The 286320-nt window shown below is 41.8% G+C and overlaps 14 protein-coding genes, 1 long non-coding RNA gene and 1 other non-coding gene across 22 annotated transcripts; 6 read left to right on the top strand and 10 right to left on the bottom strand.

Moving 5' to 3' along the window:
• Positions 1 to 17747: 17747 nt before the first annotated feature.
• Positions 17748 to 67980, bottom strand: ppm1e (protein phosphatase, Mg2+/Mn2+ dependent 1E). The gene is made up of 8 exons (XM_023342038.1): positions 66849 to 67980; positions 66567 to 66760; positions 34877 to 34998; positions 33392 to 33591; positions 32454 to 32642; positions 30004 to 30147; positions 28372 to 28465; positions 17748 to 25014 (listed from the first exon to the last, which is right to left on the bottom strand). Exons 2-8 carry the CDS (start codon positions 66749 to 66751, stop codon positions 24161 to 24163), a joined length of 1788 nt encoding a protein of 595 aa, XP_023197806.1. The 5' UTR covers positions 66752 to 66760; positions 66849 to 67980; the 3' UTR covers positions 17748 to 24160.
• Positions 67981 to 71394: 3414 nt separating this feature from the next.
• smg8 (SMG8, nonsense mediated mRNA decay factor) lies at positions 71395 to 84266 on the top strand. Its single transcript, XM_023342530.1, has 6 exons — positions 71395 to 72070; positions 78074 to 78974; positions 79109 to 79254; positions 79679 to 80000; positions 82769 to 83322; positions 83556 to 84266. The coding sequence occupies exons 1-6, from the start codon at positions 71450 to 71452 to the stop codon at positions 83763 to 83765; spliced, it is 2754 nt and encodes a 917-aa protein (XP_023198298.1). The 5' UTR covers positions 71395 to 71449; the 3' UTR covers positions 83766 to 84266.
• A 5045-nt stretch (positions 84267 to 89311) lies between these two features.
• kcnj15 (potassium voltage-gated channel subfamily J member 15) lies at positions 89312 to 93772 on the bottom strand. Its single transcript, XM_005813808.2, has 2 exons — positions 93574 to 93772; positions 89312 to 91487 (listed from the first exon to the last, which is right to left on the bottom strand). Exon 2 carries the CDS (start codon positions 91417 to 91419, stop codon positions 90424 to 90426), a length of 996 nt encoding a protein of 331 aa, XP_005813865.1. The 5' UTR covers positions 91420 to 91487; positions 93574 to 93772; the 3' UTR covers positions 89312 to 90423.
• A 2407-nt stretch (positions 93773 to 96179) lies between these two features.
• dscr3 (DSCR3 arrestin fold containing) lies at positions 96180 to 100511 on the top strand. Of its 2 annotated transcripts, XM_023341788.1 has the most exons (9): positions 96180 to 96373; positions 96876 to 96921; positions 97287 to 97430; positions 97911 to 98060; positions 98177 to 98257; positions 98566 to 98640; positions 99311 to 99461; positions 99531 to 99683; positions 100123 to 100511. In XM_023341788.1, the coding sequence occupies exons 3-9, from the start codon at positions 97356 to 97358 to the stop codon at positions 100203 to 100205; spliced, it is 768 nt and encodes a 255-aa protein (XP_023197556.1). In that variant the 5' UTR covers positions 96180 to 96373; positions 96876 to 96921; positions 97287 to 97355; the 3' UTR covers positions 100206 to 100511. The 2 variants fall into 2 exon arrangements, with proteins under 2 accessions (XP_023197556.1, XP_023197555.1); XM_023341787.1 differs by lacking the exon at positions 96876 to 96921.
• A 279-nt stretch (positions 100512 to 100790) lies between these two features.
• On the bottom strand, positions 100791 to 140721 carry LOC102233638 (E3 ubiquitin-protein ligase TTC3-like). Of its 3 annotated transcripts, none has more exons than XM_023341659.1 (46): positions 140571 to 140721; positions 136231 to 136298; positions 136124 to 136157; positions 135092 to 135248; positions 134934 to 135015; positions 134365 to 134418; positions 134056 to 134191; positions 133856 to 133941; positions 131005 to 131099; positions 130647 to 130709; positions 127429 to 127483; positions 126336 to 126525; positions 126157 to 126181; positions 125984 to 126068; positions 124998 to 125028; positions 124331 to 124379; positions 123630 to 123693; positions 123399 to 123551; positions 122451 to 122531; positions 120963 to 121072; positions 120445 to 120571; positions 120252 to 120374; positions 120078 to 120179; positions 119914 to 120006; positions 119777 to 119841; positions 117543 to 117679; positions 116381 to 116701; positions 115297 to 115572; positions 115175 to 115215; positions 114043 to 114090; positions 113888 to 113967; positions 113668 to 113808; positions 112217 to 112766; positions 112074 to 112142; positions 111258 to 111404; positions 111034 to 111173; positions 109909 to 109977; positions 109740 to 109836; positions 109563 to 109666; positions 107168 to 107252; positions 107007 to 107090; positions 102460 to 102638; positions 102243 to 102357; positions 102054 to 102161; positions 101074 to 101166; positions 100791 to 101006 (listed from the first exon to the last, which is right to left on the bottom strand). In XM_023341659.1, exons 2-46 carry the CDS (start codon positions 136285 to 136287, stop codon positions 100896 to 100898), a joined length of 5112 nt encoding a protein of 1703 aa, XP_023197427.1. In that variant the 5' UTR covers positions 136288 to 136298; positions 140571 to 140721; the 3' UTR covers positions 100791 to 100895. The 3 variants fall into 3 exon arrangements, with proteins under 3 accessions (XP_023197427.1, XP_023197426.1, XP_023197428.1); XM_023341658.1 differs by lacking the exon at positions 140571 to 140721 and adding an exon at positions 136631 to 137302; XM_023341660.1 differs by lacking the exon at positions 140571 to 140721 and adding an exon at positions 136631 to 137302 and having other exon boundaries at positions 126369 to 126525.
• Positions 140722 to 141669: 948 nt separating this feature from the next.
• LOC111610117 lies at positions 141670 to 145975 on the bottom strand. Its single transcript, XM_023342673.1, has 3 exons — positions 145603 to 145975; positions 144824 to 145108; positions 141670 to 142304 (listed from the first exon to the last, which is right to left on the bottom strand). The coding sequence occupies exons 1-3, from the start codon at positions 145912 to 145914 to the stop codon at positions 141726 to 141728; spliced, it is 1176 nt and encodes a 391-aa protein (XP_023198441.1). The 5' UTR covers positions 145915 to 145975; the 3' UTR covers positions 141670 to 141725.
• Positions 145976 to 147357: 1382 nt separating this feature from the next.
• rabgef1 (RAB guanine nucleotide exchange factor 1) lies at positions 147358 to 153945 on the top strand. 3 transcript variants are annotated; one of them, XM_005816610.3, is made up of 9 exons: positions 147358 to 147447; positions 149138 to 149322; positions 149393 to 149589; positions 150152 to 150318; positions 151235 to 151316; positions 151420 to 151552; positions 151822 to 151913; positions 152148 to 152404; positions 152801 to 153945. In XM_005816610.3, exons 2-9 carry the CDS (start codon positions 149144 to 149146, stop codon positions 153215 to 153217), a joined length of 1524 nt encoding a protein of 507 aa, XP_005816667.1. In that variant the 5' UTR covers positions 147358 to 147447; positions 149138 to 149143; the 3' UTR covers positions 153218 to 153945. The 3 variants fall into 3 exon arrangements, with proteins under 3 accessions (XP_005816667.1, XP_023198439.1, XP_023198440.1); XM_023342671.1 differs by having other exon boundaries at positions 147411 to 147447; positions 149059 to 149322; XM_023342672.1 differs by lacking the exon at positions 147358 to 147447 and adding an exon at positions 147470 to 147498.
• Positions 153946 to 156932: 2987 nt separating this feature from the next.
• Positions 156933 to 187553, bottom strand: kcnj6 (potassium voltage-gated channel subfamily J member 6). 2 transcript variants are annotated; one of them, XM_023342773.1, is made up of 3 exons: positions 187324 to 187553; positions 164759 to 165678; positions 156933 to 157981 (listed from the first exon to the last, which is right to left on the bottom strand). In XM_023342773.1, the coding sequence occupies exons 2-3, from the start codon at positions 165654 to 165656 to the stop codon at positions 157644 to 157646; spliced, it is 1236 nt and encodes a 411-aa protein (XP_023198541.1). In that variant the 5' UTR covers positions 165657 to 165678; positions 187324 to 187553; the 3' UTR covers positions 156933 to 157643. The 2 variants fall into 2 exon arrangements, with proteins under 2 accessions (XP_023198541.1, XP_023198542.1); XM_023342774.1 differs by lacking the exon at positions 187324 to 187553 and adding an exon at positions 166276 to 166396.
• A 12577-nt stretch (positions 187554 to 200130) lies between these two features.
• Positions 200131 to 202131, bottom strand: LOC111610027. The gene is made up of 2 exons (XM_023341958.1): positions 201838 to 202131; positions 200131 to 200946 (listed from the first exon to the last, which is right to left on the bottom strand). The coding sequence occupies exons 1-2, from the start codon at positions 202114 to 202116 to the stop codon at positions 200596 to 200598; spliced, it is 630 nt and encodes a 209-aa protein (XP_023197726.1). The 5' UTR covers positions 202117 to 202131; the 3' UTR covers positions 200131 to 200595.
• Positions 202132 to 204568: 2437 nt separating this feature from the next.
• LOC111610139 lies at positions 204569 to 205083 on the top strand. The gene is made up of 2 exons (XR_002753511.1): positions 204569 to 204920; positions 204992 to 205083. It is a non-coding gene; the product is annotated as an uncharacterized LOC111610139 (long non-coding RNA).
• A 1580-nt stretch (positions 205084 to 206663) lies between these two features.
• kctd7 (potassium channel tetramerization domain containing 7) lies at positions 206664 to 216692 on the bottom strand. Its single transcript, XM_023342534.1, has 4 exons — positions 216197 to 216692; positions 212317 to 212486; positions 210568 to 210746; positions 206664 to 208866 (listed from the first exon to the last, which is right to left on the bottom strand). Exons 1-4 carry the CDS (start codon positions 216533 to 216535, stop codon positions 208490 to 208492), a joined length of 1065 nt encoding a protein of 354 aa, XP_023198302.1. The 5' UTR covers positions 216536 to 216692; the 3' UTR covers positions 206664 to 208489.
• Positions 216693 to 233612: 16920 nt separating this feature from the next.
• Positions 233613 to 242430, bottom strand: pgk1 (phosphoglycerate kinase 1). Its single transcript, XM_023342533.1, has 11 exons — positions 242258 to 242430; positions 240571 to 240621; positions 240329 to 240484; positions 238987 to 239131; positions 237683 to 237786; positions 237124 to 237243; positions 236368 to 236482; positions 235381 to 235560; positions 235132 to 235309; positions 234452 to 234550; positions 233613 to 233975 (listed from the first exon to the last, which is right to left on the bottom strand). Exons 1-11 carry the CDS (start codon positions 242320 to 242322, stop codon positions 233935 to 233937), a joined length of 1254 nt encoding a protein of 417 aa, XP_023198301.1. The 5' UTR covers positions 242323 to 242430; the 3' UTR covers positions 233613 to 233934.
• An 883-nt stretch (positions 242431 to 243313) lies between these two features.
• Positions 243314 to 245962, bottom strand: LOC102237993 (cytochrome c oxidase subunit 7B, mitochondrial-like). Its single transcript, XM_005813531.2, has 3 exons — positions 245857 to 245962; positions 244604 to 244719; positions 243314 to 243602 (listed from the first exon to the last, which is right to left on the bottom strand). Exons 1-3 carry the CDS (start codon positions 245891 to 245893, stop codon positions 243522 to 243524), a joined length of 234 nt encoding a protein of 77 aa, XP_005813588.1. The 5' UTR covers positions 245894 to 245962; the 3' UTR covers positions 243314 to 243521.
• Positions 245963 to 246373: 411 nt separating this feature from the next.
• Positions 246374 to 246483, top strand: trnal-caa. The gene is made up of 2 exons: positions 246374 to 246411; positions 246438 to 246483. It is a non-coding gene; the product is annotated as a tRNA-Leu (tRNA).
• Positions 246484 to 248933: 2450 nt separating this feature from the next.
• Positions 248934 to 253219, bottom strand: pgrmc1 (progesterone receptor membrane component 1). Its single transcript, XM_005813530.3, has 3 exons — positions 252887 to 253219; positions 250566 to 250721; positions 248934 to 249626 (listed from the first exon to the last, which is right to left on the bottom strand). The coding sequence occupies exons 1-3, from the start codon at positions 253179 to 253181 to the stop codon at positions 249532 to 249534; spliced, it is 546 nt and encodes a 181-aa protein (XP_005813587.1). The 5' UTR covers positions 253182 to 253219; the 3' UTR covers positions 248934 to 249531.
• Positions 253220 to 254150: 931 nt separating this feature from the next.
• rab24 (RAB24, member RAS oncogene family) lies at positions 254151 to 281199 on the top strand. Its single transcript, XM_005813529.3, has 9 exons — positions 254151 to 254564; positions 262963 to 263124; positions 269380 to 269448; positions 269592 to 269670; positions 276642 to 276709; positions 277552 to 277651; positions 278126 to 278176; positions 278667 to 278726; positions 279947 to 281199. The coding sequence occupies exons 2-9, from the start codon at positions 263008 to 263010 to the stop codon at positions 280012 to 280014; spliced, it is 612 nt and encodes a 203-aa protein (XP_005813586.1). The 5' UTR covers positions 254151 to 254564; positions 262963 to 263007; the 3' UTR covers positions 280015 to 281199.
• The last annotated feature ends 5121 nt before the right edge of the window (positions 281200 to 286320 follow it).

Below are 286320 nucleotides of genomic sequence, written 5' to 3'. Positions count from 1 at the left end.
ACCCTAAGTTTAAACCCTAAGTTTAAACCCTAAGTTTAAACCCTAAGTTAAACCCTAAGTTTAAACCCTAAGTTTAAACCCTAAGTTTAAACCCTAAGTTTAAACCCTAAGTTTAAACCCTAAGTTTAAACCCTAAGTTTAAACCCTAAGTTTAAACCCTAAGTTTAAACCCTAAGTTTAAACCCTAAGTTTAAACCCTAAGTTTAAACCCTAAGTTTAAACCCTAAGTTTAAACCCTAAGTTTAAACCCTAAGTTTAAACCCTAAGTTTAAACCCTAAGTTTAAACCCTAAGTTTAAACCCTAAGTTTAAACCCTAAGTTTAAACCCTAAGTTTAAACCCTAAGTTTAAACCCTAAGTTTAAACCCTAAGTTTAAACCCTAAGTTTAAACCCTAAGTTTAAACCCTAAGTTTAAACCCTAAGTTTAAACCCTAAGTTAGGTTTTGCATAGCAGTAGTATTCCTTAAAAAATAGTAAAATAAATTTATTTTTTCTGCATTGAAGGGTTTAAATGTGGACACATGTTAAAACTAAAAGATATTAACTTCAAGAAAAGTTGTATGAACCTATACTCCAATTGTCTTATAACCAACAGCTCACATTTTAGAACTGTAATTTAAGGGGCCATGTACAAATATATGTGGAACATAACCTCCTATAACCTGGCATCCACATGAGGTCATTTAATGCCAGATGTTATTTGTAGACTAGAAAACATTACAGGGGACAGCCAAAATGGATGATTACAGAACCCAAAGTTCCCATGGAAGCATCTGATTCAAACAGTATTCAAGTAAAAAAAAATAGTGGTAGAGGGTTAGCGTGCCGCTGCTTGCATAATTACCTGACCCTGCAAGAAGACACCTCACAAAGACGTCAAACTGAAATAAGTGACCATCTCACAACTCAGTATTGTCCATATATAAAACTCCAAGATGGGTGTAATTTACCTTATGAGTTGCTACCACACAAGTGGCAAAAAATGGAAATTGAGGGTACTAATTAAGGATCTTGCTATAGCCAATAGCTGGCTGTTGTACTGCAAAGATCAATGTGTGACACACAAAGAAGAGCATCATGCTTTCCTGCATGGAAGCTGCCAAAATGGTCTTGGTTTAGCTTGCTAACTGAAAGAGTGGGATTTGACCCAGAGATTTTACTGCAATGGAAAAAGCGCCCAGTAAAGGCATTGCTCCATGTCTCAGTCCATGAAAGGGCTAATAACCATATGCCAAAGGCAGCAAACTTGAAGAATGCAATGTGGTGCCAAGTAAAATCACATCTGAAAAAATTTGATTGCTGTTTTATTTGCAAGGTGCTCTGCTTACAGGCAGATTGCAATTGTTACAAAGCTGTTTACACATAAGTGTAAGCATGATCCCATAAGGGGAAAAATAGTTTGAAGTAGATTAAACTAAACATTTCAAATTAACTGTTTAGAACAGCAACAATATAATTTACTTTGAGGGATTTTACTTTTTAGGGACATGTGTCTTCCTATACCCATTAGCAGTACATTGAATGGGCTACATGGTGGAAACAGTCACAACTACTGTGTAGCATTTTGTTTTTGAACTCAGAAATAATGCTAAAGAAAACGTTTTGGAGTTGATCAATAAATTGATATTTTTACATTTAAAATGAATGTTCTCATATGTGGATATAATATTTTTTTTCAGCAACTAAATCATGTAAACCTAATTTTATATGTGGGCTGATTGGGACCTAATGATTGCAAAAATCAAAGAGAATTTAATAATACATGCCATGCAAGAGCTCAGGTCTTAGGAGGTTAAAGCTGTTTAGCAGATCTTTAAGCTGAAGATTTCCTAACATTCATTCCTTTAGCAGTTAAAATGGTGGAGCTGTAGAATTGAAGCTAGAATACCAGTTGGTGTGTATGTTGCTGTGTGTGAGGCTATTCCTCATAGAAGACCGGACTGCATTTAAGACTCCCGAGTCCTAGAGTCACCTTTCCCACGTGCTGTTCCTATAGGCGGAACCTGGGAAGGCTGATACGTACCAGGCCCCTGGTTTCAAAAACACGCTATCCGTTAACACCGCAAGGTGGAACTAGCATGCCCAGGAAGCAGAAGAGTTCTCCGTTGATTCTCTGGTCTGGTCTGCGTTGAATGCTGGCAGTCTGCAAATACACTGACTCACCTTAGCTATCCTGTGCAGAGTGAATTGCACACCAGTAGATCTCCACCAGGTTGTTGCAGGCCCCCATGCTCTAGCGCCCCAAGAAGGAAAAGCAAAATCAGCCATAGCAAGGTCTCACTAATCAGCCATCATCCCAAGGAAGGAGAACCTGGTTAAGCCACAGCAAGCTGCTGCCTTCCAGGTCTCCACACACTTCATGGGATTCAAACCATCATACCTGAAATGAGAGCAAAGAGCCATTCTAGTGCCATCATACACCGCAAGACCTCTAGAAAGCTCAGTATATATGGTTAAAAAACGCATGACCACATTAACAAAGTCATGAAACGTACCCAAAGCTCCCAGCAAGAAAGTTTTCTATGATCAAGCAGGCAGCAGTTCAACAATTCACACCTCATTCTGACTCATGGTGCCGATTTTCTACATGTTTAAAAGCTCATTCTAATTCATCTAGTTAAACAGAGGAGCTCATGCTGATCGCAACAATATATGGTTTCTTAGAGTTTGCAGCAGAAACAGAAAAACTAGAAGCTACAATCTGAAACCTCACCATGCAATGCATTCTGGGAAATGCATTTTAAAGTCCATTTCTGACTTCTGAATGGTGTTAACACACATTTCTGGCACCTAGCAGAAGCTCAGAGATGACATTTGAATCTGAGCTGTGATTTCTGTCTTAAAAACGGAGTTTGAAGACAAATCAAATCAAATAAAACATGATTAAAAGAGTAGACGCTTAAAACCAAAGTCCAGTCTTCTGAGCAGCAACCCCTTCACTAATTTATTATATAACATCGCAGCAGCACAAAATGTTTACTTGTGTTTTCATGAGCGTCCTCTAGAGGGCACTCACTGATTTATTTTGTACATGAATTCATGTACATCTGTACATTAATCTGAGTATTAAATAAGCCAATAAAAGGAAATGGAAATAGATGAATTTTCATCAGAGTAGATTAAACATTAATCATTATTTATGGAAAAAAATAAAGCTGTTTGTTAGAGCCATAAATAGGAAATATTTAAGTTATTTGTATGATGGTTTGTTTTGTATTTTATTATATTTAGTAAGAAGACTAATATTTGTTCAGGCCATTTTTATTGTGAAATTTAGATTTATTTTGAAAGGCTTGCTTCCTGTCGGGCCATATATTGTATTAGAAAAGCTTGACAGATTACCAAGACACGGAGCAATACAGTTTTTGACCATGTAAGCTGTGTATATTTTTGGAAAAGGAAAAAGAGGAAGTGTTAAACTGATGTATCGTCATTTTTGTATTTGCATTTTTCACTATTTTTTACTGATAAAGAATTTTCGTTAAATTCACGGTTTGCACGCGTCCTTTACTTCCAGTGTCTAAGGAATGACACAGATATTGGATCTGTTGCCATAACACTGCTGTTGCTTTAGTGTCAGTTTGCAGAGATTCATTTCTGTGCTGCCATGTTAGTGCAGCTCTTTGCTCTCACTGATTGATTTCAACGCCTCCATTATTTCCTCAGTCATGTTGTTGTAGATTAACAGCTGAGTTTGGATATTTCTCCTGTTCATGACTCAGTTTGAGCAAAGCTTTGATTACTGGGCAGGAGGTCTCACATCATTAGAGCTTCAACATAAAATATATTTTTTCTTATACCAATTTCAATTTCGAATTCTTATTTAAAAAAATTTAGTAACTTTTTTCTTTTTACAACTAAAATAAAATATCTTTTAAAAAATGACTTTCTTTTGAATCATTCCTTCTGAGTTTATCTGTTGTAAAGCTTACCAGCTGGAAAACATAATAGTCAGAAAATGGTAGTTATTCGGTCTGCTGACATCACGCTGAACTATGGAAACCCAAATCCAGATTTTACAAAAATGAAATCTTCCAAACACAGAAAATCCAATTAATAAATAAAATCAGTTTATCAGCAGCTCCAATCAGAACCGAAGAGAAACGTTCAGAAATCCCCCATGTGAAAAGCTGAGAAAGGAGTTTTTAAAAGTGAAATTGTTTTATTCCCAAACGCAGGGCTGTGTGACGTTGGCATCAACCTAACTGTGCCGTTGTAAACAAGGGGAATATTTTCCCACAGAGAGCAGAACTGAAACGATTTTGGGCTAATAAATTACAGAATTAAACAAATTTACACAAAATTATCACAATTTGCACATAAGCACAAAGATAGCAACCTTAAGACACATTTTATGTAAAAAAATAATAATAATAATAATAATAATAAGTTGATTTGGGTTTAGTTACACTAAAAATTGCTGACAGGCCTGCAGAGTTTCAAGAATGTGTCTCTGAATTTTGCTGTTAAAAAGTTGACCAGTTTTGGGGGGAAAATGGAAAGTTATCTTATAAGCTTCTTATTTGTGAAGAACCTTTTTTACTCAAGAATGATATACATACAATTATTTGGAACAGCTACAAAAATTATTTTAGTATTTTCATAGAAGTGGAAACACTCAGCAGCTACCTCTTATTTAGATTTTATCCTTGATAAAAAAATTTTTTTAAAAGATAGTAGTTGGGAATCTATTGTCTTTCTACAGGAAATCCTGACATCTGTAGAAATGAAGAGGAAATATTTCTTTTAGCTTATCTTTAGTGATTTATGGATTTATTTTCTTCTTTAGAATATTTATTAAGAGGTGAAAAGCTTTTCCTTCCTTGTATTTGTTTTGCATGACAGGATTAGTTGGAAGAAGTTGGCATGAAATGAGGATAAACTCACCAGAGATTCTTACAACAGTCACCTTGACATTTGGCTTTTCCCGTCTGAAATGATCTAGTTTTTCTTGTGCTAAAACGGCCTGAGGTAGTTTTTTCTCTTCAACAAAACATTTCATTCTGTGCTGAAAGCACCAAAGCCTCCATTTATAGACACTACTAATACACATATGAAATATTTATCAGGAGTGAGTGGATGCCTGCTCTCAGCAGTGCCCACACACAATCTGTACCGCTGCCCACTCACACACTCCAGCCTCCATCAGGGCCGCATTCAGCCACTGCAAATAGAAACGCCTCGTCCTCCCCAACAGGCCAGAAGACGCCTTTGACCCCAGAGACGGAGCTGCTGGAGGTGGAGCAGCAGATCAAATCCTCCATTCATCAGCATCCAAAACAATCCAGAAACTGCTTCATCAGAAACTATTTTGTCAGTTTCTGGACAAAGTACCAGAACAGTTTCATTACATTGCTCCATCACAATCATCCCGATTCAATGATGTAGCTCGGCTTTTGTTGTAACTAAAAATTCAAATAGATTTTTGGAGCCTTTAAAAACCATAAACTCTAGAAGTCTTTTTGCACTGCAGGGACCAGCCCAGCCCGGTTTGGCCTGGCCCCCTGTGGCTCCGGCTCTGGGTGTTTTGCATTGAGCAGAGTGTCGCTTCGATGGCAGGTGGGAACCATCATGTCAATGAATTTGCTGCTGAAGCTGCCGAGGCGATCTTCCCTGAAATAGCAGAACAGTTATGTTGTTGGTTTCCCATCCAGGAAAAGAGTTGCCAGCTTTTCCTTCGACTGAAGAATATTCTCATCTGACTGTTTTATCTGAGCTGGACTCACGCTGGGTTCTGCTGAACTACCACTGCTGCTTGTGGGATTTAAACCTTAAACAGAAATTAAAGTTCAATTGAATGTCATTATTACCATTTTTACAGGTGAGATCAGGAGGGAATTCTTTTGACTGCACATGGGAAAATGAAAAAAATGGGGAAAGTCTAGGAAGTAGACTGGTCTTCGGCTCCGGCCCCACAGCCAATGCACCATTCACCAGCAGACTTCAAACCAGACTGGTGTGGCTGGCCCGATTAGAACCACAGCTCTAGGGTTGCAGGAAGCAGGAACGGACCAGGCTGAAAGTGTTAGTGCAAAAACACCGGACCGGGTTTGAAACTGGTCCGGTGTTTGAACCTGCTGTTGGCCCGGATCAGCCCATAGCGGCTCTGCAGTGCAAAAGAGGCTGAGGATTCGTCCTCATTGTCAGCGACTTGTAAAGACTTTATCCCTTAAACAATTCCACTAATCCCTTCTTTGACAATGGAAATTAGAGGAAGAAACAAAAGAAGAAAAAGTAATTTTATGAGAACCCAACATGACATAATGTCCATCCATCCAACATCCTGTCCATCCATCCAACATCCTGTGCATCCATCCAACATCCTGCCAATCCATCCAACATCCTATCTGGCAAATCATGAAAATGGAGATTATTGAGCTCATTTTAATTTATCATGTTATTCATTGTTTTAATGGCCTAGTTGTTGACTCACCATCCAGAAACCAGTGGCTGCATTCTTTAAATTTTGCAGGAGGCTCCACTTCTGCTTTTCAAAATGGTGTTCTCAGATGCTTATATGGATTTAAAGTGACAGAGGCCCTAAAACAGCTCAAACTGGAAGGAGCTCAGTCTCAGACTGAAATCTCAATATGTGAAAATGATTTTGTTCAAAATGTAATGAACACGTTTTGTGTAGCTCATCTGACCAGATTAATAGGTCATCTGTAAAGGGCGATGAAACCCTTTCTCTCCTGTCAGGGGAAAATGATTTGGACTTGATGGGAATCGTGGAGGCAGAAGGAGTTTTCCGGAGACCTGGCCGGAGTCACCGGTCCAATCCAAACAGCTGCCACTTTACCTGATTTGTCCCACAGCAGCAGTCCTGCTGTCTGCGTCTTAACAGCCCAAAACGTGTGTCTGAAAACTGCTTTGACTTTGCAGAGAACCTTAAAATAGACGTCATATCTACTGTCTCCTTTCAGAGTGCATGCTGAGAGGAATGATTGCTTTTAATGGGGCGGCCATTTATAACAGGAGCTTCACATTTGGGTTCATAAAAATTTCAACCTGCTGTTTAAAAGCTGAATTGTGTTTTTACTTCTGTTCATTTTATCATTATGTCCCAAACATAAACCTAATTTTGGCTCCACTATTTCTAGACTGCAATAAGCTGTAATCATACAAGTCTAAAAATATTCAGGAATGTTCATATTTCTAAAACATATTTTATGATTTTTAAGGATTATTGAATTCATATTCAAATTAAATACTTTATTGAGCCCAAAGGGAAATTAAATGTTGTAACTGATGTTAATTCATATTCTCCAGAGTTATTATAGAGCAATGTGTACAATGTGGGTCCTGGAGGGTTTGGATCCTGGATCCAATGATGGACATGTTTCTACCAGCAGGGAGAGACTAAAACACGCAGGATGCCGACCTCCAGGACCTCCAGAACCTCCAGGACCCACTTTGGACACTACTGATGCAGACGGTGATGACTATTGACAGGAAAGATCTCCTGTCTGTCTTACAGCGAATCTGAAAAAAGCCTCTGACTGAAGACACTCTGTCTGACGAAGACAATGGTCTGGGTCGTCCACAATTACCTTGATTTTTATGAAGAATCCTTCATTGCATCATCAAATCCTGAGGTTCCACAGCCAGAACCAGATCTAGAACCACAGCAAACCCAAACGGAACCAGCCTTCTTTATCAAGTTGTTGAGCCTCTTGAGGTCCATGGTTCTGATGCCGCTCTCACCAACAGAGTGATGGAGGATCAATCAATCAATCAATCAATCAAATGTTATTTGTATAGCACATTTCAGCAGCAAGGCATTTCAAAGAGCTTTACATCATAACAAACACAGAATCACAAAGCAACATAGAATCAATCATTAAGTCAAGTTACATCAATAAATTTGTAATTGATTACATTTCATATACAATCCTAAACAGGTGGGTTTTCAGTTGAGATTTAAAGGAAGTCAGTGTTTCAGCTGTTTTACAGTTTTCTGGAAGTTTGTTCCAAATTTGTGGTGCATAGATGCTGAAAGCTGCTTCTCCTCGTTTGGTTCTGGTTCTGGGGATGCAGAGCAGAACCAGAACCAGAACCTGAGAGATCTGGAAGGTTGATACAACAACAGCAGATCTTTAATGTATTGTGGTGCTAAGCCGTTCAGTGATTTATAAACTAACAACAGTATTTTAAAGTCTATTCTTTGAGCTACAGGGAGCCAGTGGAGGGACTTTAAAACTGGTGTTATGTGCTCTATCTTCCTGGTTTTAGTCAGAACGCCAGCAGTAGCATCTGGATCAGCTGCAGCTGTTTGATTGATTTGTTGGACAGACCTGTGAAGACGCTGTTGCAATAATCAATACGACTGAAGATGAACGCATGGATGAGTTTACCCTGTGGTGAGCACGAAAACCAGACTGGAAGGAGTCAAAGAGGTTGGTTATCGTTAGGAAGCTAGTTAATTGCTTACACACAGCTTTTTCAATAACTTTGCTGATAAATGGGAGGTTGGAGATCGGCCTGTAATTCTGCATTAATGATTTGTCCAGATTGTTCTTTTTTATCAGTGGTTTGATTACTTCTGTTTTCAAAGCCTGGGGGAAAACGCCTGATGAGAGCGATGAGTTACTATTTGGATCAGATCAGCAGCAATAACAGGCAGGACTTTCTTAAAGAAATGTGAGGGTAAAACATCCAGACAGCAGGAACTGGAGCTTAGTTGACTTATAATTTCCTGTAGGGTTTTATAATTAAGTAGTTGAAATTGGGTCATTTTCCTGTATTTGTTCTGTTTGGGCTCAGCATTGGTACTGATCTGCAGCTTCTTGATCTTCTCTTCCTCCAGTCGCTCTGTTCTAGTTCTGGTTCTGGTTCTGTTCCTCCTCTAGACGTTTCTGTGTTGTGTCTCCAGTCTATCCAAATCAACTCTGAGGTTTTTATATCCCTCCACTTCTTCTCCATGATGTAAATAGGGTTTGACCTTTGACCTCGTTTCTCCTGAAATAATCTCCATTGTTCTGTTTCCATCCTGGATGATTAGATTGTTCCCTCCAGGCCCCCAAACATCCAGCAGCTCTCTGGTCCATCTCTCATCCACCAGCAGCTGCAGAGTAATCTGAGTACAGAGTAATCTGAGTATTTCTGGAGATGACAGAGGTCTGACTGCTGGAAGCCTGAGATGTAGAGAGAGAAAGGAATGGTGAGAACCAGAACCTCAGGCCTCTGGACTGGACTGTCAAAGATATAGATCAGATAGATTAGATTATCTAATCGAATCCTTTAGATTAGAGTTATTGTCTGTTGGAGTTCCTGCAGAGCAGATCAGATGAACCTCAGGTGGATGATGGCGTCTCCGTCGCCATGGTGATAAGCAGATTGCAGGGGGTCCTGCTTCCTCAGGTCGGCCAGCAGGAGTCTCTCCAGGACCTCCATTATGGGAGTTGTCATGGCAACAGGTCTATAGTTGTTGGTAACTGATGGTACCAGAACCAGGCAGGATGTTTTCCACAGCAACAGAACCTTCGTCGGGTCAGGCTGAGGATAGGGTTAGAATCCCACAGAGCTGCTCTGCTGGACTCTGTGGGAGCCCAGGTCCAGATGGTTCTGCTTCTGTCTCTCCAGCTGCCTCTTCACTTCTAGAGACAGAACAGTGGGAGGTGGAGGGAGCAGCTCGTCATCTGGTTGTGGCAGCAGAAGAGTCCATGACTGAGGAGGAAGATGAAGCTTCTGAGCTGGGAAACATTCAGACCAGTTTAACCAGTTCATCTGAGGTTTGACAGGAAGCTGTGGGGGAGGAGGATGAGATGTCTGTCAGGTTGGGGACAGGAGAGGATGATGATGATGATGATGATCTTGTTCCTGCACCGAACCTGTTGTTTTGCTCCTCTGCATGTCATGTTATGGTTTGTTGATGGTGAGGATGGACGCGGTGAGATTCAGGGTGACGTGGAGAAAAGAGTTTCTTGTAGTCCTCAAGGTTCTCAACAACAGGAAACATAGGTGAAGGACGAGACATGAACACAGACTCAGGAAGGGGAAGAAAGACGAGAATTCGTGAGGTTTAATACACAAGAGAACAATCAGGGGAACAAGAGACAGCTGGAACCAATTGACGAATAGACGAGACAACACAGAGACTAAATTAAAGATAGTCCCTGTAAAGACACAAAAAGACACAAAAACCCAAATCCTCACATTACAATTTATTCTCCAGATTCTTCCTGTTCTTCTGTCTCTAATCTGGAATGGAGCTGCTTCTGTTTCCTCGTCTCGTTCCCAGAAGGCTCTTTGGTTCCTTCAGGTCCCTGCTGATCCAGGGTTTGTCGTTCAGGAAGCTTCTCTCTGCTGCCGTCCACACAGACCTTCATGTCAGTCATGGCTCTGATGTCATCTCCATGAGGCTGGCAGAGAGCGATCCAATCAGTTGCTTCAAAACAACCCTGGAGGGATTTGTGTTTCATCCATTTTCACTGGACACTTTGGGAGAGAAACAGGCCCACAGCCTCACAGATCCGCCACTGTACTTAACAGAAGGCATGGAGTTCTTTTTTACAGTTTCATCTGACCAAAGTTAAAGTCTCAGTACCATTTACCAAAAGTGCCATTTTTTATGATAGTAGAACAGAAAAGAAAACTAGCTGTCATGTTGCTAGCATCTCTCAACAAATTGTTTGTTTTCACTGAGCATGTTGCTATATTTTAGCAATTTTAGGATTCCTTCATCTTTCTGACAGATGTTTGGTAAATTTTTATTTCTGAAGGCTTCATGTTCTCCTCATTTAAGGCGAACAAAGACATCGGGCGCTGATTGTTCTTGTGTTATGAAAGCAGTGATGGATGACAGGAGCTGCTCCTCAGTGTTCAACTGTGTTGGTGTTGGAAGGCATGAAAAGGATGAGTCACTGCCGGATCATCGCGCTCTCTGTTCTGCCTGCCGATATAGAAACACTTGGTGTTCGCAGGTTTGAGTGAAATAGAAAAAAAGCGTCTCTGTCCGTTTGCAGCTGCTGCTGTGAAGTTTTCAGTTCACTTTGGTTCTTTAATAACTAAATTTAAGCTTCAGCACAGTTAGAAAGTCAAATTGTAATGTTGAGGTTCTGTTTTTAAGAAAAAATAATTATACGATGCAGTCGGACTAAACAGAAACCAGTAGGGGGCGCTGCAGATAGCAAAAGGTATTTCATAGATTTCTTTACAGAATTTAAAAACTGCCACTTGAGGAGTTCTGGGTCACAAAGGATTTTTGTTCAATCTTAAATGCAAAATGTTTATAATGTTGTATGGTTTTATAAGCAAATTGCTTTTTTTGAGTTATTAAAAAAGCCAGTTAACATTTAATAGATTACTAAATTAGATGACGAATAATTGATCAATAATTGATTGTTCATAATAAATCCGATTTCTTCAGTTTTAAAAACTGAATTTTAAAAATATTATAGCAGAAGAAGGGAAGAAGTTCCTGTGACCTGGTTTTATGAATGAAAATGAAATCAACATTTATATAAGTTCATATAGATTCTTATTCTATTGAATGAATGAATTGACTTTATTATGGAAATTAATATTTCAGTGCAGAATCAAAAACAAACAAACAGATGAAACCTGGGTAGATGGGTTCCTGAAGCTGCAGCTTTTCGTTAGGATTGGAGAGAATCACAGTATTGAGAGATTTTCTCCAGATCATCCAGGAATCTCTGTCTCCCGTCCTGGACGGCGTTACGGCGCCGGCTCTCTCCTTGTGAAGACAAAGTCCTGAGGAGATGAAGAACAGCCTGAGAGGAACAGAGTTGGCTGCAGAGCTCAGCCTGGATCGTAAAGATGGAGACGGTCAGTCCAGTGATGTTTAGTGGATAATTAAGGATCGTAGAGAAAAGCTGCAAGAGAAACCAGTGCTGGGAGAGTTCAAGTATCCCTTCAATCAGATAAAATGCTGCTTAGCTTGAAATTGCTATTTGTCTTCATGCTGTGAGGAAATCTAGCTATTTCTAAAACCTGAGTGTTCTTGACTTGAGTTTTTTGAAGTGCAGCTCTAAAAACATCCACTCTGCTCTCTGTGCCGTTGGAGGACGACTAAAAATAGTCGCTGATTCTGGAAAGGCTCGTCTGTTAAACTGTGGGATGTTTTGGCACGAAGCGCCGCTTGTCTGTTAACACTTTGACTTTCTGCACAGCGTTTTGTTTTCTCTCCTTTACAGACTGAATTTTATCAGTTCCCACTTTAAATTTGCTAACCTGTCAGATTTACTTAAATAGGTTCAGCTGTTAGTAGGGCTGCAATTAATCGATTATTCTGACGATTAATCGATCAGTCAATCAGATAGAAAACCTAGACTTTCTGGAGAATTTTTGTTAAGCATTTTTATACAATAGACTGTTTATTTTCAATAATAGATGCAAATACACAGAAACTAAATTCTTCTTATAAAATGAGAAAACAAACATTTTTAGCCAAAGATGCAACAGCAGCGTTCCTTTAGTGAACGTCTGATTATTTGTAGCAAAGGATGAATTTGCAGCTAAAAATCCTTCAAACATCAAGAAAAGAAAAACTCTGATCTTTCTGCTGAACATCAATTCAGACCCTAAATGATAACAGATTATTAGACAAAAACTTTGAGATTTCATCCAGAATTTGAACCAGGTGAAGCAAAAACAGCCACTTGAGTTCTGGGTGGAAAATATCCAGAGACTGAAAAGGTTTTCTTTGATCATAAATGTAAATTATTGTATTTTTTCAACAGTTTTGACTTAATTACTGCTGATTGTGGTGTTCTTTCAGCAAACAACATTTTAGAGTCTTTACTCCAGTTAATGAATAATCAATTATTAAATCAGATTATTTTAATTGATTAATCTTGATGAAACCAATTAATCATTTCAGCCATTGTTGCTGGTTGATTTTTTATCTTTTCTGAGTTTTTACACAAAAACAAAAAAAATTTCCATGTTAAACAAAAACACAGCTATCTTTTGAAAAGCTCAAAACTTACAAAGGTTTTATGACATCCCTCAAGATTTATTCAACGTTTATTCCAAATCACGTTTTTCTTATTTGATTTCAATATTCAACAATTGAACAAGAAAGAAATAAAAGCTACATATTTTGTGGCAGTGTTGTTGACAGCTGGAGTTAATTCAGACTTTCCAGGCACCTTCAAAATGTCTTGAATTCATTTTGAAAAGTAAGTTGACCTTTTAGTATATAAATCTCAGGTGTTACATTTTGTCTTGACAGAAATATTTCATCTTGTATATTTGATGGGAGTTTTTCTGCTGGACTTTTAGTCAGTCAAAAGTTCGAGTTGCACTCAGATGTTTTTATTTCACTCTGGAGGAAATGTGACCAAAACTTTGTTCTAATCTCAAAAAAACACAGTTTTGCAATTTTGTTGTTTCCATTAAATAAGAAACACAATTAACATTAAAGTCCTGTGTAAATGAGATTGTTCACCTAATAAGTGGTTAAAAACCATTCTGCACCGTCACCCTGAAGCTACTTCCTGTCTTTGTTTATCAAGGTTTGTTTGTCACTCGTCTGATGCAAAATGTTCACCAAACGCCAAAACTTTTGATTGTAAAACGAGAGTTTTTCAAAGTTGGGCTGTTTCCATTAAGCTAATTTCTTTCTGAAATGTCAAATTGCTCAACAATATGGTCAATAGAAAGCAAGCCTGAGTTATGTTCAGTAAATTTGTGCGCCGCCTCCCATCTCAGGCTGGTCGAAACTGGATGTGCTTGTGAACAACATGGCTGCCGCTTTTGGTGAGTCCGATGTTTTGGTTTGACCAGCATCCATAAGAAATAGACATGCAGAAAACAGAAATCGAACTCCTCGAGATCTTTCATCGCCTCTGCAATGAGGTCGGTGAAGATGCTGATGCTGTCCATCGTCGTTCACTGGAGCTTTATCTGTTGCTGCTTACTGGGCCAATGCGGTTGGTCCGCTTTGCTTTGGTCCGCCAGGGGAAGTGCTCACCTCACCTCCCAGGAGTTTAAGCAGGAAGTCCGACACAGAGGTGGTAGGAGAACCTTTTCGGTTTTGTCTGGCAATCCATCAAACGGCTGCCTGAATCAAACGCCTTGACACCTTTCCTCCAAGTTTCCTGTTGATAAGTAAGAAAATAAAAACTGCAACTGCCAGTGAAAAGTCATTTTACCCGTCATTTTTATTTTTGGACCAGTTAAAGAAAAGTGTTGATAAATTGTCTGGAAAGAAGTAAATCTCCAGCATCAAAGGTTGGGAATATCTAACACGTTTTTTGCTGCCGGCTTTTCTCCTTGATTTATTTGTCTTCAGCTCAGAACAGAAGCTGATTCTGAAGGTTGATCCTGAACCTTTAAGCTCTGAACACGCCGGCGTTTGGCTTTCTGGATTTCAAACTCTCATCCAAACTGGAATGTAAATATTGTAGCATATTTTAGTAATGCCGGCTTTGGGCTTTAGTAGCTGGAATAAAAGTAGATTTAAAGAGTATTTGCTCCATTATCCTGGAAAAATCAGTCATCATGTTGTTTCTGCTAACAAATGGCAGCAGGACTTTCACCTTGTTTTCATATTTCCACTTCAGGCAGAAGCTGATTTTGTTTTGAATGTTCCCAGAATGCAACATTCATCATTCTAGGGAAATTTTCTGTCTAAAAAATAAAATGTTTTTCAACACATGTGGGTCAGAAGAGGATGGGATGTTTCTATGGACAGGATGAGGATCTTCATCATGATGATGATGATCCTGAGCCTGTCTGAATGTCTTCAGCTCTTTTGCTCCTTCCAGGCTTCCGTCCATCTGATCGTCCTTTTGCTCGCAGCCTGAGATCTTCTTCCTTCCTGTCCGTCTCTCATTTTCTTCCTCTGCAGTTTCTTCTCCAGATTCTTCCTGTTCTTCTTCTTCTTTCTGTCTCTAATCTGGACTTTAGCTGCTTCTGTTTCCTCCTCAGTGACTCTCTGTCTCGTTCTTTTTTTTTTGTCAATGTTGCTGCATGAGCAGCAATTTCACAACAAAGGTGTTAATGCAGCAAGCTACTGATAATCTAGCTAGCTGAATCAGATTGTTCACTATTAAAATTGATTGAAAATTTTAAGTTATTTAACAAATACAACAAAGTGGATTGACTGGAAACATATAGTTTTTTTCAGCTACAGACTTGAAAGAAGAGTTGAAAAGATAAACTTCATTTTTCATAATTCGCCTTGATTTCATTTATTTTTTTAACAATCTCATAATTTTATATTGTTAACATAGAAGGATTTGTTTTGAAGGTGTAAATCGTTCACATTCCTTCAAGTTTAACAAAGAAAATCCAGATTTCATCTGGTCATAAAGCCAAAGGTCATAAATCTCAGTCGGACTCTTGAAGTTTTACCAACATTCTGTGTTTCTCTAAATTCCTACAACTTGATTTTCTCCAAATTGCTGCAAATGAGGGAATAAAAAACAAGGAATGATGGAGAAACATGGAGCCTTTATAGGAGAAATGTGAGCGTCTGCTGGCTTTAGTAAAGCATCTTACGTAACAGCAGACGGCGCCGTTCCACATGAGAGCCTGGTTATGTCACTTTTACCTGAACATGTTTTCTGCTTCCACTCCACTGGCCTGCTGTGTTTCACTGCGGCTTTCAAGACAAACGGACTGTAATGAAGTGAATGTTTCTTGGTCAGGAAGCATCGAATGAAACGACCTTGTCAGTTCAGATGCTTTGCCGTATTGTGGTGTTTAGTGACTGGGGTACAGCATCCTGCGCCACAAAATAAGCTAAAACAAAGTTGCTTTGCAGCATTATGTCGACGACCAAAGGAAAAAGTCTGAATCAGTGGGAACAAATCTAATGCAACGTAAATAAAACTTTTTCAAACAGATTTGAAATAAATAGTCAAGAATAGCAAGATGCTGAGTTTCAACAAAAGGCCTTCAGTTAGTGATTAATCAGTTGATACGGATTACTTGAATATTGCATTAATCATTTCAGCTATAAACATTTTTTTCCCAATCCCTTTTTAAACGTTTCATTCTGATGAAATTCATCATTTCTTCATCTTGCTGTTTTTTAAAATAAATCATAACAGTGCTTTAATCTAAAATAAATTGCAGAAATATAAAGCAAGTTATTCTAAAAGTCTAAATGTTTAGAAGTACCAAAAACTTCATTCCAGCTGAGAAATCACTTCCTTCATGTTTCATCGTTTCAAATCTTTAGACAAAAGCATCAGCCACAGACTTTGTCTACTCTTTATGTTTACATTTATGTATATATATATTCATATATATATACATTATTCACCAGTTACAGTACACATATTTCTATACTACAGAAACACAGATAGTACAGGTACTCAACAGGTGTTTTCCTGTTTTCTTCTTCACTTAACCTGCATGTTGAAGCAGAACCAATCATGGGGTTTGTCTTCAGGCCTGGAGGACAAGAATGTGGGGTTAACCTCTGACCCCTGTCAGCTGATTCGCTCTGCAGCAAACTAGCAAATGTCCGGAACGTCTGCCAGCTAAACTTTCACTTTTTCCATCTGACAGCAGCAGATTGGCTCTGTTTGCTGCATCTTTCTGTAATTATGGCGTTTTATTGCATCCTTCAGCAGAAGACAAACCCACAGAGAGCCTTTACTTATTTTAAATGAAACGTCTTATTGCTTACAAAGAAGAACAAAACCTGCTTGTGTAAATGGACACAGAGTCATGATGGGGCCCAACAGTCGGACACAAACGAAGCAGAGCTGAACTTCTGCCCGATTCTTTTATTGCTTATTCAGGGCATTTCCGGCAACACTGTCAACGGATTTCAATGTCTTTTATCGATGATCAGAGTTTACATTTTTATTTACCGCCTGCAACAGTCTGACGGCCACTAAGCAGAAAAAAAGGAGGAAACTGCTGCCAAAAAAACTCAGAAAGTTTGAGATTGAGCTCAGAAATGTTCTAACAAATCAAGGAAATTCCTGAGCTGCAAGTCAAAAATTTGCTAGAAAAAACTCAGAAATTTAGAGATAAATCTCTGGCATTTTCTAGAAAAAAATGAAAAATTTCAGAGTTTCAAAAGTTGAAAATGACTGACTCAAATTTTGGGAATGGTTTTCTAACAAATATTTAACTTTTGGAGCTCAGAAATGTTCTTGTTTTTTCTAGAAAATTTTTAGATTAACAAATTTTTTGCTGAAATTTACTACGACTTTTCTGTTGACAATTTTACACTGAGACTCCGGATCATGTTTAAGTCTTTGAAATATGAAATCTTGTTTTAATAACAAATCTTTCTTTGATTTTACATCAAATCTCTCTTTTCCACTGATGCTTTTTGGTTCCTGTTGGAACACATTTCCTGTCCAGACAGGAAATACAATCCAAGAGCTCCGAAAACCAGGAAAGGATCCAGACCTTCAGAGGTACTGAACACGTTACGGTCCGTTTTACATCATCTGATCAATAAATTCGATTGGAACTGATCAATAAACTACTGTTTTAACAACAGAGTGACTTATTTTATAGGCGACTTTTTACCCATACACTTGTAAAGTTAGGAAAGGCCAGCGCTAGAACCAGCTGAGCAAATGTGCTGCAGCTCCGCCGGGGTTGCTGGGTAACGGCGCTGTAGCCGTGGAACGTGACTTAACAAATGGAAGGTTTTTGAAATGCGTCGTTTTCCAAACACCAAAAAATGTCCGTGTGTTTTCTTGATTTGTTTGATATTTTTAAATATTTGTTTTGTTTTCAGAATCAGTTTCTGACCCAAATGGAAATACAGAAGCATAAATTCACAAAAATGTGAATTTTGCAGAACAGGCCCCTTTGTTTCTTTTCATTTTGAAGATTACGGCTTACAGTTGATGAAAACCTTTTTTTTTATGTGAATATTATCTAAAAGAAATTGAAGGATTATTTCAGAAATGTGGGCCTGCTGTAAATGATGTCCTCAATACTTGGTTGGGGCTCCTTTTGCATGAAGGACGTCCTCAATGAAATGTGGTTTTAATAACTTGAAATATATCACTCTGTCATATATGTTATATAAAATATAGATTTCACTTTTGAACTTGAATCACTGAAGAAATATTTTTATTTGATTACATTTGAATTCTGTTAGATGAATGTAAGTTTGCATGTTCTTCCTTTTTGATGCATCTGATACACAGTGGGAAATGACCACAATAAAATTTCCTAATTATGACACCAAATTAAACAGATTTATTCTCTTTATTGGTTTTTAATTTAAAAACTCAGAAATTTAAATGCCTTCATACTATAAGTTTAAAAAATGTAAAAGTTATGGATTTTAAATGCTGTGCTCCAAAACAAGGCAGTTGGAAACCAGAAACTTTAATTAATTTCTGTTTAATATTATTATTGGATTTTGTTTGGACTTTTGCAATAAGACATAAAGTACAGGGTCATTCAAACATTTACTAGTTTTAAGCAATCACATTGGATAAAAACTGCTGAAAATATTTCATTTGTGGTTCAACAGTTGAGACTGAAACTCCACAGCAGGTCCTTGATGTTCCTGTTTTTCTAATGTGTTACGTTCTAATAAACTGAGGTGACATCTTGCTTGCTTTCATTTGAACTGGGAATATAAACATTTTGACTGAAGAGCTTTGGGTAAATTACATATTTATCTCTATTACTGTTTATATCTGGGTGGGAAAGCGGCTAAGCTACGACAGATCGACGCTAAAAACGAAAACTTCATCTCCGTTTCTCTGTGCGCTAAAATTGAACATTTCAGATCGAGTCACAGCTGCTGAGTCTTGAGGATTAAAAGAAATTTATAATAAAGTTTTGGGTGTGTACCGTCCTCTGGATCCACGTTCAAAATAAACACACACATCTACGTACATGAATAGAATAAAGAACAATTTTTCAGTTTGCCTGCATGCTTCAGGCATTTAGACAAATAACGTGACGTTGCTCCAACAGGAGAATCAAATGGCTTTGACTTTTCTTTCTCAACACTTCTCCAGTGGAATCAGAGGAACCAGTGAAACCAGAGGAACCAGTGGAACCAGAGGAACCAGTGGAACCAGTGGAACCAGAGGAACCAGTGGAACCAGTGGAACCAGAGGAACCAGTGGAACCAGAGGAACCAGTGGAATCAGTGGAACCAGAGGAACCAGTGGCTTTACTGCTAACCCAGTTCTTCCCAGCAGTAAAGCCTCAGAGGCTCAGATTTGGTGATAAAACATTTGGCATCAACTGAAGGGAAATTCTAGTTCTGATGTCAACAGTTCATGTGAAAACAGCCACTTTGCTGAAGATGTAAATAAAAGGAAAAACAAAAAAAATCATCTTGTTTTCCTTCTCAACTCAAAATGATTGGAAAAAAGTGGAAGGAATGTATTTTAAAAAACCACTTTGTGAATAATAAAATATTAATTTGTTGGCAGTTTGGTCCCTTTAACCACTTGAAATGACGGTGATGCAGCTTGACATGAGCTTCTATTTATTTAGATTAGTTTTAAAGGTCTAAATCTTTTAATATTGGTTTGGCTTTCAAACTAAATGGAAATAGATAAATAAACTCTACTTTGTCTAAATGTAATCAAACAGTGAATAACAGTAATAATACGACAGAAAATATCCCTATTTTGACTTTAACCTCCCTAAAATGTGCCAATAAAATATTATTTTTGTACCTCATTTTTGGAAACTTCAGCTCAATAAAGAACTGAACTGGTTTCAGAGAGAAAACGGTGAGACTCTGTTCTCATGACGGCCTGATTTAGGGTTATTAATACAGTATATATTTACTAATTTTATGTGTAATATAAAGTGCGTTTGGTACATTTATGTACGAATAATTTCCAAAGCGTAGGTTTTTAAAACAAATCCATTACATTAGTAGCATTTCTTTATTTGCTAGCGTTACCTGATTAGCAGCAATCTGGGATTTATTTTATTTGTGGTTCTGAAAAATCAGATATGCGTTAGTTTACATTTTGCTATGAACAATATATGATAAACTTTTTTTATTTAGAATAAATCCTTTTTGTTACATCAGATGGAAGACAGCAGTCCTGCCAGCTCTGGTTGTTTGCTAAACTAGAAAAGCTTGTTAAACTCTTTAAGCCTAAATAAATTGGCAATGTTACCAAAAACTGCAACATTTAACATGTAAATACTTTACAGATAAAAGCTCATTGATTTTCTCATATCTTCTCCTGTCTTTATGAACTATGGTTACTAAAACATCTCAACAAGTGGCTACAGTTTCATTCTTTGAAAAATTACGCAAATGATTTTCTCAGCATTTGCATAAAGTTTTGTGCAATCTGATGGAAAACTGAGAAACGGTCTAAATATGAAAGAGCTGCAGCGTCCCGTCCGGACCCGGACGTCCCGAACCCGGATGTCTCGAACCCGGACGTCCCGGCGGGACACTTTTTCCAGCTGCTGCTTTCCAAGGCGTTTAAATCCAAGACTTTACTGACCCATACATTTGTCTCTCATACAGGTTTTATTTACATCATTCCTTGATTGACCAACATCTTTAAGTTTAACAAAGTTAGAAGAAAATCCCTTTCTGTGAATTTCAGTATGATGGACAAGCTTGATGTTAGCTTCAACAGAAATAGGTTTTCGAACTGAGCTAAGCTAAACAGCTGCAGGTTGGACTTTCATATTTATCAGTGGTTTTAAATTTCCCTTTTAGTTATTAAACTTTTGTCAAACTTCCCAGCACTTTTCTTTTAGATTCATTAATCTTGCAATAAATAATCCAGATTGAGGAAAGTCTGCCGCTTTCCTACTAATATTAATTTGATCAAGCCTTTGAAGAATATCTGAGTTTTTAGTTAAAGCAAATAGGTAAAACTATGAGACTATTAAAAATATATGCATATATCTCAATATTCTTCCACCTAAAAGTCCATTAACCCCAGAGGACATCCCATCTGGACTGTATGAGGCATTTATTCAGGTAAGTGAAATCTAATCTTTCATAATCCGACAGTTAATGCTTTTAAGAGTAGACAAATTGTTGCAGGATAATTGCTGGGTCACTGACTGAATGGTGCGGCAGAACAGCGTCTACAGCCTCATATGAAAGCAAATCATCCAGAGAGAAGCAGGATCAGCCATTAGCGTCATTTAGCATCCACCTCCCAGAAACAGGATATTTTTCACTCTGTATTCATAAGAAAGGAGCAAAATCACAGAATATTTCTCTTTCCAGGGTGGACAGAAAGATTTGGTCCAATATCTGTTAGTGGCAATGAAGGAAAATATTAATCAGAATGTAAAGTGCCAGCAGACGTTATTCACACCTCTTTGTATTCTCCATGTTTTTGAACTTGGAAACTTTTTCTAAAACCTATTTGAAGAAAAAATGGAACTAAAATCGGCCATAAAGAGGAAAAATATATATATTCGGACATTTATAAAGACATTTTCCTACCAAGCATTTGGGACATACTAATAAAAAATAAAAAAGACAAAATTACAGGAATAAACTATAAAATCATGAGAATAGAGTCAAAATAATACAAGGATAAATTGACAGTAAAACAAGAGTGATAAGAGAACGATTGGGAATAATCAAACCAGAATAAAGTCGTAATACTCTGACATTATTCTACTAATTTAATAGTTTTATTTTCTAGTATTCTGTTGTACAAATTAAACATTATAGGTGCATAAGTATTCATACACTTTTGTACTCAGAGTTGAGCTAAAGTGCATCTGGTTTAATGAGAGCAGAAAGTGAAACTCGCCCAAGTCGACTTTTTGTTTGATAAATTGTCCAAATTGATTATTTTGACTTTTTCTTCTAATCTGGATTTATTTGGCTCAAACAGTGACGTTGAATTTTTTTTTGGTTGCAGCAGATTAGTAAAACTTCAGCACTTCCTGTATAAAAGCACAGCGCTTCCTCCCTGGACGGGTCAGGAGCTGGAGTCGCTAGCGTTGCCATGGCGACCGGTGACCATTGATCAATACACAACTTTACAAATCTGTGATTTATTTGCAATATTGACAGAGTGGAACAGCTCAGACTGGCTGCAGTGCTGAGGAAGATGGAGGAGCCAACGGCAGCTAACTGCGGCTAATGACAGCTAACTGTGGCTAACAGCAGCTAATGACAGCTAACTGTGGCTAACAGCAACTAATGACAGCTAACAGTGGCTAATGACAGCTAACTGTGGCTAATGGCGGCCTCGCTGCTGGCTCAGGACTGTCGCCAATAAAACCTCCAACACTGAGGTTAGGCTGGATTTATCACTCGCTAGTTTTGAAAAAAGTCAGTTGTCTGAAAAATGGATCAATTTAGCGACACAGTGGACGAGTCGACACCAGTTATTGCTGCGTTCTGATCGCAGCCCCTCCCTCACGTGTCTCTTGGCTCCGCCCACTTTGCTGGCCAGGGGCGGGGCTTGGCTTTGGGAGTGGGTTCGTTACGCTTCAGGTCAAAGTGCAGATTGGATGTTGTCATTCGATCGTCAAGCGAATTTTGAGGAAAGTTTTAAAAGTTTGCAAAAGAGAAAATGTTACTGTTGCGTGTTTCTGGCTAGAAGCGAATCCAGACTCATTTCGTCTGATGTTGACGTTTGCATGATCGTAAAAAACATCAAAATTCACTCCTCTGACCGATTACGACTTGTTAAAAAGACACTAACCATGTTTCCTCCAGGCGACATGTAAAAATCTGAAGAGATTTTCACTGTTTTACTGCAACAGCCTTCTTTATTTAAGAGAACAGATTTTGGTTTTAATGAGGGTTTGGGTTTTTTCATCTTGCTAAAATGAGGAAGATTTCTTGGACCGAGGAAAGTTTCTCCCTGCAACATGTAGAGATGCGAATACTTCCTGGATTTGTTGTGTTTTTGTGAAAGTGTCTACAATGAAAAAGTCGTCGCCATGGTTACAATATGCAAGTCTTTAAAAACGTACGAGTGTGGTGAGATACACTAAATTATTACATTACTGAATGCCAAACAAAATGAGTTAACATGAGCTGCTGTGAGAGAGAAGTTCAGGAAATAACTTCTCTCTACGGAGGCACAGAAATAAATGAATGGAAGTTAATATTTCTAATCACTTGAGGCGTTCACAGCCCAAAACAGAACTAAACTCTAACTAAACTAATAGCAGGTGTTGGAGTCCAGGAGACCGATTTCACAATTTACTTGAAATTTCTGTTTCTTTTTCCTGAAGTGAGACAGCTCCGACTTTATTTGTGTTGTCTGCAGTAACCGCTCTGCTCCACATGCAGGTAGAACTACAGTGGCTTTTTTAAAACATTTAAGTCACATTCAACCTGTGAAAACATCCGACTGTCCAGCATTTGGAGCTCTGGCTTCATACCGGCTGGTCAGAGGTCACAGAGAGGATGTTTGGGTCTAAAGCGGCAGCAGGTTAGTGTTCAGCTTACAGTGAGAAACGTTTCGGACAGAGTAGCGGTCCTCTAACATCCACTGATTATCACAGAATGACTGCAGGAGCCACAACTACTTACTATCAAAGAAATATGTGGTTGAAGGCAAAGGGGAGAAGTGAAGAACCACGGAAACGGTTTGGTTTGGCTGAACCTTCAGACAGACTGGAGTCTCTGCAGGTGAAGCAGCGTTTCCAAAGCAATGCGTTTCTCAAGAGCCACACCTGATTAGACCAAATTAACATCTGTCACTAGATTTTCTTTTTAAATGTTGCTAGCTGACGTCTTTGGCATCAAACTGTCCTTTATTTTCTTAGTTACGCAGGCTTGCTGTTGTAACCCAGAAAAGACTTTGGGATTAGTTACAGTTTAAGCACTTTGATGGGGTAATGGCGGACATTTTGTGTTAGCATTAGCGCCGTTAGTTGCGTCTACATAGCGCCTTCTCTTAACAGAGAAAGTCTGCTTACATTTCAAAATAAGAGCTTCTGTTTTAGTAGCAAACAGGAGCCATTTTTCAGGCGTTTATAAGTAGGTAGGGATGAATGTTGATACTTTAAAACAAAAACCGTTTTAGTTCCTGAAATAATGTGATACTAAGAAAAATAGTTCAAAACAAAACAATTTTAAATACATCACTCAAAAATTGTAACTTATTCTGAAAAAGTTGAACCCTCAGCTTCTTATTTTGTTGCTCAACTTTTTAATAATGATGATAATTTTGGACACATTTCTGCAGTGGGATCTGGCCAATCAGAGTTTGCTCTTGAGAGACAGCGTCACTCAGAAACGCCACATGGGGTCAGCAGAGGGCTCCGCCTCCCTTCAGATGGTGGCATCATAGGGCCGGTGAGGCACTGCCACTCCAGGCCTCCTGGGGGCGGAACTCTGCGTGTGGCCCGACGGTATCAGACCCAGCAGCTCTTTGGATCTGCTCGGCCACCTCCGACCCGATCGGCGGCTGACGCGGCTTCGCCTGGACGCTTGGCCTAAAAGCGCGGCCGTTTGGGGCCACAGTGGGTCCGTGAAGCCGGCGGCGCCGGGCTGCTGGAACGGGAAGCGCGGCCTGCGTCTCAGGGGGCGCGCTCCCCGGTAGCTGCTGGGGCTGATGTGGCTCTCCAGCGACGGCCCCAGCAAGCTGAGGCTGGTTCTGTCCGTAAATGAGTCCGTCCGGTCTTCGTAGGCGAGGTCCGCTGGAGCCGAGCACTGCTGCAGCGGCCAGCCGCCGCGGCTTTTTCCTCCCACGTCTGCGGCGCTGCCTCCCTCGCCTCCGTCTCGCTCTACTCTCATTGCTTCATCTTCTTCCTCCTCTTCTTCCTGCTCCTCCTCCTCCACCTCGGTGACCTCCTCCTCCTCCACCGGCTCCTCCGCCCCGCCCTCCTCTTCGTCCTCCGTGCTGGCGGGCGGCGGGGAGCGTGGGTCGCGCAGGAACACCACTATGACAGTTATGTTGTCGCTGGAGCCTGCGTCTCGGGCGGAGGCCACCAGCTTGTGGGCCACCATGGTGGTGTCGCCGGCGTTCTCCTGCAGATGGTCGCTGACGACACGCACCGCCTCCTCGGGACTCACCGTGTCCCAGAACCCGTCGCAGGCCAGGATCAGGTAGTCCTCTGAGCCATCCAATGGGAAGATGCCGTGGTCGGCGTCCCCACAGATGTACGGCTTGTGCTCAGAGTCGCCTGTCAAAACAATCAAGTTATATTATTGTCTAGAAGACTTTTTTGATTGCCTGACGCTTAACGCGTGTTAGGTCAAATAATCTGGTTTCCTGTTGACTTGCACTGAAATCTGGAGCCTCCATTTGTAATTATTAAACCATTAAAATAGACTTTTATTTGGAAAAGGTTCTGTGAACTCTATTTTGAAAGGCCAAAATGATCTCTTTTGTATACTGAGTTTAGAGCCATTACTGAAATAAAACCGGTTTTTGCGACAGGCTCCAATCACACAGCAGGTTTTCAGCTGAAATCCGATTTGTTATTTTGCTCGTTGACATCATTCAACACGATATTGTCGGCTGTAATCAGACTTCCACCTGCAGAAGAAGAACTCGGCCGTCTCACAGCAGCGCTCCACAACTAACTGCAACGGCTTTTTGTGCAACATTGACTGCAACTTCAGTTGAAAAGCAGGTTCAGTGTTGGCCTGGCGTTCATAATTTCATATTCCTAATTTTCACACATTGTTTACATCTGGCTTTTTCTTTATGACGCTTGTTTCACATCAACAACATAAAAAGTAAAATGACCAAACAGAAAATCTGGATTTCAGCTAGGCCTGTCACGATAAGCAATAAATCAATTAAAGGCACAAAGCTGAAAGTTATCGACCTCATTTGATCGTTTCTTCCTGCCTTTTTCTCGGTCTATTGATGACTCTGGATGAAAAAAGGCTCAACTCTGGTGCTCTGCACTGAGTGAACTGGGCATTTCCTTATTGCCCAGTTCACTCTACGCGATCTTAGAATTGTCGGCCGATCGTCGCCCCATTTTCAAAACCTGAGAGACACTAGCCGACAAAAATCGTAGGTGTATCGGGTTCGACCGGGCCATGTGTCCATCTGACTGCAGCCTTTGACACGGTGGACCATGATGTTTTACTTTCCCGTTTAGAGCATTATGTAGGTCTCAAAGGCACAGTCTTAGTGTGGCTTAGGTCGTATTTGACGGATAGGTCTTTCTGTGTTGACATAGATGATTTTAGATCATCGTCTGCTCCTTTATTGTGTGGAGTACCGCAGGGCTCGATACTTGGACCTCTTTTGTTTTCTTTATATTTGCTTCCCCTTGGGTCAATATTTAGGAAACATAATATTGCTTTTCATTGCTATGCGGATGATACACAAATTTATGTGCCTCTCAATCGTAAGGGAGTCAATACAGTACCAATTTTATTGGAGTGCCTTGATGACATAAAAACTTGGATGGCTCTGAATTTTTTGAATTTTAATGAAAGAAAGACGGAAGTTATTATTTTTGACCCTGGTACTACCTGCAAGTCCACTCCTGTGGATTTGGGTCCGCTATCACATTACGTAAAGCCATTTGTTACAAATTTGGGCTTTGTAATGGACTCGAATTTTAAGTTGGATAAACAAATCAGTGCCGTTGTGAAAACGAGCTTTTTCCATTTGAGGCGGCTTGCTAAGATTAGGAATATTGTACCAGTGGATCATTTTGAAATATTAATCCATGCTTTTATCACAACACGACTGGATTACTGTAACTCCTTATATGTGGGTGTCAGCCAGTCTTCTTTGTCCCGTCTTCAGCTGGTCCAGAATGCGGCTGCTCGGCTCTTAACTGGATCGCGGAAGAGAGAACATGTTACCCCGATTTTATATTCTCTGCACTGGCTGCCGGTACATTTCAGAGTGCATTTTAAGATTCTTTTATTTGTATTTAAATCTTTAAATGGCCTTGCTCCCTCCTATCTCTCTGAGCTGCTACATATACACTGTCCTCCTCGAGCTCTTAGATCAGCGAGCCAAATGAACCTGGAGGTGCCGAGGACTTCCAGGAGGCAGAGAGGAGACAGGGCGTTTGCTGTTGCAGCTCCCAAACTTTGGAATTCTTTACCTATGTTGGTAAAACAGGCCCCCTCTTTAGCAATTTTTAAATCTGCTCTTAAGACTTACCTTTTTCGGTTGGCCTTTGATTCAGTTTGAGATGCTGCTTTTCTGTATTTATCTGGGTATGTTTATGTATTATATAGAGTGTTTTATGTCACTGCATTGTTGGTTTTTATGTGTTTTAATTTTGATTTTTATTTGTTTAATCTTGTGATTGTACAGCACTTTGGTCAGTGGTACTGTTTTAAAGTGCTATATAAATAAACTTGCCTTGCCTTGCCTTGCCTTGCCATCCACACGGCAAGAGCAACACACCACAAGAACCGATTTCTCTCACCGACATTCAGATTTCAGACAGAAAATCCTGTCAAAACCCACTATATCACACATGAATTTAGAGTGAACAAACATGGAAGTAATAGCGATAGTTAGTGAGCTTATTTTAAGCGATCAAAGATGCAACAAAAAGAAAAACGGTTGGATAAGACTTCGATAGCAATTCCACTCTAATTGCTCTCCTGGTCATTTCTGTGGATATTTCTCTCACAAAATGTTGAATAAACATTAATGTTGTTTCCACATATCATCTCCACTGGACTTTGCGCCGTGTCAGCTGTTTGGGATTCCCCTCCGTGTTTCCCTTCAGAAAGCTGGGAGGAAGAGTTGGCTCCCTGTCACATTCAATGGGCTGCCTTCTTGCTCCCAGTCGGGGAAAAGCCCAAACGCTGCAGTGATTAACTGACTAAGACAATCCAACAGGTTGAATATGAATGATTTAGATCGGAGCGGCCACGACGCTCCACCGACTGGACCCGATCAGTGGGAACACACCACAGGAGGATGCAAGCGACAATCTTAGAACGTTGGTCGTTCAAAGATTGCAGTGAGGGGAAAATCTGGGCAAAAAAAATATCTTGTTTGAACTGGGATTGAAGGAGGAGTGAACTATTGGATAAGGGTATCAGATATCTGAATCTAATGATTATTGAAGGGTCAGATAGTTTACAGACTTCATAATCTGCACTCTTTTTTTATTTCCGCTTTGGTTTGATGTTGTTTAGTTTTTATTCAACTGTATTTTTTGTTAATGAGAGTCCATTTTATTTTTGGTTTTGGTTGTGTTGTTTAGCAGTCTCAGTGTTAGATGTTCTTTTGAAAATATAGTGTGTCTATTTTTGACAGGATGTCGCTTGCATTATTATGTCATTACCATTAAATCAGCTTAAAATGGTCTTCAAACAATATTATTGTTTATCGCAATAATTTTTGAGACAATCGCTCAGCAAAATTTGTTATCGTGACAGGCCTAATTTCAGTTTAACTGCAAATCTTTAAATCAAGTTTAGGGTTAGACTGAAGGCAGCAAAGTCTGCTACTGCTTCCTGCCAGTTTTCTTATTTGTACTTTGACATTTGAGGTGAAGAGTATTGCCTTCCCACAATGCACTGCAGGAACTTTACTGTACCTATTGCTCTGGAAACAGACAGACTCCCGTTGACTCTCCATGTGCCAAACCAAATCACACATCCTCCCAAAGCCTCGATCCTCTGCTTCTCGTCCTGCAAACAAAGAGATGCTCATCATCTGCAGAACGTCAATCTGCGATTTCTCCATCTGCCTCCTTATGCACTTAAAGGAACGGTCCACTCAAAACATTGATGTTTTTTGGGTTGGGGTCAAAGAGCGCTTCTGTTTCTGGACTGAAAACACAAAGTGCAATTTTTAAAATGGAAAGATGCCAAGAAAACCTCGATGATAGACGTTTCAAAATCAAGAACAATGGGGCTGAAAAAGAATTATTTTTTATTCTAGATATCTGGACAGTTTTGCAAATAACTTAAACTTTAAAACAAAACCTGGAAGCCATGTTACTTCAAATTTATGTTTGTTTTCACAGGTTATTTTATAGGCATTAGCTGAGAACATATTTCTAAACATTATTTATTTCCATAAAATATCTAAAAGAATTTGTTCAGCTGACCAAGCTAACAGTGTAACACTTCTGTAGGATAGTTTCTATAGAACCTGGTGGCGTTTTCATGGTCGGTAAACAGTGAGCTGACTGTTTACCAACTGTTTCTCCCAGCACAGCAACAGGAGCAGCAGCTGCTTTTCAGACCTTTATGGAGGAAAACATGATTGTTGGATAGGATCAGATTCATATTTTTTTGGCCGATTTATTGTGACCATAACCCAAAACCCAACAGCTGCCTCATGATACTGAGCACTAAGAACAGAACTAGAGGAAAGCTCTGCTGCCAATATGCTGTTAAAAATAAGGCAGTATAATGCAAACTGAACCAGCCAGACGCTGAATGTCATTCTATTTAAGGTTCAGAAACTTCAACCAGATCCCAAATATAAAAACTGGAATATAAAAACTGAGAAAAAGATGAACAATTATGTGTCTTTGAACAGGTCAGGATCTGTCTATGGCCTATTCAAAACCCGTTCATTATATTTTTAGACTAAATTATTCTTAGATAATCAGGTTTCAGTCTGAGCTGTTTTAGCGTCTCTGTCCCTTTAAATCCAGACAAGCTGCTGCTGGCCACGCCCCCAAATCAACGTTTACACTCCCAACAGATGCACAATTATACAACCATACGTCTTTGAAAAGCATCAATGGAGCCTCCTGCACAATCAACCACAATGCAGCAAGTCAACAACTAAACTCTCAGGGTCTTTTCCAGCAGCCGTTGTACAGCGGGAAAACCAGCTGACCAACCGCTGGAGATCAGGCCTAAACTAGGTTGCTAGGTAACGGGGCTGGAGATCAGCTGTGGTTGCTAGGTAACGGCATTTGACTTAACAATGGAAAGTTTTTGATCCGTTTCATTTTCCAGACACCAAAACAAACTTTTTGCCAAAGAACATCTGAGAGTTTTTTTAAAACCCAAAATGGAGAAACAAAAAACATGGAAGAAGTGAATTTTGCATCTTAGGTTCCAACTTATCTGAGTTCCCAGACATTATTTTACCATTCATGACTGACTTTCCCCTGACAACCACTGGACATTTTCCTTTAGCAGCGGCTCTTTGCTAAGTTTACAGAAAACCGATTTGCTTGTTCTGTGAAGGAAGAGACGTGCGTCACCTCTCTGTCTGGTTTGTGTGGCTTCATCAGCTCCACCACCTGCCCTCGCCGCACCAGGATCACCTGGGAGTCTCCCAGCCAGGCGACATGCAGCGTCCGGCCTCGCAGGAACGTCACCACCCCGGTGGTTCCACAGCGCAGGTGCTGCCGCAGACACACGGGAGAACTGGGTTTGCAACCGAATTATGACTTAATCATCTCTAGCCAATAAATGTAAGCAGTAAAACAGGACACATTCAAAACCAGGGCTGAAACGATTAATCAAATTAATCACGATAAATCGATTGTCAACTAATTTGCTATCCATTAATAAACTGGAGTGGAAAGAAAAAACTCAGCAGTTATTAAACCAAAACTGTAGAAACAATATATGCATTTTGTATTCAAGTTGAAAAACCTTCTTTGTAAATATTCCTTATCCAGAACTTTAGGATCAGTTTTAGCTTCACCAAGTTCAAATTCTGTTAAAGAAAATAAATTTATTAATCTATCTAATTATTAAAAAAATAATCCCCAGATCATAAATGCAGCATGTTGAACTTTTCTCATGTTTGGAGGATTTTAAGCTGCAGATTCATCGTTTGCTATAAATGATCAAAAGCTGTTGTTGCATTTTAGGTAATAAAATGTTCATTTTTTTCATTAAAAAAATCATTTCTTATTTGCATCTTTTAATGTACACTGCTCAAAAAAATAAAGGGAACACTCAAATAACACATCCTAGATCTGAATGAAAGAAATATTCTCATTGAATACTTTGTTCTGTACAAAGTTGAATGTGCTGACAACAAAATCACACAAAAATCATCAATGGAAATCAAATTTATTAACCAATGGAGGCCTGGATTTGGAGCCACACACAAAATTAAAGTGAAATAACACTACACGCTGATCCAACTTTAATGTAATATCCTTAAAACAAGTCAAAATGAGGCTCAGTATTGTGTGTGGCCTCCACGTGCCTGTATGACCTCCCTACAACGCCTGGGCATGCTCCTGATGAGGTGGCGGATGGTCTCCTGAGGGATCTCCTCCCAGACCTGGACTAAAGCATCCGCCAACTCCTGGACAGTCTGTGGTGCAACGTGACGTTGGTGGATGGAGCGAGACATGATGTCCCAGATGTGCTCAATCGGATTCAGGTCTGGGGAACGGGCTGGCCAGTCCATAGCTTCAATGCCTTCATCTTGCAGGAACTGCTGACACACTCCAGCCACATGAGGTCTAGCATTGTCCTGCATTAGGAGGAACCCAGGGCCAACCGCACCAGCATATGGTCTCACAAGGGGTCTGAGGATCTCATCTCGGTACCTAATGGCAGTCAGGCTACCTCTGGTGAGCACATGGAGGGCTGTGCGGCCCTCCAAAGAAATGCCACCCCACACCATTACTGACCCACCGCCAAACCAGTCATGCTGAAGGATGTTGCAGGCAGCAGACCGCTCTCCACGGCGTCTCCAGACTCTGTCACGTCTGTCACATGTGCTCAGTGTGAACCTGCTTTCATCTATGAAGAGCACAAGGCGCCAGTGGCGAATTTGCCAATCCTGGTGTTCTCTGGCAAATGCCAAGCGTCCTACACGGTGTTGGGCTGTGAGCACAACCCCCATCTGTGGACGTCGGGCCCTCATACCATCCTCATGGAGTCGGTTTCTAACCGTTTGTGCAGACACATGCACATTTGTGGCCTGCTGGAGGTCATTTTGCAGGGCTCTGGCAGTGCTCCTGCTGTTCCTTCTTGCACAAAGGCGGAGGTAGCGGTCCTGCTGCTGGGTTGTTGCCCTCCTACGGCCTCCTCCACGTCTCCTGGTGTACTGGCCTGTCTCCTGGTAGCGCCTCCAGCCTCTGGACACTACGCTGACAGACACAGCAAACCTTCTTGCCACAGCTCGCATTGATGTGCCATCCTGGATGAGCTGCGCTACCTGAGCCACTTGTGTGGGTTGTGGAGTCCGTCTCATGCTACCACGAGTGTGAAAGCACCACCAACATTCAAAACTGACCAAAACATCAGCCAGACAGCATAGGTACTGAGAAGTGGTCTGTGGTCCCAACTGCAGAACCACTCCTTTATTGAGTGTGTCTTGCTAATTGCCAATAATTTCCACCTGTTGTCTATTCCATTTGCACAACAGCAGGTGAAATTGATTGTCAATCAGTGTTGCTTCCTAAGTGGACAGTTTGATTTCACAGAAGTTTGATTTACTTGGAGTTATATTGTGTTGTTTAAGTGTTCCCTTTATTTTTTTGAGCAGTGTATTTCTAATATTGAAGAAAAACATTGGAATGAAAAATCTGCCCAATGTGCCCATTTTTATCCAATTAATTACAAAAATAATCGTTGGTTGCAGATGAGACAACACTGTAAAAAATAAAAACGTCATTGTGAGTAAAACCAGACAGGGTTCTGACGGAGGACGGGTCAGGGTTAAAGGTCAGGGTGGGGGTACCTCTCGTGAGGCTTTCTTCACGAAGCGCTCGTCCGTCAGCTTGAAGGCGCGGCACAGAGCGTCGCTGGGATCCTGGCTGAAGGATTCCTGGTGGAACAGGTTGACATGAAGGTGGTTGGCGGCATAAATAGCTGCATCCACGCCGCCGTGTCCGTCAAACACAGCAAAGAACGCCTGTTCCTCTTGATCCTGGGAGACAAACAGAAAAGCTTCAGCTCTGACATTCAGTCAATGAGTTTCTTACTGTGGGAAAAGCAGCAGCAGAGGAAGACGCCATGCTGACCTGCAGCTTTAATACCGCGGCACCTATAGACCCTGATCTTAAAATAGCCTCTACAGACTCCTGGTGGTTAGGGCATAGCATTTCTATAGAGCTGCAGCTCTGTAGAAATGCTACATGGAGCGACTGGCCTTGCTAAAGTGCTGCTCAGATCAACACCTGATTTCATATTGTGGCTCTTTCTTTTTTCCATCATGCAAACAAATATCTGCATGTTTGTTTGGTGAATATTTATATTTCCAGTTAGAAAATCAAAATGTAGAGCTCAGGTCTGATGAAAAAAAAATTCAACAAGATCAGTTATTTCATGTTTTCTTTTAAAATCCAAGTGAAAAACAAACAAATCTGTTGGCGGGAAAAATCAAGATGGATTAAATTTCCTGCATGGATGATTGATTATTGTTTATTAAAAATGTCTTGGCTTCTTTGTAAAACTGTCTAAAAAACAAGTTTGTTCAGAGAAATGTTTTGGTTTTCATTTAGTTTTTGCTCTGATCAGTTTGTGGTTTTTATTGTTATTTATGTTTCTCTAGTTTTAGTGCAGCACAGCTGAATCCAGACAAAACTAACAACTAACATTTTAGCAGCTTATAACATCTGATAAATAAATATCCTCTAAAAATGACTAAGAAAATGAACTGGTGTAAATCAATTTTACCTGAATGTTGAAGAGTGTGTTGAAGTCGGGGATGATGACGTGCTTGTCCTCCATCTTGCGCCTCATGTTCTTGATGGCATGGATGGACGTTTCGTAGTACGGCTGCGGGCGGCGGCGGAACGGCAGCTCCTTCTGCCACAGGCAGCAAATCTCAAACAGTCTGTTAAAAACCAACCGCGCCATCTTCACCGACTCCATCTCTGCAATCAACGCACAACCAGTCAGGAGAAACTTTTTCTCCTCACTTGCAAAAGACATTAAAAAGCACTTAAGATTTTATTGCCATGAACAAATTTAAAACTCTTTAAACAAAGAGTGTGAATGCTGTTCAGTTATTTTATTAAGTCTTCATTCTACATTCTGTTTTTAGTAGTTTTATTTTGTGTATTTTAGTGGAGCTGTGATAAACGAAGCAGGACGAGTTTCCAAACGAGTCTCCCGTGCCTGAAAAGCAGGCAGAGAGAAAGAAAACATCGACAGTTGTTGCTTTTTGGCATCTTTGGGTCTCCATGGAGGCCGTTTAGTTTGAGGCGTTTGCAGCAAAGGAGCCAATAATCGCATTTTGATTATTGGCAAATAATCAAAATGCACATCTATGACACATCTATAATTTACATGTGTGCTCTCTAAAATAATTAATTTTGCAAAAATGAGACTGTGCACAATAATTTACTAGTCTGAAGAATCCAGACTTTACAGCAAAAACACTTTTGACCCGTTTGTTGGATCATTTTAAAACTTTTTGGCCAATGGCTCTGCTCCTTTTCATCACAGGGAAAAATGATTGTGTTGGAACTGCTTGAACCTACTTAAACATCTAAATTAACAAATAAATATTAAATATAACCTGAATTCAATGTCAAAATAAATAGAAGTCGTAAACCAGATGTGACTGAACTATGAAAAAATTCCACATTTTCCACAAATTAAATCTTCAAACAGAAAATTTGATTAATCAATAAAATGTGATTTTTATTCATCAGCATAAAGGAAGCAGCAAACAAATAAATACGTCATTAGTTGCAGATTTGTTCTTAATATCCACATATTAATTTTTTATTATTTATTTTCTGTTGGTTTTTTGCATTCAATTTGAATGAAAATCTGAAGTTTCTGCTTGGAAGGAAGCAACATTTATTTTTAACTGTTTGCGACAACAGAGAGAACAAAGAACCAAAACTTCAAAATGTTAGCATTGCATAATAGTTTGTTTTTCATTTTGAAGATTACGTAAGAGAAACAAAACAGATTAATACATTAATGTGAGTAAAATATTCGCTGATCTATAAACGAGGGACGCCATTTCACGAAGCCGCGGCGTCCGGCTGTGACTGAACGTCCTATCGCCCTCTAGTGGTCAAATCCCTCTTAATGCACCCAGAGAGGAGAAGTGGGACGCGGCCCTGGAGGTTCGTGGCTGAGTGTGAGGGACGAACTGAGAGGGAGACCTAATTTGTTTGAGAGAGCGATTCCCCGGCGACTCACGTGGCAACGGGTCGGCGCCGTCTTCTACGGCCTTGTTGAGGTTCTGGATGGACAGATCGGACTGGAGCAGGCTGTCTGCGGTGGCGCGGGCCAGAGCGGCCGCCAGCGAGCAGGGGCAGTTACTGTGGAGAGACAGGTTGGTAATCAATCCCTCAATCAATCTATAATCAATCAATCAATACATTAATAAATCCATCAACCAATCAATCAATCAATGGAGTTTATTGGTGCGGTATTGATCGGGTCAGAATGTGGAATCCATTTACCTTCAATCTAGGCTGAAACCATTAATCACATTAATTGATTATTGAAGTAATCATCAACTAATTTAGTCAATGATTGATCAATAACTGGACAAATCGACGTTCTCCAGCTGCTGCTGCCGTTCTGACTAAAACCAGGCAGATAAATTGCATCAGATCTCAAGTCCTTAAACTCATAAAAATGGTTAAAACTGTGGAACAAAGTTAGTATGGCCTTGTTGCTATAGCAACGATAAAACTGCAAACTTCTGTTTCCTTGAGCTGCTTAGTTCAGCTCATAAACAATTATTGGCAACTGGCTTGTTGCCGGATGCCATCGATTTATTTTGGACGTTAATATTTACACTCCAATAAAACAAAAAAAAAATGAAATAGACAAAACATGAAACTACTTTAATATCAGCCGGTTCCAGTTACCAAACACAAGATTATCAAAACCTCAAATATTTTCCGACATGTTTTGGTCTATAGCCATGTTAATAAGATGCTAGAGAAAATTTTCCTGGAATCTTTTTTACATAGAGCTGCCCCTCCTCCACCTATTGCTGCATCATGTTGATCAGCTGCCTGAAGGAAATCTCCTACATATTTCATTTACAATAAAGTCAAATGAATTCTTCTGTCCAATAATTGCCTGAACCGGCTCGTCTTTGCAGGACTGCGGGGAACACCCTGGGCAGATTGCCACAACAAATTCAGTTGCTTGGAAATGTTTCTGTCACAAAGACTGGACAGGCATGGAGAGGAACCAGATGTTTCAAAGCAAAGAGCGACATTTCTGGCAACAGACTCACTCTGGAGGCAAATGTTGGTAGATTAACGGCCTCATAGTGGGAATAAGCTACATTGCCCTCAACAGGAAACCTTTAATCAGCACTTCCTCTTCAGTTCATTCTGGTTCATATTAATTGAAACCTAGCAGGCCAGCAGAATCCTCAAAGGCTGCATTGCATTTAATTTCCAAATAATAAATGAACATGTTTTTTCTGAGCACAACACTTTGTAATTCTGCTGCATCCAGTGTGAAAGGCCTTCAGAGGCTCATGCATCACGAGTTTAATTAATGAAAACTCTCACAGCGCTAAGCCTCAACATCTGTAAGGAACTCAAGCCTGCATGTTTCTGCCAACAGAGACGAGCGAATGAGCTCATTTCATCCATAACGCTGGAATCGTTCAAATACGCAGACGCTTTTAAATAAGACAGGAAGGTCAGACGTAAACATTAGCATAAATAAATATTTATTTATTAGTATGAGCTTGAGTGGAGAAGTCCAGAGCATTTACAACATACCTGAAGCTGATAAACATCAGACTGATTGTATTTTGAAACATGTGATAGAAATGTTCATGTATGACTCAGACTCAAGCTAACAGCTATTTGAAGTCAAGATATAAACTACTGAGTGAAGCTAACATTTGCTCAGAGTGAAATTAAATATTTATAGACAAGCTATGCTAGCAGCACCATGCAGTTAAGCTAACAGGAACACAAAGTGAAGCTAACTGACTGAATTTTAAGACAACTCCTCCTATTTAATAACTTGAAGTCAAACAAACAGCTACTGAAACTAAGAGAAGCTCAATATGAAACTAGCGGCTAAACTAGCAGCTAATCAGAGTTCCTGCTCCTCTCTTTCTGTCAACACATTACAGCGTTTGAAAAAGTTTAACCCTGAAGTAGTTCCAGGAAATGTTTTTATTTCCATGGAAGCTACAGCAACTACAAATAACCTGACGATTAACTGACAGAAATAATGAACCCTTTCATGCATAGTGGTCACTATCGAAAAGCCATTTTCTTCTGCTTCTTGTGGATTTTTATGTCATAAAAGCACACAGACCACTGAAGTGGACACTAATGCATCGTAAAATACACCATCAACTACTGACCATCAGCTGCAAATGCAAGAAATTATTTTTGTTAAATCCAATATGGCTGACAGACAAAAAAGCATGCCGACTGACCAGATCCCTCCTTCTACTGTAGATGACTCTAAAGCTATTGTGACATCAGGTAACCCTTATAGAACAAAGCTACTGATGTGTTTTTCAAATAACAACTTTGTATTTGGAGAAAATTACAATTGATCACCTAAAAAAAATCTAATTAATAAAACGTTTACTAATTTTTTTTCCAACCTTTTTTATGCCTTAAGAAAATAAAAAAAATAGAAAAAATCCTGACACAAAGGATCATAATTCATGCATGAAAAGGTTAGAAGTATCTAAAAGTCATTTAGTCATTTCCTCACGGACTGAATGAACCAATTATTAGTGATGTACTTTCTGCACTTTAGTGCAGTTATTATTATTCATGATCCTCAAACTTTTAGTAAAATTATCAAACCCTATTTGTCTTTGCAGCTCCATCATTTTATCAAAATATGAAGCAGAACTCAGTTTTCACCTGAACAGAGATCCAATATTAACAAAAAACTGCCGTGGTGGCGGAGGGGCAACGTGGCCTCGACGCGGCTGTCGTGGGTTCGACTCCCGGACCCGACGACGTTTACCGCATGTCTTCCCCTTTTCTGTCAGCCTACTTTGAAAAAGGGACACTAGAGCCACAAATAGACGGTGATGAAAAATAAATAGAAAAAAAAGAAAACTGATCATTTCCTAATGTTCACTATATCCTATTGTTTCTCAATATCAGGATTTGTTTGAATGACATAATACTGTAAATGTGGGTCAAGTATCATCTGCATCAGAATCCTGTCCAACCGCTGGAACACAGCTCACCAATCAATCAATCAATCAATCAATTAATACATTTCATCAAACTGTTATGGGTTCATATCCAAGGAAATTAGATATTTAGAAAAATAAATTCGGACAAATATTGAAAAAACATGTACATCTCTCATATTATTAGAGGTTATGACAATCTTCTTCAAACAATGTATGAAAAACAGGCAGTAAACAAACATCTAACTGTGGTTTGATTATTTTCTAGATATGATCTGCAGCAAATTCAGCATATTTCTAGAGTTATGGTGGCTTCTCGTTCTTCTCGGAGCTCAATTCTCAATTCTCATTCTTCTCCCCCCCTGCGCAACTGGCTGCTAGACTTCCTCTCCGACAGACCTCAGTCAGTCCGGATCGGACAACACACCTCCGATGTCATCACCCTCAGCACAGGCTCCCCTCAGGGCTGCGTCCTGAGCCCTCTGCTGTTCACTCTGATGACACACGACTGCGTCCCCAGGTTCGCCACCAACCACATCGTGAAGTTCGCGGACGACACAACGGTGGTGGGCCTCATCAGAGACGACAACGACCTGGACTACAGAGAGGAGGTGGAGCAGCTGGTGGACTGGTGCAGAGACAACAGCCTGATCCTGAACGTTGACAAGACGAAGGAGATGATCGTCGACTTCAGGAAGAACCGGCCCAGCCACGCTCCACTGCTCATCAACAGCTCGGCTGTGGAGGTGGTCAGCAGCACCAAATTCCTGGGGCTGCACATCACTAACGACCTCACCTGGACTGTGAACACCACGTCTCTGGTCAAGAGGGCACAGAAACGCTTGTACTTCCTGCGGAGGATGAGAAGACCACACCTGCCCCCGCCCATCCTCAAGACGTTCTACAGAAGCACCATAGAGAGCATTCTGACCAGCTGCCTCTCTGTGTGGTGTGGAGGCTGCAGCGCCTCCGACTGGAAGAACGTGAGGAGAGTGGTGCGGACAGCAGAGAGGATCATCCGGGCCCCTCTTCCCTCCATTCAGGACATTTCATCCCAGCGCTGCGTGTCCCAAGGCCGAAACATCGTCAGTGACCCCTCACACCCCCACCATGGACTGTTCTCCCTGCTGCCCTCTGGAAAGAGGTTCTGCAGCATCCGGTGCAGGTCCACCTGGTTCTGAAACAGCTTTTTCCCACTTGCCATCAGACTGCTGAACTCTTAACTGGACTGCACTTAAAATCTGGTCTCCACTTTATACCTTGCACATGTACAGAGCTAAATAACTTCTATTTTACTGTCATTCCTGCACTTTATATTTTATATTTTATATTCATATTTTATACTGTATTTTATTTTATTCTGGAGTAACCTCACAACATTGGAACCTCAAACATTGTTCTGAGCCGTATGCAACGAAATTTCGTTCTGTATTCACCCTGTGCATGAAAATGACAATAAAGTCAGTCTAAGTCTAAGTCAATAAATTTTCAAAATTCTCAGGCGGAAAAACAACATTAATTCCAACTGAAGCTGTAATTCTGACCAGGAAAGTTAAACCTTTTCAGTAAATCCATAAACTAATCACTTCTAATAGTTTGAATCTCGTTAATCCACATTTTCATCGTTTCCTCTGAGCGGGTCAGCGCCAGTCCAGGTCCAACTTCTTGGATAAGATGTCTGTTATCTTTTACATTTCTTTTTATTCTCTCTTTATTCTGCTAAAATTAATAGTGACTTATTTAATTATTTAATTTCGCTTTGGGATCAATAAAGTATTTTTAATTTGAAATAAACCAATAATTGACAGGGGAAGGACTGATGGACGTTCAACAGTCACTGCTGGTGCAAATATTCGTTTATTATCGAATTTCTATTAAATGTGGTTTAAATTAAAACTGAAAAATAAATCTATAAACCGTTTGGTTTCTGCCACTTCTGTTAAGATGAGAGAACAAATTTATCTTTCATATTCATCAACAATTTAATTTTACATAATTGCAGCTATTGGAATCAATATTTTAAAAAGTTAAACTATGTCTACTACTGTTAATGAAACATTTGATCCCACTTGATTATTGTTATGAATATTGCCGCGTTCTACGAACAAACGAGGGAATTAATCCAGTTTTTGTCGTTTTATTGAACTTATTAAATTCCAGTTTGTCGTAGCTAAAGGAAAATAAAACCAGTGAAGAAAAACTGAAAACTGTTTCAGTTTGTGTCGGCTTCACTGAGAAACATGAAAATGTTTCATATTTAGTCAAAATAATTATAGCAAAACTTTGTAACATAAGACTCCAGTAACGTAATTATATCAATATATTCAGTAATATATCAGAGCTGCTACAGTCAGAACGGCAGGTTACAGTGTGATGCATTCAATATTGTAGGAAAAAAGAGTTTCATGTTCTTAATGTCTGATTGGCCATAATTATTTGTAGAATTCATCATCGCCAACAGGGCGGCGACAAGAGAGAGAATGTTTTCTATCAGGGTGGCAGCTCCGCCCAATTAGCCCAGCCCCTGTAACTCCGCCCCTTTACATCCACCTGTTAGCTCCGCCCCTGTAGCTCCGCCCCTTTATCTATCCAATTATAAAGGGATTGATCAATATTTCATTCATTATGAATCTAATCAGCTCCAAGCTAACGGTTCATTTTGGGTCTAAAGGAGCTTAGGGTTTCGGCTGCTCTGCAGTTTTCTTGAAGTTTGTTCCAGATCTGTGGTGCATAGACGCTGAAAGCTGCTTCTTCATGTTAGGTTCTGGTTCTGGATGCAGACCACCGTCACCGTGTCCAGTCTCAGGAAAACGCTGCGCTGCTTTTCTGACTCATCTAAGGAGTTTTTGTGAGCACAATCTGTTACTAAAGCATGTTAAATATTTATTATATTTAGATGGAGAGTTGGAGCCAAGCTGCAGTGACGGATGTTGGAGTTCTGGTTCTGTCAGGTCCTTGAATTTATTCTCAAACTGGGTCAAGGGCTGGCAGCGGAGCATCTGCCCCCGTAACGCGGTTACCATGGCGATCTCTAGAGAAAAGTTGCACTTGAAGAAACGTCCGCTCCGAAATACCGTGTTCTGATTCTGAGACAAACATCACAGTTCAGAGGAAAAGCTTCGCTGTCATGATGTTTTTATTTTATTTTTACATTTTTTATGTTGAGGTTTATTCATGACAACAAGATCAAATATTTCCAGTCACTTTATCCAGAACCAGTTCAGTTTTGTCCAAACTAAACCGGGTTAGTCGGAACCACAGGCTGATAAAAATACACCATACAATTTATTTCAATAAATTTACCGACTTTAAGATTAGAATAGAATTTCAATGTAAATGTTTCCTGGTTGAATTTGTGTCTGAATCATTTTGTTGATTTGATATCAAGTTTTTTATTATTAGGCAGAAAAACTAAATGGCATAAATAAAAAATATGAAACACTTTTATCCACAAAACTGATTATTAAATGTACAACTGATAATTCTCAGGATCTGTTAAAGTGGCATTAACTGTAGCTGGCTCTACGTGATATTCATAAGCTGTAGTCATAATTAATGGCATTTTATGGGTTAAATTTTATTCTGACAATTTGGAGCTAAAACACAAAGTCTCTGGATTAAATAAACTGGGTGAGATTATTTTCATTTAAACGCAGATCTGCTAAAATATTCTGATGTCTTATCAATATATAAACTCTTTTATTACTCCTCCATGTTTCCATTCATAGAAACGCTGCATGTTCGCCGGTTCACCACAGGGGGACGGAGCCCGAGCCGACTGCTCCGATTGGCCGTCGGCCGCCAAGGAGACGGCGCGGCGCTCCAATGGCGGCTTTGCAGGCCGCAACATCACAGTGAGGTCATGTGGAGCAGAGGAGGATTACAGGGGAGCTTAATCTCCGACTGGTTTAACTGGAAACCAGCTGGAGCGATCAGACCCTCCACTGCTCTGGTGTTTTCAGAGAAAACAGAACTACAAACATGGCAGACCCACAGGAAGAGCAACACAAACGCATCATAAATAACAGCAGCACAAACATGCTTCCTTTGTTTTCAGCTCAGTCATTCGGATGAAACTAAACAAAAGGTTTTGAAGGAAGATTTTCCAGCCATTTCCTCAAATTTTCAGTTTATGTTTTACCAAATTTAATGAAGCTTCATAAAGTCCATCTCAGAACATTTTGTCTAGAATTTTTCCTTTTGCTGTTTACCTGTAAATGTTGCTATAAAGCCTTGTAAAAGCATTCATATGAACTTATACAAGTTATTCTCAGGCCAAAAACGTCAACGCATTAATTTTGATTAATTAATTTATTCATTCATTAATTTAATGCCTTAAAATTTCAACCCAATTACTACATTCTTTTATTCACAAGCAAAAGTCCGGAGCAGAACCTTTGTATTGTGTTTCTGGTACGCCCGTAAATCCGACGCACAACAGACAAAGAAAGAGCAACTGAGACAAATCGTCTTCTCTCGACCCACAAAGGGTTAATTTCTGCTTCAAACGATCTGATTGGACGTTGGAAAGCACTACTGTTGTGTTTAAGATGTGCTAAAAGGAGTTAGCATATCAGCAAAGCTGTGCTACCCAAAAAATAGCATCTGAATGCTAACAGGTAGCAGCTAAACTAGTGTCAATGTCCACAGTAGTGGCTAACCCCAATGTTAGCATCCACACTAGCAGCTAATGCTAATGTTAGCGTCTACAGCCCACATTTCAGTGGCTTTCTGAGTGATCAGACCTTCTGAAACATTTTGCTCCAAACTGATGGATGAATATAAAAAGTATAAATATCTGACGTTGAGCTCAGATCCAGTTTTATTCAATAATTTAGCAGCAAAAAGGGGTTTTGAATTGAAAACCTAAATGTTTCTGTTAATATGTTTCTTTGATTAAAATGTGAGACCCTGTAACAATTACAATAATCCCACCACTAGTTACTTTGAGGTAGACCAACACATATAATTATGTAAACATTTTTAAAACATTTGTGCTAATAGAAAGAGAAAACATTTCCCTGACACCACTAAATGAAATCCTGTGAAACATTTCTGCTAATTATAAAACGGATCATTTCATCTGTTAGACTCTCGATGTGCCTCAGATTTTTTTGCTGAAATCTTTTTTTGCACATTTATTCATGCTGATTATTACATGCATAGCAATGAGAAGGAGAACAGCAGAATAGAATAGAATAGAATAGAATTCAACTTTATTGTCATTGCACTGTCACAAGTACAAGCAACGAGATGTAGTTTGCATCTATCCAGAAGTGCTCTACGAGATATAAATATTTATTTATATTTATTTATTTATTTATTTATTTATTTATTTATTTATTTATTTATTTATTTATTTATGTACAAGACTATAAGGGGTTATAGCAAGAGATATACTGTAGATATTGTGTAGAAATATAAATATGGGAGCTATATGCACAGATTATACAGAATATCTAAGACTGTTAGGGAATGGATTATAGATAAATAATGGCAGATAAAATTTACAGGTACAGAACAGTAATGATGGATGTTTACGGATCCATTTGAACATTTATTTAGCAACGGGAATCGACAATAAGACTGAAACAATAATTTCATTAATCAATGATAGAAATAATTGTCAACTAATTTAGTAATTGATTAATCATTAATCATCCAGACTCCAAAAAAGACCATTTGCTGAAAGAACAGAGTCCATAGTCAGAGTTTTTGTTACCTAATCGATTTTTACATAATCACAATATTTGACCTTTTTCTATTAGTATGAAAAAACTCAAACTGAGCAATATGTAACTAATAACAGCTAATAAAAAGTAGCAAACAAACCTTAACAACTAACTGAATTAGACAAAGTCCCAGCAAAATAAAACTAGAGTAGAATGAGAAGCAAGCGGTTGTGAAGCTGCCAGGCGGCGTAGCCGTCGTACCGAGTGTTAGCAGATGACTCATGTGTGCAGATTTTTCTTCATCGCTTTCTACAAGCTTCCTCTCTTCTACAGAATTAGCCCCGCAGCAGAGCAGCAAGGTTGTTTCCATCGCAACGCAGAGGAAAGTGACTGACAGTCGGCAGCGTCGCTCCTTCTGCTGCCAGACCAGAACAAGCTCCCACTTCATTATTCTAAATATTGAGCCTTTCCTGAGCCAAGTGGAGGTGAGAGAGGAGATCCACGGGAAGTCGCTCGGCTCCGTTTGGCCGGCATTCCCCAATCGCCGGCATTCCTCAGATCCGGCCTAAAAAGCACCGCTGCCTTTTTTCCAAGCATCAGAGAGAAAAGCTTCAGGCTGTTACCAGCCGTTTTTTCCAAGCGTATTTCCAAATGAAATGTTGAATTAGTGTTATGTGAACACAATATTCTCAAGAGGGCATGAGAGGATTATATAACAAACTCTGTGCCAGGAATACCTCAGATTGTGGCGTTTTCTGCTCCGACTCCCTTCAAAAAGGTTTTTTAAATGACTTTGATGAATTAATTTGTCTCCTTGGTTCACACACACCATGTGGCGCTTTGGTCTGTTACAGTTCTCTCTGGCAGTTTGATAGAGAGCAGCAGGGATCCGCTGAAGCCGCCTCTACTGAGTCGGAAATCAACAAATAATTCCATCCTTTCTGCACAGCCGAGGGTAAAATTCTTTGTTTCTTCCCCTCTTTCCGTTTCCACCAGGCCGAGGCGTCCAGATACAAATGACTGGACGAAAAGCTTTAAGGCTCTATTAGACAATTATGTCACAGTCATGCAGATCCCATCATCATCATAGGGATTATAGGGGCAGCATTATGTTTTCCAGGCACAGAAGCCATTTTATAGCACAATCAGAGAAATGTTACACATATCAAATATGACACTGCAAAAACACAAAATCCTACTATTTTTGATCGATTTTTAGGCAGATATCTTAATTAGCTTGAAATAAGACAAAACTAACTTACAAGTAACAAGAGTTTCAATAATTTATTAATGTTGATTTAAAAAGGTCCAGTTCTATCGGCAGATTATGTCACTTTAAAATATCAGAAAAATGTCATGTTATAAATGAGAATCTGCCAGTTAGAACTTCTTTCTCAATATTAAGGAAACTACTGATGTGAAACAAGCTCCTGTTTCTTGTGGAAAAATTACTTGTGAGTTAGTTTTGTCTTATTTCAGGTGTAATAAAATAGTTGCATTAGAAGCAAGTCAAATACTTGGTAAAGTTTTGTGTTTTTGTAGTGTAAAAGACATTTGACTTCCTGATTTAATTCCTTGAAATTAAAACTGTCTCTTTAAGAACTCCTGCTGTTTCTGAAGCTCCGCCTCCAGGAAGTCGTCCCAACATGGCTCCTCTCTTAACCCTTAAAGGTTTTTAACAGCGTCGCTCTGAGCAGCAGCTCAGCAGTTCCACCAGACGTTTGCTAATTGCTGCTGGCTAGTCTGAAGGAGCTGAGTGGGGGAGGAGGTGCGCCTCGAAGGCGGGGCTAGGTCCAACCAGCTGAATGGTTGCTATGGAGACTAATGGACTTCTCAAACATGAAAGAATCAAAGCTACACATCAGGGAAAAGCATAAAAATATGATGGAAAAATCAAAAAGTGAAACTGCAGCAATAAAAGCGCTTCTTGAGCAGCGCCACACGGACAGTGATTTACAGTGCTAACTCCCACCTCCTTGCTCTGATTGGTTGTTTCCAGTTAGCACTGGAAGAAAACTGAGGATACAAATCTTTTTCACTGATTATCTGTCACAACCTGGAGACATATTCAACAAATGTGTAAAAAATATTTTTATAAAAGTTACTGCAGCTGCAATATCAGATTTTTATTTATCTCCATCTTGTTGCTGCTTGAGTTTGGACAGAGGGGGGCGCTCTGAGACGGTCCAGATATATCGTCCTGGGATTATTGCAATAAACGATGATATTGTTGTTTTGAGACAATTTTAAACTAATAAATTGATGAGATAATAATGCAAGTACAACCTGTAAAGCTACACAGTCAAGGTTAAGAGCAATAATTTGGGTTATTTAGCCATAAAAGGAACTTTATTTTTACAAGTCTTATTTTTATAAAATAAGATCAAATTCAGTTTCAAACTTAATATTTAGTTTGAGCCTAAATGTTGAGCTTAGCTAAATAATTAGCAAGTTAAACATTTATTCTAAACAATTAGCTCACAACTAAATATCTAGGTCACACGATGTGGAAGTGGACTACCAAAATAAAAGCTGGGTAAACTTCATAAAAACTCCTGCTGCTGAGATCGAAGCAGCTTCAGCTCATCAAGTTTAACTGTGACAAAAAGTAAACGGAGGAAGGACAACATGGCCGCTACGCTGTGGGTTTAAATGTAGAAATGATGTCATTTCCTCCTGCGGCGACTTGGACTTAAAGTTTGAATACGATATTTTGCAGCAGCGTTGAGATGATGATAAAAACTATTAATTCAATTTTTTTAGATAACCATGAGTGTAGAGTCATTGTGGGGAAATTAAAAACATTCCTATTTATAACGGGCTTCGTCTGTATCTTTGAATTTATTCTTATGTATTGATGCTTTCACCAAACTGTGGAGAAAATGAACAATTGAAGCCGATGAGTTTTAATGTCTCGATTTTAACAAGAGCACATGAACCTGTCGACTCATTTACAAATACATGAATATAACCCCAGACAAAACACACACACACACACACACACACACACGAAGAAAGAAACTAAACAAAAAACAAACCAACAGACCAATCAGCACAGAGTTTGCCAGTCACATGACCTTCTGTCCAGTTATAAATCATTTAAATGTTTGAAACTCGTTTTTACTAAAACAGCTGATTTTCTCACGGCCAAAAAGTCGTTTGTGAAAAAATCCACAAAGTTTTTTTTCCTCCATGATGAAGCAAAAAGGAAACATTAAGCTGGAATATTAAAATATTTGAGATGAAGATTCACATTTTAGGATTTGATTTAAACAACCATGACAATGATAAAACCAATTTGTCATTTATCATGTTGAATGATAAATGACATGATTAATGCCTAACAAGAAATAAACCATCAAATGAGCAGCAGAACAGACGTGGCGTCCAGCAGATGTGCTGCCTGTCGGCACTAAACGGTAAAACCTGAGCAACGTGATTTGCCCAGATGTCAGCGAGGAGAGCGCGTTCCTTCTACATAACGACCTGAGCAAACATCAGGTCGTTCAGAGCCGCTGTGATGTAACTCTGAGCACGAAACGGCGTGGAAACGAAGGAGCCGCTGGGACCGCAGACGTCAGCGAGCGAAGCTCCACTTACAGACGAAGAGGTGCGAGAGGCGCGACATAAAACTAGAAAGGAGAAAACCTTCAGAGCAGCTTTCAGCAGCCTGGCACAGTCTACAGACTTTAAATGTGGCACAGCGTGAGGAAGACGAGGCGCAGCTTTGCATGTGTCATGTTTCTGAAATGGTTCCGAGTCTGTTGCAGTCAGATTCCAGATCAGCCTCCGCAGCGTACACACCATCCCAGAGAGGCTCCTACCAAACCTTCGGGCTGCGTTATGCAACCTACCGGCTGGATCACTGGTGGAGAGGCGGCGGCCTGCAGGGGGCGTCCTGCCGAATCTGAAGCACCGCTGGAAGATCCTTCAGTTTCATCGCTTTCTCATGTCAGACAGGAGAGAAATCAAGCTAACGCATGGCAGCTTCTAGATTCTAAACTACTTCAATATTTAAAGGGGATCTATTTTGTAAAATGTACGTTTTTATTCTTCATTTGTGTCTCAACTGCCTAAAACAACATGCAGTCATTTTTTGGCAAGAAGTTTTTTATTGTCTGGAAAACGAGTCATTTCAAAAACCTCCCGAGTTTTAAATCACAGGCAGCCCCGTTACCTAGCAACAAGCCCAGCCCGTTACCTAGCAACCCAGCTGATCTCCAGTGTTTGGTCAGCTGGTTTTCCCTCTGCTATACAATGGCTGCTGGAAAAGACAAGAGTTTACTTGTTGACTTGCTGCAGACTGATTGGTTGTGCAGGAGCCTACACTAATGCTTTTCAATGTAATTGTTCATCTGTTGGCAGCCATTTTGTCTGTCAGTGTAATGCAGAGTTCAGGGGGCGTGGTCAGCAGCAGCTTGTTTGGATTTAAAGTGACAACGACCGTAAAGAGGCAGAACTGATCAAACTGAAATCTGATTATCTAAGAATGATTTGGTGAAATAAATGTGATGACCATGTTTTGTTTAGGCCAAAGGCCAATCGGTAAAATTATTTAGTTACAATCATTTCAGTTTGTTTGGAGGAAGAACCACAGCAGCTGGAAGTGGAACAAATTTATCGTTCCTTCTTTTTATAAAGGATTTATTCACTCTAGAAGCTTTTTTTTATTTCAGACAGAAAAGTCGGTCAGAGGGAAGGAGACCAGGGGCAAAGGTCATCAGGTCGGGAATCGAACCTGTGATGTCAGAGGCTCCTCATGTGGGTTGAGCTCAATACCTTCCACCTTTTGTTTCTCTCTATGGAAAAGTAGATGAATAATAAAAAGAGACTGGACTCTAGAAATAGTATCTATGATAAGAACATCTATAAAAGGGAACGTTAAAAGCCATAGCGCTTTTTCTTTTTACAACAAATTTTTACAACATTTCCATTGTTACTGCAGATTCAGGGATTCCCCCTGATGGAGCTGCAGACCACAGGCTCCGGTTTTATAAGAGCATTTTGAACAGAGTCTCACTAAGTGAGCAGCAGTGAAACGGCGACTATTCTCCGTGTGATGAGAGCTAAACAGGGAATGAAACAATCAGAGAGTCAAATCTCACTGAACACAAAACGAAAACGAGTTTTATTTCTCTGTATGCTGCATCGAAATTTACAGCTTCAAAAAAATTAGATTAAAATGACTTTAAATTAAAATTGATCCTACATGCAGTGTTAAGCGGTTTATCCTCCTGCGTGCTGCTGCTGCAGTCAGGCAGCTGAAACCGTTTCTCCAAGGTCAGGCAGGCAGGGATTCTGGCCTATAGCGCGAACTGAACTGCTTTGCATTCACTACACCTGACACAGACACATGACTCATCATCTGAATTATGGGTACATTGTGTGAACAAAGACTGTGGGGTTGCAGCAGCTGCAGCTTTAGCAGCAGCATCGATTAAAGTGACTGTAATGCAGCGAGAAAGAAAGGAGGACACTGCACACTTTGAAGGTCACTGCACTTCCAAAAATGGGATCTCTCCAGAGCGGAAAGTAATTACGCTGGTTTTAGAGACTTTACTGTGAGCCGCTGCTGGAAAAACTCTTATTCTGAACAGAACCAGTGAGGGACCGTAACAAACAACAAACCTGCTGCATATGGACGTTTCCCCTCCTTCAGTCCAGTCGACCCGGTTCTACTGGAACCAGAACTCCACCATCTGCTCCACCTCCAGCTGCTGTGGTTCTGAGTCAGACCAACCTGTTCCCCTCCTGGCCTGTGGGGGCGCTGCACCAAGAACCACTGAAGGAAACCACACAATAACCTCTGAAGACACTGAGAGCAACTTCCTTCTTCACCAGATGGAAACAAGATGGAGGCGACAGATTTTAGTGTTGGAGGATTTCTCTTTAGTCTTTGGCTGAAGACCAGGAGCCATTTCTGCTGCTAGCGCTAGGCTAACATGTTAGCTTTGGTTGGATTTACCCAGAATGCCCTGCGCTGTAGTCCACTTCCTGCTTTTGGAGCGGGCTCCACTCCGCTTGGCGTTCACATTCAAACCGAACCAGAGTTCACTTCAACCGAACCCAGACCGAGGTTTGGAGGACCAGAAGTCAGGGGTCAGAGGTCAATTAGCATTCACAACAACTGGACCTAACTTTCTAGGCAAACAAACTACACTTTGACTAAAGTGGACTGAACAGGTGTTTTATGAAACATCTGATGTTCTTGGTGCTGCCAGCTGCATCGACATGTTAGCCACTACAGCTAGCATCACTACATACAGAGTCATGGTCTGATTTCTACAAAATTTGACTTAAATTAAAGCAGAGAAAATTGCAGATGTTTTGATATGTCAAATATTTATTCTGCCTTGATATTAATCCATAAACAGTTTGGTTTCTGTCAGTTCTGTCAATATGCAAGAAAGGACTGAACAAAGGTCTTTTATATTTGCCAATTCAATTTCACATAACTGCACCTGCAGCACACATAGTTTGTTAAATGTGTAATAAGATTTAAGATTTTGTGAACATCGGCACGTTTTACAAACAGACACATTTAGTCCAGATTTTGTCAATTTATCAAACTTTCCCACTGAACAAAACACAGAAATCATTTTTAAGCCTAAAATTGAAGCAGTTGGTCGACGTTTTGGTGAAATCAACGAAACTAACTTTAAATATAGTTTGTCATAAGTAAGATAAAATCTGCAAATGTCTTGAGTGACATCGTGAAGGGAAACTGTTCCCAGGTCTGCTGAGTTCCACCATCAAACTCAGTCATTTATTCATTTTACCACCAATAGAATCAGATTCGTGCCACTAAGAGTTTTAAGATGATTAGTTTACTTCAGATGATGCCATCTGAGTGAAACTACAGTTCAAACTTGCAATGTTCAGCCTCTTATTTAAACACAATCAAAAAACACGCTTTTTAAAAGTATTTTACTTCTTATGTTTATCGATATGCTGCCCTCAACATTAATGTTCAGAGTGGCCTACTTTGTCTTTTTGAACCTGTTTGCTAGTTTAGCAGCAAAGCTCTCAGTCTGTGCAGAGTTTGCATGTTTCCCCATATTTGCATGATTTGCCACTGGCTGCTCGTCTTTTCTGCCAGTTTGGGCCAACAGGATGAAATCATGACAGTCATGGATCGTTCGGAGGTCAGCGGAAAAGTTTTAATGTTCCTCGTTTTTTACAAGAATGGAGAAATAATTTTTGTTCAAAAATTATTTCTCCATTCAGAGCCACAACTGAAAGATGTGCGTGACTAATGTGGATATTTGAGTTTGATATTGTAATTTTATGTAAATAGTTTTGTTGACTGTGGCGATTCTACTGCCAGCCTGGATCACAGCAGAGCTCAGCTTTAGCTGAAACGTCTTCTGACTCTCTTTCTTACTCACTGGAGAGTAAATTATAATTAATTCATCTGTCTCCAAACACTTACATAAAGTATTATGAAACAAATCTGTCCTTACCTGCACCACTCATTCAATGCTGCATCTTACAAGCACTGACTGCTGCAATAAGTGCAGCACAACGTTTATTATAATGTATAAAAATATAAACTACACATGAGAGTCAATAATTATAATAATAACAAAGTAGCAGTTAGGGTACAAATGTACAAATAATCCAACAGAAATCCATTGATAAGATCAAGTTAGCATTGGCATGCTAGCATTGATGCTAGCATGCTAAGTAATACCATTAGCATGTTTTCTTGAAAATGCTAAGACGGCATTGACGTGATAGTATGTTAACATGCTATGTTACCATTAACAAGCTAAGTTTAACAGTTGGAGAGAAAGGAATCAAGAATTTTTTAAATATATATTTTGTGGTAACTGATTATTTTGATTATTTTTTTTACAGTGTACATATTTTGACACTGTCAAAATACTGTATGTACGAGTTTAAAAGTCAAACTTGTTTGACTTTTAAAAACAGAGTTTGTGTCCTTCAGATTCTCCACTTTATCATGTATAATAATTTAAATATGATAAATCACGGAGAATCTCATGCCTTATAAATATGTAATAAGGTTTTATCACAGCTAGCTCAAGCTACTTTTAGTAAACTGTTAAATATGGAAAAACAGTCAGAATTTCAAACAACCTACAAAATAACTGCAGCATATTATAGTGGATAGTCGACATTTGTTCATATTTTACGCAACCAATCTTTTAGAAATGTTTACCTTGTGCATTAATGTGCATGTAATTCATTTCAAACTTTTCTCGTCTTAAATTCAAAACAGTAAATATCAGGGATGTTCCGATACCGATCATCCATGAGGCCGATCTCTGCCCATCACCTGGATTGGCTGTTAATTTTCCGCTTTACGTATAAATGATACTAAATTATCTGGCAATAAATTGACCTAATTTAGATATAACAGACATATTTGACCACATATCTAAAATCAGTTTCAGTTCCCTGCTGCAGCTCAGCTGCTGCTCGCTGTGACAGTTCACCGTCTGGAGGTTCAGCGGCTCCGTCTGAAATATCACCTCCAGTAGCGACGGTCCAACAGCGGGAGCAGAACCGGCGTCTCGCTCTGCAGCTCAAGACTTGAATTATTGTTCATCTTTCTGACCGTGTTGGAAGCTGCGCTGCTCTACCTGCTGTCTGGATCCGGACGTCTTTGGTTCCTGCGTTGAGCCTCCATGCAGCCAAATCAATCAAGTGTTTGGTTTTTAAATATCTTATTAGAGTCGTTGTGTTGATGCATTGTGATGAGCTTCGCCCCCCGAGGTCATTTCCCACCTAACCCTCCTCCATGAATGACAACGTAAAAATTTCCACCTAGAAGTTATGAATTATTAACCAATCGCATTTTTATGCTAGTTATTTAGTGAAGAATCAAACATATAGAGAATTCCTCATCACATCAGAAAAACATTCTATCCATCATCCAGCATGCTCATCTTAGTGGGGCTAAGGGGTCAAAGGGCAAGAGAAACATCCCGTCCCGGGAATCAAACCCAGGATCTTCTAGCTGCAGGGCAGCAGAGTCACCAGCTGCTCCACCGAGCCGCTAAAGACAAACATCAATGTTACGATCTGAGGGCGTTTCCTGCAAAACGCAGCAAACCTCTGACCAATCAGGCAACACTTCACACAATCAATCAATCAATCAATCAATCAATCAATCAATCAATCAATCAATCAATCAATCAATCAATCAATCAATCAAGTTTATTTGTGTAGCACAATTCAGCAACAAGGCGTGTCAAAGTGCTTTTCATGATAAAAACACCAAAAATACAAAGTCATAGAAACAAGCCACACGTGGAATGATTCAACCCGACCCGATCAGAACCTGCCCGGCCCGGCGTCGAGTTCAGCATGCGGACGACTCTGCAAACAAAATGTTGCAATTTCAGTTAAGAACTGATTTCTCCAGTTAGCATGAAGCAGGTCAGGTCCTAAAGCTGCTGCTGGCCACGCCCACTCAGCTCTTACATTGCAAACTGACGTGCAGTTATACAACCATGCATCTTTGAAAAGCATTAGTGGAGCCTCCTGCACAACCAACCAGTATATAGCAAGTCAACAATTAAACTCTTGACTTTTCCAGCAGCCATTGTACAGAGCATACAGCAGGAAAACCAGCTGGCCAAATGCTGGAGGGTTGCTAGGTAATGGGCTTGGCTTGGCTGGGGTTGCTAGGTAACAGGCAGAGCCTGCTGATTTGTGACGTTATTTTCCAAAGGTTTTTGAAACGGCTTATTTAGAAAATAATAATTTATTGCCAAAAAACGGCCTGGTATTTTTTAAAGATGTTTGTAGAAGGAGTTGAGACCCAAACGGAAGTACAAAGAAAATGTGAGTAATACTTTATGAAGATGTTGAACCACACAAAGTGATTGAGTTTTTCAAGCTGCTCTAGAAAGAGTGGAAGCCTCAGAGGATGAACTTCTCCAGGGAGAGCAGATCTCCCGGCTGGATGTTGCTCTGATTAAAGCGTGGACGCCAGCGGAGCGACAGATGGCAGCAGGGAAAGTAGGACTTCCGTTTAATGAGCCGTCAGCCTCCAGTTCATGTCAGCGTTCTTTACCTTCACTCCATTCAGGACCCTGGATTTTAACTGGGAGCTTCCATGACAGATTCTGTGTACAGTGACTCTGCTGCTGCAGTGTGTATTGTGTTTGAAACTAGTTCAGCTGGAAACCAGGTCACTCATTCTTAGACGGTGCAAGTGGGACTTTATTGGATGGTCTGATTTTTTTTCCTGTTACAAAGTGAGAAAATCGTCCCTGCAGATCCACTTTGGGTTCTGGACTGCATCTCTGCTCTGGATCGCTGCCATGGCGATGCTCTCAATACATCCCTGTGGCTCTACCTTGCTGCTGAAGCTGAGCGTCTGACCTGCGACGTCCTAGTTAAAGCAGGTAGATGAACAAATGGCCAGAAATGTCGAAGAGCCGCCATGATGAACGGTCGGGAAAAAACTCCGAAATCCTCCGGTGATGTCGGACATTTTTCATCACTTCTTTGTCTCTGATTTAGAAAAACGATGGAAACTAAAACTTGATCATCCCGACTCAGATTTACACACTTAACTGAGAATCCAGAAAGTATTAAAAATCTTGATAACAGAATTTATACTGTAGATTGATGAAGCAAAGTCATTGCAATATCTGTTTTTATTCTATTTTCCTTATAAAACTTATTATAACAACAAACATAAAATTACAACAAAATGTTGATGAGCACAATTTCAATTTTAATATTATATTTACATATTGCCACTGGCAATATACAATATATTATATTTGTTATTAGTTTCATTTTTTATTGGTTTCTGGTTTCTTCATTCTGCAAAAACATTTTTGTTATTTCAGACAAAATAATTTGGAGATTATTGTCCACTATTGTTTTCTGAATGAGTTAACAAAACTTATAAGTTCAAAATGAGCTGGAAATTTGCTGTAACCTTTAAAAGTTTTCCTGGTTTGGAGTCAAAATGTCTGAATTTTGCCTGTTGATGCGACTGACTTGAAATAAACGTCATATAAATATATTTGAACTCAGCAACTGCTTTCAGTCAAACCCAGCACAACCTGAATAATGATGATGATGATGATGATGATGTCTAATATTGTTCCAAACGGGATTAAACTGTTAAATGAAACATCTGATTAATCAATTAATCATCAGAATAATCTATAGACTAATCAATGAGATGATAGCGCAGCGCTAAATGCACCGTCTGCTGATGGTCACTAACTTCATCCTGGAGAAACTTGAACTGTTCCCTCGGTTCAAACTGCTGAGTCAGCAAAACCAGATTTTATTCTCAGACCTGACAGAAACGAAACCGAACCGGATCCAAACCAGTTTCAAACCGGACCGGATCCAAACCAGAACCGGATCCAAACTCTACTGTTTAAATAAATGAAACGATGATTAATGAGCAAAAAGCCGTTTTTTGTTTTGTTACCAGAGGAAAGAGATTCATCCGCAGCTCGAAATGAAACATCTAATTCACAGTTTATGCACTAAACTCCTCATTTCCTTCCTTTCCTTGAGCTTCTAGTTTGGTCTAAAAAACCCATAAGTTTAATTATTGAACTAAAACTTTGGCTTTATCAAAGGAATAAATTCATCCTAGATTATTTTTCTTTCCATACAAAGTTCTCCCAGGTCAGATTCAACTTGTTCAGTTTTTCTTTTCCTTTCCCATAGAAAGTATTCCTGGTTCAGTGTTAACAGATTTTCCTGAGAAAAGTGATGAATTTATTGTTGCCAACTTCAATTCCCTGTTTTCATTTGCTACTATTAGCTTTGTGTTTTTCTCTTCCAAGTTTGTTTTGAGTTTCCTCCAGGAAACTTGAACTCAATTCACTTTGACTGAATTGAACTGGATTCTCTATAACTGGCTATGAACTGGGCTTGATTATTTGGATATTTGCTACATGTTGGTTCTCCAGAAACAAACTCAACAGAAGTGAATCAGCAGGAAGTGAAAACAGTTTGACCGTTTTAGCAACATTTACCGTTTTCACCAGGCAGATCAGAATCATTGCATTAAACATTCAAAACATTAAAAGTATTAGAAACATTAAAACATTAGAAACGGTTGTGGGCCACAAAATTTTAAACTAGAAATGCAAAGGTAATAGCGCAGCTAGCCGTTAGCTGCTAACGTGGCTAAAGTCGTAGCCACTTTGGGTTTTTCATTCAAACGTTTGATGAACTTTGGCTCAAATAGAAGCAAAGTTCTCAAATAGAGCACTTTGCTTCTATAGAATAATAGATTACTCAATATTTGCTAATTGCATTAAGTAAACAAATTGTATTGACTAAGTAATATTCTTATTTTTGTATTTTTTCCTGTTTGTGCCTCAATAAGTTTGAGACTTAATTAATTAGTCAAGTCAAATTAATTGCATTTATTGCCAAACTGAGGAAAACATTTATGGTTCCTTATATATAATAATAATAAATCACACACACATACAGTAACTGCAAATTTCTCAGATGTTTCTTCCAGCTGGTTTTAACGCGCGCACACCTCCAGACTCCCAACACACCAACTGCTTCAACCGCCCCCTATATGCACACACACACACACACACACACGCACACACGGGGATCTCTCTCTTCTTGCTCTCGTCTATTATTAGATGTTCAACCCAGAGACAAACTAATGACACACTGGAATGAATCACCAGAGCTGCTGCCTCTGACTAGCAGCACATCCAGCAGACAGGAAGCCCACACACACATCACACACACCATCAGAGACATTATTACACACACCATCACACACACCATCATCCCGTCCCGTCTCCCCTGGCTGCAGGTTTTCACTGAAATGAATAAAAAATCTAAAAGTAAAAACTCTTCTGTCTGCTAGTTTCACAGCAGGGAGTTTAAAGTTATGAGTTTGGAAAATTTATCTTGATTTTAATTTTATCTTGAGGATTTTCCACTCAGTTTGATTGGGAACCAAAAATTGAAACATTTGTAACTTTTTCAGCTGCTGGTTTTTTCTCAACACAGAAATTTTATCAAACAGCAACAGAAACACAAAGACGAATTAAACTGGTTATGGTTGGTTGTAGTTGGTTATGGTTGGTTGTAGTTGGTTATGGTTGGTTGTAGTTGGTTACGGTTGGTTGTGGTTGGTTACGGTTGGTTGTAGTTAGTTACGGTTGGTTGTAGTTGGTTACGGTTGGTTGTAGTTGGTTACGGTTGGTTGTAGTTGGTTACGGTTGGTTGTAGTTGGTTACGGTTGGTTGTAGTTGGTTACGGTTGGTTGTAGTTGGTTATGGTTGGTTGTAGTTGGTTATAGTTGGTTGTAGTTGGTTACGGTTGGTTGTAGTTGGTTATGGTTGGTTGTAGTTGGTTACGGTTGGTTGTGGTTGGTTACGGTTGGTTGTAGTTAGTTATGGTTGGTTGTAGTTGGTTACGGTTGGTTGTGGTTGGTTACGGTTGGTTGTAGTTGGTTACGGTTGGTTGTAGTTGGTTACGGTTGGTTGTAGTTGGTTACGGTTGGTTGTAGTTGGTTATGGTTGGTTGTAGTTAGTTATAGTGCATCTAGAGAAACTCATCCATGCCTTCATCTTCAGTCGTATTGATTATTGCAACAGCGTCTTCACAGGTCTGTCCAACAAATCAATCAAACAGCTGCAGCTGATCCAGATGCTGCTGCTGGCGTTCTGACTAAAACCAGGAAGATAGAGCACATAACACCAGTTTTAAAGTCCCTCCACTGGCTCCCTGTAGCTCAAAGAATAGACTTTAAAATTCTGTTGTTAGTTTATAAATCACTGAACGGCTTAGCACCACAATACATTAAAGATCTGCTGCTGTTGTATCAACCTTCCAGACCTCTCAGGTCTTCTGGTTCTGCTCTGCATCCCCAGAACCAGAACCAAACGAGGAGAAGCAGCTTTCAGCATCTATGCACCACGAATTTGGAACAAACTTCCAGAAAACTGTAAAACAGCTGAAACACTGACTTCTTTTAAATCTAGACTAAAAACCCACCTGGTTAGGATTATATTTGAAACGTAATCAATTACAAATTTATTGATGGAACCTGAATTAATGTCGTGTTTTGATTATTGATTCTATGTTACATTGTGTTTCTGTGTTGATATGATGTAAAGCACTTTGAAATGCCTTGCTGCTGAAATGTGCTATACAAATATAATTTGGTAGATAGATAGATAGATAGATAGATAGATAGATAGATAGATAGATAGATAGATAGATAGATAGATAGATAGATAGATAGATAGATAGATAGATAGATAGATAGATAGATAGATAGATAGATAGATAGATAGATAGATAGATAGATAGATAGATAGATAGATAGATAGATAGATAGTTGGTTGTAGTTAGTTATGGTTGGTTGTAGTTGGTTATAGTTGTTGTAGTTGACGCATTGAACCAATTGTACCGCCCCTGCCAGCACAATTTGTCACATTCTCTTATTTCCAAATTATAATGGTTGTTTGTGAATTTTTGTAACTTTGAATGTTGAGCTGCTGGTGGACTGCTCTAGCGCCCCCTACCGCTGGGCTCAGCAGGTTTTCTGCAAGGTTGAAACCCTGGACAATGTGACAGATGTTCTAACTTTGGTTTGAATGGAGTCTAGTGGACGATCATTTGAAAACACACTTTGATCCCAGTGGATTTGCTCTATTCAGGACTTCCTCAGGCTTGGAGCCAAATAAGAGGAATAACTTCAGCATGTAACGACGGAGGAAGCATTCGCCTTAAAACAGCAACATGTTCAAACCAGCCAGTATACGTGAAGAAATCAATGATTGACTCCCTCAACTATTGCTTTCCAGCAATCAACATGATGGTTTTTATTTTGATTTTGAAGTACTTACCACATCAAACTGAATGCTATATTAACATAAAATAACAGGTTTTCATAAAGAAACGCAGCTATTTCATCGGTAAACACAACAAAAGCAGTAAATATGTTTTGCTTATTGAAGGAATTTACCTCTTCATTAAATTGTAACACCACCAAGCGGTCAAGCATCACAAAATGTTCTTCCAGTCGGGTAAATAAGTGGCTGAAAAACACAGCATGACTACTGAAGCTGATCTGCTCTGTTATTGTCTGATCACTGTTTTAAAACCCACCTACACCTTTCTGCTCGACTGAAAGGCGTTCAGCCTTCTGCTGGATCCAGGCGGGTCATTATTACTCAAGTCTGTTTGTTACTGTGACAACTGCTGCTGCTGTGAAGGAAGTGTGGAGACAAAGGAAAAGCTGTCGAGTCTGTGTTTTCACTGCCAGTTCAGACGAGCGCGGCTCTAAGTGGCTGCAGCCAATGCTAATGGCCGATGCTAATGGTAGCTTAAGTGATACATTAGCTCTGAATGAGGCCTGAAATCTGATCCGCGTTCCTTCAAACTGAGTAAAGCAAACACGGAGGCAGCAGACGGCTCAGACATTTAGATGAAAGATGGAAAACAGAGTTTGATGGATAAAATATCGATTGGTTAAAACTGCAAAGCGTTTCTTGTGTTCTCTCTTTTTCTTTCCCATAGAAAGTATTCCTGGCTCGGTGCTGTTTATGTCCTGGATTTAGTTTCTGTTTCCTTCTCTCTGGCTATAAATACCAACACATAAATCCCTTTTATTGATTATTCCAATTTTCTGTACTTTGAGGCTTAATTTTGTAAAATCTGATTTTCTTTCCACCAATGAACTTCTTGGGTTTCCAAAGTGATGTTAGGGTAACTCAACGATTACGCTCAGATGCACAATTATGCAACCGTACATCTTTGAAAAGCATCAGTGGAGTCTCCTGAACAGCCAACCAGAATGCAGCAAGTCAACAAGAAAACTCTTAACTTCCAGCAGCCATTGTACAGAGCATAAAAACCAGCTGACCAACCGCTGGAGATCAGATGGTTGCTTAGGTAACGACACAGTGCCAGTCGAATGTGACTCAACAGCCAGGAAGGTTTTGAAAGAACTCGTTTTCCAGACACCAAATCATGAACTTATTGCCAAAAACCAGCTGAGTGTTTTTTTAAGCGCTTGGTTTGTTTTTAGAAACAGTAGAAACAAAATGGAAGTTCAAAACCAAGCAAAATGTGACCTTTGAATTATTTAAATTCACAAACCTTGCCAGGTTAAGAAAATATGGTTTGAAGGTAAAAACAACTTGAGTAAAATTGCAATTTTCTCCTTTTTTGGTCACAAAGTTGAGAAGCAACTAAACTTAAAACTCTCAAGAAGAGTTCAGAAATGTTAAAATTACTAAAAGAAAACTTCAAAACTCAAATTTATGCAACAAAAAGGCCTTTGCTCTACTTTTCTATTGACTTTGACACAAACTGATTTGTTTTCATGTCTTAAACCTCAGGAAACTTCATCGGTTGTCATGGCGACTCTTTCTGCCTCTTTCAGCCTCTGGACAACTTGCAGCTCTCACATTCGTTCCTACAGGAAACTCAAAAAGCTGCTCAAAGATTTTCAGTTCCATCTTCCCAGTGACGTGCGGTGAGGTCGTGGCTGGTGAGGCTCTGACTTAATCATAATCAGATTTACAAATATAGACCCCCTGCATGTTATTGTTTCCATAAGGAAATTTCACGCATGCGGACAAAGCTGGAGGGCAAAAACACTTTTCTTCTACATGTCATCATAGCCGCCGTAGAATAATTCTGTTAACTCAATCAAACTTGGACATGTAGATATTAATAATTTCGTGCTCCACAGCAAAGGGAAAAACCGTTAAAGTAAAACTCAAAACCACGTCTTTCTCGCTCTCTGTATCAGCACAGCTACGCGCAGACTCGTTGCCATAGCAACTGACAACAACGCCACAAAAACACTGAAATATTTCCCACACAAAGAGCAGAACATTCAGTCTGTTGCAGTAACATGGTTTTAGGGTTAATGTTTATTGTGCGATTATTAATACGTGATTGCTGTGGTATGAGGAGAAAACTATAAATATATCGCTGCATTTTACTGTATGGCTAGCTCCACGGCTAGCTCCATGTTACTGTCTCTTACTCTGCAGTTGTGGAGTCACAATGTCTGGGATCATGAGCGCCCCCTGTCATGAGGCCAGAGAACTGCCTGCCTCACCTCCAATCTGTTCTCTGGTTTCTGATCGCTGCTCAGCACAGAAACACGTTACACACACAGTTGGTGACAACAAACACTGAACATTATATACATAAGCTAAATTATGGACAATCAGTTTAAATATTAAATGTTTTTAACCATTTTATTGGCGACATACAGACAGGAGGAGCATGCTCCCATAGAACAGCAGCCAGTGCAGTTAGTGAGAGGTTGATCAGTCCAGGTGAGGCTCAACTCACTGCTGCCTCACCTGCTGCGCTCCGAGCATTTGAATGGGAAAATGCGAAAATTCAGCGATTTTGAAGAAAAAAATAATCAGAATTGGTTAAACTAAATAAAAAATAGGTACTTTATAGTACAAACCACAGGGTGAAAAAAGCAATATAAATAATTTTATCATTATAAATTATTTTTCCATGATGACCCACGTCACTGCATCTTCCTCAGGCGAAGATCAAAACTGACAGAAACCAGGAGGATCGAATGAGACGTTTCAACTAAGATTTCATTAAGTCATGCAATGACTGTGGAAGCCAATTCATTCTAGAATAAGACAGAAATGTTGCTGCTTTACTCAGAGTGGCAAGAACAAGATGGAAACTGTTGTGATGTCATCATGGTTTTGATGTGAACCAAAAACGTGATCCGTCCAAAATGAGCTGCAAGACAAAAAGGTCCAACTTTGTCCTTTAAGGTCTCAGTTTCATCAGGAACCAGGGAAATCGGCTCACAGTTTCTACCCAAAGTGTCTCTTTATCAAACCTGAATGCCATTTAATGCTGATCAATAATATAGGCCCAATACAATCCCAGCTGGGCTCCATTTCCCACCCAGATGGGGCCCACACTGAGGGACTGCTGTTTTATTCATGTGTATTTTGTGTATTTTTATCCAAAAATGCAAATCACTGAAACTAAATGGGAAAACAAGGAGATTCTTTGCATCCAGATCTGGATGACCTTTTCATAAGCAAAACATGCAGCACAGAGTTTAAGGCCAATTTCACCATCTGTTAAAATGAAGGTTGACTCTGTGAAAAGATGGAGGAGAAACTTGTAGCCACTTTTGGACAGAATGAAGATATTTCTCTAGTTTTAGCTGCACGTTTCCAGGGAGAGTGTCGATAACACAACCCACCTTTTCTTACAAAAGTTATCTAAAAATGTTATTTCAGAAGAAAGTTTGTGGTGGTTTTGGTGAATCTCACACTTGTTTAGCCAAGAGTTGTTTAAAATATAAATGTTTATAGAAATCTGCTTTGGGTCAAAAGCTAACAGCTTCTTCTGACCTTTGCTGACCTTTTAGGTTTTCCTGTAATAAACTGGAGAGTGATTCATGGACTCCAACAGGCCGAGTGTCCGAGAAGAGAGAAGCAGGAATATTTAACCGAAGACCCATTAAGCTGCGTTTGTCTGGCAGGTTTGACTTTTTACAGAATCAGCAGGACAGATTGAGGCTTCCTGCCTGTTTCAACAGCCGTTCAGTCGGAGCAGAAAACTGTTATCAGTCGTTACCATCACCACCGGAAATAAGCTGAGACTTTATTCACACACTCAGACAGAAACACAAACCCAAAACATTTCAACTCATACTTAAAAACTATTTTATTAAAAATAGACGAGTGTCATCAGCAAAATGGATGAAAACCACAAGAAACCGCTGATAATAAATACTGTAGATCAGGGGTCTCAAACTCCAGGCCTCGAGGGCCACAGTCCTGCAGTTTTTAGATGTGCCACAGGTACAAAACACTGGAATGAAATGGCTTAATTTCCTCCTCCTTGTGTAGATCAGTTTTCCAGAACCTTAATGACCTAATTATTCTATTCAGGTGTGGTGCAGCAGAGGCACATCTAAAAGTTGCAGGACTGCGGCCCTCGAGGACTGGAGTTTGACACCCCTGCTGTAGATGGATGAATAAATTGATAAATCAATGAATAAACTGATAAATAAATGGTGTGATGCTAACCATTAGAGTGTTTTACTAGCAGCTGGTTGAGCTTCTAGCTCTTTCTGGAATCAATAATTATTGATCCCAAACGTTTGGAGTTGCTGATCAGTTCTGCATGCAGGTTGATAATATCAGAGCATGAATATTTTATTGTGCTGCCTGAAACAAGATGCATAAAATAAATTGGAGGCTAAATATAAAAATGGCTTATGAAGTTTATGAATTATGTTTGACAGCATAATTCATAAACTATGTGAGACCAGAGCCTGAAAGTCCTGAAAGCAGCAAAATTTCACTTTGGGTGGAAAACTGCAGACAGCTTCGCTTTACAAAAACTTCAACAGGAAAATCAAACCAGAAACACCTTCAGAGTCGGTTCTTAATTACCGTAATCAGATTACTAATTTAGTGATCGATTAATCGTCAAGTGGAGAAACAGAAAAATGAAAGAACATCATATTCAGAGCAGTAATTATGCCAAAACTGTTTAATAAATATGTAAAGCTTCTTAGTTTGTAAAATATATTTTACCCAGAACTCTTCCAGTGGCATTTTAGCTTCACCTGGATCAAATTTTGTAAAAAGAAAAAATGTCAAACTAAACACATTTTCTATCCAGTTATTAATGTGTTAATAATAAGTGGAGCAGAAACCGTGAATTTTTCACACGTTGATGTGATTTTTAGTTTTGTCGATACAAACAATCAAGCATTAGCTAAAGTGCTACATTATTTTAAGCAATAAAATTTCTGCTTTTTTATTTTTTGAAAAAATTAACAATTTTAAAATTATATAAAGTACCGTATTTTTCAGACTATAAGCCGCTACTTTTCCCCACGCTTTGAACCAGGCGGCTTGTAGCCCGGTGCGGCTTTTCTGTGGATTTTTCTTCAACCACCAGGGGGCTCTCTAGCAGGAAGTGAATCATTGGAAGTCAAAATTGGAAATCAAAGAAGAAAGCGCTGATTTTCATTTAGAACAAGCTCATGCTAGCAGCAGGCACGACGGAGAAATGTTTTCAAACTCATATGATGCAGCTGTTAAGTTGAAGGCTGTCGATCTGGTATAACAGGAGGAAAATGGAGCCGCTGCACGTAAACTCCGCGTGAACGATTAATTGACTTACAATTAATTTTCGGTTAATAGTTTATTTGATTAAAATCAGTATCAATCGATTAATAACGTATGCTTAGATTTTCTTAGTGTTGTAGTTTGGCCACCATCCAGCAGAGGGCGTCGTTGGTCATCCTGAAGTGGAGCCATGGATAACTAAACAAATATGGTGGCCATATCAGAAATGAGACATGAAAGGAACTTAATGCGTTTCTGTTTAGAAATGTAAACACTCGAGAATCTCTTAATGTTGCTTCTCAGCTTCTCTGCTAGAAACTCGCCATGTGCTGCGAAGGCAGGAAGCAGGAAGCAGAAAACAGGAAGCAGGAAGCGGAGAGCAAATGTAACGCGGTAGGAAAAGACTTGATACCAATTAGAACGGTTCAGTTTGAGGGCTACGTGTGATAACGTGAGAAAAACACAAATTTCTGAATATTCATGCATTTAACATAGATGACACAAAAAAGTTCAAATATAATGATGTATTCTTTAAAATCAGCATATTATGAAAAATGATCTTGTCATTCAGCATTCAGTCAATGGTTTTATCTCTTTGTTTTTACCGTCTTCAGTCATTAGACAGACGGCTGACAGCGACCCCCCTCCGACCCGCTTCCGACCCGACTCTGACCCGCCTGCGACCCGACTCCGACCCGACTCGCCTGCGCCCCGCCTGCGACCCGCTTCCGACCCACCTGCGGCCCGACTCTGACCCGCCTGCGACCCGACTCGCCTGCGCCCCGCCTCTGACCCGCCTGCGCCCCGCCTCCGACCCGCCTGCGCCCCGCCTCTGACCCGCCACCGACCTGCCTGCGCCCCGCCTCTGACCCGCCACCGACCTGCCTGCGACCCACCTCTGACCCGCTTCCAACTTGCCTGCGCCCCGCCTCTGACCCGCCTGCGCCCCGCCTCCGACTCGCCACCGACCCGCCTCCGACTCGCCTGTGCCCCGCCTCCGCCCCGCCTGCGCCCCGCCTCCGACCTGCCTGGGACCCGCCTCTGACCCGCCTGCGCCCCGCCTCCGACTCGCCACCGACCCGCCTCCGACCCGCCTGCGACCCGCCTGCGACCCGCCTCTGACCCGCCACCGACCCGCCTGCGACCCGCCCTGCTAACTCTGCTGCTTGTTTTCATTGTTTGGATGAAACTCGCTGTGGGTTCTTCTCTTGACCCACAGTGAATTAAAAACGGTTTGGATCAAATCCAGACAGAAATCTGGTTCAGAATCTCAGATTGAAAATTGACGATCAGAGCTGGAAATATTTAGAAATATTGTAGGGCTGAAATGTTCATCTTTAGATGTGGAAACTTGCAGTGAACTAATTACAATTTTCTGGCCAATCGTAAATATTTAAAAAGCAAAAGTGCAGATTCTGTTTATATTTTATTATTTTTTTTGGCAGAAAAGTCATTAGAAGTATCGATCTATTGCCAATGTGGCAAAGAAAAGGGGATCTTTAGACCTTAGGAGACAAATAAGACCAATTTCACATGGAAATATCGGCCGATCACCAATTTCCCAAAATTAAGAAAATTGGGGCCGATTTATCGGTAATCTCATTTATTGGTGAGATAAAAGTGGAAAGCTGGTAAAAAAAAAACGTTCACACCAAAACAACTTCCAGCTGTAGGTGCAACAAAAAGTTTATTTTCTACAAATTAGCTCAGAGAAGCAGAACTCAGATGCCTGCCACACTTTTCAGATGTTTGAAAAGCCCTGCATGCATTGCTGGTCTATCATAAAACCTCATTACAATAAACTGATGTTTGTTTTTGCAGCTAACGATTATTTTAGTAACTGATTTTTCGGCAGATTTTTCATTTCACCACTTCAGGGTTTTTTTTTGTTTTTGGAGTAAATTGATTCTTTTTTCTACAATTAACCAATTAATAACTGGATAGGTGCTTTAGTAACAGATTCTTTTTACAGAATTAAATATGCAGCCAAAGTTTGAGAAGGAAAAACGTTTTTTATCTTAAATGTAAAGTGTAAATATATTTTGTACAGCTGTGCTCTCATCATCTGGTTCTTTTAGTAAATGGCTATTTTGAGTCTGTAAACTCCAGTTGATGAATAATAGATTACTAAATTAGTTGAGGAAAACTTCAATAATCGATTAATCACGATTAATGGTTTCAGCCCTAGTTGCAACGTGACAAAGTAAAGTGAAACAGCATCCAGCTGGCAAGTGGAGGTTTGTGCAGCACCTATACCCCCATCTCTTCCTGCCCTACATGCCCGGCCGGCTCCTCTCTCTCCCCAGAACACTTTCTGCTCCTATTTTGGATTCTAAACCAGGCCAGGCGGCATCAGGCTCCTCCAGTTTTCCTGGTTCCGTTTGAACATCCGAGCAGATGCCAGGTTAAAGCCCAACACTCCGAACTCTGCGGTAGGTTTCACTGGAGGAACCGGAACCTGGAGTTCCCTCCCGTTCAGGGTTTTTAGTAACGATCGGCTGTAATAACATAACCGGTGGTTATTTTTAGCCCGCGCGAAGACGCGCTCAGCAGCGATGGCTTCCTCCCCCCTCCTACACCACCATGACGCTGTGCTGTTACGCAAAAGCAGGGGTTCACCTTTGGTAGACCTCCAGCTTCCACAGCACGAAGCCAAAACAGCAAAACGGCGCAGAAATGAGCGAATAAACGATCAAGATGCGCAAAGTGACGCGCAGCACGCGCGGGGGACAAAACGGGAGAGGCGAGAATTAACTTCTGCTTTTGGCTCCATTTAATTCCCCACAGCGTCTCCGCAGAGACTCTTGTCTGAACTTGGAGTAGGACACACCCTTCATCCCGTCCAGCAGCAGGTAAGCATGAAGGTGTCGGAACCAGAAGAACCCAGTTTGGACGAAACAAAGCGACCCGATGAAAACCTGAAACACGGAAACGCGCGCATGCCAGGACACAAAGTAAAGTCTCTTAACTATTTGTAGAGGTGCTGCAGGCACAGGTCCAGGCATTCCCCCTCCACCTCGTCCTCCGTCACCAGGTCCGACAAGGGGCGCATCGGCACCGGGTCGCCCTCCTGCAGAGGCAGCCTCATCTCCCGGACAAACAGCTCCAGGAACCGGCGGAAGGTTTTCTCCTCTGCTGCAGAGCCGGCCATCATTTCTCATTCCTGGGCAGAGACGGACACAAAGCACCAAGTTGTCTGAAAAAGGGAGCAGAGTGAGAACAGCCTGCGCCTCCTGCACAGGTATCATTACCTGAATACCTGTGCAGAACCGGAGGAGCGGGGCCCGAGGACGGCCGGTGGTGTCGGAGCGGCGGACCGTGGATCAGACGGACTGGACGAGCTGTCACCGGCTGGACCGAGCCCCCATTCAGAGCCGAGCGGGAGCGCGCGTCGCGTTATCAGGGATTTCGGCTGATCAGGAGGCGGTGACGTCAGAGGGAAGACGGCGTTTGACGTGAACGCGCACGCAGCCAGCGCCGCTTGCTTTGACGTCCGAGAGCTTTTAGTGGAGATGCCATCACGGAGGAGGATGAGTGTTGGGAAGAAGAGCAGTGACCTTGAAATCAAATCTAATCTAATCAGCAATCTCTCCCGGACTTTTTATTTGAATAAGTTAATCATTTTTATCATTCATAGTCAGAGCTGCATGGGAGAGGAATGAAAACAATTATTCTGACGTTTTTCTCAGAATTTATTTATCTTTCCATAACCAAGAAAAAAACACAATGCTGGAAAAAAACAATATTGAAAATCCTGTTAATGACAAGAACACAAAGAATTCAGACTTTCTCTCAGATTTGCTCAGATTGTTTTTGCTGCATGAATAATTTAATTTCTGCTGAATAAATCCGAGACGGTTTCCTGAAACAGTTATGTGATTATTTTCATAACAATATTACTGACATACACCAGCGAATGTTTAGGTATTTATTTGGATTTTGACTAATTGAATTAGAATCTGATCTGAAGGTTCAGACCAGAGGTCAGAGGTCAGCCTGATCTGAAGATGGTTAGGTTTTTAGATGAAATTCTCTTTTCTTGTCTCTGAGCGGAGTGACGGCTTCAGCCTGTCGCTCGTTAGAGACGCTAATCCCTCAGAGGGAGGAGAGTGAATGTGGAGCTTAAACCGTTAGTGGATCACATGACGTCAGCTGACCTTAAATAAGCGAAAAGGTCAGAGGTCAAACAGTTACACATACAGAACAGCAAACACATCCTGATCCTATAAATGACATTGTTCTTTTAAAGCTCGTAGTTTCTGTGCTACACAGATTATAGCATGCTGTTTTGCACATTTTTATTTTCTTATTTTTCTTATCCTTTAAACGCCTCCAGAGGACAGACGCTGCTTTAACGCTAGAAGATATAAATGTATTTGTAATTATCCCTAATTGAATAAATGCAATAAATAAAAAGAAACAATGTTTAGCGTTGTTCATGTTCAAATTTGTTGTGTTTGTTAGAATAAGTTTCTATTTGACTTTTTCATTCATTCTTTTTGAAACTTTTCAGCGTTTTTTGTCTTTTTATTTTTCCCTCTGGTTATGGAAGCTGTACAGCCAAAGCGATTTTTGCTCATTCTGTTTTATTTTTGGACAGTTATGATAGGTAACCGTGGCAACAGGATTGTTTTTACAGCTGGGAGCAGCTGATTGGCTGATTAGCATCTCAAAAGCTCAACAAACTCAAGGCTTCAGGCTGAGAGAAGAAGGAAGTGCAAATCTTCACAGATCAGATGTGCGACTTCAACGTCTCTCAGCTTTTAACAAAACGGACTGAAAAGATTTAAGAGGTGCAGCAAAAGCAATTGAGGCGGATTAGCAGAGCTTGGGGTCATCCAGGACATTACTAAAGAAAAGTGTCTCTTCTGCCCAGATATTGAGCTGTTAGCATCTCACAAACAGCAACAGTCTTCAGTCAGAGGCTTTGCGAGGCTGACTGCTACTGGAGATCCTTCGTGCCCACAGCGTCACCCACAACCACTCTAAAGGTGCTTTGGATGATGTGAGTTGGAAGAACATTTAATTTCACTTTGGGACAAATTAGGTTTTTTAATTTAACTAAATAAAGTAAACGCAGATCAGTTAAGGGGGCAGAAAGTTTTTCCAGCTCCGTAGTTTAACAGAAATCACCTGCAGGTCAGAGGAGAATCTGCTTCATTTCCAGGACAAGCGTTCTGCCTCCAGCACGTTTCCCTCTGCATGTCCTGAATAACAGATTCCCCAGAGAGACGGGTCTGCAACCATTTCCCCTTTTCTAACGTTTTCCCAGAAAAGTCTCATCCTGAACGCAGCACCAGAAGTCCTGCAGCACCAGGCTCAGCTGCAGCACCAAGGTGAGCTGCAGCACCAAGGTGAGCTGCAGCACCAAGCTGAGCTGCAGGCTGCACACAATCAGTTCATCTCAGACGATCAGCAGAGAAAGATAGTTGGCCGATTTACTGATGCCGGGCGTTTTACCAACACACGAAAAGAGGCAGCACATTATTCTAGTTTGAATCTATTTACACTGGCTGCCAGCACATTTTAAAATTCATTCTAAAATGTTAGTATTTACGGTTACAGCGCCTGTTTCTCGCTCGGCTCTGCTTCCAGCTGAAGATCGCAGGCGGCTTTGCCTCCATCTTTGCCTCCATCTTTGTGCCATTTTGATTCTGTTGATTCTTCTAAGAAACAGAAAATTAATTTATTAAAACTGGCTTCTAGGGCGAGCCGTGGTGGTGTAGGGGATAGCGCGACCCATGTTTGGAGGTCTTGAGTCGCCGTTGCGGGTTCAATTCCTGGACCCGGCGATATTTGCCGCATGTCTTCCCCGTTTCCTGTTAACCTACTTTCATCTAAGGGACACTAGAGCCCACAAAAAAGGCTTCTAATAGGTTTTATGTTTCCTTTTAATTATTTATTTGAAATGTTATTTAGCCAGGGAAGCTAAAATCCTCTTTTTTAACAATGACTTGTTCAGGAAATATAAAAACATCACACAGCAGAAAACAGAAGAATATCATAGAACAAAAATAAAAATACAACCAAATTTATATTGACTAAACCAGGGGTGCTCCAGTCCAGTCCTCCAGAGCCGTCCTGCAACTTTTAGATACATCTTTACTCCAACAGAGCGGGATTGGCTCTGATGGGCCTGGCGTAGGCTTAGGGTTAGAGGTTAGGAGTCAGAGGTCAGAGGTCAGGGGTAAGGCAAACCTAACCCATTAACTGGATTCAGGTGTGTTGAAGCATGAAGCATCTGGAAGCTGCAGGACAGAAGCTCTGGGGGACTTGAACATCCCTGGACTGAACAAACTACAACACACAGGATAGGTCAACAGTTTTTCACTGAGTTGATCAAAATCAATATTGGACTTTTTCTTCTGAGCTTTAGTGGTTTTTGCAAGTGTAGCAAAATGAAATGATGATTGGTCCATTGATGTGATTAATTTATTAGAATGTAAAATGCAGGTATTGCTGAAAAAATGGATGAGTGAGGCAACAGCAGGAAGGATTTGGTTTTTCCAGTAATAGTTTAAAAGATGAATTTGTACCAATTTCTTAATCTGGGTGAATGGAGTGATGGCCAGTTAACAAGAGAGCGTAGACGACAATCATGGGTATTAAAACCTGTGGTGGATATTGAGAAAATGTTTGATCTTTGATGTATTCTGTTTTTATCACTTTGTTTTTAATCTTTGTTTGTATTTTAAAGCAGCTTGTGGTTTTCTGACATGTGAAAGGTGCAACATAAATAATATATTCCTTTTGTAAGGCTGCAGCACTAACAGTGATGCACATTTAGCTTGTTCTATTTCTTTAAATGATGAGGGAGGTAGATGGACTTCTTTGGGAAAGTAAATGTCAAAGGAAATTTATTCATTAGTACATCTAAAAAAACAAAACCTGTTGACCAAAGGGCTCTGCGTGTTTAAATGCCAAAGAATGAAAAGTAAATAAATAAACAAGTTTTGAGATTTAATGAGGTTCTCAGTATTAAAAGACAAGCTGTTATAAAATTTCCTCCAAAACATGAAGTTGCCATGAAAAGGACGTCTTTATGGTTGTTATGGAGACTTAGTTACCCCTTTTTGTGTAACGATGTAACTGCTTTGTGCCAAACAGCTCCTCTGTCCAAAAAAACCTTATTTATTAAATTGGAATGGTTCTTGTTACTAACTAGTTTTTTATTGACCACTGACATTGAAGCTCTAAATCTTAACTTGACATGAGAGATTCAGACTTCAGACAAGAAAAGTGCTGCTGTGAAACCAGAGAAGGGGTTGAGTAAGTGTCTGTTTTCAGTCAAGATTGGAAATGCAAGTTCATGGTACCATAATAAACTCACTGTCGGTATAGTTTAAGTATTTCCAGTGATAGTATTTGAAGTTATTTTGAAAATATTTTCTATCATTAAATTGCAGGCTTGAATGTGCATTCCAATGGACATCAGGAGTTGGGATACATTAGCCAACGCTTAACTATTTATTCTGTAAGCATTTTACATCATAATTCATTTATTTTATTTCATTTGTTTATCTTTAAGTTTTTATGAGGATAAACTCAGACTGTCTTGAACTGTTTATATCAGAAAAATCCCCTTTATTTCAGTGTCTTAGAGGTGTAACAATTAGTTGAAATCTGTTCTTTGATTAAAAGAAATAGGTCTTAATGTGTTTTATCCTTCCACATGTAGTTAAAATTTGCTTTATTTATAGGTTTAATTACATCTTGAGCGACATTTTTACAAAACGGAGTCGTTAATTTAAATAAATCAAAGTGTGGTACCTACCCGGACGTTATAGTGAATGGAACCGGAAGTGTGCAGGGAAACCGTTCCGTTTCTGTTTTCATTCCCCGGTTCTCCGTCATGAAGGAGGCGAATATGGCTCCGCCGGTGGACCTCGGGGTTCTGCTTCGGGCGGAGCCGCAGGAGGACGCTTCTCGCCGGGAGGACGGGCTGTGTGTGGTCGGTGTGTTCGGAAAGAGCAGCACCCAGACCGGGGCTCTGAAGGAGGCGCTCCTCAACACGCTGGCGGACAAACACATCTTCTCTCTGTTCGGGTCGGAGGAGGGCGACTCATCGGACAGCCACGTCCAGGCTCTCTACGACCAGGAGAACCGGGTCCTGTACCTGCTGCTGTCCTCCGTCTGCGACAGCCGGCAGCTGCTGCGGGCCTGCCGGTCCCTGAGCGCCGGGATCAGCCACGTCGACGCCCACGACTTGTGGAAAGGCCTGGACCGCCAGCACTGCCTGCAACTGCTCTACATGTTCTCCGTGTGCCACGTCCTGCTGCTGGTCCACCCCAGCCAGACCTTCGATGTGACCTACGACCGGCTGTTCCGGGCCCTGGACGCCCTGCGGCAGAAGGTCCTGCCCCTGATCCGGGCTGCCATCAAAGACTGCGCGGTGTCCAAAGAGTGGAAGCTGAACTGCAGGCCGTGTCCTCCGCGGCTGCTGTTCGTCTTCCAGATGAATGCGACTCTGAAGGTCTGAGCTGCAGCTTCTGCTGCTTCAGTTCTGGTTTCATGTTGAAGCTTCAGCCATTTTCCTTCCGACGGGTTTCATTTCCTAAAAGGGTTTGGTCTTGAGTTTCTCTAAAGGTAGAAAAAGATTTTCTTACGCAGGAAAAGCCCAGAGTTGAAGGATTTTCAGGCCAGAGAATCAACAAATTCTATTTTTATTCCACCCATTATTTAGTATTCTCTCTCTTTGGCGCTCAATCCAGTCATCCTTCCAGCAGTTGGTTCATTATTCATCCATCCATCCAGTGTCAGAAAATATATTTTCTGGACATTCATGTATCAGAAACAAGTTAATATGAATATTTATAACAGCCTCCCCGTTGGGGAAACTTCAGCTCATGTTCTCGTCCATATGCAGGAGTTCTGATCGACAACAGAGCAGGCGAGTCCCTGCAGGCTTTTCAATGGAACGACCTGCTCACCTGGAGTCTCCCTGTGCTGCATGGATTGTTTTTGTTAAAGTTGCAATTTGTAGCTTTTAGTTAAAAAAAAGTTTTTTCCACATTTGTTCAAACTGTCGTCGTGTTATGACAGTTTATGAGACAGAAAATCTGTGAGCAGATCGACCTCCTCCCTTAGCTGCTATGAAGAAATGAACCAAAAACAACCAACCAGCCCCAGGAGGCGGGGCTTAGCGCTGTCAGTCAACTTCATGTGCACCATCTTCCAAATTATTATGCAAGTGATATTTTCTCAGGTTTTCCTAAATAGTCAATGCAAATGATGGTCAGTATAAGTTTCAAGTCATGAACTATTACAGTATAAATCTAATTTTACTGAACAAAGCTCCCCAGGACAACAGGATTCTTTCAAAAATAAAAAACTCAAAATGCAAAATGTTCCAAATTATTATGCACAGCAGATTTTCCAAACATTTTATGGATTATAAAGAACTGCAAACGGTCATTCTGTGAATGTGCAGCATTAAGTGTTCACATGTACTAAAATCAAAATCTATTTCAATCAGAACCATCTTAACAGACCCAGTTCCATGTTAACTTTGGACCTTCTCTGATATCACAGCACAATTCTTCATCCATTGAACTTGTGAGTTTGTGGAAAGTTTCTGCTGAATTTCTCTGCAGGATGTCAGAAAACCTTCCCAGAGCTGCTGGTTGATATGAACTGGATTCAGATCTTCTGCTGGAGGAAACTCCAAAGGTTCTCAGTAGGGTAGAGGTCAGAGGTCATGGTGACCACACCATGAGTTTCTCCCCTTTATGCCCATAGCAGCCAATGACACAGTAGTAATCCTGGCAGCATCAGATGGTGGATTGTCATGATGAAGATGATTTTGCTACTGAAGGTTCGGCTCTTCTTTTAGAACCATGACAGAAAATGATCAGTCAGAAAGTCCAGATACTTTGCTGAGGTCATTTTCACACCATCAGGGCCGACCAGCTCTCTCTCTCTCTCTCTCTCCCCATGATTCGGCCCACAGCATGACTCCACCACCTCCTTGCTGATGTCACAGCCTGTTGGGACGTGGTGGCCGTCCACCACCAATCCACTACTGCGTCCATCTGGACCATCCAGGGCTGCACAGCAGTCATCAGTGAACAAATCTGTTTGAAAATTAATCTTCATGTCCGGCTGGGCCCACTGGGACCGGTTCTGCTTGTGAGTTCTGGTTAGGGGCCCAATAGTAGGTTCCTGCACCACAAGCCTCTGGAGGATCCTCCACCTTGAGGCTCCAGCAGCTTCTAATAACTGTTTGCTGCTTTAAGGACATTTTAACAGCTGCTCTCTTAATCTGATGAATAGAATAGAATAGCATAGAATTCAACTTTATTGTCATTGCACTGTCACAAGTACAAGCAACGAGATGTAGTTTGCATCTATCCAGAAGTGCTCTACGAGATATAGATATTTATTTACAGATGTACAAGACTATGTATGTATGGACTATAAGGGGTTATAGCAAGAGATATAGATATTGTGTATAAATATAAATATGGGAGCTATATGCACAGATTATACAGAATATATAAGAATGTTAGGGAATGGATTATAGATAAATAATGGCAGATAAAATTTACAGGTTGTATATGTGTGTGAAGAAAACAGTCCGTGATGTGTGTGTGTGTGTGAGGATAGTCCATGTGTTATTGTTGTATGAGAGGATAGGGGAGTCCAGTCCTTATAGTTTATGTTTTATATCAGGAGACGTTCAAAAGCGTGACAGCTGTGGGGAAGAAGCCGTTCCGGTGCCTGGTGGTTCTGGTCCGTAGGCTTCTGTAGCGCCTCCCAGAGGGCAGGAGGGAAAAGAGTGTGTGTGCTGGGTGAGTGGAGTCCTTTGTGATTTTCCCGGCCCTTTTCAAACACGGCTTCCTGTAGATGTCCTTGATGGCAGGGAGCGGTGCCCCGGCGATATACTGGGCAGTTTTCACCACCCTCTGCAGCGCCTGCCGGTCGGAGACAGAGCAGTTCCCGTACCAAGCTGTAATACAGTTGGTGAGGATGCTCTCAGTGGTGCAGCGGTAGAAGTTCGTGAGGATCTCTGAGGACAGGTGGTTCTTTCTCAGGGTCCTCATGAAGAAGAGGCGCTGATGCGCCTTCTTAATGAGTTTGGAGCAGCTGGTCGTCCAAGTCAGGTCCTCGGAAATGTGGACTCCCAGGAACTTAAAGGTGTCCACACGCTCCACCACTGTCCCCTTAATGTGGATGGGTGGATGTGGGTCAGCGTTCCTCCTGAAGTCCACGATAAGCTCCTTGGTCTTCTCGGTGTTCAGCTGCAGGTTGTTTTTGTCGCACCACTCAGCCAGACGGTCTACCTCCTCCCTGTAAGCGGCCTCGTCATTATCTCTGATGACGATCACCGTGGTGTCGTCTGCGAACTTGATGATGGCGTTAGAGCCGTGGACAGGTCTGCAGTCGTAGGTGAAGAGGGAGTAGAGGAAGGGACTCATCACACAGCCTTGTGGCACTCCGGTGTTTATGATGATGGTGGATGAGAAGTGGTTGTCCAGCCGGACATGTTGAGGTCGACTGGTCAGGGAGCAACCAGTTACACATGAGTGGACTGATGCCGAGGTCTGTGAGTTTGGTAATGAGTTGTGATGGGATGACAGTGTTGAATGCTGAACTAAAATCTAAGAACAGCAGTCTGGCGTAAGTGTTCTTACTGTCCAGGTGAGAAAGGACAGAGTGCAGCGCTATAGAGACTGCATCCTCTGTGCTCCTGTTCTGCCTGTATGCAAATTGGTGGGGGTGTAGTGTGGGGGGGAGACAGGATCTGAGGTGTGCTAGGACCAGCCGCTCCAAACACTTGGTAATGATGGGGGTAAGGGCTACCGGGTGGTAGTCATTGAGTCTGGTTGGGTTGGGATTCTTGGGGATTGGGACGATGGAGGTAGACTTGAAGCAGGTCAGTACCACAGCGCGGGCCAGGGACAGGTTGAAGATGTCCGTCAGTACTCCTGCCAGGTCCCCAGAGCACGTTCTGAGGACACGTCCAGGTATGCCATCAGGACCCGCAGCCTTGTGGGATTTAATCCTGCTCAGAGCCGCTCCTATGTCAGTGGGGAGGAAAGTCAGTGGCTGTTGGCCTGGGGTGGTAGCTGCTTTGGTTGCAGTTGTGGTATTCCCTCTCTCAAAACGAGCATAGAAGTTGTTAAGTTCGTTGAGGAAGGAGACATCAGTAGAAGCGGGGGTGGTATTGGGGTTCTTGTAGTCTGTGAGAATCTGAAGGCCTTGCCACATACGTCGGGGGTTGGCGTTAGAAAAATGATCCTCCACCTTCCTTTTGTAGTGGTGTTTGGCCTTCTTGATTCCCTTCTTCAGCTCAGCCCTGGCTGCACTGTAAGTCTGTGCATCCCCTGACCTGAAGGCGATGTTGCGGGCCTTCAGCAGGAGACGAACGTCTCCGTTCATCCAGGGTTTCTGGTTGGGGTACATGGTAATGCGTTTGCAGGTGGTGACATGTTCTATGGTGGTGGAAATATGGTTCAGTACAGATGAGGCGTACTGATCCAAGTCTGTATGGTGGAAAATAGTCCAATCTGTATTCCTGAACCGGTCCTGGAGCACAGCGTCTGAGCCCTCTGGGCACACCTTTACTGTCCTCACGGTAGGTTTCACACGTTGGATGAGTGGTAAGTACCGAGGTGTGAGGAACAGGGAGAGATGGTCTGATTGTCCGATGTTGGGGAGGGGTGTCACATTGTAGGCTCCAGCCAGATTGGAGTAGACATGGTCCAGGGTCTTGTCTCCTCTGGTGTGGCAGGAGACAGGTTGGTGGAATCTGGGAAGAACCGTCTTCAAGTTGGAGTGATTGAAATCACCTGCAACAATAAAAGCAGCCTCGGGGTATTTGGTTTGGTGTTTGCTAATAGCCGCATAGAGTTCTTTCATGGCTAGCTTGGCATTAGCATCCGGGGAGATGTACACGGCAGTGAGGATGATCGAGGTGAATTCCCTTGGGAGGTAATCAGGTCTGCATTTGACCATTAAAAACTCCACATTCTGTGAGCAGTGGCTCTCGGTAGTAGCAGAGTCTGTGCACCAAGCTTTGTTAATATAAATGCACAAACCTCCGCCTCTGGTCTTGCCGGAGTCACCTGCTGTCCTGTCGGCTCGGTGTGTGTGGCGTCCACTAGCTGGATAACATTTTCCGGGCAGCTGTTGTTTAGCCATGTTTCGGTGAAAAACATGACATTTGAGTCCATAATCCGTCTGTCACTCGTGATGGATAGTCGTAACTCGTCCATTTTATTAGCCAGAGAACGGACATTGGCGAGGAAAATGCTGGGTAATGGGAGCCGATGTGGTGTTAGCTTTAGCCTAGCTCGCACCCCTCCACACTTACCCCGCCTTTGTTTACGTTCTCGTCGCGGCCTGCGTACACTTCCACCCGGCCGGGAGAAGTGAGCAGCCTCCGGTGTTCTGGAGATCTCTGGGATGAGTCGGAGATCGGAGATCATAGAGTCAAAATTGTAGCTCCAAAGGTCCAGAAGTTCGTGTCTGCTGTAGCGCAGCAACACTGCAATTCTGAAAAAAAAGTCCAGTCATGAATAGATAAAAAACCACTAAAGAGCAGATTCTGGAGAGACGCTGAGCCTCGCGTTGTTCACGCGCCGCCATCTTGGTCTATCTGTATGAATGTGTGAATTTGTCTGACAGAAACTTTCCTCATTCTGCCTTTATCTGTAAAACCATCTTTGTTCTGAATCAGCCACAAATCTCTTCACAGGACGATGACGCTTCAGTTTTCGTTAAATATCTGAAGTTTTCATATCTTGTCATACGGCACTAAACTATCTGATGATTTTCATCAGCAGAGATTCTTCCTCTTTCCATGTTGCTTGAAACCTGTGGCCTGTTTAATAATGTGGAACATCCTTCTTCAGTAGATTTCCTTTAATTGACCAGACAAACTAATCAACCAGCGCTCTGAAATAATTATAGTGATTCAAAGAGCCCTGACACACAATAGCATCTATAAATTTAATAGAACAACAAAAAACTTTATCTTTATGACACTTAAATCCAATTTGCATAATAATTTGGAACATGGTGTATCTGCGGCTAAATGTGCTAATGGTGGAGACAGAACTTACCATTACATGAAAACCGTTTATCCACCATTCACCATCATTGGTGGCTATGCTAGCTGCAACATAGCGGAGCGCAGTAGGGAAGGGAAAACTGGGATGAGCAGCCACACAAGATTGTGATTGACAGCTCCCTGCTGATTGGTTGTTTCTAGTTAGCTCTGGGGGAAGACAGAGGAGCTTGATATTTTTTTTCATAGATTCCCGCATAGCAAACTAATATAGCGACAGTTTCAACAAAATATGTAAAAAGTATATTTCTACAAAAGTTAAATTCTGCAGCTTTAAGTGCAAGATGACCCCAACCTTTAGCCCCGCCCCTCAGTGGCTAAGCCAGCAGGAAAAGCCCCAGAGCTCCCGGTGGCCAGTCTGCCGCTCACAGAGTAACTCCTTCTCTTCTCTTTGCTGTTCCAAAGGTCCCTGGGAACGGCTCGGACTCTGGAGGAAACCCTGAAAAGCCCAAGAAGCATTCCCCGAGGAGGCGTCTGCAGCACGCTCTGGAGGACCAGATCTACCGGATCTTCCGTAAAAGCCGAGTCCTCACCAACCAAAGCAGCAACTGTCTGTTCACGGTGCCCGCCAACCAGGCCTTCGTCTACGTGATCCCGGCAGCAGATCAGGACCCGGTGGGCGCTTTGCTCGGCCAGCTCCGGTCCAACTGCGTCTTGTCGGATCAAGACCCCGCCCCGGTCCTCACCGGGCCGAGGAGGTACCAGCAGATGCGTAGGTCAGCTCGGCAGCCCAGCAGCAGCAGGGAGTCCGGCGGCCCGATGGGAGGCCAGCTGGTGGACTGCAGCCTGAAGGAATTCCTCTGGCAGCACGTCGAGCTGGTTCTGACCAAGAAGGGCTTCGACGACAGCGTCGGCCGCAACCCCCAACCTTCCCACTTTGAGCTGCCGACCTTCACCAAGTGGGTCCAGTTGGCTTCCCGACTCTACCAGGTCCTGATCACCAACACCGACGAGGAGCTGGCCGAGCTGGCCACCAAGGTGCAAAGCCAGGTGAAGGTCTTGGATGGTTTTCTGGATGCCGACACCAAGTTCTCAGAAAACCGGTGTCAGAAAGCTCTGCCTCTGGCCCACAGCGCCTACCAGTCCAACCTCCCTCACAACTACACCACCACGGTCCACAAGAACCAGCTGGCGCAGGCGCTGCGGGTGTACAGCCAGCACGCGCGAGGTGTGGCCTTCCAACGCTATGCGGTGCAGCTTCACGAAGACTGCTACAAGTTCTGGAGCAACGGCCACCAGCTGTGTGAGGAGCGCAGCCTGACGGACCAACACTGCGTGCACAAGTTCCACCTGCTGCCTCAGCCAGGTCAGACTCTCCGCTCCGTTGATGAAGACAGTTCACGTGAACATAGTTCTTCCATTGGAATTAATTTTAATCTAATAGTTGACAATCATAATTCTATCAGCAGTTTGCCTCCCAAATGAATGTAATTTCTGCAGGTGAGAAGCCGGACCTGGACCACAACCCACCCATCATGAACCACAACAGCAGGGGGCGCTCCACCAGTGCCTGTAACTGCGGCAGGAAGCAGGCGCCTCGAGACGATCCGTTTGACACCCAGGCTGCCAACCACGACTTCTACCAGGTCAGGATCTACGCTGCAGACCAGTTCAATCTATTTCTAGATATCTATGCTGCAGACAGACCGGACAGGAAGTGGAGTCTGTTTCCTGTTTAGAGAATATTTCTTTGTTTTCTGTGAGATTGAACTTGATTTTGAATTGAAATCATAGAAATAAAATAATCATCTTTTTGAACAATTCATGTTTATGGAAACATTTCCCTAACAGAAAAGGTTTTCCAGTTTACAAATCCATCTTTCCTTCCTTCCTTCCATCAATTAACTCTCTGTGATATTTTAACAATAAGGTATTTTCCTTATTATTCTGAAACTATTGGACCGGTATCAGCCCGTCTCACCATTCAGCTGTTTCGGTATTTTCCCGTTGGCTCGTTTTGTTTCCACCTGGAGGAAAGCAGGTTTAGTTTGTCTCTTCTGTCGCGCTCAGATCCTGGAGGAGAAATGTTGCGGGAAGCTGGAGCGGATCGACTTCCCGGTCTTCCAGCCCAGCACTCCGGACCCGGCGCCGGCCTCAGACCGGGCCCAGCGGCCGCCGTCAGAGACGTCGGCCGACGGGGAGCGGCCAAAGGAGCCGAGCGCGGCTCACAGCCACACGCCCGGCGACGCCAGCCTCAGCCTGGCGCTCAGCCTGGGCCAGTCCACCGACAGCCTGGGGGCGTACGCGGACGCAGATCCGGCCGACGGCCCAGTCCAGCCCAAGAGGCCGAGCCTCGTGGACCGCCAGCCGTCCACCGTGGAGTACCTGCCAGGTAGGGCAGCCGAGTCGCTTAGGGGAACACCGGCGAGTTTTTTTTACTGCGGTGAAAAAATTAATATCACAAAATCAAATGATGACGTCACTTAAATGACCACCGCCTGTCGACCTTCGCTTTGTGTCCCTCTGCGAGTTTCTGTTCATCCCATAAAGTCAGAGAACTGCAGCTGCTGCTGCTGCTGTTTCTGCTGCAGTTGCTGCTATTTCTGCAGCAGCTGCTGCTGCTGTTTCTGCAGTTGCTGCTGTTTCTGCTGCTGCTGCTGCTGCTGTTTCTTCTGCTGTTTCTGCTGCTGCTGCTGTTTCTGCAGTTGCTGCTGTTTCTGCAGTTGCTGCTGCTGCTGTTTCTGCAGTTGCTGCTGTTTCTGCTGCTGCTGTTTCTGCTGTTGCTGCTCTTTCTGCTGCTGTTTCTGCTGCTGCTGCTGTTTCTGCAGTTGCTGCAGCTGCTGCTGTTTCTGCTGCTGCAGCTGCACGTCAGTCAAGTTGATCTGTGTAGCACATTTCAGCAACCGGTCAGTTCAAAGTGTTTTACATCGTTAACACAGAACCCGTCGGGGCAGCAGGTGGGTTTAACTGAATTTACCTGTAACCAGTTGATCGTTCATAGCTTGAGTTTATGATGTTCCAACATAAATGTAATAATCTGACTCCTGCATTCGCAGCAGTCCAATATGATCATAAACCTAATCATCAATGCCAGCCAGTGATTGGGGGAAAAGAACTCTGAAACACCAACGTCTTCCCAAATAAAACAAAACTTGAGTCACAGCAAAAACTTCAGAGCCTCTGAGTTGCATTAAAATGGTTTTTATAGCTAGCAGCTAGCAACATGAAAGCAGTGACCCTTCCATGGAAATATCTGTGTTGTAGATTCTGTCTTTTCTTCCATCTCTTTTAGCCTCTTTTATCTGCTTACACACAGACGCTGCATCTTACATAACCATGTTTATGTGTTTTTATGTGGCAGTCACACATGAACAGACAGAAATTGATTAGACTGAACCTGATTAACTGGCCTTTAGGGAGGAACAGACTGCAGAGAGGAATAAAAAGCTAAACTCTCCCGTTTTTGCCTCACCTGGTTCTGTCCATCAGCTGAGCTCAGTGGGCCGGTGCTGGATGGTGAATGTAACTCTGGTTCTGATCCATTTGGATGACATGTATGGCTTGTAACATTTGATCGTTTTTCGGCATTAAAGCCTGTTTTTATAAAAACAAATCTCATATTTCTCAAGGTAATTTACACTCAGGGGTTCTGGTCAGTCCTGAAACCGGTTCCTGGACCTGGTGGAGCTCAGAGACAGAATGAATGAAGTCCAACATCTGATAGACGGAAGGAAGGAAATTGGTTTATGTACAGCGCCTTGTGAAAGTATTCGGCCCCCTTGAACTTTTCAACCTTTTGCTGCTTTTCAGGCTTCAAACATAAAGATCTAAATTTTTATTAGTTTGTGAAGAATCAACAACAATCGGGAGGCGGAACGAACTTTTTTAACAAATAAAAACCTGCGAAGTGGGACGTGCCATTTTATTTACCCCTTTACTGTCAGTGCAGCAAACTCACTGCAGAAGTTCAGTTTGGATCTCTGAATGATCCAACGTTGTCCTAAGTGACTGATGATGGTCAGTAGAATCACCTCTTTATAATAAAGTATAAATGCAGCTGCTCTGTGATGGTCTCACATCATGAAGACCAAGGAACACCAGCAGCTCCGATACTGTTGGGGAAGTTTAAAGCTGGATTTGGAAAGAAAAAGATTTCCCAAGCTTTAAACACCTCAAGCAGCAGTGAGCAGGCGATCATATTGAAACGGAAAGAGTATCGGATCAAATCCACCAAGACCCGGCCGTCCTCTAAACGTTCATCTGGAACAAGGAGAAGATCAGAGATGCAGCCAAGAGGCCCATGATCACTCTGGATCACTCTGGATCTACAGAGATCTACAGCTGAGGTGGGAGAGTCTGTCCATAGGACAACAGTCAGTAGTAAACTGGACAAATCTGGCCTTTATGGAAGAGTGGCAAGAAGAAAGACATTTCTCAAAGAGAACCATAAAAGTCTGGTTTAAAGTTTGACACCATCCACCTGGGAGACACAGCAACAGGGAAGAAGTTGCTCTGGTCAGACATGTTTCCATAAAAGCAACACAACTCATCACCCTGAACACATCATCCCCAGTGTCAAACATGGTGGTGGCAGCATCATGTTCTGGGCCTGCTGTTCTTCAGCAGGGCAGGGAAGCTGGATGGAACCGAATACAGAACCGTTCTGGAAGAAAACCTGTTGGAGTCTTTAAAGACCTGAGACTGGGACGGAGATTTACCTTCCAACAAGACAAAGATCCCAAACATAAGGCAAAACCTACAATAGAATGGTTCACAAATAAACGTATCCAGGTGTTAGAATGGCCTAGTCAAAGTCCAGACCTGAATTCAATGGAGAGTCTGTGGAAAGAGCTGAAAGCTGCTGTTCACAAGCTCTCCATCCATCCATCCTCACTGAGCTCCAAATGTTCTGCAAGGAAGAACGGGCCAGAATTTAGATCTTTATGTTTGAAGCCTGAAAAACGGCAAAAGGTTGAAAAGTTCAAGGGGCCTGAATACTTTCACAAGGCGCTGTATATAAAATGAGTGGTTTTGCACAAATTTATATGAATATATCTTATTAAACAAAATGTTTTGCAGTTATATATTTGGCCAAATCCAATGAACAAAGCAGAAAAAGTGGAATATGGTGTTCACATTGCTGTTTTTGTCTGTCTCCAGGAATGACGCACTCCGCCTGTCCCAAAGGTCTCCTCCCAAAGTTCTCCAGTTGGTCTCTGCTCAAACTGGGACCAGCAAAGTCCTACAACTGCCACACTGGTCTGGAGCAGCCGGGCTTCCTGCCGGGCTCCTCCTTCCTGCTGCCGTGGGACTTGGTGATCCGCTCCCGCTCGGAGGAGGACGCCGGCCCCGCGGAGCCTCTAGACGGAGGGACGGCGTCCTGGCCGGCGCCCAACAAGAACCCGGTGGGGAAGCGCGGCGGCGCCGGGCCAGGCCGGAGCCGTCGGAGGGACGACGCGGCGAGGGCCTTCGTGGGGTTCGAGTATGAAGACGGTCGGGGCCGGCGCTTCATCAGCAGCGGGCCCGACAAAATCGTAAAGGCGCTGGGGCCAGGCGGCGCCAAAGATCCAGCCAGCAGGGTGCTGAACGCCGACATGCCGCTCTACGTCCCGTCGCCCGCCCAGGGCCGCGGCCTGAAGCCGCACTTCGCTCAGCTGGCTCGGCTTTTCGTCGTGGTGCCCGACGCGCCGCTGGAGATTACCCTGAACCCCCAGGTAAACTACGGCAAGCCAGGAGGGGCACGGACATTCATGATGAATCCGTTATTGAAAGAGTTGTGTCTTTAGCTGCTGATTATACAAATTATATAAATGTCGGCTCTCTGACTCCAACCCTTTCCTAAAACCAACCTCTGTCTCATGATCCGATGGTTCTGGTGGTTCAGTCTGAATTGAATTGTGATGGTTTTAGTTCTGCTGCTTTGCTCTCAGTGTTTTTCTGTTTGCAGGTGCAGCCCGGCGCTCCTCCCTGCCCAATCTTCCACCCCGAGCAGACGGAGGTGACGCTGCCGAACGACGGCTTCTGGGTTCTGCGCTTTCCGTATTCCTACGCCACCGAGCGCGGGCCCTGCTTCCCCCCCAAAGAGAACCAGCCGCTGAGTAACTACAAGGTGCTGCGAGGCGTCCTGCGGGCCAGCACGGCCAACCCGCCGCAGTGACCCTCAGTGACCCGCGGCGCTGTCGGCACGGCCAACCAGGCGCCAGAATCCAGTCTGGGATTTTAAGATGCACACAGGTTCATTTCTGAAGAATGGAAGCATCATCATTTACGTGCTAATGCGAGCTATCATGACCAAATGGCCTTTAGTGCGTCTCTTTATGCTGCAGTGATTTCTAAAGCAAAGCTGATGAGCTCCGAAAATCAGAGTTTGATTGTTGAGGTTTTCGACTGTTTGTAAGTTGTTGAAGGAAACCAGATTTATGTACATTTAATATCTTTTCTAACTTTAACAATTAAGTTTTCTGGAGAATTTGAAAATGGGAAATGTAATTTCCAGTAGGGGGTGCTGTGCATGTTTTTTGTTCAATCAGGGATTCCTGTTGGCTTCATAGGTTTCAGAACAGAAATGCAACATGTGTATCATGCAGATTCATCAGTTAAAAATGTTTAGTTTGGTTTTTGATTTATGTTCTCATTTTTGTAAATAAATAACATTTAATTATCAGAGTCTGATTTTTTTTAATGGTTTATGAAATCCCTCATTTCGAAGTTCTCATTCCTTAATTGCACGTTCTGTCCACTAGATGGCCCCACTTTGTTTTTAACTCGGTCCAAAGTTTCAAATGACAAGCAGTTGCTGCGGAAACCAAGCAGATTGATTTCCTTCCAGACGAGCACAAACAGAGAAACAACCAAAAACAGCAATAGTGAAAAATATCTACAGAAAATCTTCAAAAATAATCAACTTGTTGCTGGTAGCAGCTTGAAGACTGATGGGGAGAATTACATTCCTGGTGAAAAATAAATATACTGTTAAATTTGAGCATACTTTGAGTCAGACTAATCATGAGTATAGTCCAAGTTCACTTTAGTTAACTTAAAGTGGGACATTTTGGAACAACTAATTTTGTGCTTAGTGTATTTTAATAGTATCTAAATTGTATTAAAGCACAATTTAAAGTTTACTGTGTTTTGGGAGTCATATACTGTATATTTGCAGTCTTCAGTGTGTGTACAAAGTGGCAACGCAGAATAATAAAAGACATTAAGTAACTAAAAAGTTGCTTCATTAGCAATTATAATAAACCACAGTGTAATTGTAGCAAACTGTAATCACACTACTAATATATAAAATATGTAATGCCAATATACTGAAAATACATTCTAAGTATATTTTAAATGTAATTCAATCACAAAAATAGTACACTCAAAATATACTAATCAAGCATGTTTAAATTACATAAAAAGCAAAATACTTAAAGTATAGTAAGTGTAACTTAAGTTGTTCCAAAAAAGTACGTGAAAGTACCATAAATTGTGCTTTAATACAATTTACTATGAATACAATGCTTTAATTTCTGCATAAAGATTGTTATTTTCAAAAACTACCTTTAACCTGACCAATGAGCCTCATCAGAAATCCTGTTCTAATTGATTCACTGTGGCTGGGTAAACTGCCGGTCAGACCTGGCGGCCCAAACGTGTTGTGAGGGTCTGCTGGGAACGTCTGGCGGAATCCCCTGTGAGGCGGAGCTTTAACTCCCATCTCCGGCAAAACTTTGAACACGTTCCGGAGGAGGTGGGGGACATGGAGTCAGAGTGGACCGTGTTCCGTGCCTCCATTGTCAAGGCGGTCGATCGGAGTTGTGGCCGCAAGGTTGTCGGTGCCTCTCGCGGCGGTAACCCTCGAACCCGTTGGTGGACACCTTCGGTGAGGGATGCCGTCAGGCTGAAGAAGGAGTCCTACCGGGCCTTTTTGGCCTGTAGGACTCCGGAAGCAGCTGATGGGTAATGGCGGGCGAAGCGGCATGCGGCTCGGGTGGTTGCTGAGGCAAAAACTTGGACGTGGGAGGAGTTTGGAGAGGCCATGGAGAAAGACTTCCGTACGGCTTCGAGGCGATTCTGGTCCACCACCCGGCGTCTCAGGGGGGGGAAGCAGTACGGCACCAACACTGTTTGTAGTGGGGATGGTGTGCTGCTGACCTCTACTCGGGATGTTGTGGGCCGGTGGGCAGAGTACTTCGAAGACCTCCTCAATCCCACCAACATGCCTTCCATTGAGGAAGCTGAGCCTGGGGACTCTGGGTTGGGCTCTCCAATCTCTGGGGGCGAGGTCGCCGAGGTGGTTAAAAAGCTCCTTGGTGGCAAGGCTCCGGGGGTGGATGAGATCCGCCCGGAGTTCCTTAAGGCTCTGGATGTTGTAGGGTTGTGTTGGCTGACGCGACTCTGCAATATTGCATTGACATCGGGGGCAGTTCCCCTGGATTGGCAGACTGGGGTGGTGGTCCCCCTGTTCAAAAAGGGGGACCGGAGGGTGTGCTCTAATTATAGAGGGGTCACACTCTTAAGCCTCCCTGGCAAGGTCTATTCAGGGGTCCTGGAGAGGAGGGTCCGTCGGATAGTCGAACCTCGGATTCAGGAAGAGCAGGGTGGTTCTGGTTCTGGTCGTGGAACACTGGACCAGCTCTACACCCTCGGCAGGGTCCTGGAGGATTCTGGGAGTTCGCCCAACCAGTCTACATGTGTTTTGTGGGCTTGGAGAAGGCGTTTGACCATGTCCCTCGGGGAGCTCGGTGGGGTTCTCCGGGAGTATGGGGTACCGGGCCGAGTTCCAGTTTTGCTTGGAAAATCTAACTGGAACATCCTCAGAAGTCGGATTTCTACGATTCTACCATTGTAGATAGAAAAGGAAAGACGGAGTAAATTTCTGCCAAAACAATTCTAGAAAAAAAATTTACTTCAAAAGTTTTTCTGCTGATATTGTGATGTTTTCTTCTGACTGTACTTTGCTTTGCTGTGAAATTTGACTCACTGTTTGTTCAATTTGTCTTGTTTTCTGTTCCTTCACATTTTTATCTGCTTCTGCATAGCTTATGGTTTTACTCGTTTTAATCCGTATGATTTCTTTTGCCCTCTTCCTTATTTCACATCCTCCATACGTAACTCTGTTTCCCTCCACAGTCACATTTTTCTTGTGCTTCTTTACATTCTTCTAATTTCAAATCAAAATCAAATCAAATGTTATTTGTATAGCACATTTCAGCAGCAAGGCATTTCAAAGTGCTTTACATCATATCAAACACAGAATCACAAAGCAACATAGAATCAATAATCAAAACACAGCATTAAGTCAAGTTCCATCAATAAATTTGTAATTGATTACATTTCAAATACAATCCTAAACAGGTGGGTTTTTAGTTGAGATTTAAAAGAAGTCAGTGTTTCAGCTGTTTTACAGTTTTCTGGAAGTTTGTTCCAAATTTGTGGTGCATAGATGCTGAAAGCTTCTTCTCCTCGTTTGGTTCTGGTTCTGGGGATGCAGAGCAGAACCAGAACCAGAACCTGAGAGGTCTGGAAGGTTGATACAACAGCAGCAGATCTTTAATGTATTGTGGTGCTAAGCCGTTCAGTGATTTATAAACTAACAACAGTATTTTAAAGTCTATTCTTTGAGCTACAGGGAGCCAGTGGAGGGACTTTAAAACTGGTGTTATGTGCTCTATCTTCCTGGTTTTAGTCAGAACGCCAGCAGCAGCATCTGGATCAGCTGCAGCTGTTTGATTGATTTGTTGGACAGACCTGTGAAGACGCTGTTGCAATAATCAATACGACTGAAGATGAAGGCATGGATGAGTTTCTCTAGATCTGGCTGAGACATTAGTCCTTTAATCCTGGAAATGTTCTTCAGGTGATAGAAGGCCGACTTTGTAACTGTCTTTATGTGGCTCTGGAGGTTCAGGTCAGAGTCCATCACTACTCCCAGGTTTCTGGCTGATCGCTGGTTTTTAGTTTGATAACTGAAGCTGTGCATTGACTCTAGATCTATAACTCTAGATTGTTCCTCTTTAGGTCAAAAAATAATAACTTCAGTTTTGTTTCTGTTCAGCTGGAAAACGTTTTGGCACATCCACACATTTATCTGTTCTAAGCATCTGTTCAGTGATTGGATGGGGTCAAAGGTCACCTGGTGTCATCGTACTTTGTGATCTTCACATTTTGGACATCTCTGCTTCCCTTTCCTAACTGCTGCTCTGTGTCCTTTGTGACCCTTGACATTTGAAACAACAAAGTGGTGGAGGGATATAAGGCCTGATCTGAAAACTGAGAAAACCTATTTTGATGTTTTTTGGCAACTCTTTTTCTTCAAATTCAATGAGGATCAACAAACTTCCTGCTTTTTCTCCATTAATTGTTTTTGACAATTTCTCCAGGTTATTCACTTTTGCAACAATATTTCTCTTAATTTTATCAAGATCTTCATCTAGAGGGATCCCATAAATCACTCCTCTATTTTTTATCTTCTCCCATGATTCTTTTCTCCAACACAGTTTTTTTTATATAGATATTATCCACATTTAAAGCCTTATTCTTTTGTTCTTCCTTTTTGCAAACTACCAATAGGTTTCCATCTCTCAAAATCTTTACCATTTCAACATCTCCAATTTTCTTTTTTATGTCTCCTGACACCACAATGGGGCAGATGTTATCCTGTTCTTCCTCGTTCTTAAGTTTTAATATTATTTTCAATTCCTCCCTCACAATTTTCCTCCTAACTCTCCTTTCTTCTTCTGAAGTACTTCCTTCCGGTTCTGACCCATTTCCTTTCCTTCACCTGTTTTATTTCAGAATCTGTTGTTACGGAGTGAAAACTTGTTCAACCAATACGGAAGCTCGGATGTCTGAACATATCTGTTCAGTTTATTGAGAAAACGGCGACAGCTGTTCGTTACCTAGCAACCAAATCAACAGAAGCAAGACAGTGACAAAAGACAGAACCACATCCTGTTAAGTATTCTTCAAAATAAAAGACTTCCTCTATCCAAATAAATCATGCCTCGCACTTCAATGTTTCACTTCAGCTTTTGTAATTATGTACAATTCAATTAATAATAATCGTCATGTAAATTATGCTTAACATACAATATACATACATATATATACGTATAATATAATTGTAAATCAGTTACTTATCATGCAAATTATACTTAACAACAAATAAGTGTAAAGAAGTCACAACATCCAAGTCTTTCTCATTTCCTATCTCCGTTTCCATCCAAACTATTCACATACCAGTTTATGCCCAAATCCGTCATGTTTCTATGTGTGTTGTTCGTTTTTCCCGCTCCGGCCTTCCTTCCCTTCCCTTCCCTTCCCTTCCCTTCCCTTCCCTTCCCTTCCCTTCCCTTCCCTTCCCTTCCCTTCGCTTCCCTTCCCTTCCTTCCGTCCTTCCCTTCGCTTCCCTTCCTTCCCTTCCCTTCCTTCCTTCCTTCCGTCCTTCCCTTCCCTTCCCTTCCCTTCCCTTCCCTTCCCTTCCCTTCCCTTCCCTTCCCTTCCCTTCCCTTCCCTTCCCTTCCCTTCCCTTCCCTTCCCTTCCCTTCCCTACCCTCCCCTCCCCTCCCCTTCCCTTCCCTTCCCTTCCCTTCCCTTCCCTTCCCTTCCCTTCCCTTCCCTTCCCTTCCCTTCCCTTCCCTTCCCTTCCCTTCCCTTCCCTTCCCTTTCCTTCCCTTCCCTTCCCTTCCCTTCCCTTCCCTTCCCCTCCCTTCCTTCACTTCCTTCCCTTCCCTTCCTTTTCTCTCGCCAAGCAGTCGGACAGGCAGCGGCTGTTTGTGACTCGGACTGTTTGGACCAGATACAGACGCCCAGCAGCTGCAGCTCGGTGTTGCCACAACAGAAGGTGACAGTTAGCGGCAGCTTGGACCTGCTTTGTCCTTCAGCTAACTCCGGTTAGCAATACAAGCTAATCAGAACATATTTGTCTCTATTTTGTGCGTTCAAATACAAAAACAATGTGTCCACAGATAAATGCTGTACATTTTTATGTTTTTGTCAGCCACTGTTTCATGGAGAACCAATCAGAAAAGCACAAAAGTGTTTTATTTCTCCATCTTTCTGTTTGTTTTACTTGAACGGCAGCCATATTGAATTTGAACTCGGGGACTTTCTGGTTTCCAGGTTGGAATCCCATCTTTGCAGGTTTTCCCTTTGATTTTTCCTATATGGATCAAGGAAATTCTGACTATTGAATACAAGTTGAACTCAGCCTAAGGCCTACTGGTGATCATACTTGTTTGCACCACGAAGAGAAATATTATTTGATGCTTTAATTTAAAAAAAAAATCACCTGGCTTTCGGCAAACAGCCATACAGTTCAAAATAAAATATTAAATGACAGAATTCACAGTTTGAAAAAGATATATTGTATTCAGATTAGTGAAGAAACAAACAGTCTGCTAAAAGATTTGGTTTGACAATCAGGTCATTTTTACGTTCTAAAACAGAGTTGGTGTGATAACTACCTCAGGCTCAATTTGCCTCTTCAACACTTCATTTCCTCCATTTTGTATAAGTTCCCTTTCTTGCATTGATTTACTAACTGTAAACAAACAGTTTTATACACATCTACTCAAATTATGGGGTATCAGTTTCTTATCTGAAAACTTTGGTTCCCTTTGTTATGCCTCTACTCATTTGCTCTAAGATATGACAGATTAAAACCTCTGATCAAACCAAAATAAACTAAGAGTAAGAAACCTCTTACTGATTTTGTCTTTTCTTACGTAAGACTATGACCAAGACATAGAAAATTAATGTGACATGAAAGATCACAGCACTGTAAAACTAACAGCTTCCACAATTTCCTCTCAGTCTTGTTTCAATTATTTCTTTCCTGTGCTGCTGCCAGGGAAGGTGGGGTCGTTGCTCGCTTGTACTTTGTCAAAAAAGTTGAAATCAACAACGTAGCGGCAGTTGGAGGAGCTGAACAGCACCTGTGTGAACTCGTAGCCCCACAGGATCTCCTGAGGGACGTAGGAGGTGCGGCTCTGGCACGTGGCCGCGGTCGACTCCATGGTGCCGTTGAGCGTTATGAGCAGCTCAAAGTTTCGGTTGCTAAGGGTTTCTGGGGTCAGTCCTGCCAATGGGCTCTTCTCATCGATAATGTGATAGAAGGTGAGCGGGAGGATCAGGAACGGACAGTCTCCACTGGTGTCCATGTAGAAATCTACGGAGCTCTGGTGGATCTGCGTCTTCTCTCCTTCTTCTGTCACATTGGACTTAAACAGCTTTCCGGTGAGCTGGCATTGAATCAGCAGACTCTTCCTCATGTTGGCCACTCTCACCATCAGACACAGCTTGCCTTGGTGCCTGCAGATCACCGCCACCTGGCTGAACTTTATCGTTTCTGCTCGCTTCTTGGGTCGGGCCAGTTTGGCCAGAAAGGCACCGGTGACAAAGATCTCAGCCAGACCGGTGGTGACGAGCTGAGCCACCAGCGTGAAGATCGCCAGAGGACACTCTTCAGTGATGTGCCGGAAACCGTAACCTATGGTGGTCTGCGATTCCAGAGAGAACAGGAAGGCTCCGGTGAGAGTTTCCACTTGCATCACGCAGGGTGTGTGGGTAGAATTGCGCCAAGTGTCAAAATCTCCGTTCCCCATGCCGATGAAGAAAAAGAAGACTCCAAAGATGAACCAGGTCATGACGAAGGTGGAGGCAAACAGAGTGAGCTTGTAGCGCCACTTCATGTCCACCACCGTCGTCCAGATGTCGTGCAGGTAGAGCTTGACCATTCCTTCCACGTTGTCGATCTGAACATTGTTGTGACCGTCTTTGGACACGATCCTTCGCTGGACCTCTGACTTCCTGTTGACCATGATGCTTTGTTTCAACAAGAATTGGCTGTAACTGCAGAGGTTTTATTGGCGCATTGCAGATTAAAGAGCTGGCAACAGACACAAACAGAAATAAGATTAATATTCTAAAACTGTTTTTCTGTAATTGCCGAAGTCTTCAGTCATTTCTGCATGTTTTGCTTCCAGAGATCCAGATTCTCTTCTAATCTTTGAAAGTCTTCATTAAATTAATCGTGACTTTATGCAGGTATTGAAAGATTTTCTGTCTCCAGTCTGTGGACTGTTCAGTGAATGCTGAGCGAAATCAGTTCTGAAGGAAAACCTTCAGGAAACCTCGACATTTATTGATCAGGACCAGATCAGAATGCATGAAAGCAAAAACATATGAAGACATTTGGAATGATTTAAAATGTTTGAATTGTGATGTAAGGGATTAAACCAGGGGTCTCAAATCCAGTCCTCAAGGGCCGCAGTCCTACAGTTTTTAGATGTGCCACTGGAATGAAATGGCTTAATTACCTCCTGCTTGTGTAGAGCAGCTCTCCCAGCCTTGCTAATGACCTCATTATTCTGTTCAGGTGGTGCAGCAGAGGCACATCTAAAAGTTGCAGGACTGCTGCCCTCAAGGACTGGAGTTTGAGACTCCTGGATTAAACAATAATCCAACAACTAAACAAAGTGAAATCACCAAACTAATTCCAGCTGTTTAATCCACAGGGTTTAATGGTAGAGTACATCCGTCCATCACTGAGCCTGATTTAACGTTAGCACTGTTAGCCTGAAGCTAAGCTAATGGATGGATGGGATCCAGAAACTCTTCCATGCACTTTTGTTCCAAGCAAAAAACGATTTTATACAGCTTGACTAAAATATTAACCAGCTTGTAGCCTTCATAGTTTTCATCTAAGGTCCACTGAGTTAAAAATTAACAAATGATATTAGAGACCAATAAGCGAGTTATTGGTGTGTCGTAAACAGAATTCGTTAACTGAAGGTCAGTCAAAAAAACATGAAACTGCTGTGGATTAAATAATGGCTGCATGTTTCATCAGAGTGACAAAGTCAAAACAAACCCAGATCATCATTCCTCCACCACCGAGCTTCAAACATCCATTCTGCTTTCTTTAATTTTCTAATTTAAGCTTGTCTTTATCTTAAAGTAAACTTGAGTTACGCAGTGGAACAATCATTAAAAACATAAATCCAACTATGAATGGCTAAAAAAGCAACAGAATGAAGATTATGGAGTTTCCTAGTCAAAGTAATGAGTTATGATGGAGATGTCGTGGCTTAAAGAGCCTCCACTGCGGCTGAAGAAAGCAATTCTGCAAATAAACAATTCAGAATTACAGACTCTGACCTGTCCGTTATTTTCTCACTTGGTTTGAAAGTTTCTTCACTGTAGAAACACAAAATAGTAACAGATATTTTTGGTCTAGTTGGTCAAGTTCACTTGAAATGAGACTAAACTAACTCATGACTAACTTTTCAGCAAGATAGGAAGGAGCTTGTTTTTAATCAGTAATTCTTAATATTGATCAAAAGTTCTAATTAAACTGACAAATAATTTATAAATAACGTGACATTTTTCCCAGGCTTTAAGTGAAATAATCTGCAAATGAAACTGGAACTTTTTCCATTAGAATTAAGAAATTATTGACTTAAAATAAACTCCTTTATCTTCCTGAAAAGTTACCTGTATGTTTGTTTTGTCTTATTTCAAGTGAACTAAGATACTTGCTCTAGAAACTAGAGAAAAAATACTTGGTAAGATTTTGTGTTTTTGCAGTGTTCTCCTAAATAATTGAAGCCATAATTTGAAAACAGTATTTTGTCTTTTTTCACTTTGTTTGTCTGATATCAAATTTTGTTTGTTGGCCTGAAAGATGGAAGAGTGACGAAAATATCAAAAACATAAGAAACATGAAATACTTTTTAGTACTTCTATATAAGTAGCGATTCTTTATTTCGATCCAAGTTTGTCAGTATCACCAAACTGAATGTTATTCCACAGAATTATTAGAAATAAAATGAGTTCATGTGTCCTGAAGTTGTCACACGTAAACCGTTCCTGTTTAGACACGTTTCCTCAGGAGTAGATAAAGCATGAAGCATTGCAGGCGGCCATGTTAATTAATAATCAGTCATTTCTTCATCAATCTGTGTTGTACTCACCTCTGAAAAGCTCGTCCTCATAAATGTGAAAGCTGACCCTGAGCTGAAGTTCAGTGTCTTCTTTCTCCGTTTGTTGTGAGATCTGAACTTTGGCACAATGAGGAACGGAGCGAGACAAAGCCGAGCGTAATCTGCGATCCGGGGGCCGGCTCTGTGTCCCTCCCCTCACCTGTCCACAGGTAGGGGCAACAAGGTGACCGCCTAACGTTTGTTTCCTCCTTTACCATTGTTGTTGCTTCACACAAGACCAGATTTACGTCTTTCAGAGCGTCTGAAGGACACGACGAACTTTGTGACAGACAAAAGGCTGAAATAAGGTCAAACTGCCGGAGGAAGGCATGGTGTGAATTATCTGATAAATTCTCTAAATCTCTATAAATATGATCTCAAATAACATTTTGACACCTGGAGATCAGAAAATAATCCTGAGACCCAATGATTGTAGTTGGTAATTTATTTAATCAGGAAAATGCTACGAATTGACTGGTATTAATAAATAAAATGTATTTGTTGTTGATGCCTCAGTTTGTGGTTAAAAAGTCAATGTGATCAGATTTCGAGCATCAATTTGCTTCTCATTCTCTGCAGGTGTTTTTTTTTGGTGTAATCAGTAACTTTAGCAAACGGGAGGACATTTTTACTAATTAAATCAGAAAATGTGGTTTATGTTTGTATCCAACCCCCATTACTCTGATACCCCGAAAATAAGATCCGATCAACCTGAATAAACCTGATTATGGCTGAAACTGACAGTTAATTTGTTAAATAATTATACTATTGATTATTCAGGCGACTAATTGGATAAAAAATTTGACATTCACTTTTTATTTAAACACTTTTAGCCTTTTTAAAACAATATTAACAAGACATTAAAAGATGGAAATAAACAAATAATTCAATTCCTTTTTTAAATAACAAAATAAAAATGTTATTCCCAAAAAATGCAACATTTTTTAGTGTACGCATGATGTTTTTGTAGATTAATTGGTTCTTTTTTTCATTAACTGATTAATAATTGACAGCAAAAGGTGATTAATTGAAAGTTTTAATGAGTTCTGGGTAAAACGCCTTTACAGACAAATGTTTTTTATCCTAAAGGCAAATATATACTTTTGTACAGTTTTGGCTTAATTACGGTTCTGAGTGTGTTATTCTTCAGCAAATGGGCTTTTTTGAGTTTATACTCTGGTTAACGATTAATTGATTACTAAATTAGTTGATGATATTTTTCAATAATCGATGAATTACCTCATTCCTGAGCCTAATAAATTAAAATGAGCCGAGGAAGGAAGGAAGGAAGGAAGGAAGGAAGGAAGGAAGGAAGGAAGGAAGGAAGGAAGGAAGGAAGGAAGGAAGGAAGGAAGGAAGGAAGTGGTAGATAATCGTGTTAAATGACCTAAAAAAAGTTTGTTGTAATGAGACGAGATGGAAAACGTGGACAGGACTGGAATTAAACGGGACTCAGTCAGCTGAACGTTTTCTGTTCATGAAATGTTTGGAAAAAGAGTTTTTTCTTTTTGCAACAAAGTGAATGATTACTGGAAATAAGCAGCAGGAGGGCTGAACGACAAAATACCTGTGGTCTAAACAAAGTCTAATGCGGGATTCTGCTGGTGGCTGTTTGGTGTTTTGTGAAGAACATTAACTTATTAAACAAACACTTAAATAAAGTGTTAAAGAATGAGAAGTCAAAATGAAGCTAAAAACAAAAACCAGGAGAGGTTTGGTGTAAAAAATGAAGAACTCTGTTTATCGGCAGAAACAGATGCAGTGAAGTTTGTTGAAGTGAATTAAACGCCTTTCAGTGCACAGAAGGAGCGATGTTTGCTGGCTGACTGACCTTGGATCCTCAGCTTTATTATTAACTTCATTTCCACATTCCTGAGAGCCGAGAGATCGTCACTTATCGTTTCTTTACTGCGGTACAAAATGAACTGGGAAATCTCACTCTGATGCTTCTTGTCTGCAAATGTTGATGTTGGCATCTTAAAGGAGCGAAAGGAGATTTTCCAAAAATCACCAACAGGATGCAGATTTTACAGGTTTCCTTCGTTTGGACAAGAACTTTATGATTCAGGCTAATGTGTTTATTGAAGGTGAAGCCCAACATTTTATTTCAACAGGAACATGTTAAAATATTCAAAATAATTAAAATTAAATTGAATAAAAAGAACTGCATGTGATCAAAGAAATTTAAACATCTGCAAGGCAGGAGCCTCCATTCTTTATCTGCAGAAATACTTAATAAACTACCTTTAATGTTTCTCTGACATGTTTACATAAAACCAAAGGAATGTTTAAAACGAACATAAATGTTATTTTAAACTTTGTCTTTTTTTACCCCTCAGATTAATTCAGAGACAAACAATCTTCCAGTTTTATTTAACAGTTCTTATTTTAACAATTGTTTTTTGGAGGGTTTTTTCCGACCGGCGTTGCATTATTTTTTTTATTGTCTTTGCTTTCCTTTGTATGTAATCTGGACTCTGAGTCTGTAATAAAAATCTATCTATCTATCATTAGTTTCAAGCCATTATTCCTTATGCTTTTATTTTGAAATTTTGACCCAGAGTCGTTGAAGTCGGCGGAAATCGCACTCTTATTTTGAAAGATTTACCCAGATACCAGTTATAGTTCTTCTTATTCATTTCTCATTCAGAAGCAGGCCGAGTAAATGTGGAGCCGTTGCTCTTGGTTGGCAGCAGCAGCAGCAGGTTTGTGACGCGGTCAGTTCAGCTCGGAGATGAGCGTCACTCTGGATATCAAACTGAAAAGAGCCAACAAAGTTTATCATGAGGGGGTAAGAGACCCACTGAGGCAACAAGCTAATGTTAGCCTCCCTCTATTTACACTATAAAAACATTGATAAAGCCATTGACTAGCTAGCATAGACAGTTAGCTTGCTGCTTTAGCAACAAGCTAATTCGCAGTCACATGACCAGCAGCTGCTTCCATGGTGTTGTGACGAATTTGGTCACCACTTAAATTCTGTGCTCGATTATTATTTCTTTACATGACAATAAATAAGAAATATAATTTAAAATCTTAAAGACAACATATAAAAATATAACTTTCTATTTATTTCTTTTGAGCGCCATAGAAACCCGGTGTGGTTAGCTCGGTGTGTCCCTAAAACTGCCACTTATGCTGTTCAAAATGTTTATTAAAATTCAACTTTTATCTAGATAAATGATGGTAATCGTTAAAAAATAATAAATAATAGATAAGAACTATTTATTATTTCTTTATGTAACTGTATGGCTGCAGCTCATTTAAAAACATTCCCATTTTTAATCTTTCAGACGCCTGTCATAAAAAAAAGTGATTTATGTCATTAATCTGCTCACAGTAAGTCTATTTCAAATTTATTTTATATTTATTGATGATTTTATTGAACAAAAAGTGGAGCAAATGGCAAAACTATCAATCCCAACAATACGGACAGTTTTAGATTTTAAACATTAATTGAAATTTATTGTGAGAATAAATTTAAATCTTTATAAGAATTTTATCGCAATAAATAAAAATATTCTGTATAGTTTTGTGTTAATTTCTGCTCTGTTCTTTCAGCAAATGGCTTTTATTGAGTCCAGTTAATGATTAATTCATTGCTGAACTAGTTTATTCTAATAATCGATTAATCGTCTGAGTTCAAAGGGATCAATAATCCGTGAGGTGATTCTGCAGCAGCAGCTGATTCTGGTCTGTTTCAGGAAACTGTGGCCGGTGTCGTCACGTTGTGCTGCAAGGAGCCGCTGCAGCACAACGGCATCGCGCTCAGCATGGACGGCATCGTCAACCTGCAGCTCAGCTCCAAGAGCGTCGGCGTCTTCGAGGCGTTCTACAACTCCGTCAAGGTGGGACTCTGGACCGGAGTCCGGTCCGAAGTCCGGTCCGGAGTCCGGTCCACTCTGCTCCTCTGGAGTTCAAAAAGTCTTACTGACTGAGAAGCTTTAAAGATGAAAAGCTGCAGATAAGAATTATTGTAACTATTGGTAATCATGATGATTAATCGGATAGAAAATGATTTTTCTTTAAATAATCTGGTGAAGCTAAAACTGACCTGAAGTTTTTGGTTGAATGATTTTACGGAAAATGTTTTTCTCATCTTAAATGCAAAATGTTTTTGCTTTTTGTTCTTTCAGCAAATGGCCTTTTTATTCTCCAGTTAACAAAGTCAGTTGCAGATTATTTCAATAATCGATCAGTCTGATCAATCTCATTGATGGTTTGGTACATGAAGCATTAATTCAGATTTACTCACCAAACTTAGAGAATAATTGATTTAATAATAATCTGTGGGCTAATCTGTGAAACGTCTGCCGGTTAATCTGCAGCCAATCCCGCTGATCAGCAGCAGCATCGAGGCGGCCAAGGCCGGGAAAATCCCAGGAGGGAAAACGGAAATCCCGTTTGAGTTTCCGCTCATCAGCAAAGGCAACAAAGTTCTGTACGAGACTTACCACGGCGTCTTCGTCAACATCCAGGTCGGGCTCGATGTTAGCCTGTCTGCTAACGTATGGATGGCTAACCAGAGTCTGAAGAGCTTCAGGCTGTGCAGTTTGTGTTCCAACTTTCTGACTTTTCCCCGTTTGCTGCTCAGTACACGCTGCGCTGCGACCTGAAGCGCCCCCTGCTGGCCAAAGACCTGAGCAGGAGCTGCGAGTTCATCGTTCACAGTCAGGTGAACGTCAGCAAAGTATCGATTAGCCCAGGGGTGGGCACTCCTGGTCCTCAAGGGCCGGTGTCCTGCAACTTTTAGATGCATCTCTACTTCAACACACCTGAGTCAAATAATGAGGTCGTTAACAGGACTCTGGAGAACTTGACTGCACTTAGGAGGAGATTCAGCTGTTGGATTCAGGTGTGTTGGACCAGGGAGACGTCTAAGAGTTGCAGGACACCGGCCCTCGAGGACCAGGAGTGCCCACCCCTGGATTAGCCGCTCATTACCTTATTGATTATTAACTTTTGATTGGTTTTTCATTTCAGCCGCAGAAATCAAAAATCGTTCCGACTCCGGTCAAGTTCAGCATCACTCCAGAGACGCTACAGAACGTCCGCGAGGTGCGACCTTTGACCTGCTGTCGCATCACAGATCAATCTATTGATTAATCTTTTATTCCTTTACTGAAGGTTTAATCATTTGCATCTAAAAATCCTAAAAGCATCAACATCAGAAAAGCTGAATGTCGATGCAGAGCTTATCTGGGATTAATTATTGATTAACTGATTAATAATTTGACAGAATTAATTGGACATTTTTAGGGAATTTGAACCAGGAGAAACTAAAATAGTTTTTGGTTGAACATATTTAGATGATTTGATTTTAAATGCTAAATGTTTAATTACTCTGTTTTTTCAGCAAATGAAACGATTAATCGATTACTTAATAAGTTGATTAATCGTGATTAATCGGTTTCAGCTGAAACTTCAGAGCTACTTTCACTGCAAACTTTCAATTTGTTTCTATCAGTTTAAATGGAAACTTGCAAAATAACTCAGATTATCGATTTCCATCAATGTTTTTATAAATTGATATTTTTATATAAATGATGCTAATTTTAATCTGAAGCCATTAATCAATCAATTGATTGTCAGTTTGTGTGTAGATCAGATCGGTGGATTTTTTTCCTCATATTTTCAGCTGGTGTGTAAAAAACGTGAAGCTGCTGAAACATTTGAGCGGTTCTGGAAACGTCTGCAGGTCCGTTTCACTCACTGTTTGTGTCGGCAGAGGAGTCAGCTGCCGCACTTCCTGATCCGAGGACATCTGGACGCCACCAGCTGCGTCATCAGCCAACCGCTCACCGGGGAGGTGCAGGTGGACAAATCCGACGTCCCCATCAAGAGCATCGAGCTGCAGCTGGTCCGGGTCGAGACCTGCGGTGAGTTTCCCTCTTCCTGAACACCGCCTGGCGTCGGCGCCCCCTGGAGGTTTCCTGTTTTACCTGCAGGCTGCGCCGAGGGCTACGCGCGAGACGCCACGGAGATCCAGAACATCCAGATCGCAGAAGGAGACGTCGGCCACGGCCTGCCCATCCCCGTCCACATGGTGTTCCCCCGACTCTTCACCTGCCCCACCCTGGAGACCACCAACTTCAAAGTGGGTCAGTACAACCGGCCAATCAGAATGCTCCACCTTCACCTCCCAGCTCAATCTGGTGATTTTTTTCATAATCGATCAATCGGTTAAAGAGGAGAAACGCATCAGCCTTTCTGCTGGACTGGAGATTATTATTGATTAACGGATCAACAAAAGGTGATTAATGGATCTTCAGAGAAGTTGAAGCAGGTGAAACGATTTGAAACGATTCCACTTCAGGAGTTTTTGGTCAAACACATTTATATATTGAATCTGTATAGAATTTATGTCTTGTAGTTTTACTTTAACTTATGCTCTGAGTTTTTCTTCCACCAAACTTTTTGCCTTTATTTAACCTTTACTCCAGTAAGCGATTAATCGATTACTAAATTAGTTGATCATTTCTATAATCAAAGGTTTCAGCTCCAGTTGATCAGGAACTAATGATTTGTTTTTTTCCTCAGAGTTTGAAATCAACGTCGTGGTCATCCTGCAGGACGATCACCTGATCACCGAGAACTTCCCTCTGAAGCTCTGCAGAGTCTGATCACATCCAACCCGATCGACCGATTGATCGATCAATGATCCATAAAATACCGACGGCATTCAGATAGTTTGAGCTGCACAGGATATTTGGTAGCTGAACATATTTGGCCTTTGAACTCAAATCTGAATTCATCCCATAATTGTTCTGAAACTTTGAAATTATTATATTTCTCTGCAGCCTGTACAGATTTATTGATTCCATCTCAATTATTGTAACATTTTTTTAAATCATGTTTGTTGAGCAGAATTTATAACTGAAGTTATTTGAGCTATAAAATGCTTGTAAAATAAATGTCATTTTTCATGATTCCAGTGAATTTATTGACTTTTTGCTTCATCTTATTAAATTATCTGCACTTTTAAACTCAGACATGAACAACCAGGAAGTAACTAGTTACATCTGAGTAACTGAGTATTTCTACTGTTGAGTAAAAGATTCTATAAATCATTTTCATTTTGGTCCTAAACACCAAAATTTCCACATAACTTGATATTTTAGTTGATCTAGTGACATAATGTTGAATATTGATTAATAAAGAGTCACTGATAAAGATTTGTACTCTGGAAGAGACGAGTCAGACGAGCTCCAACACTGACTAATTTATTTTCTCAGGTTTTAAATGTCAATAAAATCAGGAAAACAAAGAATTTAAAGAACAAATAAAAATAGGATAAAAGCAGAAAAGGAGCATCAGGGGGCCTGGCGCCTCCTGGTGGACAGAGCAGGGAAGTCGTCAGGCAGCAGCGCGTGGGTCCTGCAGGTGGGACAGGTGTTGTTCTCCTTCAGCCAGGACCGGATGCACTGGACAGACAGAACCGGGTCAGAACCAGAGGGACCCTGGAGGGTCCCATCGGGCCCCGGCCCTCACCTGGTCGTGGTAGCTGTGCCGACACTCCAGCACGCAGGCGTCCTCTGGACTCATGTCTTCGTGGCAGATGATGCAGGGATCCTCCATGTTCAGCTGCAGGAAGACGCAGGATATTGATTAACTGGTCGATTCATCATTGATTATTGGTTAATTGATAAGTGGGCATTTTCTTAAAAACCGGAGTTTTCTCTTGAATCTAAACAACCATCTTTCCATCACATCCTGATTTTAAAAAAACTATTTTAACATTTGTTTTGAAATCCTGACTGAATAAACTGAACGTCGTTTCATAAAAATAACTGGAATAGAAAAAGATGGAGAATAAAAAGTGAAACTTTTCTCCACTTTAATTCACTGCAGCTTTAAATCAACCGTTTTTATTAACTTCATGTTTTTACAGTTTTTCTGTCACTTCATCTGTTGGTCAGAAACTTTTAGCTGCTGAAGTTAGTTTATGATTGACTAAAGGGCGATTCCACCTGATCTTTAATCTGTTCTGGTTTAAAAACTGAAATACTTTGACATTTCAAACTTGATCCAGATTAGAGCAGCAAATTATTATTAATCTACTAAACAATTATGAATCTGTTAAATAAAGTGGCTCATTCTGCCCTTTTCATGCCATAATTCAATTACTTTAAATGACTCATGAATATTTAGTTTCTAATGTTTTAAACTACATTTTTTCCCCTATTGACTACTTTCTACTTTTACTTATTTACACTTTAAAACAGCTGCAACAAAATGAGCTAAAAATAAATATTCTAAGTATGGAAATAAAAAATAGAAACAAAACGGAAGTGAGCGAAAAATGTCTCAAAATGTTTCCAGCTTTAAAAGTGGGCAATAAATAGTAATAATAATTATAATAATAATAATAAAGTAGAGCTGAAAGTGTCCTTGGATTTCATTAGTTTGAAGGAAACCAAGTGTCTAGTCAAATCAAGCGTCTCTTTGCTCGGCGGCCGAGTCAGACTAACGGCGTTCGGGTTTCGGACTCTCTGCGCTCCAACCAGCTGCCACACCGGGTTCTGGTTCCCCTGAGCCGGACTGGACCGGCCTGCGGCGCCGGATGACTTCAGCGTTTCCTGAGGAACAGGAGGAAAGGAGGTGATTGGCTGGAAGCCGCGGCAGTAAGCCAATCAGAGCGCGGCTCTACGGACCGCTACCTGATGGTCCAGGATGAGCTGCGCCACGCCGCTGACCACTTCCTGTAGCGGCACCAGGTTCAGACTTCCTCCTCTGGCCAGACGGAAGTCCTGAACGAAACGCATCAAGTCGGACCTGCAGACCAACCAGAACCGGGTCAGAACCGAGTCAGAACCAGGCAATCCACAGATCAGTGGCTGAGCTGTTTCTAACCGCTCGGTTCTACCTGGAATCTACCTGGAATAGTCTGGAAACATGGCGGTCAGGCTGTCCATGGCCTTCTGGAAAACCGAGACAAGCAGCGGCTCCTTCCTGGCGGCGGCTCGGGGCGGAGCGGCGGGCGGGGCGGACTCTGTGGTGGGCGGGGAGGCGGCGCGGGCCGGCTGAGGCGGAGGATCGTTGGCTGCGACAGGAAGCTGGAACGGAAACAAAACTTGACCTTACGCTGACCCTGGGAGGAATCTACAGAGAAACTCTGATCCTAAAAACAAAAACTGACGTTCAGCAAGAAGATTTTTGCTGTCTGGAAAACAAGCAGTTTAAAACAAAAACCTTGCGACTATTGAGTCACTAAGCTGCTACCTAGCAACCCCAGCTGATCTCCAGTGTTTGGTCTGCTGCTTTTCCTGATGTACAATGGCTGCTGGAAAATCAGCTGTGGTTGCTAGGTAACGGGCCGGGGTTACTGAATATCTGTATAAGGGTTAGGACTGGCCTCGGGGTCGGCCAGATTTGACCTCAGCAAAAGGTGACGATGCGACTCTGGTCTGGAATCATGGATTCTTCACCTACTCATCTGACTTTCATTCTATTTTACTTAAACATCAGAATAAAACTGCTGCATGTTTTAAGTAGTTTCAAAATGGAGAGAATTCAAAGAACTTACAGGATTCTTCCCATTCACCCTCCTCTAACTGCCGTTTATTCAAGTTGCATCAGAAACTACAAAAAAATCGGTTCTGAAGTGCCGAGCGCCGCTGGAGGAAAATCATCTGGACTTGCCAACTAGCAGAGAAATGCGAAAGCTGCAAAGTCAGGTTTGTCAAACGGTTTCGTTCAAATCTCTGATGGAAATGTTGCTTTGCCTTCATCCTGACATTTTTCAGAAACATTTCTGATGTTCTCCAGTGGATCCAGAGCCTCACCAGCTCATCTTCAGTATTTTGAGCGAGTGTCTCTTAGTGAATTGACAAACTGTTAGAAACTTAAAACTTCCTTCATGACAGCATGCAGTCACTGGTCCATGTTCTGGTGTCTGGAGGTTTTCCATCCCATCATTAAACCTCCATTTAAACATCTTATCCAACTTCAGACCAACCTCTAAACTGATGTCCAAAGTTTTGGAGAAAGTTGCTTCTGTCCAACTGCAGACTTATGTTGACCTGAATGAAACTGGTGACTGCAGCTGCCCTTTAAAAAGTTAATCAGCAGGTCTTTAGATCTGTCTGCTTGCACTTGAACCGGTTCCGGTTCCTTCCAACAGGAGTTTCTCTGCAGATCTGGGGCAGCGTTGGTCCTCTGAAGTACGGGGTTCCTCAGGGTCGATTTTGGCGCCTTGTATCTGCCGCCTCTGGGTTGCATCTTTAAAAGCACAAAGTCTCTTTCTGCTGCTCTGCAGATCCGTTCAGATCTTTCTGCCTCAACATGACCTCCAGTCTGCCGGGCCGATGTTCCAGGATCGTCTTCAGGATGTTCAGACATTTTCTGAACCCAAATAAGAAAAACTGAGATTGTATGTTTGGTCAGAGCCGTCCTCTGCTGGACGTGACGCTGTGGTCGGTCCCCCGTCCTCCTGCTGTCGTCCATTTGTGAAAAATCTGGGTGTGATTGTTGATCCTGTGTTGAAGTTGATTAGCATGTTAGCGCTGCTATCAAGGCCAGTTTCTTCCAGCTGAGGATCCTTGCTAAGATCAAATCTGATCTTCCTCTGCCTGATTTTGATCCAATCATTCATCACGTTTAGATTATTTAACTCTTTGTACTCAGGGTTGGAGCAGAGCAAACAAAATGCTGCAGCTGGTCTGCTGACCAAAACCAGGAGGTGAATCTGTGGCCCCGGTTTTACAAACCCTTCACTGGCTCCCTGCTCCTCAACAACTCAAAGACAAAAGAACTCATAATAGATTACAGGAGGAATAAAACGGACATTACACCACTAACCATTGGGGGAAAATGTGTGGAGAGGGTAGCTGATTTCCGTTTCCTGGGGGTCCACATTGAGCAGGGCCTCACATGGAACATGAACACCTTGGAGCTGATAAAAAAGGCCCAGCAAAGACTGAACTTCCTGAGGGTTCTCAGGAGGAACAGCATCAAGGAGAAGCTGCTGGTGTCCTTCTACAAGTGCTCCATAGAGAGCATACTGACCTACTGTATCTGCGTCTGGTATAACAGCAGCACTACGGCTCAAAGGAAAGCTCTCCAAAGGGTTGTGAATACAGCCCAAAAAATCATTGGCTGCCCTCTCCCCTCACTGGAGGACCTGCACAGCGACCGCTGTCTAAGAAAAGCACAACACATCACAAAGGACACTTCTCACCCCGGACCTTCTCTGTTCACACTGCTGCCTTCAGGCAGAAGATACAGAGCAACCAGAACCAGAACCAACGTCTCAGAGACAGTTTCTACCCGACAGCAATAACAAAACTAAATGCAATCAAAAACAACCATTAATCATCATGAATGATGTGAGAATGTGGCTGTTCTTATTTATTAGATTTTTTGTTGTTGTTTTTACCACTTATTTGTTATTTCTTACATTGTGTGTGAATTGTGAGACAGTTATTTTTTGTTTTTAAGCATATTCACTGACTGATGGCACCTTTTGAATTTCGTTGTCCTTGTGACAATGACAATAAAGATTTATCTTATCTTATCTTAAGGATCAAATTTAAGGTCTTAGTGATAATTTCTAAGTGTTTTTGGGTCCTTGGTACCCAGAGCCCTGAGTTTTTACCGTCTGTCCCTAAAGCCAGGATGGAAGCAGACAGAGAATCTGTGGATCGTCTCCTTCTGGCTGAAACTCGGCTAAAAAGAAAAGGAGCTAAAACTCCATATTGTTTGGGTTTTATTCAAACTATTAGCTTTTGGAATCTTTGAAAATTTTATATTTGTCTTAATGTTATTTTCAATTTTATCATTAATTTACCTGTGATGCGTTTGTGGTGAAGGGATTTGTTCAGCTGAGGCTGCTGGAAATGTGCTTCATAAATAAACTTTGACTAGACTCAAACAGCAGGGAAATGTTCCAGGAAGGTTTCCTGATCTAAAGATCTATGTAGATCAATTCCTAGGTTTCAGACACGTGACCCGGATGACGCGTGAAATTCAGATGGAGGTCCGGAAGTGGATTTCTCCGGTTCAAATCAGAACAAAATGGACCACAGTGAGCAGCTAACGCTCTAAATGGGCTGAAACAGACGAGGAATCTAAAAAAATATGCGTATATTTAGGATATGATCCATATTCTCTCTGTAAAAAAGACTTCTCTTATAATCTTGAGGATTTACCCTCCAGATAGTTAGTTAGATCCACATAACTAACTATCTGGAGCTTCAGACCTCAAATTATACGACGAGCCAGAAGAAAGTTTCCAAAAGCCTGGAGAATAAAATCCTTTAGTTTCAGGTTGGGTCAAATTTAGGGCCAACAGAATCATTAAATGGCTGTGGACTGGTTTCTGCCGGGTGAGTAGTGAGTTGTGCTATTTAAGTAATTAGTCTATGATAACGATGCTACCGCTAACAAGCTAACCCAGGTTATTTCTATGAGCTTGGATCTCCTGGTAAATCATTTATTTAGCTTCTGTAAACCAAATTCATGCAGGAGTTGTAGGTTAATGTTGAGTGGTTGTAGGGTTCAGGTCCAATGCAGGTCCTGGATTCGCTCCGACCTACAGAACCTCCGTGTTGGACTCAGACATGAACCGTGTGGGGGAACAGTCACAGCTCTCTGTCTGTATGGCTGGGGAGGTTACATTTCATTTATTTAGCTTTTAGCTTTTAGCATCAATAAACATGATCTTTTCTGTCCGGGACTCGGCCCTGAGCTAGCTGCTAACAACATTAGCGCTCTGAGGACAACCAAGCTAGGCCATAAAATAATATCTTACATATGAATGCTTGTCTTTCTAAGGAACTGTCCAGTAAAATATCTGAAAATACAATATAAACGATGCGATCGTTACCCGTTAGAAACTCGGCGCTGCAAACTGGCGTTGTTAGTTTTCACACCTCCTGTTTTTAACTGTAGATTGTTGATCCACTTTTCTCCTCTTTTTCCTGAAAGTTTTTAAAATTAACTCCCTTGTGACCGACTACCTTAGAAACAGGAAAATAACGTTTATCTTTCTCTGTATTAGAACGGCTGGAACAACCGTACAGGACTCAGACTTTAGGCTTTTTGATGCTGGATCAGCACAAATAAACAAACTGCTTTTACTTCCGTCTGCACTGGGTGACGTCAGAGCTACGTCATCTGAAACCCAGATGACGTAGCTCTATAGATCTACATATCTCTATCTATATATATATATATATATATATATATATATATATATACAGGGGTTGGACAATGAAACCCCTGTATATACTGTATATAGATATATAGAACTACAGAATGTAACGTTTCATCGCTACATTCAGAAAATTTACATAAAATTATTTATCTGAAGCAAAAAGCTTCACTGATCAAAAGCAGAAAACATTCAGAACTTTTTGATCTAAAATAATTGGAGTCAAACTGCCGACTCTGCAGCTGAATTGTTCTGATGACCCAATAAGAACCTGCAGAACCGGTCCGATCGGAGCGGCCGCCCTGTCTCCGACCCGGCGGCCCCTCAGCTGGTCCAGAAGGTCCTGGAAGCGGCGCTGCAGAGAAACAGGGAATGAGGCCGGCCCGGTTTGGACCCAATGCAGCCAAATGCTTCAGCCCGAAGTTCTGGTACCTCAGCAGTGGAAATGTTCTTCTCTACTTCCTCCACTTCAGCTTTGCAGCCATTCCTCGCTGATTCCAGCTCCTGGTTCTGAGTTCTGCAAAAGTGACAAACATAATTTAAAATAAATAATTTAAAATAAATAAGCATTTCTGATGTTTAATATTTCCTGAAATAAATCCCTGGTTTAATATTCCCGCCTCGTTCTTTGCAACAACAAATTATCTGTGGAAAATTCAGATTTTTCCACAGATCAAATCTAAAATATTGAAAAGAAAACACAGCTGGAGAAGATAAACTAGCAACGCTAGCCGACGCGTGATTGGCTGCTGTCTGCAGAGCAGCCAATCCTAGAACACCGCTTGTTTTTCTTGGTGCCGATTGGTTGAAAACAGAAGGAATGTCTGTTTGTCCTGGTTTTCCAGAGTCAACTAAAATATTTAAATGTTCTTTTACACATAAATAAAACAATTTAAAAAAACATACATTTCAATAACATTGTTTATAAAATATAAGCCAAACTTTATTTTAATTACACAGATCAACAAGTCACTGAGATATTAGGAATAATACCGTATTTTCTGGACTATAGAGGCACCTCACTATAAGCCACATCTACAAAGTTTAAAAAAAAACTGGAAAGGTGCATCTATAAGCCGCTGTCGGTTTTCCACAAGGACCCAGCAGAGGGCAGCATCCTGATAAATCTGCTATTAAGGATGCAGCCTTGTGTCTAAACGCCCAACCAAGGATTCGTTCACGCCGAGCTTACAGCCATACAGCCAGGGGGCAACTACATACTTTCTGAGGTGCATGTGAAACCCCCCCCCAATGACATAAACTTGTACAACTCATCTTTAATTAAAGTATCAATAAACATACATATATGTGAATAAATCAAAAAACGGGGCAATATTTCATCATTTCATATATTTGAGCCAAAGAGCCTCTTCTGTTATCCTGTGTCTGCAGGTCTGAGGCTTTCTGTTAGCATGTTTTCTATCATTCTTATACCTGATAGGAAACCTGATCCAAACTGGCAACCTTAATAAAATGGTGAAATAATATTGACCACAAAACCCTGTATTTATAAAAGATATCAACATTTTTCCTACACAATCCTAACAAACGTTTTTAATGTTGAAAAAATAAACTGTTTCTCTTCACAATATTAATTTATTTCTTAAACTATTTGTGTGATTTGTTCTTTAAATTACCATTTATATTATTTTTTGGTCTCAGGAAATGGCTGAGGGATGAAGAGACTGATGTCTGGTTCTTTAGGTTCTGACGGGTCTGCGGTTCCTCTCCTGATCCATTCTGTCTGATATCAAACCCACTGGCCGCCACTGAATATCACATTTTTTGGTGTCTATCAGACATTTATAGCAATACGGAATAAATCGTGTCCCGTATTGGACAACAACCACGTGCAGCCGCTGTATTTCCCTCCAGTCCTGCCAGATCGATAACCTTCAACTGAAAAGCTGCATCATATCGACGTCTTCCTGTGGGTAAACATTTCTCCGTGGTGCTGCTGCTAGCATGAGCTTGTTCTAAATGAAAGCAGCGCTTTCTTCTTTGATTTCCAATTTTGACTTATAATGATTCACTTCCTGCTACAGAGCCCCCTGGTGGTCGAAGAAAAATCCACAGAAAAGCCGCACCGCGCTATAAAAAAGTAGCGGCTTATAGTCTGAAAAATGCAGTAAATAAATGTTGATCATATTGAAACAATTCAGATGGTAAACAACCTTCCAGAAAAATTTATGGCTTAAAGCTTTCTGGTTTTTATCAAACATAAATAATTCTGGTGATTCAACTAAAACCTAAAAATAAGAAAAGTTTTTTCTGATTTAATTTCAAACAAAGAGAAAATAAACTGTAAATAAAGGTTTCCAAATTTAGACTTTCAAACATTAAATTTTATTACAAAACTGTTTATTTAAATATCCAGAACTTTCAAGGACATTCCGAACCTGGAAAACAAGAATTTTCAAGAATTCAAGGATTTCAAGCACTTGAAATAAGGAAGACTTCTAAAGGAGTCACACACCAAGTTTTAATTCAAATTCAATTAAAAAAAAACCTAATAACTAAATAAACTCAGAATGAACTGCAGATTTCAGAACGCTGCTAGCAGCTCCTGCTAGTTCATTTTTAAAAATATTAATGTAACAAAAGCTGTCTCCATCTCTAGGATATTTAGCGTTAGCCCCACCCGTCTGTAGCCTATTTAGCGTTAGCCCCACCCGTCTGTAGCCTATTTAGCGTTAGCCCCACCCGTCTGTAGCCTATTTAGCGTTAGCCCCACCCGTCTGTAGCCTGGTTAGCGTTAGCCCCACCCGTCTGTAGCCTGGTTAGCGTTAGCCCCACCCATCTGTAGCCTGATTAGCGTTAGCCTCACCTGTGCGCCGCCTCGTCCAGCTTGCTGAGCAGCGTCTTGGCATCGGCTAACTCTCTGTGCAGGATGTTCAGACTCTGATCCCTGCTGCTTTCAGCCGCCGACAGCTGCAGCAAACGGGCAGATAAACGTTAGCGTGGACCTGCCGTTTCCGGTCCTTTCCTTGGTTTCCATGGTTACCTGAGCCATGTAGGACCTCCTGCCAGCAGAGGTCAGCAGAGCCTGGTGGCGCCTGATCTCATCCTCCAAACTCATCTTCTCAGCCGCTGACTGGTTGCTACAGAAAGCGACGCATCGCGTGAGGAATCAGTGGGATTTTAATAAATCCTGGTTTCCTGCTGCTGCTCACCTGAGCTCCAGGAAGTCGTTGAGTTTGGCCTCATAGCTGCTCTTCTTCTCTCTGATGCTCCTCGAAAAGCTGCAAGGAGAAAAACGTCAGGAAGGATCCTGGTGAAATTTTAAGCTACGCTGCAGGTTTAGGATGAAAGATCTGATCGCCAACTGACAACCGAATCTACAATTAGCAAATAGACCAACGACTACACAATCATAAATCTTTGAAAAGCGTCAGTGAAGCCTCCTGCACAATCAGCCAGAATGCAGCAAGCCAACAACAAAAACTCTTGTGTTTTCCAGCAGCCATTGTACAGCGCATACAAACTGCTGACCAAACGCCTGAGATCAGCTGCAGTTGCTAGGTAAAGGCGCAGTGTGATTCAACAATCAGATTTTTCTAACGGCTTGTTTTCCAGACACCAAAAACATTAATTTATTGGCAAAAAACGACTGGATGTTTAAGTGTTTGTTTTTAGAAGAAGGAAAATCTAAAATTGAAGGGTAAAAATTAGCAAAATGTGAATTTTTCACAATACGTCTCCATTAAAACAAGCTGGTTTATGGTGCTGAAACAGGGTTTATACAAGATTCTTTAAGCACCAAAAAACGAAACGGGATCTGCTCCACGGTGGAGCCTCAACCCGCAGGAATCCGCTGCTGATGAAAGCTGGACGCTCCGCTCGGTCTGATTTGATCTCCGTCACGTCGTTCTGGGTCAAATTTACATTGTTTCCTGCATACTTTATAAAATGTCTTTCGGTCATTCCTAGCCTTTGATTCTTGGATCATCGAGCCAACGTTATGAAAACTTATATTTTCCCCTGGTGAAGCTCAAAATGACTGGCTAGTCTCAACACGTTAGGCGGGTCCAACACTACGCAGCTTGGAGTCCGTCAGTGACAGCTCAGGTCCTACCGTAGTTATCATTTTTATACAGATTTTAGTAAAACAAACTTAAAACAATAAGTGAGCATCAATGGAAAATTAAACAATTTTTAAGGGGTGCTGAAAAATTTGCTACCTTTAGTTACTTTTTACTACCTTTTACTGGCCTTAATTTGAGCTCATTTAATTTACTACCTTTTACTACCGCGAGGAAACCCTGTGACAAAGTGTTTTTACAGTGCAGCCGGCTCACCTGGCCTGCTCCTCCACCAGGTGCTCCACCTCCGTCTTCAGCGCCTTCAGCTCCTCCTGGTTGGATTTCTTCTCCTTCTGGTCCTTCTTCACCTCCTCCTCCAGCTTCTGCTGGAACATCAGCAGCTCCTTATGGGTCACCTGATCAGCAAAACATTTAAATATTAGAAATATTAGAAACATTTAAACATTCCTCATGCAGGAGCTGCAGCTCCTCAGACTCACCTGGATATTCGTGGTGATTTCTTTCACCTCCTTCTCCATCAGCCGGACGTCGTCTTGCTCGCTCTGGTCCACTTTGTTGCCGTTTTGGGTTTTCAGTATTTGCTGCTCCAACTTCCTGTTGCTCCGCTGCTGCCTGATGATGTCACCCTGCAGACGGTCAGAAACCAGGAAGAGAACACAAACGGATTCTGTAGAACGAAGAAAAACCTGAAAGGAAAACTAGATGGAGTGACGAAGAGGCCGGCAGCCATATTTCTTATTTATGGATCCTTAAAGTTCAGGAAGTGAAAATGACTTCAATGTTTAGATGAAGTTTTGAATGTGATAAATCTGTAATAACGATTAATCTCTAATTCTGGATTAATAATCCAGTTATTCTGAGTTTCTGAGGAAATGTCTGATCCTGGAGTTGAACCAGAACAGCGTGACCTCTGACCTCTGACCCTGTAGCCAAAACAGACAGACAGGATCATAATGCAACACGTTGCTAGGCAACCACAGTTACTTTACACGTTGTTGCTAGGTTACCCAGAGAGTGAGTGAGTTGGCTGATGCTAGCAGTTAGCTTAGCTCACTGTGAGGTGGAGCAGCTAAAGAGTTTCTGCCTACATCTCCCAGCATGCCGAGCAGTTCAGGGATTCTCCCATCAGACGGATCATCTATGGATATTGATCACGGGTTTCTGGCGTTAGATGTTATTGATAGATTGAACACTGACTGCGGGGTCGGAGGTCATCATCCGAGAGGAACAACACTAGCTCTGGAGGAGCTGCAGCGAGCCACCACTCAGGTGGGAGAATCATCATCGTGACTCACCTGCTGCGCCTCCCAGCGTTCGTGCCGCTCTGTGTTCACCGCCACGCTGCCCACGGCGCCCGCACTCGTCTGGCAGAGCAAAACAAACATCATGAGTGAAACTCTCGCTGCGATACGGCGGGACCGGTGGCGGCGGCCTTCACCTGAACTGCCGCGTCGCTACAGCAACGACTGGCCTTCGAGGACAAAACGCTCCTCTGAGGAGCCGGATCTCTTTCCAATTGCTCATAAATATCGTCCAGCGCGTCCAGGTGAGGCTCGGCGTAACCGTTGGCAATGAAGCCGCAGTCGATGTCTGACCAGGCGGGCGCAGCGTCACTTCCTGCCGGGTAGAAGGAGTACGGGTTGGGCAGGACCGGCTGCGCACCGGCAACGGGGAAGCAGAACCCGGACAGGTAGTCGGAGAAGTCGCCCAGCATGTACGGGTCAGGCGACGCCTCGTCGAGCCGCGGGTCGCCGATGACATCTAGGTCGTCCAGGCTGGCGGCGAGCCGCGGGCCGACGGCGTGCCGGGTCAGGCCGATGCGCCGTCCGATCTTAATAAAGCGCAGCGACTCCAACAGGAAGCTCTCCAGGCCGCCCGCCTCCGCGATCTTCCTCCGAGCCTCAGCAGGGAAGTTGGCGAGTTCGCCCACCAGCAGGCGGTCCTCGTCCACCAGCGGGCCGTGCTCCTCCAGGATCTGGGCAAAATACCTGCAGCAGGAGGGGGAGGAAAACAAAAAAAACTCAGGAAGAGTCAGAAACACAGCAGGAAGCCCAGTTACACCATGAAACCATCAATTAAAGCACAACAGGAAGTCACAATTATGACTAAATCTCATGATTATGACAGGCTTTTATTTTTTACTTTCAAAAGGAACCAGAGTTGATCGATACGGATTTTAAAAAAACATTTTCCAAAAGTGCATTCTGTGAGTTGCATGATAGAATATGAGGGTCAGGCTATGAGAATTTGTTTAATTGTGAAAATATATTCATATTAGCAGAAAAATTAGAAAACGTGTGAATGTGTAAAAACATTTGGCCTCACCGCCGGTTATCAAACCATTTCTCAGCTGGTGTGAAAAGTGGCTGATCAAGTTTTATTTTCTATAAGTTGTGATGCTTCTCGTTATCTGGTGTCCGTTTGCTGACAATATGGAGAAATTAGGCAATAATATTGGTGTCAATCTTAAAATATAAAAAAATATTAAAATGGACTAAAATCTCATTTTGGGGTTTTAGCTTTTGGACAGAAAATAATTGGTTCTAACTTTAACTAGACCAACAGTTTACTTCATGACATTTTTTTTCTTGAATATCAAAATAACTGAAGCAGAAACTGATACTGATGGAAACCCGAACAGAACCTGATCCGAACCCGATCCCAACCTGATCTGAACTGAACCAAACCTTCCATGTTCAATTTATCATATTTTACTCCTTAATAATCTGATTATATGATTAATTCGACATTCTGGAAGCTCGGAGGAAAATAATCCCGATGTTGGAACATTTTCATAAAATGTTTTCATTTGATCTGTTAAAGTATTTCTGTCGGCCTACAGCTGTGGCTGTGTGTGCAAAGTGCTATTAAAGTTTTCTAGTGACTTACTCATACAAACTTTCTTTGGTGGAGTCGGGGTGGTTGTCTAAAAACTTTGTATAGGCCGTTCTGTATTGGTCCTCAAAATCAGCCACCTGCTCTCTAAGGTGGCTGGGAACGCTAAACGGGTCACCTGGGTGAAGGAACGATCTGTGGACAGGAAGTTCAGCATCAGCATGGAAACGGTGAAACGACCAGCAGCTCGTTAAAACCATGGAGCTGAACTCACAAAGAGTCTTCTTCAAAAAGGTCATGGTCCCACTCGTCTCTGGGCGTTAGCGCTCGGGTCGGAGGCAAACTGAAAACACCCTGAGAGGAAACCAGCAGCAGGAGACGACTTAGCATAACATCAACAACAACAAGAGACATTTTCAGACCATCTACCTTTCGTTTCTTTTTCCGGCCTCGACTTTTAGTTCGAGTAGGAGAAATCTGGAACGAGACAGCGCTAAGTTAGCTTAGCTTAGAGGAGCTTTCCACCTGACCAGGTGAGAGGCTTCAGCAGCCGTTACAATAAAATGATCTGCAGCTGAGAAGAGCAAGACTTGTGTTTTATGAATAGCTGCTCCATAAACTATCCACATTTTATTTTTAAATACAAAAACTAACAATTTTATTGATAGTTTTTCTTGAAAAACAAAACCATCTTAAAGCGTCCCAAATTTATAGGAAAAGGTTTGTTAACTTTTTGCTCCAAGGACAAACTAAGATGACAAAAATCTAAAAACGACAACCTGAATTTTTATGACGGAGCAAAGCAGTGATATTTTACCGACAGACAAAATACTTTATGATTTTGGTAGGAGGGTTGCAGTGAAGCCCAAACATAGCAGGTCGCACATTTAAAACATGTTTAGATCCTTTTGTTTTCATTTCTAGATCTAGAAATATTTCTACTTTATTTTGTGTTTTTCTGAGTTAATGAACAGATTCATTCAAAGATGAAAACGCTTCGACTCAAATCAAACTAATAAAATACTAAATAACAACATGGAAAATCATTTGCTATGAGTGGGACTGGAACTGGGTTGCTAGGCAACGGCGCAGTCAATGTAGATTAATAATAATCTGGAAGTGGAACCAGAACTTTTTTAAAATCAACATTAAGACCTGAACTAGCATTCTGCATGTTGCTGAAATTCTTTGAGCAATTTCAGGATGAAACCCCAGGGAACTAGATGAAACCCCAGGAACTAGATGAAACCCCGGGAACTAGATGAAACCCCGGGGACTAGATGAAACCCCGGGGACTAGATGAAACCCCGGGAACTAGATGAAACCCCAGGAACTAGATGAAACCCCGGGAACTAGATGAAACCCCGGGAACTAGATGAAACCCCGGGAACTACATGAAACCCCGGGGACTAGATGAAACCCCGGGGACTAGATGAAACCCCGGGGAACTAGATGAAACCCCGGGGAACTAGATGAAACCCCGGGGAACTAGATGAAACCCCGGGGAACTAGATGAAACCCCGGTCAGGTTCAGGTGTATAAATCAGGTGTTAGAACTTACATGATCATTTTCAGACTTTTTTAACACAGAACAATGAGCATCTGAAAAGCAAACAGAACATTTTAGAGCAAAGAGGAACGCTACTGAATCCGGTGGGTGGGTTGCCATGTTGGTGTACGTACCCATCATATCAAAAAATTCATCCAGTATACTGTGACAACAAACGTAGTCGTGTCTATGCTCCTCCAGAGTCCAGATAAAAAGCCGGACGTCGTGCGCCGAGGCCTGCTTTAGATACTCCGTCACCGTCAGGCCGAGGCGCCAAAACAAATCCGGTTTAGTGTCCAGTTTCTCTAAAATCATTTGTTTTAAGGGGTCAAAGTTCAGCAGCACCACCAGGTCCAGCTGCTCCAGGCACTCAGAGTGCCGCTCGATGAAGGTCTGCGCCGCGGTCAGCCCTGCAACCAGACACAGGTGACCGGAAACACGGCAATTAGAGACATGGCAACCAGACAGAAAGAGCCACTCAAACATCCAGACATGAAGTGAAATCAGTTTCATCTGATCAGATTTCAGCCTCACGGTTAGAATTTACCCTCATGGAAACAAACGTTTGACGCCATCATGAAGATCAATACACCCAGATTATTGATCAATGATCCAGTTACTAATCAATAGCAAGTCCAACCAGGCTAAGGGTTTCTACACTGGATTTAAAGGAACTCAGTGTTTCAGCAGTTTTCAGTTTGTTCCAGATCTTTGATGCATAGAAGCTGAATGTTGCTTCTTCAAGTTTGGTTCTGATGCAGAGCAGAACCAGAACCAGAACAGGTTGGTCCAGCAGCAGCAGCAGATCTTTAATCTGTTCAGTGATTTATAAACTACCAGCAGTTTAAAGTCTCAGTGAAGGAATGTACAGTAGAGCTGGGTGATGTAGAACTAGGTGGTGTAGAACTAGGTGGTGTCTCTATCCTCCTGGTTCTAGTCAGAACTCCAGCAGCAGCGTTCTGGACCGTTGGGTTGTCAATCAGACCTGTGAAGACGCTGCTGCAGGAATCAAAGCCTGGATGAGTTTCTCTGATCTGAGACTTCAGTCTCTGGTTCTGGAAATGTTCTGCAGCTGCTAGAAGGCCCACTGTGGAACCCAGGGGTCAGGTCAGAGGTCAGACTGATCTCTAGTTTCCAGCTGGAACAACTGAAGCTGTGCTCCAACTCTAACTAATAACTGGTTCTGGTTGTGACCCGTCAGGCCGAGCCGAGTCCTACCTGCGCCGTCCAGCTGACACGCCCACTTGCTCAGCTTGGCGTTTATTCCCACGCAGCCGCTGAGCTGCTGGATGAAGACCCGGGCCCAGACCCGGTTCTTGCGCTCCAGCAGCAGCTCCACGGCCTGGCCCAGCGTCTGCAGCTGCTCCTGCTGCCAGTGGAGCAGGCGGCCGGCCAGGCGGTTCCCCCGGGCCCAGTCCAGCTCCAGCCAGGGCCGCAGGCCGCTGACCAGCGCCGACACCTGCAGGCCCTGCTCCTCCCGCAGCAGGTCCAGGTTCTGGTTGATCTGCAGCAGAACCCGGTCTCTGTACACCAACCAGGCTGCAACAGAAACACAACAGGACACTGACAAAAGGCTAACCGGAAAAGTTCTTCTGGGTTTGGTTCTAAAGCAAATACTGAAACCCAAATTAGAAACGAAGCCGCGCATCAGCAGAAGTATGAGCCTGAATGAATCTTTAATGCTGATTTCAGAGCGGCGCCGGTTCCACTGGACCGTCGTTCCACCTTCTCCGTTCAGATATCTGAGGTTTATTGTCAGCCGGTTCCGGTCCGATACAGAAAGACAGCTGGTTGATTTAAAACACTCAAGTTCTAAACATCATCTTATTCCTCTGGACCAGTTCATTTAAATTCACCAACAGCGCCACCAGCTGGTCCAACATGGGAAATCAGCTTTAATTTGTTCAGTTGGTGCCGTTGGGAGAAAAACAAAAAATAAATTAAATAAACTGAAACTGATTGATTGTTTTGGTCAAATGTTACAATTAAACTTTCATTCAGAAAGTTTAATTGTAAATAAATAAATTTTATGTCAAATAATAAATATTTTACATTATTTTTTTGTCCCATTTCAGGATGAAACCCAGAGGAACTAGATATCACTCAGAACTCAAAGCGTAGAATTACACTGAATAGAACAGACATGTCACTGATACTTAACTAGAATTTTTTCCAATATCTGTTTTATTGATCTGATACCAACACCGGTATCGGTCCAATTTCCATTTTGCTATTGGAACCTGAACTTTTCATCAATAATGAGATTTAATATTTCTGATCTGATGTCTGGTCCGTTTTATTTGTTCTGAGGCCAAACGTTCTTGGTGAGGTTTGCATTGGAAAGTCCTGTGGAAGGAAAACAGCTCAGAGTGAAGCGGACCTTTCTGCTGACTCGGCGATCCCGAGTCGTCTTTCTTCTGCAGGATTTCATGGCTGTTGGTTTTCTGATCCTTAAACGTCTGTTTGAATTGTTTCCTCTTCTGCTTCTGATCCTCTTTGGACTTTAACTTCTTCACACTGGCAACAAAAACCAGAAGAAAAACAGAGACTCATTAGTTACCCTTTAACACAGCGCCAACTAACAATGACTTTAGCAATCAATCGATTGAATAAAAATGGACGCATTCTATAAATCTGTCATTAACTACCGTTTCCTCTTTTATACAACATTAGAAATACTTTAAAAGATGCAACTAAACTATTAAATTACATCTTAATTAAACATTTTATTGGCTAAAATGCAGCATTGTTTTAGTGAGTCTAATGAGTTTTAACTAAAACACTTTCAGACTAAAGTGTCTAAACTAGGGATGCTCCCATCACCAATCATTGCCCTGTGGAATGGAAAAATATTCAGTGTGCTTACTTAATCAAAAGTGTTTATTAATTCAGTTAAAGCATTAAATATATTCATGTATCTAACTTGTGTAAGTAAAAGATGTTTTTCTGTTGAAGCTGCACGTCTCAGCTAGGAACGGAAATCAGCCTGACAGTCTGAACTAAACCACAGAGTTCAGCTCATCCTGCCTGCAGAAGCGATTGTTGCATCTGCAGCTCTTCTCTCCACGTCAGAAACAGACAAATAGTTTTCACACCCGGTGGTTTAACTTTTTGACTCCTGGACTCGAGGAAACAAATTCACGATCAAAGTTCTTATTATTAATTTAGTGCTGATGTGCACAGAACAGGTTGCTGTTGGAAACTGTCACAATGTTCTGCCTTTTCACCTAGTTGACAGAAACCAGATGTTCTTTCCTTAGATGTGTTTATCCTTTAAGCTTCTTGGAATTGTTTGCTCCACCTATGGTTTGTGACAAGATGTGTATGAAATCTAACATCCTGTGTGCTGCAGTCAGAGCCTCCCTGACTGTTGCTCTCCACCTGCAGCTGAATTAAAGCTGTTTTGTTCTCTACCTTTGACTTTTGGGTCTTAGACTTTTTCCCACTTCCCAGCCAATCACCAATCATTGAATATATCAAATAATGTCAAGTAAAAAAAAGAAACATTCAAAGTTAAATGCAGGCTTCATCAAAATAAACAATCCTGAGTTATTAAATCAAAACTTCCTGAGCATGGCTAGCTGAGTGATGCTGGCTCTGATTGGTTGCTTCTGACTGAGCGAGTAATTCTCCAGAACACAGAGACGAGGCAGAGGAGATCAATTATTTTCAGAGATTATCTGTCTCATGCTAGGACAGTGAAAGTGTTACCACATATCTAAAATCAGTTTCAGTTCCCTGCTGCAGCTCAGCTGCTGCTCGCTGTGACAGTTCACCGTCTGGAGGTTCAGCGGCTCCGTCTGAAATATCACCTCCAGTAGCGACGGTCCAACAGCGGGAGCAGAACCGGCGTCTCGCTCTGCAGCTCAAGACTTGAATTATTGTTCATCTTTCTGACCGTGTTGGAAGCTGCGCTGCTCTACCTGCTGTCTGGATCCGGACGTCTTTGGTTCCTGCGTTGAGCCTCCATGCAGCCAAATCAATCAAGTGTTTGGTTTTTAAATATCTTATTAGAGTCGTTGTGTTTCGCCCCCGAGGTCATTTCCTGCCGCAACACGCAAACGTCCCGGTTCACTCAGAGCGTTAAAGTTCCTCACTACAGGACTTGATGCTGCGCAGCGAGAAGGCAGGAGGAGAGCAGCTGCAGGCTGAGAAGGAGATACAGGTGATCGGCAACTAGAGACGCTGATCGATCACCGATCACACACTTGCACGGAAATCGGCTGATTATGATCGGCAGCCGATCGATCGGCACACCTCCAGTTTGAAGGTTTTCATTTATCCTAAAAACTAAATTTTCGCATAATTTTTGAGTCTGTTTACTCCAGTTAATGATTAATCGATTGCTAAATTAATTGATTTCAACTATCGATTAATTGATTAATCTAATTAATCGCTTCAGGCCTACAATTTATACTATTAATACCCTGATGACAGAAATATTCAGCAGTAATTATGCTCCAAAACTAATTCTCACTACACGATAACCGCCGGCAACAGGTTTTAAAGCATTTCATTAAAAATGTTGATGGAACAAAATTCAAAGTATCTTCTTTGTAAGAAAGTATTAGAGCCATTTTTAATAATTTCTCCGGTTTTCTGAGGAGAACTCACCTGGTGGCTTTCTGATTAACTCGAGGTTTCTTCGGCAACTCCGGTTTCGTGATCGTCGTTTCAAACTGAAAGCACAAAGCAAAGCAGTCAGCGCTGACCCGCCGTTCGCAGTGACGCTCCTCTGGACGTTTTCTCACCTTACATTTCACCAGACCCGTAGGACCGAAGATTCGTATAGAGCAGATTTTACCCAGACAGTCGGGAGTCAAACACGCCTCATTCAGGACATCCTGCGACACAAAACGCATTTATCTACATGTCAGGGACTCAAAGCTGCCGAAAAGAGGAATGAAATGCAAACCTTTTCATTCTTTTCCCTGAACTCGGTAGACTTTAGGCTCTTCCAGCAGCTGATGTGAAATTCAACCTTGCAGCTCTGACAGCAGCATATCTGAATGTAGCCCTAAAACGACAAGCTTCTCGTTCAAAACTCAACGCGTTTCGCTCCCAACCACAGAAATGAGAAGCTGCTTACCTTAAAATCTGGGTCAGTGAAATAGATCTCAGCTTTTAGAGGGCAAAGACATTTTTCAAGACGACAGACGGCGTCAGGGGCGGGGGGAAATCTACACAACTCTATCGATTTCTCAAGCATCTCCTGAAACAGACAGGATGATTCAGGACTTTCCTCACCGCTACACATTCCAGATCAATCAGGACGCACCAACCTTGAAACTGTCTGCTTGGGTTTCTTTAACAATCTCTTTGGTTAACGGCCAGGTGAGTTTACCTGGCGTAATTTGATTCTTCACCATCTGCAGCGAATCTGAAAATTGCTGCACGGCAACTTTAAACCTGCAAAACACAAAGAGCAACAGCTGGAGAGCAAGAAACGAGGATACGGGAGACACTTCCTGCTAGGGCCTAGACAAAACCTGATCACCACATTTATTACACCAAATCATTCTCAGAAAATGAGATTTCAGTTAGTGGAGCTGCCTGCACAACCAGCCAGAAAGCAGCAAGTCAACAACTAAACTTTTGTCTTTTCCAGCAGCCATTGTACAGCAGGAAAACTAGCAATGTTGCTAGGCAACAGGGTTGTGCCGGTCAAATGCAATTCAGAAAACGTTTTGCCAGAAATAGTAACTTATTGCCAGAAATCAGCTGGGTGTCTTTTTTGAAACAGAAACTAAAATTTAGGACCAAAAATGTGCAAAAGGTCAATTTTGTACAACAAACGTACCGGTTTTCTCGTAGAAACACTCTGCCGATGGTGTAATAAACCAGACATTGGAACGTTCGCTCTTCAAACGATTTCATCCTCTCCAGGAGTTTCTCTGCTTCTGCTAGTTCCTGCAGCAACAATCATCAAGAAAACGGTTCATAAACCCACAACAGAACAGAAATGACAGAAAATAGGAGCTGACAGACCAAAAAATCTGGGATTGAGAGAAAACATTTCCTCAGAGGTTTAAATTTTAAGGGTTATGTTGTTGCGGCGCTGAGGCTGCCGTCGCTCTGATCGGATGTTTATTCCCTCTGGTTCTCGATGCTGTGAAGACGGAAAACTTTCAAACTGGAGGTGTGCCGATCGATCGGCTGCCGATCATAATCGGCCGATTTCCGTGCAAGTGTGTGATCGGTGATCGATCAGCGTCTCTAGTTGCCGATCACCTGTATCTTCTTCTCAGCCTGCAGCTGCTCTCCTCCTGCCTTCTCGCTGCGCAGCATCAAGTCCTGTAGTGAGGAACTTTAACGCTCTGAGTGAACCGGGACGTTTGCGTGTTGCGGCAGGAAATGACCTCGGGGGCGAAACACAACGACTCTAATAAGATATTTAAAAACCAAACACTTGATTGATTTGGCTGCATGGAGGCTCAACGCAGGAACCAAAGACGTCCGGATCCAGACAGCAGGTAGAGCAGCGCAGCTTCCAACACGGTCAGAAAGATGAACAATAATTCAAGTCTTGAGCTGCAGAGCGAGACGCCGGTTCTGCTCCCGCTGTTGGACCGTCTCTACTGGAGGTGATATTTCAGACGGAGCCGCTGAACCTCCAGACGGTGAACTGTCACAGCGAGCAGCAGCTGAGCTGCAGCAGGGAACTGAAACTGATTTTAGATATGTGGTCAAATATGTCTGTTATATCTAAATTAGGTCAATTTATTGCCAGATAATTTAGTATCATTTATACGTAAAGCGGAAAATTAACAGCCAATCCAGGTGATGGGCAGAGATCGGCCTCATGGATGATCGGTATCGGAACATCCCTAGTTTAAACAGCAACAGTCTACAGTCAGAGGCCGCTTCAGATTCCCTGCACTGACTGCTATTGCAGCACGACTCTTTGGAGATGCTTGGATGATACGAGTTACGATGAAATTTAACATTTCTGAATTGGATGTTTCTGAAAAAACAACTAGGACATTTATGGTGATAAATTGTGTGTTTATAAATCGTTTAATAATTAGAAAATCACTGTAAGCCATTGCAGCCTGATGGACTTTGCTGATCGCGTTTCCAAGCTGTTTTTGTCTACTTCGTGTTGCCAGACTGGTTCTAGTCAGGCATTAATGTCTGGCTGCTTAATTCAACACAAGCTGATCATTTTCTGGACGGCTTTTTTTTTCCACGTCTATGTGTTTCGTCAGGTTGGCTGTTTTTAATTTAGGATAATTTAAAGACATTTTAATGAAATATGATCCAAACCGCGTTCTTCTGGGCGACTCACCTCCGGCTGTCCGATTTCTATCAAGGCCGACGCTCGACCGAACAGCAGCAGCAGAACATCCAGAGAGGAAAGTCCCAGTTTCTGAGAAACAAACATTCAGACGCATCAAGTAGTCACTGAAACAGATTAATCAATAATTCAAATAATCGTCAACTAATTAACTGGAGTGAACAGGTTCAAAAAACGTATCAGTCAAATTATCTCACTGACCACAGCAGAACATCAAACCAAACTAATCATGACCGGATCCAGTTTGGTTACAGTTGAATCCAGCGCTGCGTCCTGCTGCTCCTCCGCCCGACGCGCAGCAGGACGCTCCGCGGATCGGCAGCGTCTCTCTGAACCGACATGCAGGCGGCAGAGATCGCCTCCATCAGGGGGCGAAGATTGGACTTTGTTTCCAGATGTTAGACAGTATTTTTATAAGTATTTACTAGAAGCTTCAATAGCAGGCTGACGCCGATCAGTTGGATGGATAAAAAAGTCCGACATCATGACGCGTTGTCCCACATTACTCTGATAGTCTTTTATTAACAATTTTTTCAGCACTAGTTACCTTTATTTGACAGCAATTCGACAGGAAGGGGCCAGAGAGGGGAGAGAGGCCTGGGCCCAGCGAACCGAGGACAGGAGTCGGACTCCAGATACCCGGTCTACAGTCTCTCTGTGCGGCGCGGCGCTAACCACTGCGCCACCGCGCAACACCCCTATTCCAGTAGCCTTTGCTGGAAGTTTCAGTTTCTCTTTGGTAAATTATTTACATTTTTATACAACTTGAGTTGTCTGAGGAACTCACCTAGCTCACTTTCATTTTCTTGGAAAAATCTGTTTTATCAGATGATTGTGACTACTGGACCGGACCCCCCAAAAAAGTCATTGCAGAGTAAAGAATCGACTAGTTCCTGTACAGATAAACTACGCGTTACCAGACATTCAGAAGTCTCTTACCTTGGGCGGGGCGGCCTCCAGCAGCCCCAGCGCCTGGCTGAAGGCCTGCTCTGCGTTGCGGCTGCGCAGGTCCGACAGTGCGCTGTGAGCCTCCTGCACCAGAAACCGCAGCTCCTTACATAAATCTGCTTTGCTGTCGGCCATCTTCTGGTTCTGATGAACCCAAACGGAGCAGGTCAGAGACAGAGAAACCCAGGATGATGAAAGGAGCCGACAGGAGGAAAGACTCACCGCTTTCTGCATTTCACTTTGGCACTTTGACTTGATCTTAGAGTCGCTGAGGTCGTCGCGCTCACTGCAGACAGAGCAGAGACAGAGTTTCACAGACCGTCGGTACCACAGGACACAACAGGACACACCAAGGTACCACAGGACACAACAGGACACACCAAGGTACCACAGGACACAACAGGGTACCACAGGACACAACAGGGCACCACAGGACACACCAGGGTACCACAGGACACACCAGGGTACCACAGGACACACCAGGGTACCACAGGACACACCAGGGTACAACAGGGTACCACAGGACACAACAGGGTACCACAGGACACAACAGGGTACCACAGGACACAACAGGGTACCACAGGACACACCAGGGTACTACCAGGGTACCACAGGACACACCAGGGTACCACAGGACACACCAGGGTACCACAGGACACACCAGGGTACCACAGGACACAACAGGGTACCACAGGACACAACAGGGTACCACAGGACACACCAGGGTACCACCAGGGTACCACAGGACACACCAGGGTACCACAGGACACACCAGGATAATTACATATGGTCTAGTCAAAGAAAGAAGCTGGTTTTGCTCTCAGACATCATCCTGTGTTTAAAGGGAAGGAACCATCTTTACAAAGACTTTCACTACAGACTCTGATGAGCAAATCAAACGGACGGCGCGTGACCTCACTGACCTTCTGGACGTTTTAGGGTCTTTGAGTCGTCCCTCCGGGTCGGACGGCGCTTCAGAGATACAAGAGATTAAAACACTGACAGTCATTAAAACATACGACACGTAAAACCCATCCCGTGTTCCCTTGGGTTCGTTTGGTCGCCAGGCAACCAAGACGAGAACGGTGGCGACCAATCACAGAGCTGCTTGCTGAGAACATTCCTTCCTGTTTATTTTCAAGTTCTTAGGAAAATGGTTGCCAAGGCAACAGCCGGTTTGAATTCATTTTGGGTCAGAAAAATTTTCATTTCTAACTTAGTTCAGACATTCAGTCGTTTGGATGATGAAAGTATTTTTGGCCCAAATCAAGGAGAGACCGCCGACGGCCACTGGGGAGGAGGGAGCCGGGTGTTTGGAACCTCCATGCATTCAGCATCAGGATGAGCTTTCTGCATTAAAATGATTTTTATTTTAATGCAGAATTCTGGGTTTCCATCAGAGCTCAGACAATCGATCAGTAATTTCCTCTGATTGATTCAATTCCCCTGTTGGAGCCCAAAAGAGGAAATATCAAACTTTCTGTTCTTGGGTTTTAAATTAAACAGCTGGATCTTTAGTATTAACGTGAACATTTAATAACATGAAATAAACTCAACCACCAAATTATTTAAACTGGAAAACAAACTAACCTGTCTTTTTGTCCGTTTTCGTCTTGATGACCTAAAAACACGAATTAATGATCAACATGAATTACAGCCAGAAAAAAAAAACCCAAAAAACACAAACACTCTGCAGTCCTGACTAAAACTGAGAACAAACACAAACAGACTCAAAACAACCTCCGTTTATTTTACATTTTTAAATCTAGCTTAAATATTCACAAAGTCTTTATCCTAAAAGAAAAGTTCAAAACTCAGCGTTCGCCAGCTGAATGCTTGAGGGCGACTGCTGCAAACTTTGAATCGAACCTTGGAACATCAGCGGCGGCGCTAAACTCCTGGACAGTAAAGACGAAAACTCAATCAGTTTAGGGTGAAAATCGTCATCCTGATTTTTCATGCTGCTCAGAATAAAACCCAAAACTCATCGAGACGAACACGGAGCGCAGTCCCGAAACGATTAATCGGTCTAATCTTATATTGTAATAATCCAACTAATTTAGTAATCCATTAATTATAAAACTAATTGATTACAGACTAAAATATGGTGAAAAAAACAGTGAAAAAAGGGGAAGAAAAATGAATATTGCTATGTTGTTGTTGCATTTTAAATGTTTATCTTGTTAAAAAATAAAATTATTTGGTTATTTGAATCTTAATGCATTTCTAATTTTGTATAAAGGTGCACCAATTTTTAATCCAATAAATTGATAACTAAAATAATCAGCTTTCCACCTTGAATAGGTTCAGAAAATCTGTTTTCTGTCGATTTTTTTTAACTCGTTTCTCAGTTTTACTCCAAGATGTTGGAAGAAAAACCTGCTGCTTACTTCAATTATCGGGCGATAAAAATATAGAGATTAAAAAATAAAAACAGAAAAAAGCAGGAATTGATTGAGAAAATGAGAAATATTGCTAAAATAAACATTTAAAAACTGAAGGAAAACATGAGTTTACAGCTAAAACCTAAAATGAAACCTGAGGCTGTAAAAGCAAAACAAACGTGACTCACTCACCTTTGCAGTTAAACTCCTAGTCGGATTGTTTTTACCGCCTGTTTTTGTCGGCTGAGGGATTTTCTTCACCAGCCCAACCTTAAAGCTGCAGCGCGTTAAAAACAAGCAGACAGTTAACGACCAACAACCATTATTATTAGTTACTGTGTCAGTAAAAAGGTCAACGGACGAACCTGTGAGGCCTCTGCAGCAGCTCAGCTGGAGGAAAAGTAGAGCAGCGTGAGTTTCACTTTCACAAACAGGAAGCAATAGCAGGCAGGAGCTGACTCACTTCCTGCTGCCATTCACCAATCAAACAATAAAACACGAATAAAGACTGGAATAGGAAGCCACTTCTGGTTTGGGCCCAAACCTCCCAGCTGATAGAAAGGAGTTGGATCGGTACCAGGCGGCGGCTCCGGCCTGAACTTCAGGAACTGCTGGTCCAGATCTCTGAGTCCCTCCGGGTTTTCTCTGCACAGCCACCGGGCGGTGCTGTTGGCCTCCAACGCCAGGTCCATGGCCCCGAGACAGAACAGCGCCTCGCAATACCGGTAGTGGCCCTGTAGGGGGCAGCAACAAAAACCTCAGGAGAGAAAAAAACACTACAGCATAGTCCAGCAAAAATGTCGCCAAAAATCCAAAATCCAACCCATAAAACATCTCTAAAAAACCCGAGAAAAAAAACAACTAAATCCAACCGATAAATGATCACCGACCCCCCCCAAAAAAACCTGATAATAAAACCTCGCTAAAGAAATGAAAAAAACATTTAATTTAAAAAAAACAAAAATTAAAAAAAACGGTTCTATACAGGATTCTCAGTTGAATTTTCTACCTCTACAATATTTTTACTGTGACTTTAACTAGACCAAAACCTCACATGTCAAAAACAGAAGCACTATTTTTAGTGCTTATCCTAAATCCATAAGACTCAGGATATTTGTTCTTTTAAAGAATATCAGTAAAATGCAACGACATTCTAATTTCACAAGCTGATGTTTTATTCTCAGAATATTAGTTTGCTACTAATCGTCAAACTAGGACAACTCGATAACAAGGTTCAAGGTGTCATATTTCACAGGTCATTGAACAGTTTAATAAACAAATGTCCATGTGCAGCGAGGCGACCGACACACACAGTGTCAGATCATGGCCACCATTAGAGCAGCAGTTTAAATGAGCCGATCAACCAGCGCTGAGTTCAGATCATCTTACAATCTAAAAAAACATCCAGCCTGGAAACAGGAAACTGTTGAGGACTGAATGTGTCCTTTTACTGGCCTTAATTTGAGCTAATTTAATTTACTACCTTTTACTACCGCACAGAAACCCTGAAGAAAAAAATAATAATCCAACCGATAAAACATCGCCAAAAAACATGCAAAACATATTAAAGCATATTTAAATAATATGAATTATTAATTAGGAAACCCTAAGCAGTTATTAGTTCAGCCGGATTGTACCTTCGCCCAGAGCGGGTCGATCAGAACGGCACGTTTTCCATCCCCTGCTGCTTTTCTGCAACAGGAAAATAATATTAAATACAAAAATATACACATTTCTGTCCATTTATACAAAGTTTAACTTTTAAACTTAAGGTTTTTATATAGAATAGAATAGAAGTACTTTATTCATCCCAGCAGGGAAATTACTTCGCATTTACAGCATAGAGACAAGACACAATAACAACCACCACTGAGTAGTAGTTGTAGATAAAATAAAAATAAAAAATAAAATGCTATAAATTGTAAAAATATAACATGCTGTTAATATAAAAAGCAGCTTAGAGCAGTTCTTGCAAAGATTCAAAAAATGCAGATATGTATATGTAAATATATATACAGCAGTGTGCCACAGTGCAGTTGTGCGAAATCGGACTGATTAGTGCAGAACAATGATTTAGCTTTTATTGTACAGTGAGATGGCCTGTGGCAGGAAGGATTTCCTGTATCTGTCCCTACGACAGCAGAGCTGGAGCAGCCTATGTGAGAAGGTGCTCCGCTGTCTGTCCACTATGTGGTGGAGAGGGGGCTGTTTATTGTCCATAATAGACAGAACCTTCTTCAGTGTTCTCCTCTCCACCACAGTTTCCAGGGACTCCAGCCTTAGTCCCAGTACAGAGCCAGCTTTCCTGATGATGTTGTCCAGTCTATTAGAGTCGCTGGCTCTGATGCTGCTTCCCCAACACTGGAAATCAGTGGGTGTACAAGGTGAAGAGAAAGGGAGAAAGCACAGTTCCCTGTGGAGCTCCTACGTCACTGACCACCACATCAGACAGGACACTGCCCAGACGGACAAACTGTGGCCTGCCTGTCAAGTAGTCAGTCACCCAGGAGATCACTGAGTCGTTGACACCCATCCTCCGCAGCTTCTCACCCAGCAGCAGAGGCTGGATGGTGTTGAAGGCACTGGAGAAATCAAAGAATGTGATTCTCACAGTGTCTCCTCCACCATCCAGGTGTGACAGCGCTCGTTGCAGCAGGAAGATGACGGCATCGTCAACTCCTAAGTGGGGGTGGTAGGCAAATTGCAGGGGGTCTAGAAACGTCCTCACCCGAGGCCTCAGCTGGGCCAGGACCAGTCTCTCCATGACCTTCATCACATGAGATGTGAGAGCGACTGGTCTGTAGTCCTCTGGGTCGGATGGCCTTGGCTTCTTGGGAACAGGAACCACATGTGATGTCTTCCACCGCAGCGGGACTCTCTCCAGCCTCAAGCTCAGGTTGTACATGTGTGCCAGTACAGGGGCCAGCTGGATGGAGCAGGTCTTCAGGATCCGTGGTGTAATGCCATCAGGTCCTGCAGCCTTCCCCTGGTGTAATCGCTCCAACTGTCTCTTAACCTGGCCTGTAGTCACCGTTAGCTGGGGGTAGGTGTTGTTGTCTGCAGTGGAGATGGGGGGAGGAGAGGGGGGGCTGAAGAAGAGGTGGTGTGCAGGAGAATGCAGGTAGGTGGATTGAACGACTTGGGGCAGTGTGGATGTGTGGGGGGCTGGTGGTGGTAGGGGAGTAGCAGGAGGTGAGCTAAACCTGTTGAAAAACTGGTTGAACTGGTTTGCTCTATCCAGGCTCCCAGATCTCTGTGTGTCTTTTCCCTTCATTCCAGTGATGTTCTTCATTCCTTTCCACACATCTCTCACACTGTTCTGCTCGAGTTTGGACTCAAGCTTCCTCCTGTAGTTGTCCTTGCATGTCCTCAGTGTCTCTCTGAGTTCACGCTGGACTCTCCTCTGCTCCTCCTTATCTCCAGACCTGAAAGCCATCTTCTTTTTGTTTAGAAGTGCCTTCAGGTCGCTGGTAATCCAGGGTTTGTTGTTGGAGAAGCAGCGCACGGTCCAGGCTGGCATGACAGTGTCCTCACAGAATCTGATGTATTCCGTGATGCAGTCAGACATGTTGTCGATGTCCTCCCCATGAGGCCCACAGAGCACATCCCAGTCTGTCGACCCAAAGCAGTCCTGCAGTGCCTCAGCTGCCTCCTGTGTCCACCTCCTCACCGTCCTGATGCGCACAGGCTGCCTGCTCACTAGAGGGACATACTTGGGAGTCATCCTTACCAAGATGTGGTCCGACCTGCCGAGGGGGGGCAGGGCTGTGGCGCTGTATGCATCTTTGGCATTAGCATACAGGAGATCCAGCATTTTGTTTTCCCTGGTGGGACAGTCAACATACAGCTGGAAGTTGTGTAGAGTTTTGTCCAATGAGGCATGGTTAAAGTCACCTGTGATGACCATGAAGGCGTCCGGGTGTTGAGTCTGTAGTTTGGTTGCGGTAGCGCTGATGACGTCACAGGCCACCGCTGCATCAGCTGATGGGGGAATGTAAACAGCGATCAAAATGGCGGACGTAAACTCCCTTGGTCAATAATACGGCCGCATTCCCACAGCCAGAAGTTCAATGTCCGGGCTACAAATCTGTTCCTTCACGTTAACATGACCGGGATTACACCACCTCTCACTCACATAAAGTGCAATCCCGCCGCCCCTCTTCTTCCGACTGTTGGAAAAGTCCCTGTCCCTGCACCAAGGAAAATCCAGGAACCTCCATGCTGTAGTCCGGAATAAGCGAGTGCAGCCAGGTTTCCGTGAAGCAGAAGATACTGCACTCCCAGTACTCCTTCTGGGTCCTAACCAGCGCCGTGAGTTCGTCTGTCCTATTTCCCAAAGACCTCACGTTCCCCACAATAATCGCCGGTATCGCTGGTTTGTGCCGTCTCTTCTTCTCCCTCCGTTTAACTCCAGACCTGCAGCCCCGTCGTCTCCTCCGTAACTCCTCCGGACCACAGGCCCGTCTCCGGGCAGCAGCAGAGGCCCACACAGCGCAATCAGCTGTTCACGCACATAAACAATGCCGCTACTCCGCTCGGCGAGGTTCTCCGCAACAATCAATGCCTCTACTCCGTAGAGAACAGCGACAGAACCGACAGAACCACATCCAGCCATTGTGGAAAGCTTAACTGATGATCCATGGGTTCTTTAAGCACGGATCCTTAATCGGTTACAGCAAATATACACAGATTAACACACACGACGGGAGCTGCGTCTGCAGGCAGCCAGCTGTGCCGGCGCCAAAAAAAACACATATTACATGCAGATCATGTAAAATAATGACAAGATGAAACAAAAAAATTTATAATTTTGCATAAATCCAACGTTTTTGCAGCGAAGGTTGATTTTACTCACAGATATTCCTTCTGCTTGATGTAGCACAGCGCTCTGTTCCCATACAGGATGTGATTATCAGGACTAAAGCAAGGAGCACAAAATTATCACATTAAGGACACAAAATGCAGTTCAAACTGTTTTTATCACCAGCAGAAATGTTTGCTGCATTTTTATATTTTCTGGTTTAAAACTGAAATCACAAAATGACTGAAAGTGACTTCAGATTGACTCAGCACATAAAAACTTCTCATAAAACAAAAAACATGGATACTAATGAAACTTTTACTTTATGAACAACTTTTATTGGAAGTATTGAGAGAAAACATTGTGACATTAGCGGTTTAGAAACATCGTTTCATCGTTGACAGAAACTCACTAGCATTTGATGGCGTTGGTGTAAAACTTCAGAGCTTCTGCGTACTGCTGGGCCTGAAACTTCTCGTTCCCAAGGATCTTCATCGCTTCACTTTCCTGAAACAAAAGAATCTGGGATGTTTTCACAGTACAGAAACAAACTTGTGCTATACAAACTTAACGAAACGTTTATCACAAATTTATTTTATTTTTCAAACTGTAACAAACAATACTTCAGTCTAAAGACAGAAATAGATCGGCTGACGTTTTGATCAACGTATTGATCATCAATAACGGAAAACATCTGTTAGAGAGCTGGACTCATTCATTCACTCATTCACTCCTTCATTCATATGCAGGCATTTACCGACTACATTTTAAAATTATTGGTAGTAAAACAGTAAAAAATGTTGGGTTATTTTCATAACCCAATTTCTGGGTAGAAGCTGTTGGGTCAGTTTGACCAAATATTGGGTCAAAATTCATAACTCAAGAGTTGGGTCAGAAATTTACCAGAACTCTACGGGTTGAATATTCTGTTGGGTCAGAGGTTGGGTACATTTACCCAGTCGGTGGGTTACAGACGAAACGTGGAAGAAGCCACGCCCCTTTTCACAAGCCTCCATGTTCAACAAGACTGTGAACGTTGCTCCTCTACTTTGAAATAAGACATGGTAAGTAAAAAGAAGATAAAGTTTCAACGTGAATTAATAAATGGAATTTATTTACAACATGTTTGATATTTATTTTTATGGTTATTTAAAATGTTTATTAAAGTGGGTTGCTCTGACAAAGAGCTTTGGTTTTGCTGCAACACGGCTGTTGAAAAATTAAAAATAAAAAGATGAAGGGGAAGGAAGAGGGCACAATTTGTCAAGTAAATTAAATTCAATTGTTTAATATAACTTCAACCATATTTGTTCGTAACTTATCGTAGTCAAAATTTTTAAAAATCGATTTAGTTTTAAAAGAAAAGATAGTGGGCTTAGTTCACCAGCAGGGGGCGATATGCGGTAAAGGCGCTGGAGAGCAAGCAGAGCTGTTAATAAAGTGGGTATATTATGTTTTTTGGAAAATAAAATAACTTTCACAACATTATTAGGCGATAAATTAGTAGTGTAAACCTGAATTATGTGCTTAATTACAAACGGGATCGGACTTTTATCCACTCCCACTGCAGCCGTTCTGTCAGATGACTGGGCGGAGCGGCTGGTTAAGAAACGACTTAAAAGCAAAAATAATTTGAATAGAAAGAACTCTTTATTTTTACATCTGGAATCCTGATCTTGTCTCCCCAGCAAACTTGATTCTCTTTTCTTTATAAGTGGCAAAAACCAAATAGTCCATCAAAGAAGTAACTTCAGCACTAAGTTAGTGTTTAAGTTAACTTTTACTTGTAAATTTAATGATGTGTCATTTTATTTTACTGAGTGCTATATTTATTTCTAGGACCATAAAAATTACTCCAATTTTGAAATTGCTGGTTAATTACAAATTATTGGCTAGAAGGTTGAATTCAATCATTCTTAAAGTTTGATTTGTGTTTTTGTCTTTTCTGATGGAAGTTATAATTTTACATCCAGGATCTTCAGGAGAATTAAGCGAAACCCGAACTCCTTGTTCTCAACAAAGACCTTCTGTATGGCCAAGAACATGAGTTTGCTCCCCCAAGGCATTGAAGCCAAGAAGAAATGTTTTCTAAACTGGTTTCATGCTTTTAGTTACTGTAACATTTTAACACTAGTTTCTGATTGATAGAGAAGGTGATGTAGCCCTGCAGCTGCTCCACCTTACACATTTGGGAGAAGATTTTCAGTCCCATCAACCTGGAAGTTCGGGTGGTTTTATTGATATCCAGGCTGTACGTCCACCTTCATCTCTGAGTCATGCTCAAATTGTTTGCTGTTTAAACAAGTTCATCACTACTGGCCTGTTTTTTCTGTCTTCTCTCTCCATCAGGTTGGGACAAACCTGGTGGATCATCTACAAAATGTGACAACATAGAAGCCGCAGTTTCTACAAGTTTTACTTGTAGTTTGTTTTAAAACAGACTTTTTACATGAAATGTTTTCTAATGCAGTAACAGATACTTCTGGAGTTGTAGTCAAATAATGACTTGAAGTGACTTCATTATATACTGTTGAAACAACTTATGTTTTGTAACTTTTGTAAATGAATTCTGCTGACTATATATTTATCACATGGAAATAAAAGAAGCTTTGAATTCAGATTGTTTTTAATCCTGTTTTTATGTGGTGAAATTTTAAATAAATAAATCTTTTTTTTACCCAAATATAGTGATATAATAACCCTTGTGTTGGGTCATGAGTTTCAACCCAATTTTGGGTCAATTTAACCAATTTAACCCAACCTTTGGTTAGTTGCCATAACCCAATATGTTGGGTCAATATAAGACCCAGCACTGGATTACGAATTGGTTAATTTTTAACCCAGAAGTTTTTACTGTGTATAAATGTTTGGTTTTTATGTCATTAAAAATAAAAAAAACTGAAGAAAATGCATTAAAATGTCCTACACTGCAAAAAAATCTTACCAGGTTGATTCAGTTCACTTGAAATAAACTTTAAATCATTTTTCAGTTTAATATAAGAGCTTGATATTCCTTAGTATTGATGAAAGTTCTAGTTTCAGCAGGAGTGAATTTCACTTAAAACATGAAAATGTCTCGTTAAGGAAGCTAATCTGTTGAATGAATATTAGATTTATTGACTTAAAACAAAATATTTTGCTTAATAGTTACTTATTAGTTAGTTTTGTTTTATATAGATCTTTTTTTCCATAGATCAGACCAAATAACTTGTTAGGATTTAGTGCTTTTACAGTTTTTACAGTGTAGAGGATTTGATTGTTACCATTGCAGACGACTCATCAGGCGGTGCCTTCAGGGCCCTCATCGTAGCGTCCAGGTTGTTGCTCATCTCCCGCATAAACTTGGCATCTAAACAAAAAACAATTCACATTTTAGAAATTATTTGTTTTTAATCAAACAGAAAACCTTGCACTCTAAAAACCTCACACTCTTGAGATTTTTCAATTTAACTTGGCGCCTCACACTCTGAGAAGATGAAGCCGAATGTTGTGTAGCAGTTGGGGAATCCTCCCAGGCAGAGCAGCTGCTCCCGTCTGAACCCATCGCCCAGCGTCTCCAGCCAGCGCACCGCTTCCTCCAGGATCTCTGGAGAGCAGTGCTGCAGCGGAAAGTCTCCATGTTACTGAACGCACCAGTACTGGCTAATCAACATATACATAATCAGCAGAAGGTTTTTATTTCCTCACAGCCCGACTTAAATCAAGTTGTTTTATGAATGAAAAAATGTCGACAATAAGATGGGAATCTGTGAGCCAATCAGGTGCAGCTTACCTGATGCAACATGTTGCAAAAAATGAAAACGTGTCTGGAGGAATCCCTGTCCAACTGCAGGAGAAACAGAAAACATTCAGAACAACTAAACATCAGGAAGGGAAACGCATCATGTTTGGAACAAAACAGCTACAGAACGAATCAACCCGGAAAATTTAGCAAAAATATCTGAACATCTGATATGTCATCAAATCAATGACTATGAGCAGCTAGCTGATAGAGGCTAACCCATCAGCTCGGCTAACCCAGCTGGCCGACGGAGGCTAACCCAGCTGGCCGACGGAGGCTAACCCAGCTGGCCGACAGAGGCTAACCCAGCTAGCCGATAGAGGCTAACCCAGCTGGCTGATAGAGGCTAACCCAGCTGGCCGACGGAGGCTAACCCAGCTGGCCGACGGAGGCTAACCCAGCCGGCCGATAGAGGCTAACCCAGCCGGCCGATAGAGGCTAACCCAGCTAGCTGATAGAGGCTAACCCAGCTAGCTGATAGAGGCTAACCCAGCAGGCTGACAGAGGCTAACCCAGCTGGCTGACAGAGGCTAACCCAGCTAGCTGGAGGTGGGACTTACACTTGCCACTTCCAGGTGCAGCAGAATCATTTCAACCACCTGAATCCTGCGGAGGTTCTCCACATCCAGCATTTCACTTGTCCTGCAGACAGAATAAAATCTCAGCACTTTGCGACGATTCCCGTCTGATCTGTAGCGGCGGGCCGAGCTGCGCTCACTCTTCGTTGATTAAGCCAACTTCTGCGGCCCAAGTGAAGGTCTTGGAGATGTCGGGCTGCAGCAGCGTGGGAAACCAGAAGACGCAAACTCTCATCCGCTGAGCGCCTTCCTTCTTGGTCTGTAGGGGGATGGAGCCCCACTGGCTGAACACTCTCTCTGGAGGAGCAGGAGGCAAAATGTCGCTTTTAACTGGACATATTCGTATGAGATTAGCTACCATAGTTACGCCGAGGAGACGCAGTTCCACGTCACCTTTGACCCCATCCAGCCACTGAACAGATGCTGAGAACAGATCAATGCATGGATGTGCCAAAACTTTCTGAACAGAAACTGAAGTTTTTGAAGAGGAACAATCTAGAGTTATAAATCTAGAGCTATATACCTAGAATTATAGATCTAGACTTATCACAGCGCCAGTTCTTCCATCAGTTGCCCCTTCAGCCAATCCAGCAACTTTCTTGATATATTGAGCAACATTTCAGACAAAACACTGGTTTCGGCCAAAATCGGAATCGGTAAGTTAGGTTTTTTAAAGATCGGTAGTCGACAATCGACCAGAAAACTGCAAACGGTGCAGCTCTAATTCACACAAACACAAAGTTTATTCTTCAAGAATATTCTCATCTGAAATTGATTTCTACAGGAAAAACTTAACTACTAAAACTGAACACATTCTTGGCAATAAGTTACATTTACTCGTAGCCTCGTGGAACGAAAAGTGGAGAAAATAACATTTCCAATCAAACTGCCATTTTTCTAAAATTATTTATCAAAACTTATGGTGATAATTTTTCACAATACAGTAAATGCCCAACTCTGTTCCATCTCATTTTCTGTTCATGTTTTTATCATTTAGGCTTTTTGAACTTTCCTGTTGATTAAACATAAATTAAACTTGAGAAGCTTCAAAAATGAAAACATTCCTCACGAGTCACAATTTAAAGAAAAAATGGTAGAAAACTTTCATAATATTTCATTTTAAGTCAATCCTAAGAAACACATTACCTATCAAAGTTTTAAATCTTTCTTACCTGAAAGGTTTATTTTGATGTCCCCGTGAGATTTCTACGACACCAAAAGAAAAACTGGTTTAGATGAAGAACAAAACAAACATGGAAAATGTTTGTTGGATTTTTACCAGAAACTTCCTGTTGCGGTGGAAACCCCAATCGCTGTCCGAGTCTGAATCCGACATTTTGCTCAAGTCTGTCCAAACAAAGTTTACAGCATTACAGGTTTTACCTTCTACTCTCAATAAATGTTATTTTACAATAATATCCAAACTCCTTTGACTGGCATTTTGACTAATTCTAGTTTCAGACCGTCATTTGTTGCAACGAGTTGCTCATTAACATTAAATCTTGGCAGGAAAATTTAAAGTCATGAGGAAAGCAAATAAATATAAATCATCAATAAGGGGAAAATAACAGCAAATCCACATTATTATTTAATGTTTCCAATCATTATATTGGACCTAATATACCATATAATGAGGCGGGAACATTTCTGAACGCATTTTTCTTTTTCTAAATAATAACCTGGCATTTTGACGGTGGTGCAGATTTCCTAACATTCACTGTATTTATGTGAACTGGACGTTTTCCTGTCCTGTGATGGCGGAACAAAACATAGAAAATGACAGACAGATGTGCACACCAACATTAGGTAAAACATTTAATGAAACAGAAACTGAAAGTGGAGTCGGCCTGAAATCAGAGACGGGCTGCTGCCAGGAAAACATTTCCTCCTCTGGTTTAAATAAATCCTCCGATAAAAGTAAAAACGCTCCGCAGGACCGACGACTCTGCCGCCGCTCAAATGTCTCATTTTATAACACGATAGTTTTTCATTAAAATCTTACTTTAAAATGTCAAAGAATTTTAAAGTTTGTCTGTTTATGTTTCCAACATAACATAAGCTTTATGTTATGTTGGAAACATAATATAAACTTTACGTCTTTAATCATGGAATATTGTCATTTAGTTCTACAGTTTTATAACTTTATGATAGAACATTAGGAAGACACCAACATGAATATTTGGGCCGACGTTGATAGTTGATATAAATATTGTCCATATTAAAGATAAGCGATATTTATCAGTATCAAACATCAGAACTGCAACAAATGATTATATTAATCATCAATTATTCTAATTAATCAAATAAAAGAGGCTGATTAAGAATTTAAGCCTTTTATACAATATTAAAAATCCGACAAGATGCAAGTAATTTATTTCAAATAAAACATTTTATTGCCTACAATGCAGCATAACTTGATCATTTGTAGCAAAAAATATAGATTTCTAACATCAACATGTGGAAAGCTCAGACTTTTCTGCTGATCTGTTCATTATTATTACTTTGATTTATGCCAGGGATATTTGACTGTTCAGCTGAAATATTGACTCATTTCCATCAACGATGCACAATACAGCGATTTTGCCACCGGTACCCACAAGGAATACCGGTCGATATTCATCATTTATTCCCATCGTATTGCCCTTTATCGGCGTTTCTGCGCAGCATCGCTGCGGTCATTTCTCCACTGTATTATGAAGGTAGAGATGATATCGGCCATATTAGGACTACAGCATATTAATAGTGGATATTTACAAATGTTCATATCGGCAGTGTTGGGTAGTAACGGATTACATGTAACGACGTTACGTAATTTAATTACAAAAAAAGAGTAACTGTAATTCGTTACAGTTACAATGAGAAAATATGTAATTCAGTTACAGTTACTTCTGAAAATATTAAGAATTACAAATTTAGTTACATTTTTTAAAAAATATGAACAAAAACCTTTGCGAAATATGTAATGACATTTTTATTGCTTTGCGCCCTATATAGCCGTTTCCCGCTACGGCTCCTTGTCTCTATCATATTTGCCAGCCGCAATGCCACTGATGGTCCATCCTGTGCTGGCGGAGCCTCCTGGAGGAACAGCAAGCAGCAGACGGTTCCATTTCAGCTCAAGCAGCGCATCAAAAATGACAGCCTTCCAGCTCTGGAAATATAAGGAGCATTTCATTTACACATGTGAAAATGGCTCAAATTTAACCGTGCAGTGCAAGAAGTGTTTGCCGGCTATCAAGAACTTGTCCACGTCGAAGCTCTATGTCAAACCTGAGGAAACATTTAGAGGTAAGTGCAACTCACTGATAGACGAAGCGTGTTGTTTTACGAATATTTGACTGTTTGGTGTTGATGCATGACAAACGTTGGAATCTATTCTTTCCCATGAGACATTGTATGCAATGTGCTAGTGTTATGGTTTTCATGATGAACATAAAGTAAACTAGAAATTCCAGAAGAAATTTAACTGGGGCCTGCCAAAGTGTCCCCGTCGGTTTGGACCCAGCGTTCTGATGCTAAAAATTAGCATCAATGCTAAGCTTAGCTAAATAGTAGTCACTAGCTTGTGGAATTTTATAACTTGCTTCGCAAGTCAGTCACTACTCTCCTTATGCATTGCTATGGGCAGGCCCCAATTAATGCTACTTTGAACATATAATTATTAATTATAGTATATTTTTCTTCTATCTTTTTTTCTCTCTCTCTTTTCAGAGGAAGCATCCAGGCGTTCTTCTGAAAGGCACGTTTAGTCCATCTGATACTCGGGAAGATTTCCTGGCAGGCAGTTCTACCCCAGCAGCTACTCAATTGTTTAATTGCATTGAGTGTTTAAATGCAAATGTTAAGTGACTTAACTCTTGACACCACGTTGTAGTGTCCACAGTTGTTTTGCTTGTCTAACATAGTGATTGTGTGATTTTGGAAAACTATTGTTTTTCCCGTTTTGATTTTGAATGATATGTTGCAAACACTTCTGTTTTTGTCAACATTCCATTGACTGTTAAATGTTCAATGACTAACTTGACTACCCATCGTCCATCTTAATTCTTGATGCACTGTATTGTGCCGTGTTTAATTTTACAAGCAAGGGTGTGCAAAGAAAAAATCAAGAAAAATAAAATGTGACATAAAGTCTTACTTTGCTTATTTATTACTAAACTAGAGCACTTCATTGTCATTGCACATGTATGAAGTAATGAAATGCAGTTTGGCATCTAATCAAGTGCAACGTGTGCAGATTGTACAGCATGCAGTATTTAGAGATAAAATGCAGTTATTCACAGCTAGGGTAAGGAAAGATGGTTGATCGATATGTGCAGCAGAATAAATAAATTACCCCTAGGGAAATGCATGTGCAGAGCCACTGTAGATAGGGCTATACAGGTGCGAATTGAAGAGGAACACTGTACAAATGTTGGGATGGTACAGTAAGGTATGGATAGAGGGGAAAGAAAGACTGGTCTTTGGGAAGAGTTCAATAAGGTGACCGCTGTAGGAAAGAAGTGGTTTCTGAACCTGCTTGTGTTAGTCTGCAAACTGCGTAAATGGTAGAGCCTGGGGGAGGAGCAGGAAAGAGTATGGCCCGATGAGAGGAGTCTGAGAAAATCTTACATGCCTGGTGCTGGCATCTCTTCTTGTGGACCTCCTGTGATTGCCTGTCAGCAATTCCCTCTCAGCTTAGTGCTCTTTTAAGGTTCCCACTCAGTTCTCAAAAATTAAATGTTGAACATGGGTCAATACTCATTAAAACCTCAAAGTAATCAAAAAGTAATCAAAAGTAATTAGTTACATTACTTTTTAAAAGTAATAGAAAAAGTTACACTACAATTACATTTTAAACAAGGTAACTTGTAACTGTAACGGATTACATTTTTAAAGTAACTTACCCAACACTGCATATTGGACAATCAGTCATTACAAGAGAAACGAACTGAGTAAATACCCTTTATGCTTCCGCACTATTTTGCCCCGGGGTTATAAGATCGTAAACCAATATCTGCCCCTCCCTTGGAAAGCAAAGCACCGGACTGCACGTCCTCCTGTTGTAAACTAGAAGACACACAGGAACAGACCTGAAACACGTGGCATCGAGTCGGTGTGTTTTCTGCGCCAGTTTCTTTTCCCAAAAAAATGCGGCTCCGCCACTTTTAAGGAACCACGTGTGGGTGTGGCGGGGGCCAAACCTGTCTGGCTTCGGTTCCCAAACAGCCACAACTGCTCAATATGTCCACTACTTACAGAAAGGCTGAGCAATAACCAGGCAAGACTGACATTAAAAGGCAACAAGGAAACAACAACCAATAGTCAGAGTAACCTAATGCCTGAAACAACTCACCACCCATTGAAGCAACATTAGCATTTTAGCTCACTTACTGACTTCCTTACAGGGCCAACATCCTAACAAGGACATAAACTAAAGCCTTTCAAAGTTATTAAGTGCATTTCCTTTCAGAGTTCAAGCTATTCCAAAACTGTTCTAGATTTTCGCAGATGTTCGTCACGTTTCAATCCATTATCAGCCTTTTGTTTTAGCGCCTTAGACCGTTAGCAAAAACTAGCGATTCAAAATGTAATCGAAATGTTTTAAAGCGATTGAAAACAGAGTCAGACACAACATACCTTATGAAAACTGCTGATAGAAGGATTCACGGTGATATTCTGCCCTCCTCAGATCATAATGTGTTGAATTGTTTTCAGGCGCTTCGTAAAAGCAAGTAGCTACACGCATGAAAAGGATTTTCTTCTTCTCCGGCGCCGTTTTGCAGCCTAAGCGAACAGCGCCCCCAGCTGGCTTTATTTAAATCGGAAGTCTGTAACCTTTACACTTTGTTCCCGAGTCACCGGAGAGAAGGTGTGGACATTTCATCACAAATGTTGGATAAACAACAAAATAAGAGCTGTGTCCTTCAAACTGTGACGCAAGATTGATCTTACTAATCAATACAGGATGAATATATTAAAAATAAACCCCCAACTGTAAGTTTTCAAAAATACTTTCTTGATCTCAAAGGAATTTTAATAAGTCGCAAAGAGCATCCATTACATTACATTTTCTCACTGACCTTTTGGGGAAAATCATTTCAGGAGTAGTTTTACTGCAGAATACATTTTCTTTTGTTTGAGTAAAATTATTATGAAGTATCGCTAGTTCTATTTGAGAAAGTCTTTTGGATTCTCAATCCAGTGCAAATAACTTCACTGAGTAAAAAAATGAAATATTTTAACCAAAGTACTTGAGACACAGAGACAAACTTAGAGTTTATGTTTAAGTGAGAGCTCTTGTTTGTGCACAATGTTTTCTGTTTTCGTGTTATTTTCCATCTGCTGAGCATGGTGAGGCATTTATAGATCAATAAGAAACACTAAATATGTCACTATTTATGACGCTTCTTCTATGGCTTTGTATGTTTGTGTTTTTATGATTTAAAGCCTTGTTGCTGGAATGTACAATACTAATAAACTTTATTCATTGATTGATTGAATGTAAGCATTTGTTTCATGAGTTTGTAGCAAAAAATAATCATTTGAAAGGAATTTCTTCTGCCTTAATTTTCTATTTTGTTATCATGTTATTTAAAAGGTTTTTGTAATTTTAGTCTTTAAAATATGGCGGAGTGTTAGGGCCACACTAAGAAAAATTAAGAATTAAAAATTGTAATTGCAAGAATAAAGTGTTGTAATAGTGTGATGATTAAATCATAATCTTACAAGAGTAAAGTTGTAATTTTATGACTTTATTCTCTTGATTGTATTGTTTTATGTTCCTCCGTCGTCTTAAGCTTCCATAATTTGCAGTTTGTTGTTTTCGCTCCGCGGCTGCAATCCGGACGGGCCGTTTCTCTGGGTCCGGTTCGCCCGCAGCTCAAAGTGCTGCCTCTGCCTCAGCAGGCCTCGCAGAACTTTCTCCGGATACAGGAAGAAGTTCCTGTTGCGCTCCAGGTCCTGCGCCTTCATGATGCGCGTCACCAGGGCCTCCTGGATGGCCGCGGACTCACAGGGCCGATGCCGGACGCCGTGACTGACTTCCTTCTGCGGCTCGATGACCAGCAGACCCGGTTGGCTGAAACACGGCGCTGCTGAAGCATTTCTTTCCACAAGCTGCCCGCAGCTCCTCTGGTCGCCTGCCGTCGAGTTGGCTTTGGCATCAGCTGGGTGAGCCGTCACATTCCCCATGCTGGAGGCGTTGCTGTTTTCCACGCTGCTGCGTTTTGGCTCCAATGTTCCTCCAGCTTCAGTCTCCAAAATGGTTTTACGTAAATAGGCGAAGTAGCCTCTAATGAGGCGATCTAACCCCGTCTTATAGGACAGACGCAGAGACTCGATGGACCCAGACGGCACAGAGTGAAGGCGAACCTGTTGGAGAATAAATTCAGATTTACTCTGTTCCTGCTTTCATCTCCAACAGGTTTGAATCCAAAAACAAGCAGAACTGGAAGAAAAAGCAGCTTTCTATTACCATTCCTTGTTTATTATTAATTAACTGGGATAAACATCAAAGTTCTGGTTCAATGTCTGCCAGGCCTGAAGTCTCCTAAAACTCATAACATGCAATATATGGCAAAATACAGGAAGATACAAAATAATACGGCATGATTATCCACTTCAACCAAACAAATAGATCTGTCATTGGAGAGGGATGTGTACATGACTATAGAAACAAACCTTAAAAAGTTTGGTAAGTTTTTCTTGTTAAAAGAAATTTTCTAAATTTTCTAGGAAATTGGAAGAAAATGTAATTTCTGAGCAATAAAATCCAGATTCAGGTCACTGTTTCTTTAGAATGCTTGCCGAATTTAGCCAAGTTTTATGAATTAATTAAAAGCAGATTTGTGTGCAGCAAAATTAGCGTTTGCATAAACATCACATGATTATTTAAAGACAAATCATTTGTGTTTTTGCCAATATTTTCTGCTGTGAGATATTACTTTGTGATAATTTCTTCCAAACTAAATATAGAAAGTCCTTGTCTACATCAGACGTCTGTACTGTTTTAATCTTTAACTGATGTCAGGGGCCACACGCAGTCAGCATAGGGCCAATAAAGGCCCCTGGACCGCAGTTTGGACACTCCTGCATAAAAAAATACATTGAGAAAGTACTTTTACTTAAATATTTTAAGTACTTTTAAAAGCGAGGTACTTCCTTTTCCTCAGGTGGTTTTGCTTTTAGAGTACATTTGTCTGTTTATTTCTTCTTTCACCTGAAGCTTTTAGAAAAACAGATTTTACAAATTTGTTAAAATTATTATGCACTGACTCTATGACACAGATAATCTGGGACAAAACAGATCGAGCTCGTCTGCCTCCTCCCACTGCTCCCAGTACAGTGCACACCACCTCTCCTTCAGCCCCCCCACACCCCCCCATCCTCCCCCCATCTCCACTGCAGACAACAACACCTACCCCCAGCTAACGGTGACTACAGGCCAGGTTGAGAGACAGTTGGAGCGATTACACCAGGGGAAGGCTGCAGGACCTGATGGCATTACACCACGGATCCTGAAGACCTGCTCCATCCAGCTGGCCCCTGTACTGGCACACATGTACAACCTGAGCTTGAGGCTGGAGAGAGTCCCGCTGCGGTGGAAGACATCACATGTGGTTCCTGTTCCCAAGAAGCCAAGGCCATCCGACCCAGAGGACTACAGACCAGTCGCTCTCACATCTCATGTGATGAAGGTCATGGAGAGACTGGTCCTGGCCCAGCTGAGGCCTCAGGTGAGGACGTTTCTAGACCCCCTGCAATTTGCCTACCAGCCCCACTTAGCAGTTGACGATGCCGTCATCTTCCTGCTGCAACGAGCGCTGTCACACCTGGATGGTGGAGGAGACACTGTGAGAATCACATTCTTTGATTTCTCCAGTGCCTTCAACACCATCCAGCCTCTGCTGCTGGGTGAGAAGCTGCGGAGGATGGGTGTCAACGACTCAGTGATCTCCTGGGTGACTGACTACTTGACAGGCAGGCCACAGTTTGTCCGTCTGGGCAGTGTCCTGTCTGATGTGGTGGTCAGTGACGTAGGAGCTCCACAGGGAACTGTGCTTTCTCCCTTTCTCTTCACCTTGTACACCCACTGATTTCCAGTGTTGGGGAAGCAGCATCAGAGCCAGCGACTCTAATAGACTGGACAACATCATCAGGAAAGCTGGCTCTGTACTGGGACTAAGGCTGGAGTCCCTGGAAACTGTGGTGGAGAGGAGGACACTGAAGAAGGTTCTGTCTATGATGGACAATAAAATAGGCTGCTCCAGCTCCGCTGTCGTAGGGACAGATACAGGAAATCCTTCCTGCCACAGGCCATCTCACTGTACAATAAAAGCTAAATCATTGTTCTGCACTAATCAGTCCGATTTCGCACAACTGCACTGTGGCACACTGCTGTACATATATTTACATATACATATCTGCATTTTTTGAATCTTTGCAAGAACTGCTCTAAGCTGCTTTTTATATTAACAGCATGTTATATTTTTACAATTTATAGCATTTTATTTTTTATTTTTATTTTATCTACAACTACTACTCAGTGGTAGTTGTTATTGTGTCTTGTCTCTATGCTGTAAATGCGAAGTAATTTCCCTGCTGGGATGAATAAAGTACTTCTATTCTATTCTTTTCTATTCTAAACTGCAGAAATACACCAGTCAGTCAGAAACAACCAATCAGAGTCAGGAGGCGGGGCTTAGCACTGTCAATCATGCTCAATGCCAAGCGAGTACATGAGGTTGATTGACAGCGCTATGCCCCGCCTCCAGACAGCAGCAGCAGGTCGATCTTTGTTCAGATTATTTATCTCATTACAAACATGGTGTCAGTTTGAATGCAGAGTTTTGTAGAAGTTTGATCCTCCATGGTTTCCTGGTTCGGCTCACCTGGTGGATCCTCAGGTGCAGGTGAAACGCGGCGCCGGCCAGCCACTGCCGCATGGCTTCTGTGCTCATCCTCTTCTTGGTGGTCATCCTCTCATAATGGTCGATCAGCTCCAGGTTGAGCCAGGCGTCGTACAGCTCGGCGGCCTCCGCCATCTTCTCCTCGTCGTTGGCGACGGCGGGGACCAGGCGCAGGTAGCCGTGGATCATCGATCCGATTCTGGACGAGGCGCTGACGCCGAACACCCTCGGAACTTCGGATCCCTGCGGCGAAGCTGCAGCGCGGACCTGATGGCAGCTTTAAAAGTTTAGCTTTATGGACATTACAGCAGAGCAGCAGGGCCAGACTCACCCGGTCGTGGCCCTGGGCTGGAGCCGGTTTGGTGCCCAGTCCGCTGCACAAAATCTCTCCTACTGATTACTGTAGGTGATCCTGCAGCTGTAAAGCTCCAAAGATTCATGGAGTTCATCTGATGAACCAGTTTTATATAAGACACCATGTAAAGCATGAATTCATTAAAAAATTGAATAAAAGTAATCTTTGGAGCCCTGGGCTACCGAAACTGTAAACTAAAATCTGTCCCAGGCCACACTAAGAAAATTACAGAAAATTATGAGAATAAAGTCACAGAAGAATAACATCATAATACAATGACTTATGACTTTATTCTCCTCATAATATTACTAACTTTATTTCTGACATTTATCCATTATTCCTTTGTCCTTAATACTCTGTTGCTAAAACAAAGAATTTAAACTGAAAAATGAAATATTTGACGTACATGTTGGGCCACCTGGTCAAACAGCAGGGACAGGGCCAAGGCGACGACCCCTACGCCTCCGTTCGCCACCCTGCAGCCGCTCAGCTGTGCGGTGAGATTCAGGTGGAAGGCCGCCTGCTGCTCGCCGCTCATGCCACGCTGCAGGAAGCCGTACCGATGCTGCAGGGCAGCGGCAGAGTCCAGGGACAGGAAGGTGGTGAGCACCGGATCCAGGGAGATATCCGGGACGATGTCGGCGTCTCGGGCCACAGAGAACAGCTGCTGGACGGTGGCGGCAGAAGGAAGGCACGGAGACGGAGCCGTCAGGATCATGGCAGACACTGAGCTCCAGCTCAGAGATATGAGGCTTATCTGTGTTTATTTGACCCAGGCAGGCGAGTTTATCGGCTCCAGTCCAGAGATCTGTCACAGATAGCCCAGTCTGCTGAAGAGCGATTCGTTTATTAGACAGCCTGAACCTAGAACTGAGGATTTATTAAAGGTTGAACAGGTTAGGACATTTCTATGGCCCATGCAAAACATGTTTATCACATTTTTAATTTCAATCTTAGATAATGAGATTTCAGGTTTTTGAAATGGCTCACTTTCCAGACACCAACACATTAAGTTATTGCCACAAAACCATTTTTTAAACACTTGGGTTGTTTTTAGAAGCAGCGGAGTCCCAAATGGAAGAACAAAAACGTGCAAAATATAAATTTTACCTAATAAGTCTCCCAGGGCCGGCCCTAGCCTCCATGGGGCCCTAAGCCAAATGTGGTTTTGGGGCCCTCTAGTTCTGCTAACAGTGTGGACCAGCTGCAGTCAGCAGTCTGATCATTAGGTCATTCACACACCTGCTATAAACTTATTGCATCTCTAGCAGTGCTGTTTACATTATATACATGTATAATATAAGATACTTTTACTTATATTAAAAGTAAGGGTTAGGGTTAGGGTTAGGGCTCCCAGAAATCAAGTCCTTGATTTCTGGGAGCCCATTTCCTTCATTTTGGGGCATCGTGATCGGCTGATTCTTACATGTGAAGCTGATCTGATCTTCATCAGCAAAGGTTTAAAAATCATCTCTGTCCTCTTCTGCTCTGCAGTGAGACGTTTGACTGACAGACCCAAGAGCAATTTATTTATTTTTTCTTTTTATCCATAAAATAAAGATTTCTACATTCATTATCAAATATATATTATTGTAAAAACAAATCCTTCATAGTGAAATTGTGTGTTTTTGATATTATAATGACATAGAAGTTAATACTAAAAAAAAAAAAAAATCAGCTCCACTGAGGGGGCCCCTTGGTGGCTCTAAGCAGCTGCTTAGTTTGCTTATGCCTTGGGCCGGCCCTGAGGTTTCCTTTAAAAAGGCGTAACGGTTCTCCTGTGACTCTAGCATGAAACTTATTGCATTATGACAAGGTTACTTTAAATACTAATACCCAATTTTAATTAATTTCAAAGAATTCTGTTAATATTTTACTTGCAAGTAAAAACAGAAGAAATAATTCTGCCATACTTCCGGCATAATATCCTGATGTTTCGTTTCTCGGTCTATACGTCACGGAATCATTTGCTTGGGTTTCGTGACGTCACTGACCAAACGTTTAAAAATTGGACCGCAAACACAAGGAAATCACCAACAATCGCAGCCACGAAACACTGGTTAGTTTTAAAACTCGTATTGGTGAAGCTGCTCTGACCGATAAACAGACGTTTCTGGGCCACAACCCATCGGACGCGCTTCGCTCAACGCGATTACGTCATTGCGCGCCTCTTCGAAGCGTGCCCCGTCATCGGTCGGGGACGCAGAGGGGGAGTTGGTTCGTTCAGTTTCTCTCGGTGAAAACATTACAGGTGAGTAGCCAAGCGGATCAACGGGTTTATAACATTTTAATCCGACAAAATGTAAGTATTCGGCCTTAAAGGGGAGGCCGGTAGGACTCGTTACTAGCTGCTAAATCAGAGCTAAATCTGTTAGCCGCCTAAACACCCTTACTTTGTAGGAAATATGTCCCAGACATGAGCAAATTAATGAAGACACAAATATATGAAGGATATACGTTTATTCACCGAGCGACAAATCATAGGTTATCTATAAAGTGTAATAAAGTTAACTCAATTACAACAGAAGTCCTTAAAGTCCAGCAGATCGCAGCTAATGCTGAAAAGCTGTAAATGCAGATCTCTAAATGATTTAAATGGATCATTTATTGACTAAATCATGCGATTATAAATCGTTAAGTGCTTTAATAACATTTTCATTAATTACCCTTCTGGGAGCAAACAGGCGGATTTTTGGAGGGTTTAACCTTCTTTTATTTCTTCTGACTAGCATTGCTTTAGTTGATGTTACATGTTTTCCATCCTAACTCTTATTATAGAGAGCAGAAGAATAAACATCATTTTATGTCACTTTTGAAAGTCTCTGCCGGGTTGATAGAAGAATAACAAAGCCTCAATCATCCGGACCGTTTTTGACAAAGTGATGTTATTTATGTGAACTTTATTCATTTTCAGCTTTAAAATAAACCTTTTATGTTGCAGGAGCTTAAAATTACTAAATTAGTACAACATCAGTGGTGCTGGACTTGATCAATAACAGTTATTTTAGATAAATGTTAAGAATCATTTCATTCATACTGTGTACTATGTCTATAACATAACAGAGGAAATTAACTACAAAGTATTTATTTAAAACAAATAAAGTAATTTAGAGACATAATTTCAATAAAAGCAAAGAAATCTGAGAAGCCAATTCAGCTACATAGTTAATCAAATTAAACTAAATCTTCTGAACTCAGTGGAACCGGGATGATAAACAGCCGATTAAGCAGAAATTTAAAGAAATAGTTGATCATTTCGGTGACCTTAGTAGATTCGGAGACATTTCCATTTCCTCCTCAGTTCGTCACTTCCTAAAACAAAACAGGCATTATAGACTAAAACTGTTCACAACTTGAGGAACTTACTTTTTCATTTTTTCATTTCCGTCAACGTTTTCCAATGTCAACTTGGCAAAAGAGGAAGGAAGAGAATAAAAACTAGATTTTGTCCTAAAGATGGTTGGAACAAGCCGCTATCTACACGTTCACCGCTAGATGGCAGTAAAGCAACACTCTCCTCATTTCATTCATTTGATAAATTAATGAACATTCAGTATCATGTAGTGGAATAAAACCAGAGCATCAAGGTGAAAGAAAAGCACAGAAACACTAAACGCAAATAAAAGGAGCAAGTGTTTCAAATTAAATACATTTAGATACTATTATCATAGTAATAATAGATAGTATTACCCTATACTATTACCATAGTATTATTTTTCTTCAAAATGTCTAAGATAACCTGAATGAGTAGAATAGACAGACGTTAAACACCAGACTCTACTGCCTAAAGTTCAGATTGAAGCTCTGTGAAGGGAAGTTCAGTCATTTATTGATGAGTTTCAGTGTTTGTGTTTATTTCCAGCAGAGGAAGTTATTAAAGAACATTTTAGTTCAAACTGAGACACAAACCAGCCAAACAAGCGGAGCGTTTTCCTCTCCAGGCCACCATGAGTCAGCGGACGGAGCGGCGGGGCATCCACGTCGACCAGTCGGACCTGCTGTGCAAAAAAGGATGCGGTTACTATGGCAACGCCGCATGGCAGGGCCTGTGCTCCAAGTGCTGGCGGGAAGAGTACCAGCGGGTCCGGCAGAAGCAGATCCAGGACGACTGGGCCTTGGCGGAAAAGTAAGAGCAGCCGCCGAACATGGCCGCCGTTTCAGATCAGTGCGCCCGGCTCAACGTTTCCCCGCCGCAGGTTACAGAGAGAGGAGGAGGAGGCGTACGCCAGCAGCCACGTGGCGCACGGCGCGGCTGCACCGGGTCACGCTGCGGGTCACACCGCGCTGACCCCGTTCTCAAAGTTTGAGGAGAAGAAAACCAACGAGAAAACTCGCAAAGTGACAACGGTGAAGAAGTTCTTCAGCCCTTCGTCTCGAACCGCCACTAAGAAAGGTGCTGCTCGCTTTGTCCCGCTTCGCCTGTCTGCGTCTGAACTCAGCTGCTGATTGGATCGGCTCCATTTTTAAACTTTTTATTTTCACAGCGTGATACAAACGGGGCAATAAATCAGTTTTGTCAATTGATCACAGTTTAGGTAGTAAATTGGTTTAGAAAGATTTAATTCCTGGAAAATCTGGATTTATTTTCCACCATGAACTCTTTGGGTTTCTGTAGTTCAGGGTGATGTCATCACCCGAGGCGGCCATCTTGTTTGATACCTGTGTTTTACAGCTAAACCTGCTGCAATAAGCAATTAATCAATGATAAATTAAAATTAGCAGAATAATTTCCATCTGATGGTGAATATTTTTCATAATTCTTTTCTTTTCTGGTTCAGTTGTGTTTGTTTTTATTTCTCTTTTATTCTACAGTTAATTAATCTATGACTAAATTAGTTGATTTTAATAATTGATGTATTAAGACTAATCGCGACTAATGCTATTAATTGTTTCAGCCATTTACAGGAAACTCTGAAGGAGAGAAAGTCCGAATGATAATCCCTTTTTCTGATCAGAGCCTCCGGAGGGAAAGTCGGCGTCTCCGTCCATCAGCCGCCGCGCCAGCTTCGACTCCGACCAGGTGTCCAAAGACTTCGTGGAGTTCTTGAAGAACCTTCACAAACCCGGCAGAGAGATCCACAAGCAGTGCCGGGCCTTCCTGGTCAGCATGTCCAGCAAGAAGGTGAGGACGGATCGTTGAGCCGCCAACCAACCAACCAACCAACCAACCAACCAACCAACCAACCAACCAGTTAGTCAGAATTGGACATTTATTTCAGGAAATTTCACACAAATGGTTGTTTGAAAGTCGTTATTTCTGGTTATTATTTCACTGACAATTAAAACAATATTACATCTAACCCAATTATTATAATGGCTACAAATTATTTTACTAACCAGCTATGATTACTAAGTTAGTTCACGATTCTTTGAATAATTATTAACCACGAATAATTGTGATTATTACTACTAATCCAATTAATACGTTCAAATCTGATCAGATCAATAAAAAACTTTAAAAATAAAAATGAGTTTAATGAAAAGTTTAGGGTTCTTTTAAAGAGACAGCTTAACGTTAGCCGCTAGCTATTAGTGTGACTATGTGTGCTTAACGTTAGCCGCTAGCTATTAGTGTGACTGTGTGTGCTTAACGTTAGCCGCTAGCTGTTAGCTTGACTGTGTGTGCTTAACGTTAGCCGCTAGCTATTAGTGTGACTGTGTGTGCTTAACGTTAGCCGCTAGCTATTAGCATGACTGTGTGTGCTTAACGTTAGCCGCTAGCTGTTAGCTTGACTGTGTGTGCTTAACGTTAGCCGCTAGCTGTTAGCATGACTGTGTGTGCTTAACGTTAGCCGCTAGCTGTTAGCGTGACTGTGTGTGCTTAACGTTAGCCGCTAGCTATTAGCATGACTGTGTGTGCTTAACGTTAGCCGCTAGCTATTAGCGTGACTGTGTGTGCTTAACGTTAGCCGCTAGCTATTAGCATGACTGTGTGTGCTTAACATTAGCCGCTAGCTGTTAGCATTACTGTAGTTCTGTGTGTTCAGTGTTAGCAGTTAGCTGCGTTAGCCACTAGCCGTTGTGTTTGCTCTGGACAGGACCTGGGAGCAGACGAGCTGTCGGAGTGCGTTCAGGATTTCTACCAGAGTTTGGCCGACCGCCTCATGAGCCATTTTAAAGGTGAGCGCAGCAACGCTACCTGGTAATTATTCTAGATGAATGACTCAGCGTGACCTAAGCCAGCCACCAGGTGGCAGCAGCGTCTCACCGGGTTTCTCATCAGGGTCGTCAGAGTCGGTGGATCAGGTGATGGACCAGGTGGAGAAATACATCATGACCCGCCTGTACAAGAGCGTCTTCTGTCCAGAAACCACGGACGATGAGAAGAAGGACCTGGCAACCCAGGACCGGATCAGGTCAGCTCTTCATCGCTCTCAGCATCACCTTCATCACTTCCTGTGTAACTCGTGTTCGTCTCAGGAAACTCCGTCTGAAAGTTTCTGTCTGCATTTTGTTACCCAGCAGCATTTAAAGCTCAGCTCCGTGTTTCTACGCGAGAACAGCTGCACACTGCATGTCAGCGTCCCCTAGGTGGCACTTCACGCACCGTGCTGAGCCTTGTTATCCCCCAGGGGGCGCTGCACTGAGCCGTTAGCCTGACGCGGTTAGCCTCGTGTGTCTGCAGGGCGCTGCACTGGGTCACCGTCCAGATGCTGTGTGTGTCCGTGGAGGAAGAAACGGCCGAAGTGTCAGAAAACGTGGTCAGAGCCATAACAGGTGAGAAACAACGATTCCATCAGCCAGTTAAATAATTAGGATTATTTCTAGAACTTTACAGCTCGCTTTGCAGATATTATGATTTACATTTGTAAACGTTTCCTCCCTGTTCCAGTTTAATGCGATGGGGCTGTTTGTTAAATGGCTGTAAATCATAATGATCAGTTTTAATAAGCGGTAACCATGGCGACAGCGTTGCTACTGAAGGCAGGGAAACCTGTGGTCTGGTTGCAGACATCATCGAGATGGACTCGAAGCGCGTTCCGCGGGACAAGCTGGCCTGCATCACTCGCTGCAGCAAACACATCTTCAGCGCCATCAGGATCACCAAGAACGAGCCGGCGTCCGCCGACGACTTCCTGCCGGCGCTCATCTACATCGTGCTGAAGGCAAACCCGCCGCGGCTGCAGTCCAACATCCAGTACATCACCCGCTTCTGCAACCCGAGCCGGCTGATGACTGGAGAGGACGGATACTACTTCACCAACCTGGTCCGCTTCACTCCTCACTCGTTTATCAAAAGAGAAACTGAATCTGTTCGGTTCAGTGAACTGGAACTGAGTTCATAAGTTACAGTTCAGATTCACCCAGAACAGAACAGGATCCAGTGAAACTGTAAATAAAGTCAAATTAAATTCAAGTTTGCTGTTTAGACAAATTTAAACGTGTCAGCAGATTTTCTACCAGTCGGTCAGGAAACCATGCTTTACCTACCAAGATGGCGCCCATCACTTCCTGTTCAGACCAGAGAAAACTCTGCATCAGAAGGCTGGTTAGCAATTGCAGCTAGTTAGCACAGTAGCTAGTTAGCGCCTTTGCAGCTAGTTAGCGGCTGAAGCTAGCTGCGGGCGGACGGCTCAGCGCTAACGGTTGTGTCTGTGTTGCAGTGCTGCGCCGTGGCCTTCATCGAGAAGCTGGACGCTCAGTCTCTCAACCTCTCCCAAGATGAGTTTGAGCGCCACATGTCGGGTCACGCCTCGCCCCGACGCAGCGGCTCAGAGGACGGACGGCCCGACGGCGGTCCCAGAGTCAGCGGTGCCGCCGGTCCGGTCCTGGCCCGGCTCAGCCACAACCTGCAGATGCTGTCGGGTCTGAGCGCCCGGCAGGAGGCCGTGACGGCGGCAGCGCTCGGCCTGCGGGCCGACCTCCTGACCTGGACCGACGGCGTTCGGCGGGACGTCCGCCACATCCTGGACAGGTATCCTCTGGACACCAAGGCCTCCAAGGCTTCCGCCATCGACGCCAACAGCGTGGACGGCGAGAACCTGCCGGCGCCGATCAAGCCCCGCATGTTCGTCGGCTAGAGAGGAAACTTGAAAACTTTAGATCCGACCTCGGCGCCGAGGAGGCGGACCTGCAACTGGAAGCAACACCTGAAAACTGATTCAGTTTCATTGATTTATCAGCAGATCGTCACACAGCTGGCGATCAATCCATTTCATTGATTAATCAAATTTGGGGTTTTAAAAGATTTAATTTTTGGGAAATCTATTTTTCTTTTGCCGATGATCTCCTTCTGTAGATCAGTGATGTCATCGCGCCCAGATGACATCACTGATCCGGGGTAAACATTTAGCACTTTGTTAAAGTCCAATAAAGTGAATCTGTGAATATTTGATTAGTTCAAATATTTCTGCATTAATATACATTCAGTTTAAATCTATGTGACTGAATCTGTTTTGGTTCATTTCAGAATCACTTTGTCTTAATAAAATGATTCTGATTTTTGTTTTATTTCAAACTGAACATAAAAACACCTTTAAAACATTCACTTTTATTTATGGTACATTTTTGTTTTTAGCTTGTGAATAGAGGGATTTTAACTGATTTTTACTTTTGTTTGATGAGAAATTACAGAATTTGCAAATGAGTTTCCCATTTCGTTATTTTTAATTTGTGTGCCACATAACCTTTTCTTTGGAAGCAAATAAAATAAATGTATTAAAACCAAAGCTGACAATAGAGCAGATTTCCTGTTGAATTATTGTGAATTGTTTTAGAAATTTCTAAAAATAAAAACATAATTTCTGCATTTGTGACTTAAGTGTTAAATATGTTTAGTGGGGCAATAAGCTTGAAATTTATGTCACTAACTGTAACAGAAACCGTTTAATTGAAATGTTAAAATGAAAATGTGTTTAGAAGTAAGAACTAAATGACTTTTCTTTAAAAGGATGGTTAACATGAAAGGGTTAGTTTAATATTTCACAAATGGTCAAAACATTTTCGTTTTGGTGAAATAAAGATTATTAATGCAAAAACTTTGTCAAGATTAACTTTGCCTCATAATGTCCAGCTAAACATGCTGCAGTAAGTTAAAGTTTTTGTTTGTTAAAAGAAGTTACATGAAACTATTCACTGTAAAAAGGCATAAACTGATTTTACTCCTGCTGCCATCAAAGCAAATTTCTGTTAATTATTTTGGTCAAAATTCTTCTGCATAGGGTAAATGGCATAAATGTCTGAGTAAATAAGAATGAGATTTTTTAGAACCCCGATAATGATAGTAAGGCCAGCGACCTCTGCTGGCGGAAGTGCAGACAGAGAGGAGATTTTTCCCATATATTTTGGGAATGTCCTAAGGTGAAATGATACTGGGAAACGATAAAAAGGGAAATAGGAAAAATATTAAACTTGAATACAACCTTTTAAAATCCACAGATTGGTCCTAGACGATGCTAAACTTCTGGCGGAAGATACCAATACAAAATATATGCTGCGAGTCCTGGTGTTAGGGTTAGCTCACTGCAAACTGGCTGAAACCACATCCACCGACCCTAGAGCAATGGGTCCAGAGACTGAGGACTGGCAACTTGATGGAAGAACTAACAGCAACTCTGAGACTACAGAAAGACATTTAGAATAAAAGATGGTCCTCCGTAAATCTATACCTGGAAAATCGGCCCTGATTCTCTGTAGGGGGAGGAGGGATCTGGACTACGCATATTTGAAAGTTGTATGTGTAATTATTTTGCAATGTAAAAATACATAAGTGTGGACTATGTCAAGGAATTGTTCAAATAAAAATTCTTCTGCACATTTGGATAAAAATCCCGACCGGTTTAGATGCTGGAGGGATTTAACTCCAAACTGTCAGACAGTGATCACACGTAACCATGACGACACCGCGCACACAAGTAACCGTGACGACACCGCGCTCACGCGTAACCGTGACGACACCGCGCTAACGCGTAACAAAGATCAAAGTTTTGATCTTTTAAAAATAAAAGATGTTTAGTTTTATTTTCCGACTGTGATCAGAATTGGCGTATTCTGCTAAACTGCAATGGAAAGTTTGTTCGCATCACGAGTCACATGACCAGCAACTGGACGTTACTACTGATGGAAACTACGAGGAAGAAAACAACAGGAAGTGGGAGGAGGAGGATGGGGCTGCTGTTTTTTAATGACTTATTGTGTTAATAATCTTATTCGCATGTAATTTTATAACTTGCATAAACTCTGCAATTACAAAATAGTTTTTTTTTAACATTAGTGGAATATCATAAAATTTTGCCCAAATCTGTAGCATAAACGCAGAGTGTCGTCTAGTTGGTGAGAAATGAGCTGTTAGCATCAGGAATCCTGCAACAGCAGCTTCAGTCAGAGGCCTCTTCAGAGTCGCTGTAAGACTGACTGCTACCAGAGATCCGTCCTGCCAACAGCATCACCGCCACAGATATTATATAAGATATTTGACTTAAATGAGACAACATTTAATTTCCTTTTGAATAAACAAAATGTTTTTGAATCTAAATTGAAAAACGCTTAAGGTGAATTTATTTTATAAAAATTGCAAAAATAGAATTTTGTAAAACAAACAAAATGTTTAAAACAGTTTCAAAAACTGAGATGTTGACTTTAAGTTTATTTCACAGCTTAGCTGTGGCTACATGCATGTATAATTTTTGAGGCACTCCAGCTATTTCTAAAGTCCATCTCAAACCCTTGATTCTGTCACCTCTGACCTCTCCCGGCTGTTTCCGGCTCCGCCATCTTTTATCCTCATCGCACCTGTGGATGTTTTGAAGTCCATCAGTCGAGCCTTTTGTCCTCAATTTAAATAATAATAATAAAAAAACTAAAAACAAGGCTCCCTCTTTCAGGGTAGCTCAAGAATATTGTATTTCATTTAAGACAAGTTTGTTTAAGAGCTGTGTCATTGTATTTACTGTTATCTTCGTTTTATGGATGCAAGTTATTGATTGAGTTAATCTAAAGTTGATTCAGCTTATCGATCGATTAATGTTTAACTGACAAACGGCCATTTTCTTAAAAATTGTAATTTTCTCTTGTATCAAAACGGCCGACCGTCTCTCCATAACACAAAGGGTTACATTTTTCACAATATGCATAAATTAAAACATAAAATTTTAATTTACTGACTGAATAAACAGAAAATCGTTGTTTTCTCACATTATTAGACAACTTAAACACGTATAAATAAACAGCAACCTCCTAGCTTTTGCTGAATAGAAAAATGAAATAATTTAAACTTTCCGTCTTCGCAGCTGCTGGTTGAAAAGTTTCCGCTGTTCGTCTGAATGAGCGACACGAAGCTGAAACTGCAGCAGCTTAAAGAAACAGAACCGAATAAAGTTCACTTCCATCCAACACCGAACTCTGTTCGGAAAGTTTCTCTTTCCGGTTCCGGGACAGTCCGCCATCTTTACTGCTGCATTAACGTCTCGCTTTAAGGACGACCAGCGGCGCCCTCTGCTGGATGGCGGCCAAAGTACAGCACTGAAACAAGGTCTAACAGCGGACATTAGTTAATCTATTGGAACTCATCTTAATCTAATAATCCATTAGTCTGCAATTAATTGTGAGTCTATTAATTGTTTACAGTCTATTAGCTTGAACTTTAAAATCAAAAAATCAAATCAAATTTTATTTGTATAGCACATTTCAGCAGCAAGGCATTTCAAAGTGCTTTAGCTTTAAGCTTCAAAGAGTAAATCATATGAAGTCTACTAACCAGAACGATTTGTGAAAATGAAAACAAGCAAAATATGTGCATAATAAGGAGCTTACTGTTTATTATTGTCTATGATTTTAGGTAACACGTGAAGAAAATATGGAGAACATCAGTTAACATCCTGCACCTGACAGGAAGTCTCCAGTGTGCAAAAAAGTGACAAGATGCATTTTTAAAGGGCCGTTGTCTGAAGTGGATCAGCTGTAAGCAGCGAGTCATGGCTTGGTCTAGTTCAATCATAAACACACACTTTTCATCCGGGGAAGAACTCCTCATTGGTTTCACTAGAGCTTGCATCCATCCATGTTTGTCTCAGAGCGTTAATGTCGTTCAGTTTGTGCAGAATACCAGATAAATGAACTGTTACATGCTTAGATATATTTCTGAAAAAAGGTTATTGAAAGCTTTATACATACAGTAAGGCATAAAATATATACAGAACTAACCTAAAGGTAGTAGTATCAAACATCCTGTAGATAATCACACAGAAACAAAACAAAGAATCCAAAACTGCTTATAATATGTACAAAAATACTTCTGCAAATGCCCCTAGGAATATCTGGTTAGAAAAAATAACAGGGATCTGAGGAGTCGTCACATGACAGCTGAAACATGCAGAGGATTCTCAGTCCAGCTGTGGCCTCATGTCTACATGTTCTGGTTCTCCAGGTGGGAATCTGAAAAGCGGATCTAGTGAAGGATTTCTACAGTTCTCCCTCCCGCAGTGCGCTCGCTGAGCCGCTTGGTTCTCGCTACACTTTGGACTCGCTCTCCAGGTTGGCTATCTCCCCGTTCCTCTCGGCCACCTTTTCCTGGCTCTCCGGTTCGGCCTCGCTGTCCTGCTCCGACTCGGCCAGCCCCTGCTGGCTCAGCTTGCTGGCCAGCGACCAGGTGAGGGGCAGCCGGGCACGGGCGGCCGTGTCGGCCAGCTCTTTGGCGCTACAGGCGGGCGTGTTGGTCTCGTAGATCTCGTGGAAGCTGTTGTAGTCGACCTCGTAGAAGCCGTCCTCCAGCGTCAGGACGGGCATGAAGCGGTAACCCCACTTGATCTCGCTGCTGACGTAGGAACTCCTGGCCTGACACGTCATCCCTGCAGACATAGCCAGGATCAGACACTACCGACAACACGTCATATATCACCGCTGACATGGTAGAAATCAAAGGAAAGGTGACATTAGCATAAATCTATGGCCTAAACGACATTTCTGCACTAAATTAATCTCAGACAATCAGATTTCAGTCTGATCGACGTTTTCACTGTAAAAAATCAGATGTGCAATTTGGTCCCCCTGAAACCAACCCGCCCATGACCAAGATGGCGGCGCGTGAACAACGCGAGGCTCAGCTCTCTCCAGAATCTGCTCTTTAATGGTTTTTTATCTATTCATGACTGGACTTTTTTTTCAGAATTGCAGTGTTGCTGCGCTACAGCAGACACGAACTTCTGGACCTTTGGAGCTACAATTTTGACTCTATGATCTCCGATCTCCGACTCATCCCAGAGATCTCCAGAACACCGGAGGCTGCTCACTTCTCCCGGCCGGGTGGAAGTGTACGCAGGCCGCGACGAGAACGTAAACAAAGGCGGGGTAAGTGTGGAGGGGTGCGAGCTAGGCTAAAGCTAACACCACATCGGCACCTACGACTGCAGACCTGTCCACGGCTCTAACGCCATCATCAAGTTCGCAGACGACACCACGGTGATCGTCATCAGAGATAATGACGAGGCCGCTTACAGGGAGGAGGTAGACCGTCTGGCTGAGTGGTGCGACAAAAACAACCTGCAGCTGAACACCGAGAAGACCAAGGAGCTTATCGTGGACTTCAGGAGGAACGCTGACCCACATCCACCCATCCACATTAAGGGGACAGTGGTGGAGCGTGTGGACACCTTTAAGTTCCTGGGAGTCCACATCTCCGAGGACCTGACTTGGACGACCAGCTGCTCCAAACTCATTAAGAAGGCGCATCAGCGCCTCTTCTTCATGAGGACCCTGAGGAAGAACCACCTGTCCTCAGAGATCCTCACGAACTTCTACCGCTGCACCATTGACAGCATCCTCACCAACTGTATTACAGCTTGGTACGGGAACTGCTCTGTCTCCGACCGGCAGGCGCTGCAGAGGGTGGTGAAAACTGCCCAGTATATCGCCGGGGCAACGCTCCCTGCCATCAAGGACATCTACAGGAAGCCGTGTTTGAAAAGGGCCGGGAAAATCACAAAGGACTCCACTCACCCAGCACACACACTCTTTTCCCTCCTGCCCTCTGGGAGGCGCTACAGAAGCCTACGGACCAGAACCACCAGGCACCGGAACAGCTTCTTTCCCACAGCTGTCACGCTTTTGAACGTCTCCTGATATAAAACATAAACTATAAGGACTGTACTCCCCTATCCTCTCATACAACAATAACACATGGACTATCCTCACACACACACACACATCACGGACTGTTTTCTTCACACACATATACAACCTGTAAATTTTATCTGCCATTATTTATCTATAATCCATTCCCTAACATTCTTATATATTCTGTATAATCTGTGCATATAGCTCCCATATTTATATTTATACACAATATCTATATCTCTTGCTATAACCCCTTATAGTCCATACATACATAGTCTTGTACATCTGTAAATAAATATCTATATCTCGTAGAGCACTTCTGGATAGATGCAACCTACATCTCGTTGCTTGTACTTGTGACAGTGCAATGACAATAAAGTTGAATTCTATGCTATTCTATTCTAAAACCGTACGTCTTTGAAAAGCAGAAGTGGAGCCTCCTGCAGAAGTGTGCAGGACATTAGCATCATTAGCAACTACTGCCCATCCATACATCCATTTTCTTCCATCCTTATCCCATTGGGGTCAGGAGGCGCTGGTGTCTCTCCAGAGGTCAAAGGGCGAGAGGAGGGGTCACCTGGACGGGTCACCAGTCCATCTCAGGGAAACACAGAGACAGACAACCACACACACTCGCACCTAACTTATACAGACCAATTAACCCAACAGTCATGTTTCTGGACTGTGGGAGGAACCTGGAGAACCTGGAGAACCCGGAGAACCCACCATGCACAGGGAGAACATGCTAACTCCATGCAGAAAGACGCGGGCCGGGAATCGAACCCAGAACCTTCTGGCTGCAAGGCAGCAGGTTTGCTGCCCATCCATAACTCACATAAATGTAAACATTATTTACAAAATCAAACATTTGAACAATAAAGAAGCAAAAATTCTCTAAAATGTTATGGAATTTAAAAATGACATCATCAGGTTGATTAGCAGAATAAATGATTGAAAGCATCAAATATTTGAGGCATAAAATGCAGAATATAGTTTCCATGTAACGTTGGTTAATGTCTGACTGTCAGCTTCACTCAGATGTGATAATTTTTCCTGATCGTTTCACTTGTTTATTAAGTTGGTTTGGAGTTTTTTTGCTTTCCTTTTAATTAGTGAGCTTGTATTTTTATTATTGATCATCTATTGAGCTACTATCATTGGTAAAATTGCTGTCAGAAATGGAGTCAGAGTTATGAAGATCTCTGCTGCATTAGAGAGTAAAAAGCAGTAAGATGATAACTAAATATTAAAGAGTTTGACTTTATTAAAGCAGTAAAGTGTGCGGCTGCTTCAGCTCCGTCTAACCCAGGGGGGCCCACAGTGGGTCCCTGAGGCCCGGCATCCTGCATGTTCTAGTCTCTCCCTGGTTTAACACACCTGGATCCAATGATGGATCATTAGAAGGTCACTGACCTGCTGAGGAGGTTGTTACTAAAACCAGGGAGGGAATAAAACATGCAGGATGCCGGGCCTCCAGGACCCACTTTTTTATTTTAATTCCTTTATTTAATCAGGTAAATCCCGTTGAGATCTAGATCTCATTTTCAAGAGGGACCTGAAACAAACTTCACTCCCCGTCAGGGAATCGAACCCCGGTCTCCCGCATGACAGGCGGGGATACTCACCACTATACTAACAAGGAGTCACCCGTCACTTTGGACCCCCTGGAACCAACCCGCTGCAGAACCTCCAGTTTCTGGGCAAAAACTCATTAATTTAGCAAAACTTGCTGCAAGTTAAAAGCAGCAGAGTTCAGGTGATGGGAGGAAAAAATGCAGCAACATAAAACTCAGAATGAGTTTTACCCAGAACTCTTTAAATGGGATATTTAATTTCATCTGATTTAAAATGTGTAAAATGATCCAGTTATTAATCTGTTCATTTCTCAGCCCTGCTGTGTTGATGCTGTCAGTGACAAATTAATCATTTTAGTATTTTTACCTGCAGAAAATGATCAAGCATTCAGTGAAGGAAAGCTGTTAAGAAACTGTTTTAAAAATATTTAAATAATAAAATATTTAAGAAAGGAATTAAATTATTTGTTTATTTATATTTTTTGCATATTTTCAACATTATACAAGGAGTGTTAAATGTAAAATCTCCAGAATGAGTCATTTTTATCCAATTAATCACTAAAATAATAAAAATCCCTAATATGGATTATTTGACACATAAACAGGGATTAAGGGATAATCTGAAAACAGATTCTAAACTCTGAATCTTTTCCCTAAAAAACATTTTCAGTCATTTTGGACACCGTGGGTTAATCTGCACATAAATCTCAATTTTAATATCCAGTTCCAGGTTTTTACTCTTCCTGCTGCATTGGAGAGGAAAAAGCAGAAAAAGGAGAACCGAATATGAAAGAGTTTGAGTTTATGGGCTTAGAAGGAGCAAACAAAACTCTGACTGGAGTTTGTTCCACCGTTAAATCATTTTCCATATTATTAATTATTGCGCTGGGCGTCAACAAAACACTTTATTTATAAAACTATAATCTGTTTTCAGGGAGGAGTTCTGCTAAAAGGACAATCAAATCATTTCAGCTTAAAACTGTTTATGATTTCTGAGGATGAAAGTCTGAATTATTAGATGATGACAAGAATAAATTTAGAAATATAATCATTTTCTGTCCAAATTCATCAAACTGAAGTTATAATTTCTGGACCTAAAGAGGAGCAATCTAGAGTTGTAGATCTAGAGTAATAGATCTAGAGTTGTAGATCTAGAGTAATAGATCTAGAGTTATAGATCTATAGCTCTAGATCTAGAGTTACAGATCTAGAGTTATAGTTCTAGATTTAGAGTAATAGATCTAGAGTTATAGATCTATAGCTCTAGAGTTACAGATCTAGAGTTATAGTTCTAGATTTAGAGTTATAGATCTAGACCTATAGATCTAGAGTTACAGATCTAGAGTTATAGATCTAGAGCTATAGATCTAGAGCAGGGGTGGGCAATCCTGGTCCTCGAGGGCCGGTGTCCTGCAACTCTTAGACGTCTCCCTGGTCCATCACATTGAATCCAACAGCTGAATCTCCTCCTCAGTGCAGTCAAGTTCTCCAGAGTCCTGCTAATGACCTCATTATTTGACCCAGGTGTGTTGAAGTAGAGATACATCTAAAAGTTGCAGGAGGCCGGCCCTCGAGGCCTGGAGTTGCCCACCCCTGATCTAGAGTTATAGATCTAGAGCTATAGATCTAGAGTTACAGATCTAGAGCACAGGTCTCAAACTCCAGGCCTGGAGGGCCGCAGTCCTGCAGTTTTTAGATGAGCCTCAGGTACAAAACACAGGAATGAAACGGCTTCATTACCTCCTGCTGGTGTAGCTCGGTTCTCCAGAACCTTAATGACCTCATTATTCTGTTCAGGTGCAGCAGAGGCACATCTAGAAGTTACAGGACTGCGGCCCTCGAGGACTGGAGTTTGAGACCCCTGATCTAGAGTTATACATCTATAGTTGTAGATCTAGTTATACATCTATAGTTATAGATCTAGAGTTACAGATCTAGAGTCAATGTACAGCTGCAGTTATTACAACTCAAACCAGCGATCATCCTGAAACCTGGAGTAGTGATGACCTCTGACCTCTGACCTGACCCTCCAGAGCCACATAAAGACGGTCACAAAGTCGCCTTCTATCAGCTGAACAACATCTAGATGACTAATATCTCAGTGAGATCTAGAGAAACTCATCCAGTCGCTTTGATTCCTGCAGCAGCGTCTGCCCAACAAATCAATCCTCCAGCTGCAGCTGATCCAGAACGCTGCTGCTGGAGTTCTGACCAGAACCAGGAGGATAGAGACATAAACCCAGTTCTCCAGAACCTCCACTGGCTCCCTGTAGCTCAGAGGATAAACTTTAAATCCTGTTAGTTTATAAACCACTGAACGGATCAGAACCACAACACATTAAAGATCTGCTGCTGCTGCTGGATCAACCTTCCAGACCCATCAGGTTCTGGTTCTGGTTCTGCATCAGAAACACTGAGATCCTTTAAATCCAGACTAAAAGCAGCTGGTTAGAGTTTTACTTGAAACGTAATCAATAATCAATTTAACGATGGAACTCGACTTAATGTCCCGATTGATTGTTGATTCTGTTTCATGACTTTGTGTTTCTATGATGTAAAGAAAAGCTGCTGAAACTTTCTGTACAGATCAAATTGGATTTTTGTTTTTATCAAAAGCAGCTTGTTCAGTATTGACACATAAATTTCACTGAAGTGGAAAAATGTCTGTGAAAACAAAAGGATTTTATATTTTTGATTGTTTTTACAGTAAAAAATTAAAGAATCTTAAACTGTCCAACTTTCCAACATCTGTTGTTTGTTAACAGGTCTGAGTGGAGCTTATTTCAAAATTCAACTTACTAAAATGAAGCTAATAAAAATCCTCATTTCCTAAACAAAGGGAAAATATTTCCAGGTCGTCTATTTTTGTTTTGTTCACGCAGAAAGATTCATATTTACATGTAAAACAAATATGTAGAGGTAGAAAAATGGTTTTGACATGTAGAAATATTATGCCTCATCAAATCTTTTAGAGTTGAACATGTTTATTATATCTAGGGCTGAATGATTAATCAGGTTAATCTGATTAATCATTTGTTGACATAATCATCAACTAATTTAGAATGTGATTAATAACTAACTGTAGAAAACATCCGCTCTCCAGATTCTGCCTGTTTTCATCGTATTAATCGATTAGTTGCAGCAGTAATTATATTAAATAATAATAATCTTCTCTAAAACCTAATAACTCTCACTCTGTTCGAGTCCAAAATGTAAAAATGACTCAATCATGTTTCAATTACAGCGACCAAAATAAACGACTGCTCATATTTTTGATGAATTAAAACAAAATGTGCATCATAAGAATTTGAGTCTTTGTGGAACTGAAACATAAAAATACCTTTCATGTTTCTATAATCAGTTTCAAAGGGAACCGATTATGCAAAATTTACAATTTGCGCATTTTTCTTCTTCCGTTTTGGTTTTGCTGCTTTTAAATCAGACCATGCGCTTAAAAACACCCAGACATTTTTGGCAATAAGTTCATGTTTCCATGTTTTATGGTGTCTGAAAAATGAGCCGTTAAAAAATGTCCCGATCATTGAGTCACAATCGACATGTATTATACCGTTACCTAGCAACCCCGGCTGACCTCCAGCGTTTGGTCAGCTGGTTTTTATGCGTTGCTGGAAAAGACAAGAGTTTAGTTGTTGACTTGCTGCATTCTGGCTGGTTGAACAGGAGGCTCCACTGATGCTTTTCAAAGTTGTACAGTTGTATAATTGCTCGTCTGTTTGCAGCTATTTTCACTCCAAATAGGCAGAACTAATCAGACTGAAATCTCATCATCTAAGAATGATTTAGTGATAAATAATGAACATGTTTTGTATAGGCCATTGACCGATCCTAATCTATTCCAGGAAGCTGGTCACCTTTAGAAATCTTAAATTGAATTAAATATTGTGCAGGAAGGTTGTTAATTCCTGAGTGTGAACTGACCTGTGGCCTCCACCATTCCCTCCAGGATCACAACAATCTCCAGCTCTTCCTTGGCCAGGTGAGCCTGGGAGATCTCCCAGAAGGGACTGTGCTGGTTTATCTCGTGGCAGATGATGAGCGGTGACACCAGGAACAGCCGGTCGTCTCCGGTGTTGTAGCCTACGTTAATGTCCGTCTGGTTGAGAGGAATGAACTCCCCCTCCTTGGTCTGCTTGGACTTGATGAGCTTGGCTCTGATCGAAGCCTCTACGATGTGCGAGTTTCGGAGGTCTCCGACTCTGAACATCAGGCACAGCCGTCCGTCTCTCATGGAGATGACGGCGTTGGTGGAAAACACAAGAGTCTCCGCTCGCTTCTTGGGCTGCGAGATCTTAACAAACATGCAGCCCACCATGAAGGCGTTGACGATGGATCCCAGCACTGACTGGACCAGAAGCAGAACGATTCCCTCGGGGCATTTGTCCGTGATAACTCTGTATCCATAGCCGATGGTGGTCTCCGTCTCTATGGAGAACAGGAAGGCAGATACGAAGCCGTTGAGGTTGTTGACGCACGGAGTCCACTGACCATCAGTTATATGGTCCAGGTCGCCGCGGAGGTAAGCGATGAGCCACCACATCAGGCCGAAGAACAGCCATGTCACCGTGTACACCAGCACGAAGATGAACAGGTTGAACCGCCACTTCAGGTCCACCAGCGTGGTGAAAATGTCTGTCAGGTAGCGGTAGGTCTCGCGGACATTCCCGTGGTGGACGTTGCACTTCCCGTCTTTCTGGACGTAGCGCTGGATCTTCTTTGCTCTGTCTATCTCTGCCAGCTGCTTGGGCAGGTCCTCCCGGGCCTGCTTGGGCAGTTTGGGTTTCCTGACGGCGGCCGGACTCTCCACATCCTGCTCCATTTGGCCTCCGGGGGATTCAAGCCTACAAGACAAACATGGAAACTGTTAAGAGTCAGATGGCAGCTGCAGGTCTGATTGTCCTTTCTATGTTACCACTAGCTGTTACAAAATGCTACATATCAAATATGACTTAATACATTTTACTTCCTGAATTAACGCCTTGAAATTGTCTCTCTGTCTCTTTAAGAAGCTCCTGCTGTTTCTGAAGCTCCGCCTCCAGGAAGTCGTCCTAACATGGCTCCTCTATTAACCCTTTAACGTTTTTACCAGCGTCACTCTGAGCAGCAGCTCCTATAATGAGCTCAGCTATTTGCTGCTGGCTTGTCTAAAGGAGCTGAATGGGGGAGGAGCTAAGCCTCGAAGGCAGGGGTAGGTTCATCCAGGTGTTTTAACACCTGGATGGTTGCCATAGAGATTAATGGGCTTCTCAAATATGAAAGAATCAAAGCAACACTCCATTATAACATGATATAAAGATAAAAAAGTCAATTTTACATAATACTGCCCCCTTAAATATCATATTGCAATGAAAGCAATAAATTATTGAGTCTAATTTAACATTTTATTGCTGCTTTGTTTACAATTCATCATTTTTAAATGGCACTAGTTCACAAAAAACCTTCAGTTTTGTATAATCCAGTTATATTCAGCTGAGTCCTTCTTCAGTCCGGTCGACCCGGTTCTACTGGAACCAGAACATCTGCTCCACCTCCAGCTGCTGTGGTTCTGACCCAAACCAACCTGTTCCCCTCCTGGCCTGTGGGGGCGCTGCACCAAGAACCACTGAAGGAAAACACACAAAAACCTCTGAAGACACTGAGAGCAACTTCCTTCTTCACCAGATGGAAACAAGATGGAGGCGACAGATTTTAGTGTTGGAGGATTTCTCTTTAGTCTTTGGCTAAAGACCAGGAGCCAATTCTGCTGCTAGCGCTAGGCTAGCACGTTAGCTTTGGTTGTATTTACCCAGAATGCCCTGCGCTGTAGTCCACTTCCTGCTTTTGGAGCGGGCTTTGCTCCACTTGGTGTTCTTATTCAAACCAACCAGAGTTCACTTCAACCGAACCCAGACCGAGGTTTGGAGGACCAGAGGTCAGGGGTCAGAGGTCGGTTAGTGTTCACACTTAGGCAAACGGACCGGAGTCAGGTTAAAGTGGACCAAACAGGTCTGGTGCGAATGCAGCCTCAGGGTTCGGTTTGAATCCTTCCCTCGGCCGCCTAGCAGGAGAAATCTTTGTAATATTTTACATTTTTAGTAGATTAAGTTAAACATTATGCATTTGAAAACAGCAGCAGATATCAATTCTGTGATTTCATTGAGTTGCATCAATATCTGAGCAGGAACTAAAAGTTAGAAAGAATTATCTTAACTATTACAGTAATTGTTGCTTTCCTTTTTAAGTTAAATAAATCAGATCATGTAATGAACTCCTGTTTAGTTTTTATGAAACGTGGTGATGTTATGTTTATATGAAATAAATCACATGGAAACACAATGCACCCTGTTTCCAGTACGACCCAGTGGACCCATCGGACCAGTCTGAGCCACCTGATGGGACGTTTCCTATGTGGCAAATCAAAATGCTCCGGCTCTCCTTGGTTTAAAGTCCAGAGTGAAGATTCAGCAAAACGCGTCATGTCCCACAGCCACAGAGGAAACGTTTCACTGCTAGCAGGAGAAACGATCCGCAGTAACGAGTTCAAACCGGCCGGCAAGTTTTATCTCCTGCTGTTATGAGAGAAACTCCGTCTGTCCGTCCGTCCATTTTCTTCTGCTTATCCTGGGTCGGGTCGCAGCTTCAGAAGGGAGGCCCAGACTTCCCTCTCCAGCCACTTGTTCCAGTTCCTCCGGGGGAATCCCAAGGTGTTCCCAGGCCAGCCAAGAGACATCGTCCCTCCAGCGTGTCCTGGGTCTTCCCCTCCTTCTGGTGGGACATGAACTCCTCACCAGGGAGGCGTCCAGGAGGCATCCTGGCCAGATGCCTGAGCCTCAACTGGCTCCTCTCGATGTGAAGGAGCAGTGGCTCTACTCTGAGTCCCTGCTGGATGGCTGAGCTTCTCTCTCTAAGGGAGAACCCAGACACCCTACAGAGAAAACCCATTTCGGCCGCTTGTATCCGCGATCTCGTTCTTTCGGACATGACCCAAAGCTCATGACCATAGATGAGGGTGGGAACGTAGATCGACCGGTAAATCGAGAGCTTCGCTTTTTGGCTCAGCTCTCTCTTCACCACGACGGACCGGTACAACGCCGCTTGACAGCAGACGCTGCGCCAATCCGCCTGTCGATCTCCCGCTCCCTTCTTCCCTCATTCGTGAACAAGATCCCGAGATACTTGAACTCCTCCACTTGGGGCAGGACACCCCCCCTGACCCTGAGAAGGCACTCTACCCTTTTCTGGCTCAAGACCATGGCCTCGGATTTGGAGGCTCTGATCGTCATGCGATCCTAAGGCCACCAAATCGGATCCCCTCAACACCTTGGCTGGTCTAGAAATTCTGTCCATGAAAGTGATGAACAGAATCGGTGACAAAGGGCAGCCCTGGCGGAGTCCAACTCTCACCGGAAACGAGCCCGACTTACTGCCGGCAATGCGGACCAGACTCTGACTGGTTGATACGGACCAGACAGCCCGTATCAAAGGGCCCGGTACCCCATACTCCCGGAGAACCCCACCGAGCTCCCCGAGGGACATGGTCAAACGCCTTCTCCAAGCCCACAAAACACATGTAGACTGGTTGAGCGAACTCCCAGAACCCTCCAGGACCCTGCCGAGGGTGTAGAGCTGGTCCAGAGTTCCACGACCAGAACCAGAACCACCCTGCTCTTCCTGAATCCGAGGTTCGACTATCCGACGGACCCTCCTCTCCAGGACCCCTGAATAGACCTTGCCAGGGAGGCTTAAGAGTGTGACCCCTCTATAATTGGAGCACACCCTCCGGTCCCCCTTTTTGAACAGGGGGACCACCACCCCAGTCTGCCAATCCAGGGGAACTGCCCCCGATGTCCATGCAATATTGCAGAGTCGCGTCAACCAACACAACCCTACAACATCCAGAGCCTTAAGGAGCTCCGGGCGGATCTCATCCACCCCCGGGGCCCTGCCACCGAGGAGCTTTTTAACCACCTCGGCGACCTCGTCCCCAGAGATTGGAGAGCCCAACCCAGAGTCCCCAGGCTCCGCTTCCTCAGTGGAAGGCATGTTGGTGGGATTGAGGAGGTCTTCGAAGTACTCTGCCCACCGGCCCACAACGTCCCGAGTAGAGGTCAGCAGCACACCATCCCCACTATAAACAGTGTTGGTGCCGTACTGCTTCCCCCCCCCTGAGACGCCGGGTGGTGGACCAGAATCGCCTCGATGAGAGAAACTGTCGAAAATAAATATTTTTCACAATCGAGCCTGTCTAAAGCAAAGTTCAGAGTTCAGCAAACATCCAGCGCAGCTTTTTCTCCAATGCCCACACATTATGTATTTTAAATTAGTGCTGCTCTCTTTACGGTTTTAAAGATATTTTATTTCACATGAAACTAGTATTTTGTCTGTGCTGCAGAAAAACGGGATTGAAAATGAGTAAATACTAGATGTCCAAGTACATGTCAATAAATTAAAAATGTCTGTCAGATTGATGTAGATGTTTAACGTACTTTTCATTAAGTCCACAATGTAATAAAAATGTTTTTAATTGGTTTGATGTAATTTTTTAATCTTAAATGTCACGTTTACATTAGCTTTCAGTGGGTTAGTGTTATTAATTAACAGAAATAAACACCTGAAAACAACAATATATGTTATTAATTATATAATGACTTTCACTTAATTGAGTTACAGAAAAACATTATTTACTGAGACTTGGCTGTATTAGGGATTTTGCTTGAAATCTATCAACACAATTCAAACTAAACCTTTAAATATAAATTATAAAATATAAGCTAATTGCCTTTGATATTTTTCTTAAAATCAACTTTTCAGTTTTTTTTTTAAACTTTTTAAATAGTTTTCTGCTTAATTGTTAACCTCAGACTCTAGGTTGCCTTTATCCCAAACCTCCTGTATTATAGAAATTATAGAAAATAAACGAGCAGCTGTTAAAGCTGCAATTTGTTTATAAGGACTATATTCTTTTTCATATTTGTTAAAATTGACCTATCAGTTGAGAAGGAGATGGATCTGTTCAGATTATCTGTCTCAACATGGTGACAATTTCACAAAAACATTTTATTAGTTACTGCAGCTTTAGCAGCCAGCTAAACATAAAGCAGTAGGCCTAAAAAACACTTATAAAATAAACTTTTGGATGCTTGTAAAACGTGTGATCACACTCCTGGATTAAAATGCTGTCAGCCTTTACATGTGTTCAACACTTTTCCCATTTTAAACCTCTCAGACTCCATTTATGTAACATCCAAACATGATAACTCTCATATCAGAGCTGAAGCTATTGATGCTGCGCAGCTCTGCTAGCAGGAGGAAGCAGGAAAAGCAGCAGAAATAGAGACAGTAAATCTCTCCTCTCTGCTGAAGCTTCTCGCGCTCGCCGGGGGAATATGGGAGCGCGAGCAGCGCTGGTTTCCATGGCAACTCGCGGCTCGGCTCCACGGCGCGCGGAGTGCAGCAGGAATGTAAAAGCTGGATGAGGCCGTGGCGCTGGGCAGCCCTAGCCTGTTTCATCTCGTTTGGGCAGAACAATGTCCTGGGAGCTGCCATTCATCTAACATCTGTTTTTTTGTCGCTCGCAATATTCTGAATAAAACAATAAATAAATAAAAATAAACCAACAATACAGGCCTGTTGGGAAGAGGTTCGCTCCAAAGATACAACAAAGGACTGGGAACACTGGGAACTAATTACACTGCTAGTACTACTGCAGACACCAACATGCACACATTTACAATAAAATCATTTAGAAATGTACATTTATTGTGGGTTGGAGTTTGACGTTATGTTTGGTTTACATGGCAAGATTTTCAAAACCTAACAGATCCGACAATTTAAAAAAGTCATAAATATAAGAGGTTTGGTTCTACAGTGTGCGGTGCAAGAGATAGATAAGATAAGATAAATCTTTATTGTCATTGTCACAAGGACAACGAAATTCAAAAGGTGCCATCAGTCAGTGAATATGCTTAAAAACAAAAAATAACTGTCTCACAATTCACACACAATGTAAGAAATAACAAATAAGTGGTAAAAACAACAACAAAAAATCTAATAAATAAGAACAGCCACATTCTCACATCCATCATTTATGATGATTAATGGTTGTTTTTGATTGCATTTAGTTTTGTTATTGCTATCGGGTAGAAACTGTCCCTGAGACGTTGGTTCTGGTTCTGGTTGCTCTGTATCTTCTGCCTGAAGGCAGCAGTGTGAACAGAGAAGGTCCGGGGTGAGAAGTGTCCTTTGTGATGTGTTGTGCTTTTCTTAGACAGCGGTCGCTGTGCAGGTCCTCCAGTGAGGGGAGAGGGCAGCCAATGATTTTTTGGGCTGTATTCACAACCCTTTGGAGAGCTTTCCTTTGAGCCGTAGTGCTGCTGTTATACCAGACGCAGATACAGTAGGTCAGTATGCTCTCTATGGAGCACTTGTAGAAGGACACCAGCAGCTTCTCCTTGATGCTGTTCCTCCTGAGAACCCTCAGGAAGTTCAGTCTTTGCTGGGCCTTTTTTATCAGCTCCAAGGTGTTCATGTTCCATGTGAGGCCCTGCTCAATGTGGACCCCCAGGAAACGGAAATCAGCTACCCTCTCCACACATTTTCCCCCAATGGTTAGTGGTGTAATGTCCGTTTTATTCCTCCTGTAATCTATTATGAGTTCTTTTGTCTTTGAGTTGTTGAGGAGCAGATTGTTCTCCCTGCACCACACCACCAGCCGCTCCACCTCTCCCCTGTAGGCGGACTCGTCGCCTCCTGAGATGAGCCCCACCACTGTGGTGTCATCAGCAAACTTGATGATGGTGTTGCTGTGGTGGGCAGAGGTGCAGTCGTATGTGTACAGACAATAGAGCAGGGGGCTCAGCACACAGCCCTGTGGAGAGCCAGTACTAAATCTCTGCATCAAGCCAAAATATCGAGTCGATATCAGTAATGGAACATGATAAGACTGAAACGTTCATTTCAGAATCCCTCTTAAAATTTTATTTTACTTTTCTATTGTAGATTCTCAACTCTAAAGTAAAAAAGATTTTTGCATAGATTTGCTCACAAATAATAACTTATGCACTTTGTTTACGGTAAATCAATTACTCATACGATAAATTAAAACTATCGACGTCATTTTAATTATCTGCATTATCGTCTCTTCCGGCCTTTTCCTCTTTCTGTTGATGACACTGAATGAAAAAAGGCTCAACTCCGGTGCTCTCCACTGACCTCTGACCTCATTTCCGTAGTGTAAAGCCCAGAGCAGACGACCCGATCTTAGAGCTGTCGGCCGATTGTCGACCCATTTTTAAACCCTGACAGACCAAACATTAGCCGACAGAAATCCTAGGTATAACGGTTCCATCGGGTTCGGTCCTGCCGTGTGGTGTCCAACAATGGGCACAAAAGAATGGCTACAAGTTCAGTGAACTAATTTTAAAACCAGGCATTAATCAATGCTTTACTACAATCTACCTGCAATGCATGTGGCTAGTGTCAGAGTAAAGTCCTGACTGAATGAAAATCATTAGAACCTATTTATGTCACGTTAACGAAGAACAGCTGAAAAGTTACCGGGTTTATCAACTGCGGTAGCAATTTGGCTCCAACTCCTCCTCTTGTCATTTCTATATTCTTTGCATGTTGAATAAACATTAATGTTGTTTCCACATATCATCTCCAATGTCCGCTGTTGCTCCGTGTCAGCTGTTTGGGATTCCCCTCCATAATTTCCCCTCAGAAAACAGGAGGAGAATCCTGGCTTTCTGATTGGCTACCTGTCACATTCAACAGGTGTAGTTAAAGCTCCCAGTGGGGAAAAACTCCTGATTTAGATCAGAGGGGCAAAGACGATCTACCGTAACACACCACACAATCTTAGAAAGACCAACGATCTAAGATTGTTGTAAGGAGAAAAATAGGAGCAAAAATCCTGTAGTGTGAATTATTGCATCAGGTAGTCGATGTGGCCATCTTCTCTATTTAAATCTAATTATTACTGAAGGGCAACATAATATACAGACTTCATAATCTTTTGGTTGAATGCAGTATTTATTTCCACTTTGGCTTTATGTTTAGTTTTTATCAAGTACATTTTTTGTTAATGGAGACTGAGAATCCATTTTGTTTTTGTTTGTTTTGTTTATCAGTTCCAGTGTTAAATATTCTTTTGAAAATAAAGTGTATCTATCTTGGGCAGGAAATCACATGCATTATTACATCATTTCCATTAAATCAGTGTAAAAAGGTCTTCAAACAATATTATCGTTTATCGCAATAATTTTTGAGACAATTAATCGTTGAGCAAAATTTGCTATCATGACAGGCCTATTTAGAAAACAATGCAGAAAAAAAAATTATTTGTTTTTCTATTGTTTCTGTTTATAATGTCAATATAATGAAAGCATTTTATAAACACATATACACTTTAACAAAATAATAGAAAGGAAAAACTCAAAAACGAATAAAGGTCAGGGGCCTCGTGCATAAAACAGTTTGCAGTTTTCACACTAAAACTTGGCGCATGGAAAAATTTAGGAAAGTGCGGCGAACAAAATAAAAATCGGATGCATAAAGCCGTGGCCGCGCACCTTTCCTTTATAAATCCTAATTTGCGGAAGCAGAGCAGCTGCTGCTCCGCCTGTCGCCTCCATAAATGCATCTTAATGTAAATTGGTATAAATACCCGGAAGTCTGCCGCCGCGTGAAGCAGTAACCATGGCAACGTCCTTGTTCGAAGCTGTAAAAGTGTTTATAATAATTATATTTTTTATTTAAAAGGTGCTTTGAGGACACATAATGTCACCTCACAAAAATAAAAATACATTTTAAAGAAAAAAATCCAAATTAAAAAAATGAAAAATAAAGAGATCCTGTAAATGGCTGTTAGAGCAGCAGAGCGTTCAGCCGGATTTAAAGACAGGCAGAGAGTCTCTGAGTGGGAATGTGGACGATTATTGTAAATACTAGATGCTTCATGTCCAGAAGGAGCATTCACATAGCGGGCGGCTGCAGCTGGACCGGTACCGGTACCGGTACCTGCTTTAAGTTCTGCTCAGAGCTCCAGGATGATCAGTCTGGATGAATCTAAACGCTCAGAAACCAGCAGATCAATCTGATCTCTGATCAATGGCTCCATGTTCTCCATCAGAGCCAAAGCTCCTCAGGTAGCGGCTCACCTTGGTGCAGCTACTGATATACCTGGGATTGCATTCACACCTGATCACCTTCAATCAATCAAACCTGTTGATTATTTTTAATCAGCAGGTTGGAGTTAATCTGCTGATCCAATTTTAGTGACAATGAAATGACCCATAGATGCATTTCGGCGCTTCAGCTCTCGGACCAATGAGTTACATCTTTATGAGACACAAACTGAGGAAAAGTACTATTTACATTTTAGTGAGGTTTTCACATACTTTTATTTTGATTTTCTTTATTTTGTCTGCGTGTTAGCTTATTGTCTGAGGATAAATGCGGTTCAGTTTCATCATTTACGATTAAACAAAATATTAAAACCATGAAAAAACATCGGGTTTGATGCTTCTTGGTCTAAATAACTGAATGTCGTCAAATCATTAGATCATTCACACACCTGCTACGTATAAACTTATTGCATCTCTAGCTGTTTACATTATATACATGTATAATATAAGATACTTTTACTGGCCAACTGGTTTATCGACCAGTTGATTTCTGGGAGCTGATTTCCTTAATTTTGGGGCGTCGTGATCAGCTGATTCTTACATGTGAAGCTGATCTGATCTTCATCAGCAAAGGTTTATAAATCATCTCTGTCCTCTTCTGCTCTGCAGTGAGACGTTTGACTGACAGACCGGCCCACCAGGTCTGAACGTTTACAGCTAACAATATTCACCCCATTGTTACCAACTCAGTGACTTTCTTGCTACATTTCAGACAAAAAAAAAATTCATATCAGCCAAAATCAAAATCAGCAGGTCAGGCTTTTAAAGATCGGTAACCAGGGATCGGCCAGAAAACTGCAATCGGTGCAGCTCTACACATATTCATGACATCCTTTGATTAAATTCATTTCTCTTAAGCGTTACTCCAACAGCTAAAATGTAATTTATACCAGGTGAGACTTTCTCCCCTGAGAATATGGACCGGTACCGGTACCGGACTGATTCTGAGCCTTCAAATGATTTTAACAGAAGTTTCTCATAACTTAGAAGTTGATGTAAAAATAATGTTTTAGCCACTAAATGATTTTGCTCAGCAGCAAACAACATAGAGCAGCTCATCATGTAGCAGCTTGTAGCCTGAAGGACAAACATTTAGCTAACAATGTCAAACATTGACAAGTTTTAATTATTCTTATTAAAGACGGTTTGAAGCCAAAATAGCTCAGAAATATCCAGAGCCACCATGAGAATCAACTCATTTAAAGTTTAAACTCTAGCATAAATGTTTACTGCTGAACTGGACCGGTCCAGGTCGCTATCAAGCTAATGTTCTGTTAGCAGCTTTACTAATCTTTACATTACATTAGCAAGACTCATTAAAACCTTTATCTTGGCTTTTTCTATTCTTCCTCTTTCTTTTCTCCCTCCCTGAAGGATCAGTCCTTTTCTGAGACATACTGTAGTTTAACTAACTTAACTTCTGACCGGAGCTTTGGACCTTTGGACCTTTGGATGTTCTGAACAGCAGCTCGTTACCGGCGAAGCGTGCGGTACCTACCGCGGCCACCAGGGGGCCCCAAGAGCAATTTATTTATTTTTTCTTTTATCCATAAAATAAAGATTTCTACATTCATTATCAAATATATATTATTGTAAAAACAGATCCTTCAAATTGTGTGTTTTTGACATTATAATGACATAGAAATTATTACTAAAAAAAAAAAATCAGCTCCATTGAGGGGGCCCCTTGGTGGCCCTAAGCGGCTGCTTAGTTTGCTTATGCCTTGGGCCGGCCCTGTAGTCACTGATAGCTAATGCTAGCTTGTGCAAAAACTAAGAGGATATTCAATATAATCTGTTATGTTACAAAGAAATTCAGGTTCTTGACTTAATTTAAAACATTTTAAGCTGCTTTACTAATCTTCTGTTGCAGCAAGCTGTACTACTATGCTATCGCTACCTTTTACATAAACAGACCAGATTAAATGGAGAATCAGTGAGACATTTACTTCATCCATCCATCATCCATCCACCCATCCATCATCCTGCCATCCATCTATCATCCATCCTTCCATCATCCATCCATCCATCCATCATCCATCCATCCATCCATCCATCATCCATCCATCATCCATCCATCCATCCTTCCATCATCCATCTATCATCCATCCATCCATCCATCATCCATCTATCATCCATCCATCCATCATCCATCCATCCATCCATCCATCCATCATCCATCCATCATCCATCCATCCATCCTTCCATCATCCATCCATCCATCCATCATCCATCCATCCATCATCCATCCATCCATCATCCATCCATCCATCCATCATCCATCCATCCATCATCCATCCATCCATCATCCATCCATCATCCATCCATCCATCCATCATCCATCCATCCATCCATCCATCCATCCATCCATCCATCCATAATCCATCCATCCATCCATCCATCATCCATCTATCATCCATCCTTCCATCATCCATCATCCATCCATCCATCATCCATCCATCCATCCATCCATCATCCATCCATCCATCCATCCATCCATCCATCCTTCCATCATCCATCCATCCATCCATCCATCATCCATCCATCCATCCATCCATCATCCATCCATCATCCATCTATCATCCATCCTTCCATCATCCATCCATCCATCCTTCCATCATCCATCTATCATCCATCCTTCCATCATCCATCCTTCCATCATCCATCCATCATCCATCCATCCATCCATCCATCCTTCCATCATCCATCCATCATCCATCCATCCATCCATCATCCATCCATCCATCCATCCTTCCATCATCCATCCATCCATCCATCCATCCATCCATCATCCATCCATCCATCCTTCCATCATCCATCCATCCATCCATCCATCCATCCATCCATCTGTTACGGAAAGTGCCTCCACTGTATGTGATGATAGCTCAGTAAGTGGTGTGTATGTTGAGTGCAGGTGAGTGGCAACCGTCCTCCGGTCAGAAGACTGGGCAGGAAAGGTTAACACATCCATCCATCCATCCATCCATCCATCCATCCATCCATCCATCATCCATCCATCCATCCATCCATCCATCCATCCATCCATCATCCATCCATCCATCCATCCATCCATCCTTCCATCATCCATCCATCCATCCTTCCATCATCCATCCATCCATCCATCCTTCCATCATCCATCCATCCATCCATCATCAATCCATCCATCCATCCATCCTTCCATCATCCATCCATCCATCCATCCATCAACTAAAGTCAAACATTTTCATCTTTTACTTTGATTATTTCAACCAGAAAATAAAATCTGTCTGAGCTTCAGCTGGCTGAACTGCTAACACATTAAATCTCCTCATCAGGTCTGTCAGAACCAGCAGAGGTTCTGCTCTTGTGCTGCTGAGTTTGTCCTGCAGCAGGATGTGGGCCGAAGAGCTTCAGCGGTTTGATTCAGGTCGGTCTGCTGAGGCAGAACCAGATGTGGTCCGAATCAGGAGGAAACCGGAGCTATTTATGGTTCTGAACAGCTGAGCTCCACCAACGTCAGAATCGTTCTCAGCTCTTCAGAGTTTCTGCAAAGCGTTTCTTGAAGCCTCGTTTAGCTGCTCAGAGGATCGCAGTGAAGCTGCTGGGAGTCAAAGTGAAGCTCAGATCAGACGGTGGAGCGTCTGATTTAAAGAGCCGCCAGAGAATCAGCTGGGAAAGTGAGGAGGACAAAAATAGTCTGATAAAGACAGAGGGGCATGTCGCTCCGGTCCCACCGGAAAATACACCCTGAAGCCATCGCGCATAATTTCCTCTGGGACAAACCATCGCCGCCATTTTCAAGAAGCTAAACCGCTGCTGCAATTAGCAGAAACCAAACATCCTGCTAAGTCAGAGGAACTAACTAACGTTTCCTCGGTCAAAAGTAGAAAAAAAAGAAATGACCAGAATAAGAGTTTAACAGGTCAGATCCTCTGATTTCATATTTAATGATGTCATCACACAACAACGTAAATTATTTCCAATTTCTGGAGTTTTACACACAAAATTGAAAATAACAAAAATACAAATAAAGCATATTCTATTCTCTTTAATCTGGAACAAACATCCAAAAAACTGCAAATCAGCCGAAACAACAAATATATTCATAAATTATATATTAATAATGTGAGCTGAAAGCAGCTGGAAAGTGCCATTATGTTTTTAGCTCACTTTCAGTTTTATTGCTTGAGGTTATTTAGTGGTTATTGTCTTGTTGTCGTTTTCATTATTTTCCTCCTTCATCGTGTTTCTAGTTGGGTTTATTCTTTAGTTCCTTCGGTTCTGTTTCCTTGTATGTCTGAGTCCATGTCGAGTTTTCTTTAGTGATTATAGTTTATTTTGTATTTTATCCTTGTTTCAGCCTCCCTGTAGTGACTCTAGTAAAGTTGATTTCTTAGTTTTTTCCTCAGTCTGGGTTCAGTTATTCTTACATGTGTGAGTTCAGGTTCACTTTTTTAGTGGTTTCAGTTAAGTTAAGTCCTTCTAGTTCCCCGGTAGTGTTTTCTTATTTTGTCACTTTAGGTTTAGTTAGTCTAGATAGGTTATTTCATTGTTCAGATCTTCTAGTTTCTCTAGCTCTATGTCCCTTAGTTCTTATTGTTGTTAGATCAGCCTTGTTTCTGTTTCCCTCATGTCTTTCTCTCCTAGTTCATTAGACTTTCTTGACTCTTAGTGTTTTATCAGAAGTATTTTTCAGTTCCCTGTTTCCTCTCCTTCCAGTTCCCCAGCAGATCTTCTCCCCGCCCTTCAGCCTGGTTTCTCTCTCTTCCTCCCAGTATTTTAGCCTCTCATTCGTCTCCATTCCCCATCAGATCCTCATCTTCATTTACCTCAGTCCTCTGTGCTTCCTTGTTTTCTCCATGTGTCTCCTGATTTGATGTTCTTTTGGATTTTGGATTTTTGTAAGTGCCCATCTTTATTTCTACCATTCATCATTAAATCGTCTAAAGACTCAGTAGCTGCTGCTGCTTCTCTGAATTTGGGTTCACCTTCAACAAACAACAACATGACAGAAAGAGAATATTAATTAAAAATAACTGGAACATTGACCAATATACGTATTGATTATTCTAAATATTTAATTTGACAAAATGTCAACCCTAACAATACCCTATAATAATAGTAATAATAATAAGCAGTGCAGCACCAACACTGTTTATAGTGGGGATGGTGTGCTGCTGACCTCTACTCGGGACGTTGTGGGCCGGTGGGCAGAGTACTTCGAAGACCTCCTCAATCCCACCAACATGCCTTCCACTGAGGAAGCTGAGCCTGGGGACTCTGGGTTGGGCTCTCCAATCTCTGGGGACGAGGTCGCCGAGGTGGTTAAAAAGCTCCTCGGTGGCAGGGCCCCGGGGGTGGATGAGATCCGCCCGGAGCTCCTTAAGGCTCTGGATGTTGTAGGGTTGTGTTGGTTGACGCGACTCTGCAATATCGCATGGACATCGGGGGCAGTTCCCCTGGATTGGCAGACTGGGGTGGTGGTCCCCCTGTTCAAAAAGGGGGACCGGAGGGTGTGCTCCAATTATAGAGGGGTCACACTCTTAAGCCTCCCTGGCAAGGTCTATTCAGGGGTCCTGGAGAGGAGGGTCCGTCGGATAGTCGAACCTCGGATTCAGGAAGAGCAGGGTGGTTCTGGTTCTGGTCGTGGAACTCTGGACCAGCTCTACACCCTCGGCAGGGTCCTGGAGGGTTCTGGGAGTTCGCTCAACCAGTCTACATGTGTTTTGTGGGCTTGGAGAAGGCGTTTGACCGTGTCCCTCGGGGAGCTCGGTGGGGTTCTCCGGGAGTATGGGGTACCGGGCCCTTTGATACGGGCTGTCTGGTCCGTATCAACCAGTCAGAGTCTGGTCCGCATTGCCGGCAGTAAGTCGGGCTCGTTTCCGGTGAGAGTTGGACTCCGCCAGGGCTGCCCTTTGTCACCGATTCTGTTCATCACTTTCATGGACAGAATTTCTAGACCAGCCAAGGTGTTGAGGGGATCCGATTTGGTGGCCTTAGGATCGCATGACGATCAGAGCCTCCAAATCCGAGGCCATGGTCTTGAGCCAGAAAAGGGTAGAGTGCCTTCTCAGGGTCAGGGGGGGTGTCCTGCCCCAAGTGGAGGAGTTCAAGTATCTCGGGATCTTGTTCACGAATGAGGGAAGAAGGGAGCGGGAGATCGACAGGCGGATTGGCGCAGCGTCTGCTGTCAAGCGGCGTTGTACCGGTCCGTCGTGGTGAAGAGAGAGCTGAGCCAAAAAGCGAAGCTCTCGATTTACCGGTCGATCTACGTTCCCACCCTCATCTATGGTCATGAGCTTTGGGTCATGTCCGAAAGAACGAGATCGCGGATACAAGCGGCCGAAATGGGTTTTCTCTGTAGGGTGTCTGGGTTCTCCCTTAGAGAGAGAAGCTCAGCCATCCAGCAGGGACTCAGAGTAGAGCCACTGCTCCTTCACATCGAGAGGAGCCAGTTGAGGCTCAGGCATCTGGCCAGGATGCCTCCTGGACGCCTCCCTGGTGAGGAGTTCATGTCCCACCAGAAGGAGGGGAAGACCCAGGACACGCTGGAGGGACGATGTCTCTTGGCTGGCCTGGGAACACCTTGGGATTCCCCCGGAGGAACTGGAACAAGTGGCTGGAGAGGGAAGTCTGGGCCTCCCTTCTGAAGCTGCGACCCGACCCAGGATAAGCAGAAGAAAATGGACGGACGGACGGACGGACGGACGGACGGATGGATGGACAATAATAATAATAAATATAATAATAATGATTAATTTTGTAACTGGGTTGCTGTGTATTGCAGACTTCTGCCCAGGTCCGTCTTGAAAATGAGATCTAGATCTCAATGGGGTTTACCTGGTTAAATAAAAGAAATAAAAAATAATAATAATCAATGTTATTTATAATGCCTGCATAGCTTAAATATACAATGTATTTATGATGAGTTTTAAAATATTTTTTGTGATGTGAAGCAATTTGAGTTGCCGTGTTGCTGAAATATTATGTAAAAAACCTGATTTATTAATTCAATAACATGATTACAAAATAACAAATTCAGGAAGTAAATCATAAAAATATTTATCTTATGTAAATATAATATAGCATTTTCAGCAGGTAGCAAATAAAAATCATTAGAAAAACAAAACATGAAGCTTTTCTTTATCTGACGCTTTTTCATTCAGTGAAGTTATTCACAGCACCTGCAGTAATTTAGAATAAGTCATAAAAATATTACTCAAGTAAAAGTAAAAAGTACAGCATAGTAAAAGTACTCCTAAAAGTGCATTTTTTTCCAAAATGTAACTGAGTAAAAGTAATTAGTTACTGCCTGGCTGGAGGAAACCTGAGCCAGGTGAGCGGCTGGCAGCCATGTTGCCTCCAGGTAACGACTTCCTGAGAAAAACTCGGGCCTGTCAGACTTCAGGTTCTGAATCCACATGTTCAGCAACATGTGGTTCAGAAAGCTGCAGCTTGTTAGACAGAAACATTGCAGCCGCTGATTGGATCAGAAGAAACAGTTTCAATCCCTGAGAGATTTGTTGGTTATTGGATTCATTCTACATAATTAGTTTCCCCACATCATTTACATCCTGAATTATTCAGCACTACTGACTCATTTACCACGTTAAATTCTCCTTGTACGACTTTTCTAAGAGAAAAATTGAATAAGACTGTTAAAGATATGAGATATTCTGTCAATAAGCTCAGCTGATCTTTCCACAGCGTTGCTTCGCCTCCAACACCAGAAGCGTCTCATTTTCATCGCTGTGACGTTGAAAGCAACACCAACCCTAAAAACATTCACCACAATATTAATATTATTATGTACTGTATATGTTTGACAAAGAGCCAAACATCAATAAATCAATCACTCTCTCTGATTTTAAACAGCGAGTCATATGAGCTTTAAACGACTTCCAGTGGAATAACGCTCCATTACAGCTTTGAAGCAAAGCTAACGCTAGCTTCAGTTTCATCTCTTTTATTTTCATTTAGGTACTAAAATGTTACAAAAAACATAAATCACAAGTTTTGCTTTAACTTCTAAAGTAAGCTCATACTCTATTAAAATGGCGGCGCCCTGTATGGCTGCGGCTGCATGGGCTCTCGACAACTTGCGAGTATTTGAGCAAAATACGCCGCCTAAAACGCTACAAACTTTGCATCCACTCAGTAAGTTAGCATATGATCGCCAGCGTCTGCTGGAATTACGACCATCAAGTGATTTTGGACTCATAAATACGAACTACTCTGGAGTGTTTACGTGACCTTGGAGTGCTACGGAAGCAAGACCCAGCGGCCCACAGCGCAGCGGACTCTCCTAGCAGCACTAGTCGGAGGAGGAGCAAGCGAAGGCGGTGCGACCGGTAGCGGAAGCGCGGCTGTCGAAGTGGACTAACAGCTAAGCTAAACGCTAACCCCCACAGATCGCCGCTTCCGTCCATCTTCCTCTCCAACGTTCGCTCTCTGGACAACAAAATAGACCATCTGCAACTAGAACTGTCTTCAAAGAGAGAGTTGAGGAACTGCTGCGCTCTCATTCTGACGGAGACATGGCTCAACTCATCCATACCGGACAACGTTGTTAGCCTGGAGGGGCTGCGCTACATTCCGGTCAGACAGGAGCAGCGCTCTCAGCAGTAAAACCTGAGGGGGGGGGCTGTGTATTTACATCAACAACAACTGGTGTAAAAATGACATGACTGTCGCCAGTTACTGCTCCCCGGACATCGAGCTTCTGACTGTTAACTGCAGACCATTCTACCTGCCCAGGGAGTTTACTGTTGTTAGCATCACTGCTGTGTATGTGCCCCCCAGTGCTAACACTAAAGAGGCTATGAGTGTTCTCTACCGGACCATCAGTGAGTTGCAATCCTCACACACAGAGGGCGTTTTCATCATTGCTGGGGATTTTAACCAGGCCAACATGAAGACTGTTCTCCCTCACTTCAACCAATATGTGGATTTTCCAACCAGGGGAGGAAATACTCTAGACTTGGCTACACCAACATCAAAGAAGCATTCAGAGCAGCCCCCCGCCCCCACCTTGGCTCTTCAGACCACCTATCTGTTATGCTAATTCCTGCATACAAGCTCCTGCTGATCAGAACAAAACCTACAGTGAAGCAGGTGAGAGTGTGGACTGAGGGGGCCATGGAGGCACTTTAGGACTGTTTTGAGTGCTCTGACTGGGAGATGTTCAAGGCAGCAGCCACTTACAACGACCAGATCAACATCGATGAGTACGCCATGACTGTGTCAGCCTACATCAACAAGTGCACAGAGGACGTCAGCATCACTACGAACATTATCACCCGGGCCAACCAACAACCCTGGATGACTAAGGAGGTACGGGAAATGCTAAAAGCACGGAACTCAGCCTTCAAGTCTGGCGACAAGGAGGCACTGAGGACAGCGAGAGCCAACTTGAACCGTGCTATCAGGTTAGCAAAGCAAACCCACAGTCAGAAAATACAGGAGTTCTTCCACGACACCAGCAACACCAGGAGTATGTGGCAAGGCATAAAGGCGATCACAGACTACAATCCATCCTCCCCCCCAGTGGGCGAAGTTGATGCTGACTTTCTCAATGGACTCAATAACTTCTTTGGGAGGTTCGAGGCACTGAACAGTACTCCGGCAAAGAAAACTGTTCCCCACCAGAAAGAGGAGGCACTCTGCCTGGACATAGTCGATGTGTTGAAGACTCTGAAAAGAGTCAACCCACGGAAGGCCCCAGGCCCCGACAACATACCTGGGCGGGTGTTCAGGGAATGCGCAGGTCAGCTGGCTGGTGTCCTAACAGACATTTTTAACACGTCACTGGACCAAGCCACAGTGCCAGCCTGTCTCAAAACTGCCTCCATCATTCCGGTGCCAAAGAAACCTCAAGTCACCTCTTTCAACGATTACCGGCCTGTGGCACTGACTCCCATCATGATGAAGTGCTTTGAAAGGCTGGTAAAAGAACACATCGTCTCCAGACTCCCCTCCACATTCGACCCGTTCCAGTTTGCCTACCGCCAAAACCGCTCCACTGAGGACGCCATCTCCTCCGCCCTACACCTGAGCCTGGCTCACCTGGAGGAGAAGAACACTCATGTGCGAATGTTGTTCCTGGACTTCAGCTCAGCGTTCAACACAATCATCCCACAGCATCTGGCAGGAAAACTGGGACACCTGGGCTTCAGCACCCCCCTGCGCAACTGGCTGCTAGACTTCCTCACCGACAGACCTCAGTCAGTCCGGATCGGACAACACACCTCCGATGTCATCACCCTCAGCACAGGCTCCCCTCAGGGCTGCGTCCTGAGCCCTCTGCTGTTCACTCTGATGACACACGACTGCGCCCCCAGGTTCGCCACCAACCACATCGTGAAGTTCGCGGACGACACAACGGTGGTGGGCCTCATCAGAGACGACAACGACCTGGACTACAGAGAGGAGGTGGAGCAGCTGGTGGACTGGTGCAGAGACAACAGCCTGATCCTGAACGTTGACAAGACGAAGGAGATGATCGTCGACTTCAGGAAGAACCGGTCCAGCCACGCTCCACTGCTCATCAACAGCTCGGCTGTGGAGGTGGTCAGCAGCACCAAATTCCTGGGGGTGCACATCACAAACGACCTCACCTGGACTGTGAACACCACGTCTCTGGTCAAGAGGGCACAGAAACGCTTGTATTTCCTGCGGAGGATGAGAAGAGCACACCTGCCCCCGCCCATCCTCAAGACGTTCTACAGAAGCACCATAGAGAGCATTCTGACCAGCTGCCTCTCTGTGTGGTGTGGAGGCTGCAGCGCCTCCGACTGGAAGAACGTGAGGAGAGTGGTGCGGACAGCAGAGAGGATCATCAGGGCCCCTCTTCCCTCCATTCAGGACATTTCATCCCAGCGCTGCGTGTCCCGAGGCCGAAACATCGACAGTGACCCCTCACACCCCCACCATGGACTGTTCTCCCTGCTGCCCTCTGGAAAGAGGTTCTGCAGCATCCGGTGCAGGTCCACCAGGTTCTGAAACAGCTTTTTCCCACTTGCCATCAGACTGCTGAACTCTTAACTGGACTGCACTCAAAAACTGGTCTCCACTTCATACCTTGCACATGTACAGAGCTAAATAACTTCTATTTTACTGTCATTCCTGCACTTTATATTTTATATTTATATTTATACTCATATTTTATACTGTATTTTATTTTATTCTGGAGTAACCTCACAACATTGGAAGCTCAAAACATTGTCCTGAGCCGTATGCAACGAAATTTCGTTCTGTATTCACCCTGTGCATGCAAAATGACAATAAAGTCAGTCTAAGTCTAAGTCTAACTTTCTCGAGCAGCATGCTGTACTATGGTGCTATTGCTAGCTTGTACTTGAAAAGATTTAGATTGAGACGTTATTTCTTTCTGTTCATCTCTAAAACCACATTTTTGTTAATTGTCATTTCCTAAAAATCCTTTATGGACATCTAATCATCATTTAATTTAATTTTGGGATCAATAAGTATTTTTGAATGTAATCTTCAACCCTTTAGCATATGATAATGCTAGTGCTAGCTTATAAGTGAACAGTAGATTTGTGACATTCTGAAATTAACCAGAAATATTGAGAGGCTCCAAGTTGTGAGACGTTCCACACGAACTGCTCTAACCCTCCACTGACGGAGGTGGAGAACAGGCACAAGGGGCGGAGCTCGCCACAATCCGCAGGCAATTAGCTAGCATGTTAATAGCAACAATTAGTTTTAGCCATGAGATTTTTAATTTACAGCTTTATTCATTTGAAGAACAACAAATAAATTACAAGCATTCTTATAATCTCTCTGTCTTATTTTAAATAATCTTACAGTTTTGAACATTTCAAACTTCTGTAGGCTGTTAGCTGTACTGCAGTGCTAACACTAGCCTCTTTGTGTAACACAGGTTGGACACTTCAGCAACATAAAACTTTATTAAGATAATAAAAAACAAGCAAAAAGAATCATAAGCAGTTCTACAGCCCATAGTGTATAAGTATAAAAGTAGTTTAAAAATGCACCTTTTCCAGTTTCCTGTAACGGTTAGCTAGTCGGTGTGCTAATGCTAGCCTTGAGGAACAACAACAACATCCTGCAATAAATATTCAGGTTTACTGTTTTCATGTTATTTAGATACAGTTTGAAATAAATAAAGTGGAAACTCTGAGATATATAGTGCTTTAGATTAGCCACTGTTCCAGCTTCCTGTAACATATAGCTGTGCTAACAGTAGCTTGTACTGAACCAAAACAAGAAGTAGAGGTTCAGGGTTATTTTTCTGTTTAAATATATTTTAAAACAAACAAAATAAGATTTAATTAAAAATAATGAATAAAACTGCATTTTTCTGGTTTTCTGTTGCAGATAGCTGTGCTGCTATGCTAACTCTAGCTTTAGCTGTTATGTTTTCATTTAGATCCTTCACTATAAAAATGCTACTAACTTTTTTGGACCAATTTGGTTTTTAATAATAATAATGTGGTTCTCTGGCAGATTTGATCAAATTAATTTAGGATTTAATTAGTCTTTACTAGAATGTTTCAAATAATCGCAGTAAAAACGTGACTGAGAATCTCATTAGTTATCTTCAACTTTCTAGTTTTACTTTACAGGAACAATTAAAGTTTATAGAGAACGACCCTTAACCAAGATTTGATTTAATACGTATTTCTCTCTTTGGATTTCTTTATTTTTAAGAACATTTTTTGCAAAAGTAGCACATCAAATTAGTAAAAATGTTTTATAGAATTCAAAGATGATTCTGCTAAATCATCAGAGAAAAATAAATTATATTCATTTTTACTTCCATTGTCAATAATCTCTGAATATGAAATGAGTTCAATTAAATGCTGACAGTTAATACATAAATCTTATTCAGGGAAGATGTTGTATTTTCTGGTATATGCGAATTTATCACTTAAATGTATTTTCTGGTTCCGTTGCCGTTTTAAGCCGCTTGAACCAAATCCAGCGTTCTGCTCTTCCTGGGGATAATTAGCTGGTTAATGGACGATCACTGGTTAATTTTAAACCTTTATGACCGCAGCAGCTTTTATTGCGGCTCAGGCTGAGCTGCATGTTCAGTTGGGAATCAGGTGCAAACCGCAGATGAATAAAAGCTCCTTCATTTGCTGCCTCCATAATCAGCCGCCCGCTCCGTTTATCGGTCTGAGCAAAGGCCTGGAGCGGCTGCAGCCTGCCGGGCTTTTCTTCCACCTTCTTCCATCTTCCCGGCAGCAGCAGGAAACAACAACCGAACCGAACCGAACCGAGCCGCTCCGTTATGTAACTGTCCTCCTCCACCTCTCCAAACTGATCAGTAGAGTTAGAGAGGACGCTTACCTGATGCAGCGGATCAATAATCACTCAGCTCATCTTAAGCCGCGCCGCATCCAGAAGCCCCGCTGGTGATGCTGCAGGTTTCCGGAAAACAACCAGAGACCGAGGAGGAGAACCGAGAACCGAGAACCGAGAACCGAGAACTGAGAACAGAACCGAGGAGGAGAACCGCCAATCCTCCCCTTCCTCCGCTGCCTGCATCCATCCACGGAAAGAGACGATCTGCGGTCTGCCTCCACCCTGAGAGAGAGAGAGAGAGAGAGAGAGAGAGAGAGAGAGGGGGCGGGGGGGAGAGAGAAAGAAAGAGAGAGAGAGAGAGAGATGTGATCATCCTGACTCCATCATCGCTCTGAAGACATTTTGAGCTGAAATAAATAAAAACCTAAAATGAAATCGATAATTTATGAGGTTTGCCAACTTACACTGTAAAATATTAACAGCAATAATTTGGTTTCTTTAGACCAGTGGTTCAGTGATGTACCCCCTTAAAAATATATTTTTAGTCAAGTACCCCCTGACACGGGCAAAACATTTTTGGAATTAAAAAGAGGTACAGTGCTGTAAAATAAAATCACTGTCTGATTTATTAAAGCCAAACAACTTATATCAGTGAACCTGACAAATACATCCATATTGCAAACATTGCATGGTTAAACAAAAAAGAAAAACAGAAGACGGTGACCACCAGGAAGGTATAAAACCAGTCAAACCGTTTTATTTTAAAGGATATTGAAACTAAATACTGAATATAAAATTCAGTGCATGAACACACATTTATATTTTATCGAACTTTTTACAAAATAATTTTTCCCAAGACTTATTATGAGGAGCCTACTGATTTTTTAAAGATATTTTGAAAAGCTTCACGTACCCCCTGCAGTACCTCCACGTACCCCCAGGGGTACATGTACCCCCATTTGAGAACCACTGCTTTAGACTGACATAAAGAAAACTGTGTTCATTTTCACCGTGTCTTTCCTACATTCATAAATGTCAGAGTTTCTAACTAAATATTTATAGTTTCTAACTAGCCTAGCTACCTAGCCTAGCTAACTAGCCCAGCTAACTTAGCCTCCTGTGTTTGGTGAACCAGCTGATAGAAATAGATAGGGGGAGTGATTGCCAGTGCTAAGCCCCGCCTCCTGGCTCTGATTGGGTGCTCTTGACTGAGTGACGTTTATCTGCAGATTGAACTGGGAGAACTGGGAGGAGCTCCATCTTTAACCTACCACAAAATAATCAGCATTGTCACAAATATGTAAAACATGAGGTATTTTATAAAAGTTACTGCAGCTTTGCTAAAGTCCTTCTGCCATTTTCCACTGTTCTACAACATTGTGACAGTTTATTCATATATTTGTTACTATAGTTGATTTATTCAAACACAATCATATAATAAAATATAGTACATAATCAGAATAAAATACTGAATTCTCGTTTATTTATCTGATTTTGGCAGCTGCTGGAGGAATGATATTATTTAATCAATTTATCCATAACAACTTTTTATTCATGTCTCAACCTCACTGGTTGTAAATCAAATAAATATATTTGTTTGTCGACTTGTAATCTTAGATATGAAACAAATCCAAACATGTTACATTTATTCTCAGACTTGTGTTTTTATTTCTTTTTTCTGAATTATCAATATGATTCGCACCATCAGAACAAACATCAGCGGGAAAATGTTTTAAAAAATGTTTCCTAATAGTCTAAATGAGGGGGGCCCACAGTGGGTCCCTGAGGCCCGGCATCCTGCAGGTTCTAGTCTCTCCCTGGTTTAACACACCTGGATCCAATGATGGATCATTAGAAGATCACTGACCTGCTGAGGAAGTTGTTACTAAAACCAGGGAGGGAATAAAACATGCAGGATGAAGGACTTTGGGCCCCACTGGCCTAAAAGCTCAGCTGGATGTTAGCATCGATGCTAAACGTTTCTGATTATAAACAGAAACGTTTATAATCTCCTGTCCAACATGGCAGCAGCCAAGGCAAGTAGGTCAGCAGATGAGTAAAACTCAGCAAAAGACGTGGGGGGAAAGTCCCAGATACGGCTGGATGGAGCAAGAAAACAGATCCCACCGAGGAACGCCGATGACCTTTAACCTTCAGCCGTTTCCCTTAGAGAAGCAGAAGGTTATGATGAGCATCGGCAGAAACATGGAGCAGAAACACTTGTGCTTTTATATCAGAGATGTCCAGTCTAAATATTTATGTTGGACTTCTTAAAGGGGCGGTGTTACATGATCTCATTTAATCCCACAGTCAACAAACTACACCTTCAAACACCATAAATATCAAACGTGACTTAAAAGAAATTCAATCTTAAAAAAAACACTAAACCTTTTTGGTGCCTGGAAAATCAGGTTTGAAAAGCCTCCCAACTCAGCATAGCCCCGTCTATCACCATAGCAACCCCAGCATAGCCCCGCCCTATTATCTAAGATGTACGGTTGTATAATTGTTCATCAGTTTGCAGTTGTTTCCACTGTGAGTGTAAACGTTTAGATAGGGGCGTGGCCAGCAGCGATTGGGGGTGTGGTTCATAGTGATTGGGGACAAGGTCAATAGCGATCGGGGGCGTGGTCAGTAACCGCGACCCTCCCCCCTGAATGTGCTGCCCTGGGAAGAAGCCTTATCATTTAACATTAATCTGTTCATCTGTTCTGCTTGGATTATTTTTTGGATTATTATTTTTTGAGTGTGGTTGCTTGATTTGTGACTTATTTACTTGTGCAGCAGCTAAGGTCATGAAATGTTGGTCAGAATCCACCGCCTGTTAATCTGCTGATAAATCAGATAAATGTTAGCGCAGCGTCTGTTTGTACAATCAGACAGCAAACACCTTTTGAAACACGTTTGACAAACAGCGTGTGCAGCATATGGCTCGGGTCGGCTATTATTGTGTTGCCATGACAACAGCGGCCAAGTGTGCATATTCATTCAAACGGGTTGAGGAGCTGCTCTTCAGTCGGGTTGCCAGGTTGGAGACGTCGTCCTGAAATCTACTGGGCCTGGAGAGAATATCACTGAAAGTCTGATAAAATAATGCAAAACAAAACAAACAGCAGAGATAAAACATTTATGGTTATTATAAAATATGCTTTATTAAGCAGCAAAGGGAAAGATACCAAAACATTACTGTAAAAGAGACACATGTAACAAAATGCTGGCCATGAATATTTTTATTTAAATCTATAATTGGGAGAAACAAAGTTATAATTATGAGATACATCAGCCATAATTGTGTCTTATTTATTTACCGTTACCTGAATGATCAGATTTTAACCAGCTTTTAGTTCATTTTTTACTGTATTTATATTTTTGTTTATATTTTGTATTTTGACCAAAATCCAACTGGGAAAGTCATTACAGTCATTACCAGCTTTAAGAGCTCAGAGCTAATAACGTTACAGAAACACCAACGTTTCAAGCCTTAAGCACATTTCCTCTTTTATTAAGCATATTTGTGCTCAGTCAAGACTTTAGATAGAAATATAAATGCCTGTTTGTACTTGGAATCTCTACAAGTGTAGAAAAATTTGATTTAGTTTCTCCTGTTGGTGCGGAAATATTTAAATATTTGGTTTGTATCATATTTTTCGGTCCACTGTCAGAATTTGACGTAGAATTTGACGCATAAGGTCGAGGACTTCCGGTTAACCGACTTTGTGAATCCGCCATTTTTATTTCTCGCAGCCATTTTGTAGTCTAAATTCAAGGATGCTGAAGGTAAAAGTAAATAAATTAAAATGTTAAGTTGTTGTGTTTATTAGTCCTCATAGTTCATTATGCCCCACACCAAAACCTCTTCCAGGTTCCTAGCTAAATGTGGATTTTATTGGACAGAGGGAAAAGTCCTCTGTTTTCACAAAGTACTGCAACTTTCACCGGTATAAAGAAAGATTTACGGAAAGGGTCATTTCCAGAGCCATAAGGTCCAAATACTGCTAAAATAACAACAAACTTTATTTGAGACATTAATGCTGTGTGTTGATAATGAAGTCCTGGCCATTGTTTTGCTAGCAGTAGCAAACAATGAGCTTGTGGAAGTCGGCAGAAAAAAATAATTGGAGTCTTGCTTTATTCTCAACGTCTTCCAATCCAAACCAAAAACAAGATGAAGTAAAACTGTTGCTGTCTTCTCACCTCACCTTCTCCCCTTCACAATAAAAGCATGCATTCAGGTGTGAAATATATACAGTACATTGTATCCTCCACACAGGCCCCCCTGAACACACAGAATGTCACAAACACAAAAACACACATGTGAAACAACATCACAAATACATAAAGGAAACACACAAAGGAAAAACTAAACAGCAGCGACAAACAAAACAACTGAAATACTTAAAGGTAATGACCAGAGAGTTTAATCAGTCGGCCGCCACGGCTTCTTTTCACAGGAACGGGTTGAAACTGGAAGAGACTCCAGATCGACTGCTACCAAACTGTCCATCTGAGTGGACAAACCAGCTGGAAGGGGACGACCTGGAAGACGACCACGGCGAGGCGGCTGAGCCAACTGGGTCCCTGGTAACACAGGAGCTGGCTTCAAACGGTCCACCAAAATACTCTCCTGATTACCCACCAAACATCCTTAGGTCTCCAAAACACGGAATGGACCATCGTAAGGAGGCTGAAGTGGTGAGCGGTGTGAGTCATGGCGGGTAAATACTGTACATACTTGGCAGACATCAGGTCCTTTGGCACAAACACCTGAGGAAGGCAGTGATGTGCTGCCAACGGGGCAAAAGATCTAGATTCCCCATTTAGAACTGTTCTACTGCCCTGGGAATCAACCGAACCCACTGGACCCGGAAGAAATTCCCCTGGTACCCTCAAAGGCTGGCCCAGGACCAACGCAGATGAAGAAAACAGCAGGTCCTCTTTTGGATCTGAACGTAGGCCCAACAGAACCCAAGGCAGGCGATCTGTCCAGCTATTATCCACCAACGAGGCCCGTAATGCTGCCTCCATTGTGCAGTGGAACCTGTCACAATGACCGTTGGTCTGCGGATGGTAGGCAGCAGAACGGTGGAGTTTAACCCCAAGGCTCTCTGCCACTGCAGTCCACAACTCTGAAGTGAACTGGTGACCTCTGTCAGAGGTCAAGTCCAATGGCACACCAAACCAGGACACCCAGGAGGAGATAAAAGCCCGAGGCACATGAACCAAAGTGTGCTGACAGTGGAACTGCCTCCGGCCACCAAGTAGTTCTGTCCATCATCATCAGGAGATAGGTAAAACCTCTGGAAGGTGGAAGCGGCCCCACTAAGATCACATGCACATGTTCAAACTTTGTTGCGGAACAGGAAATGCTCCAGTGGAGCCTTAGTGTGCCGTTGCACCTTGGCACGCTGGCAAGCCAAGCAGGAAGCCGCCCATAGCCTTACATCTTTACGGAGTCCTGGCCACACAAACGTTGCCCCTAGCAGTTTAACAGAAGCTTTAACGCCCGGGTGTGAAAGGGAATGAACTGCATCAAAAACCCGCCGATGCCAACTAGTAGGGACCAAAGGTTGAGGTTTGCCTGTCGAGACATCGGAAAGAAGGGTTGCTCCACACTCATGAAAGGAGACCTTCTCTAAATGTAAACTGGATTCAGCCGCTTTAAAGAACATCCTGGTTGGTCAGTTGGTCTGTGGCCATGGTGAGGTAGTCCACACCTAAATGCACAGAAGCAACCTTTGCTCTGGACAGACAGCCACCAGATTATTCTTGCCAGCCAAATGCTGAATGTCTGGTGAACTCTGAAATGGAAGACAAATGCTGTTGTTGCCGAGCCGACCACGGTTCAGAAACTTTTGCCATAGCAAAAGTGAGAGGCTTGTGGTCAACAAAAGCAGTAAAGTCCCTGACCTCCAATAGGAAGTGGAAATGGCGTGTTGCCAGAAAAAGGGCAAGCAGTTCCCTATCAAAGGTGCTATATTTTTTTCGGCATCCCGGAGTTTCCTGCTAAAAAAAAGTGATGGGTTGCCGGGCACCATCCACCCATTGCTCAAAACTGCCCCAACTGCATAATCAGAGGCATCAGTTGTTGGAGCCACAGGAGCCACTGGGGATTGTTACCATGGCGGAGCCCTATTTGGCTGCAGCTGCTTTGGCTCTCGGTAACACAACCAATTTATTGCTTAAATCAATATTTTCTGCTACAACAACTCAGAGAAACAGTGTAAGAACAGTCTATGACCGTCAGACTATGTTAATATTGAGCAAATTCAGTCATCCGGACTCCATAAATTTGGAGACACAGACCACTCTACAAAGCCTTGGACTGCTACGTCAGTTGGATCCGTTGAATCAAGCTAACTCCACAGCAGTGCAATCTTCCAACAGCCCAGGCCCACGGAGACACCGGAAAAAGACGTGAGAGAAAACTAAAGCCAGGGTGTCGCGGTAGACTTACAGCTAAGCTAAAAGCTCACCCTTTCCGTTTGCCACTTCCCTCCATCTTGCTTGCTAATGTAAGATCCCTTGAAAGCAAATTGAACTGCCTGAAGCTGGATTTAACCACCAAAACGGAAACAAGAAACTGCTGCATTGTTTTTCTGTGAGGCATGGCTAAACTCATCTGTCCCTGATGATGCCATCAGCCTGGAGGGGCTAATCCTCAAGACGTTCTACAGAAGCACCATAGAGAGCATTCTGACCAGCTGCCTCTCTGTGTGGTGTGGAGGCTGCAGCGCCTCCGACTGGAAGAACGTGAGGAGAGTGGTGCGGACAGCAGAGAGGATCATCAGGGCCCCCCTTCCCTCCATTCAGGACATTTCATCCTAGCGCTGCGTGTCCCGAGGCCGAAACATCGACAGTGACCCCTCACACCCCCACCATGGACTGTTCTCCCTGCTGCCCTCTGGAAAGAGGTTCTGCAGCATCCGGTGCAGGTCCACCAGGTTCTGAAACAGCTTTTTCCCACTTGCCATCAGACTGCTGAACTCTTAACTGGACTGCACTCAAAAACTGGTCTCCACTTCATACCTTGCACATATACAGAGCTAAGTAACTTCTATTTTACTGTCAGTCCTGCACTTTATATTTTATATTTATATTCATATTTTATACTGTATTTTATTTTATTCTGGAGTAACCTCACAACATTGGAACCTCAAAACATTGTCCTGAGCCGTATGCAACGAAATTTCGTTCTGTATTCACCCTGTGCATGCAAAATGACAATAAAGTCAGTCTAAGTCTAAGTCTAAGAACTTTTAAAGCTGACAGGAGCCATGCTCTTACTGGTAAATCCAGGGGAAGTGGTGTTTGTATTTACATTAACAACAGCTGGTGTAACAGCACCACCCTGGTCTCCAGTCATTGCTCTGTGGACATTGAGTTCATGATTATGAGATGCAGACCTTTTTACCGACTCCAGGAATTCACCACCGTTATCATATTTGCTGTCTACATCCGGCCCAGTGCCAACACCAAGCAAGCACTGAGTATTCTTCACCATGCCATCAGTGACAGACTATCCATAAACCCGGAGGGTGTTTTTATTGTTGCTGGAGATTTTAACCAGGCTAACATGAACACTGTTCTTCCTGATTTCCGTCAACATGTGGATTTTCCGACCAGAGGGGAAAACACGCTGGATTTGGTCTACACCAATATCAAGAAAGCTTTCAGAGCAATCCCCCATCTTGACTCCTCAGATCATCTTTCAGTTATGCTCATCCCAGAATACCAACCCCTGCTCACCAGACAAAAGCCTGTGGAAAAGAAGGTCAGAGTATGGCCTGAGGGAGCCATGTCTGCACTGCAGGACTGTTTTGGGTGCACAGACTGGGGCATGTTCAGAGAGGCCACTACGCACAACCAACACATGGACGTGGAGGAGTATGCAGCATCTGTCAAACTACATCCAATGGTGTATGGAGAAGGTTACAGCAACAAAGTCAATAGTCACACGGGCCAACCAGAAACCTTGGATGACTAAAGAGGAGTTTTCTAGACTGAGGAAGTGTAATGCTGCTTTCAAATCTGGTGGCATGGATGCACTTACGTAGATCAGCAAGGGCCAATCTAAAACGTAACATCAAGGCAGCAAAAAATGCCTACAGTCAAAAGACCCAAGGTTTCTGTCATGATGCCACCAACAACCAGACAACTGTGGCAGGACATCCAGTCTGTGACTGATTATAAAATCACATCTCCATCCTGCCAAGATGACTTTAACTTCCTTAATGAGCTCAATAACTTCTTTGGAAGATTTGAAGCCTTAAATATAAAACTCCTGTAAGGAAAGCTACCCCTCACTCCGATGAACAGGCCCTCAGGCTCGAAACATCTGCTGTATGAAAATCCCTGGGGAAGGTCAACATACAAAAAGCTGCAGGTCCTGACAACATTCCAGCAAGGCTGATCATAGAACGTGCAGACCAGCTAGCCCATGTGGTCATGGACATCTTCAATACGTCTGCACCAGACCATTGCCCCCTCATGTTTTATTATTCCAGTGCCCAACAAACCAACCATCACATGTCTGAATGACTTTCCACCAGTTGCATTAACATCTATCATCATGAAGTGGCTCAAGAGAGTGGTGAAGGATCACATAATGTCCAAACTGCCTCCATCATTTGACCCATTCCAGTTACAAACCTAACCGCCCGACTGATGTTGCCATCTCCACTGCTCTCCATCTGAGCCTGGTACATCTGGAGAAAAGAAACACCCATGTACAGATGCTGTTTTTGGACCTCAGCTTAGCATTTAGAATAGAATAGAATAGAATAGAATAGAATAGAATAGAAGTACTTTATTCATCCCAGCAGGGAAATTATTTCGCAGTTACAGCATAGAGACAAGACACAACAACAACCACCACTGAGTAGCAATTGTAGACAAAATAAAAATAAAAATAAAATATAAAATGCTGTCAATATAAAAAGCAGCTTAGAGCAGTCCTTGCAAAGATTCAAAAAATGCAGATATGTATATGTAAATATATGTACAGCAGTGTGCCACAGTACAGTTGTGCGAAATCGGACTGATTAGTGCAGAACAATGATTTAGCTTTTATTGTCACAACTTTTACCGGAACTTATAAAAAGGAACAGAGGACACTTGATGGAGAGGAGAAAGGGGTGTGGCAACACGCTGGAAGAGACGCCGAGCGACGGTCCGAGGAGCTTGCAAGATTAGCCCGGAGAGAACTGACTGCTGGACTAAAAGCGTGGCCAGAGCAATTCACAAAGGGGTCAAAAGTCTTCTGGAGGCAAGGTAGAGCCACACGGAGCGTTGACCGGACCCGAGGCGCTCGCGATCCAGGCCTGACGAAGGGAACCGCCCGGGCACACAAACGCCGACCCGGTGAGACCCTTCCAATTTTTTTTTCTTTCTTTCTTGTATTTTTGGTGCACGAAGACGGATTAATATTTTTGGGCCCCAACGTTGTTTTTTTGCGCAAACGGGACTTTATTTTTTTTTGGATTGCCTAATTATGGACTTTTTTGATGGACTATTATTATTGATGAACTATTTTTTTTTCTTTTGATTTATAGGCTGGGTTATGGACTTAGATTTGACTGTTTCGTTGTTTAATTGTAAAAAATTAAAGAGTGACGGGTAAAATACTATGATTTCAGGAAAACAATTGATTATTAAATGTAGCGGGCAGCTTGTAGCCGCTTCAGTGCGCTGATGTGTCCCCTCTTTCTTTTCATTAATGAAATCGTTTTTCTAGCATTGTTTGATGGTCATGCTTATTACCAAATTCGTATAAAAAGAAGTAAAAGGACTCACTTGAGCGTGTACATTTCCCGTTTATTCGAGGATTTTGTTACACAGTGAGATGGCATGTGGCAGGAAGGATTTCCTGTATCTGTCCCTACGACAGCGGAGCTGGAGCAGCCTATGTGAGAAGGTGCTCCGCTGTCTGTCCACTATGTGGTGGAGAGGCTGCTGTTTATTGTCCATCATAGACAGAACCTTCTTCAGTGTCCTCCTCTCCACCACAGTTTCCAGGGACTCCAGCCTTAGTCCCAGTACAGAGCCAGCTTTCCTGATGATTTTGTCCAGTCTATTAGAGTCGCTGGCTCTGATGCTGCTTCCCCAACACACAGCAGCAAAGAAGATGGTGCCGGCAACAACACTGTGATAAAAGGTCTCCAACATCTTGCTGCACACATTGAAGGATCTCAGCTTCCTTAAAAAATAGAGTCTGCTCATCCCCTTCCTGCACACAGCGTCAGTGTTAGATGCCCAGTCCAGTCTGTTGCCGATTACAACTCCCAGGTATTTGTAATCCTCCACCTCCTCCACCACTTCCCCTTTGACCTTTAGTGGCCGTGACCGTGATACGATCATTAATACGATCATTCCCCAGGATCTGGTATGCAAACTGGTCTCCCTGGGTTTCAATTCTCCACTGTGCAACTGGCTGCTGGACTTCCTCACCGACAGAACTCAGTCTGTCTGTGTGGGTAATAACATCTCCAATGTCATTTCTTTAAACACTGGCTCCCCCCAGGGCTGTGTCCTGAGCCCCCTGCTGATGACTCACAACTGTCATCCCAGGTTTAACACAAACCACATCATGAAATATGCAGATGACACAACAATTATGGGATTAATTCAGGACAACAATGAAGTGAACTACAGAAAAGAGCTACAGGGAGCCAGTCCCTCCACTGGCTCCCTGTAGCTCAGAGAATAGACTTTAAAATACTGTTGTTAGTTTATAAATCACTGAACGGCTTAGCACCACAATACATTAAAGATCTGCTGTTGTTGTATCAACCTTCCAGACCTCTCAGGTTCTGGTTCTGGTTCTGCTCTGCATCCCCAGAACCAGAACCAAACGAGGAGAAGCAGCTTTCAGCATCTATGCACCACAAATTTGGAACAAACTTCCAGAAAACTGTAAAACAGCTGAAACACTGACTTCCTTTAAATCTCAACTAAAAACCCACCTGGTTAGGATTGTATTTGAAATGTAATCAATTACAAATTTATTGATGTAACTTGACTTAATGATTGATTCTATGTTGCTTTGTGATTCTGTGTTTGATATGATGTAAAGCTCTTTGAAATGCCTTGCTGCTGAAATGTGCTATACAAATAACATTTGATTGATTGATTGACAACATCTTGTGGACTGGTGCAGAATAAACAACCTGCTCCTGAACGTCAACAAAAGAAATCATTGTCGACTTCAGAAGGTCTCCACCCAACCACACACCGCTCCTCATTAACGACAGAACAGTGGAGATCGTTAGCAGCACTGAGTTCCTGGGGGTTCACATTACAGACAATCTCAGCTGGACGACTCACATCACTTCACTGGTGAAAAAGGCACAGCAGCGTCTTCACTTTCTGAGACGAATGAAAAGGGCTTCCCTCCTTCACCCATCCTCTCCACCTTCTACAGAGGAACCATTGAGAGTCTGCTGACCAGCAGGATCTCCATCTGGTCTGGGAGCTGCAAGGCCTCAGACTGGAAGTCTCTGTGAAGACAGGTGAAGACAGCGGAGAGGATCATTGGGACTCCACTCCCCCCTATCCATACCATTGCACACAGACGCTGCTTAGCCAGAGCAAACCAGATCCTCTCTGGCTCCAGCCATCCTCTCCATGGTCTGTTCATCCGCTTGCCGTCTGAGAGGAGAGTCCGTAGCATCCACTGTAGAACAGCCAGACTCAGAAATAGCTGTCTCAAACTGGCCGTCAGGTTGCTCAACAATCCCATCACTAAAACTGTCTCAGACTGCTTGAAAATACTAAGTTATATATATATTTAGCAATACATTATTATTTGTTTATTATGTAATTATAGGTACTCTTGTGTTTCTGTGTGTGCTCCGGTGACCAAGCCATGACATTTCTTTGCCAATTTTACTTATGTTTCTTTGTGTAATGACAATAAAATAAGTCTAAGTCTAAGACGGATGGGCCAAAAGCTCAGCATTAGCCAAGGCCTTTTTGGCATCATCGAATGCCTGCACCCTCTTGGGGGTCCACTCTATCTGCTGGTCCCCTTTTTGCCTCTAAATGCTTCATACAAGGGGAGCATGAGGTGAGCTGCCCGTGGGATGAAACGGTTATAAAAGTTTACCATCCCCAAAAACTCCTGCAGGGGCTTCACTGAGGGACTGCGGGGAAAAGCGCAAACTCTTTCAACCTTTGCAGGTAGGGGAATCGCCCCTTGAGAAAACACTTTGTGTCCCAGGAACTCAGGCAGTCCAAACTCCTCCATTAGCTGGGTTCACGATCAGGCCATGTTCCCTGAGTCTAACAGCTGACGAAGGTGCACCATGTGTTCTTCCACAGAGGGACTAGCCACTGATATGTCGTCCAAATAGACGAACAAAAACAGCATACCCTGCAGGACCAAATCCATAAGCCGCTGGAAAGTCTACGCTGCGCCTTTAAGACCGAAGGGCATCCATAAAAACTCAGAAAGACGTGATAACTGCAGTTTTGGGTACATCCAAGGGATGCACTGGAACCTGATGGTAACCTCGCACCAAGTCCACCTTAGAGAAAAGCCAGGCGGGCAGAAAAGTCCTGAATGTGAGGAATTGGGTTCCTGTCATTACCGGTTGCGTTGTTAAGGCACCGAAAATCCCCACAGGGTCGCCAACCCCGTCTGCTTTGGGAATCATGTGCAACAGAGATGCCCATGGACTTTTGGAGCGCCGTACAATGCCAAGACGCTCCATGTTTGCAAATGTTCGGGGGTCACCAATGTGGAAGTCAGCAGAAAAAGACGAAAAAATAATTTGAGTCTTGTTTTATTTTTTTTCTTTCGAAAATTTTTTATTGTTACTGTAAACATTTAAAAACATTACATTGTTGCAATTATTCAGAAACTTTTAAAAACTTACAAATTCATCAATTTAGGCTAAAAGAAGCCAAGAACAAGAGTATAAAATACAAAATCTCTGTGTTAAAAGTTGAGCAGGACCGGGGTGACTCCCTCCCAAGTCCGGAGCCGTCCCGTCCTTCCAGACAGCGCTGGTGCTCAGAGGGGAAACCTGCCTTGAAGCTCCTTCCCTCCTGCCTCACCCGGAGAGCCAGGCCGCCACTGCTTGGACCTCTGTTCGTGGAGCGCCGGCTCCTTCGTCCACGGAGGCGCAGGCGACTCTTCTTGGTGGCTGTGTCCTTGGCGCGCCACCTGCAGCCCTTGACGTCTCTTTTGTTGCTGCTGCCATCCAGATCACAGCCACGGGGGGCATCTGCCTGCGCCTGCTCACCAGCAAGTTTCTGGAGGTCCAAATGGCGTCTTTGATGGTGGCTGGGGTGAGCCACCTCTCATCGAAGTCCTTTTTAGTCATTTTCAGCTGGCTCACCCCGTACAGCATTAGCTGTACATGGAGGACCTCCCTTGCTGGCAAGTGTGGGAATTGCAAGGAGCCGGCCTTCGCCCACAGGTCCACAGCAGCGCTGCACTCCCACAGCAGGGGCCTCACCGACTCCGGCGCGCCACAACCGGGTCGGGGCAGATGGACGTTGCAGACATGCCGCGGGAGCATAACGGCTCTGACCGGCAGGATCCCATGAGCCACCATCCATGACATCCTGGAGTCTGTTTGGAAGGACGGGATGGCTCACGTTGCGCCAAACGGTGGAGGCGTCTCCGTACAGGAGGCCGCGCACTGGAGTCACTGGTTCCCAGTCCTGAACAATAGAAATAATAAAACGATGATTAGTTAAAATCTTGCTCTCCTCTCCTTCCAGTCTAAAATGTTCCAAACATTTCCGAATAAAAGCATATGCAAAAGAAAGGTTAAAAGCTACTGGGGTTCTAAAATTTCTTTTTATCATTTTTAATTTTCTGTTTCTTTTTCTGTCTAAAAAGTCATACCTGTCTTGTTTGTCATTAAAGCCATAAATATTTAAGAGGTTAAAATCCTGTCCGTTAAAAGTCAGATTTGCTAAAAGTGCTCGTCCCTCTCTCACCACGGTGCTCCCCTCCACCAAGATGTGCGGGTTGTTTATTAAAATGGCCACGCGTCATTTTTATTTTCGTTGGAGCCGCTCCATATAGACGGCCGTGGCCACAAGTCCTGCCACCGGGTGTAAGTCTTTAAAAACGGGAGTGAACATTCTTGTAGTAAAAACACATCTGACTGTACGGAGCTTAAAAAGGATAAAACACTCTGGGCTCTAACTCGCGACTTCACACTTCTAACATTGATGGTTGAGAAGGTGAGAGTCATGAGTATGATGGCTAAAATCAACTACGACATTTTAAAGGATTAAAACAAGACTAATTTAAACCCATGTTAAAAAACGGGCGGTCATTAAAACAAGGCGGGTTCAGAGACTGTCCTGTGAACAGAGCTCTTCCTTCCCACATGGTGGTGCAGGTCGGGTTGGAGCTCCATTCCCCCTTCGGACTCTCGGTGTCGGCCGTCTTTCTAAAGCCGGTACCTTGTTTGGGTCCTCCGGGGTTGATTGGTGAGCAAAGTGTAGGAACGAGACCTGATTGGATGAGCCAGCGAGGAAGGCTTTGGATTCCTCTCCGAAAGAACCGAAGAGTTCCTCCAGCCTTCCTCTCTTCCCTACCTTGGGGGTAAGGTCGGGAGGTGACTCAGATGCCGGCCTCTTAGCCAGCTGGGCGTCGGGGAGGGGGGCATCATGGCTGCTGTCCGTCTGTTCTTCCTCAGAGTCCGAGCTAGCTCCGCCTTCGGTTAGCATCTCCCCCCCCTCACTGGATGTTTCGGTCTGGGGGGGGGCTTCCTTCCCCTCCCCGCTTCCCGCCCTCTCCTCCTCTCCTCCAATCAGAGGACCTGGCGGGAGATTTGAATTTTCCGACCCAGCTGCTTCCACTTGCTCATTAGCCATTTCCCTTAGCGTCTCTTTTCCTTTTTTCAGTTTATTTGTGTTAAAAAAGAGGATCATTTAATGCTAGCTTTGGACAAAACGTTTGGCTCCTTCTTCCTCTTTTAATTTTGCCCGGGATCGACGAGTGACGTTCTCAGTGGGCGACGTGGAGCGACGGCGTGCTGGTAAAACGAAACAACAACAAAGCGTGTTGACGTCACAGATCACAGAGTTTAATTCATACAGAGCAATCGACAACAAAGCTGCAGAGGAACAGAGATATGCATTTTCTCATAAAAAATAAAAAACACACAAGGGGGAAGACAGACAAACACAAAACAAATAAGACAGACAAAGGCGCCCTCGTGGAGAAAAGATGGAAAAAACTCTGAGACTCTCCGGTGCTGACCTGAAATTTTAACCAAAGAGGCGTTTCCCTATTTAATATATGCAAAGTAGGCGTTCTGCTCTTCGACCAATTAGAACTCCCTCAGGCCCCCAGAGAAAGTTGGGACTTCCTGATTTATAGCAAAGGCGTCTGTTTTTTATCTAAGCAAAGGGCGGACTACCCCGTGGTCATCTCTGCCTGATATGGAAGAACCCTGGCGCCAAAGAGTCTCCTGCTCTATCGGAATTGTAAATTTTATTGCTGTGTCTGTCAAAAGGGGGAGGAAAAAAAGGGCCCTGCTCTGTCTGCTTACCGCATCTCAGACGAGACCTGTTCCAAATAAGAGTATTGTATATAACTATTACACATGTCGTATATTAGCTGTATTAAACGCGAACAAATAATCATTTTCCTTTACATTTGCAAACGACTTTGGACAGTCTCTGAACAAATGATCCTGTCCACCACACAAATTACATTTCCGCCCGTTCCTACATTCATCAAACGTGTGTCCCACTTCTCGACATTTACCACAGAAGACTTTCTCACAAGTTTCGGCCAGATGACCATGCTCGCCGCACTTCCGGCACAGTTTGGGTTGGCCTTGATAGTGAATGTAGCCTCTGTTCTCCCCCAGGACTATCATTGAGGGGAGATGCTTCAGGCCCTGGAAGCCTTGGGGGTCTTCCCATTGTTTAATGGGGACCCGCCAAGCGCAGTTCCAGATGCCGTCCACATCCCGCACCTTCATAGCCTGGCCTCTCACAGTGCAGTATCTACCCAGCCACATCTTCAGCACTGACAGTCTCATTGAACATCCTGACAATCACCGTTTTCAGGGAGTTGTCAGTCAGTTTCTCGACGTCAAAAGCTGAAAACTGGGTCTTAGCATTTTCAAACCGTGTCCAAAACTCCTTGAGAAGTGCGGCAGAGCAAAAACTTACATCATATCCCTTATTGAAAGGCAGGGTAAGGATACAATTCAGGTCATCTGGCTGAAACTTCAGCACCTGTTGAATAAGCTTCCTGGAAAAGTCCAATCTCGTTACTCTATTTTCTTCTTCTCTTTCCTTAAATAAAAATCGAACACTGTGGTGCCTCCGCCATGGCTAGCCGCCATGGTGGAGGCACCACCAGTTAAAGGTTTAAAACCTTTACTAAAACCAATAAATAGTTAAGAACCACCAATAAATACAAACCTTAAAAGGTAAAAGATATTTTCCACTACTTAGTGGTCAATATCTCAACCGGGGAAAAAATTTACTGAACCTCTAAATCAGTGGCAACAGCCAAGTCACAAAGACTACCGCTATCACCACCCAGAGGAGGGGACCGCTGTCTGAGCCAAAAGGCCGAGAAGCGATCCTTGTTTTATTCTCAACGTCTTCCAATCCAAACCAAAAAGAGAATGTAGTAAAACTGTTGCTGTCTTCTCACCTTCATAATAAAAGCATAACATGACCACTAATGGTCATGTTAGCACTGAGTGCTAGCTGTTAGCTCCTTGAGGACAAACCATGCTGTGTGATTTTGTAGCATTATTATAAACAATTTGGCTGTTTTTGTCTCGGGGAACAAGTGATTAATGATCCATAATTAAAATGCTGCCAGCCGTTGCTAACTCGTTAGCTGTACTGAGGCCTTTTTAACAAGATGTTCATCCAGATTGTGGTGAATTAGTTTTTATATTTACCTTAAATGGAATGTTTCAGAGTCTGTATACTCCAGTTAATGATTATTTAATTATGAAATTAGTTGATTATTTACATGATTGATTAATCCGATTAATTGTTTCAGCCGTACTTTATATAAACCTGAACTGAATTATCTAAATGCAAAAGAGCAGAATTTAAGAGGAATATATATATATATATATATATATATATATATATATACGTACTGTATATATATACACTGCTCAAAAAAATAAAGGGAACACTTAAACAACACAATATAACTCCAAGTAAATCAAACTTCTGTGAAATCAAACTGTCCACTTAGGAAGCAACACTGATTGACAATCAATTTCACCTGCTGTTGTGCAAATGGAGACAACAGGTGGAAATTATTGGCAATTAGCAAGACACATGTCAGAGTTCCGGTGTGAGAGCGTGTGCATGAGAGTGTGAGTGCGAGTGTTGCATCTTCTTTCAGCGAGGATCTTCGTGAGGAGTCTGTGGAGCCAGCGCAGGTGAAGCTGATCTGCCTCATCAGCGTGCTGGAATATAGGAGCGGCAGAACCCTTCAGTCTTCGCTAGATGGTTAACGCATACCGAACTTGCCGAGAATACCTGCCTGCCTGCTCCGCCGTTTCCACCGACCCCCTCTCGCTCCAACCACCCGCGATTCCGCCTCGCACCCGCCCTAGGCACCGTAGCACTCCCTCGCACCGGACCCTGGCACCTCACCCCCACGCTCTGAAAGATCCACGTCAAATGTAAGAAAGTTCCTGATTCTTCCTCCACACTCTCTCACTCCGAGCCCATTATAATTCAGCTCTCGTTTCAGGCCACCTGGTCGGGCGACCCTCGCCCTCCTGCCGAAGTCCAGAGAACTGAATATAATTTGTCCTGTTGTAAATAAATCACTTACCTTTTCCATCCAGCGTGTGGTTTCTGCATGTGGGTCCGCAAACTAAATCAAACCATGACAACACACTCAATAAAGGAGTGGTTCTGCAGTTGGGACCACAGACCACTTCTCAGTACCTATGCTGTCTGGCTGATGTTTTGGTCAGTTTTGAATGTTGGTGGTGCTTTCACACTCGTGGTAGCATGAGACGGACTCCACAACCCACACAAGTGGCTCAGGTAGCGCAGCTCATCCAGGATGGCACATCAATGCGAGCTGTGGCAAGAAGGTTTGCTGTGTCTGTCAGCGTAGTGTCCAGAGGCTGGAGGCGCTACCAGGAGACAGGCCAGTACACCAGGAGACGTGGAGGAGGCCGTAGGAGGGCAACAACCCAGCAGCAGGACCGCTACCTCCGCCTTTGTGCAAGAAGGAACAGCAGGAGCACTGCCAGAGCCCTGCAAAATGACCTCCAGCAGGCCACAAATGTGCATGTGTCTGCACAAACGGTTAGAAACCGACTCCATGAGGATGGTATGAGGGCCCGACGTCCACAGATGGGGGTTGTGCTCACAGCCCAACACCGTGCAGGACGCTTGGCATTTGCCAGAGAACACCAGGATTGGCAAATTCGCCACTGGCGCCTTGTGCTCTTCATAGATGAAAGCAGGTTCACACTGAGCACATGTGACAGACGTGACAGAGTCTGGAGACGCCGTGGAGAGCGGTCTGCTGCCTGCAACATCCTTCAGCATGACTGGTTTGGCGGTGGGTCAGTAATGGTGTGGGGTGGCATTTCTTTGGAGGGCCGCACAGCCCTCCATGTGCTCACCAGAGGTAGCCTGACTGCCATTAGGTACCGAGATGAGATCCTCAGACCCCTTGTGAGACCATATGCTGGTGCGGTTGGCCCTGGGTTCCTCCTAATGCAGGACAATGCTAGACCTCATGTGGCTGGAGTGTGTCAGCAGTTCCTGCAAGATGAAGGCATTGAAGCTATGGACTGGCCAGCCCGTTCCCCAGACCTGAATCCGATTGAGCACATCTGGGACATCATGTCTCGCTCCATCCACCAACGTCACGTTGCACCACAGACTGTCCAGGAGTTGGCGGATGCTTTAGTCCAGGTCTGGGAGGAGATCCCTCAGGAGACCATCCGCCACCTCATCAGGAGCATGCCCAGGCGTTGTAGGGAGGTCATACAGGCACGTGGAGGCCACACACAATACTGAGCCTCATTTTGACTTGTTTTAAGGATATTACATTAAAGTTGGATCAGCGTGTAGTGTTATTTCACTTTAATTTTGTGTGTGGCTCCAAATCCAGGCCTCCATTGGTTAATAAATTTGATTTCCATTGATGATTTTTGTGTGATTTTGTTGTCAGCACATTCAACTTTGTACAGAACAAAGTATTCAATGAGAATATTTCTTTCATTCAGATCTAGGATGTGTTATTTGAGTGTTCCCTTTATTTTTTTGAGCAGTGTATATACAGTATATATATATATATATACACAGTATATATGTATACTGTGTATATATATATATATGTGTGTGTGTGTGTGTACATTTTTTCCACAAAACTTAAGAAATAAACTGGAGAAATCCTATTGCAGTTAAACAGTTTTATTGTACCACAACATAAAAATTATGTTTTCATTCTTTAAATACAGACAAATAAAAGACAACTAGAGATCTGGAGCTTCCTAGAAGCTAAAACAAACATAAACAGCGATATAAAAACATTAAAAACACTGGAAGTCATAAAGATTAGTCATGTTTCAGGGGAAGAACGTAGTGCTTCAGTATTATGTGGCAAATTAATAAAATCTGAATAAATCTGATGAAAGAGTTGATTCTTATAATCAATTAAAACGGATGACGTTACCAAACATAAATAAGACTTTTCTGTTACAATCACATGGTGCTCAGTAATAGTCAAGTACAGCAGGACTCAAATGATGGAAATGACAAAAGTTTTTAAAAAAAATCTAAAATTCTCCCTGAATTCTCGCGCTATTTTCTAATAAACTTCAAACATCTATAGTGGCTGCAAAAATTCACGGCTGTGCGTCAAACCTCCAGCAATGCAATCCCTTAAAACAGAGAATCTCCTTATTTTAGCGACCGATGAAAGAAAAACACGCTGACCTCCGCTGAACCTTTCCCATCGCTCCTTCAGCGACGCATAAAGAAAATGTATCTCACAGTTCACCTGACACAAGACCTATAGGAAAAGATCACATCTGACTTCACGTCACAACATCGAACCGCCACTATTAGCTGTGATCAGAACAAAAAGCTGCCGATGGATCGCTATCGATCCCGGTTCATTTCACTCATTGATCGGAACAAGAAGCGTCGGGCTTCCTGGTGGAGCATTAGGACGTCCAATCAGACGGCTGGACGTTTCCATGGTTACCCCTCCAAACGGAAACCAGTGAATCTTTTGCCGACGGGAAATAACTGCTGAAAAACAGACCGAAGACGATGTGGCTTCAGGAAACATGAAAACAACGGCTCCACCATCGTCTACACAAAAAATCAGTTTAATTATGCCGTCTTTGCATAGCTGGTTGATTTATTGGGGTAGAAACAAGCTGCAGTTTGGCCCTGAATGGGAAACAGATGCATGTTAAATTAAAGTTGAGTTTTCCTGGCTCGGTGTTTGCAGGATCACAGTTTTCTCTTTCCACCAGATAAATCTCCACTTCAGTCCAGTCAGGAGAACCGTCTGGTTTCTTCCCACTGTCGCCTCATTCAGGAGGATCCAAAATACCACCGGATGTTTGACTTGGTTTGGGTTTCATGTCTTTGTAGTAATTTGGACCCGACTGGACAGAAACGGATCCAGAGATGAACTGAAAACATTTGTAGCCCCAAAAACGTTCAAATGTTTGGGTTTGTCTGAAAAACAGAGTTTTAGAGCCAGAAACCAGAATAAAATCATAAAATATGAGAAAATCTGTATGAAAATAAAGTCAAATTATTGTTAGAATGAAGTCATTTTCTAAATGCTTCACCAAAAATAATAAACATTTAAATAAGGAATGTTGAGCCTGTTGTTTTGGTTTTACAGATATGAAATATCTCAGCATCAGATTATTGTTGGTAGCAGAACGTTGCTGCTGTCCTCAGATCAAAGATTAAAACTAACTTTTCTGGTCATTTTACGACTTTATTATGTTTTTAATCTGCTAATCATTTTATTAAAAAACGCCACTGTCTGGCCTCAACAGTCTGCCCTAACCTGCTTTAACTGTTTCATGTTTCATGATGAAGGCGCTGAATTTAAACGACAGGAAACTGTGAAATGTTTGAGGAAACAGGAAGCAGATTTAAAGGGTCACATTGTAAAATCCTGTCAGTTTGAATAGAAAACCGAGTTAAAAGCCGTGCTGCGCTCCGGTCCTGGCTCCGGTCCTGGCTCCGCCGTTCACCACCAGGTGATCTTGAACTCGTAGATGGGCCTCTTGCAGTAGTAGTGGTTGATGAGGTGCTTGTCGCAGACGCCGATGCACTGCTGCTCTGCGGCGATGCCGCGCTGCGCCAGGTCGCTGACGATGCAGTGCAGCAGGTCGTAGACGTCGGCCACGGCCTCCCACGGCCCGAACGACACGTCCACGTCGCAGTGGTGCTCAAACAGCTTGGCGTCGCCGTCGGCGCGCTCAAAGCGCAGCGAGTTGAAGAGCGGCCGCTCGTATGGCGTGATGGGCATCTCCTCCTTGTAGACGCACACCTTCAGCTTGGCGAAGCGCGCCTTCTTCTGCATCGCCCGCAGCTTGGCGATCTCCACGATGCGTTCCAGATTGTCTGAAATCACGGCGGTTCAGTGAAAACACGTTAATGTTCGGTGACTCCTATCATTCTCGTAGAGAAACACGCTCAGCACTAAATATTAAAAATAAAAACATACACAGCTTCTAGAAACTAAGAAAGTCAAATGCTACCTTGTTGCTATGGTTACACATCATAACAACGAAAGTAAAAGTCTCCCTAGAGCAGCTTCTGAAGCCAGAGGGAATAATTAACCAAACCAGTAACGTGTGTAATTAATAGTTATTATCTTAGCTTACAGCTCTCATAATGTAATAACCATTGATAATGACAAATTAATCTGCTTAAAGCCGGATTTTCCTCTGGCTGTTGGTGATTTTACCCAGAATCCTCGGCTCATCAGGCTCTTTACTCACCACCTTTAAATTTTGCATGTTGCTATAAATAAAGGATTTTATAAAGTGTTTTTCTGCGTGAAGCTCCAATCGCTTCGTTGTTCACGGCAGCTTGCTGAGGTTTCCCACCCTGGGAACGTTTCTACGTTATAAAACAGCGGACCTGCTAATGGTTTAATGCTAGCTCTGTAACCTAGTGACCAGTGTTAGCTTAGCTTAGCTGCCTGGCTTTTTCTTAGTTCTTAAAGTGAATTTTATGTTTTAAGGCTTTAATTTCAGACACATGAATTTAAGACTTTTTAAGGATCCAAGGTCACCCTGTAGCAGTGAGAGACCCACCCAAAAGACAGTAGTATGCCACACTTTTCAGACATTTAGACCAACAGTAGCCATAATGAATGGTTAGACGTGTTGCTGTTGGGAAACTAGCCGCAAGCAGTGTTAGCAAAGCTAACCTCTAGCTTTGTTAGCAGAGCTAGCCTTGTTAGTGAAGCTAACCTCTAGCTGTGTTAGGAGAGCTAGCTGTGCTAGTGAAGCTAGCCATGTTAGCCAAGCTAACCTCTAGCTGTGTTAGCGGAGCTAGGCGTGTTAGCAAAGCTTACCTCTAGCTTTGTTAGTGGAGCTAGCCGTGTTAGCAAAGCTAAACTCTAGCTTTGTTAGCGGAGCTAGCCGTGTTAGCAAAGCTAAACTCTAGCTTTGTTAGCAGAGTTAGCCGTGTTAGCAAAGCTAACCTCTAGCTTTGTTATCAGAGCTAGCTGTGTCAGTTAAGTTAACCTCTGGCTTTGTTAGTGAAGCTAGCCATGCTAGCCAAGCTAACCTATAGCTGTGTTAGTAGAGCTAGCTGTGTTAGTGAAGCTAGCCATGTTAGCAGAGCCAGCCTCTAGCTCTGTTAGCAAAGCTAGCCTGGTTAGTGAAGCTAATCTCTAGCTGTGTTAGGAGAGCTAGCTGTGCTAGTGAAGCTAGCCATGTTAGCCAAGCTAACCTCTAGCTGTATTAGCAGAGCTAGCTGTGTTAATGAAGCTAGCCATGTTAGCCAAGCTAACCTCTAGCCGTGTTAGCGGAGCTAGCTGTGTTAGCAAAGCTTACCTCTAGCTTTGTTAGTGGAGCTAGCTGTGTTAGCAAAGCTAACCTCTAGCTTTGTTAGCAGAGCTAGCTGTGTTAATGAAGCTAGCCATGTTAGCCAAGCTAACCTCTAGCCGTGTTAGCGGAGCTAGCTGTGTTAGCAAAGCTTACCTCTAGCTTTGTTAGTGGAGCTAGCTGTGTTAGCAAAGCTAACCTCTAGTTTTATTTGTGAAGCTAGCCATGTTAGCAAAGCTAGCGGCTAGCTGTGCTAGCGTCAGACCTCTGTAGTAGGGCAGCAGGTCGAGGAAGGCCTGCCGGACCTTCTCCCCGGTCAGAGGCTGCGTCTCTTCCAGGCGGTCCAGCAGCGGCCCAATGGCGTAGTACTGCGCCTCCCGGTGGACGAACCGGACCCGGTCCCGCTGCGGCAGCTCGCCTTCCCGCAGGAAGTTCAGGATGTCCCTTCAGATGGAAGAAAGTCACTCTGAAATGCTCAGTTAGGAAAACGGAACAAAAACAGGTTAAATAAAACCCTAAAGAAACAAGAAATATATTTACAAATTAATAAAGGCCGGTTGTGATCGCCAAATGAGATCTTTTCATTTATTACATTAAAAGTCAATTCTGTATTCATAATATCAAATTAAATCTAAGGTCTAAAATGACTCAACTGGATTCTGGTAGTTTTAAACTTCATCAAGAAATAAAAAATGCTTTTCTAGTCTGCTTTATGTAAAACTGAGCTACCAAATTTCCATTTTGGTTGATTTCTGTTTGTAGAGACTGAATTAAATATAAAGTCTTTGTTCAGCTGAAACCAGAAGTTTCCATCCACTGAATAAAAAGATTCTCCACCTTTTCAATCAGGCTGAATTTCTTTAGTTTCATTTCAGTTAGAATTTCCAAAATTATTTCCATTTACTAAAATTGTGTAAGAGATGTTTTTATGTCTTCAGAATAAAAGGTTTACGTACCAAAATGATTACCATCTCTTAAAAAACTAAAGAAACAATCTAAATATGTATTTTTAAAATAAAGACAGAGTGGGCACACTTAGAAAGATTGAAACATACGCAGCAGTTTCCATCCACCGAATAAAAAACGTTTTCTATCAATAAAACAAACTTTTTTCTCCCACTGTCTGAAGTTAAATTGGACCAAACTTCTTTTATTGTTTGATCATCTAGAATTCAAAGGTAGTTCAAAATGAAAAACTGATTAAAGACATTAATAATTAAACCTGACATATTCTCTCTCTTGTGATGTTGGCATTTAGCAAATATGAATAATTTGTGATTCCAACTGACCTAAGACAGGAGAAATCTGGTCTGATTTAACTTCAGACAGACAGTTTGTCTCCTGGTTAATAATAATTTACTCTATAAGTCCATATAATAAAGACTGCACCATAACTTCACTTTTATTCATCTGCAACAGATCAACGACAAATAACCTTTTTCCTCAGTCACTTAAATGTTAATGTTGAAACAGTAAAAGTAAAGAAGTTAAAAACTATTAAAATAATTTAAAGAACTGAAAAGTCAATAATAAAAAATGTGTTTTAAAGAGACTAATTGTTTAAAACTGTAAGAACAGAGATTTTTTATCTGGTCCTTTACCGCCTCCTTGTGGTGGCTTCATCACATTGCATCTTTTTAACGCGACCGCACTGTAAACTGAAAAACATGACTTCATAATTATGCCAACAGCTTTGTTTGTAATTTGCATAAATTCTCTACAGTGTTTTTATTTCATCAGGAATCTCAGTGAAGTTCGGAAAAACATGAAAATCCTCTGCAGCGTTTCGTCCGTTCTTTCTGCTTTCATTCGCAGATTTTCCACTTAATGCAGAAATACACCGCGGTGACGTCACTGAAACGATGCTGACGCAGCCCGTTTGCTTCTCAATGATGAATCCATGAAAACGTGTCAGGATTTAACGAGCTGCCTCTCAGAGAACACCATTTGATTTTTAGAAACTAAAACTTTCTTCAACACAACTGACTGCGTGCTGGTTCCGGTCGGGGCTCACCCAAAGTAAGCGCCGTCCCGGTCGATGAAGTAGCGGCCCTCGGCGTCCCGCGGGATGTAGTGGCGCCCGCTGAACATGGCGGCCAGCATGGTGTCGTCGTAGCGCCGCAGCGTGGACAGGCGCGTGGTGAAGAGCGTTCCCCCCACGTTCAGGGAGATCACCTCTGGAAACTGATCACAAACAGATCTAATAATCAGTTATTGATGGTCCATTAACTGGACAGTTCACCAAACAGAACCAGCTTCGAGTCACAATGGTTCCCATAGCAACATTCATCCTTCTTCACTGTAAAAACTGAATCCCAACAAGTCTTATTGTCTAGTTTAGTTCAAATATCTGAGAAAGAAACTAAAATAACTTACAGATTTTCATCAACATATAAAAGTCAACAATTCATTAATAATGATGGAAAATTACCAGGATTAAGATTATTTCATTTAAACTAAGATATTGTTCTCATTATAAGAACTGCAAGTTGAACTCAGTTTTTATTATTGTGTTTAATTATTACTAATAATTATAGGCCTGTCACGATAGCAAATTTTGCTCAACGATTAATTGTCTCAAAAATTATTGCGATAAACGATAATATTGTTTGAAGACCTTTTTACACTGATTTAATGGAAATGATGTAATAATGCATGTGATTTCCTGCCCAAGATAGATGCACTTTATTTTCAAAAGAATATTTAACACTGGAACTGATAAACAAAACAAACAAAAACAAAATGGATTCTCAGTCTCCATTAACAAAAAATGTACTTGATAAAAACTAAACATAAAGCCAAAGTGGAAATAAATACTGCATTCAACCAAAAGATTATGAAGTCTGTATATTATGTTGCCCTTCAGTAATAATTAGATTTAAATAGAGAAGATGGCCACATCGACTACCTGATGCAATAATTCACACTACAGGATTTTTGCTCCTATTTTTCTCCTTACAACAATCTTAGATCGTTGGTCTTTCTAAGATTGTGTGGTGTGTTACGGTAGATCATCGTTGCCCCTCTGATCTAAATCAGGAGTTTTTCCCCACTGGGAGCTTTAACTACACCTGTTGAATGTGACAGGTAGCCAATCAGAAAGCCAGGATTCTCCTCCTGTTTTCTGAGGGGAAATTATGGAGGGGAATCCCAAACAGCTGACACGGAGCAACAGCGGACATTGGAGATGATATGTGGAAACAACATTAATGTTTATTCAACATGCAAAGAATATAGAAATGACAAGAGGAGGAGTTGGAGCCAAATTGCTACTGCAGTTGATAAACCCGGTAACTTTTCAGCTGTTCTTCGTTAACGTGACGTAAACAGGTTCTAATGATTTTCATTCAGTCAGGACTTTACGCTGACACTAGCCACATGCATTGCAGGTAGATTGTAGTAAAGCATTGATTAATGCCTGGTTTTAAAATTAGTTCACTGAACTTGTAGCCATTATTTTGTGCCCATTGTTGGACACCACACGGCAGGACCAAACCCGATGGAACCGTTATACCTAGGATTTCTGTCGGCTAATGTTTGGTCTGTCAGGGTTTAAAAATGGGTCGACAATCGGCCGACAGCTCTAAGATCGGGTCGTCTGCTCTGGGCTTTACACTAAGGAAATGAGGTCAGAGGTCAGTGGAGAGCACCGGAGTTGAGCCTTTTTTCATTCAGTGTCATCAACAGAAAGAGGAAAAGGCCGGAAGAGACGATAATGCCGATAATTAAAATGATGTTGATAGTTTTAATTTATCGTACGATTAATCGATTTACCGTTTATCGCGACAGGCCTAATAATTATTGAGTTAAAAAAGCTCCTATATCTTACTGAAAAGTTACTTTGGTTTTGTTTCAACTGAATTCAGATATTTGCAGTAGAAAATAGACAAAAATACTTGGTGAGATTTTGGGGGGTTTTGCTGTGAAATTATTAATTCCAGGCTTCAGTCACCAGACGCAGATATTTATGAGTTGTGACGGATTTTAACTATTTCAATCTAAAGTTTCACATGTTTTGTTTGTAAATTGGATGTTATTTCCAGAGTAATGCACGATGGGGTATTATTATTTCCTTTTAATAAATGACAAGGTTCATTTATAAAAAGATCTAAAAACAATCTATTTTAAACAGCAACACAAATTTATGAAATGTGTTTTTCCATAATCTTATTTTCAGTTTTTGCCATACATGCCAAATATTTATGCTTATTCTGAGATTTTAACTGCTGAAATGCCAGTTTTCTCCTTTAAAGTTGCTTTTTAGTTCTAGAAAAAAATGAAAACAAGATTATTTTCCCCACAACCCAAAAATCTGCTTTGGACGTTTCCTGAGGTTTTATCTGAGCCTGGAAGTAACGAGAGCCAAGCGCCTGACCCGGTGACCCGGTGACCTCTGGCTTTATCTCCATACACGATAAATATTTCTATTGCTGCTCCGGCTGCAAAGCAGCTGCACAGGAAGTGGCTTCAAACACCAAGCTTTTCTCACAACCCACCAGAGACGCTGATTTTTAACCGTTTCAGGTTCAAACATCCAGACTCCTCAAACATAAATGTGTCTTCCCATAGTCTGACCAAAGCTCATGTAACAGTGTTTAGGTTTAAGTTGTAGAATCCCACTTGCTTTATATGTATCAGTGCAATGGGGAAACAGCGCCCCCTCTCTGTGTGGCTGGTTAAATGTTGCTGGCTCCTGCACTCAGTGCCAGTCTGTGAAAAGTGGAAAAGTAGAAAAGTGTTAGCAACACATAAAACATCATTTTTATTAACTTAGACAAATAGTGTGAAATTTACTATATGTGTGCCTGGTACCAATTTTTGTACTTTTAGTTTAGTTAATATTGTAAAACACTTTATGTGCTAAGCTAAAGGCTAACTTAACGCTCTGTTGTAGTGTGCAGAGTGAAGCGGAGCCGTTGCACTGATTTGAACTCCCCATATGTTCCCATTCAGGAAATAAACTGCCTGATCACCCAGAAACTCGTCTTCATTAAAAAATCTACACAACGCAGAGTCGAGGGGTTACTGGGGCCGGCCTGGTGCAGTGGAGTGAAGCAGAACCCGGTTACACTCAGAGTGTCGAACAGCAGAATCATCCAGAGCCAAAAGTCACATTTCATCTGTCCAGCCTCCAGAACTGCAGCTCCTTGAAACTGTTTCAAGTTTAAAAGAAATGCACTCAATTTTACGGGGCTTATTTTTCTATAAAAATGGGAATAATCGAAATACGCCCGACTCATTTTACACAGAAGTGATTTCTGTTTTTACATTTAAATACCAGTTTAGTGTTGCTACTGTACTTAGCTGCATATCTGGAAAACCAAGACAAAGAGGATCGAGCAAAAAAAACTTTATAACACTGCAATAATCCATCCATCCTCCCCTCACTGGATTAATAATCCATCCATTTATTCATCTCATGGGATTTTAATCCATATAATCATCCAATAGGAAAACATAATCCATCTGTCTATTTAGTGGAAATCCATTGATATAGTGGGATTAATAATCTATGCATCTATCTGGCGTCAACAGTCCTTCTGTTAACTGATAGGATTGCTGATCTATCCCCATAGATCTATGTTGTGGGAACTGCTGATGGCTCCTCAGAGACTTGGGTTTAGTAGGTTTGAATAGAAATAAGACGCTTAAACTAAGACCCACGTGACACGGCTCCCAGCCAATCACCGCGCGGCTCGGCGGCTAAGCCAATCACGGACCGCAGAGTAAATATCTCCAAACAGTCAAACTGTGGAGTTATTGGAGATATAATGTGTTTAATGGCTGCCTCTGGTCACATTTTAGTGCTTTGTTTTATGTGTAGCGTCATTAGTTGTTATTTAGTGAATAAATTATGCTCGGCGCGGTGACTTTCCGTGAAGCGGCCTACCCACCTCCTGCGGCTCCGGGGTGGTCAGCGCGGCGCGGCGCGGCTTGCTCGGTGCGCGGTGCTTCGGGGAGGGGGAGAGGGAAGGAGAGGGGGAGGCCGGCGGCTTCCGGACGCCGTCGCCCTCCTCCGTTGGGTCCGAGCTGGACATGGCATCGCTCGGTTTGTCCGCGTCGCCAGCGGCCGAGAATACCACCATCACTTTGGGCAGCGGCAGCGTCCTCTGTCGCTCCTGAATGAACCGCCTCACCCGTGTAGTAGCGGCGGGCAGCGGGCTGAAGGACAGAGCCTGCCGCTCCCTGCCGCCGTCAGAGCCGATGGAGCCGCTCGAGCCATTCTGCTGCATGCACGCGGCCGGCGGGGCCAGCTGCCGCGGAGAGGGAGACGTCTGGAGCCGCGGAACCAGCAGCGGACCTCCCGGGACAACAACAACAAGAGGGTGTGGCTGGAGCTCAGCCCACCACCCAGCAGAGGCGAAGCGAAAGCGGGGAAATGACGCCTCCAGTGACGGGAAGCCTCAACAGCATCGCTGTTCAAGGAAGGATTTATCAGGACGTCAGCACGCTGGGCTACGCCAGCTTTGGAACGTACGTGGCGTGACGTAAGAGTGAATTTTAACGTCCGTACGTACGTGGAGTTTAAAAGGACAGATTGGATTATCTGCATATTACTGATAGTACTGATGATGATAATAACTGTTATAACACCATAATAGGTCATTGAAAGTACAAACAATAAAACCAAACCACAGAGGCGGTTCTTGTATAAATGGCGCCTTGGGCTCTGCAGCCCCGACTCAATACATTTTGATATAATAATTAAAAATATGTATTTAAATTACGTATATAATATGTGGCAGGCCTAGAATTTTGTCATTGGGGGGAAGGGATATGAGAATGACAACACACACACACACACACATATCTATACCTAGATATTGTACAGAAATATATATGCAGTTGTATCTGCAGCGCAGAAATTTTTTGATCAGAATAATTGATAATCATCAGAATAATCAATAGACTAATTGATGACTAAAATAATTGTTAGCTGCCCAATCCTTGCTATCCTTGCAGTTTTTAATTCTTGGCTTTAAGCTCAACAGAAACAAATGTGAAGATGTTGACAGGCCTGTTCATAACGGCCATGTTGATTTGTTGGCAGATTTATTTAAAGGGATTCCTTAACTATGTCAGACTTCCTCAAAGTCTGTGGTGAATACATTTCAATGAGTAAAATCTATTCTCAGATTTTATCCATTTTTGCTGAAAGTCTTTCTCTAGTTTTCTGTTCTTATGAAGTAGAAACAGCTCATGTCAGTCTGTTTCTTTTTGGAGACTTTTTTCTGTCTGGTCATGTAGTGTTTTTCTTTCTCGGTCCTCTACTGAGCAAAGAGTTTTTCTGAGCTCTGCTGAGGCTTCTGAAAATCAAGGTTTCCCCTGCAGACGCCGTTTCTCTTCTCGGCCCCCAAGTCACTTTTCTTCACACCAAGATCAAAGCTTCTGGTTTCTTGTAAAAGTGTGTCATCTTCTCTTGGTCTGCGTGGGGAAAATGGCTGCTAGTGTGTTTCTCAGCCATGTTGCCTCAAGTGTTTCACATTTTGTCATGTTACAAAAACAAACTTCAAAGCATTGCAGTCCAGTTTTATATGACAGACCAACACAAAGTAATGCATCAACGTAAAATGGAAGGAAAGTAATAAATGATTTGTAATTTTTTTTTTACCAATAAAAATCAGAAAACTATGACATACATCAGTACTGACAGGAGCTCAGGAGGAACAATCTGCCGTCAAATTTGGTCATTGTTGAGAGTCTTGAAGGGGAAATTCACATTTTGCACATTTTTATTCCTCCATTTGGGTTTCAACGGGTTCTAAAAACAACCAAAGCACTTAAAAAAACACCCAGCTGTGTTTTGGTAGTAAATTTATGTTTTTTAGTGTCTGGAAAATGAGCCGTTTCAAAAACTTCAGAAAGAAACGCCACAAATCAGGAGGAGCTTCCTGTTACCCAGCAACCCCATAGAACCCCAGCCTGTTACCTAGCAACCCCAGAGGAGCCCAACCCATTACCTAGCAACCCCAGAGGAGCCCAACCTGTTACCTAGCAACCCAAGTTGAGCTCCAGTGTTGAAGTGATTGAGGTTTTTTCTGTTAAAATAAAAGACAATGTTGGAATAGAGCAAACAATGTTGCTGTGTTCTGGCCCTGGTCAGCAGGAATGACTGTAAAATGAGCAAGAAAAAAAGCTAAATATTGATAATAAAGTGAGGGGCCTGGCAGAAAAAAAACTAAATATAGATAATAAAGTGAGGGGCCTCATTAGTTCTGCTCTGTGACCAGTGGAAACCACAAAGCGACGGATGTGGGGAGACGCTGAAACAGGAAGCAGAGCTGACAGTCGACCTGCTGAACAAAACAGTGAAGAATGAAGGCGGCTGGATCTCTGAAGGTAACACAGAAACCATTTATATTTATATTTATATTTATATTTGTTGCTGTCAGTCTGAGCATTTTGTTCACCTGCTCAGATGTTTTTCAGAAATCTCTCCAATAAACGGTTCAGGTAAATCTATTCACACATCTTAAAAGTTTGTGTCTCAGATGAGAAGTACTTTCATTCTTTCTGATTTTTCATAACTTTATCAATATTTCAGAGGACAAATAAAAAACATCAACTGTCATGTCTTTAAACACATCAGGTGATTCTCATCCCGTCTGTCAAATCAACGCAGAGAAATTAAAGTTTTACCAATATCATAGCTATAATATTTAAAAATTTACAATCATGATTTATTTAAAACTTGCCTACCGATCTGCGTATCGGTGTATAAATGTGTGTGTGTTTGTTAGTGCGACTGGGTGAATGTGACTCTAGTGTAAAGCGCTTTGAGTGGTCAAAATGACTAGAAAAGCGCTAAATACGTTCAGTCCATTTACCATTTATTTTACCATTTAAATGATCTCAGTTCATTACACTAAAAGACATAAAATAATATAAACATGTTAGTTTGCATTGGTGATACTTTTATTGTTTACCGATAAAGCAATGGACAAATGGAGGGAAAAAAACGAAACAAGAATAGGAAAATAAAATCGACAAACACGCAGAGCAGAAGCTAAAGCATTTATGATTTACAATATTTATAAAGAGAAATACTGCAGCAGACCTGAACTAGGAGAGAAAACAGCATTTAGGACTCAGAGTCCAGCGTGGTAACACACACACACACACACACACACACACACACACTTATAATGCAATGAAACTGGTAAGAATTTCATGAAGAAATAACATTTTATTTCAGCCGTGCAGATAAAACAGTAAATTTAGAACCATGTGTTTAAAACATCTGACTTTGTTTTTGTGAGTTCCAATATGGCCGCATCTAAACCTGATTAATTGAGGTCAGATGCACAGTAATTTAATATTTTGCTATTTTTATCAGAGTTGTGTCTGATTCAGGTTTGAGGAAAACATCATAAATTTTCTCTGTAAAAACCAGCAGCAAACAATCAGAGATGGAAAACTTCCCGCCCACTGGAGAGCCACTTTCCACCAGAACCCGACTTCTCTCGAGAAAATCAAACAAACTTAAAGGGAAACTATGATCAGCGAGTAAAAATAGCTGCTTCATGTTGTTTCAAAGAGTTCACACAAAATCTGTGCTGAAGTTTTAAAATGTTTTCAACTACTGATCGGCTTTATAAGTTTGTAACTTAATCTATTTTGTCAATTATTTCACAAAGAAAACTTTAAGAATATTTCTTTGTAAAGTAAGTAAATATTTAACTTTAAGCTGCGCTGCTGTTTACATTCATTAAATTTAATCTGGCTCAGTTTTCTGTCCCAAAAATAATCCAGAAATAATCCAATATTTTGAGAATGGGGATTGATTAAATATATTAAACTTACTAAATAAAGTTATTAATCATTTTACTGAAACTTCTTAAATCTTTAAAATTAAACCTCAGGAAAGTTATATTTAACTGAAATCATTTTGCTATACTACTTTAAAAAATGATAAAACTTATTAATGTTTAACTTTCCATTTAAACAGAATGCTTTTGAGTGTCTTTATACATTATTATACTAATAATTGTTGGTTAAATATATTAAAACACAAAGTCAAGCTAAGCTAATCCAATCGGCTAAGCTAGGCTAGCTGCTATGACATTTAGTAAACCTTTTGGTTTTTTACTGTGTGGCTCTTTGTGATAGAAATGACGACTAAACTTGAAATGTTCCAACATAATTCTGTTTCTAAGATATTTAAAGTAAAACTAGATGTTGGCTAACAACACCTGCAGCTAGCTTATAGCATTTAGCTGGAGCTGAAGCAGCTTTTTAAGCTTCTAATGATTTTAGTAGCTTTTAATCTTAAAAATAAAATTGTATTTTATACAGTGTTTACATGAAAAGGTTGAGGTTAACCCTAAAAAACAGCTTTTGGTGTCTGACATGAAATCAAACCCGCCGTCATGGTTTGGTCAGGTTGGCCTAAAAATATTTAGATTTTCCAAACATCAGAATAATGAGACAAAAATAATATTTTTAACTGCAGGTTCAGCTTTATTTGTGAAGGGCAGTTGATGTTGCAGCAAGTAAAAAATCTGGAAGTAAATTATTATTTATATTTATTTATCACTCTTGGTGCTTTTCTGACCTAATTTTGCCAAACCAGCAAAAAGGTCGACACAGATTCAATATGATTCATAAAATAAGATCGTCAGTAGACAGCTGCTGAAACCTGCTGTACAAATAAATCCCATTGATTGATTGATTGATTTGAAACTTTGACTTTTTTCAGAAAATCAGTTGTTTCAAGATGGTTGAAATCGTCATAAGATCATTTTCATCCTGCTGTGTGATTTTCGTTGCGAAGCTTCTGTCTATATGGCATCGCCATAGTTTTCTGATTAGTTTTCTGTTCGTTAAATAGGAGAAAAGTTTTTTCGCCCCGTCGACAAACTCATGGATCATCATCTTCTTCATCATCTTCTTCAAGTGTCCAAAGTTTAGTAGCTTAAAATTCAGTAAAATGATCTTTCCTCTAGTTTGCTGCTGCAGCTGAGCTTTGATTCAACGTTTCCACAGAAATCAGGACTTTTTGATTTTTCTCATCTTTAAGATAAAGTTTGATTAATTTGATGGTTTGATTAGTTATTGTTTATTTGAAAGATCAATTCATGTAAAGGCTTTAACTTCTTGTTATGTCAATATTTCCACATAAAATGATCTCCATTTTATGAAGCATCAGTTCTTCCCCTCATTCTGTCAAATGTACGGGGCTCCATCATGGCCAAACGTTTCCATCCTCCAGTTTAATCAGAATAAATGAATTTATTGTCGAGGTTTTCTCCGTTTATTTGGCTTCTTCCTGTTGGAGTGACTTTTCAGCCATGATGGTTTGAGACTCGGCCGCCATCTTTACCAAGTTTTCAGTTCTGTTGACGATGAACACATTTCACACCAAAACTCAATATTTAGATATTGTTAACTCTCAATATCTTGTCATTTAGAAATTTAAACGGGGAAATTTTGCTCTGATTTCATGTCAAACAGTGAGAAAATAATGTCTTCAGCTTTAGTATGAAAGGTTTTCAGATTGTTTAAATATCAGAATTTTGTTGTTATGACTTTTTCTGTTGCTCACATAAAATGGAGACAGTTTGTTTGTGATGTCAGGTTTCAGGCTCAGGACTTGAAGTTTCTTTTGTTAAACTGATTCTTAATTATTTGGTATAAAGTTCAATTTGGTCCAAATTTTTGCCAATGAATTGTTACCACTTAACAGATATTAAAAAAATAATGATCCTAATTTTGGCAAAAGCTTCAGGCAGGTTTTAATATTCCTGAAAACACAAAATCCTTCCAAGTATTTTTGTCCAGTTTTTACTGCAAATATCTCAAAACAAAGTAACTTGTCAGAAAGAAATAACAGTTTGTTTTAAGCCAATAACTCCTGAATATTGATTAAAAAGTTACAGTTCAGAAATGAAGTTTACTGTGATCTGAGGTGTGTGTGTGTGTGTGTTTGTGTGTGTGTGTGTGTGTGTGTGTGTGTGTGTGTGTGTGTGTGTGTGTGTGTGTGTGTGTGTGTGTGTGTGTGTGTGTGTGTGTCATCGCAGTGAGCGCTGCGCTGCTTCCTGACTGACGGTGTGAGTCCTGCAGGCCGAGCTGCTCACTTTTCTCTGAGCCGACCACATCCTGTGCAGCTCTGCCTGGCTGATAGGAACCCGCTGACCGGCCCACATCGACCCGTTTATCTGCTGCTGCTGCAGGTCCGATGGGCGACTCGGGGCCGCTGGCGGCGGCGCTGTCTGCGGCCGCAGTGCTGTCGCTCAGCCTGCTGTCACTGCTCTGTCTGCGCTGCAGAAAGAAATCCAGTAAGTCTGTCACTCTTTAAATCTGACTTCATCACTGCATCCATTCATTCAAGATGGTTCTACACTAAAAAATATGAACTCTTTAATCTGGTTAAACTAACCGTCTGCTGTTAACAAAGATGTCCACAAAAAAAAATCACTTAAACCGACATTTTGGACACTGAGAAATCATAATTAATATTTATTTATATTCCTGAACTGGACAAACAGAAACATCAGGATCAACTAGCACACTGTAAAAAATAATACTGGCACTTGTTGCCATTGGCTACTTAAATGATAAAGCAATAAACACTTAAAAACATAAAGTGGACAAATGTAATATCATAAAGATATGAAACTAAGATGTGTTTTAAAATTATATATTCAAATGAAAAGTGCAAATAAAGTGAAAATTTATATTACAAGTTTAATGATAAAAATTTCATTTTTCAAATATTTGAATGTTAAAATGTTGTTTTTATTTTTCCACTGTGTGCAATTCATCCATTCACCATCCATTCATCATCCATTCACCATCATCCATTCACCATCATCCATTCACCATCCATTCATCATCCATTCACCATCATCCATTCATCATCCATTCATCATCCATTCATCATCCATTCATCATCCATTCATCATCCATTCACCATCCATTCATCATCCATTCACCATCATCCATTCATCATCCATTCATCATCCATTCACCATCCATTCATCATCCATTCACCATCCATTCATCATCCATTCACCATCATCCATTCACCATCCATTCATCATCCATTCACCATCATCCGTTCACCATCATCTGTTCACCATCATCCATTCACCATCATCCATCATCCATCCATCATCCATTCACCATCATCCATCATCCATTCATCATCCATTCACCATCCATTCATCATCCATCATCCATTCATCATCCATTCACCATCCATTCATCATCCATCATCCATCCATCATCCATTCACCATCATCCATCATCCATTCATCATCCATTCACCATCCATTCATCATCCATTCATCATCCATTCATCATCCATCATCCATCCATCATCCATTCACCATCATCCATCATCCATTCACCATCCATTCATCATCCATTCATCATCCATTCACCATCATCCATTCACCATCATCCATTCATCCGTCTCCAGTCGTTTCTATCAGTTTTCCAAGACCTTATAATGTTTTTCCATCTTTGCAGCCATAATTCATGCAGAGTCTCAGATTTATGATCCCCAGATCTTGTGAGTATCAAGAAAGAAAAACACGATTAAAATAGTTGTGGTTCAATGCTGTGAAAAAGTATTTTTAGTATTTCTCCTTCAAATACTTTTACTTCTGCTTCCATGTTTTATATTTAAATGCTTCAGATCAACAAAAACATTTTAATGTCACGCAGAGAAGAGCGGAAGAAAAACGATTTAAAATAAAAAACTACTCGATCCGATCTGACCCGAAGAGAAACAACAGAAAAACATGAAATATGAAAAATAAAAACTTCACTAATGTTTAAAGAATCTGAAATGAGCAAAACATCAAGAGATTCTCTGCTCACAAAATGGCTTCACTTCGGCCATCTTGGCTTCACTTCAGCCATGTTGGTTTCACTTCGGCCATGTTGGTTCTTGTTCGGCCATATTGGTTTCACTTCGGCCATGTTGTTTCCCTTCGGCCATGTTGGTTTCACTTCGGCCATGTTGGTTCTCGTTCGGCCATCTTGGCTTCACTTCGGCCATGTTGGTTTCACTTCAGCCATGCTGGTTTCACTTCGGCCATGTTGGTTTCACTTCGGCCATGTTGGTTCTCGTTCGGCCATCTTGGCTTCACTTCGGCCATGTTGGTTTCACTTCAGCCATGCTGGTTTCACTTCGGCCATGTTGGTTTCACTTCAGCCATGCTGGTTTCACTTCGGCCATGTTGGTTCTCGTTCGGCCATTTTGGCTTCACTTTGGCCATCTTGGCTTCACTTCAGCCATGTTGGTTTCACTTCGGCCATGTTGGTTCTTGTTCGGCCATATTGGTTTCACTTCGGCCATGTTGTTTCCCTTCGGCCATGTTGGTTTCACTTCGGCCATGTTGGTTCTCGTTCGGCCATCTTGGCTTCACTTCGGCCATGTTGGTTTCACTTCAGCCATGCTGGTTTCACTTCGGCCATGTTGGTTCTCGTTCGGCCATGTTGGTTTCACTTCAGCCATGTTGTTTCCCTTCGGCCATGTTGGTTTCACTTCGGCCATGTTGGTTCTCGTTCGGCCATCTTGGCTTCACTTTGGCCATGTTGGTTTCACTTCAGCCATGCTGGTTTCACTTCGGCCATGTTGGTTCTCGTTCGGCCATGTTGGTTTCACTTCAGCCATGCTGGTTTCACTTCGGCCATGTTGGTTCTCGTTCGGCCATGTTGGTTTCACTGCGGCCATGACTTAGACTTAGACTGACTTTATAGTCATTTTGCATGCACAGGGTGAATACAGAACGAAATTTCGTTGCATACGGCTCAGAACAATGTTTGAGGTTCCAATGTTGTGAGGTTACTCCAGAATAAAATAAAATACAGTATAAAATATGAATATAAATATAAAATATAAAGTGCAGGACTGACAGTAAAATAGAAGTTATTTAGCTCTGTACATGTGCAAGGTATGAAGTGGAGACCAGTTTTTGAGTGCAGTCCAGTTAAGAGTTCAGCAGTCTGATGTTGGCTGCACTTCGGCCATGTTGGCTCTCGTTCGGCCATGTTGGCTCTCGTTCGGCCATGTTGGCGTAGGTTTGAGCGGCGCTTATGCGGTGATGTCTGGACGTGAGCCTTCAGAATTTTCTGGTAGAGATTACATGTTTCCTTCCAGTTCCCTGATCATCATTCTGCCACCGCCATGTTTTTCAGCAGAAGCGTCAGGACGTTCTTCCAGTTGGTTCACTTTGGCCATCGAAGTTATTGTTTATCACTGAAACAATAAAAGTTATTTTCATTAGTGGCAGTTTGAAGTATAAGAGGAAAGGCCGTGACACGCTTTGGTTTTATTTCAGATATTTTAAACAAAAAATGTATCAATAATTATCAATATTAACTGATAGGAATCTCACACATCGTGATGCGATGGTGAGCCAAATAAAGAGATTTCTGCCATCAGACATTTGTTTGATCTGAAACATTTAAACTTTTTTTTAAAGTAGAAACAGAAAAATCAGTCAGAACATTTATTAGATTTGTTTCTGACATCATAATTCTTTGTTGGCAGCCAGCGTGGGGGAAGTAAATTCGCCGTGGTGAGATCAAAAACAGGTAAAAACTAAAAACAACAAACATTTTTTAGTGTTTGATGCTGTAATGAAACTGATTTAAATCTGACGTGTTGAACTTTGGCTTAAACTCGACTGACTGAGGAAACGATGCTTCCTGTGGAACCGAGGCAATAAAACAGAACGAGACTGAAACTGATCGACTGATAAACTGATGGACTGATTGAATGTTTATTTCTGAATTTTTCTGAATCTTTTTTCTCTCCGTGTTAAAAGTTTTATTTTCCAGGTTTCTGATCTTCATATTTTCTCTTCTCCTGTTTTTCAGTCACCAGAGCCAATCAGATGTCTTCAATGTACGTACAACGAGACATGATTTCACTTTTTACAGTGTGCATGTTGTACATTTAAAGCAAAAATACAGACAGACATTTCTTTTCGGCTGCACAGTGGCGCAGTTGGTAGAGCTGTTGCCTTGCAGCAAGAAGGTCCTGGGTTCGATTCCCGGCCCAGAATCTTTCTGTCTGCATGTTGGGTTCTCTCCGGTTCTCCGGTTTCCTCCAACAGTCCAGAAACATGACTGTCAGGTTAATTGGTTTCTCTAAATTCTCCCTAGGTGTGTGTGTGTATGTGTGTGTGTGTGTGTGTGTTGCCCTGCGACACCTGTCCAGGTGACCCCGCCTCTCGCCTGAAATGGTGGCTGGAGAGGCAGCAGCTCCTCCTGACAAGGTGTTAGAAAACGGATGGATGTTTCTTTCCTTTCAACATTTTTCTTTTGAAACCTTCAGAAATTTTAATCAACTATAAAAAATTACAGATTGAGATTTTTGTTCATGTCCAATAAACACAAAAACACCAAAAATGTATATATGACTGAAAGGACGGGGCACAAAGTTACACTGCAAAAACAAAATCCTACCAACTACTTTTGTTTAGTGTCTAGTGTAAATATCTTAGTACACCTAAAAACAAAACTAATTTTCTAATAACTTTTCAACAAGAAATATGTTCTTAAAGTTGATTTAAAAGGTTCCAGTTCCACTGGCAGATTATCCCACATTTTTTCATATAATGAAATAATCTGACAGCAAAACCAGAACTTTTTAATTTAATATTAAGGAATTATTGACTCAAAACAAGCTCTTATTTCTTGCTGAAAAGTTATTTGTAAATATGTTTTGTCTTATTTAAAGTGAATTAACATATTTGCAGTAGAGATTAGACCAAATCTTGGTGAGATTTTGTGTTTTTGCAGTGCGCTGAGTTAACCAATGGAGGGTAAAATCAGTGCTGTCAGTCAACTAAAACATTTAATCGGATTAATCGCTCTGATTAAGCTGGGATTTATCATGATCCCTAACGTTGTTAGCTTGAAACATAAAAATATGCACAGCCATGTTTTTTCCAGGAATGTAACCCCATACAAGCCCCGCCTCCTGCTGCACTCCGACCAAATAAAACACAAGAAATCATCAGATTTTCTTTGTAGTAGGAAGTAGGAAATGTGGCCTGGCAGAACTCAGCAGGGACTAACTCAGTGTTTCTCAGTTCGGGCCCTCGGGCCCTCAGGCCCCCTGCCCTGCAGGTTTCAGGTGTTTCCCTTCAGCCACACACCTGGATTGAATCTGTGGTGATTAACATGCCTCTGCAGCACTTGATGGTCATGCAATCATTTCAATCAGCTGTTCTGGAGCAGAGGCACATCTAAAACATGCAGAGCAGGGGCCCTGGGGCCCCGGGGGCTGGAATTGGGAAGCTCTGGACTAAGGGAAGCTAATTCCGCTACACAGGCAGCAACAAACCTGTTCAGGTTAGATTTAACTAGATGCCCCGCCCCTTTCTTGTACTTGTAACCCAAATAGTTTTAACTTGGTGGGAAAATACAGAACTTAGAATAAACATATAGAGATACAACCAGCAGGCGGGACCTTATTGTCATTTCTCCACATCAGAGGAGACAGCTGATTTAACTTATGTTAAGGAAAATGATTATTTAATGCTAAAAATACACTTAATCTTACGACATGTGTAAAGGGATAGCCAACACTTTATTTGGAACAGTTTTCTGTTGAACATTTGGGAATTCAGCTGAAGAAGCAGGCCAAAGCAGGGCCTTTTTTCCTCCCCCGCTGACAGACACAAAGCTATAAAATTTACACTCTGATAGGAGTTACAGACTCTTTGGCGCCTCTCCCCGTACCTGGCGCGGCCCAGGACGAAGTCGTCCGCCCTTTCACTTAGATAAAAGCCAGACATCGGAGCTGAGATAGGGGGAGTCCCAGGATCTCTGGGTGTTGAGGGAGTTTCTGATTGGTCAAAGAACGGAACGCCTTGGTTGCATATATTAAATAGGGAAACACCTATTAGGTATAAAATTACGTACACGGAGAGAGAGAGAGAACGCGGCCGCTATTTTTGCCTTTTTGTATTTGTTTTGTGTTTGTCTGTCTTCCCCCTTGTGTGTTTTTATTTTTATGAGAAAATGCATATCTCTGTTCCTCTGCAGCTTTGTTGTCGATTGCTTTGTATGAGATTAAACTCTGTGATCTGTGACGTCAACACGCTTTGTTGTTGTTTCGTTTTAGCAGCACGCGGTCGCTGCACGTCGCCCATGGAGAGCGTCACTCGTCAATCCCGGGCAAGATTAAAGAGGAAAAGAGCCAAACGTTTTGTCCAAAGCTAGCATTAAATGATCCTCTTTTTAATACTTATTAATATGCTTCATTTATTGCCCACCAACAGTTGTTTTCCAACTGGAAATAAACTCAAGATGAAGTTTTAAATGTCACTGAGTTGATATGGTGACAGTGTTACCATGGCAACAACAGGAGGGCTAATTGATTCACGTACTTTTCAAATTTTATATTTAATTTGTAAAATGAACTGCAAATCATTGAGGAATAAATATCTTCCAATATCACTCAATACAGGCAATCACTGACTGCCTCGGTGCTAACAGTGTTAGCTACCACACTGTCCATATCCAGAAAAAATTTATTAAACTACCTTTGAACTGACGCTGCTTTCACTTTGAGTTTCTGTTTTTCAACAGTCCTTGAAGTTTGTCCTCTCTGAGCTTCTGTATCCAATAATATTGATGCAAAGCTCCCGGAAAGTCCAATTCCAACGTTACTCCATAAACCGCCTCTTGGCCGATCCTGCCTATTGTCACTGACGAGATTTAGGACGGCCATCTTGGAGAGGTCAACCGCTCCACTCAGCGTTATATGTTTGACAGGCGAACTGAAGTATCAGCGCATTTAACCGATCATAACTCGCTAAATACTAAACAGATTTTCACAATTTTTTTTGCTGTAAACCTTATTCAAACAGATATCATAACTACATTTACAAGAAAGTTATTTTTTAAGTATTTTTGAATTGACTGATACATGGTTCAGCATATTTCACCATTCTTAATGGGGAAAACAGAATAGATTTGGAAGAGAATAGATGATGGTCGTAATTTTTAAATATATGATTTAGTAATATCAATACATATTTATATAAAACAAACAAAATAATACAATCATAGAGAAACAAAGATGATTAAATAATTATTAATACTGAATAAAATGCATTAAACTACACATATTTACACGCACATGCGTATATACATAATATCTATGTAGGTTTTATTCATGTTTTCTAGCCGAGCAGTTGCAGCTTCAGAGATTCATCAGCAGTGAATCCGTCTCTCCTTAAACACATTTCTCTCTTCTTCCTCACATCGTCTTTATGAAACCTTAAAACTAAAACAGGAACTATTTTACTTTAGACAGAGTCACAGAATTACACATTAATAACAGTCTTTCCCACTTTGTGCCGCATGATCTAAATCAGGGAATCTAATGTCAGGGAATAATTAAAACTTTGTAAGATTTTCTAAATCTGTTAGCCTTCAGAGCTGAACCCGGTGTTACACCGTTTGCACTGTAGCTAATATTATCTGGCTTTTTGCCGGTGGACATAAATACAGTTTAGTAATATTCTATTCACAAAATATAAACGGTAATATGTCCATCTTACTTGTGAAACGTTATCCCCGAGATCTCACGACAATAGATCGTCGATATGAACAAAAATATCCGGCAGAAAATATCATTCTTCTGCTGCTGTTTTGGTTTAGCCTAGTTGGAGAGACGACCGCTCCAAGATGGCCGCCGTGTTTCCTGCACCAGAGCAGCCAGTGCAGGTTCTACTACGCAGGTATCCCTCCGCGCCAGAGAGGCGTTCAGGTCTAAATATCAGTTTGATCATCTGCGCCGTGTCACGTTTCAAGCCGATGTTTGACCCAAACCGTTAACAGGAAACAGCAAATCTCTCTGGGGAAAAAAGATGATTCAGTGCTGACATGGTCTAGTCAAAGTCCAGACCTAAACCTTATTGACATGCTGACCCTGAAAGAAAAAGCAGCTCACCCGGTTGAATCATGGGCTGTGCTTAGTTTTCCACCATTTCTCCTTGCTGGTGTCATGAACCCGTTCAGACTTTAGTGTTTTTATTTTGCGACCTGCGGCCTAAAAATAATCGGATAAATTGACAAATCGGATGAGTTGGAACTTTTTTATTGAAGCTCATTACAAAAACAAATTTTCCTGACTGAATAATAAGATGCAGCTCCGCTAACAAACTGCGACTGTTTTCCAGAGAAACTGCTGGGGACTCTGCGCTGCCAGACGGTAAGCCGCTGCGCCCAACCCTAACCCTGACCCCATCCCTATCCCTGACCCCAACCCCAACCCTGACCCTGACCCTATCCCTGACCCCAACCCTAACCCTGCCAACGGGATTTTATGGAAATATAGTCCTGATTAATTCATTATTGTTCTGCAGATCAAACGGAAGAGCAGGACTATGAAAATGTTACAGACTGTAAGTCACAGTTTGAGCATTTTAATTTGTCTTCCTGCAAACATCTGAAATATAAAAGCTTTTCTTCCTGCAGTGCAAACCAGCGGCTCCAGCCTGGAACCTGACTACGTGTGAGAATCAATCATTTCAATCATTAATCAATCATTTCAATCATTTATCAATCATTTATCAATCATTAATCAATCATTTATCAATCATTAATCAATCATTTTAATAATTTCAATCATTAATCAATCATTAATCAATCATTTCAATCATTTATCAATCATTTATCAATCATTAATCAATCATTAATCAATCATTTATCAATCATTTTAATAATTTAAATCATTTTAATCATTTCAATAGTTTCGAATCAAAGATCAAAGAAAAGCAGAATCTGCTGCCGTCAAGCTGAAATCATGTAATCAGACTGGAAGATGAAAAACAAGCATTAAATGTTTTCGTTAATCAATTGTTAATTTAAAGAATAAACATGATGCCTGTAGCTGTTCTAGTGAGAAAAATTAATCTATTAATGCATGTTGACCCAGAGACGTAAATAAAAGTTGGAACAGAACCAGAAGAGTTTCATATTGACTGGTTTTATTATATGATTACAACATTTTCTCTCCTAATATTATCAATTTATCCTCAAAATGAACAGAAAACTTTAGCCCGAGTTTGTTGTAGTGACGAGTTGGTTTACCGCAGAGGTGGATGTTAAATTTATGGAAATATTTAAAGGACGGAGCCCTGAGGGACTCCTGAGGAGCAGAACCATGAGTTTAACTGAGATTCAAACAATTCGTTCAGTTTGTTCATACAGCACAAATTCCCCACATGTCATAAATGCACTTAAAAAAAGCAACATCTGCTTTCCAGAGATGAAATCCATCATTTAAATTTAGGTATTTTATATATAAATTTTCTGATTCACAGAGCGCCAATCGGAGAGTCTTTATATGTAAATGAGAAGAGCGGCTTACCTGGTGAGTAGTTATTGAAACACTAAACTTTGTTTCCTCTTGATTTGATCAGGTTTTCATAATAAACATACAGGAAGCAGATAGTGCCCGATAAGAGAAGTTATTTTTATTATTTAACATTTTAATCCTGATTTAATCGGACTGAGAAATCAGAAACAAAATGTTTTGGGTTTCCATGGTAACTGACTCCAGCTGAATAACTATGAGCTGCTGAACTTTTTCGACATGAATGTGTTTCCAGACGGCGAGCTGAATCCGGGCGTTTACGGGAACGTTTTCCCGTCGCTGTCGATCGCAGAAGGTAAAACAGAGTCTGAAGTTTAAGGCTGAAATCTGTTTCATTCATTCACGTCGCTTTTCCTCCAAACAGATGACGATTATGAAAACACAGAGTTCCTGGAGCAGCAAGCCGATGGTGAGTTATCGTCTTTAAATTAATCATCTGCAACTTATTAAAGCAAATTTACACCAAAGACACTGAGCTGAGAAATGTAACAGCTACAGATCAACATGCTGCCGATTTAAACGTAAAATAACTACAACAATAAAGCCACAGATTTGAAATGGTTGAAAATAAAAGAGCAACAATTATTAATAAAATACCACCATGTTTACCTGCGACAACAAGGTGAAAAAAAGCAAATAAAACAGAAGAAAATCTAATTTCAATATTTGGATTTTAATAACAGTTGAGACCAAATTAAGCAGCTTTATTTTAATGTTTTATTATTTACATCTTCCAAAGTTAAAGACTTATCCAAAAAAATTGTCGCTTTTCAGAAAACAGAAATTAAACTATTAATTCTAGAGTTTAAATATATTGCATGTTTTATGAAATCATTTCGGTTTGAAGATAATTCCTCAGCTTGTTTTCTTCGACAGATGAGCCGGACTATGTGAACGAAAACGGGGAGTGCACCTGAACGCATCACGAGCAAATAGCAGCTGTTCATTACGCAACGTCCGGTTCATTTACAACGTTCTGTTTGTAAATACACCAGCAGGTGCTGCCCCCTAGCGGTGAACAAATAAATCTATTCATTTGTTTCAACTTTGTGTTTGTTACTCAATTTATTCTGTTTGATTTGAGAGAAAATGTCACATTATGTTGCATTTTCATAAAAATACATCAGATTATAGATGAGCTGCTAATTTCCATCTAATCCCAATTTACACGTCGGTATTAAAAAAAAAAAGTTTTTAAGTTTTACCCAAACAACAGAAATGAATCATTCTGCGTTTAAATGAAATAATAAATTAATAACAAAATAAATTCATGCTTTTGAAAGGTTCTGCATGAATAAACTAAACATCAACAACGTTTTTGCAAGTTTAGACAATTTTGAATTACAGAATTAAAACCGTCTTTTATAATTATGCTTTAGTTCGGGTTAATGAGAAAAGATTTGTTCTCATCGAGTTAAAGTCATCACTAGCTGCATTTCCATTGACCAGATAAATGCACAAATTTTAATTATTAAAATAAATTTGCTTGATGGAAGCTTTGGGGCAAAAAAAAAAAGATAAAATGTTTTTATGCTACGATGAAGTGTTTTTTTTCCAGCTGTATTAAAATTGGTATATAATGCTAAACTGCAGTAGAAAGAATTTCTTCATCACGAGCCACATGAGCACCAACAGGAAGTTACTACTGCTGGAAACCATGAAGAAGAAAACAGGAAGTGGTGCGATGATGTTGGCGCTCCGTGTTTTTAATGATTTATCGCCTGAACAAACTCATTCACGTGATTTTAACTATTTAATGGAAACAATGCGATGACAAAACTCAGTTTTTCAACAGACTATTACCGAGGAATAATGCTGCCATACAAGGAAATACAATTACGAGAATAAAGTCAAAATATTCTGAGAAGTTGTAATGTGACTTTATTCTCTAATATTTTGACTGACTTGTATTTTCTTAGCACGGCCCCGACGCTCAATGAGGACTTGTTCGCTGATTTATTTTTTAAACATAGATGGTTTTATTAGAACAGATCAGACAGGAAGTAACATCTATGCTGGCCACATCTATGATCGCCACGTTAACAGAGAAGCTCTACAGAAACCGTAAACTCTGATCCTCAGGAAGGAGAAACCTTACTGCTGCTTCGCAGCCGAGAACATCTGCAGTTAGAAAGTAATCAGGGTTAAAGGTCGGCGCTCTGCGGGACAGGCGGCAGGTTGGGGTCGGGGGTCATGATGATGCTTCAGGAGATCTCCACCTCTCACACACACACACACACACACTCACACACACTCCCTCTCTCTCCAGTGAGGCGTCTAGGCGCTGCTGAGCGCGTCCACACCAGGCAGGACTTTACCTGAGAACAGATCAGCATTATAGAGTTTATATTAGACATGAACCGATCCGATATCAATATCCGTATCGGTCCTGATACAGAAGCAAATTCTAGATTGGGTATCAGTTCCCGATCCATAAGGTCAGATCTATTCAGTCCAATTCTACACTTTATTTTACGTCATTTTTCAAATTTATAGTTAAACTTTCTGAATAATTTAAATGAATGTTTGTTAATTTATTTTAACGTTTGACCAAAATAATCAGCTTGTTGTTTTAGTTTATTTAATATTTATTTTCCATTTGCTGTTTTTCTTCCTGTTGGCGCCGACTGACCAGCTGGTGGCGCTGTTGGTTTATATGGAGACATTTATTCACCACTATAATAATAATAATAATAATAATAAGTGTTTACTGACCCATAATAATCCCTATTTGCTTGTATTTTAATTTGAAATTCCTAAATGCTCCCAACTGCTTCCTGTTGATGGCGCTCACCTTCCAGCAGCTCCAGGCTAGCGCCGCCGCCAGTGCTAACGTGGCTAACTTTGTCCTCCGTGTCCCACTTAGCGCAGCAGGTAGCAGTGTCGCCCCCACCTGGACAGAAAGCGAACAGCGTCAGAGGAAACGCCTTTGTCCGTTTATTACATATTTATCATAAACATTTATTTATTCTGCTAAAGTTTACAGACAAGAGATCAAATCCTCAGAAACACAAACAGAAATCAGCTGTTGGTCAGAAACCGATTTTATTCACTTTAATAGTAAAATTCTATTCATTTATTGAATTTAAAACGAAGCAGAACAAGCAGAATGTCAACATGTGAAGATGAACATAAAGATTAAAATAAAAACGCTGCTTCAACCATAAAATCATTTCCTGACCTAAGCTGATGAAAAACCAAAAGTTAAAGTCAAACTGAACGATGTGACGTTTTAGCTGTTTGAAGTGAATATTAGAATAAAGTCGGAAAATCATTAGAAAAATTGTTTTAATGAGAAAATCTGACAGTTTTAAGGATCTGATTGTTCTGAGGAACTCGGCCGTTTCCTTTCTGCAGCTCAGCATCTTAACTTTTTAATTCTTGTTTAGGAATTTTAAAAGTACGACTTTAAAAAGAAAAGTAATCTTTTCCCAAATATTCTGTGGCATCAGAATCCGACCCGGCGGTTCTTACCGATGATGGTGACGCAGCCTGACCTCGTGACCTCCACGACCTTGTCCATCAGGCTCTTGGTTCCCCTGGCGAAGTTTTCCCACTCGAAGACGCCGACCGGCCCGTTCCAGACGATCTGCTTGGCGCGGCCCACCGCCTCCGCGTACAGCCGGGAACTCTCTGGGCCGCAGTCCAGACCCTGCGGACCGCAAGAGCCGGGGGTCACCCGAGGCCAAAGGTCAAAGGTCAAAGGCCGAGGCCTCTCCTTACCATCCAGCCGGCGGGAATGCCGGCAGCGACTGTGGCGGAGCCGGTGGCGGCGTTCTCGTCAAATTTGTCGGCGGTCACGAAGTCGACGGGGAGCGTGATTCTGACGCCGTTCTTCTCGGCTTTCGCCATCAGGTCTTTGACTATACCAGCGCCTTCCTCGTCGAACAGAGACGTTCCGATCTGATCCAGAAATAAAGATTCTAGAGTAAAAATAAAGATTTGGCTTCATCATCAAACAGAGGCGTCTCGACCTACTCATCTGACTGAGAAAGAAAATGTCACAAAGAAAATCCCCCAGTTCAGATGATATTTACTTTAAGAAACTGAACCCGACCTTCCAGTTGACACGTCGGTAAGACTTCAGGAATAATAAATATTTGTGTTCAAACCAAAATTACCGTAAGCGATTAAAAGAAAAACCTAAAATGTTTCTGCCAAGTTTTCTATCATTTATCAAATAAAAATACATTTGATGATTTTAACCAGCAGTTAAAAATAATCAGATTTAACTTTAATAATAATAATATCTTTAAATATCAGGCTTCAACTGTCAATGTTTTCCATATTTAGGCTTTTAATCACACTCTATAAACTTTATTACAAAACACTTTGAATATCAAAACTTTCCCAACCAGAAAATCATCAGCTCCAACGTCACGCCCTCATTTCCCATGATGCAACATTGTCAAACCTGTAACCTCCTCTTGCTTCATGTTTCCTTTTTGTTGCTGAACTTTCTGCTAATCTGGACGTTTCTAATCTACACAGAGCGCCCAGGAACCAGATTCTGTTCAACTGAGTCAGTAAAGTTTGAACTGAGGTCACGACCTGCAGTTTATCTAAAACACACCGAGGTTTCATCAGACTCAACAATAACACAATCTGTCCTAGTCAAATCCTGATTTATTTGCTCTAAAACAGTACATTTGTTCAGCTTTCTTTCGGGTTTTCAGGGGAACTGGTTCTGGTTCTGGAAGCGACGCTGACCTCCATGTTATTGAGAACTTTGAGGAAAGTGAAGGCCATGCCGCCGCCGATGATCATCTCGTCCACTTTATCCAGCATGTTGTTGATCAGCTGGATCTTATCCTTCACCTTCGCTCTGCAAGGGAAACAGTTGGCAACAAACAGTTGGGAAAAAAACAGTCGTAAAAACCAATCAGCAACAACCAGCCAGAAAATCCAGTCAGAAACAACCAGTGGGAAAAAACCAGTGAGCCCTTATTGAAAGTTCTAGTCCAGAACCAGTGAGGCCCGGTACCAGCCGATGTTATGAAGGGAAACACATCGACAGGGGTGGATTTTCAAAATAAAGTTACATTGAATGCTTGATGGTATTAAACTGAATTTCGAACCGATTATGCTGAATATAAGTGAACAGGCCATATATTTTATATAACACACTTTGTTTTTTTAACAATAATAAACTTAATTCTGAGGGTGAGGGGCTTTTATTGTGGCGGTATGCCGCCATCAATTATATTCATTCAGAGCATAGCATTAGAGTGAATAGATCGGCCTTATGGATGGGCTATCGGACCGATACAGATATTGATAACTGATCTGTGCGTCTGCAGTGAAAACCATCAGGTTTGATGAAAGTTAAAGTTTTCTGTTTGCAGTCAGACTTTCACAGTAATGTCGGTGTTTAAAACGTCAACCGTCGGACAGAGGAAGGATTTAAATCTGCAGCACAAACTGACAGGAAGTAGAAACAGAATAAATGGCTGAACTTCCTCTCACCCTCCCAGGATGGCCAGAAACGGCCTCTGAGGTTTCTCCAGCGCCATGGCGAAGTAATCCAGCTCCTTCTTCATGAGGAAACCCGCCGCCTTGTGGGGGAGGTTCACCCCCACCATGGAGCTGAGGGGACAGGTCACAGTGTTAGTCTGGTCGGGTTTCTCAGGATCGTCACAGCGGTATGCTACGTTTCCCTGTTTCAGCAACGAAAACCGGGACTTGGTTACCATGACAACAGAAACCAGAAAGCCTGGAAGACGGTCGCTTTGCTGCATCTGACATTTTTCCACATGCATGGAAGCTGCTGTGTAACCCAACCAAAACTGAAATCACCGTAAAATACGTTGAGGTGTGATACTGAAAGGCCACTATATGAGCTGTAATCAGGTGACGAGAGACAGGAAGCTCCGCCCACTCACCTGCAACTACACCTGGATTTGCAACTCAAACAATAAACAACAAAATGTTTCCATTTCCACAACCAAACTCTGGGAAACGACCAAGACATCGCAGCTTAAAGACAGCGTTTCACAAACCATGTTCCTGCTGAGCCTGGGCTCACCTGTGAGCTCTGTGCGCCGTCCCAAACGCGTCGTTGACGTAAACGTCGCCCAGCTTGGACAGAGACGCCCTGAAGCAGTCCGTCTGTTCCTGGGTGGCCTTGGTCTGAAAGTCACAGAGGTCACAAAGGTCAAAGAGGATGATGAAGACCATGAAGAAGAGAGAAAGAAGGAAGGAAACTAGGGAAGGAAGGAGACAACTTTCAGTGCAGATGTAGATCTGCACTTGAATAAATCGAGGCATAAAACTCAGAGCGTCGCTCAGTGAAACTGAAAACAAAGCCAGGGACTGAGGAACACTCGGGACCCACCGGTAGACACTCGGGACCCACCGGTAGACACTCGGGGATAAATCCTGGTGTTTCCAAAAGCAGGAGACTGAACTGGACCTCCACCTCAACCATTTGCTGTCAGTTCAGTTTGTCATGATTAATTGTGTTCATTTGTATTTTCATGCTTTTGCAAATCACTGCATGTAATTACAAGGAAATGGTTTGTAAACGGACCCAAAGCTGTGACAGCAGCTGATGTTTCTAAAGAAAACCGTGAATGAACCGTGTTCAGTCACTTTCTGTTAGACAAATTATCCAAGTTCATTTACTTATGAGTTTATTTGAGAGGTTATGTTTTCATATTATTATTTTGTCTGTTGTTTACTTGACTCCTTTCTCTTGTGGTACATTATTAAGTGTTTTTTAGGATGTTTGCCTGGAGGCTAGAAACATTAACACATTCCTGTGTTAACAGCTTCCTGTGAAACTGATTGGTAACGGTCAGCCTGGTGCCTGGTAAGGCCAGGTCCACAGAAGGTCCCAGAACATCCTGTAGTAAAGGTCTTTGATCCATTCTTTGTGTGACTGTGTGAAAACGACCAACTTCCTTCCTTGTAATCATAATAAAAGTCAGTTGGGGACGAAGAGCCGGCGGGGTTGATCACAGTGTTTGACGGCGGTTCTCCGCATCTGGCTCTGCTTCCCTCTTCTGCAGAAAAGCAATTTGTGTTTTTGGTTGATTCCTTGCAGGTTAGGAACTAAAATAGACCCAACAGCTTCCAGTCTTTATTGAATTTGCCTGTAATTACTTTTTAAATCCAGCAGGTGTCACTGAGTGATACAGCAACGCAGAGTCGACAGTTTGGGAAATGTGCCACACACCCAGTGAGGCTTCATCTGCCCGACCCTAGAGCCTGGCCCGTTTCTGTTTCCTACTGCTGGTTAAATCAATTAATATCCAAATATGTTCAATGATTACTCAACATATTGCGCCTCCTGTTTAACCAGTTTAACCAGTAGAATGCTCCACTGACCTTGTTCCCAGCCGGGTCTTTGCCTTTGCCCTCCTCAGCAACGTGGAAGCGGAGATTCTCCAGCAGGATGACGGAGCCGGCAGCCGGGTTGGAGCAGGCTGCCTCCACCTCCGGACCCACGCAGTCCTTCAGGAAGGTCACGTCCCTGAGGAACGCCACACACAACCATCAGTCCTACAGGAAGGTCACGACCCTAAGGAACGCCACACACAACCATCAGTCCTACAGGAAGGTCACGACCCTGAGGAACGCCACACACAACCATCAGTCCTACAGGAAGGTCACGACCCTAAGGAACGCCACACACAACCATCAGTCCTACAGGAAGGTCACGACCCTAAGGAACGCCACACACAACCATCAGCTCCCCTGCTGGGTTTCCCTGCAGGTTACCGGCTTTGGACCAATCTGAGAATCGTCAGAACAAACATCAGTCCTACAGGAACTGGACCATTTGGAGTTTCTTCCTACTACTGTTTAAGGGGTCAAAGTTCAACAACTTTAATATTAGATCTAATTTATTCTAACTTTTAGGAGAATCATAAACTTTATTCTGCTTTAAGAAGTTTAGAAGAACTAGGAAAGGTATGAAAATAATTCGCAAACTGAGATCAAATCACTGCAGGATGTCATTTTCCCGCCGTCGGTGGAAACTAAACTGAAGTCACAAAGATAAGTTTGCCCAACGGAAATGGCAATTTTGAAAAAACAAAATCAAAAAAACCCTAAATATCTTTGATAGTTCTTGCATCAGGATGAGGAGATTTTTCTGCACTGCATTGAAATTAGTTCATTTTTGAGAACTGGAAACATTTTTTCTAGTGGGAACCACGAAGAAGACAACAACAGGATGATGGCGCTGCATGTTTTTTTTTATGACTTATCGGGTTACATTTATTCACGTCCGATTTTAATTGCATTTCTTTAATGGAAACTCATCAATTGCAAAATTGTTTTATGAGATTAGCAGAATATCGTCAAAGTTTTCCTTACATCAGCAGAAAAACGCAGCTGATGGGAGCGACTCGTTCTCACTCAGGACACTAACAGAAGGCAGCAACTTCACATGTTGCTGCCAAAGTTTCCGAAAACTGAAAACAAGAAAAAAAGTTGCTAAATTTGTCACTAAAAAAAAAAGTCACTAGGAGTCTTAACAGTTGCTAAATACAGCAACAAAATTGGCAAGTTAGCATCAGTGCTTCATCATCTTGGCCACGCCCATCGGTCTCTTGGTCATGCCCACTTTCGTGGAGTTTTTTGGGGGCGGGGCTTAGCTTCTACACGTGTTCATTTACAATTTAAACAACAAAAGAAAATAAAGGTTTTACGGTGAAGCTCTCACTTTCCCAGCAGAGTCTTGAGCTCGGAAGCAACCGGCTCCATCGAATACTTCTCCGGCATGGCGTTCCCGTCAGGACGGCCCAGATGGCTCATCAGAACCACGGACTTTGCCCCGTGGTCCAGGCAGTACTGGATGCTTGGCACTGCCGCCTTGATCCTGAGAACAGTTCAGATCAACAGGCAGTTGTCTCATTATGGTTCACTTTGGTTAATATTTGAGTTGAAATATAGAAAGAGTTTAACCTCTGGTTGTTGGTGATGTGTTTGTCCTTCATGGGAACGTTGAAGTCGACTCTGGAACAGAACAGTTACTGTAATTACATCGTTTTGACACATTTCATGCCGCTTACTCTGCATTTACAGGAATAACTGAAAATGTTTAAATCAAGTGTTTCAGCTCGCTCCTCTCAGGAAATCTAGCTGTTCTGCTTCTAAATCATGTGTCAAACTCGAGGCCTGGGGCCAAACCCGGCCCGCCAAGGCCTTTTAAGTGGCCCTCAGGACTCCAGAGACCAAATAGCATCAAACTCTCCAGTTTTTCACCATAGTGGAAATTCATGCAAAATCAACAGATCCCCACAACTAAGTTTAATGCAAGTTTTCCACAAAAATGGTCAAAAACATTGAGTTTAAGTAATGCTAACTCCCACCTGCAGGGGGCAGTATTTTTTACTTTACTGCTGCCACACTTGATGTCAAGTTAAAGTCTGATTGATGTGGAGAGTAACAAAAAGTCACATTTACTGAAATACTTGAGCACAAATATTTCTAAATTATCTCCACAAAGTGTCTGATTTTCTCAATCAACAGGACTAGACCAGTACTCTGGTCCAACTAAAATATCAGAACTAAAACTGGCTGATAAAACCAAGAACTGAAGATGCTGGAAATATTTCTCCAAGTTGTCCTCAAACTAAGAACAAAATAAACTCCTGCACTCTGTTTTCAGGTTTCTGGCCACGTTTTGCTCCAGCGCTGCAGGTTTCTGCAGCAGCCTGCCTTGCTGCTTCAGTCGGGCCCAGCCACGTTCTCCAAACCCAGCAATCCATGAAACACCAGCCATGTGGCAGGCTGCTACAGGCCTGGAATTGACTGAAAATGACCTTTTAACGCCGAGCAGTGCTGGCTTTACGTGAACCTTGTCCTATACTGAGCAAACCCTCATGGCCCTCTGACATTTCCACACATGGTGTCGGTTTCAAACGCTCGCCAACAGACTGAGGATCCAATAAAACGGAGCAAGAAGCACATCTAGACAGGATGCCACTCCTCGGAGGAAAGCACTTTGGGCTCTTTTCTGCTGATCTGGTTTTGACATCACATAAATATAGATTATGTGACATAAAAAGCCAGAAAGCTACAACCCTGTGTTATACTCAAATTTCTGGATCAAAACGTTCTCTATGCATTTCACTGAATTTTAAGGAGGTGTAGTTAGGTGACGGGTTTATGGACAAAAAAATGGGAGATGTTCATTTTAATGCTTTTATTAATTAAGTAAGAAATAAATCGGTCTCTTCAGAGCTACCCACGCAAAAAACGCCGATAATGGCAGATCTCATATAAAAACCTCTAAACTGGTTGAATTTAAGGAATTTTGACTTTCTTAAATGGCCCTAATCCCCTTCCGTATCCCTCAAACCGGACCGTGTTTCTGACATTAAATGGCAGGCCGAGCAGCATGTTAATGCAGAGGTTTCATCCATTCAGCTTCTCCTCTCAAGCACGTAACGGGGACGGAAAACGTGACGACACACTGATTCACTTCCTGTGACTCTGCTTGGCTACAGTGAAGCATCACTTTAGAGTCCCAACATACCGACCGGACAGACATTACTACCGAACTGATGGATGCCAGCTAACTGGCGGCTCCTTCCCCATTAGCTGTTGTTCGAGCTGCCGCGGCTACAAGCGACATTAAACTGCCCACCTCATAATGACCCGCTTCCCATTGACGTCCACCTTGTCCAGAGTGAGTTTGTTGGAGAGAGACATGTTGGCTGGTTCGGTTGGTTCTGTCGTTCACCGTCCTGACTGGCTCTCCTCCGCTTCCCCCGGCTGCTGGCGAGTTAGCTACCGAATGTCACTGGTGACCTTAAAGCAGAGCAAAGGAAGAGCGTGGAGGCGGGGCAAATCTCTCCCCCGGCGTCTGATTGGCGAATACGGTTAGAACTGGTGTGTTCTGATTGGATTAGAGGGATGAACGTCTCCTGACGGAATTCTTCGTTGTGTCTGGTAACTGTACCAGCAGATCTTTATAAAATAAATAAAAAAAAACTGCATATCTTCATGTGTTGATGTGATTAACTCAAAAATACTAAAGGTAAATTAAATATTATAATATATATGATAGTTTTCTTAAGAGTTGAAGCGGTGGCCGGTTTGCTTTAGAATAAACCTCCGACTGCATACTTGTCTGGTTTAAAATGTATTATTAAATTAATATGCCTCGCAAATAATCATTCAGCTTTGACCAAGGATTTACCGATAAATATTGCACAAATCTTACAAATAAGCTTTAAATAAAGTTTTCCGTGACTTATAAGTGGAATCCCAATTTTATACATTTTAAAGTAGATTCTTAAGAAACATTTTTATCTTATGCGAGTTGCAGTATTTTAAACATACGACCAGTTAATAAACTTGATAAATCATGAATGCCATTACATCTTGGTATTTCTACATTTAAAATGCTTTTGTTTTATAAAATAAATCCAGTTTTAACCCATTAAACTACATTTTTTGATATCAGCTACCAGTTAAACTCTGGTACACTGAAGCAGAAAAACAAACATTAAAGCAAGTACTGCGTCTGTCAGTCTCATTGCAGCATATTTTAGATGGCTTCCTAATTATTTTGGCAGGTTTTTGCTTTATATTAATCAATCAGTTGAATTAAATGTGTTTAATAAGAAACATCTCAGCAGTTTCCAGCAGGACTTTGTATCCAAAGAACCAATGGAAAATAATACAAATAAAAACAGAGTTATATTCTTTAACAGATTTTTATTCCTGAACGTTGAAAATATACTGCAAGTCATTTATATAAGCAGGAAGATTTCTGTTCTTTCCTGGAAACAACCTTCAAACAGCAGAGAAGTGGAATCAATTTATTTGAACAAAGTTTGTTGGAATAAAGAGAAATTTCCATGTGAACACAGATCATGTGTGTCCATCCAGACGCTTGCTGCTCTTCACTCTGCGTCTCTCCACGGTTTGGGCGTCATTCTCTTGACTGGAGACACGTTCCACACGATTCCCGTCTGGGTCAGAACCTGCACAGCCACCAGTAACAAAAGGTCACTAAACTAACACCAGATGGAATAAAGTCTGACAATCAGCTCAGGCTTCAGGTTTTAAAATGTTTTATGTCTTCAGACCAAAGATTTAAACACATTTCAGATTTCAGATCATTGACTGGGATCATTTTGTAATTTTCCAGGTAAATTTTGGGACCTGTGTTGATGTCCAGGATAAATAATGTTTCACCTTCATTTGTATGCTTTAAAGATAAAAGTTATAAAAGAAATAACAGACATGACACACGTAAAGCAGAACAATCGAAAGGTTGAGCTCAACATGGCACCATGCAGACCTTTGATTTACATTCAATGCAAAATAAAATCCAGTTTTTCTCTTCTTTTTTTATTGAATGACAAGTGTTTTGCCATAATTTCATGTAATGTATGATAGAAAACAACCTTTTGCTGCCCTCTAGCAGTCAAAATTAACAACGGAAAGCGTGTTGTGCAGGTGACGTTGGTGTTGTGGCCTCTAGCATGAATACTTGAATATTATACCATCAGAAAAAATAAATAAAATCCTAAAACTGTCACTTTGAAATAATGTATGACTGACGGTTTGTATTATTTTATAAGGAGAAAATGTATGCAGTGAAGGTTAAAACATTTTCCATAAGTTTCTTCAAAACAAGAAATCTACATTTTTAATAATAAATCCACATTTTTCAGTATCTGCAGATTTATGAACTCAGTAAAATATTTCCTCTGTTTGAGGGAAGAGTTGATGTCAATAGGTGACAGTAAAATCATCATCACCAAAAATTACATAAAGACAATTCCACAAAACATTTGGGTAAAATGCAGATCAAAACTAATCACATTTTTTCCAAACTAAGGCTTTTGCTTTCTTACTGTCTTTAAACTTTCTCCAGTTTTTATTCCCTTAAATTGATATCCAACATTCATTTATTCAGAGGATCAATCAGAATCTGTCTGATTTGCATATTTTAATAAAAGCTTCTGTTGTTACTTACATATGCCCAGACGGCGGTGCAGAAGACGGAGCCACTGACCAGAACTCCCATGCCGTACTTGGAGTGGAAGTCCTGAGGCGCGGTGGATCCATGCCTCAGCTGCCGCCCGGCCCGGCCTGCAGAGAGACAGAGAGACAGAGAGACACCGCCTGGGTTTAATCCTGGAGGCTACGCATCATCAACTAAAGAAATAAAGAGATCAGGTGGGTGTCATGGACAATAAATTACCATTAATTATAAACGTGTAAAAGCAGAAATAGAAGTCTCAATCAGAATGAAGCTTTGCAAAATTAAAAACTGATGGAGAATACGTTTTCCAGAAACCACAAGCAGACAGTCTGAGGAGCGTTCGCCCAACTCCAATCACAATGTCAACATCAACGTTATTTATGGATAAAAAAAGTCAATCTGGTTACTTCAACAATAAAACTAAAATAATAACTCACTTTACTTTAAAAAGTTTCATAGGTTTAACTCGTCTTCAAATGAAAAGGAACATATTATAGAGGTACAAGATTTTTAGAGTTTGAACGAGCAGAATAACCTTTTATAGAGATTCAAATGAGCAATGTAGAACATTATATGCATCTAGATAAAAAAAACACATGAAATACAAATGAGACAAAGATAACCTGGACTCTGCAAATAAAACAAGAATAAACCACGGATTTAAAATAAGTTTGTATAACTAGTAAAAGGCCGTTTTGGTGTGAAAGACTGTCATCCAAAAGTTTTTCCTGAAAATGATAGCATTTATATTTCTTGGAAACATTTTTCATTTGTAAAAGTTGAAGTGCAGTCCTGTAAGAAACTACAAACCCACTTCTGAAATCAATTGTTTATTTTACAGTAGATTTTAACGTGTTTAAGAAAAATTATTGTGAGCTTTTCCGTCCTGATTGACTTCGCAGGAACAACAATGCTTGTGTTTTATGACACTAACATTTTCAAACTAACTGTAATCTTAATTACACCGAGCTGGACAACACTTAGTACACCGTACTGTGTTCACCAATGTAAGTTGCGTATTTGAATTACCAGAACCCCGGGCTTATGTGCAGTAAAACACATAAAAACACATAATGTGTGAATGCATCAGGATTCCATAGGGCATGCTATTAGTGGCTAGCTAACGGCAGGCGGTCAAACAACCAAAAACCTTATTACTCCCTTCTGTTGATTGATAATAGACTGATCTTTGATCTAATAACATAAAATAGGATATAAATTACAAAGGAAAGCGGTCTCCTTACCTCCGAGGATAGCTACAGTCTTCGCAAACCGGTACATGTCGTCTGGCTTAGCGTCTTCAAATACCCTTGAAAAAGTCCAATATGGCCGTCAGAGGCAGATATACCGGAAGCTGAGGCGTTCACGTACCGTAGTTTTAACACATGAATGAGTTCTAAAACTGTATAGTCTACAACTTAAATAAGTATATGTTAAATACCATCCCTGTAATAACTCAATGAGCTAAAATGAATAAAACAATCACAATTAAACGGCATGTACAAAAACTTTTGTTCTGTTTTTTAAAATATTTCCGTTCGAGCTGGTTACTTCAATGCCGCATGACTGGGACTTTTACAATACGCATGCGTACAGAAAAACTAACCGTTAAAAGTATTGTACGCCCTACACCTAACTAAACACATGTACGTCATTTTCCACATACACATCATAATGGAATAATCCTTTATATACAAAATCAAAACACTTAAGTCTGTGAGACGGATTAAATATATAGTAAAATTTCTACAATGTGACTGTGTCAGGATGGCCGAGTGGTCTAAGGCGCCAGACTCAAGGATCAAACCTTCCGTATCAACGGGACTTCTGGTCTCCGAATGGAGGCGTGGGTTCGAATCCCACTTCTGACACTTACCTTTTTTATTCTATAATACACCAGAAATAGTTTTTGCTGTGGCCTTAAATTGCCCGAGATGAGAACATTTAAACTTCTAGCGGTATGTGAAGATATGCTACAAATATCGATATGTTACTGTAACATCTATACTTCACGTTCTGTTGTTCAGTCCAGTAAAAATATTCTGAAGTTTTTATTTTATAACTTTAGACCTGCTCACTTTTAGAGGATCCAACACATTAATTAGAACCCTCTAAATAAGTTGAATTACGAATGTAAGACAAACAAAGATAAAATGTTTGATATTCTAATTTGTAGCATGAGGAAAAACTGATTTTTAAGGCATTTATGAATTAACTGAAATGCATATATATTTTACTGCTTTTAATGCAGTCAATTCTCTCACCTGTCCAGCATGTTGCCTCTGTCTGTTGACTTTTTACCTTAAAGAACTGTCTCAACATTTAAAAGTAAGCAGAGAATCTGCTTACAGGAAAACTATGAGTCATTTTCCGGAAACTACTTCAGTTTCCAGAAAAGAACGATTAAAAACTATTATCTGCAGTTTGATTTGAGCAGCATAGGGAACACAGCAAACATTAAACTACAGCTGTTTGGCCTAGATGTGTCAGAAACTTTCTGCATGCCATCTCAGTGGTGGAACATGGTAGTGGCAGCATCATGCTGTGGGGATGCGTTGCTACATCATAGAGCTACAGACTGGCCCTTTCTGGAAGGCATGTTGAAGTTTCTCCTTCCAGCAGCAGAATCAGTCAGAGCCGATCCAAACCAAAAATAGCCATGTCTTCAAATGGCCCAGTCAAAGTCCAGACTAAAATCTAATGGAGAATCTGCAGTGAGGCTTGAAAAGTCCTGCTCCATCCAATCTGACCAAACTTCACTCTGCATGACCCAGAGCATCAAAGTTTGACCACCAGAAAAATACAAAGACATTTAAAACAAATTGAAAAACCTTTTTCCTTTCTTACTATTCACTTCATAAATATTCTCTTCTTTGTTTTGTCCCATAAAATCACAATAAAATACAACAAACATGATGTAAAAAATGAAAAACATTCAGTATTAATTTTGTTCTAAATATATTTGATACTAAACAATTTAGATTTACAGTTTAAAATTATTTTTATAAAGTTAAATTAACTGATGATCATAAAAAGTATTAAACTAAATCAAATCCAATTTGATCTGTACAGAAAGTTTCAGCAGCTTTTCTTTACATCATAGAAACACAAAGTCATGAAACAGAATCAACAATCAATCGGGACATTAAGTCGAGTTCCATCGTTAAATTGATTATTGATTACGTTTCAAGTAAAACTCTAACCAGCTGCTTTTAGTCTGGATTTAAAGGATCTCAGTGTTTCTGATGCAGAACCAGAACCAGAACCTGATGGGTCTGGAAGGTTGATCCAGCAGCAGCAGCAGATCTTTAATGTGTTGTGGTTCTGATCCGTTCAGTGGTTTATAAACTAACAGGATTTAAAGTTTATCCTCTGAGCTACAGGGAGCCAGTGGAGGTTCTGGAGAACTGGGTTTATGTCTCTATCCTCCTGGTTCTGGTCAGAACTCCAGCAGCAGCGTTCTGGATCAGCTGCAGCTGGAGGATTGATTTGTTGGACAGACGCTGCTGCAGGAATCAAAGCGACTGAAGATAAACGCATGAGGCTCTGACTTAATCATAATCATGTTTACAAACATAGATCCCCTGCATGTTATTGTTTACATAAGGAAATTCTGAGCATGCGAAATTTAATAAAAGCCTGACATATTCATTTACGTCATGCATAGCCGCCGTAGAATAACTCCACCAAACCTGGACATGTAGATATTATTCATTTTGTCTTTGCTCCACATCAAAGGGAAAAACTGCTTCCGAACATTTAAATGGGAATGTGAAAACTCAGCGATTTTGAAGAAAAAATAATCAGAATTGATTAAGCTAAATGAAAAATACTTTATAGTACAAACTACAGGGTGAAAATAGCAATATAAATTATTTTATCATTTTATATTTTTCCATGATGGCAGGTGATATATCTGCCTCCCCTGACGGCATTAATGCTCTAGATGTTCTTCAGCTGATAGAAGACCGACTTTGTGACCGTCTTTATGTGGTTGTGAAGGGTCAGGTCAGAGGTCATCACTACTCCAGGTTTCAGGCTGATCGCTGGTGTTTTTATCCGCTTTAATATCTGCTCAACAAAAAAAAAAATACTTAATTTGTAAATGTTTAACTTTAAGAAACTGAAACAAAAGTCACCCAGCTGGTCATTTTAAACTTTTCTTTATTAAATCAAAATATGATTCAGAGATTATGTCTGTGAGACCCAATGCATACATACAGGAAAATATTGCTTCATTTTATAACAAATTAAATGCGTAAAACAAGAGCAAAACAGAAAAATAAACTTTAAATGAGTTTGAGCTTAAAACCATCAGAAGATCATTTTAGTAACCAGAATAAATGTAAAGATCAGATCCTGATTTAGTGCTAAAATAATAAAAACAGAAGCAGTTTATTACAACTGTAGTTTCAGAGCATAGTGTCATTACAAGTCTTCAAATGATTATATTTCATCTTAAACATAAAAAAGAAGCAAAAAGTTGAAAATGTCTCTCAATGTAAAAGCAGAGAAAACAGCAGAAATCTGAATGAACCGTTTCTGTTCAGGTTGGGAATCGATTATGTACAAAACAGTCCAGATCAGTTGTTTGTAACTCCGTCTACATGCAGCTTCCTTAACATTTAATATGCAATAATTATGCTAATTTATCGTCTTTAAAAGGTTTTCATCAGAAAGAGTCCAAGCAGCTTCTGACACATTTTTATTTTCACCAATTCAGCCGAGTTTGAGTTCAGATGAAACCGATTACAACGAGACGATCTGAGCAGAAACACGGCGCTTCACCGTTAACGGCCCGAAGAAATGGAGATCAGTGATTGGTCCAAAGCTGAAGGAAATGGAAATGTTTTCTCAGAAAGTCCTGAAGCTCAGAGCGAAGGTGCTACAAACGGTAAGGCCAGTCTCCTCTTCGTCCCCTAGTCGCTCTTCTTGTCCTTTCCCTCCTCTTCGTCCGTGTATTCGCTCGGTTCTTCTCCCAGTTTCAGCAGTTTCCCGATGTAATCGTATTTCACTGCAACAGAACCCATCAGGTTTCAGGATTTAAAGGTTTTTCCAGTGGAAACTGAAATAATCTTCGGCTGAGTCACAGATTATTCCAGTGATTCTGATTAACATGATAAAAATGGGCTAACTTTTCATTTAGCTGCTTTAGTTTTTTAATGTATTAAACCATTAAAAGATGCAAATAAATAACTTGATTCCTCTCTTAAAGAAAATAAATATTTTATTGCCTAAAATGCAATAACAGTAAATATAATGTCTGAAAAAGGTTTAAGCAGCTAAATGCAGATATGCCCGTTTATTTGATCTGATTAATCGATTAATCAATAACTAAAACAATAATTATCTTCAGTCCCAGTTAGGATCAATCAGGAGTTAGGAACAACTAAAAAGGTTCAGTCTGAAGCAGAAAGATTAAAACACGTGTTGATTATGTGTTTTTAAAAAACTCCCTTAGCAGATTAAAACATACTAGCAATAAGATCTTAGGAGTTGATCAATAATCACTAACAGAACAGTGTAGAAAACTAATCATGAGGAAAACTAAAGCCATTATTGCTGATGCTTCTCATCCTTTACAGACTCAGACTCCTAGTAGAAAAAGCAGCAGGTCGAAGCTCTCCTTTGTTCCTGCAGCAATGTCTCATCTTACTGCCGGACCAGGTGGGGGGATTGCACCTGGTCTAGTGATAAAGAAACACCTGCTGCACTCTTCACATTACGTATGGATTTGTATTACATGTCCTTTTGGTATGTTTTGTTGCCCAATTTGGGACACGAATAAATCTGAAATGTGAAATCTGATTATTTTATTGATAATGTGAGCAGGACATCTGGATCAGGTGAACCTGAAAGCCGCTTGGTTCTGATCACTAAAACCTCACAACCAATCAGGTGTTTTTCCAAAATGATCAGAAACAGAAAATGGATGAGTAGAAAGGAAACCGACTGGTGAACTGCGTCTCCCACTCGGCCAGGCTCTCCTGCTGCATGGCGTTCAGGTCCGACAGGTCGTCGTACTCCGGCTTCAGGGCGTCTCTGTCCAGGCAGAAGGTGGCCAGGCCTCTGGAGGCGTCTCTGCCGGCGAACACGCCGTACGGCCCGTCTGCAGGGACGCCGGCCACAACCATCGTTAAATCAACTCATCACATCACTAAATTAAAGTCATATCAATAACTTCCAATTCTATGATTTATTGTTTTTCTCTTCCTACCAAAAACTGGATGATAAAGTTTTCGGTTTAGTGTTTTTTAGGGATAATTTTCATAATTCATTTTATTTATTGATTCTGTTTTATTTATTTTAGATATTTAAAATGTATTTGAGTTCCAGAGTTAAATGTTCATTAGAAATTAAAGTTTGTTGATCTGTGAGAGTCTGTTTTTGCTCTATTATTACGCCATTATTACCAATATATTACTGGAAAATGATCTCAAAACAACAATATTATCGTTATTATTAACAATATTAATTACAAAAACGTCAATCATCCAGAATAAGGCGTTATTATTACAGGCTTGGTGTTTAGTTTGATTTTGATGAATGAAAATCATTTATTTAAATTGTGAATATATATGAAACGTCTGCATGCTGATCAGAACACCAAACGTTTCTGTAGCTTTATCTGCTAATCACAGGCTGAACAGCAGGGGGAGCTAGAAACAAGAACACCGAGCATTTAAAGCAACGGGAAACTTCCAGAGGAAGAGTCAGTTATTCTAAATCAATAAAGGATTTTATCATTCAGACCCCTTCAGCCTTAACCCGACTCCGCTCTGTCTGCCTAGTCAAAGTCCAGTTGGTGAGGTGTGAACTCTAATCGACCTCTGACCTCTGGTCCTCTAAACCTTGGTCTGGGTTCAGTTTGAATGTGAACGCCAAGCGGACCGGAAACTGCTCCAAAAGCAGGAAGTGGACTACAGAGCAGGGCATTCTGGGTAAATATAAGTAAAGCTAACGTGCTAGCCTAGCGCTAGCAGCATAAATGGCTCCTGGTCAAAGACTTTAATTTTAATATTAACACATAACCAATTTTATATTATTTTAATATAAGTTACTTTTCTGTTTCAAATAAAAAATATCATGCTATATTCATTTTGTTTTAAAATATTTCAATACAGTGAAAGCGTCATACTATCAGATCCTCACTGAATGCAACGGATAATCTGAAGCATTAGAATCATAAATATTCAACTTCAACTTGAATATTTATGATATTTCAGTTTATAAACTTCCTTTATATTGATGTTTGTTGAGTTTTAACAGCGGCTCTTTGCCTCTTTTAGACACATTCAAGGCTGCAGATGCTGCTGTGAAAAATGACTTTATGCAAAAACGTTAAAAACATGAAAATCAGTTAAACCATGATCTCCTGCTGGGATTTAAAGTCCAGGGCTGCAGACTTTGGATGATGGCCGCCGGTTATCCAGTCGGTCAGAGGTCACGCACAGCAGAGGTTACAGAATGAGATAAGATAAAAACCAGACAGGTACAACTGAGTCAGAAACGCTCCTGTGACCCCTGGAAAAAATGACTTCATTAAGTAAATCCGACATTCAGATGTTATTCTGTGACAAAAAGGCGCACGCGAGATTTTAAAGAGCAACAAATGAGGGACTTAGTGTCAGAATTTGAACCTAAAATAATGTTAAAAAATAAAAACTGATGCTATGGATTATGCTAATCACAGAAAACTAAAACTATTTCATTCTGCTGTACCTGATATAATCTGGTATGACATTAAGTTGAGAGGATATTGGAATCAGTAAGTGTGTTTTTTTTCTTATGCACACAAATTGAACAATGTGATTTCTGTTTAGAAAAACCTCAAATTACAATCAATTCAAAGTTTTAGTCAATTCAACCATTCATTTAATAAGAACATTAAATAAAGGACATTAAATAAATAAAAATGAAAACAACAACTAAGAAAATAGTGTAAATGAGTCTTAATCATCTGATTGCAATAATACTAATTATTTGTCACTTTAAATGCTCTGCGACACTCCATGGTCTTTTTCTGGAGAAGGAGTGAACTTGTTCATAGACGATCTCTGATTTAAAGGTTGCCACAGCCTCTCCGCTTTAAAATAAAAATCTGATTAAAGGGGTGTGACGCCACATTCCAGCAGAAAAACTAAAATAAACGACCCAAAACCCAGAGCACGGAAATTAACCAGCTGTTTAAACCTTGGAAACGACAAACGGTCGCCTCAGGCCAGCTTAGATGCTGGAAGGCGGGAGGAAACCGCAGCTTTTAGGAACGTTTACCGGGTCCGTAGAACTTCTTTCCTCTGGTCACGTCGAATACTTTCCCGTTAACGGCCATGAGAATCCGCGGATCCTGCACTCCATCGTAAGGCTTCAACTCTGCCAGAGTGAAATCCTTCTTTTTCATTTTAGGCAGAGGCTTCTCCACCTCACCCAGATCCGACGGCCGGTCGCCGCGGAAGATTTTGTACAACAAGAACAAGCAGAGGCTGAGCAGGGTGAGGTTCAACGGGGAGGTGAAGATTTCTTGGAAAATTCCTCCTGAAGTAACTTCGCTCCCCTCTGCTTCAGCCATGTTGGCGTCCTTCTCCAACCTCACGAGTGTGCGTGTCTCAGTTGAGTGCACAAGAGTTCGTGAGGAATGGACCAATTACCGTTCAGCATTAGCACCACCTGTTCACGATGTTATCCAATAACATGAGGAGTGTGGCAAGACGGGCGTTCGCCATTGGACAGCGCGCTGAACAGACTAAACGAAACGTCAGTGTGTCCGCCATGTTGTAAGTGGCAAGTTAACTTTTAATTTGTCAAAAATGAGGTTTTTTGTTTGTTTTTTAACCCTAACCCTACCCAATAATATTATGTAGAACATAATATATTTCATTGTTTTATATGTCTATATTATGGAGATCATTAGACAAAATGAACATTATTTTCTGATCAAAAATAGAAACACTACAAAACAAAGTGTAGCTAAAACGCATTAAACTGGCCTTAGTAAACGAACCCTTATTTAAATCAACAATTTAAATAAACAATTGCGCTCATTTATAGGTTAGTTATTGATTAATATCTTGCATGTGATTGCTTGTTATTTATTTGTTTATATCTAGTCATTTTGAACTTATCACTTTTAGGTATATATATTTTACAAACTTTGTATTTATTACCTAAGATGGAGTAGCTTTCTACAAATAAGCAATTTCCCCTGGGGATCAATAAAGTATATTCTATTCTAAATAATTAGACAGTTGCAATATAATTCGTTTTTTATTTATAATTAAAGTATATTTAGCTTAGGTAATATTTTTCTTTACAAAACATTTTATTTTAGAGATAGGTATGATATTGGTTTTTACGTTTATTACTTTTTACATTACTAACTGTACTGTTTGCTCGGCTTACTCCTCATAAATTAATTATAATTAATTCTTTTTAAAAAAAAAATCAAAACAAACAACAAAAAAAACGCTTCAATAAACAGTAACGTTTTTATTTTAATGATTTGGAGGAAAAACATCCGGAGAATGTCTCGAACAACTCGACCACTTCCGGTTTCTGGAAACCAGCAGCGCTCGCTCATTAGTTCCGACCTAACCAACCAAACAAAGCTCAGCGGGACCTCTGTCCCCAGCCCAGGCACAAACATCTCGTCCTCTGAATGAGAATCCGCTCGGCCCGCTCAACCGCCTCCAACCGTTTCTGTATCGTCCGCTTTCTGGCGACCGGATTGTGATTTCAGCCGCTGCGCAACGAGCGGAGCTAACTTTGCCTCCGCCGCCATCCAGTCGGAGCTCCTCCACCCGCTGCGGAACGGAGATGACGAGCCAGCTGCTGGGCAGCGTGTCAGCCTCGAAACGGGCCTGGTAGGCGGGTGTGAGAAGCGGTTTGGCTCCCTGCTGGAAGCGGGACGTGATCGGATGTTTAGAGAGATTGGGGGAGTGACGCTAGCAACCAGGTGAGTTTGTAACGGGGTTCGGTTCGGTTAGCGTTGCTAGCCTGGCTATGTTAGCGCTCTGCTGCTGTGTCATGTTTACGTTTCCCAACGCACAGCAGCATTTATCTACAGGTAGGACTAAAGTTTCGATTTCACTCTGTATCACAGAGAAAGGGGGAAGCAGACCTTTCTCAGAATTTCCTTTTGTCGACAAATTCAGATTTTTTACTTATTTTGAAAGTCAAGTCAATTTTTTAGTGACTCCAACTTTCTTCCGTAGAAAATAATGTAGGTTATAGGTTCAATAAAAACACGTCGTTTTATTGTTTATAAATATATATATCAGTGACGTGCGGTGAGGTCGTGGCTGGTGAGGCTCTGACTTAATCATAATCAGATTTACAAATATAGACCCCCTGCATGTTATTGTTTCCATAAGGAAATTTCACGCATGCGGACAAAGCTGGAGGGCAAAAACACTTTTCTTCTACATGTCATCATAGCCGCCGTAGAATAATTCTGTTAACTCAATCAAACTTGGACATGTAGATATTAATAATTTCGTGCTCCACAGCAAAGGGAAAAACCGTTAAAGTAAAACTCAAAACCACGTCTTTCTCGCTCTCTGTATCAGCACAGCTACGCGCAGACTCGTTGCCATAGCAACTGACAACAACGCCACAAAAACACTGAAATATTTCCCACACAAAGAGCAGAACATTCAGTCTGTTGCAGTAACATGGTTTTAGGGTTAATGTTTATTGTGCGATTATTAATACGTGATTGCTGTGGTATGAGGAGAAAACTATAAATATATCGCTGCATTTTACTGTATGGCTAGCTCCACGGCTAGCTCCATGTTACTGTCTCTTACTCTGCAGTTGTGGAGTCACAATGTCTGGGATCATGAGCGCCCCCTGTCATGAGGCCAGAGAACTGCCTGCCTCACCTCCAATCTGTTCTCTGGTTTCTGATCGCTGCTCAGCACAGAAACACGTTACACACACAGTTGGTGACAACAAACACTGAACATTATATACATAAGCTAAATTATGGACAATCAGTTTAAATATTAAATGTTTTTAACCATTTTATTGGCGACATACAGACAGGAGGAGCATGCTCCCATAGAACAGCAGCCAGTGCAGTTAGTGAGAGGTTGATCAGTCCAGGTGAGGCTCAACTCACTGCTGCCTCACCTGCTGCGCTCCGAGCATTTGAATGGGAAAATGCGAAAATTCAGCGATTTTGAAGAAAAAAATAATCAGAATTGGTTAAACTAAATAAAAAATACACAGTAAATTTTGTAGTGTTAAATCAACACTTGAAGAGTTAAATTTAACACTGTGTCCAAGTCTATTTGGTCCTTATCAGAATTGGTGTCAATTTAATCGTTTCCATAGTGTTCCACTTTCAGAGTACAATTTAACTCAAAATAGAGTTAAAATTTAACACTGTACAGTGTTAATAAAATGTAACACTCCTAGTCAAATAACTCTGATAAGAGTAAATATGATTCTTATCAGTTAATAAGTTACTCCATAATGGTGAAAAAACAACTTATTCTCATGCTTTTCAATACTGCATTGAGTCATTGAGGGTTTACACTGGAGGCTCATATAACTCCTATGAGTGTTAATCTGACACACTACTGTGTTCATAATTTACTCTTTAGCTGTGAAAAAACAACTATGCACAGATAAATATGAAGTGCTATTTTTACACTTTTGCAGAGTTGAATGTACAATTGAATAAAATCTAGTTACCACAGAAATGCATTTAATTTATTTATTGAACAAAAGCACATTCTTAAGATCCACTGTTAACTTTTGGTAGTGTCACATGATGTACATCCCATTACAATAGACGGCTCGAACTTGACAGAGTACATTTAAGGCAAAGAGTTTTTCCATCCAAGTAACCATGAACTAACTACTCGTATATACCGAACAAGTACATTTGTGCAACTTAACTCTTAATGCCAAACAGATTTTTTTCCCAAGTACTAGTGAAGCAACCTAGCTCGAGGACTTTCTTTCACTTTACCTACATCTATATTGTACACAGTGGTCTGGATGAACGTAAACATGTTGCACAGCATGGGGTTGTATGTTGTAGCAAACACATAATGTGCCTTAAACAGTTTGTCAAAAGCACCAAGAGAGGAAGGTGAATAAAATTAAAATTTGCAACAAATACAAACCTTCTTGAAGACCACAAGATGCTTCTCTGCTTGGGAGGCAGACGCCTTCCCTGGTCTCCGACGACCCCAGGCAGAGGGGGGAATCAGGTGTAGCAGCAGCAAAATTGATGAGAGGTCACTGTCCCAACCTGTGATAAGAGAAATTTGATGTTGAATTGACCATCAAAACCTAGTGATTATGCAATTTAAATTATGTGTACATCACTAAGTGAAGCTCACACAATAATTGAATCCTACATAATGTGGAAGGTCATCCTTACTCATGTCATCAACCACTTTAGTGCCATCCTCAGGAGTATCAGCTGCCAGGAGAAGTTTTTCAAGGTCACTGATGGTTGGAAGCTTTCTGCATTGTTGGATGATCTTTCTCTTGAACGTGGTCGTCCATTTCTCCAGAAACATCTTCTCCAAATATCAGGACAAAATCCTGCTCCACCTAGGATGTAGATAGTAAAAAACTTAAACATCTCCCGGCCACATTAATTGTATTCATTTTGACTTGTCACAAAAATACACAATTTTTACATGACTGTAAAATTATCAAAATAAATAATAACCTAACCCTATCCCTTTGAAACATGGAAAGACGGAGAGTATGTTGCAGCATCATAATAATGCTCCTTGGGGATCAAAGGAATGGCAAAAACCGACAGACATAAAAACAGGAACATCAGAATCATAGCTAAAAGCTGATGAAGAATTTCTGTGCAAACCAGTTACCATAACAAGCATTGAATCAGAAAATAATCAAATGCCAATAAAATGACAGATCAGGTGATTTTGACTGACACAACCAGCAAATCTGCTGAGAGCAGACATCTCAGAGTTTAAATATAACTTGGTAAAGGTAATGTCCACAAATGGATTTATGATTTTAAACTGTTTATGGCGTTGTTATATTTTTAAAAGGTTTATATTAAACACAGTTGAAATGTAAAAATATATATATATATATCTCAGCAGCAATTTTACAACTGTAACCTAAGGAAACTCATTTGCAAAGCAACTGTATCAGTTAACCCTCTGTGGTCCAGGTACATATGGTGGTTTTTGGCCAATTTTGATTTTACCCCAATAGAAACCATTATATTATATATAATATTGCCTTATGTGGTACAATTCTTTTCAGGACAATCTGAACTTTATGAATTTACACTTAGTTTTTAGTTTTGGACATACTGTGGCTGCATTTTGGACCTTGAGTCACAGAAAAACAAAATCCGATTTGGAAAACTTTACATTTTTTCCACTGTGAAAATGTCAAATATTCACAAAATATGTTTTTTATAATTTAGAATTACAATATATACTGTAAATTTCTTAAACTTATGTAAAAAATATTGCAAACAACACAGTTTTACAACATTATTAGCATGAAAATGAAGGCAATTCCTCATTTGTTTGTATGCAATTTTCGAAAAAACGTCATAGGTCAAAACAAGATGATAAAAAAATGTGTAATTGTTTGGGGGAACAAGGTAAAAAAGGTCTTTTGGACTATAAGAAAAACCTTGTTGGAGTTAGCTGTGGCTGTAAGCTGTTTACTACTAACTGCTGGGGGAGTGGCTCTGCCTCACCACGTAGTGATCGACTCCTTGCAGCTGCGCAGCGCCGCCATTCCCCTGCTTGGATCTCTGAGTAGCTGCCTCTCAAACTGCCAGGATCTCATCGATCTCTCAGTCTCTGATACTCTTTGTCAGTTGCTAATAAGAATGATTGATCCGCCATCGTCATCATGACAATCCTCACTACTCCCAGCTGCGGGTTTCCCCTCTTCGTCTTCCAGCTCAAAGCAGAGCGCCGCTGCATGCTGCGCGTTCATTCTTCAGGTAATTCTTTATATACGGAAATGGAAAAACTAAGCTAAGAACTAATTACTTATGGATGCCACCGATCGCCCCAATATCCAAACTTTGCATCAATTTCACGATCTCACTGCCTTTGCCGCTACTGCGTTTCCGCTTCTCTTTCATCATAACGTGAGCAACTTCACTTTGTTTTTTAGCAACAAAATTATTTGTTGAAGATGTGACATTTCCAATAACAAAGAAATCTAATGTTGCGTTTCGTTTTTTGCGTTTGAAGCTCATTTTCTGCCCGTTTTTAACATTTCTCTGACATTTGGAAAAATATGGTTTACTTATTTTAGCATAACTCCGGTTTTACTTGGCCTATTAACACAATTTAAAAACTGGTGTGTAGTTTAAAATGTGCACTTTAAGCACAAGTTGAAATTGAGACTGGGGGAGGCGGAGTCTTGCTGCTGCGTTGCCACAAATCACACATGTAAAAAGATGCGTATACGCATCCATAGACTCCAGATTAAACATATAATCTGATAGAAACTAAAAGTTTTCAATGTGTTACTGTGTTCACCGTAACACAGTCAATTATAGTATATGACTTACATAACCATTCCTGGAGAATGGATCACTGAGGTAGGGGAATAAGCTCACAATTCCTCTGGCATACATTTCTTTAACCTCTCTGGGTGGTGATGTCCTGCAAAATTTAATTGGTTAAGGTATGCACTGGATTTAACAAAATCTTTAATTTCATCTAGACAGCTAACTAAAGCCTATTTACAATTGACCCGTTCTTCTCTGTCATGTCAGCTGCCAGTATGTTAACCATTTTCCTTCTGGTTTCATCTGTGAGGCACTCGCTTCAATTATATTCCTTCATGATCCTTTTAACAACAACCAGGTTTATTGTTAAAAATGGACTCCACCAACTTCAATCAACAAAACATTTCAGCTTTTATTAAATACATATCAAAACAGTAATGTTAGTAAAAAAAAAACAACCCTTCTCTTCTCAAATATAAACGATAATAAAGCAGTGTGTGTTATAAGACTGGTGGATCACCAGGATCTATTTGTTTATTTTACTTGTTCATTTTTTTATGCACCAGTAACAGTAAAAACAAAGTAAGCTAGATTTGACGCACTGAACTTGGTGCGAGGATGTGCAAACCAATTGCCCCATCTCTGCACCTGCCCCTTGGCCTATAAAGCTGTTATTGCACTTCTGATTTTTTTTGTAACTTTTAACATTTAACACAAAAACTGTTCTAGCACCCTTCTGAGCATAGCAGGTTTTCTGGGGGAAACAGTGATAAAGGCTTTTAAAACTAAATACTTTTTGTTTTTGCGTGTCAATTCTTACATGCTTAGCTTCTGTGTCCAGGCGCTGGCGTTTAGCGGAAGGAATCTCTGAAAAATGAGTGTCTCTTGAGAATCAGATGAGCTTGGCTGACATTCCTCATGCAATTCCACCATGGAGACAAATTCTGACCATAAGAGAAGCAGATGAAAGACAAAAACCACTAACCACAATGAAATAGCAAGCTTATTAAATACTAACATGAACTACAAATATAACAAACCAGTTTCATATTTGATGGTTAGGACTCCAGCTGAGGGATCCTTAACAACATCCTCAAACACATCTTCATCCAACTCAGTCCCAGAACTGTCAACAACCTTCACGCCCTCTGTTATAGCTGGCACGCCAAATTTTGCAAATGCTAGAGAAAAAGACAGATGCTTGTCTAAACCACAATTATGAGGTTATGTTGCTCTAATACTCACACGTGCATAGACTCTGGAACATTACTTTTGAATAAACAATGTGAAGTAACATTACAAGCACCTCATAGCGTCCTGTGTAAAGCTACCAGTGTCTTACCTGCTATCAAAAACTCCTTCAGATTCGGTTCTGTTAGTCGGACAAATTTCTGCAGCTCGCCAAGTCTTGTTTTAATCAACGTGGTTCCTGCAGCACATAATTCCTCAGTCATTCATCTTTAGTACTGAAAGGCTTTCAATTTGTGAAACATGTGCCAACTGTTTCACAAACTAATACAGCTTACATTACATCGTTTTCATAAAACACAATGATTAAAGTTTACACGTTAATGGCTTGGGCGCAAAGTAATTTGACTTCGTTTTAGTCTTTTGTAGGTTAGACAGTTACTAAATACCCTTTCCTTTAGCAACAACTAGAACAGTCCATTAAATTGCCTCGCTTCTTTTTCGGCTTTTCCATTAGCATTAGCAACGGTTAATGGAGGAGTCAAGCAAGGTTTACAGTAGAGGCATTATGCTGGGCATGAGGGAGAGCACGCAAATCACCACTGGCGCCAAACTCAGTGTTAACTATGAAACTAGCTGGACTATTAGCACCGCTGAGGTCAGAAGGCTGCCGGACCGGTCACAAGTCACAACATCCCGCTCATAATGAGATGCCACTCAATTGTAATTGAAAATGAACCCAACTGTGTTAGAAATACACAACCCGAATAAAATATGGACTAACGTAACAAAGGAGCACAGCAGCTAATAGCTAATTTAGTTAGCATTACTGTTGACCTGAAAAGCCGTACAACCAACGTGAGACTTATTTTTTCTCAACCCAGACATTTTTTGCTGAATTTATGTTACATTTCTAAAACAAATAAAACACATATCTATGCAATGTGGCTTGGACATGGATTTAAGGCGGACATTTTAAGCTAGGCATTCACTCGGTCAGGTTAGCTGTATTAAACTCAGTATTAAGACAACAAAACTCACTCACTCATATACCGGGGAACAAATTAAATATTATATAAAACAATTCAAATGGTATTATTATCTTATAAAAAGAAACTTACCACAGTTGTTCAAGCAGGAGAAAAATGGCGTCCACGCAACGGTTAGACTTGTTGGTTTGAGAGGAGGAGGTGGGCGGAGCTTGTCACATGACGTGTATAGACGCTGGAAATTTACACCAACCAGGCGGCATTATACTCAATCTGTTGTATTAGCTCTGAAAGAGTCAGTGAATTTTAACACTGCATATTTAATACTGCGAAATTTACTGTGTAGGTACTTTATAGGGGTGGTCCCCAACCCGCGGACCGGTACCGGTCCGTGGACCAATTGGTACCGGGCTGCGCCAGAAATAATTAAATATTTCCGTTTTATGTATTATCTGAGTCTGAAACATCTCTTATTTTGGAAATCCTTTAACCGGATTCTCTCGGTTCCGTCTTGCCGCCAACATGGAGCCACAAGCAGCAAATGAGCCAGAAACGGATCAGATTGTTTGGAAAGTTTCTTTGTGAAGGGAAAAGGCCCAGAGAAGAGCCAGGAGGATGGATTTATCTGTGATTCCCACAGTCCAAGCTCTGCATGATATGGTGACCGGATGTTAATGAGGCAATGAAGCTTCAAGCTGCTTCTCCACTAGAGACCAAGAACCCTGAGCATCAGCAACACTTCCGGTCTCATTGTCTCTCATCTCTCCCAGATGGACCGTCTGGTTGCAGAGAAACAAGCTCAGGGCTCCATTAGTCGTTACCCTGAGTTAAAGTTTTCACCAAAGTAAAATGTTCGTTTTTGTGGCGCATCTGTATCTTATTTTGAAGGGATATGTAAACGTTACCATAGCGACCAGAGTCAGAGAGCGTTAGGGCAGTGGAGAGACAGAGGAGAGGAGCTTGTGAGTTTTAGGTCTGGTTCACACCATTTAAGGATTGTGGGCCGATTTTCCAAACCTCTGTGACCACAGAGCCGATAAAAGTCCAACAGGTTCGGTCGGTTCGTGAGTCCAGCAGCAACACACCACAGAACCGATTCCAGAAGAAAATCCAGTAAAACCCCAACAGACCAAACATGAGTGTAGAATAATCAAACAGGATGATGATGTAGAAGCAGCAGTGATAGTTTGTGGCTCATTGTAAGCGATAAAAGACGAAACAAAAAGAAAAGATGTTTGATAAAAGATGGCGGAGCAGCCGCTCTATTTGCTGCTCTATGATTTGGAGGTGAGTTGTGTTTGTTCATAGTTAACATTTTTAATGGAATAAACATAACCACATATAATAAATATATATAAAATGACATTTACATATAGTAATAAACATTTCCACATATCACCTCGATGTCTCAGTTGCCATGACAACTGTCTGGGATTCCCCTCCGTTCTGACGTCACTGCGCTTTCTGATTGGCTACCTGTCACATTCTTCTTTTAAAAAATGTTTAATTCTGTCCCTGTGATACTTTGATTTGGATTTATAATCGGCATGGAAAAACGTGGCATCTAGGTACTGTGATATCTAGATAAATATGGAAAAATGTTAGTTTTCCATCACATTTCTTTCTTCATCTCATCCTTTCTGACTTTATTCCTGACATAAACTGTATTTCTTTGTGTTTTCTTCATGCAGCTCCCTCAGCCGCCCGGTGACTCCCTGACTGATCGCCTCGCCGCCATGAGCGCCATGCGCGTGGACGCCAAGGTGGTGATGCTGGGAAAGGAGAGCGTGGGGAAGACGAGCCTGGTGGAGCGATACGTCCACCACCGCTTCCTGGTGGGGCCGTACCAGAACGTGAGTCCAGCTGCTCTGCGGTTTGTGGCCTCAGAGGAAAGTCAGAGCTGTCGGGTCACGGTGCGTTTCACCGTCACAGAAGTGATTCTGAGCTCAAAATAAGATAAGATAAGATAAATCTTTATTGTCATTGTCACAAGGACAACGAAATTCAAAAGGTGCCATCAGTCAGTGAATATGCTTAAAAACAAAAAATAACTGTCTCACAATTCACACACAATGTAAGAATGAACAAATAAGTGGTAAAAACAACAACAAAAAATCTAATAAATAAGAACAGCCACATTCTCACATCATTCATGATGATTAATGGTTGTTTTTGATTGCATTTAGTTTTGTTATTGCTGTCGGGTAGAAACTGTCCCTGAGACGTTGGTTCTGGTTCTGGTTGCTCTGTATCTTCTGCCTGAAGGCAGCAGTGTGAACAGAGAAGGTCCGGGGTGAGAAGTGTCCTTTGTGATGTGTTGTGCTTTTCTTAGACAGCGGTCGCTGTGCAGGTCCTCCAGTGAGGGGAGAGGGCAGCCAATGATTTTTTGGGCTGTATTCACAACCCTTTGGAGAGCTTTCCTTTGAGCCGCAGTGCTGCTGTTATACCAGACGCAGATACAGTAGGTCAGTATGCTCTCTATGGAGCACTTGTAGAAGGACACCAGCAGCTTCTCCTTGATGCTGTTCCTCCTGAGAACCCTCAGGAAGTTCAGTCTTTGCTGGGCCTTTTTTATCAGCTCCAAGGTGTTCATGTTCCATGTGAGGCCCTGCTCAATGTGGACCCCCAGGAAACGGAAATCAGCTACCCTCTCCACACATTTTCCCCCAATGGTTAGTGGTGTAATGTCCGTTTTATTCCTCCTGTAATCTATTATGAGTTCTTTTGTCTTTGAGTTGTTGAGGAGCAGATTGTTCTCCCTGCACCACACCACCAGCCGCTCCACCTCTCCCCTGTAGGCGGACTCGTCGCCTCCTGAGATGAGCCCCACCACTGTGGTGTCATCAGCAAACTTGATGATGGTGTTGCTGTGGTGGGCAGAGGTGCAGTCGTATGTGTACAGACAATAGAGCAGGGGGCTCAGCACACAGCCCTGTGGAGAGCCAGTACTAAGGCTGAGGGCAGTGGATGTATGTTTCCCCACCCTAACTCTCTGCTGTCGGTTGGTCAGGAAGCTCAGAATCCACATGCAGGTGGAGTGAGGGAGGCCCAGGTCCCCCAGTTTGTCTACCAGTCTATGAGGGAGGATGGTATTAAAAGCAGAGCTGTAGTCTACAAAGAGCATCCGCACAGAGCTCCCCTGCTGCTCCAGATGTGACAGAGCAGCATGGAGGGCCGTGATCACAGCGTCCTCTGTGGATCTGTTGGCTCTTAGACTTAGGCTGACTTTATTGTCATTTTGCATGCACAGGGTGAATACAGAACGAAATTTCGTTGCATACGGCTCAGAACAATGTTTGAGGTTCCAATGTTGTGAGGTTACTCCAGAATAAAATAAAATACAGTATAAAATATGAATATAAATATAAAATATAAAGTGCAGGAGTGACAGTAAAATGGAAGTTATTTAGCTCTGTACATGTGCAAGGTATGAAGTGGAGACCAGTTTTTGAGTGCAGTCCAGTTAAGAGTTCAGCAGTCTGATGGCAAGTGGGAAAAAGCTGTTTCAGAACCTGGTGGACCTGCACCGGATGCTGCAGAACCTCTTTCCAGAGGGCAGCAGGGAGAACAGTCCATGGTGGGGGTGTGAGGGGTCACTGATGATGTTTCGGCCTCGGGACACGCAGCGCTAGGATGAAATGTCCTGAATGGAGGGAAGGGGGATGGATGGATGGATGGATGGATGGATGGATGGAAGAACAGATGGAAGGATGGAAGGATGGATGGATGGCTGGAAGGATGGATGGATGGATGGATGGATGGATGGAAGAACAGATGGAAGGATGGATGGATGGATGGATGGATGGATGGATGGATGGATGGATGGATGGATGGACTCCTCTCTGTAGTCCAGGTCGTTGTCGCTCTGTAGGCGAACTGGTGGTGGTCAAAGCCAGGAGGGAGAAGTGCTGTGATGTGACCCCGGACCAGTTTTTCAAAACACTTCGTCACCACAGGGGTTAATGCCACTGGCCGGTAGTCGTTGAGGCAGGAGATGTGAGGTTTCTTGGGTATGGGGACTATGGTGGAAGATTTCAGGCAGGATGGGACTGTAGACAGGGCTAGGGACTGGTTGAAGATCCTGGTGAAGACTCCAGCCAGCTGATCGGCGCAGTCTTTCAGGACACGTCCAGGGACGCCATCAGGCCCAGCAGCCTTCCTTGGGTTGACAGCCCGCAGTGTGCACCTCACCTCGTGCTCCTCTACAACGAGGGGTGTGGTGTTGTGGGTCGCTTGGTGTAGTGTGGCTGCCTCTGTTGGCTTCACCTCAAAGCGGGCAAAGAAGAGGCTCAGCTCCTCTGCCAGCGTGGCGTCGCCTTCCGCAGCTGCGAGGTTGGTCCTGTAGTTGGTGAGATGCTGGATTCCCTGCCACACCTGCCTGCTGTTGTTGCTATCAAGATAGCCCTCTATCCTCCTCCTGTAGTCAGACTTAGCCATTCTGATGCCGTTCTTCAAGTTAGCTCAGGCTGTACTGTAGACTGTCCTGTCCCCAGACCTGAAGGCGGTATTCCTGGTCTTTAGCAGTCGCTGGACCTCCTGAGTCATCCAGGGCTTCTGGTTTGGGAAGACCCGGATGCGTTTAACCACAGCTGCAGTGTCAATACAGTTCTTGATGTAGCACAGTACACTGTCCGTAAAAACCTCCAGGTCCTGATGTTCAAAAACATCCCAGTTTGTCGAAACAGTCCTGTAGCTGCTGTGTCGCATCCTGGGGCCAGGATTTGATGGTTTGGTAATGGTTGGAGCAGTTTTCCTGAGGGGGGCATAAGCAGGAATTAAATGCAGGGACAGGTGATCCGACTGACCCAGGTGAGGAAGTGGTCTAGCCCTGTAGCCTAGCTTGATGTTGGAGTAGACTTTGTCCAGAGTGTTAGCCTCTCTTGTAGCACACTTTACATGCTGGTGGAACTTGGGGAGCGCCGTCTTCAAGTCTGCATGGCTGAAGTCCCCGCTATGATGTGCACAGCATCTGGATAGATGCTCTGCAGATGGCTAGTGCTGCCATGCAAAAGTCCAATAGCTGTTTTAGCATTAGCATCCGGTGGGATGTAAACAGCGGTTACCATGACTACGGTGAACTCTCTGGGGAGGTATATTGGTCTGCATCTAACAGTCACATACTCCAGGTCTGGGGAGCAATGGCTGATGACAGTCGCTGTGTTAGTAACCAGGTGTTGTTCAGGTAAACACAGAGCCTCCTCCTCTGCTCTTACCGGAGTCCTTCCGTGATCACAGCGTCCTCTGTGGATCTGTTGGCTCTGTAGGCGAACTGGTGGTGGTATATTCTGTTTGTCCGACCTGACGAGTACGGAACACAAATCAACACGTACACAAGCAGCCAATCATAGCACCGACCGAGAGAGCAATGAGACGCTGCAACTGCGTGCGCCGCCATCTCTACCCCAGTTTCAAGTATTCAGCATGGCGGCTCGTTCTTCATGCCTGACCTTTGGGGAAGATTTAGGACTGAGAGCGTTTGACTGTTGGTGCAGTTTGTTCTGTGGAAATTAACCGGAAACCCTCAGCATGAATAACTGGTTAAAGCTTCTCTGACACTACAGTCATGGCCAAATGTTTTGAGAATGATTCAAATGTTAATATTTACAAAGTCTACTGCTTCAGTTTTTATAACAGCAATTTGCATATACTCCGGAATGTTATAAAGAGTGATCAGCGTAACAGCAATTAATTGCAAAGTCAATATTTGCCTAGAAAATGAACTTTATCCCCCAAAACACATTTCAACTTCATTGCAGCCCTGCCTTAAAAGGACCAGCTAACGTCGTTTCAGTGATTGCTCCATTAACACAGGTGTGGGTGGTGATGAGGACAGGGCTGGAGATCAATCTGTCATGATTAAGTAAGAATGACACCACTGGACACTTTAAAAAGAGGCTGGTGCTTGGCATCATTGTTTCTCTTCTGTGAACCATGGTTACCTCGAAAGAAACATGTGCAGTCATCATTGCACTGCACAAAAATGGCCTAACAGGAAAGAGAATCGCAGCTGGAAAGATTGCACCTCAGTGAACAATCTATCGCATCATCAAGAACTTCAAGGAGAGTGGTTCCATTGTTGCCAAAAAGGCTCCAGGGCGCCCAAGAAAGACCAGCAAGCACCAGGACCGTCTCTTAAAAGTGTTTCAGCTGCGGGATCGGGCTACCAGCAGTGCAGAGCTTGCTCAGGAATGGCAGCAGGCAGGTGTGAGTGCATCTGCACGCACTGTGAGGCGGAGATTCTTGGAGCAAGGCCTTGTTTCAAGGAGGGCAGCAAAGAAGCCACTTCTCTCCATGAAAAACATCAGGGACAGACCGATATTCTGCAAAAGGTACAGGGAGTGGACTGCTGAGGACTGGGGTAAAGCCATTTTCTCTGATGAATCCCCTTTCCGATTGTTTGGGACATCTGGAAAACAGCTTGTTCGGAGAAGACGAGGTGAGCGCTACCACCAGTCTTGTCTCATGCCAACTGTAAAGCATCCTGAAACCATTCATGTGTGGGGTTGCTTCTCAGCCAAGGGAGTCGGCTCTCTCACAGTCTTACCTAAAAACACAGCCATGAATAAAGAATGGTACCAGAATGTCCTCCAAGAGCAACTTCTCCCAACCGTCCAAGAGCAGTTTGGTGATGAACAATGCCTTTCCAGCATGATGGAGCACCTTGCCATAAAGCAAAGGTGATATTTAACTGGCTCAGGGAACAAAACATAGAGATTTTGGGTCCATGGCCTGGAAACTCCCCTGATCTTAATGCCATTGAAAACTTGTGGTCAATCATCAAGAGACGGGTGGACAAATGAAAACCTAGGAATTCTGACAAAATGCATTGATTGTGCAAGAATGGACTGCTATCAGTCAGGATTTGGTCCAGAAATTGATTGAGAGCATGCCAGGGAGAATTGCAGAGGTCCTGAAGAAGAGGGGTCAACACTGCAAATATTGACTTGCTGCATTAACTCATTCTAACTGTCATTAAAAGCTTTTGTTACTCATAATATGATTGCAATTGTATTTCTGTATGTGATGACAACATCTGACATACACACATGAAACCAGAGGGCAGAAGATCATGTGAAAATATAATATTTGTGTCATTCTCAATACTTTTGGCCATGACTGTAGTTAGTCTAAAATGGGATTTCGGCTGTAGTCGGTCATTCTTCATTTTTATTTTCACTCAGCAAAAACTTTTAAAAATGCTGCATTTCGGTTTTCACTTGCTTTGTTTTTATAATAGTAACAATAATATTATTATCTATTTTTACTCTTTGATTTTATTACAAACTATAATCATGTTCAACTGGCTGGGAAACTTTTCCAAGGTGCTGAATGTGGGAAAACAGGAAGTCCCGCCTCTCCTGTTTCTACTAATACAATAAAGGTCAGGTGAAGGTCAGGTGAAGGTCAGGTTTCACTTTTTGCCAACAAACTCTCCAGGTGTCTCATCAGAAATAACTTTGGTAATTCTAATCTAAACAGTTTTTTCTGATTTACCTTCAGCCAGTTTGTGTCTTTTAGGACTGAAAGCATTCATCTGATTAATGGCGGTTAAATAATCCACTAATTTATGAATCATTAACTAGATTAATAAAAGGACATTCAGAGCAGAAATTAAACCAAAATCTAAACATTTTGAATATGAATTAAAAACTGTTCCAGCCTAAACTTCTCATTTAGCTTCACCTGGTTCACATTCTGCAATAAAACCTTCTGCTGGTGAATTATTAATCTGATAATCCAATAAATAATCCCCAGATAATCTCTACTCTGTGTTGATCTACATCTTTTCTCGTCTTTTGCTTCAAATGATCAAAGAAGTAAAAAGTTACTGACTTTAAGAGAATAAAATGTTTATTTTCTTATTTTAAAAAGGATTGAATTATTAGTTTATGTTTATGTATTTCTAATATTATATAAAAAAAACTTGTAAAAATGTGCAGCTTGTGCTAGTTTTGTAATCTGATTGTCAGAATAATCGATAGATTAAATAATAACTGAAATGATCTTGGTGCATGTAAACTTCTGATTAATGTCATGTTCTAGTTGTGATCATTTTTCATAATAAATATTAGGATCAGAACATTAAGCTGCGTTTGTGTCGCCCTCAGACCATCGGCGCTGCGTTTGTGGCCAAACCCATCCAGGTCGCAGACAGAGTCATCACTCTGGGGATTTGGGTGAGTCATAAAGGTCAAAGGTGAATGATGACAAGTCCTCCAAACTGACAGAAATGATCTGCAGCTTCATATCAGGAATATCTTATTGTTGTTGATTTAAAATGAGGAATGTTTCTTTAAATTTCCCATGTTGTTCCTGACAGGACACGGCCGGATCGGAGCGCTACGAGGCCATGAGCCGGATCTACTACCGAGGAGCCCGGGCCGCCGTGGTCTGCTACGGTAATCCACTGATAATCCACTGATAATCCACTGGTAATCCACTGGTAATCCACTGGTAATCCACTGATAATCCACTAAAAACTGCTGGATAAATTTCTTTATTTTCAAAGATGGATGATTTTTTTCTATTGTTTTTTCATTTTTTAATTAGAAATAAACTACAGAGAGGATGCAGTTATTTTTTCCTGTTTTACTTCATTAAAATGATATTTAGCAGGTTTCTCCCAGTGTAAAATAAGCCTGGCGGCCCGCCATGCTTTACTAGGACCCCTGCCAGGCTAGGTGTTGCTTGTTTTATTTTTAGAAAAATTAATAATTGGGGAAAAAAAATCTTAATTTTTTTTTTAATCTTAAAGCTGAATTGCAAGCGTCTCTGTTATTCTGAGAATTTCACTCACGTAGCAGATTTATTTCTAAAAGACAGGTGTATAGTTTATGCATTTCAAGCCGGAGAGCGGACGAATCACAGAGCTGGCGCCTCAGCATGTTGCTTTGTGCTGCCGCTGCTTTATCTCTTAAGTTTACCTAAAGTGGATTGCGCGCCTCCTTTCACTCAAACTGGACACAGGCTGACCTGTATGGATATGTACATGAACCTCCTGTATGTTTCTGAATTATGTTTCTTTGGTGAACTCAAGGTAGGAGTCTAAAACCTGCCGCATTAGCTCTGGTTGTGCAGCAATATGTGAACCAGGAATAGCTTGTAGTCGCGCTTTCAGAGGCGAGGGTTGAGGGAGCGGTGAGAACGATTTATCTTTGTGGACAAATAATTTTGTGCAACGTTTCCATCTCAACTCGCTGCCCAGCGCCCGGTTCTGTCTGCGCTGATAAAGTTGATGTCTGTGTTCCTGGTTGGTCGGAGCGTTAGTGGCTAATGAACCAGCGCTAACCTCATCATGCAGGTTCAGCCCAGTGAGGAACTTTCACGCCCTCCTGGTAGTCACGCTTCACGCTTGTTTTATATTATTTTATTATTTTTACGGTTACACAAAGAATCAAACCATGCCAAATGCTTTGTCCACTTAGCCAGACAGAGTTAATGGGCACAGAGATCAGAGAAACTCGTCCCATAAACTGGAGCAACCGAAACAGTTTCTGTGTCTCTTGTTAAAAACTCAACAGACAGAAATGTTAGAGCTGCTAAAGCCACATTAGCATTAAATTAAATCTCCAGTTTGTTGCTCATCTCTGCTCAGTGCAGCAGATTGAACTCATCCTGCAGGGCCGGTCCAAGGCTGCATGAGGCCTGGGGCAGAATCTGACCTAGGGGCCCCTCTTGCTGCTAAAACCATCAGCACCTCTAACAGCTTCTGGGTTGATTTAATCTGGGAGAGAGAGAGTAGATTAACTGGCCAAACCAAAAACAATCAGTTATAATTGCAGTTTATTAATTTGTATTTGTGAACAAAATCAAAGATTAAACTCACAGCATCAGATTGTTGCTATGGTAACAGTTTAGCTATGAATATTCTTCTTTGAACTTTTACAATGTAAACTTTCCAGCCCCTTAAAATTAAATGTTAAACAATTTAAAATCTTTTAATTTATGCTGAAACCATTAAATCAAATTTAGCAGCATTGATCATCTCAATAAACAAATATTACATTTATGTATCTGTGTTAAAATATGATCATTTATGGCCCCTGAAGCCCTGAGGGCCTCATGGAGCCGCCGACTTCATTTGGATTAAACAGAAGTTCAAATAATTGATATTCATTTTAATTGTATTTTTTAATTTGTTGTTTTTAGACTAGTTCTGGGTTTAGGTAGCGTTTCACTGTCTATGTTTTCCCATAACATGTAATTACCCAGTAATGTCATCCGAGAAGATGGCGGCGCACGCAGTTGCAGCGGCTCATTGCTCTCTTGGTCGGTGTATATAAATATACAGTCGGGACGATCTCCTGACGATCGGTTCCCGCTACGAACGAGATGTTACAGCTGATTTTCAACGCTTGTTCAATATTCCGGGGGACATAGCGAGGAGCCCCGGAGCGCCGTGGATTACCATCCCAGCAGGGGGGAAGCGACGGCGGCGTAGAGAGAGAAGGCAGAAGCGGGGCTGCAGGGCCGGCCTGCTAGCTAGGCTACGGAGGCAACCACACAAACCACCGCTCCCCAGCCTGTTTCTCTCCAACGCCAGATCCCTGGCAAACAAGATGGATGAACTGAGACTACAGGCTGCATCTCACAGCGCAGTGAAGGACAGCCGTATTCTTCTGATCACGGAGACCTGGCTGCATCCAGACATAGCGGACTCTGCCATCGAGCTAGCAGGCTACACAGTACAGCGCCACGACAGAACGAAGGACTCCGGTAAGAGCAGAGGAGGAGGCTCTGTGTTTACCTGAACAACACCTGGTTACTAACACAGCGACTGTCATCAGCCATTGCTCCCCAGACCTGGAGTATGTGACTGTTAGATGCAGACCAATATACCTCCCCAGAGAGTTCACCGTAGTCATGGTAACCGCTGTTTACATCCCACCGGATGCTAATGCTAAAACAGCTATTGGACTTTTGCATGGCAGCACTAGCCATCTGCAGAGCATCTATCCAGATGCTGTGCACATCATAGCGGGGACTTCAGCCATGCAGACTTGAAGACAGCGCTCCCCAAGTTCCACCAGCATGTAAAGTGTGCTACAAGAGAGGCTAACACTCTGGACAAAGTCTACTCCAACATCAAGCTAGGCTACAGGGCTAGACCACTTCCTCACCTGGGTCAGTCGGATCACCTGTCCCTGCATTTAATTCCTGCTTATGCCCCCCTCAGGAAAACTGCTCCAACCATTACCAAACCATCAAATCCTGGCCCCAGGATGCGACACAGCAGCTACAGGACTGTTTCGACAAACTGGGATGTTTTTGAACATCAGGACCTGGAGGTTTTTACGGACAGTGTACTGTGCTACATCAAGAACTGTATTGACACTGCAGCTGTGGTTAAACGCATCCGGGTCTTCCCAAACCAGAAGCCCTGGATGACTCAGGAGGTCCAGCGACTGCTAAAGACCAGGAATACCGCCTTCAGGTCTGGGGACAGGACAGTCTACAGTACAGCCTGAGCTAACTTGAAGAACGGCATCAGAATGGCTAAGTCTGACTACAGGAGGAGGATAGAGGGCTATCTTGATAGCAACAACAGCAGGCAGGTGTGGCAGGGAATCCAGCATCTCACCAACTACAGGACCAACCTCGCAGCTGCGGAAGGCGACGCCACGCTGGCAGAGGAGCTGAACCTCTTCTTTGCCCGCTTTGAGGTGAAGCCAACAGAGGCAGCCACACTACACCAAGCGACCCACAACACCACACCCCTCGTTGTAGAGGAGCACGAGGTGAGGTGCACACTGCGGGCTGTCAACCCAAGGAAGGCTGCTGGGCCTGATGGCGTCCCTGGACGTGTCCTGAAAGACTGCGCCGATCAGCTGGCTGGAGTCTTCACCAGGATCTTCAACCAGTCCCTAGCCCTGTCTACAGTCCCATCCTGCCTGAAATCTTCCACCATAGTCCCCATACCCAAGAAACCTCACATCTCCTGCCTCAACGACTACCGGCCAGTGGCATTAACCCCTGTGGTGACGAAGTGTTTTGAAAAACTGGTCCGGGGTCACATCACAGCACTTCTCCCTCCTGGCTTTGACCACCACCAGTTCGCCTACAGAGCGACAACGACCTGGACTACAGAGAGGAGTCCATCCATCCATCCATCCATCCATCCATCCATCCATCCATCCATCCATCCATCCATCCTTCCATCTGTTCTTCCATCCATCCATCCATCCATCCATCCATCCATCCATCCTTCCAGCCATCCATCCATCCTTCCATCCTTCCATCTGTTCTTCCATCCATCCATCCATCCATCCATCCATCCATCCATCCATCCTTCCATCTGTTCTTCCATCCATCCATCCATCCATCCATCCATCCATCCATCCATCCCCCTTCCCTCCATTCAGGACATTTCATCCTAGCGCTGCGTGTCCCGAGGCCGAAACATCATCAGTGACCCCTCACACCCCCACCATGGACTGTTCTCCCTGCTGCCCTCTGGAAAGAGGTTCTGCAGCATCCGGTGCAGGTCCACCAGGTTCTGAAACAGCTTTTTCCCACTTGCCATCAGACTGCTGAACTCTTAACTGGACTGCACTCAAAAACTGGTCTCCACTTCATACCTTGCACATGTACAGAGCTAAATAACTTCCATTTTACTGTCAGTCCTGCACTTTATATTTTATATTTATATTCATATTTTATACTGTATTTTATTTTATTCTGGAGTAACCTCACAACATTGGAACCTCAAACATTGTTCTGAGCCGTATGCAACGAAATTTCGTTCTGTATTCACCCTGTGCATGCAAAATGACAATAAAGTCAGTCTAAGTCTAAGAGCCAACAGATCCACAGAGGACGCTGTGATCACGGCCCTCCATGCTGCTCTGTCACATCTGGAGCAGCAGGGGAGCTCTGTGCGGATGCTCTTTGTAGACTACAGCTCTGCTTTTAATACCATCCTCCCTCATAGACTGGTAGACAAACTGGGGGACCTGGGCCTCCCTCACTCCACCTGCATGTGGATTCTGAGCTTCCTGACCAACCGACAGCAGAGAGTTAGGGTGGGGAAACATACATCCACTGCCCTCAGCCTTAGTACTGGCTCTCCACAGGGCTGTGTGCTGAGCCCCCTGCTCTATTGTCTGTACACATACGACTGCACCTCTGCCCACCACAGCAACACCATCATCAAGTTTGCTGATGACACCACAGTGGTGGGGCTCATCTCAGGAGGCGACGAGTCCGCCTACAGGGGAGAGGTGGAGCGGCTGGTGGTGTGGTGCAGGGAGAACAATCTGCTCCTCAACAACTCAAAGACAAAAGAACTCATAATAGATTACAGGAGGAATAAAACGGACATTACACCACTAACCATTGGGGGAAAATGTGTGGAGAGGGTAGCTGATTTCCGTTTCCTGGGGGTCCACATTGAGCAGGGCCTCACATGGAACATGAACACCTTGGAGCTGATAAAAAAGGCCCAGCAAAGACTGAACTTCCTGAGGGTTCTCAGGAGGAACAGCATCAAGGAGAAGCTGCTGGTGTCCTTCTACAAGTGCTCCATAGAGAGCATACTGACCTACTGTATCTGCGTCTGGTATAACAGCAGCACTACGGCTCAAAGGAAAGCTCTCCAAAGGGTTGTGAATACAGCCCAAAAAATCATTGGCTGCCCTCTCCCCTCACTGGAGGACCTGCACAGCGACCGCTGTCTAAGAAAAGCACAACACATCACAAAGGACACTTCTCACCCCGGACCTTCTCTGTTCACACTGCTGCCTTCAGGCAGAAGATACAGAGCAACCAGAACCAGAACCAACGTCTCAGAGACAGTTTCTACCCGATAGCAATAACAAAACTAAATGCAATCAAAAACAACCATTAATCATCATAAATGATGGATGTGAGAATGTGGCTGTTCTTATTTATTAGATTTTTTGCCAGTTGTTTGTTGATTCTTGCGTTGTGTGTAAATTGTGAGACAGTTATTTTTTGTTTTTAAGCATATGCACCGACTGATGGCACCCTTTGAATTTCGTTGTCCTTGTGACAATGACAATAAAGATTTATCTTATCTTATATTTTTATATTTCCTGTCTTCTTAACATCTTTTACTACAAAAACACGGTGGACCAGTGGTGGACGCCTCGGCGCCCCGTCCGCCGGGCTGAGCAGGTTTACTGGGGGAAACTCTGTTTAGTTATTAATGCACATATTCCAGAATGTGGCTTCCTGCTCCTCTCAGCAGATAATCCCTGATGATGATGATAAATCTGCGGCTGATGAAGCAGCTCTGAGGCAGGGTTAGGGTTTGGGAGTTTTTGGGGGGTAAAATCCCAAACGCTTCATGGATCCGTTTGTTTTTCCACGGTGGGATTCCTCACGCTGCCGTCACGTCTTCTTTTACTTTAGCTCCGTTTTCCTGCTTTGTGTTAGCGGCACCAGACCCAAGGGAATCTGAACCGGTACCAGGTGGTACACAGGCAGATGATTCCTGTGCAACCAAGACCTGTGGATCAATGTTACAGGGCAAGAGCTCGTTTACTCTGAGACACATTTTCAATTAAAGAAAAACAAACAAACAAATAAATACAAAAATACAATTACAATATTGTATGTTGTTCAATAAACAACATCCGGAGTTTCCACAAACAAATAAAATAAAACAAAATGCACTAATAAAATAACATGATAGCAAAAATGAAGAAAATCTAATCCTAAATTAAAATAACCAAACTGAACTAAACAATCTATCTGCACAGGAAACGCCAACGTATGGCAGTTAGAACCGTTACAGCGGTTACAAAGGAGATCGAGCCCACCACAAATAAATACACTTTTATGAGAAATAAAAATACTACAACGCTACCCAAATACAAGCACAACATTGACTAATCAAGCGATTTAAAGAAATCCAAAATCCCGAGGCTCCAACAACGAAAAGCAACAGATCCACCTTAATATAAAACTGTCCAAATTACACATCCAAGTTATACAAAACGAATCTTTCTATATTTACAGAACATTTTAAATGGGCTTATAAAAGTTGCCTTTTATCCTACCTGTGGATCACACAGGAAACGAGTTGATGCAACGTTTCTCTGGCAAGAGCTCGTTTACTCTGAGCCGCGCATGCGCAGAGCCAGGAAACTCGTTCTCCCTGTTAGACCCACAGCGGCACGAGAGCGCCCCCTCTGGCGAGAAGATGCCAGTGCACACAACAAACACGTCTATATACAGAAGAACAAAACCAAGACAAAAGACGAGACCAATTCTGATTCAAAAATAGGGGGTGTATTAATTTTTTAAACTTTTTTTTACTGTTTCTCAACCCACTGCATTTGCGTTGCTCCGCTCTTTGAAGCGAGTGAAACCTGCAGGATGTTGAGTTTCTCTGTTTGTGCCTCAGATCTGACGGACAGCAGCAGCTTCCAGAGAGCCAGGTTCTGGGTGAAGGAGCTGCAGAACTGTGAGGAGGTCAGAGCGTTTCCTTCCTGCTGCATACGGTTTATTCAAATAATATTTATTCAAACCGTCTCCATGTTTATGAGGCAGATTCATCTCCACATGCTGTCTGAAGAAATGAACGCAAAACAGCCAATCAGAGCCAGGCGGCAGGCTTAGTGCTGTCAGTCAAACTCATGTACTTGTTGCTAAATGTGCTGATGGAGGAGAAACTAACTACTGCTACAGAAACACTAGCCTAGCATTCAGGAAAGGCTAGCTTCAGTGTAGCAGAGCAGCACCACACGGGGATTGATTGACAACACTAAGATCCCCCTCCTGGCTCTGATTGGTTGTTTCAGATTATCTCTCATAACAAACACGGTTTGAATAAAAATGAAGTAAATATTTTTAGAAACTGCAGATTTAATGGAGATTTTACTTTCAGAATGTTTATCTCTTAAACCTATGAATATAACATTTATATTTTTCATATTTTTGTTTATTTTATTATTTTATTTTCTTCAGCTCATTAAAAACCACCCAGAGGTTTTTTTGGTGTCTGGAAAATGATCCATTTCAGAACGTCCAAAATGTTTCGTCTCCTAGCAACAGCAGCCCAGACTCGTTACCTAGCAACCGCAGCCCAGACTTGTTACCTAGCAACCACAGCAGAACTCCAGCTTGTTTGGATTGGAATTGACAGCGGCCCGTTCTGAAAGAAGAACCGTTTTATGCGAAAAATGTGATGAACAGGTTTTGATTAGGCCATTGACCGATCCTCATCTGCTACAGGAAGCGGGTCACCTTTAATGTGACGATTTATTTCCTGCCTGGTTTTATCTGAGATTTATTTCCTGCTTTGCGTTTTGCAGCACTGTAAAATCTACGTGTGCGGCACAAAGAGCGACCTGATCGAAGGGGAGCGCGCTCTGCGTCAGGTCGACTTCCACGACGCGCAGGACTTCGCAGAAGGTGACGAACCGAGACCAACGTCCCGACTCTGGGAATCTGGTTGATCCGTTTCTACGTCTGGTTGAAGAAAAACAAGGAGGGAAAAATATAAACATGAAAAACTTAAAGAATGTATTTCCTGTTACATTGTCTTTCATTCATCCATCCATCCATCCATCCATCCATCCTTCATCCATCATCCATCCATCCATCCATCCATCCATCCATCCATCCATCCATCCATCCATCCATCCTTCATCCATCATCCATCCATCCATCCATCCATCCATCCATCCATCATCCATCCATCCATCCATCCATCCATCCATCCATCCATCCATCCATCCATCCATCCATCCTTCCACTGTTGAATCTTTTGTTATAAATATAAACTGAACTTTTAGTTTTAATATTTGAAAGTCTTGAAATGTGATTGTGTCCAAAGTTTCGATAAAAGTTTCCTGGAGTTTCTAGAACATTTTGTTTCCTCCTCAGACGTCGGCGCTCAGTATTTTGAAACTTCCAGTAAAACAGGAAAAAACGTCGGTAAGTTTCACTTTTCTATCAGTGAAGAATAAATTTACCCTGAATATGATTTTAATAGTGACTTTGTGGATTTGACTACAACTGGTTCTGAGATTTTTGACTTTTTATTAAAAAGTAAAAAGCTGAACAAAAGTAACAAAACTGTCTTTCAGAGGATCATTGAAATGGATATTTAAAAGGTGAAAAATAACCAGATAGATAGTTGGTTATATCTGTATTTTCCAAAATATAATAATAAATAGTAAATTCCTCAGATTTGACAGAATTGTTAGTCAGTAAAAATAACTTGTTTCTTTGCTCAACTTTATTCGCCATGTTCATGACCCGGACAGACAACCAGAGCAGAAGAAGAGTACAAACCCAAAAACATGTCCTCCTGACACAACAGCGCCCCCTATAGGACGGACATAGAATACAAACAAAACAAAGGAGTAACAGAAATTCTGCTTTTCTGCTCTGATCTGAACTCTGAACTTTTATCTGTTTTCAGATGAATTGTTCCAGAAAGTTGCCGAGGATTTCAGCAGCTCTGCCTTCCAGCTCCTGTCTGGTGAGTTTCCTCAGGAAAACCAGCTGATCCGTTTCACATCCAGTTTGGAATATAATCGGTTCAGTTGCTCTTTAAAACTTTGACCTGAGCGGTTCAGTTTCAGTCTGCAGCGATTCCTCATTGTCAGGTTCAAACACCTATTGAGAGATTTAACAAACACAAGAAAGACAAGAGAGTTAGATTCTTTTGTCCTCGCGAGAAGAACAGCCACAGATGTTTTCAGTCTCACATCTCTTCGTTCTGAAAACATCTGTGTCCGTTCTCCCTTTCTATTGCTGTTAGGATCCCTGTTACAGAGAGCGTCTCACAGGGGCGGGGAAAACACTTCAGTCACATGATTGCAACGCAAATGCTAGTCACTACCAAAACACATGGTATCTACACACTAGATTATTCTGTTCCAGACACAGGATAACACAGAGCAAGTTGTACGTCTTCACAGCGACGGTTTTATATCTAGCAGGTCAAGGATGCAGAGGTTTCTGCTGAGCGATAACCTGTTGGAAACGGTTCTCTGCTCTTCCTCAGAGGCCTTCTGAGAAAGGAATCAAAGTAATTCAACCACACAGAAACTTTCCTTATGCTAAGATGAAACAAATAAAGGCATATAAGACAAGAACAACAAATATTTGATAATAATATATACAATTTACCTAACACTCATGTTCATAAATCAGCCAGTGGACGGATTGAAACCAGAACATGGATTATTACCAGAATGGATCATAACTACGACAGGAGCAGCTCCAGTTTTCTATCCTACAGTTTTAAATGTCGACTTGAGGAATAAACTTTAAGTGATTTCAGTCGCATCGTTTCCCTCTGGGACTAAACTGGTGGAACGCGCGCACACCTCCAAATTGTGCATGTTGGGTTTCTGAAGCTAGATGTATTTATGATGTTTCCCAACACTTTATGTAGAGTTGTGGCAAAAAACATTTTTTTACAGTGTATATCAGGAAAAAAAAATTACAGTTTTTATTCACATTTCCTATAAAAATGTTTTATAACTGAAATAATCCTAGAAATGTTTTAAAATCAATATTAAGGAATTATTGACTTAAACTCTGTTATCTTAATGAAAATCTATTTGTTAGATTTGTTTTATTTCAACAACTGAATTCAGACATTTGAACAGGAAACTAGAATATTAGTTTTTTTAGTGCAATCGTAGATGATTTATAAAACCCAGGAAATGAATTTCTTCTTTTCTGTTCCAGAGGAAACCGGCGTCGACTTGGGTCAGAAGAAAGACTCGTACTTTTACTCCTGTTGCCATGGAAACTGACGCAGGAAGAGCAGACAGAGGGTTCCTCTGCACCGTCAGTCTGGGTCTGCTGGCAGCCAATCACAGAGCAGAACCCAGACTCCATCTTTGTTTTTCTTTGTGATCGCAGCAGAAGAGACGGAAACGCTCATCGCACAAACACTGAGGAGAAGAAGGAGGTTGGTTTACGTTCAACAGCCTCACTTCGTCCTTGTTTACGACTTTTTCTGCCACGACAGCCATGGATGTACGAAGAAAAGCAACACTCAGCCTTCGTTGGTCTCAGATTGCTACAAAATCCACGTTTTCTGACAGAAAAACTGCAACTTCAGTCAAAGGAAACCAGTTATTAGATTCTTCTCTGAATAGCCGCCATGTTTCTAAGCTGTGCTCTGAATAACAAACCGAGCTGAAAAACAATCCGACAGTTAAAGCAACGTCTAAAACATGAAGGTTTACGATTCCTCAAGTTATTATATAGCAAAACACTAACGTACGTTTTGACTTTCCCTCACAGCAGAGAGTTATCAAGCTCCTTACGGAACATCTGATGCATTAACGTTGCACTATGAGCTGCGATTGTGTCAGAAATTAGTTGGTGTTGGTTGCTGGTTGGTGTTGGTTGCCGGCTGGTGTTGGTTGCCGGCTGGTGTTGGTTGCTGGTTGGTGTTGGTTGCCGGCTGGTGTTGGTTGCCGGCTGGTGTTGGTTGCCGGTTGGTGTTGGTTGCTGGCTGGTGTTGGTTGCTGGCTGGTGTTGGTTGCCGGTTGCCATCAGACTCATGTCTGCGTTGCTGGTACTGCATGAGCTGCCTGACAGGAAACCTCCACGATCAGATCAGATCATTCAGAAGTTGCCGGCCGGTCTGTGGGGCTGCAGTCGGTCAAAGTTTCCTTTCCCAGTTTGACCCAAACTGGAAAAGCTTCCTGCTGAATGTTGTGACGTAAAAACTGTCGTTTGCAGCTGAGTTTGACTTTTGATTTGCAAAGTTATTGTTGCCTTTTAAGTTGAGCTGCAGGGTGAATTTTGTTCATGTTTTACGTTTCATGACATTTTGATGCACAGTATTTTTGATCAAAGGCTGGTAAAGTTGTTCAGATTATTTAAAAACAAAAACTTCCTGAATGAACGTTTTGAAATGAGGGCGGAGCTCCAGTTCTGTTTCTCTGTATAAGTTTTAATAAATAAACACTAAAGAAATCATGAAACTTTTCTCTGTTCTTGTGTCACAACAGTTTTTTTCGTGTCTGTTTAATGAACTCAGACTCTTTTATTGCTGGAGGAATTTCTTTTTATTACTAAAAACTGATCTATAGATCTATAGATCTATATATATATATATAGGCTTACGTAATTAACTGTAAAATTTTTACCACTTATGACAACAAACCTTTCACTATATAGTGACTTTAATACGCGTTTAATTTTTTTACTCATCTTTTAAACTTCCTGTAGCTGCTGTGTCTTATGCTAATGCTAATGTGTAGCTTAACAGAACCAGTTTCTTTTCCTTTGCTCATATTTTTACCAGAAACAGATAATACTCTGATCTATGTGCACTTTATGTTGTTACAATTATTCAGAAAGTCTCAACTTTAGTTAACAGGAATTTATGAACTTTTATAATATGTAGTGTTGTCAGTTCTACCCAACATGTTGAAAATAAATGATATTTTATATCAAATGCTTTCTATATACACTGAAGAAACATCTAAAGGCCTCATGTCAGATATTGTTGCCATGTGGAGTTAACAACTGTAAATGAGCATTGCTGACATTTTATTGTACCAAAGTAATATTTCTCTTGATCTGTGTATAATATTTAATCCAACTTCCTGTCAGTGAGCGTTACTCAGTGAGTTGTTGTTTTACTCGGTGCATTGTGGGACATGTCCACTGGCTGGTCAGACGAAATGAGCAACAGCTGGACAATCCTTGGCCTGGACAATAAAAGGCCCCAAAATGTCAGAAGTCATAAAGCCTCAGATGTTATGTTGGAGCCGTTGGCATGTTGGATGCAGGACGTCGTACCGACGGTCCGATAATGGTCCGTTATCGGACCGTCGGCCCTTTAAGAGTTGGTTTCCAACAGACTGCAGATCCTCCTCATCCTCGTCTGACCGCTCAGCACCAGACGGCCACGTCGGCTCGTCCGTCTGAGGATCGGCTCAGACCAGCGACACTCAGCTGATGAGACTATTGGTCTGAACAACAGACGCATCAAACCTCAGACTGTCTGTAACCGCCTACGGGAAGCCAACTGGGCCAGAATCAGATTCCTCAGCCTGACCCCGATCAGGACTGTCGATCCGCTACAAACGGCCGAACCACGATGTCATTATGAAGATCAGTAATTACTGAAAATGTATTTTGAGTTTCTCTATCTATTGCGTAACCCAAATGTTCATAAAACTCTTATATTTGACACGGGGCTTTATATTTTTGTTCAGTGTAGTTTTACGTTTGAAATATATATGTGAATAACAAACCCAGACAAACGAGTTTAATGTAATAACTTTCTTTTTTATAAGTTTATACAGGAGTTTGTTTTAACAGGTCAGTTGAGCTCAACAAGTCAAAATTACACTGGAATGAACAGAACCAGTTGGGGATTGTAAAAAGGCATTTGTAAAGAGATGCGACTCTCACAGATGCAAAACCATTCCTTAAAAATGTCTCAGACAAAACACACTCCAAGGCGTTGGCAGACGACACACACACCAGATGAAGCTTGAAGAATCTGTTAATCCCACATCTTTAATCCCACTGGACAGTCGGGGACAAGCGGAGCGTGTTGCTCTCCCTCCTGGTCGTTTGTGCGTCTTAAATAATGACGTAAAGCACCTGGTGCTGCAGCCTAGTCAAAGCATTCAGCAGCCTTTTAGCGTTTTGTCCCATTACAACCACAAACCTCCATGTATTTTATTAACTTTAGTTATTCAGGGAAGAAAAACAGAAACAAACAATCCAAATTATTTAACAACAGTCTTCAGTCAGAGTTTTCCTCAGAGAAGTTGCAACACAAACAGCTACAGCAGATACATTGCCCCCACTGCTATAGGCATCTATAGAAACTTCACTGCAAAAACACAAAATCTTACGAGTATTTTTGGTCCAGTTCCTAAAGCAAATACCTCGAACTTGAAAAAGAAACTTTTCAGTAAAATACAGGAGCTTATTTTAATAAAATAAATCCTTAATATTGATGAAACAGTTCTAGTTCCATTGACAGATTATTTGACTTTAGCATGGGATTAATGTTGAAAGTCAAATAATCTGCCAGTGAAACTAGAAATTATTTAAAAAATCAACATTAAGGATTTATTTAGCTGAAAAGTTACATATAAAGTAATTTTTTCACATTTCAAGTTTAATATATTTGCACTAGAAAGTGAGCCAAAATACTTGTAAGATTTTGTGTTTTTGCAGTGTTGAATTGTTATGAGTTAAAACATTTAGTTTCAGTTTCTATTAAAACTCAAGTTTGAATCTGAAAACAGCAGAAAGGTCAAAGGTCAAGCTGTGGAGAACAGCAGTTAGATTATAAATCAATAATCAGAGCAAATGGAAACAACAAACTAAGAAATATAACAGCTGAATACAAATGCAAGCCGCACTTTTCAGATTGTTGTTAAGCATTTTGAAAAGCATTGATTGAAACAATAAAACAATTAACATTAAAATATTAATTCTGCATTAAGATAAGAAACAAAACATCTGTAAATGTTTCAGATTCTGTTAAAAATCTCCAAGGCAAATTGTTTTTCTATACAATTATTAATCAGTTAATAATCGATCGATCGCTTGTTCTCCGTATTGATCATCAGTTTTTCTCATGTTGATATTTGAAGGATTTTTATCTGCAGATTCAAACGTTCATTAAACGAATAAAAACTCGTAGACTGAATCTGTTTTTGCATCTTTTAGATGTTTTTGATATTTTATAGAATATCAAAATATTAATCGATTGATTGTTAAAATAATCAAAAATGAATCATTTACTGAAATAATTTTCAGTTTAGCTCTAAATGAAAATACAGTGAAATTTGTGGTTGTGAAAAGACAAAATGTATAAAAGTTCAAAGGTTTAAATACTTTAAGTCACTGAGTTGAACAAGAAATGTCCTTGAATTCAAGTCCTTGGATCCTTGAATCCTTGGATTTATATTTTTGGCATGAAATGATCAAATAGTTTGACAAACAAATTATTAAAAAAATCTAACTGATTTTTTTAAGTGGTGGAGTTTCAGCCTCCAGCAGACCGGACCGGACCGGACCGGTTCCAGGTTCCATGTTCCAGGTTCCAGGTTTCATGTTCCAAGTTCCAGGTTCCATGTTCTAGGTTCCAGGTTCCATGTTCCAGGTTCCAGGTTCCAAGTTCCATGTTCCAGGTTTCATGTTCCATGTTCCAGGTTCCAGGTTTCATGTTCCAAGTTCCAGGTTCCAGGTTCCATGTTCTAGGTTCCAGGTTCCATGTTCCAGGTTCCAAGTTACAGGTTCCAAGTTCCATGTTCCAAATTCCAGGTTCCAGGTTCCAAGTTCCATGTTCCAGGTTTCATGTTCCAGGTTCCATGTTCCAAGTTCCAGGTTCCAAGTTCCATGTTCCAGGTTCCAGGTTTCATGTTCCAGGTTCCATGTTTGTTCCGGCAGCAGAGGGTCCAGATGATCCGACCTGAACAAGGCCGGAACCAAACAGATCCGGAGGCGAAACATTCAGAAACAAAACGTCCCAAACTGGGAGCAGCTGGAGGTCAAACCGTCTGACCTCTGACCTCTGAAATCTGTTTCAGCTTCAGAGATTATTACCAGTTCATAAATAAACTGATGATGATGGATAAATGTCACTTTATTTAGAAATCTATATAGTTTATTTATAGGTTCACAATTTATTTATGCTTCCATGATTTTAATGTTTCTCCTAAAACATTCAATCCTTTAACGCTGCACTGCAAAAACACCAAATCTAACCAAACATCTTTGTCTGGTTTCTAGTGGAAATATTTTAGTATTCTGAAAATTAACAAAAATAAATTCAATGTCATTTTTAGTTAGAAATAAAATGATTCCAATATTAAGTTATTAAGTTAATTATTTAAAAAAATAATAATTTCTTAATATTGATCAAAACTTCTGGTTCCACTGGCAGATTCACACCGTTGCCTAGCAACGTCAGCCAGGCCCAGCCCGTTGCCTAGCAACCCAGTTCTAGTTCCACCAGCAGATTATTTCTTATAACAAAACATTTTCATGTTACAGTGAAATAGTCTGTCTGTTTTTATCAATATTAGTGATTTATTAGCTTTAGCTGCTTATCCTGGTGAAACCTTTTAGTTTTCAAACCAAATCACTACTGCAGCACTACAGGCCGACCTCTGACCTCTGACTCATCAGCAGTTACTGAAAAAGCTTCAACAGTTAAAAGCTTCCTAACTAAACCAGCCGCTTCGACTCCTTCCAGTCTGGTTTCCATGGTTACCACAGCACGGAGACTGGCCTAGTCAAAGGGTTCAATGATATCCATATAAACACAGACAGTGGGAGAACCACAGAGCTGGTTCTGGTTCTGGTTCTGTTGGACCTCAGTGTCGATCATTTTACTGAACCGACCGGAGAGTCGGGTCGGACTCTCCGGTCCAGAACTCAACTGGTTTGAATCTGACATAAAGAACTGGGATTTCTCTGTTTCAACTGGAAACTTCTCATCAGAGGTCAAAGGTCACATGTGGGGTTCCCCAAGGTTCAACCCTAGGATCCTCTGATTCAATATCTATAAGCTCCCACTGGCTCAGGTTATAACAGGAAATAATATCAGTTACCATAACTACACTGATGACACAGCTCTACGTTATGATGTCACCAGGTGACCTTTGACCCCATCCAGTCACTGAATAAATGCTGAGAACAGATCAATGTGTGGATGAGACAAAACTTTCTCCAGCTGAACAGAAACAAACTGAAGTTATTATTATTGGACCTAAAGAGGAACATCTAGAACTATAGTTATAGAATTGATTTACAGATCTATAACTTTAGGTCTAGATTTACAGATCTAGAGTTATACATCTATAGTTATAGATCTAGTTATACATCTATAGTTATAGATCTAGAGTTACAGATATAGAGTCTATGTACAGCTGCAGTTATTACAACTCAAACCAGCGATCATCCTGAAACCTGGAGTAGTGATGACCTCTGACCTCTGACCTGACCCTCCAGAGCCACATAAAGACGGTCACAAAGTCGCCTTCTATCAGCTGAACAACATCTAGATGACTAATATCTCAGTGAGATCTAGAGAAACTCATCCAGTCGCTTTGATTCCTGCAGCA

Source organism: Xiphophorus maculatus, chromosome 11 (assembly GCF_002775205.1).
Source record: "Xiphophorus maculatus strain JP 163 A chromosome 11, X_maculatus-5.0-male, whole genome shotgun sequence".
Lineage (NCBI taxonomy): Eukaryota > Metazoa > Chordata > Actinopteri > Cyprinodontiformes > Poeciliidae > Xiphophorus > Xiphophorus maculatus.
The sequence above is the reverse complement of the archived record's forward strand: the minus strand, read 5'-3'. Positions and strand labels throughout refer to the sequence as shown.

Coding starts and splice junctions, on each gene's coding strand:
- pgrmc1 (XM_005813530.3), bottom strand. CDS start 253,181: ATGGCTGAAGCAGAGGGGAGCGAAGTTACTTCAGGAGGAATTTTCCAA. Junction 250,722..252,886: donor AAAGAAGTTCTACGGACCCG/GTAAACGTTCCT, acceptor GCGTCCCTGCAG/ACGGGCCGTACGGCGTGTTC. Junction 249,627..250,565: donor GTGGGAGACGCAGTTCACCA/GTCGGTTTCCTT, acceptor GTTCTGTTGCAG/TGAAATACGATTACATCGGG.
- dscr3 (XM_023341787.1), top strand. CDS start 96,317: ATGAGCGTCACTCTGGATATCAAACTGAAAAGAGCCAACAAAGTTTAT. Junction 97,431..97,910: donor CGTTCTACAACTCCGTCAAG/GTGGGACTCTGG, acceptor GTTAATCTGCAG/CCAATCCCGCTGATCAGCAG. Junction 98,061..98,176: donor GCGTCTTCGTCAACATCCAG/GTCGGGCTCGAT, acceptor TTTGCTGCTCAG/TACACGCTGCGCTGCGACCT.
- kcnj15 (XM_005813808.2), bottom strand. CDS start 91,419: ATGGTCAACAGGAAGTCAGAGGTCCAGCGAAGGATCGTGTCCAAAGAC.
- LOC102237993 (XM_005813531.2), bottom strand. CDS start 245,893: ATGTACCGGTTTGCGAAGACTGTAGCTATCCTCGGAG. Junction 244,720..245,856: donor GACTGTAGCTATCCTCGGAG/GTAAGGAGACCG, acceptor GTCTCTCTGCAG/GCCGGGCCGGGCGGCAGCTG. Junction 243,603..244,603: donor GCACCGCCGTCTGGGCATAT/GTAAGTAACAAC, acceptor GTGGCTGTGCAG/GTTCTGACCCAGACGGGAAT.
- LOC111610027 (XM_023341958.1), bottom strand. CDS start 202,116: ATGGCTAATGAGCAAGTGGAAGCAGCTGGGTCGGAAAATTCAAATCTC. Junction 200,947..201,837: donor CTCCCGACCTTACCCCCAAG/GTAGGGAAGAGA, acceptor TCTATTGTTCAG/GACTGGGAACCAGTGACTCC.
- pgk1 (XM_023342533.1), bottom strand. CDS start 242,322: ATGTCTCTCTCCAACAAACTCACTCTGGACAAGGTGGACGTCAATGGG. Junction 240,485..240,570: donor CACATCACCAACAACCAGAG/GTTAAACTCTTT, acceptor AACTGTTCTCAG/GATCAAGGCGGCAGTGCCAA. Junction 237,244..237,682: donor ACGGCGCACAGAGCTCACAG/GTGAGCCCAGGC, acceptor CTGTCCCCTCAG/CTCCATGGTGGGGGTGAACC.
- smg8 (XM_023342530.1), top strand. CDS start 71,450: ATGAAGGAGGCGAATATGGCTCCGCCGGTGGACCTCGGGGTTCTGCTT. Junction 72,071..78,073: donor AGATGAATGCGACTCTGAAG/GTCTGAGCTGCA, acceptor GCTGTTCCAAAG/GTCCCTGGGAACGGCTCGGA. Junction 83,323..83,555: donor AGATTACCCTGAACCCCCAG/GTAAACTACGGC, acceptor TTCTGTTTGCAG/GTGCAGCCCGGCGCTCCTCC.
- LOC102233638 (XM_023341658.1), bottom strand. Junction 133,942..134,055: donor CGGCTTCATCTTCTCAGAGT/GTGAGGCGCCAA, acceptor TTTTTTGTTTAG/ATGCCAAGTTTATGCGGGAG. Junction 127,484..130,646: donor ATCAAGCAGAAGGAATATCT/GTGAGTAAAATC, acceptor TTCCTGTTGCAG/AAAAGCAGCAGGGGATGGAA.
- kcnj6 (XM_023342773.1), bottom strand. CDS start 165,656: ATGGAGCAGGATGTGGAGAGTCCGGCCGCCGTCAGGAAACCCAAACTG. Junction 157,982..164,758: donor GGGAATGGTGGAGGCCACAG/GTCAGTTCACAC, acceptor CTATGTCTGCAG/GGATGACGTGTCAGGCCAGG.
- LOC111610117 (XM_023342673.1), bottom strand. CDS start 145,914: ATGATCCTGACGGCTCCGTCTCCGTGCCTTCCTTCTGCCGCCACCGTC. Junction 145,109..145,602: donor TTGACCAGGTGGCCCAACAT/GTACGTCAAATA, acceptor AGCTGCCATCAG/GTCCGCGCTGCAGCTTCGCC. Junction 142,305..144,823: donor TGCACCTGAGGATCCACCAG/GTGAGCCGAACC, acceptor ATTCTCCAACAG/GTTCGCCTTCACTCTGTGCC.
- ppm1e (XM_023342038.1), bottom strand. CDS start 66,751: ATGATGGCCGGCTCTGCAGCAGAGGAGAAAACCTTCCGCCGGTTCCTG. Junction 34,999..66,566: donor CTGCAGCACCTCTACAAATA/GTTAAGAGACTT, acceptor GTCTCTCCACAG/TAACTGCCCCTGCTCGCTGG. Junction 30,148..32,453: donor TGAAGAAAGCCTCACGAGAG/GTACCCCCACCC, acceptor TGTCTGCGGCAG/CACCTGCGCTGTGGAACCAC.
- kctd7 (XM_023342534.1), bottom strand. CDS start 216,535: ATGCAGCAGAATGGCTCGAGCGGCTCCATCGGCTCTGACGGCGGCAGG. Junction 212,487..216,196: donor CCACCCCGGAGCCGCAGGAG/GTGGGTAGGCCG, acceptor GTTTGTGATCAG/TTTCCAGAGGTGATCTCCCT. Junction 208,867..210,567: donor CCTGCTGCCCTACTACAGAG/GTCTGACGCTAG, acceptor CCGTGATTTCAG/ACAATCTGGAACGCATCGTG.
- rab24 (XM_005813529.3), top strand. CDS start 263,008: ATGAGCGCCATGCGCGTGGACGCCAAGGTGGTGATGCTGGGAAAGGAG. Junction 269,449..269,591: donor TCATCACTCTGGGGATTTGG/GTGAGTCATAAA, acceptor TGTTCCTGACAG/GACACGGCCGGATCGGAGCG. Junction 277,652..278,125: donor CGCGCAGGACTTCGCAGAAG/GTGACGAACCGA, acceptor TTTCCTCCTCAG/ACGTCGGCGCTCAGTATTTT.
- rabgef1 (XM_005816610.3), top strand. CDS start 149,144: ATGAGTCAGCGGACGGAGCGGCGGGGCATCCACGTCGACCAGTCGGAC. Junction 149,323..149,392: donor GACTGGGCCTTGGCGGAAAA/GTAAGAGCAGCC, acceptor TCCCCGCCGCAG/GTTACAGAGAGAGGAGGAGG. Junction 151,914..152,147: donor CGTGGTCAGAGCCATAACAG/GTGAGAAACAAC, acceptor GTCTGGTTGCAG/ACATCATCGAGATGGACTCG.